Genomic DNA, 288358 nt, shown 5'->3' with positions numbered 1-288358 from the left:
TTGCTGTGCAAAAGCTTTGAAGTTTCATCAGGTCTCACTTGTTTATTTTTGTTTTTATTTCCATTACTCTAGGAGGTGGATCAAAAAAGATCTTGCTGTGATTTATGTCAAAGAGTGTTCTTCCTATGTTTTCTTCTAAGAGTTTTATAGTGTCCAGTCTTATATTTAGGTCTCTAATTCATTTTGAGTTTATTTTTGTGTATGGTGTTAGGGAGTGTTCTAATTTCATTCTTTTACATGTAGCTGTCCAGTTTTCCCAGCACCACTTATTGAAGAGACTGTCTTTTCTCCATTGTATATCTTTGCCTCCTTTGTCATAGATTAGTTGACCATAGGTGCGTGGGTTAATCTCTGGGCTTTCTATCTTGTTCCATTGATCTATGTTTCTGTTTTTGTGCCAGTACCATATTGTCTTGATTACTGTAGCTTTGTAGTATAGTCTGAAGTCAGGGAGTCTGATTCCTCCAGCTCCATTTTTTTGCCTCAAGACTGCTTTGGCTATTCGGGGTCTTTTGTGTCTCCATACAAATTTTAAGATGATTTGTTCTAGCTCCGTAAAAAATGCCATTGGTAATTTGATAGGGATTGCATTGAATCTGTAGATTGCTTTGGGTAGTATACTCATTTTCACAATGTTGATTCGTCCAATCCAAGAACATGGTATATCTCTCCATCTGTTGGTATCATCCTTAATTTCTTTCATCAGTGTCTTATAGTTTTCTGCATACAGGTCTTTTGTCTCCCTAGGTAGGTTTATTCCTAGGTATTTTATTCTTTTTGTTACAATGGTAAATGGGAGTGTTTCCATAATTTCTCTTTCAGATTTTTCATCATTAGTGTATAGGAATGCAAGAGATTTCTGTGCATTAATTTTGTATCCTGCAACTTTACCATATTCATTAATTAGCTCTAGCAGTTTTCTGGTGGCAGTTGTAGGATTCTCTATGTATAGTATCATGTCATCTGCAAACAGTGACAGTTTTACTTCTTCTTTTCCAATTTGTATTCCTTTTATTTCTTTTTCTTCTCTGATTGCCGTGGCTAGGACTTCCAGAACTATGTTGAATAATAGTGGTGAGAGTGGACATCCTTGTCTCGTTCCTGATCTTAGAGGAAATGCTTTCAGTTTTTCACCATTGAGAATGATGTTTGCTGTGGGTTTGTCATATATGGCCTTTATTATGTTGAGGTAGGTTCCCTCTATGCCCACTTTCTGGAGAGTTTTTATCAGAAATGGGTGTTGAATTTTGTCAAAATCTTTTTCTGCATCTATTGAGATGATCATATGGTTTTTATTCTTCAATTTGTTAATATGGTGTATCACATTGATTGATTTGCATATATTGAAGAATCCTTGCATCCCTGGGATAAATCCCACTTGATCGTGGTGTATGATCCTTTTAATGTGTTGTTGGATTCTGTTTGCTAGTATTTTGTTGAGGATTTTTGCATCTATATTCATCAGTGATATTGGTCTGTAATTTTCTTTTTTTGTAGTGTCTTTGGTTTTGGTATCAGAGTGATGGTGGCCTCATAGAATGAGTTTGGGAGTGTTCCTTCCTCTGCAATTTTTTGGAAGAGTTTGAGAAGGATGGGTGTTAGCTCTTCTCTAAATGTTTGATAGAATTCACCTGTGAAGCCATCTGGTCCTGGACTTTTGTTTGTTGGAAGATTTTTAATCACAGTTTCAATTTCATTACTTGTGATTGGTCTGTTCATATTTTCTGTTTCTTCCTGATTCAGTCTTGGAAGGTTATACCTTTCTAAGAATTTGTCCATTTCTTCCAGGTTGTCCATTTTATTGGCATAAAGTTGCTTGTAGTAGTCTCTTAGGATGCTTTGTATTTCTGCGGTGTCTGTTGTAACTTCTCCTTTTTCATTTCTGATTTTATTGATTTGAGTCCTCTCCCTCTTTTTCTTGATGAGTCTGGCTAATGGCTTATCAATTTTGTTTATTTTCTCAAAGAACCAGCTTTTAGTTTTATTGATCTTTGCTATTGTTTTCTTTGTTTCTATTTCCTTTATTTCTGCTCTGATCTTTATGATTTCTTTCCTCCTGCTAACTAACTTTGGGTTTTGTTTGTTCTTCTTTCTCTAGTTTCTTAGGTGTAAGGTTAGATTGTTTACTTGAGATTTTTCTTGTTTCTTTAGGTAGGCTTGTATAGCTATAAACTTCCCTCTTAGAACCACTTTTGCTGCATCCCATAGGTTTTGGGTCATCGTGTTTTCATTGTCATTTGTCTCTAGGTATTTTTTTATTTCCTCTTTGATTTCTTCAGTGATCTCTTTGTTATTTAGTAAAGTATTGTTTAGCCTCCATGTGTTTGTCTTTTTTACGTTTTTTTCCCTGTAATTCATTTCTAATCTCATAGCGTTGTGGTCAGAAAAGATGCTTGATATGATTTCAATTTTCTTAAATTTACTGAGGCTTGATTTGTGACCCAAGATGTGATCTATCCTGGAGAATGTTCCGTGCGCACTTGAGAAGAACGTGTAATCTGCTGTTTTTCGATGGAATGTCCTATAAATATCAATTAAATCTATCTGGTCTATTGTGTCATTTAAAGCTTCTGTTTCCTTATTTATTTTCATTTTGGATGATCTGTCCATTGGTGTAAGTGAGGTGTTAAAGTCCCCCACTATTATTGTGTTACTGTCGATTTCCTCTTTTATAGCTGTTAGCAGTTGCCTTATGTATTGAGGTGCTCCTATGTTGGGTGCATATATATTTATAAGTGTTATATCTTCTTCTTGGATTGATCCCTTGATCATTATGTAGTGTCCTTCCTTGTCTCTTGTAACATTCTTTATTTTAAAGTCTATTTTATCTGATATGAGTATAGCTACTCCAGCTGTCTTTTGATTTCCATTTGCATGGAATATCTTTTTCCATCCCCTCACTTTCAGTCTGTATGTGTCCCTAGGTCTAAAGTGGGTCTCTTGTAGACAGCATATATATGGGTCTTGTTTTTGTATCCATTCAGCCAGTCTATGTCTTTTGGTTGGGGCATTTAATCCATTCACGTTTAAGGTAATTATCGATATGTATGTTCCTATGACCATTTTCTTAATTGTTTTGGGTTTGTTTTTGTAGGTCCTTTTCTTCTCTTGTGTTTCCCACTTAGAGTAGTTCCTTTAGCATTTGTTGTAGAGCTGGTTTGGTGGTGCTGAATTCTCTTAGCTTTTGCTTGTCTGTAAATCTTTTGATTTCTCCATCAAATCTAAATGAGATCCTTGCCGGGTAGAGTAATCTTGGTTGTAGGTTCTTCCCTTTCATCACTTTAAGTATATCATGCTACTCCCTTCTGGCTTGCAGAGTTTCTGCTGAGAAATCAGCTGTTAACCTTATGGGAGTTCCCTTGTATGTTATTTGTCGTTTTTCCCTTGCTGCTTTCAATAATTTTTCTTTGTCTTTAATTTTTGCCACTTTGACTACTATGTGTCTCAGCATATTTCTCCTTGGGTTTATCCTGTATGGGACTCTCTGTGCTTCCTGAACTTGGATGACTATTTCCTTTCCCAAGTTAGGGAAGTTTTCAACTATAATCTCTTCAAATATTTTCTCTGGTGCTTTCTCTCTCTCTTCTTTCTTTCTCTATCTTGATCCTTTGTTAGCACTTTTATGAATTCATCATTTTTTCATTAGAGTTCTGAATATGCTTATTCATTCAGTTCAGCAGTATAGTTAGTTACCAGAAACGTGTACTTGTCAGAGTCTTTTCCATGAATGCCTTGAATATGAAACCATTTTATAGGAACATTTTTGTGAAAGCATCAGAGTACACCCAGAACTGTCTGTAAATGACAAAAGACTTAAAAATGACCACGGTTAAAGATTTGATGAAAGTTCATAATAATGCAATTGACAAGGAAATTTAGTTATTCCTGAGATATACATTTTAAAGTAATAACTAGAATTATGACTTATAACATTATACCAGAACATATAAGATTTTTAGAAATTTCATGTACTGTCTGAAACATTTATATTAACATATTTCCATACAAATAACCCAAAGAAAGTTTCGTATTAGTTGTTTTTTTGGGTTTTTTTCTATACTGCAGGTTCTTATTAGTCATCAATTTTATACACACCAGTGTATACATGTCAATCCCAATCGCCCAATTCAGCATACTAGTATCCCCACCTCACCGCGGTTTCCCCCCCTTGATGTCCATATGTTTGTTTTCGACATCTGTGTCTCAACTTCTGCCCTGCAAACCGGTTCATCTGTACCATTTTTCTAGGTTCCACATACGTGTGTTAATATAGGATATTTGTTTTTCTCTTTCTGACTTACTTCACTCTGTGGGACAGTCTGTAGATCCATCCACGTCTCAACAAATGACTCAGTTTCGTTCCTTTTTATGGCTGAGTAATATTCCATTGTATATATGTACCACATCTTCTTTATCCATTCGTCTGTCGATGGACATTTAGGTTGCTTCCATGACCTGGCTATTGTAAATAGTGCTGCAATGAACATTGGGGTGCATGTGTCTTTTTGAATTACGTTTTTTTCTGGGTATATGCCCAGTAGTGGGATTGCTGGATCATATGGTAATTCTATTTTGAGTTTTTTAAGGAACCTCTATACTGTTCCCCATAGTGGCTGTATCAATTTACATTCCCAGCAACAGTGCAAGAGGGTTCCCTTTTCTCCACACCCTCTCCAGCATTTGTTGTTTGTAGAATTTCTGATGATGCCCATTCTGACTGGTGTGAGGTGATACCTCATTGTAGTTTTGATTTGCAGTTCTCTAATAATTAGTGATGTTGAGCAGCTTTTCATGTGTTTCTTGGCCATCTGTATGTCTTCTTTGGAGAAATGTCTATTTAGGTTTTCTGCCCATTTTGGTATTGGTTTGTTTGTTTCTTTAGTATTGAGCTGCATGAGCTGTTTATATATTTTGGAGATTAATCGTTTGTCCGTTGATTCGTTTTCGAATATTTTCTCCCATTCTGAGGGTTGTCTTTTCGTCTTGTTTATGGTTTCCTTTGCTGTGCAAAAGCTCTGAAGTTTCATTAGGTCCCATTTGTTTACTTTTGTTTTTATTTCCATTACTCTAGGAGGTGAATCAAAAAAGATCTTGCTGTGATTTATGTCAAAGAGTGTTCTTCCTATGTTTTCTTCTAAGAGTTTTATAGTGTCCGGTCTTACATTTAGGTCTTGAATCCATTTTGAGTTTATTGTTGTGTATGGTGCTAGGGAGTGTTCTAATTTCATTCTTTTACATGTAGCTGTCCAGTTTTCCCAGCACAACTCATTGAAGAGACTGTGTTTTCTCCATTGTATATCTTTGCCTCCTTTGTCATAGATTAGTTGACCATAGGTGCGTGGGTTTATCTCTGGGCTTTCTATCTTGTTCCATTGATCTATGTTTCTGTTTTTGTGCCAGTACCATATTGTCTTGATTACTGTAGCTTTGTAGTATATTCTGAAGTCAGGGAGTCTGATTCCTCCAGCTCCGTTTTTTTCCCTCAAGACTGCTTTGGCTATTCGGGGTCTTTTGTGACTCCATACAAATTTTAAGATGATTTGTTCTAGTTCTGTAAAAAAATGCCATTGGTAATTTGATAGGGATTGTATTGAATCTGTAGATTGCTTTGGGTAGTATAGTCATTTTCACAATATTGATTCTTCCAATCCAAAAACATGGTATATCTCTCCATCTGTTTGTATCATCTTTAATTTCTCACATCAGTGTCTTATAGTTTCCTGCATACAGGTCTTTTGTTTCCATAGGTAGGTTGATTCCTAGGTATTATATTCTTTTTGTTACAATGGTAAATGGGAGTGTTTCCGTAATTTCCCTTTCAGATTTTTCATCATTAGTGTATAGGAATGCAAGAGATTTCTGTGCATTAATTTTGTATCCTGCAACTTTACCAAATTCATTGATTAGCTCTAGTAATTTTCTGGTGTCATTTTTAGGGTTCTCTATGTATGGTATCATGTCATCTGCAAACAGTGACAGCTTTACTTATTCTTTTACAATTTGTATTCCTTTTATTTCTTTTTCTTCTCTGATTGCCTTGGTAGGACTTCCAAAACTATGTTGAATAATAGTGGTGAGCGTGGCCATCCTTGTGTCATTCCTGATCTTAGAGGAAATGCTTTCAGTTGTCCACCATTGAGAATGATGTTTGCTGTGGGTTTGTCATATATGGCCTTTATTATGTTGAGGTAGGTTCCCTCTATGCCCACTTTCTGGAGAAAACCCATTTATCATAAATGGGTGTTGAATTTCGTCAAAATCTTTTTCTGCATCTATTGAGATGATCATATGGGTTTTATTCTTCAGTTTGTTAATATGGTGTATCACATTGATTGATTTGCATATATTGAAGAATCCTTGCATCACTGGGATAAATCCCACTTGATCATGGTGTATGATCCTTTAATGTATTGTTGGATTATGTTTGCTAGTATTTTGTTGAGCATTTTTGCGTCTATATTCATCAGTGATATTGGTCTGTAGTTTTCGTCTGTTGTAGTATCTTTGGTTTTGGTATCAGGGTTATGGTGGCCTCATAGAATGAGTGTGGGAGTTTTCCTTCCTCTGCAATTGTTTGGAAGAGTTTGAGAAGGATGGTTGTTAGCTCTTCTCTAAATGTTTGATATAATTCACCTGTGAAGCCATCTGGTCCTGGACTTCTGTTTGTTGCAAGATTTTTAATCACAGTTTCAATTTCATTACTTGTGATTTGTCTGTTCATATTTTCTGTTTCTTCCTGGTGCACTCTTGGAAGGTTATACCTTTCTAAGAATTTGTCCATTTCTTCCAGGTTGTCTGTTATTGGCATATAGGTGTTTGTAGTAATCTCTTATAATCCTCTGTAGTTCTGCAGTGTCTGTTGTAACTTCTCCTTTTTCATTTCTAATTTTATTGATTTGAGTCCTCTCCCTCTTTTTCTTGATGAGTCTGGCTAATGGTTCATCAATTTTTTTTATCTTCTTAAAGAACCTGCTTTTAGTTTTATTGATCTTTGCTACTGTTTTCGTTGTTTCTATTTCATTTATTTCTGCTCTGATGTTTATTATTATCTTTCCTCCTGCTAACTTTGGGTTTTGTTTGTTGTTCTTTCTCTAGTTCCTTTAGGTGTAATGTTGGATTGTTTATTTCAGATTTTTCTTGTTTCTTGAGGTAGGCTTGTATAGCTATAAACTTCCCTCTTAGAACTGCTCTTGCTGCACCCCATAGGTTTTGGATTGTCGTGTTTTCATTGTCAGTTGTCTCTAGGTATTTTTTGGTTTCCTCTTTGATTTCTTCAGTGATCTCTTGGTTATTTGGTAATGTATTGTTTAGCCTCTAAGTGTTTGTGCTTCTTACTGTTTTTTCCCTGTGATTGTTTCCTAATCTTATAGCGTTGTGATCAGAAAAGATGCTTGATATGATTTCATTTTTCTTAAATTTACTGAAGGTTGACTTGAGACCCAAGATGTGATCTATCCTGGGGAATGTTCCATGCGCACTTGTAAAGAAAGTTTAATCTGCAGTTTTTGGATGGAATGTCATATAAATATCAATTAACTCTATCTGGTCTATTGTGTCATTTAAAGGTTGTGTTTCCTTACTTTTCTGTTTGGATTATCTGTCCATTGGTGTAAGTGAGGTGTTAAAGTCCCCCACTATTATTGTGTTACAGTCGATCTCCTCTTTTAGAGCCGTTAGCAGTTGCCTTATGTATTGAGGTGCTCCTATGTTGGGTGCATATATATTTATAATTGTTATATTTTCTTCTTGGATTGATCCCTTGATCATTATGTAGTGTCCTTCCTTGTCTCTTGTAACATTCTTTATTTTAAAGTCTATTTTATCTGATATGAGTATTGCTACTCCAGCTTTCTTTTGATTTCCATTTGCATGGAATATCTTTCTCCATCCCCTCGCTTTCAGTCTGTATGTGTCCGTAGATCTGAAGTGGGTCTCTTGTAGACAGCATATATATGGGTCTTGTTTTTTTATCCATTTAATTTGCTGAGTTTTTATCATGAAATAATGTTCATTTTTGTCAAAAGCTATTGCTGCATCCATTGAGCTGATCATATGATTTTATCCCTCATTTTATTAATGTGCTATATCACATTTATTGATTTACATGTGATGAACCATCTTTGCATCCCGGGAATAAACCTGCTTGGTCATGGTGTATGATTCTTGTAATGTGCTGTTGAAGTTTGTTTGGTAATATTTTGTTGAGGATTTTGGCATCTGTGTTCATCAAGGATGTTGAGCATTGATTTTATTTTCTTGTAGTGTGCTTGCCTGGCTTTGGTAGCAGGGTAATATTGGCCTTGTAAAATGAGTTTGGAAGTTTTCCCTCCTCTTCAGTTCTTTGGAAGTGTTTGAGATAGAATGGCTAATTTCTTTAAAGTGTTGGTAGAATTTACCAGTGAAGCCATCTGGTCTTGGAACTATTTTTGGTTGAGAGGTTTATTATTTACTGATTCAATCTCCTTACTTGTAATTTGTTCATATTTTCTATTTTCTTATGATTCAGTCTTGGTAGGTTGTATGTTTCTAGGAATTTATCCATTTCTTCTAGGTTATCTAATTTGTTGGCATAAAATTGCTCATAGTAATTTCTTCTGATCCTTTATCTTTGTTGTTACTGTTACGTGTGGTGATATATCCCCTTTCACTTCTGATAATACTGAGTCTTCTCTTTTTTGCCTAGTTAGTCTAGCTAAAGGCTTGCACATCTTTTTTTTTTTCTAACTTTTAAAAAACCAGCTCTTAGTTTCAGTGGTCGTCTCTTGTATTTCTAGTCCCTGTTTCATTTATATCTGCCCTAATTTTTATTTCCTTCCTTCTGTTAACATTAGGCTTAGTATGTTGTTTAGTTCCTTGAGGTTTTTTAGTTGTTTTTTTTTTAGGTTGTTTATTTTAGACCTTTCTTTTTTCTTAATGCAGACTTTTATCATTATAAACTTCCCTCTTAGAACTGTTTTTGCTGCAGCTCATAAGTTGTAGTACATTGTGCTTCATTTTCATTTGTCTCAAAATATCTTGTCAATTACCCTTTGATTTCTTCTTCAACCCTTTTGTTTAGGAGCCTGTTGTTTAACCTCCACATATTTGGGATATTTCTGATTTTCCTCCTATAATGTATTTTAGTGTCAAACCATTGTAGTCGGAAACGATACAGTGATTTCAGTTATATTATGACCTAACAGATGATCTATCATGGAGAGTATTCCATGTATGCTTGGGAAGAATGTGTATTCTTCTGTTCTGCATATGTCTGTTAGGTCCATCTGGTATTATGTGTAGTATGTGTAGCTTAAGTCCAATGTTTCCTTATTGATTTTCTTTTTGGATGATGATCTATGCATTGTTGAAAATGGGGTATTGAAGTCCCGAAATACTGATTTGCTGCCTATTTCCGCCTTCAGGTCAGTTACTATTTACTTTATATATTTAGGGTGCTTTGATATTGGAGGAATACAAATGTATAATTGTATGTCCTGTTATAACTAAATTTATTCTTTATCTTTATATAATGACCTTCTTTGTCTCTTGTTACAGTATTTGACTTCAAGTTTATATAAGTATAGCTACCACTGCTCTCTTTTGTTTTCCATTTGAATAGAATATCTTTTCCCATCCCTTTACTTTCAGTGTAAGTGTGTCATTAAAGCTGAAATGAGACTCTTGTTATTAGCAGACAGTTGGGTCTTCTTTTTAAATTCATAAAACCACTTTATGTCTTTTAATGCGAGAATTTAATTCATTTGCATATAGAGGAATCATTGACAGGTAAGGACTTACTAATTCCATCATATTAAATGTTTCCTGGCTTTTTTGTCATTCTTTTACTCCTTTCTTCTTTTCTTGCTGTCTTTCTTTGTGAATTGATAATTTGTTGTGGTATGCTTTGATTCTTGTCTCTGTTTTTTGGGCATCTACTAAAGGTTTTTGATTCTTTGTTATCGTAGGCCTTTCATACAACCTCTTAGACTTATGACATACTATTTTAAGGTGATAACAACTTAATTTTGAATACATACAAAAGCGCTACAATTTTACACTCTCCTTATTTTATGCTTTGATGTCACAATTCACATCTTTTTATATTGTGAATCCATTAAAAAATTATTGCAGTTATAGTTGTTCTTGTCTTTAACTTTTATACTAAATTTATAAGAGGTTTACCCGTCACCATCACAATATTAGAGTATTCTGAACTTAACTATCTTTTGACCCATGAGTTTTATACTTTCATGTGTTTTCATGTTCCTAATTAACTAACATGCTTTCATTTCAGATTGAAGAACTTTTAACAACTTTTGTATAAACTCCTTCAGCTTTTGTTTGTCTATGAAAACTCTGTCTCTCCAATTCTAAAGGACAAGTTTGCTGGATAGAGTATTCTTGGCAGTTTTGTTTTTTCTTTGCACACTTTGAATATATCGTTCCTATCCCTTATGGGCTGCAATATTTTTTGCTGAAAAATCTGTTAATCTTATGAGGATTCCCATGTATTAAACAAGTGGCTTTTCTGTTCTTGCTTTTACGATTCTGTCTTTATCTTCTGATAATTTCATTATAGTCTGTCTATGTGTAGATCTCTTTGGATTAATCTTCTTTGGAAGTTTTTGGGCTTCCTCAATCTGGATATCTCTTTCTTTCCCCACATTAGGGAAATTTTTAGGCATTATTTCTTTGAATATGCTTACTGCCCTTTCTTTCCTTCTCTTTCTTGAAGACCTGTAACGCATATATTGATCCACTTACTGGTGTCCCTTATGTGATCTTCACCTTTTTCTAGTCTTCTTTCTTTTTGCTCTTTTGATTAGATGACTTCCACTGCCTTGTCTGATTCTTTCTTCCATTTGGTCTAGTCTGCTTGTGAAGCCCTGTATTGAATTTTTCGGTTCATTTATTCTTGAAATCTGTGATTTCTGTTTGGTACTCCTTAATATTTTGTGTCTCTTTGTTGAAACTCACACTTTGTTCATGCTTTATTCTCCTGACGTCAGTAAGCATCTTTATTACCATTATTTTGAACTTTCTGTTGGGTAATTCACTTATATCCACTTCATTAAGGTCAGCTCCTAGACGTCTGTTTATTTGTTTGAAACATCTTCGTTTCTTTACTTTCCTTGACTCTCTGTGTTGGTTTTTGTATAAAACAGCCACTTTTCCCAGTTTTGACAGATTGGCCTTGTGTAGGATATGAACCTCCTTAATCAGCCTGGCCTGGTTGTTGAAACCATTGTCTTTGTTCTTAGTGACTTCCAGTAGTTGAGGGTGTTCCAAGACCCATCAGTGTCCTCAAAGATGTGGTTAATGCTCATATGCCTGTTTAGGCTTCTGGACAACTGCCAGTTGCCTGCCGCTTTAACTCCCTGATGCAGGTTAATTGGAAGCCCAATTATCAGGCAGGAGTTGGAAAAGTCAGAATATGACATATGTAGTCTAGCCCCTATGAAGAAGAATCCAGAGCTGGAAGAGTTTTTTCTTCCTCACTCTGTGCTGAGCCAAGGGAAATAGTTGCTCTGAATGCTTCTCTGTCCAAGTAAAACAGCCTTTGTTTTTAGTGGTCCCAGGGACTCATGAAGGCTGAGCCCTTTCAGCTTCCAGAGCTAGGTGAATTGGGGGCTAGTCCCTTAGGTGGCAGTTGAAAACTGGTGTGCTAGAGGTGTGGACAAGCTCCTTCCAGGAGAGAAGATAAAAATTTGGTCTTACTTGGAGCTGGGGGAGATGGCAGGGGACATGCCCACCAGCTTTACCAGGCTCACAAAAGGATCCCAGTGAGCTTCCACATGCTGACTAACTGGAAGCCAGAACCACAGGCAGCAGCTAGGAAAATATACAACTTCCTTCCAGGGAGAAACTGGGAGATGGGCATTATTTTGTCATCTCCCTCCATGCTGGGTCTGGGTGTATAGCTACGGGGAATCCTCATGCATCCATTTAAAAACTGCTTCTTTGTTTGCTATAGTACTGTGGTGCTCAGGAATGCAAGCCCAATTGACTTTCAGAGGCAGGTTATTTTGGGGTCCATCCCTCAGGTGGCAGTTTTAAAAGTCAGGGTTCTAAATGTGTAGACAAGCTCCCTCCAGGGAGATGCAGGAGATTTGGCTTTATTGTTGAAGGAAGCTGGGGGGAGAGGGCAGAGTAAGTACCCACTGGCTCTTTTGGGCTCTGGGCAGGATTCCAGTCAGCTGAAATACAAGCTGATTAGAAGCTGGGCCTTCAGACAGTAGCTGGGAAAGTATGTAGTCCAACACCCTCCAGGAAGAAATTGGGAGATAAGCATTTGTGTGTGTTCCCTCTGCTCTGAGCTTGGGGAGATAGCCAGAGGGAGTGCTCAAGCACCTTGTAAAAACTGCTTATTTGTTTGCTCTAATACCATGGGACTTGTGAAGGGAAGCCCGTTTGGCTCTCAGAGCTAGATGATTTGGGGGCCCATCCCTCAGGCAGCAGCCTTAAAATTTGGGACATTAGAAATGTGGTGCAAACAGTGTGCTAATTGGGAAGAGGCTAGGAGTTGGTGGTTTCAGAAAGATGATAAGGTGCTGTTCTTGGGTGGGGTTTATAGTAAGAGTGTGTCTCATCCTTTCCTACACATTTCCTTGTGGGTATTTTCTCAGTTTCCCAATGTGTAGGAGTCACTAAAGTTAGTTTCTTGATATCTTTCAGAGGGATTTGATCTGTGTGTAGCTGTATATTCAGTGCATCCATGGAAGGAGGGAAATTCAGGAGTCTCTTCTGTGTCCATCTTGAGGTACCTGTTGATCTTTTCTAATAACTGACTCCTGGTTTCATTGACTTTCCATATTGTTTTTCTGTTTTGTTTATGTGTGCTGTAATTATTATTTTTCCCACCTGCTGGCCTTGGGTTAAGTTTTTTCTACTTCCTTAAGGAAGATGTTCGATTGTGGATATGAGATCTTTATTCTTTTTTAAATGTAAGCCTTTACAGGTATAAATTTCCCTCTCATCACTGCTTGTGCTCCATCCCGTAAGTTTTGGTATTTTGTATTTTTTTTCTTTGGTCTCAAGGTATTTTGTAGTTTCTCTTGTAATTTCTTCCTCGACCCATTGGTTGTTTAAAAGCGTACTGTTTAATTTCCACATGTTTGTGAATTTTCATTTCCCTTCTGTTACTGATTTCCACTTTTATTCCGTTGTGATAGAAAATGATTCATTGTGTGGTTTCAATAGCTTTAATTTTTATTAGGAATTGTTTTGTGGCCTAACATATGGCCTATTCTGGAAATGTTACATGTACACTTGAGAAAAATCTGTAATTTACTGTCTTTGGGTAGAGAGCTGTGTATATATGTGTCTGTTAGGTCCATTTGGTTTATACTGTTGTTTAAGTCTTCTGTTTCCTTCCTGATCTTCTGTGTGGTTGTTCTCTCCCATTTCTGAATGAAGGCTATCAAAGTCTCCAACTCTTACTGTTTCTCCCTTCCATCAGTGTTTGCTTCATCTGTTAAGGAGCTCTGGTACAAATGTTTATAATTTTTATTTTTTCTTAGAGAATTGATCCTTTTCTCATTATATAAATTCCTTCTTTGCTCCTTGTAAGAGGTTTGACTTAAAGTCTAGTTTGTCTGATATTAGTATAGGCACCTTGTTCCCTTTTGCTTACTATTTGCATGGGATATTTTTCCATTCTTCACTTTCAACCTGTGTATGTCCATAAATTTAAACTGAATCCCTTGTAGACAGAATAGACAGCTTATAGCTGGATTCTGTTTTTTATCCATTCTGCCAGCTTATGCATTTTAATTGGTGAGTTTAATTCATTATACTTAAAGTAGTTACTGATAGAGAAGGACTTTTTTTGCCATTTGTGATATTTGTTTTCTGTATGCTTCATTAAATTTTTGTCCCTTCCTTTTTGCCTTCTTTTGTGTTTATTTGATTTTATTTTTTTTTGTAGTGACACATTTTGATTCCCTTCTCACTTCCTTTTCTGTATACTTTGTAAATATTTTCTTTTTGTTTATCACAGGGATTACATACAATATCTTAAAGTCATAACAATCTGTTTTAAACTGTCAACAAGTTAACTTCAATAACATACAAAAATTCTTCTCCTTCACAGCACCACTCCTCTAGTCTGTTATTGATGTTAAACAATACATCCTTATATATTGTGTATCCATTAACATAGAAATTATGTTAATTTTTAATTTTTTTTACTTTTAATCCTATAATATATAAGAAGTGTGATTACCAACCCACGTTGCAATACTCATGTTTTTTATATTTCCCCACTTATTTGCCTTAACCAGAGAACTTTCTATTTTCTTCTAGCTTTGAGCTACTTGTCTAGAATTTTATCATTTCAACTTGAAGGGCTCCCTTTAGTATTTCTGGTAGGGAAGGTCTAATGATAGTAATTCCCTCCAAGTTTTGTTTATCTTGGAATGCCTTAATTTCTCCTTTATTTTGAAGTACAGTTTTGCCAATATAGGATTTTCAGTTTATAAGGCTTTTTTTTTTTTCCTTCAGTACTTAAAATACATTATCCCAGTGCCTTCTGGACTGCAAAGTTTCTGCTGAAAAATCTGGTAAAATTTTTATTTGGGATCATTAATACATGATGACTCAGTTGTCTATTGATTCTTTCAAGATTCTTTGTTTTTCACTTTTGTCAGTTTGATTATAATGTGTTTTAGTATGGGTCTATTTGATTTTACCCTACAGTTCGTTTAACTTGTATTTTTATATGCAAGTGTTTCACAGTTTGGGAAGTTTTTGTCCATTATTCCTTCAGACGAGGTTTCCGCTGTTTTCTCACTCTTTTTTCTTCCTGGATTCCCATAATGTCTTCTTTTTTGGATTCTCATAATTCCATTAGGGTCTGTTCACATTTCTTCATTCATTTTCCTTTTTGCTCTGAGAACTAATAATTTCAAATGATTTGCCTTCAACTTTGCTGATGTCTTCCTCTGCCTGTTTCAGTCTGCTTCTGAACCCCTCTTGTGAAATTTTCAATTTACACTTTTAGCTCCACATTTGCTTTGCTTTTTTAAAATAAATTGTCTCTTTGTTGATATTCTCACTTTGTTGATATATCATCTTCCTGATTTCCTAGGCAGTTGTTTTCAAGAGTTCATCTAGCAACTCTGAAGCCTGTGTTTCCTTTTTTTTTTTTTAATTTTTTTTTATTTTTTATTTTATTTATGGTGGTGTTGGGTCTTCGTTTCTGTGTGAGGGCTTTCTCTAGTTGTGGCAAGTCGGGACCACTCTTCATCGTGGTGCATGGGCCTCTCACTGTCGCGGCCTCTCCTGTCATGGAGCACAGGCTCCAGACGCGCAGGCTCAGTAATTGTGGCTCACGGGCCCAGCTGTTCTGCAGCATTTGGGATCTTCCCAGACCAGGGCTGGAACCCGTGTCCCCTGCATTGGCAGGCAGATTCTCAATCACTGCGCCACCAGGGAAGCCCCTGAAGCCTGTGTTTCTTTAGTGTCACTTTCTAGAGATTTATTATGTTCCTTTGAATGGGCCACATTTCCCTGTTTTTTTCTGTGTTTTGTGAGTTTTTGTCAAAAATTGCATATTGAAAAAAACAGCCACCTCTCCCAGCCTTGTAGACTGGATACTTGCAGAGGAAAACCTTCACTAATCAGCCTGGTGTAAAGACTTAAGGTCTTCTCAGATCTTTCATGAGGATGTGCCTTCACTGGGCCTGTGTGTAAAGCCCAGCCGCAGGCCCCTAATTCTGCCACACACACAGCTGCTTTTAAATGTTTCATTTCTCCAAGAGCCTCACCCCTGGCTTCTTGGCCCTTAAATGTTCCGTTGTATTCCTCTGTCAGTAATCTCTGCCCTCCAGGTGTGTGCAGGTCTACAGCTGCCATGAAGTTTTCATGGGCCATTGAATCCATCATTGCTTTCACAGCCACCAATCTGATATACAAAATATTCCACTATTCCTATCTCAGCTCTGAGTCATGTGAGACAGAAATCAGACTCTCAGACATTGACTGGCATGCCACACATTGCAATCAAGTTGCACTCTTTTACTTTTCTCCCAATGGAGGACCAGTAATTGGGCAACTTTCACTCTACTGCAGCATATTGAGCCAGGAATGGGTTAGGATAAGAGTGAGCAAAAATGTCACTAAATTTGCTCTCATTTTGAGAGTGACTCTTTCTTTACTGGGCATTCACTTTGTTGCTTCAGATTACTGAGTGGTTTCTAGAGCTCCCACAAAGCTATTTTTATTCTGTTGTTTAGTTCAGAGTTTTCATGGGGTTACATACCTGGAGCTTCCTATTCTGCCATCTTACCTATATCACTGCTGTCCTTCATTTTTGGAAGATGGTTTTACCAGATATAGAATTCTTGGTTAACAGTGTTTTTCTTTCAACACGTGAATATGAAATCCACCAGCCTTCTCCCTTGACGCTTTCAAAATTCTCTTTGTTGTTAGTTTTTGCAATTTTAATATAGTGTTTTTGTGTAGATCTCCTGTTGGAGTTCATTGAGTTTCTTGGATATGTACTTTCATGTATTTTATCATATTTGAGGAGTTTGGGACAATTATCTCTTCAAATATTTTCCCTGACTTTCTATCCCTTTCTCTCCATGTGGGATTCCTATTATGGATATGTTGTCATACTTGATGACGTCTTGTAGGTCTTTTACATTCTGCTCGTTATTCTTCACTCTTTCCTCTTTCCACCCTTCAGAGTGGATAGTCTCAATCAGTTCTTCTTCAAATGTGCCAATTCTTTATTCTGCCTGCTTAAATCTGCTAATGAATCCCCCTAATGACTTTCTTATTTCAGTTGTGGCACTTTTCAACTCTAGAATATATATTTGATTCCTTTTTGTAATTTCTTACTCTTTATTAGTATTCGTTGCTTGGTGAGGCACCATTTTCCTGATTTCCTTTAGTTCTTTGTCCAAAATTTCATTTAGTTCTATGGGAATATTTAAGAGAGTGATTTAAAGCTTTTATAATGCCTGGACAATGTATATATGTGTATGTCCACATTGTGTGTACAATGTGTATGTATATATATACACACACACACATATATATAAATATATAAATATATAAATATATATATATATATATATATATATATACATTTTTTTCCTCATTCATGGATACTTTGTTGTTTATTTTCATACCTCATAACTCTTTGTTGAAAATTTATATGTTAAATAATATAAAGTAGAAATTCCGGAAATCAGATTCTCCCTTCCCATCAGGATTTTCTGTTACAGCTGTTTGTTGCTGTTGGTGGTGGTGGTGGTGGTGGTGGTGGTATTGCTCCTGTTTGTTGAAATCTAGCTTGCATTTGGGAAGATGTAATGGTTGTTACAGGTTGGAAGGAAGCTTTATGATATGAGAAGCCTATACCATTTTTTGTGACTTTATTTTAAATTAATATAAAATGGTGTTGGTTTTTTTGGATGTATTTTTATGTTCCATGCTACTAACGTTTAAGATTCAAACATTTGACAAAAGTGTATTTAGGACTTTTCATAAGTATTTGATTGAGAGTATTCAGTGGTGATATTTTGTTTCTTGTATATACATGGGTCTCTTTCTGGCTCTCTATTTTGTTCTGTTGGTCTATATGTTTGTATCTAACCCAGTACTATTCTGTTTTAATTACTGTAGCTTGGTAATGTGTTTTGAAAGCAGGAAGTGTGATCCCTTGAACTTTATTCTTCGAAAGATTGTTTTGGCTGTTTGGGCTCTTTTGTGGTTCCCTATGAATTTTTGGATTGCTTTTTCTATTTCTGTATTGAACACCATTGGGATTTTAATAAGGACTTCATTGAATCTGTGGACCACTATGGTAGTATGTACATTCTAAAAATAGTAATCATGAACATGGGATGTCTTTCCATATTATCAGTGTCTTCTTTAATTTTCCTCATCATTGTTTTATACTTTTCAGTGTACAGGTCTTTCACCTCTAGTTAAGTTTACTTCTAAGTATTGCATTCTTTGTATTGAAGTTGATAATGGGTTTGTTTTCTTAATTTACTTTTCAGATTTTTCACTGTTAGTGAGTAGAAATGTAATTGACTTCTGTATGTTGATTTTTATGTATTTCCACTTTACTGAATTCATTTTCTGTGGAGTTGGTAAGACTTGCTACCAATAAAATTATGTCATCTACAAAGATAATTTTACTTCTTCATTTCTAATGTGAATGTCTTTTATTTCTTCTCCTTACTTAATTTATCTGTCTAGGATTTCCAGAACTATGCTGAATAAAAGTGGCAAGATTGGACATCCTTGCCTTCCTGTTCATAAAGGAAAAGCTGTCACTTTTTCACTATTGAGTTTGATATTAGCTGTGGCCTTTTCATATTTGGCCTTCTATATGTTCACTTCCTTCTATTCCTAGTTTATGGAGGATTTTTATCCAAAAGAATGCTGAGTTTTTTCCAAATCGTTTTTCTGCATCTGTTGAGATGATCATGTGGGGGTTTTTGTTTTGTTTTGTTTTTTGCATTCTGGTAACGTCATGTATCATGACATTGATTGATTTATGGATACTGAACCATCCTTGAATCCCAGGGTCATATGTATAATCCACTTGGTCATATGTATAATCCCACTTGGTCATATGTATAATCCATTTAATGTGCTGTTTAATTTGGTTTGCTAGTATTTTGATGAGGTTTTTAACATCTCTGTGCATCAGGGATATTTTATCTTTTCTTGTAGTGTCTTTGTCTGGTTTTGATATCAGGGTAATGCTGGCCTTGTAAAATTAGTTTGGAAGAGTTTGCAGTTTTTCAGTATTTAGCAAGAGTTTGCTATGGTTTGAATATGTCTTTCCAAATTTCATATGTTAAAAACCTAATGCCTGCTGTGATAGTAATAGTAGGTGGGGCCTTTAGGAGTTGCTTAGGTCATGAGGACAGAGCACTCATAAATGGGATTAGTGCCCTTATTTTTTTTTTTTTAATAAAAGGCTCCAAAGATACCTCTAGCCCCTTCCATGATGTGAGAACACAGGGAGAAGGTACCGACTATGAGTCAGAAAGAATAGTCTCATCCAAGTGTGATGATGCCATAATGTCAGACTTCTGGCCTCCAGAATGGTGAGCCATTATTTATAAGCTACTCGGTCAGTGGTATTTTGTTAGAGTATCCCAAATGGAGTAAGCAAGAGTTTCAGAAAAATTGGCATTAATCTTCTTCAAATGGTGACAGAATTCATCTGTGAAGACGTCTGATCTTGGGCTTTTCTCTGCTGAGAGATTTTTGATTACTGATTAAATCTCCTTACTAGTTTTAGATCTCTTTAGGTTTTCTATTTCTCTTTTACTTAATCTTTGCAGGTTGTGTGTTTCTAGGAATTATCCATTTCTTCTATGTTATCCAATTTCATGGCATACAATTAATCATAACAGTCCCTTATAATCCTTTTTATCTATGTGGAATCCATTTTATGTTTCCTTTCATACCTGTTTGATTTTATTGGGAACTTCTCTCTCTCTCTCTCTCTCTCTTTGTTAGACTAGCTAAAGATTTGTCAATCTTTGTTTTTCTTTTTTAAAAACTCAGCTCTTAGTTTCATTAATCTTTTCTATTGTTTTTCTAGTCTCTATTTCATTTATTTCTGCTCTGCTCTTTATTTCCTTCCCTCTGCTAAATTTGGGCTTACTTTGTTCTTCTTTTTTCTAGTTTCTTGAGGTATGATGTTAGGTTGTTTATTTGAGAGTTTTCTTTTATCTTAATCTAGGGATTTATGACTATAGACTTCCTTTGTAGAACTGCTTTTGATGTATCCCATATGTTTTGGTATACTGTTTTCATTTTAACTTTTCTCAAGATATCTTGTAATTTCTCTTTTGTTTTCATTTTTGAAAACAAAATAATCTTTCTCAAGATTATATTACTTAACTTCCACACATTTGTGAATTTTACAGCTTTTTTTTTTTGTTGCTTTTTATTTACATTCCATGGTGGACAGAAAAAATACTTAGTATAATTCAGTCTTGCTAATTTTATTAAGACTTGTTTTGTGACCTTATATGTGATCTAAAAGAAAGTTCCATGTATAGTTGAGAATAATATCTAACTGTTGGGTGGAATTTTCTATATATGGCTCTTAGGTCCATTTGGTTTATAATGTTGAAAGTTAACTGTTTCTTTATTGATTTTACGTCTGTATGTTCTATCCATTATTGAAAATGGTCTTGTGACACTTCAAAAATTCATATCAGGGATTTCTCATTGACTCCATGCTGGCCCACAGTGAAGCTAAAAATAGTATTTCCTCCAGGCATTCTTTTTCTTTAAGCTATAATGCAAGGGGACAGAATGACATGTGTTTCCCTTCAGTTACTTAGAGTTTGACACTCCCCCCTTTTGTTTCTGTTCTTTTTTTTTTTTAATATTTATTTATTTGGCTGCGCCAGGTCTCAGTTGTGGCAGGCGGGATCTTCGTTGCGGCATGTGGGATCTAGTTCCCTGATCAGGGTTCAAACCCAGTCCCCCTGCATTGGAAATGCAGAGTCTTTTTTTTTTTTTAATTGGAATATATTTGCTTTACAGTGTTGTGTTAGTTTCTGTTGTATAGCAAAGTGAATCAGCTATACATATACATATATCCCATCTTTATTGGATTTCCTTCCCACTTAGGTCACCACAGAGCCCTGAGTAGAGTTCCCTTGCTATACAGTAGGTTCTCATTAGTTATCTATTTTATACATAGTATCAATAGTGTATATATGTCAATCCCAGTCTCCCAATTCATCCCACACCCCCTTTCCCCCTTGGTATCCATGCGTTTGTTCTCTCCATCTGTGCCTCTATTTCTGCTTTGTAAATAAGATCATCTATACCAATTTTTCAGATTCCAAATATATGCGTTAATATACGATATTCGTTTTTCTCTTTCTGACTTACTTCACTATGTATGACAGTCTCTAGGTCCATCCACATCTCTACAAATGACCCAATTTTGTTGCTTTTTATGGCTAATATTCCACTGTATATATGTACCATATCTCCTTTATCCATTCCTCTGCTGATGGACATTTAGGTTATTTCTATGTCCTGGCTATTGTGAATAGGGCTGCTGTGAACATTGGGGTGCACTTGTCTCTTCTTTCTCTTTAAGCTACAATGCAAAGAAATAGAAGAACAGGTGTTACCCTTTAATTACTTAGAGTTTGACACCACCCCCCCCCTTTGTTTCTGTTCTGAACACTGGCCACAAAATAGTTACAGTTTGACACAATACTTGCCAATGAAATACCACCTGAGAGATTCTGAGAACGTACTTGTTTTCCTGATCCAGCATGGCTCCTTCCATCTTTTGTTGTCCTTTACAGGTCAATCATGCACACTTGAAAGCAAAATAACACTTTCCAAAGATGATGTGGCAGGGTGATAAAACTTACCTGAGTCCTTCATCACATCATTGAGCTGTCTCTCCAACCCTGGATTTCCTATTAGGTGAGAAGGATAAACTGCAATATATTTAAGCCACTGCCGTATAATTTCCTGTATTCTTGGTAAAGAATGACCCACCTGGAAATGGCATTTCGAGGTGCAGACCCCAATATTTAAAATTGGCTGAATGGGGGTAGAAGAGAATATTCAGTTCTTCCAGGCAAGAAAATTAGACATCTTTATTACATGGTGATGAAAATGTGTGATCAAACAGGTACGTACTTATCCTGGGACACAAAGTATAGGGTAAGGAGAAATGATAAAAGAAAAAAAATCTAGAATTTTAACTTGGGTGTGTTATATTTTGCTACTTTCTATGCAGTCCTCAAAGGCAGGATGATTTCAGACTTCAGCCAACCATTCTGCTTAAGACATGGAAGAATGAAATACACCTTTGCTAAGAGAACATTCTCTAACTGCAGGCTGTAATGTATACTGACTCAAAGAGTCATGGTTTGGAGTTCTGTGAGTTGAAATAATAACAGCTAACATTTATATGATACTCCCTACATGCTAAACACTGTTGTAAGCACTTTACATTTATTAACATATTTAATCCTCACAACATCCCTGTGAGATGGGTGCCATTATCTGCAACATCCTTCCCCTATTGACAGATTTCTAAATGGAGGCCCAGAGAGGTTAACTACCTTGCCCCTAAGGTCACACATATAAATTAGGATTTGAACCCTGGTTATCTGGCTTCAAATTCCATGATCTCCAAACCTACCCTATAACACTTCTCTTCCCCAAACTGAAAAGATAACAGAGTGGCTACTATCCATATTTACAGGGTATAAGAAGAGAATGCCCAGCCATTCTTAAGCGAACACCTGGGACTGTTCATAATTACCTCAAGGCAATTCAGTTAAGGGAAGAGGGTATAAACCATAGAGGCCAGCTGATAAATGCAAAATCTTAACAGGCTTAAAAATGTTTAGAAAAAAACAGTTGATGACTGTTACATGTGGGATGCACCAGAAACACAACTGGGATCTGCAACATGAGTTTAATGAGTTTAACTGAGGTCACATCTGGCTTGATGTGAGGATGCTGAGAGCCTTGTGAGGGAGAAAAGTTTACCCCATGCCGCTACAGAGACCACACACTCTGAATTCTCCTGTAAGGGAGATTGGGGTTCACCATCTCCTCTACAGCAGCAGTGGCACTAAGCTACAGCTGCCTAATGCCATAGTTCTTGGTTACTATTTTTTCAGGACTTCTGCAATGCTAGAGGTTGCACTGTCCGGTGCCTCCACTTCCTCATCAGCAGTCACTGCTGAAGCATACCAGGGATTAGGAATACTCCATCTAACACTACACGTGGGGTCATCCTTGACTCTAGCTAAAAGGTGATTGATCTCTACAATCTCATCTGCTTCTTAGGACTACTGCCAGTACCAACTGCATTAGATCAGGCTCACCAGAAGCAAAACTTCCATTGGGACACGTGGGACAATGATTGAGAGAATGCTCTCATAAACAGGGGAGTGGGGAAGACAGGATAGGGCAGGGGGAAAAAACAAAGCAAAGATGTGATCTGGAAAGTAACATCAGCTTGGTCCCCAAGGGACCTCTGGAACATGAATGGCAAACAGAGTTGGTCCCCCTGGAGACAAGAGGGCTGTATTTGTCACCCCCACCCACACCACCAGTCACTCGTTTCTGGCTGATACCACAGATGTGTGAGTTACTGAGTGAGGCAGTATGTGCCTAGTTAGGGGCAATTCCCTGAGAAGGCGGCAGCTGTGAACCATTAGTGCCAACACTCACAGCCACCAGGGAAGAGGTGCCCCACCCCAGTGAAGACACCTACGGGCCTCCAAGAGCCTCCACTACAGAGATTTAAAAGGAAGGACAAAAACCAGTGGAGCTCAAAGAACTTTAGGGGTAGGGCCAAGGGGCAAGCACTATCTCAAAGTTAGCCTAAGCTCCCCGTTCTCAGTCCCCACTGTGGACCTGGGCCTCTCATGAACAGGAAAGGTCCAGCCCCTGCAGCCATTGGAGTAAGAGATTCATGGTCTAAATGCATAAATGAGTACCCAATTCTTTTTCCAAAGACTCATATAACACCCTATGTGGGAAATCCTATATCCTGGAGACACATGTCCCTTTGTGCCACCTCTTCTCCTCCTGGACCATTTCTTCTGAGAGGCCTTTGCACACTTCAGTCTGGTTCCTTCTGGGATGGAACAGGGATACAGGGAAGGGTGAGTGCTGATTCCAAACCCCCACCCTCCTGGGAGACCCAGGAAGGAATAAACAGTGGCTTGGTGAGGAAACCCAGAAGCTTCCTAAGTAGGCTGAAAAGACAGACCCTTTATCCTGTGCTTGGCTGGGCCCAACCATAGGCCAGGCCTTACAGTGCCTCTAAGAGATTGTGTGGACTTAATAGAAAACAATTTTTTCCTTTCTTTCTACCATTTGAAAAAAGTAGTTGACTGGGTTTTTGTTCGTTTGTTTCCATATGGAAGAGAATCAACACCGTAGTTACTTAGAATAAGGAGGTGCCATTTTCTCTGTTTTGACCCCAGAACACAGCACACCCCACACACTCTAGTACACACATGCATGTGTGCACATGCATAACTTCCCAGTGGCTTTAGCTCTGGCTCTGGGAGATGCAGCTAAGGCCAAGAGGCTTTATTGGAAACATGGTGCTTATAAGGCCCTGGTCCCCATCTCCAGGTAGTCCCAAGCTATCCCCACCAAAGCTGACCCAGGGTCATCTCAAGGTCTAGACACTGCCAGTCGAGCTGTTGGAGCCAGTGACCTGTCTATTCTTCCATCTATCCACTCAAGATTTTCTAATTTCCTAAAACTGAAAACTCTTTCCTTTTTTCCATGGAAATCCCCCTGAGCCAAGAAAGCCTTCGGGCCTAGGGAGATCGACCCTGCATGATCACTCAGTGCCTGAGGCAAAGGGATATGGCCAGTCCTGGGCGGAGCATTGTCAAGATTTGGGACATTGGGGCACTGGGGATTAGAGTGAGGGAGCAGGGCTAAAGAGACAGTGCCCTGGATGGATATAAAGCTGGGTGCTCCAGATCTTCAGTCCATGACTAGAGGACGAGGGAGGGTGTGGCTGAAGGTCCTGAATCCTGGGGCTGGATCACTGGCACATAAGCATAGCGAACAGGATGGGGCCAAGGCTTGCAGGGCTTGGGGGACGTGGGTGGATGCCCTTCACTGGCATTGTGGGAAGCTGAGTGTGTGGCTCGGGGCTCTCGTTCAGCTGTTGGAGGACTTAGGAAGGCTTGAGAATGAAGGCCATTATAATATTGCTCTCCCTTCCCACAGAACCAGAGTCCAGAACAAACAGACACTGACTCCTCCCATGTCTCCCAAGAGGCTGAATACCATGGGGTTCTCAACATTTGAGTGAATGAGGTATAGCTGTCAAAAGAAGTGGAGAGAGATCCATGTGGGAAATGAACTGGAAGGTGTTTCCCCCATCCTAGACAAGTATTTCCTAGAGGATTATGTGCTTGGTTCTCTATCACAATGTGTGGACTTGGCAGTGAAACACAAAGACTTAGTCTAGGCCTGCAACCCCTTAAAGGATTTTGGCACCTGGTGACCCCAATCAATCCAAGACCTGCTTTTCACAGTGTTTTTTTTTTAACTGTTGTAAATGGAAATACTTCCACCTAAAATAGCTCTAGCAGATGTCAAATTTGTATGCCTTCTTCCATTTCCTTCTGCCCACCTGAAGCTGATGAAAAATACCATGAACCTTAAATAAACTCAGTATACCAGGCCTTTGCAGACCTACCCTCTCTTTCTTTATCAGTCAAAAGTGAGATGTATTTTATGAACCGTCTATAACACTGGGCAGCAAACTACAGCCAACCAGCTGTTTTGTAAATAAAGGTCTATTAGACCACAGTCACACTCCATCTTCATGTTGTGTCTATGGCAGCTTTCACATACAACAACAAAGGTGAGTAGTTGCAACAAAGAACATAAAGGCTACAAAGACTAAAATATTTACTACGTGACCCTTTTACAGAAAATTACTCATTCCTTCTGGTCTAAGAGGCTAGCTTTCAATACTAACAAGAAGAGCTACCATGAAACCCCTTCCTAACACTTAAAAGCCCCTCCGCTAACTATTCAGTAAATTTGGTTTGTTCTGTGTGTGCGTGTGTCTGTGTGTGTGTGTGTGTGTGTGTGTGTGTGTGTGTGCGTGCTAGACCTAGAGGCTCCTGTGAAATGGCCTTGATAATCACAAGTGCTGACCCTGCTGGACTTTCGTTGTGAAAGTGAACATCCTTTCAGTCAGAGGTCCCACGGGCCCTCAGAGGTCCCACCATGGTTGGTCTCTAGTTCAGCTCATTGAACTATCAGTCAGTTTATTTTGTTAAGCTAGGCTGTCCACATTTTCAAAACTCGTGGCAGGTATGTACATTTCTGGCCTGCCGTTTCCAAGAAATACTTTGTTGTAATTCTGAAGTTCTGACAGCTGAGCTTTCAGTATTGCACTACTGTCTACTTGTCTGTGATTCGTCTGTGTTGGGAAGAGAAAAGCAGCCCCTCCCTTCTCCTTGGCCTGTTTATACTCCCGCCTAGGCATAAAGTCTAAGGCCACTGGTAAATGGCACATCATTACAGGTGTGCCGTTCAGTGTCTGCTGTATAAAATATGGTGACTGATTTAAATACAGGTAACACTGCCCTTATGGGAGCCATAGCCTTTAATAAGACTGTTCACTCATCATCATTTTTGTGGCTATCTAGTAATGTGGCAAATTTTAACTAAAAGGGATTAAGGGGACTTCCCTGGTGATGCAGTGGTTAAGAATCACCTGCCAATGCACAATGATTTCTGTGCATTAATTTTGTATCCTGCAACTTTACCAAATTCATTGGTTAGCTCTAGTAGTTTTCTCATGGCATCTTTAGGATTCGCTATGTATAGTATCATGTCATCTGCAAACAGTGACAGTTTTATTTCTTCTTTTACAATTTGTATTCCTTTTATTTCTTTTTCTTACCTAACTGCCGTGGCTAGGACTTCCAAAACTATGTTGACTAATAGCGGCGAGAGTGGACATCCTTGTTTCATTCCTGATCTTAGAGGAAATGCTTTCAGTTTTTCACCATTGAGAATGATGTTTGTTGTGGGTTTGTCATATATGGCCTTTATTATGTTGAGGTAGGTTCCCTCTATGCCCACTCTCTGAAGAGTTTTTATCAAAAATATGTGTTGAATTTTGTCAAAACCTTTTTCTGCATCTATTGAGTTGATCATATGGTTTTCCTTCTTCAATTTGTTAATATGGTGTATCACATTGATTTGGGTATATTGAAGAATCCTTGCATTTCTGGTATAAATCCCACTTGATCATGGTGTATGATCCTTTTAATGTATTGTTGGATTCTGTTTGCTAGCATTTTGTTGCGCATTTTTGCATCGGTATTCATCAGTGATACTGGTCTGTAATTTTTCTTTTGTAGTATCTTTGTCTGGTTTTGGTATCAGGGTTATGGTGGCCTCATAGAATGAGTGTGGGAGTTTTCCTTCCTCTGCAATGTTTTGGAAGAGTTTGAGAAGGATGGGTGTTAGCTCTTCTCTAAATGTTTGATAGAATTCACCTGTGAAGCCATCTGGTCCTGGACTTTTGTTTGTTGCAAGATTTTTAATCACAGTTTCAATTTCACTACTTGTGATTGGTCTGTTCATATTTTCTGTTTCTTCCTGGTGCACTGTTGGAAGGTTATACCTTTCTAAGTATTTGTCCATTTCTTCCAGGTTGTCCATTTAATTGGCATATAGTTGTTTGTAGTAATCTCTTATAATCCTCTGTATTTCTGCAGTGTCAGTTGTGATTTCCCCTTTTTCATTTCTAATTTTATTGATTTGAGTCCTCTCCCTCTTTTTCTTGATGAGTCTGGCTAATGGCTTATCAATTTTGTTTATCTTCTCAAAGAACCTTCTTTTAGTTTTATTGATCTTTCCTACTGTTTTCTTTGTTCCTATTTCATTTATTTCTGCTCTGATCTTTATGATTTCTTTCCTTCTGCTAACTTTGGGTTTTGTTTGTTCTTCTTTCTCTAGTTCCTTTAGGTGTAACGTTGGATTGTTTATTTCAGATTTTTCTTGTTTCTTGAGGTAGGCTGTATAGCTATAAACTTCCCTCTTAGAACTGCTCTTGCTGCATCCCAAAGGTTTTGGATCGTCGTGTTTTCATTGTCATTTGTCTCTAGGTATTTTTTGGTTTCCTCTTTGATTCTTCAGTGATCTCTTGGTTATTTGGTAATGTATTGTTTAGCCTCCAAGTGTTTGTGCTTTTTACGGTTTTCCCCCTGTAATTGATTTCTAGAGCATTGTGGTCAGAAAACGTGCTTGATACGATTTAAATTTTCTTAAATTTACTGAGGGTTGATTTGAGACCCAAATGTGATCTATCCTGGGGAATGTCCCATGCATACTTGAGAAGAAAGTGTAATCTGTGGTTTTTGGATGGAATGTCATATAAATATCAATTAACTCTATCTGGTCTATTGTGTCATTTTAAAGCTTGTGTCTCCTTATTAATTTTCTGTTTGGATGATCTGTCCATCGGTGTGAGGTGTTAAAGTCCCCCACTGTTATTTTGTTACTGTCGATTTCCTCTTTTAGAGCTGTTAGCATTTCCCTTTTGTATTGAGGTGTTCCTATGTTGGGTGCATATATATTTATAAGTGTTATATCTTCTTCTTGGATTGATCCCTTGATCATTATGTAGTGTCCTTCCTTGTCTCTTGTAACATTCTTTATTTTAAAGTCTATTTTATCTGATATGAGTATTGCTACTCCAGCTTTCTTTTGATTTCCATTTGCATGGAATATCTTTTTCCATCCCCTCACTTTCAGTCTGAATGTGTCCCTTGGTCTGAAGTGGGTCTCTTGTAGACAGCAAATATATGGGTCTTGTTTTTGTATCCATTCAGCGAGCCTGTGTCTTCTGGTTGGAGCATTTAATCCATTCACGTTTAAGGTAATCATCAACATGTATGTTCCTATTACCATTTTCTTGATTGTTTTGGGTTTGTTTTGTAGGTCCTTTTCTTCTCTTGTGTTTCCCACTTAGAGAAGTTCCTTTAGCATTTGTTGTAGAGCTGGTTTTGTGGTGTTGAATTCTCTTAGCTTTTGCTTCTCTGCAAAGCTTTTGATTTCTCCATCGAATTTGAATGAGATCCTTGCCAGGTAGAGTAGTCTTGGCTGTACGTTCTTCCCTTTCATCACTTTAAGTATATCATGCCACTCCCTTCTGGCTTGTAGAGTTTCTGCTGAGAAATCAGCTGTTAACCTTATGGGAGTTCCCTTGTATGTTATTTGTCATTTTTCCCTTGCTGCTTTAAATAATTTTTCTTTGTCTTTAATTCTTGTCAATTTGATTTCTATGTGTCTTGGCGTATTTCTTCTTGGGTTTATCCTTTATGGGACTCTGCACTTCCTGGACTTGGGTGGCTCTTTGCTTTCCCAAGTTAAGGAAGTTTTCATCTATAATCTCTTCAAATATTTTCTCGGGTCCTTTCTCTCGCTCTTCTCCTTCTGGGACCCCTATAATGCGAACGTTGTTGCGTTTAATGTTGTCCCAGAGGTCTCTTAGGCTGTCTTCATTTCTTATCATTCTTTTTTCTTTATTCTGTTCTGCAGCAGTGAATTCCACCATTCTGTCTTCCAGGTCACTTTTCCGTTCTTCTGCCTCAGTTATTCTGCTATTGATTCCTTCTAGTGTATTTTTCATTTCAGTTATTGTATTGTTCATCTCTGTTTGTTTGTTCTTTAATTCTTCTAGGTTTTTGTCAAACATTTCTTGCATCTTCTCGATCTTTGCCTCCATTCTTTTTCCGAGGTCCTGGATCATCTTCACACTCATTATTCTGAATTCTTTTTCTGGATGGTTGCTTATCTCCACTTCATTTAATTGTTTTTCTGGGGTTTTATCTTGTTCCTTCATCTGGTACATAGCCCTGTGCCCTTTCGTCTTGTCTGTCTTTCTGTGATTGTGGGTTTTATTCCACAGGCTGCAGGATTGTAGTTCTTCTTGCTTCTGCTGTCTGCCCTCTGTTGGATCAGGTACCCCATTGTGCATTTCTTCAACGTAGCGGGAATATGTGAGTTCCAAGTAACCCAAATAATCTAAAATTCATAAAAGAAAGAAGGCCTAAAATGTGTCCTAAAAATTCTTCTCTAACCCAAATGGGATGGAGTACCTCCAAGATTAGGGCAGGAGTCTCTACAGAGTTTTTATGGCTTAAAATTTACCTTTGTTCTTTTTTAAAAATAAACTTTTAATTTTGAGATAATTGTACATTCACATACAATTGTAAGAAATAAACTAGAGATCCTGTGTACCCTTCATGATTTTCTCCAGTGGCAACATGTTGCAAAACTATAGTACAGGAATTTAACAAAAATATTCACATTGATACAATCCAATCATATTCAGGTTTCCAAGTTTCACATATATGAATTTGTATGTGTGCATGTGTGTATTTACCTCATGTAGTTTTACCACATGCATATGTCCATATATTCACCACTAAATACACATGAGAGTTTCATTACCACAACGATCCTTCGTGTTGCACTTTAAGTCACACCCACCTCTCTCCTGTCCTCCTAACCTCACTTTTAACCCATGTTAACCATTACTATTTTCTTCATAGTTTTCTCACTTTAAGAAGTATTATATAAATGGAATCATATAGTATGTAACCTACTGGGATTGGCTTTTTCACTCAACGTAATTTTCTGGAAATTCGTCCAGGTTGTTGCTTTTATCAATAGTTCACTCTTTTTCATTGCTGAGTTCCTAATATTGAACCAGCCTTGCATATGTGGAATTAATTCTACTGGGTCATAAGGTGTCATGCTATTTATACATGGTTTGATTTAATTTGCTAATGTTTTTGAGAATTCTTTCATGTATCTTCATGAGAGATACTGGTATGTACTTTTACAGTTTTGTACTTTGTCTGCTTTTGGCATCCAGGTACAACGGCCTCATAAAATAAGTTAGGAAATGTTCCCTCTTCTGTTTTCTGGAAGAGACTGTATAAAGTTAATCCTCCTTCAAATGTTTGGTAGAATACTCCAGTGAAATCATCTGGGCCTGGATATTTCTCTTTCAGGAATTTTTAAATTATAAATTCAGTTTCCTTAGTGGTTATGTCACTATACAGATAATCTATTTCATCTAGAATTTTGGAATGTGGTTTTTGAGGAATTGTTCCATTTTCTCTAGACACAGAATTCAAGAGTATAGTAAAACTGTTCAGTAATTCCTTATTACCCTTTTAATGGCTACAGGGTCTATGTTGATATCCCATTTCATTCCTGATACTGATGATTTGTATCTTCTCTCTTATTTTTGTCATAATTATAAGAGATTCATCAATTTTATTTTACTTTTTGAAGAACCAACTTTTTGTTTCCTTACCTCTTGTTTTTCTGTATGAATGATATTGATTTCTGTTTTTATCTCTATTATTTCCATCCATCTGCTTCCTTTAGATTTATTTTGCTCTACTTTTTCAAGTTTCTTGAGGTGTGGATTTAAACTACTGATTTGAAACATTTCTTTATGTATAACGTGAGCATTTAGTGCAATATATTTCCCAGTCATCCTGGCTGTAGTAGCATTCTCCAGGTTTGATATGTTGTATTTTCATTCAGTGCTATGTCTTTTTAAATGATTTCCTTTGAAATGACTTCCTGTTTGACCCATGGTTTATTACTGTGTTGTTAAATTTCAAGATCTTTGGAGGTTCTCCTGTTGTCTGTTATTTATATCTAGTTTGATTCCATTGTGGTTAAAGAATATACCCTTTCTTTTAAATTTGGTGAAGTGTGTTTTATGGCCCAGTATATGGACTGTCTTGGTGATTGTTTCATGGGTGCTGGAAAAACAAACATGTATTCTGCTGTTCTTGGGTGGAATGATATATGTATGTGTGTGTGTGTGTGTAAATTAGATCCTGGTGTTTGATTATGGCGTTCAGGACTACTACATCCTTGTTGATTTTTGTTCCAGTAGTTCTGTCAGTTGATAGAACAATACCAACAATTGTCAATAGTAATGAATTTTCTCAATTTCTCTATCTGCTCTATCAAGTTTTGCTTCATGCATTCTGTCATCTGGTTCATATACATATAGGAATGTTACATTTTCCTGGTGGATTTATTCATGATTATTAAGTAATGTCCCTCTAATAAATTTCTTTGCTCTGAAATCTACTTTAGTATACTCCTGATTTTTAAAATTGATTGCATGATATATCTTTTTCCACCCTTTTGCTTTCAATCTACCTATGTCATTGACTTTGATAAACAGCATATACTTACGATTTTTAATCCACCCTCACAATCTCTCTTTTGAAGGGTGTAATTAGAACTGTGACTTACTGATATGTTAGGGCTTAAGTTAGCCATTTTATTATTTATTTTACATTTGTTTCCTCTGGTTCTCATTTTTCTGTTACTTCTTTCTTGTTTTTCTGTGGGTTATTTGTTTATTATTTAAGATTCTATTTGGATTAATTCTTAATGTTTTTAGTGCATCTCATTGTAGTTTTCTTAGTGGTTGCTCTGAGTATTACAATATACATATGTGCCTTATCACGGTATATTACCACTTGTAGTTAAGTGTGAAAACATTACTTTCATTTAGGTCCCTTTATCTTTCCCATTTTTAAATATCATTTTCTAGAGTACCAGTATTATAATTTTTGCTTCAGTTACCACATGTGATTTTAAAATCTTGTGGGTGGAAGGATAATCTATTGTATATACTCATATTTCTGTTCTTTTCATTTTTTCTTCCTTCCTAATGCTCCAGTATTTCTTCTTTTATCATTTACTTCCATTTGAAGAACTTCCTTTAGACATTGTTTAAGGGTAGGTCTGCTAGCAAGAAATTCTTTTAGTTTTCCTTCATCTAAAAACATGTTCATTGCACTTCATTCCTAAAGAATAGTCTTGCCAGATGTACATTCATCAGTTGACAGTCTTTTCTTTCAGCACTTGATGAAAAAGATTGTGCCATCTCCTTGTGAGCTCCAACGTTTTATATGGTATGTGCTGTCATCTGAATTGGTGTGTTCCCCTCTCCTCCATGGGTAATGAGTCATTTCTTTCTGGCTGCTTTCAATATTTTTTTTGTTTTTTGTTTTCATAATTTTAAATATGATGTCTTAGTGTGGATATATTAGGATTTATTTAATAGTCACTTGGTTTCTTGAATCTGCACACGTAGGTCTTTTGCCAAATATGGGAAGTTTTCAGCCATTATTTATTTAAATAGTTTTTCAGTCCCATTCTCTCTTTCTGGGACTCTGATAACATAAATGTTAGCTTTTTTATTCTTGTCCCAGAGATTCTTTTTTTATCCCAGTCTATTTACTCTCTGTTGTTCAGATTTGCTAAGTTCTATTGACCTGTCCTCAAATTCTCTGATTCCATTTTCTGTCATATCAAGTGTACCATTGACCCATTCCAATGACTTTTAAATTTTCTAATTTTTAGTTGTATCATTTCCACCTCACTTTTTGTATACCTTCTTTTTGTTGAAATTTTGTACTTTTTCCTTCGTTTCATTATTTCAAGAGAACTTACAATTGCTTGAAGCATTTTGATGATGGCTGCTTTACTGTTCCATCTCAGTATTGGTGTCAGATGATTGTCTTTTCTAATTTGTGATTCCTGGTTCTTGGTATGATGGGTAATTTTCTATTGTATCCTGAACATTTAGCTGTGATGGTAAGGGACTCTGCATCTTGTTTAAATCTTTCATTTTAGCAGGACATCATTCTGTCTTTAGGTTTGGCCCCCAGATCCTGGCCTAGCGCTGTGGGCTGTGTTTGTTCCAATGACAGTTTTCAAAACTCTTGTGATACTGTGAATCTCTTTGGTTTATTTGATAACACTCTTGCCCCCACTTTTCCCTGCTGTTGTTTTTGGAGTGTGTGGATGGAGCTTCCCAAAACAGGCTTCTTTGTGTCTCTAAGTAGGGGATGCTGTGGCCCAAAATAGGAAAAGTTTCACTGGCTGAGCCACTGATGTGTCAGGGTCCCCCTTCCCACTGTCTCCTGGCCACCTGGTATCTGTCAGTAGGGGAGGGGAATCTCTTCCTGGCCTGGGCAATTTAAGGTGGGGGAGAGGGGACATGTCCTTGCTGGTGGTGCCTAGCTGCCAGGTGTCTTGCATGTAGATGGGGAGTCTCAGGTATGTGGGGATAAAGAACACTTTGTGGGACAGGTATTTCTTTGGCAGAATTGCCCTGCCTGCTACCAGCCAACTACCTAGTGTCCCTGGGTGAGGGGAGGGGAGTGTCAGTCCTGTGAGAAAAGAGAGCACTTCCCTTCACCACTTACTGTTATCAGGGGTCCTAATTGATACCACCTGCTGGTGCTGCTGGGCTCACCTAGTGTTGTCAGCAGGACTTCCATTCCATCCAGGGAGGAATGAGCCTATTTGGGCTGTCTTTTGCTAGTTTGGGATCCAGGAAATAGTGGGCCACTCTCTTCTGTAGGGTGGGGGAGTGTAAGAAGCACTGTCACTATGTTGTTACTCTAATCACAAGGTCCATTCTCCAGGAAGTAGAGTTTAATTGCCCTCCCTAGGAGTATGAGCTACACTTACTAATTACTTTTAACGAACAGGGTATGCAAAGAGAAAAATGGTTGATTTTGTAGTGGAGAAACCTGTCCAACACTACCTTTATCAAGGACCACGGTGGCGCCCAGGCCTCCGGGTTCTGGGACAGCAGCTGCTGGGGTGCCACCTCTGACTCCAGAGCAGGCGGAGGCTGCCAGCTCCACCACGGTTGCTGTTCTCCAGTGGGAGGACGCTGCCCGCAGCCCTGCAGGCCCCAGTTCCCGTGTGCCAGGAGCTGTCCAGGCTCCCCCCAGTGAGTCTCTGCACTGCGGTCTTCCAGCTGTGAGAAGCGCTGTTGGGAAGCGGTAAGAACTTTGGGGCTGAAGCCCGAGGAGAGAGACGAGTGGAGGTCTCCAGAAGGCTCATTAGCTGGGGTCTGCAGGTCAGGCGAGGCCATATTCACACCCAGGCCACCAGCATACCCCCAAAAAACAGCTTGACCAGAAGCATCTTCCGGCTTCCAGGAAAAAAAAAACTGGCATCTCTCTGGGCCACCAGAAGACCCTGCTGGCAAGGGCTGTCGGGGGCACAGAGTCCACCTTGACTGGATCCTGGAACTGGGGCACCGACTCCTCCCTGAATAGGTTCTGGAACTGGGGGTTGTGCCTCTTCCTTCTGGGTGTTCTTCAGAAGAACTCGAGCTCTCCTGTTCTGAAACCAGACCTAGGTGGGTGGGGGTGGGGGGAGATGGAGAAAGGAAGAGAGAGACAAAGGGAGAGAGAAGACAGACATTTTCCAATTAAGCCCAGTCCCATAATCATCGCCACCAAGTAGCATGTGACCTAAGGTTAAACAAGTGTCAAATCTACTAGAGTTTAGAATAAAAGTAAAATTCTTGTCTAAGCTGACTCAAACCATTCAACGTGTGGTCCAGCCTTACCTTCTGGGCAAATCTCCCCTAAGCATCCACGTGCGCATGTGCGCAGACCCACACAAGTACACGCCAGGGCACTGTGTGGAAGCTGCCAGAGTGAAACCCTGGTCCTCTCCCATTCACCTTTCCAATCCTTGCTTGCACTTTCACTGCTGCCCCTTCTCTTCTCTGCCAACTGCAATTCACCCTGTCTTATCCAGATTATCTTTCAAATAAGCCTCCTCCCATGGGGGTGGGGGAAATGGGGAGATGCTGGTCAAAGGGTGCAAACTCTCAGTCATAAGATTCACACGTTCTGGGGATCTAATGTACAACATGGTGATTATAGCTAATAATACGGTAACATATATTTGAAAGTTGCCAAGAGAATAGACCTTAAATGTTCCTGCCACAAAAAAGAAATGTTAACTATGTGATGGGATGGAGGTGTTAGGTAAGCTACAGTGGTAATCATGCGGCAATGCATAAGACAGAACCCCTCTGAGTAAAACCCCTTTTCACTCTAAGCCCCAGTTCAGTGTCAGTTCCTCTGTGAGTCCTTTCCCAACCTCACCTCGCACAATTGAGTCCTGAGAGCAGGACACCTGTTAGTCCCGCCTCCTCTCCTTTGCCCAAACACAGGAAGTCCTCCTCTCTCCATTTCCAGGCAGGCCTCCTCTAGTTTTGAGATGTGGTTCCACTTCCCCCAGGGCTACTCTTTCTCCTGGTGGGCTCCCCTTCACCCCTCAGCCTGGTCCAGCTCAGCCAGGCCTCCCCTTTGCCCTCGGGAACACAGCAGTGGTCTCTTTACAGGCCCAGCCACCAGGCAAGCCCTGAAGATGGAACAGAGCAATAGGGGAGCTACACAAACAACTCCCTCGAATTTTCTTTTCCCTTGGGAAAAACAACTCCTCCACGAAAATTGCAAGACAAAGGCCCAGTCCTACAGGGGGGCATTCCCAGAACTCCAACCTTGCACCCTCCTGTACACACCCAGGCCCCAGGGCAGGCACAGGGTGCAGGCTTGTACCTAAACCAATCCAGGTTTCTTCCTCCAGGGCCTTTTCAAATGCTAATCTGATTTTCAACCAGCAAACTTTGCCAGCCCCTCTGGACCTAACAGGGTGTCTCCCAGGTGCCCTCTGTGGGACACCCTATAGCTGAGCTATTTGAACTTCAGGGTTTCCCATCTGGCTCCAGGAGCTACTTGAACTGTAACCGGAACCCCAGAACCTTTTACTGAGCTACTGAGGCCAGTGCTTTCGCCCCGTTAGTGGTCATGAAGTTGCACCTAGCTCACAGGGTTGTTTGAGGCTGCAAGGAGATAATGACTGGCAAGCCTTCTGGTTGCGATCAAGTCCTTGTGGGCTGCCTGCCCCTCCCTCTGAGCGAGGTTCCCCAGGCCAGCTGATAATAGGCCACTGCAAGGCTTTCAGTTCTCTCTAAATCAAGTCACTGGCTTAGGGCCATCACAAGCTTTTCTGTACTCCAGTTCACTTTGGAACACCTGGGGTTGGGGGGGGGAGGTGCTCCATAGGAAAGATATGGAAATTAATTTGGAAAAATTCAGTTCAGGTTACCACTTCTAAAAATAGGAAGCTACATAGCCCTCACCATGCAGGTTTATCTATCTCTCATCCCAGTACTGGGTGTTTTCCGTAACCCTTCTTCCCTCTGGGCTGTGGTTTGTTTATCTCTGGAGTTAACATAGTTTGTTTCTGAAATATAAAACTCTTAAAAGAGCACCTGGCACATAGCAAACCTCAAGGGATGTTCATTCCCACTCCAGCGGCCTCAGACTCCTTCCAGCATCATCAGGCACCTGGAAAAGTGCTGGGTAGGAAATGGTGGCATGGGGGACCCCGGGAGCTGAGGGATGCTGTGGAGCGACTCAGACTCTCCAGCACAGGAGAACCACCTGGGGAGACTTCAGGACTCCCTGGGCCCAGGCTGAGCCCCAACCATCAGTGTCGGTGCAGGGCTGGGGCTCATCGGCATGCTGCAATCACTTGACAGTTTGAAAACTTCTGCATGCCGAGGGTCGCACCCCCAGAGATTCTGGATCAAACTTTGCGATGGGACCCTGTTAGTCTAGGATTGGAAAGCACTGGTCGAGGACAGAGATTTCAATCCTGGCTGCACATCAGAATCACCTGGGAGGCTTTCCAAACAACCTGTATGTATTCCAGCTCCACTCTGAGAGACCTGAATTTCATTTAGGGCAGCAGTTCTCAAACTTGACCTCACACTTCAATCACCTAGGGAGCAGAGGAGGGGGTGTAAGATTCCCAGGCTGCACCCAGACTCATCCCGGCAGACTTCCTGGAGGCGGAACCAGGACCCAGTCCGCTCACCCCTTCCAAGAGAGATTACAGCATGCCCCCAAGGCTGAGACCCAGAGGTCCAAATGATCCAAGACCCCTGGGACCTCTGGCCTCCTTTGGGGGATCCCTGTGAGATCAAAACCATTTTCTTTACGACACCCAGATGTGACCTGCCTCTGCCCTTTTGCCTACTTCCTATTCTCTCAGTGATTCCCAGAGGCCAGGAGACCTGCTGCAGCAAAGGGAATGCAAAGCAGAACTGAGAAGCCAACTTCCGGTTCTTGTACTGCCATTCCTCTCACTAAATCAATTTTCTGGCTTTGGGACTATGGTTGCTTTTCTTGAAAAATACTTAAGTTACCATGTAATGGGTTTATTATGGTTATTTTTAATGAATTAACTTTTTGAAATTTCTCAGTTTCAATTTCTAACATGTTAAATATTTGACAGATATAACCCACAGAAGCCAGTTTAGACTCTACCCCTTGCCAGAGTAGTAACATAAATTACTAAACCTCTCTGACCTTTATTTTCCTAATCCAGTAAATGGGGATAATGCCTACCTCACAGGGATATTAAGAGGATTGACTTCAAAGCGGTTTTTTAAGCCAGTGTTAAAAACCGGCTGTTAATACACGTACTGGTTCCTCACCCAGACCCACCCTCCTGTTAAGGAGCACAGATTTATATTTTTACCTGGATTCTCGGCTCAGGAATCTGGGTTCGCTTGGCCAGATCTATTCTGACATTAATATCAGGGTAAGCGTCACTTTCAAAAGCCTCAATAAGAATCTTGTATTGGTTTTTGTCGAACTTGGTTCTCTTGCGCCTGCGGCCATCTTGGGGCCCTGGAACAGATCCAGAATAAGAAAAGAGACTTTAATCTCAGGCCTCACATTCAGGTTCACTCTTGACCCGACTTCCATGTGAGACCTGAGACTTGCTCCCTTAGTCCAGGTCAGTGTAGAACCTGCAACCTCCCGGTGAGAAGGAATTTATTTCCAGGCATGAAGCTTAGGCTCCCGTTGCAGAGCTCTCTCAGGGCCGCTCCTGGGATTCTGCTCCCGGTGCTGGCACCCTCTGAGGAATCCCGTGAAATATGGACACAGAACCTGCTCCCAACTCTCCCTCAGCTCCCAACTCAGGGGTTCCAGCCACACATCTTACGGATACCGCAAAAGTCAGTGCACCCCAAATAGTTCTGGGGGCATCTGCCATATAAACTATAATGACAACTCAATGCATAGGTCCAGATACTGACCTGGGCATGCCCAGATGTGTCAAGACTCCTACTAACATGTACCTGCCATCTATGCGAGGACCCCAAATACACAGATATCAGGAGATGTCAAAAACTAAAACGAGGAAATTTCATCTGAGAAAAAACCCAACATCGGGGAATTTCTATACATTAACATTTGTATTTCCCCTCGTGACCTGGGGAAGCTCCCCAGTCCTTAATTTTAGCTTTGGGCTCCCAAGTCCATCAGAGCTGGGCTCACCACTGACTCAGTTCTAAACGGAGTTCACTCCATGATGAAAAATGGGCAAAATACCAGGCCCCAGTGAAGCTAGGCTCCCTTCCCCTCCCAGCCCTCCTCAGCGCTATCCAGTGCCGCCCCACCCTGCAGAGGGAACTTTCCACACTTTCGAATGAAGAAAGCACTGTATCGCCTTGGATGCCTACTACCACCCTGAGCTCCTTCTCCAAGGCGGCCTTTGCAGGGCCTCGTGTGGTTAGCCTTCCCCCTTTCCAAGTCTCAGCACCAAATGTCACAGTGAGCAGAAGACTTCGAACCACTCCAGGTGAGCCCTGCCGGGATCCCGTTGCCTTTCCTGCCGTTGGCGCAGGCCCGCCTCCCAAGGACTCACCCTTCGAAGACATGACGAGGACGCGCCTGCAGACGAGCAAGGAACTTCAGCGGGAACCGCCTCCCTCTCTCTAGGAGTCCTGTAGATGCACTGGAGGGACCCACCCAGTTAAGCCCCTTTTTAACACTTTGCAAGGCCCCCTCCCTTAATGCTATCTTCTCTGAAAGGAGTTCAGGGAGTGGCGCCACGGGCTCTTCCTTCCGGCTTCCCTTCAGAGCACAGGTTTTGGGAGCGCGGAGTTCCCGGGCCTTGGGGAGCTACTGAGACGTTGAGCACTGAGTCAGGGCTTAAGAAACAGACTTCAGGGACTTCCCTGGCGGTCCAGTGGTTGGGGCTCCGCGCTCCCACTGCAGAGGGCACGGGTCCTGTCCCTGGTCGGGGAACTACAATCCCACATGCCCCGAGGCACGGCCGAAAAAAAAAAAAGAAACATGGTTTAAGATTGCCCAGCACAGCCGCAAAATAGCGTAGGCCGGACCGCACATGTCATCAAGGAGATTTGATGCCGTAGAGGGATACAACGGCAAATGAATTCGTCACGGAGTGAAAAGACAACAACCCCTTTGCACCCACATGTGCCCCTCCTGCCCATCCGCAGTGCAGCAAGCATCCCCCAATAGCAAACGTTGGGCTGAGTCACACTTGCCTACTCAGTTACTAAGGAACATGCCACTGCTGTTTCCTCATCCATACCCTCCGATCGACTTTTTGATCATGAACTGAGCTATTATAAAAGCTGCCGCGGGCTTCCCTGGTGGCGCAGTGGTTGAGAATCTGCCTGCCAATGCAGGGAACACGGGTTCCAGCCCTGGTCTGGGAAGTTCCCACATGCCACGGAGCAACTGGGCCCGTGAGCCACAATTACTGAGCCTGCGCATCTGGAGCCTGTGCTCCGCAACAAGAGAGGCCGCGATGGTGAGAGGCCCGCGCACCGCGATGAAGAGTGGTCCCCACTTGCCGCAACTAGAGAAAGCCCTCGCACAGAAACGAAGACTCAACACAGTCATAAATAAATAAATAAATAAATAAATAAATAAATAAAAGAATGTGAATTTCTTTTAAAAAAAAAAAAAGCTGCCGCTATGCCTACCTAGTACATAGAAAGTGATGAGTCAAGATTTAGACTTAGGTTTATGCTGTATATCAGGGCCCCCTTTTCTTGAATCCCAACAATTGAGCAAGTCTCGAGGGGTTTTAGTAGCATGTAAACCCACAGAAGTAGAAAGGAAGTAGGTTGAGAACTGCCCCCAAGCTGCAGGTATCAGGAGAGGAAGGGGCGGAAAGCTGCAGGGCAGTTGGCTTATCTCACTTTGGTGATTAGCAGGGTGGGGCATTAGTTATGATCACATTTTAACCACCATAAAGTGTTTCCTTTCAAGCTCTATAGTTTTGTTTTGTTTTATTTCTGGCTGAATTAATTTGCAATTAGTTGGATTCTTTTGGGATTGCCTCAGAAAAGGAAAGAAATTGTTTCCACCAAAGTCTATCCTGAGCTGAAAGATTTAAATAGCAAGAGCAGCCTTGAAAAGATACAGTTGTTGAGAAGGAGAGTGGGAAGGATCCTTGAAAGTTGCCAAAAGGACAGCCTCAAAATGCCACATAAGGCTTTCCTGATGGTCTCTCAGGGAGAATTCCACCTCAGAAACCTGGCTCCTGCTCCGCAGTCCAGGAAGCTCAGAGACACATGGGCCTCACCCTCCTGCTCTGCCCTGAGGATGGTTCTGCTGGCCTGTCTCCCTCCTGCAGAAAGGAGAAGCAGACTGAAAACCCAGAATGCTTCCAGTCCTGAAAGGTTCTCCGTCTGCACCAGTCCGGTTAAAAATGATCTCCAAAGCTGTGTGTCCATGAAGGACGTACTCTGCTTGAATAGGTTCAGCATCAGAGATGCCTTCTGGGACAGAAGGAACCACCTTACGGGTATGATCGTCCCCACCCCTTCACCAGGGAACAACTATGCCAGGTCCAAGCAGTCGTACTTGCCCAACCCACACAGCCCCGTGAGACCCCACAAGACCCCCCTCGGCCCCACAAGATCCCACAACCACCCTGCAAAGACCCCAAACGACCCCACAAAAACCCAACATGACTCCACACTACACCACACCATCCCACATGACGCCCAACAACCACCACCACCTCTTTCACCCTTGACACCTCTCACTTTATTTCTTGTTCCTAAGTTTGAGAAGACTACTGCACTTGCAGGGGATGGTGGGAGTGAAGCTTTGTGCAGGGAGGAGAGAGATGAATGGGAGGTACAGAAGTGAGGAGACCCTGCAGAATTTGCAGGGGAACAGAAGGAGCTCTACACATGGGTGGACACGGGTTTTAGGAGAAACTTGCTTTAGAATGGGAGAAACCCAAGCGTTGTTATAGGAAAGCGTGGATCAAAGCAGAGATGAGATGACCAATGGTGCGATGCCACAAAAGGATGCGTCCGGAGCTGAAGGGATCTGGATCTCTGCTCTGGGCCAAGCCCTGACCATGTGTTAGTTGGTCCCCAGAACAGCTCTCACCCCCATTTCTTCAAGAGTGGAGGCCAAGCCCAGGCCCCTTGGAAGGTGCAGTCCTGGGATCCAAGCCAGTTTTGGCAGTAAACTGCTGCCCTCTTTCCTCCTCTGAAACAGGCTGTAAGGGTGTTTATGTCCAATACAGTGGCTGTGAGCCACACGTTCTATTGGGCACCTGAATGTGGCAAGTCCAAACTGAGATGTGTTGTGAACGTAAAACACTGCATTTTGGGCAATCAGCACAAAACACAGGATGTGAAATAGCTCTGTCCATGAGAAAAATACTCAGTAGCCAATCTAAGAAAGAAATGGAAAATTTTATTCAACCCAACCTGAGGATTATAACCCAGGAGACAGTCTCTCAGAAAGCTCTGAGGACTGTTCCACCCATTAGAGGTAAAAGCAGTTATTTAAGTTTTCAAGACCAAGGGTTAGACATCAGAGAAACATATTGACAGTTTACATAATCCAACAAGGCAGGTAGTGAGTCATCGTGACCTCTTAACAGAATTGAAAAGGGAATGTTATTCCCTAAGGAGTTACCCTGCTGGCACTGGGAGAAAATTGGTGGGTGCTTTTTTTTAAAAAAAAAATCTTTAATTTTGGCTGCATTGGGTCTTTGTTGCTGTTTGCGGGCTTTCTCTAGTTGCAGTGAGTGGGGGCTACTCTTTTTTGTGGTATGTGGGCTTCTCATTGCAGTGGTTTCTCTCGTTGTGGAGCACGTGCTCTAGGCGTGTGGGCTTCAGTAGTTGTGGCACGTGGGCTCAGTAGTTGTGGCTCATGGGCTCTAGAGTGCAGGCTCAGTAGCTATGGTGCACGGGCTTAGTTGCCCCGTGACACGTGATATCTTCCCGAGCAGGGCTTGAACACGTGTCCCCTGCATTAGCAGGCAGATGCTTAAACACTGTGCCACCAGGGAAGCCCATTTGATGGGTTTTTTACTTAGTTTGTTTTTTTGTTGGTGAGCAGGCATTCCTATGTCTTCTAAGGGGATCTAGCTTATGTGGAGTTCAGATGCATAATGCATACAAAGGGGATGGAATAGCGGCCCAAACAGCAGAGAAAATTTTATGTTCAATTTTTCTTGCCCTGCCTTAAAATAATTTTGTTTCATCAGCTCAATGATTTTTCTATCCATTACAGAGGTGAAACAACATTTCTGACATATTGGGCAAAATAAAATGTATTATTAAAATCAATGTCACCTGTTTCTTCTTACCTTTTTAAGATGATTACTATAAAATTTAAAAATACATATGTGGGGAGAGACCTTCAAGATGGTGGAAGAGTAAGACGTGGAGATCACCTTCCTCCCCACAAATACATCAGAAATACTTCTACATGTGGAACAACTCCTACAGAACACCTATTGAACGCTGGCAGAAGACCTCAGACTTCCCAAAAGGCAAGAAACTCCCCACGTACCTGGGTAGGGCAAAAGAAAAAAGAAAAAACAGACACAAAAGAATAGGGATGGGACCTGCACCACTGGGAGGGAGCTGTGAAGGAGGAAAAGTTTCCACACACTAAGGATCCCCTTCACTGGCAGAGACAGGGGAAGGCGGGGGGGAAGCTTCAGAGCCACGGAGGACAGTGCAGCAACAGGGTGCTGAGGGCAAAGTGGAGAGATTCCTGCACAGAGGATCGGTGCCGACCAGCACTCACCAGCCCAAGAGGCTTGTCTGCTCACCCTCCAGGGCAGGTGGAGGCTGGGAGCTGAGGCTCGGGCTTCGGAGGTCAGATCCCAGGGAGAGGACTGGGGTTTGTGAGTGAACACAGCCTGAAGGGGGCTAGTGCGCCACAGCTAGCTGGGAGGGAGTCCGGGAAAAGTCTGGAGCTGCCTAAGAGGCAAGATACCATTGTTTCAGGGTGCGTGAGGAGAGGGGATTCAGAGCACTGCCTAAACGAGCTCCAGAGATGGGCACGAGCCATGGCTGTTAGCTCGGACCCCAGAGACCGGCGTGAGACATCAAGGCTGCTGCTGCAGCCACCAAGATGCCTGTGTGCAAGCACAGGTCACTATCCACACCTCCTCTCCCAGGAGCCTGTGTAGCCCGCCACTGCCGGGGTCCCCTGATCCAGGGACAACTTCCCTGGGAGAACACACGGCGCACCTCAGGCTGTCGCAACATCATGCTGGCCTCTGCGGCCGCAGCCTCAGTCCACATTCTGTACCCCTCCCACCCCCAGCCTGAGTGAGCCAGAGCCCCCTAATCGGCTGCTCCTTTAACCCCATCCTGTCTGAGTGAAGAACAGATGCCCTCAGGCGACATACATGCAGAGGTGGAGCCAAATCCGAAGCTGAACACCAGGGGCTGTGTGAACAAAGAAGAGAAAGGGAAACCTCTCCCAGCAGCCTCAGGAGCAGCAGATTAAAGATCCACAATCAACTTGATGTACCCTGAATCTCTGGAATACCTGAATAGACAACGAATCAACCCAAAATTGAGGCTGTGGACTTTGGGAGCAACGATATATATATATTTTTCTTTTTCTCTTTTTCTGAGTGTGTATGTGTATGCTTCTTTGTGTGATTTTTCTGTACAGCTTTGCTTTTACCATTTGTCCTAGGGTTCTGTCTGTCCATTTTTGTTTTTTGTTTTTCCTGGTATAGTTTTTAGCGCTTGTTATCATTGGTGGATTTGTTTCTTGCTTTGCTTGCTCTCTTCTTTCTTTCCTTTTTTTCTTTTTTTATACTTTTTAATTTTTTTATTTTTTATTTTAATATCTTTATTTTATTTTTCTCTTTCTTCCTTTCTTTCTTTTTTTCTCCCTTTTATTCAGAGCCGTGTGGCTGACAGGGTCTTGGTACTCTGGCCAGTGTCAGGCTGGTGCCTCTGAGGTGGGAGAGCCGAGGTCAGGACATTGGTCTATGAGAGACCTCCTGGCCCCACATAATATCAAATGGCAAAAGCTCTCCCAGAGATCTCCATCTCCATGATAAGACCCAGCTCCACTCAACGACCAGCAAGCTACAGGGCTGGATACCCTATGCCAAACAACTAGCAAGACAGGAACACAACCCCACCCACTAGCAGAGAGGCTGCCTAAAATCATAATAAGGCCACAGACACCCCAAAATACACCACTGGGTGTGGTCCTGCCCACCAGAAAGACAAGATCCAGCCTCATCCACCAGAACACAGGCAGCAGTCCGCTCCATTAGGAAGCCTACACAACCCACTGAACCAAGCTTAGCCACTGGGGGCAGACACCAAAAATAACAGGAACTATGAACGTGCAACTTGCAAAAAGGAAACCCCAAACACAGTAAGTTAAGCAAAATGAGAAGACAGAGAAACACACAGCAGATGAAGGAGCAAGGTAACAACCCACCAGACCAAACAAATGAAGAGGAAATAGGCAGTCTACCTGAAAAAGAATTCAGAATAATGATAGTAAATATGATCCAAAATATTGGAAATAGAATGGAGAAAATACAAGAAACATTTAACAAGGACCTAGAAGAAATAAAGAGCAAACAAACAATGATGAACAACACAATAAATTAAATTAAAAATTCTCTAGAAGGAATCAAGAGCAGAATAACTGACGCAGAAGAAGAGATAAGTGACCTGGAAGATAAAATAGTGGAAGTAACTACCACAGGGCAGAATAAACAGAAAAGAATGAAAAGAATTGAGGAGAGTTTCAGAGACCTCTGGGACAAAATTAAACGCACCAACATTCGAATTATAGGGGTCCCAGAAGAAGAAGAGAAAAAGAAAGGGACTGAGAAAATATTTGAAGAGATTATAGTTGAAAACTTCCCTTATATGGGAAAGGAAATAGTCAATCAAGTCCAGGAAGTACAGAGAGTCCCATATAGGATAAATCCAAGGATAAACATGCCAAGACACATATTAATCAAACTATCAACAATTAAATACAAAGAAAACATATTAAAAGCAGCAAGGGAAAAACAACAAATAACACACAAGGGAATCCCCATAAGGTTAACAGCTGATTTTTCAGCAGAAACTCTGCAAGCCAGAAGGGAGTGGCAGGACATATTTAAAGTGATGAAGGAGAAAAACCTACAACCAAGATTACCCAGCAAGGATCTCGTTCAGATTTGATGGAGAAATTAAAACCTTTACAGACAAGCAAAAGCTAAGAGAATTCAGCACCACCAAACCAGCTTTACAACAAATGCTAAAGGAACTTCTCTAGGCAGGAAACACAAGAGAAGGAAAAGACCTATAATAACAAACACAGAACAATTAAGAAAATGGTAATAGGAACATACATATTGATAACTACCTTAAATGTAAATGGATTAAATGCTCCAACCAAAAGACATAGACTGGCTGAATGGATACAAAAACAAGACCCATACATATGCTGTCTACAAGAGACCCACTTCAGACCTAAGGACACATACAGACTGAAAGTGAGGGGATGGAAAAAGATATTCCATGCAAATAGAAATCAAAAGAAAGCTGGAGTAGCAATTCTCATATGAGAAAAAATAGCTTTAAAGACTATTACAAGAAACAAAGAAGGACACTACATAAGGATCAAGAGATCAATCCAAGAAGACAATATAACAATTATAAATATTTATGCACCCAACAAAGGAGCACCTCAATACATAAGGCAAATGCTAAAAGTCATAAAACGGGAAATCAACAGTAACACAGTCATAGTAGGGGACTTTAACACCCCACTTTCACCAATGGGCAGATCATCCAAAATGAAAATAAATAAGGAAACACAAGCTTTAAATGATACATTAAACAACATGGACTTTATTGATATTTATAGGACATTCCATCCAAAAACAACAGAATACAATTTCTTCTCAAGTGCTCATGGAACATTCTCCAGGATAGATTATATCTTGGGTCACAAATCAAGGCTTGGTAAATTTAAGAAAATTGAAATCATTTCAAGCATCTTTTCTGACCACAACGCTATGAGACTAGATATCAATTACAGGGAAAAATCTGTAAAATATACAAACACATGGAGGCTAACAATACACTATTAAATAACCAGGAGATCACTGAAGAAATCAAAGAGGAAATCAAAAAATACCTAGAAACAAATGACAATGAAAACACGATGATCCAAAACCTATGGGATACAGCAAAGCAGTTCTAAGAGGGAAGTGTATAGCAATAAAATTCTACCTCAAGAAACAAGAAACATCTCAAATAAACAACCTAACCTTACACCTAAATCAAATACAGAAAGAAGAACAAAAAACCCCCAAAGTTAGCAGAAGGAAGGAAATCATAAAAATCAGGTCAGAAATAAATGAAAAAGAAATGAAGGAAACAATAACAAATATCAATAAAACTAAAATCTGGTTCTTTGAGAAGATACACAAAATTGATAAATCCTTAGGCAAACTCATCAAGAAAAAAAGGGAGAAGACTCAAATCATTAGAATTAGAAATGAAAAAGGAGAAGTAACAACTGACACTGCAGAAATACAAAGGATCATGAGAGATTACTACAAGCAACTATATGCCAATAAAATGGACACCTGGGAAGAAATGGACAAATTCTTAGAAAAGCACAACCTTCTGAGACTGAACCAGGAAGAAATAGAAAATATAAACAGACCAATCACAAGCACTGAAATTGAGACTGTGATTTAAAGTCTTCCAAAAAACAAAACCCCAGGACCAGATGCATTGACAAGCGAATTCTATCAAAAATTTAGAGAAGAGCTAACACCTATCCTTCTCAAACTCTTCCAAAATATAGCAGAGGTAGGAACACTCCCAAACTCATTCTATGGGGCCACAATCACCCTGATACCAAAACCAGACAAAGATGTCACAAAGAAAGAAAACTACAGGCCAATATCACTGATGAACATAGATGCAAAAATCGTCAACAAAATACTAGCAAACAGAATCCAACAGCACATTAAAAGGATCGTCCACCATGATCAAGTGGCGTTTACCCCAGGAATCCAAGGATTCTTCAATATATGCAAATCAATCTATGTGGTACACCATATTAACAAACTGTAGGAGAAAAACCATATAATCATCTCAGTAGATGGTAAAAAGCTTTTGACAAAATTCAACACCCATTCATGATAAAACACTCCAGAAAGTAGGCAAAAGGGAACTTACCTGAACATAATAAAGGCCATATATGACAAATGCACAGCCAACATCATTCTCAATGGTGAAAAACTGAAAGCACTTCCACTAAGATCAGGAAAAAGACAAGGTTGCCCACTCTCACCTCAATTTTTCAACATAGTTTTGGAAGTTTTAGCCACAGCAATCAGAGAAGAAAAAGAAATAAAAGGAATCCAAATCAGAAAAGAAGAAATAAATCTGTCACTGTTTGCAGATGACATGTTAAAATACATAGAGAATGCTAAAGATGCTACCTGAAAATGATTAGAGCTAATCAATGAATTTGGTAAAGTAGCAGGGTACAAAATTAATGCACAGAAATCTCTTGCATTCCTACACACTAATGATGAAAAATCTGAAAGAGAAATTAGGGAAACACTCCCATTTACCATTACAACAAAAAGAATAAAATACCTAGGAATAAATCTACCTAAAGAGACAAAAGACCTGTATGTAGAAACTTATAAGACACTGATGAAAGAAATTAAAGATGATACAAAAAGAGGGAGAGTTATACCATGTTCTTGTATTGGAAGAATCAATATTGTGAAAATGACTATGCTACCCAAAGCAATCTACAGATTCAATGCAACCCCTATCAAACTACCCATGGTATTTTTCACAGAACTAGAACAAAAAATTTCACAATTTGTATGGAAACGCAAAAAACCCCGAATAGCCAAAGCAATCTTGAGAAAGAAAAATGGAGCTGGAGGAATCAGGCTCTAGGACTTCAGACTATACTACAGAGCTACAATAATCAAGACTGTATGATACTGGCACAAAAACAGAAATATAGGTCAGTGGAACAGGATGGAAAGCCCAGAGATAAACCCACACACATATGGTCACCTTATCTTTGTTAAAGGAAGCAAGAATATACAATGGAGAAAAGACAGTCTCTTCAATAAGTGTTGCTGGGAAAAGTGGCCAGCTACATGTAAAAGAATGAAATTGGAACACTTCCTAACACCATACACAAAAATAAACTCAAAATGGATTAAAGACCTAAATGTAAGGCCTGACACTATAAAAGTCTTAGAGGAAAATATAGAACAGTCTACAACGTAAATCACAGCAAGATCCTTTTAGACACACCTCCTAGAGAAATGGAAATAAAAACAAAAATAAACAAATGGGACCTAATGAAACTTAAAAGCTTTTGCACAGCAAAGGAAACCATAAGCAAGATGAGAAGACAACCCTCAAAATGGGAGAAAATATTTTCAAATGAAGCAAGTGACAAAGGATTAATCTCCAAAATTTACAAGCAGCTTATGCAGCTCAATATCTAAAAGCAAACAACCCAATCCAAAAATGGACAGAAGACCTAAATAGACATTTCTCCAAGGAAGATATACAGATTGCCAACAAACACGTGAAAAGATGCTCAACATCACTAATCATTAGAGAAATGCAAATCAAAACTACAATAAGGTTTCACCTCACACCCGTCAGAATGGGCATCATCAAAAAATCTACAAACAACAAATGCTGGAGAGGGTGTGGAGAAAACGGAACCCTCTTGCGCTGTTGGTGGGAATGTGACTTGATACAGCCACTACGGAGAACAGTATGGAGGTTCCTTAAAAAACTAAAAATAGAACTACCATACGACCCAGCAATCCCACTACTGGGCATATACCATGAGAAAACCATAATTAAAAAAGAGTCATGTGCCACAATGTTCATTGCAGCTCTATTTACAATAGGCAGGACATGGAAGAAACCTAAATGTCCATTGACCGATGAATGGATAAAGAAGATGTGGCACATATATACAATGGAATATTACTCAGCCATAAAAAGAAATGGAATTGAGTTATTTGTAGTGACGTGGATGGACCTACAGTCTGTCATGCAGAGTGAAGTAAGTCAGAAAGAGAAAAAGAAATACCATATGCTAACACATATATGTGGTATCTAAAAAAAAAAAATGGTTATGAAGAACACAGACGTAGAGAACAGACTTGAGGACACGGGGAGGGGGAAGGGTAAGCTGGGATGAAGTGAGAGCATTGCATGGACTTATATACACTACCAAATGTGAAATAGCTAGTGGGAAGCAGCTGCATAGCACAGGGAGATCAGCTCGGTGATTTGTGACCACCTAGAGGGGTGGGAGGGAGATGCAAGAGGGAGGAGATTTGTTGATATATGTATATGTATAGCTGATTCATTTTTTTATAAAGCAGAAACTAACACACCATTGTAAAGCAATTATACTCCAATAAAGATGTTAAAAAAATAATATTACATATGTGGCTCACATTATATTTCTTAAGAGTCTGTGCCCTTAATTGCTATGCAGTACCTCTGCACCTATGAGGTGCAGATAATGGGCAAGATCCTGAAGATAATTATATGAACTAGACAAATGCTATTCCTTTATGGCTTCAGGAAGAGTCCATAATCCTCATGGGAGAAGGCCAAGGCTCCAGATTCCTTTAGAGAATAATAGGGGAAAAGGCAAAGAAAGTAAGGAAGTTTCATCTTTAGCTCCAAAGATATTTGACAAATTGGTCTATCCCAGATTTTGTTTATTTATTATTCAGTTGAAGTGTATTAGACACTCATAAGTTAATAAGTTTTTCCCACAAGAAATGGCAGTATTTGTAACATAGCTGTGAATATTAGTTGATTGTTTGAACTTAGTATTTTAAGAATCATGGCAAAATTTTTAAAAAAGCATGACAGAGCAGTAGATGAAGATAGAGGAGAGAGAAGAAAAAAAAAGATTGTGTGTGAGAGAGAGATGAAGATTGACTGAGAGGGATTCAAAAAGATTCTTTTCATGCATGTCTTCACCAAGGCCTGTGTAAGACCCTCAGGACCATGCTTCCCGCACTTGGCTAAAATGAACTCCATCGTTTTTTTCTCTCTCTTCCCTTCTCCCTCTGCCTCATTCTCTCCCTTTCCTTCCAGGGGGTGGAGTGTGGCATTAGTATCATATAGATTTTGTTGTGATTCTGACTTCTCTCTTCCTAGCTCCCTGAAATTGAAATATTTAGAAAAATTCTCTAAACTTCATTTTTCTTATGTGAACAACAGAAATAACTATACTTGCTGCCTCATAGGGTTATCATGTAAAGTGCCTTCAGTAGGCTCTGGCACGTGTTAAGTACTTATTAAACATTAGCTATTTTATTTTCTTCAAAAGTCTGAGGACCAATGAATTAATGCCCTCACTTTATGCTTGAAACTTCCCTGATCCAGAGACCACAAGGAAGAAAGATCAGCCTGAGCAGACAAGGGATTATGGATGATATCCTGTGGCCCTTCAGGGGGTTCTAGCCATTTCAATTCTTGACTAAGCAAAGGATTCAGGTCGTCCTCCCTTAACTCATTAAAAATAACTACAGGGCGCATAGCTGTGCTAGGGCTGCTTAAGGGAAATGACAGCAGTGGATGGAGCTGTTTTGTAGCACAAAGAACTACAAAGAAATCTGGGATTTAAAGATTTAGAAGACTTGGGAGTACCGGAGCAGCTGCCGCCAAGTCCAGATCCGATGCAACCAGTCACCCGCCTGATGTGCACTCTATTTAATACAAAAGAAGCCAATAATGGAGGAATAGAGAAATTAAAAAGACATGGAAAATAAACAGCAATTGGTAGATGTAAATCCTACTTCATGAATCATTACAACAAATGCAAATGAATTAAACATTCCAATCAAAAGGGAGAGATTGGCAGAATGGATTTTTTTCAAAAACATGATCCAACTATAAGCTGTCTACAAGAGATTCACTTTAGAAAATTAAAAGATGGGAAAAGATACAGCATGCAAATAGTAACCAAAAGAGAGCCAAGTGGGGACTTCCCTGGTTGCACAGTGTTAAGACTCAGTGCTCCCAATGCAGGGGCCCTGGGTTCGATCCTTGGTCAGGGAACTGGATCCCAAATGCATGCTGCAAATAAGGAGCCAGTGAGCCACAACTAAGGAGCCCATCTGCCACAACTAAGACCCTGTGCAACTAAATAAATAAATAAATATGTTTTTTAAAAAAGGGAGAGAGAGCCAAGTGGTTATACTAGTATGAGTCAAAATAGATTTTAAGACAAAAATTGTTATTGGAGACAAAGGACATTTTATAGAGGTATTTAAGGAAATAAATGGGTCAATTGAATAAGAAGAATAACAATTATATACACATATCCACCTAATAATAGAGTCCTAAAATACATGAAACAAAACCAGACATAATTGAATGAAGAAATACATATTTCAACAATAAAAGTTAAAGACATCATGCCCCACTTTCAATAACAGATAGAACGACTAGGCAGAAGATAAGCCAGGAAGTAAAAGACTAGAACAACACTAAAACCCAATTCGAACTAACAGACAACTGTAGAAGAGTCCACCAACCAACAGCTGAATGCAACTTTCTTCTCAAGTGCACATGGAATATTCTCTCTCCAGGATAAACCGTATGCTAGGTTATAAAATAGTCTCAATAAATGTAAAAGGATTGAAATTACACAAAATATGTTCTGAACCCATAATGGAATGAAATTAGAAATCAACAGAATATAATTTTTCAAATTTATAAATATGTGGAAATGAAACACACTCCTAAATAACAAATATTTCAAGAAGAAACACAAGGAAAATGAGAAAATGCTCTGATATTGTTGAAAAAAGATATACAACATACCAAAACTTATGGGACGCAGCAAAAGCAGTACTTAGAATGAAATTTATAATTGTAAATGCCTATATTTTTTATAAAGGAAAGATCTAAAATCAATAACTTATACTTCCATCTTAAAACACTGAAGAAAGAGTAGCAAAATAAACCCAAACCAAGCTGAATAAAGAAAATAATAAGGGTTAGAGAGAAAATAAATACAACAGAGAATAAAAAACCAATAGAGGAAATCAACAAAACCAAAAGTTGGTTATTGAAATAATCAGTAAAACTGACAAACATTTAGTACAGCTAGCCTGACCAGGAAAAAGAGAGAAAATTCAAAATACTCTAATCAAGAATGAATGTGATGGTAGTTGTTAAAACTCTTAGAACTCTACACCAAAAGGAGTGAATTTACTGTATATAAGTAACAAAAGAAAAAAGCAGCCTGGACTTTCCTTAAGAAATTGCAAGTACAAATAAGTATAAGTTTCTTTTAATGAGAAGAGTATTATAAATCCACATAAATTAAAACTCCTAAAAAGTGGCCCTTGGACAGTGTGATGGGTCTGGACCCCTCCTGTATACTAAGACACTTCCAATTCTACACTTACTAGGGGTACAGTTTAAGCAGTACAGAAGCATAAGCTGTGCAGAAGATGGCCCACCTAATGGATAGAAAAGACCCTGTAAGTCAGCACGGACCTAAGGACTATACTGAATTCCCCATTATGGGCAAGTAAATTATACCAAGAGTTTATAACCTACTCATTGGTTGGAATTAATTAATTATTGACTCATTCTTCCTGAAATTTTTTCTGACACAGCTGATTTATTTACAAACTGTGACTTCAGATGTTACTTTGTGCTTGTTAGGAATTTCTTGTCAGGTTCCAGAGAATTAAAAAAAGGGAGAGGAGGGGACTTTCCTGGTGATGCAGTGGTTAAGAATCCACCTGCCAGTGCAGGGGACATGGGCTTGAGCCCTGGTCTGGGAAGATTCCCACATGCCACAGGGCAACTAAGCCAGTGTGCCACAACTACTGAGCCTGCGCTCTAGAACCTGCAAGCCACAACTACTGAAGCCTGTGCACTTACAGCCTGTGTTCCACAACAAGAGAAGCCACCGCAATGAGAAGCCCGCACACCACAAGGAAGATTAGCCCCTGCTCACCGCAACTAGAGAAAGCCCGCACGCTGCAACAAAAATCCAACGCAGGCAAAAAAAAAAAAAAAAAAAAAAATCAGTAAAATAAATAAGTAAATAAATTTAAAAAAGGAGAGGAGAGATTTCCATTTCCCCATTTTCTATGACCCTTACTTAGGTTTTCACTAAGTATGGGAATATATCAGTTTGGCACCCAGAAACAAAACCAGATTCATTCAATATTATTCCACAAAGAACAAAATCTATAAACAAATAAAAAATCTTAGCTGTAAAAAAAAAAAAATGAATGAAAAACATCACTACTGACCTAACAGATGTTAAAAAAAAAAAAAAAAGGATTATATTGGAATACTATGAACAATTGCATGGCAAAAGAAGCTAGATAATCCAGATGAAACAGACAAATTTACAGAAAGACATGGACTCCTGAAATTGTTCAAGAAGAAAAGAAACTTTGAATATATACATAGCAAGTAATTAATAACCATAAAACTTCCCACAAAGAAAAGCCCAGGAATAGTTTCACTGGTGCATTCTCTGAAATGTCTAAAGAATTAACACCACTCCTTCACATATTTTGAAACATAGAAGAGAAGGGAACACTTTCCAACATATTTTATGAGTCCAGTATTACCCTGATACCAAAATCAGACAAAGATATCAGAAGAAAACTATAAACTAGTATCCTTTATGGATAAAGTGGATATGGATAATGAAAATGGACTTTAAAAATCTTCAACAAAATACTGGCACAGCAAATCAAGAAAGTATAAAAAAGATTATATCAAAATAATGAGAAGACAAACCACAGACTAGAAGAAAATATTTGCAAAAGACAGCTGATAAAGCACTGTTATCCAACCTGATTTTAAAATGGGCAGAAGGTCTGAGCAGACAATTCACCAAAGAAGATATACAAGTGACATATGAAAAGATGCTCTACATCAAATGCCATTAGGAACTGCAAATTAAAACAACAATGAGGATACCACTACACACATATTAGAATGGTGAAAATCCAAAACACTGACAACACCAAATTCTTGTGAGGATGGAGAGTAAGAGGAATGTTCATTCATTGTTGGTGATAATGCAAAATGATACTGCCACTTTGGAAGACAATTTGGTAGTTTCTTACAAAACTAAACATACTCTTACCATTCAGTTCAGCAATTGTGCTCCTTGGTATTTACCCAAAAAAGTGGAAAATTTAATTCCACAAAAACACCTACACGTGGATGTTTATAGCAGCTTTGTACCATAATTACCAAACCTTGGAAGCAACCAAGGTGCCCTTAAGTAGGTGATTGGGTAAATAAACTGTGGTATATCTAGACAATGGAATATTTTTCAGTGCGAGAAAGAAATGAGCTACCAAGCCATGAGAAGGCATAGAGGAACTTTAATTGCATATTACTAAGTGAAAGTAGCCAATTACTGTGTGATTCCAACTACATGATATTCTGGAAAAACCAAGACTATGGAGACAGTAAAAATTTCAGTGGTTGCCAAGGGCTGGGGTGAAGGGAATGAATAGAATGAGCACAGGGGACTTTTAGGCAGTGAAATAATTATATATGATACTATAGTGGTGGGTGCATGCCATTATACATTTGCCAAAATCCGTAAAATATACAACACCAAGAGTGAACCTTAATGTGAACTATAGACTTTAAATGATAATGAAGTGTCAATGTTGGTTCATTAATTGTAGTAAATGTACCGCTCTGGTGCAGGATGTTGATGGTGGGGGAAGCTGTGTGTGCAGAGCAACAAGGAATATAAGGGAACTCTCTGTACTTTCTGCTCAGTTTTGCTGTGAACCTAAATCTTCTCAAAAAATAAAGTATCTGTGTGTCTGTGTATGTGTGTGTGTGTTTAAAAGACTATACACAGCAACCAAGTAGGATTTGTCTCAGGAATGCAAAGTGCTCAACATAAGAAAATCAATAAATGTAATATATCATATTGATAAGGGACAAATCTCACATGCTAATTTCAATAGACACAGAAAAAAGCACTTGACAAATCGAAACCCTTACAGGATAAAAATATTCAACAAAATAAAAATAGGAGAGAACATCCTCAACCTAATAAAGGCGTCTATGGAAACCCCACAATTAACATCATACTTAATGGTGAGAGACTGAAAATTTCCTCCCGAATATCAGGATCAGGACAATAATGTCTGCTCTCTCCACTTACAGGCAATATTTTACTGGAGGTTCTAGCCAGGGCAATCCGATAAGAAGAAGAAATAAAAGGTACCCAGATTAGAAAGCAAGAAGTAAAACTATCTCTATTTGTAGATAAAAAATACTAAGGAATCCACAAGAAAACTATTAAGCTAATAAAGTTCAACAATGTTGTAGGACACAAGATCAATATACAAAAATCAGTTGTATTTCTATAAAGTAGCAATGAACACTCTGAAAATAAAATTAAGAAAACAATTCTATTTACAATAGCATAAATTGAATAAGCTTCTTAGGAATAAATTTAACAAAAGTAGCACAAGACTTATGCACTGAAAACTACCACAAAAAAAAAAAAAAGAAATTAAAGAAGATCTAACTAAATAGAATGATATCCTGTCTTCATGGATTAGAAGACTTAATATTCTTAAGATGGCAATACTCCCCAAATTATGTACAGATTCACTACAATCCCTACAAAATTGACTTTTTTCCCCACAAATTAGCAAGCGGATCCTAAAATTCAGATGGAAATGCAAGGGACCCAGAATAGCCAAAACAATCTTGAAAAATAGGAATATAGTTTAAGGATTCACATTTCCCAACTTCAAAACTTACTACAAAGCTCCTGTAATCCAGACTAGGTGATACTGGCATAAGGACAGACATATAAATCAGCAGAGTAGAATTGAGACTCCAGAAATAAATCCAATCATTATGGGGAGCTGATTTTTGACAAGGGTTCTAAAGCAATGCAAAAAGAGAAGAATAGTCTTTTCACAAACACTGATGGGACAACTATATATCCTCACGTGCAAAATAATGAAGTTGGACCTCTACCTCACACTATCTACAAAAGATGGATGAAAGACCTAAGTGTAAGAGCTAAACCTATGGAACTCTTAGAAGAAAATATAAGCATAAATCTTTGTGATCTTGGATTAGTCAATGATTCCTTAGATATGCTACCTAAAGCACAAGCAACCAAAGCAAAAAATAGATAACCTGAACTTAATAAAAAAAAATTGTGCTTCAAAGGACGCTATCAAGAAAGTGAAAAAAAAAAACACAAAAAAACAACAACCCCTGAGTGGAAGAAAACATTTGCAAATCATATTTGATAAGAGTCTAGCATCCAGAATACATAAAATACTCTTACAAGTCTACAATAAAAACACAAATATCCCAAACACAAATTGCTCCAAAACACAAATTTCTCCAGAGAAGATATACAAATGGCCAAAAAGCACGAGAAAAAATGTTCAACATCATTGGTTATTAGGAAAATACAAATAAAAAGCAGAGTGAGATACCACTAGGATGGCTGGAATAAAAAAGATGGTCAATAACACATGTTGGTAAGGATGTGGAGAAATTGGAATCTCATACATTTCTGGTGGGAATGTAAACTGTTGCAGTTGCAGCTACTTTGGACAACAATGTGTCAACTCCTCAAAAAGTTAAACATAGTTAACATATGATCCAGCAATTCCACTCCTACAAATACACCGAAGAAAATTGAAAACATAATTTCACACAAAATCTTGTACATGAGTGTTCATAGCAGCATTCGTCAGAGTCAAAAAGTGGAAACAAATGTCTATCACCTGATGAATGGATAAACAAAATGAAATATATCCGGATAGTGGAATATTATTCAGCCATAAAATGGAATGAGTACTGATGCATGCTACAACATGGATGAACCTTGAAAACATTATGCTAAGTGAAAGAAGCCAGACACAAAATGTCACATATGTATGATTTCATTTATATGAAATGTCCAGACTAGGAAAATTCACAGTAATAGAAAGTATATTAGTGGGTGTCAGGGGCTGGGGCGAGAGGGGAATGGGAAGTGACTGCTAATTGGTATGGGATCTTATGGAGGGTGATGAAAATATTCTGGTTTAGATAGTAGTGATGGTTGCAGTCTTGTGGACATATTAAAAATCTTGTGAATATACAAAAAACAACTTAATGTACACATTAAAAGGGGAAATTTTATGGTATGTGAATTATATCTCAATTTAAAACAAAAACATTTGACCATACCTGTGTTGGTCTATTCTTGGACTCTATTCTATTCCATTGATTTATGGGTCTATTTGTCTGCCAGTATCACACTGTCTTGATTACTATAGATATACACAACTCCGTAAATTTGGGTAGGGTGAGTCTTCAAACTTTATTCTTCATTTTCAAAACTTTTAAAAACAACTGTTCCAGTTTCTTTGCCTTCCCACAAAATCTGATAATGAGTCTATCGACATCTACACAAAATACTGTAGGCATTTTGTTGATAGTGTCGTTCTTCCATACCCTTGCTGCTTTTATCTGGTGGTTCTATTGATGACTGTGAGATGCGTTTCAAAATCCCTGCCTATAATTGACCATGTGTCTGCTTCTCTTTTCAGTCCTATCAGTTCTGTTTTTTGGTGCATACACATTTTGTATTATATTTTCTTAGTGAATCGACCCTTTCATCATTATCATCTCTCTCTTTGACGCTGGTAATTTTCTTTGTTCTGAAGTCCATTTTGTCTCACATTAATATAACCACTCCAGCTTTCTGTGATTAATGATATTAATCACAGAAATCACAATAATGATATTACTGTTCTAATGATATATTTTTAGAGGAAACTTTAAAATTTAGAATAGTTTTAGATTTACAGAAAAATTGCAAACATAATACAGCTTGCATATACCTCACATCTAGTTTCTTCTATTAACATTTTGTATTAGTATGGCACATTTATGACAATTAATAAATGAATATTGATACATTATTATTGACTAAAGTCCACACTTTATTCAGATTTCCTTAGTTTTTTAAAATTAATTAATTAATTAATTAATTAATTTATTTATTATTTTTGACTGCATTAGGTCCCCGTTGCTGTGCGCAGGCTTCCTCTAGTTGCAGCAAGCGGGGGCTACTCTTCATTGCAGTGCACGGCCTTCTCATTGCGGTGGCTTCTCTTATGGCGGAGCACAGGTCCCAGGCACACGGGCTTCAGTAGTTGTGGCACATGGACTCAGCAGTTGTGGCTCACGGGCTCTAGAACACAGGCTCAGTAGCTGTGGCGCACAGGCCCTGCTGCCCCGCGGCATGTGGGATTTTCCCGGACCAGGGCTTGAACCCTTATCCCCTACACTGGCAGGTGGACTCCCAACCACTGCGCCACCAGGGAAGTCCCTAGATTTCCTTAGTTTTTACCTAAAGTGTTTTTTTCTGTTTCTAGTATTCCATCTAAGATACCAAGGTACATTTAGTCTCCTTAGGCTCCTCTTGGCTGAACTGTTTCTCAGACTTTCCTTGGTTTTGAAGACCTTGACAGTATTGAGGAGTGTTGGTCACCTATTTTGTAGAGTGTCCCCTATTTGGGATTTGCCTGATGTTTCCTCATGATTAGATGGAAGTTATAGGATTTGGGGAGGAAGACCACAGATGTAAAGTGCCATTCTCTTCACATATCAATGGCACATACTATCAACATAACTTATCCCTAGTGATGTTGACCTTAGTCTCCTGGCTGAGGTGGACTCCTGTCAAATTTCTTCACTGTATAGTCTGTTTATTCCCTTTCCATATTGTCCTCTTTGACAGTATGACACAATGTACAGCCCACAGTTAAAAAGTGGGGAGTTATACTGCACCTCCTGAGAGCAGAGTATCTATATAAGTTATTTGGAATTCTTCTGACAAGATACTTTCTATTATCCTTCCTTCCTTCCTTCCTTCCTTCCTTCCTTCCTTCCTTCCTTCCTTCCTTCCTTCCTTTCTTTCTTACTCATTTATTTATTAATAAGGATTCATGGATATTAATTTTATACTTTGGGTTATAACCCAATACTAAATTATTTATTTTATTGGTCAAATTGCTTCAGCTTTAGCCATTGGAAGCTCTTTTAGTTGGCTCATGTAGACCCTATTCATTTATTTATTTATTTAGAAGTTTCTTTTTATTTTTTTGAAAGTCTGTCTTTAATATTTTATTTATTTATTTTTCTTTTTAAAAAAAAATCTTTATTGGAGTATAATTGCTTTACTCCAATAATGGTACATTAGTTTCTGCTTGATAACAAAGTGAATCAGCTATACATATACATATATCCCATATATCCTCCCTCTTGCATCTCCCTCCAACCCTCACCATCCAACCCCTCTAGGTGGTCACAAAGCACTGAGCTGATCTCCCTGTGCTATGTGGCTGCTTTCCACTAGCTAACTATTTTACATTTGGTAGTGTATATATGTCCATGCCACTCTCTCACTTCATCCCAGCTTACCCTTCCCCCTCCCCATGTCCTCAGGTCCATCCTATACATCTGCGTCTTTATTCCTGTCTTGCCCCTAGGTTTTTGAGAACCTTTTTTTTTTTTTAGATTCTATATATATGTGTTAGCATATGGTATTTGTTTTTCTCTTTCTGACTTACTTCACTCCGTATGACAGACTCTAGGTCCATCCATCTCACTACAAATAACTCAGTTTCGTTTCTTTTTATGGCTGAGTAATATTCCATTGTATACATCTGCTACATCTTCTTTATCCATTCATCGGTCGATGGACACCTTAGGTTGCTTCCATGTCCTGGTTATTGTAAATAGAGCTGCAATGAACGTTGTGGTACATGACTCTGTTTGAATTATGGTTTCCTAAGGGTATATGCCCAGTAGTGGGATTGCTGGGTCGCATGGTAGTTCTATTTTTAGTTTTTTAAGGAACCTCCATACTGTTCTCCATAGTGGCTGTATCAATTTATATTCCCACCAACAGTGCAAGAGAGTTCCCTTTTCTCCGCACCCTCTCCAGCATTTATGGTTTGTAGATTTTTGATGATGGCCATTCTGACCGGTGTGAGATGATACCTCATTGTAGTTTTGATTTGCATTTCCCCAATGCTTAGTGAAGGTTAAGCATCTTTTCATGTGTTTATTGGCAATCTGTATATCATCTTTGGAGAAACGTCTATTTAGGTCTTCTGTCCATTTTTTGATTGGGTTGTTTGTTTTTTTGGTATTGAGCTGCATGAGCTGCTTGTAAATTTTGGAGATTAATCATTTGTCACTTGCTTCATTTGCAAATATTTTCTCCCATTCTGAGGGTTGTCTTTTCGTCTTCTTTATGGTCTCCTTTGCTGTGCAAAAGTTTTTAAGTTTCATTAGGTCCCATTTGTTTATTTTGGTTTTTATTTCCATTTCTCTAGGAGGTGGGTCAAAAAGGATCTTGCTGTGATTTATGTCATAGAGTGTTCTGCCTACGTTTTCCTCTAAGAGTTTGATAGTGTCTGGCCTTACATTTAGGTCTTTAATCCATTTTGAGTTTATTTTTGTGTATGGTGTTAGGGAGTGTTCTAATTTCATTCTTTTACATGTAGCTGTCCAGTTTTCGCAGCACCACTTAATCTACATTGTATACTCTTGCCTCCTTTATCAAAAATAAGGTGACCATATGCGCTTGGGTTTATTTCTGGCCTTTGTATCCTGTTCCATTGATCTAAATTTCTGTTTTGGTGCCAGTACCATACTGTCTTGATTACTGTAGCTTTGTAGTAAAGTCTGAAGTCCTAGAGCCTGATTCCTCCAGCTCCGATTTTCTTTTCTTTTTTTTGAATTTTATTTATATTTTTATACAGCAAGTTCTTATTAGTTATCCATTTTATACATATTAGTATATATATATCAATCCCAATCTCCCAATTCATGACACCACCACCACCACCTCTGCTGCTCTGCCCCTTGCTGTCCATACGTTTGTTCTGTACATCTGTGTCTCAATTTCTGCCCTGCAAACTGGTTCATCTGTATCATTTTTCTAGGTTCCACATATATGCGTTTATATACGATATTTGTTTTTCTCTTTCTGACTTACTTCACTCTGTATGACAGTCTCTAGATCCATCCACGTCTCTACATATGACCCAATTTCGTTCCTTTTTATGGCAGAGTAATATTCCATTGTAGAAATGGACCACATCTTCTTTATCCATTCGTCTGTTGATGGCATTTAGGTTGCTTCCATGACCTGGCTATTGTAAATAGTGCTGCAATGAACATTGGGGTGCATGTGTCTTTTTGAATTATGGTTTTCTCTGGGTATATGCCCAGTAGTGGGATTGATGGGTCATATGGTAAATCTATTTTTAGTTTTTTAAGGAACCTTCATACTGTCCTCCATAGTGACTGTATCAATTTACATTCCCACCAACAGTACAAGAGGGTTCCCTTTTCTCCACACCCTCTCCAGCATTTTTTGTTTGTAGATTTTCTGGTGATGCCCATTCTAACTGGTGTGAGGTGACACCTCATTGTAGTTTTGATTTGCATTTCTATAATAATTTGTGATGTTGAGCAGTTTTTCATATGCTTCTTGGCCATCTGTATGTCTTCTTTGGAGAAATGTCTATTTAGGTCTTCTGCCCATTTCTTGATTGGGTTGTTTGTTTTTTTAATATTGCGCTGCATGAGCTGTTTATATATTTTGGAGATTAATCCTTTGTCAGTTGATTCATTGGCAAACATTTTCTCCCATTCTGAGGGTTGTCTTTTTGTCTTCTTTATGGTTTCCTTTGCTTTGGAAAAGGTTTTAACTTTCATTAGGCCCCATTTGTTTATTTTTGTTCTTATTTCCATTACTCTAGGAGGTGGATCAAAAATATCTTGCTGTGATTTATGTCAAAGAGTGTTCTTCTTATGTTTTCCTCTGAGAGCTTTATAGTGTCTGGTCTTACATTTAGCTCTCTAATCCATTTTTTTAAAATTATTATTTATTTATTTATTTTTGGCTGTGTTGGGTCTTCGTTTCTGTGCGAGGGCTTTCTCCAGTTGCGGCAAGCGGGGCCACTTTTCATCGCGGTGTGCGGGCCTCTCACTATCGTGGCCTCTCTTGTTGTGGAGCACAGGCTCCAGATGCGCAGGCTCAGTAGTTGTGGCTCACGGGCCTAGTTGCTCTGTGGCATGTGGGATCTTCCCAGACCAGGGCTCGAACCCATGTCCCCTGCATCGGCAGGCAGATTGTCAACCACTGTGCCACCAGGGAAGCCCTCTAATCCATTTTGAGTTTATTTTTGTGTATGGTGTTAGGAAGTGTTCTAATTTCATTCTTTTACATGTAGCTGTCCAGTTTTCCCAGCACCACTTATTGAATAGACTGTCTTTTCTCCATTGTATATCTTTCCTCCTTTGTCATAGATTAGTTGACCATAGGTGCGTGGGTTTACCTCTGGCCTTTCTATCCTGTTCCATTGATCTATATTTATATTTTTGTGCCGGTACCATATTTTCTTGATTAGTGTAGGTTAGTAGTGTAGTCTGAAGTCAGGGATTCTGATTCCTCCACCTCCGTTTTTTTCCCTCAAGACTGCTTTGGCTATTCAGGGTCTTTTGTGTCTCCATACAAATTTTAAGATTTATTGTTTTAGTTCTGTAAAAAATGCCATTGGTATTTTCATATGGATTGTATTGAATGTGTAGATTGCTTTGTGTAGTATAGTCATTTTCACAATATTGATTCTTCCAATCCAAGAACATGGTATATCTCTCCATCTGTTTGTATCATCTTTAATTTCTTTCATCAGTGTCTTATAGTTTTCTGCATACAGGTCTTTTGTCTCCCTAGGTAGGTTTATTCCTAGGTATTTTATTCTTTTTGTTGCAGTGGTAAATAGGAGTGTTTCCTTAATTTCTCTTTCAGATTTTTCATCCTTATTGTATAGGAATGCAAGAGAGTTCTGTGCATTAATTTTGTATCCTGCTACTTTACCAAATTCATTGATTAGCTCTAGTAGTTTTCTGGTGGCATCTTTAGGATTCTCTATGTATAGTATCATGTCATCTGCAAACAGTGACAGTTTTACTTCTTCTTTTCCAATTTGCATTCCTTTTACTTCTTTTTCTTCTCTGATTGCCGTAGCTAGGACTTCCAAAACTGTTGAATAACAGTGGTGATAGTGGACATCCTTGTCTCATTCCTGATCTTACAGGAAATGGTTTCAGTTTTTCACCATTGAGAATGATGTTTGCTGTGGGTTTGTCACCTTTATTATGTTGAGGTAGGTTCCCTCTATGCCCACTTTCAGCAGCTTTTTTATCATAAATAGGTGTTGAATTTTTTGAAAAGATTTTTCTGCATCTATTGTAATGATCATATGGATTTTATTCTTCAATTTGTTAATATGGTGTATCACATTGATTGCTTTGAGTATATTGAGGAATCCTTGCATCCCTGGGACAAATCCCACGTGATCATAGTGTATGATCCTTTTAATGTGTTGTTGGATTCTGTTTGCTAGAATTTTGTGGAGGATTTTTGCATCTATATTCATCAGTGATTTTGGTCTGTAATTTTCTTTTTTTGTAGTATCTCAGTCTGGTTTTGGTATCAGGGTGATGGTGTCCTCATAGAATGAGTTTGGGAGTTTTCCTTCCTGTGCAATTTTTTGGAAGAGTTTGAGAAGGATGGTTGTTAGCTCTTCTCTAAATGTTTGATAGAATTAACCTGTGAAGCCATCTGGTCCTGGACTTTTGTCTCTTGGAAGATTTTTAATCAGAGTTTCAATTTCATTACTTGTGATTGGTCTGTTAATATTTTCTATTTCTTCCTGGTTCAGTCTCAGAAGGTTATACCTTTCTGAGAATGTGTCCATATCTTCCAGGTTGTCTATTTTTTTTGGCATAGAATTTCCTGTAGTAGTCTCTTAGGATGCTTTGTATTTTTGTGGTGTCTGCTGTAACCTCTCCTTTTTCATTTCTGATTTTATTGATTTGAGTCCTTTCCCTCTTTTTCTTAATGAGTCTGGCTAATGGCTTATCAATTTTGTTTATCTTCTCAAAGAACCAGCTTTTAGTTTTATTGATCTTTGCTATTGTTTTCTTTGTTTCTATTTCATTTATTTCTGCTCTGATCTTTATGATATCTTTCCTTCTACTAACCTTGGGTTTTGTTTGTTCTTCTTTCTATAGTTCTTTTAGGTGTAAGGTTGGATTGTTTATTTCAGATTTTTCTTCTTTCTTGAGGTAGGCTTCTATTGCTATTCACTTCCCTCTTAGAACTGCTTTTGCTGCATCCCATAGGTTTTGGATCATCGTGTTTTCATTGTCATTTGTCTCTAGGTAATTTTTCATTTCCTCCTTGATTTCTTCAGTGATCTCGTGGTTATTTAGTAACGTACTATTTATCCTCCATGTGTTTGTGTTTTTTACATTTTTTCCCATGTATTTGATTTCCAGTCTTATAGCATTTGGGTCAGAAAAGATGCTTGATATGATTTCAATTTTCTTAAATTTACTGAGGCTTGATTTGTGACCCAAGATGTGATCTATCCTGGAGAACGTTCTGTGCACACTTCAGAAGAAAGTGTTATTTGCTGTTTTTGTATGGAATGTCCCGTAAATATCAATTATACCTATCTGGTCTATTGTGTTTCCTTATTAATTTTCTGTTTGTATGATCTGTCCATTAGTGTAAGTGAGGTGTTAAAGTCCCCCACTATTATTGTGTTATTGTTGATTTCCTCTTTTAGAGCTGTTAGCAGTTGCCTTATGTATTGAGGTCCTCCTATTTTGGGTGCATATATATTAATAATTGTTATATCTTGTTCTTGGACTGATCCCTTGATCATTATGTAGTGTCCTTCCTTGTCTCTTGTAACGTTCTTTATTTTAAAGTCTATTTTATCTGATATGAGTATTGCTACTCCAGCTTTCTTTTGATTTCCATTTGTATGGAATATCTTTTTCCATCCCCTCACTTTCAGTCTGTATGCATCTCTAGGTCTGAAGTGGGTCTTTTGTAGACAGCAGATATATGGGTCTTGTTTTTGTATCCATTCAGCAAACCTGTGTCTTTTGGGTGGAGCATTTAATCCATTCACATTTAAGGTAATTATCAATATGTATGTTCCTATTACCATTTTCTTAGTTGTTTTGGGTTTGTTTTTGCAGGTCCTATAATTCTCTTTTGTTTCCCACTTAGAGAGTTCTTTTAACATTTCTTGTAGGGCTGGTTTGGTGGTGCTGAATTCTCTTAGCTTTTGCTTGTCTGTAAAGCTTTTGATTTCTCCATCGAATCTGAATGAGATCCTTGCTGGGTAGAGTAATCCTGGTTGTAGTTTCTTCCCTTTCATCACTTTAAGTATGTCATGCCACTCCCTTCTGACTTGTAGAGTTTCTGCTGAGAAATCAGCTGTTAACCTTATGGGAGTACCCTTGTATGTTAATTGTCATTTTTCCCTTGCTGCTTTCAATAATTTTTCTTTGTCTTTAATTTTTGCCACTTTGACTACTATGTGTCTCAGCATATTTCTCCTTGGGTTTATCCTGTATGGGACTCTCTGTGCTTCCTGAACTTGGATGACTATTTCTTTCCCAAGTTAGGGAAGTTTTCAACTATAATCTCTTTAAATATTTTCTCTGGTGCTTTCTCTCTCTCTTCTTTTTCAGGGACCCCTATAATGCGAATGTTGTTGCATTTAATGTTGTCCCACAGGTCTCTTAGGCTGTCTTCATTTCTTTTCATTCTTTATTCTTTATTCTGTTCCACAGCAGTGAAATCCACCATTCTGTCTTCCAGGTCACTCACCGCTTTTCTACCTCAGTTTTTCTGCTATTGATTCCTTCTAGTGTATTTTTCATTTTAGTTATTGCATTGTTCATCTCTGTTTGTTTGTCCTTTAATTCTCCTAGGTCTTTGTTAAACATTTCTTGCATCTTCTTGATCTTTGCCTCCATTCTTTTTCCGAGGTCCTTGATTATCTTCACTGTCATTATTCTGAATTCCTTTTCTGGAAGGTTGCCTATTTCCACTTCATTTAATTGTTTTTCTGGGGTTTTATCTTATTCCTTCATCTGATATATAGCCCTCTGACTTTTCATGTTGTCTATCTTTCTGTGAATGTGGTTTTTGTTCCACAGGCTGCAGGACTGTAGTTCTTCTTCCTTCTGCTGTCTGCCCTCTGGTGGACGAGGTTATCTATGAGGTTTTTGCAAGTTTCCTGATGGGGGGGACTGGTACAGCTCCATTTTTCTGTCTCAAGATTGCTTTGGCTATTCAGGATCTTTTGTGTTTCCATACAAATTGTGAATTTTTTTGTTCTAGTTCTGTGAAAAATGCCATTGGTAGTTTGATATGGATTGCATTGACTCTGTAGATTGTTTTGGGTAGTATAGTCATTTTCACTATGTTAACTCTTCCAATCCAAGGACATGGTATATCTCTCCCTCTTTTTGTATCATCTTTAATTTCTTTCATCAGTGTCTTATAGTTTTCTGCATACAGGTCTTTTGTCTCCTTAGGTAGGTGCATTCCTAGGTTTTTTTTTTTTAATTTTTAATTAATTAATTAATTTATTTATTTATGGTTGCATGGGTCTTCGTTTCTGTGCAAGGGCTTTCTGTAGTTGCAGCAAGTGGGGGCCACTCTTCATCGCGGTGCGCGGGCCTCTCACGATCGCGGCCTCTCTTGTTGCGGAGCACAGGCTCCAGACGCGCAGGCTCAGTAATTGTGGCTCACGGGCCCAGTCGCTCCGCGGCATGTGGGATCCTCCCAGACCAGGGCTCGAACCCGTGTCCCCTGCATTGGCAGGCAGACTCCCAACCACTGCGCCACCAGGGAAGCCCCATTCTTAGGTATTTTATTTTTTTGTTGCAATGGTAAATGGGAGTGTTTCCTTAATTTCACTTTCAGAGTTTACATTATTAGTGTATAGGAATGCAAGAGATTTCTGTGCAATAATTTTGTATCCTGCTTTTTTTAGCAGTTTCTTGCTTTCTGTTTTAAATATTGTTTGTTTTAAATGTTATCTGAATACACTGAGAACTACTTCAAACAATGCTATATATATTTTTTGTTTTTCAATATCAAACAATTTTTAAAACCTCAGTGGAGAATAATCTAGTATCCTCACCAATATTAACCCTTTCTATTCTTCCTTTTCACTCTTGACATTCCCTGTTTCCTTCTGTTATCATTCCCCTTCTGTCTCAATAACTTTCTTTAGCAATTTTCAAGTTAAGTCTGCTGGCAACAAATTCAGTCAGTTTTCCTTCATCTGAAAGTGTCTTCATTTCACTTTCATTCTGAAGGATATTCTTACTGGATATAGAATTCTGTTCACAGTTCCTTTCTCTTAGCACTTGAAAAATGTTGTGCTATTTCCTTCTGGCCTCCATGGCTTCTAATGAGAAATCACAGGAATTAGAGACAATCTGCCCAGGAGGCAATGTGTCATCTCTCTATGGATGTGTTCAGCAAGTTTTTTTTTTTTGCTTTTTTTTCCTTTAGTTTTCAGTAATTTGATTATCTTGTTTCTGGGCATTATGATGTTTTGGGGCTTATTCTTACTCAGCTTCTTGAATCTGTAGGTTATGCCTTTCCCCAAATTTGTGAAGCTTTCAGTCATTATTTATTCAAATATTATTTTTCAGCCTTGCCCTCTTCCTCCTCTCCTAGATGTTAGATCTACTGCTATTTTCCTACCAGCCCTTCATATTCTGTTTATTAAAATTTTTTTTATTTAAATAGTTTTAATTGTGGAAAAGAACACATATAAAATTTACCATTTGAACTATTTCTAAGTGTACACTTCAATAGTGTTAATTATATTTACAGTATTGTGCAACCAATATCCAGAAGTTTTCATCTTGTAAAAATGAAACTCTATAGTCATTAAAAAACAGCACCTCATTTTGTCCTCCCTCCAGGCCCCAGCAACCATCAATCTAATTTCTGTTGATATGAATTTGACATCTCTACATATTTCATATAAATGGAATCATACAGTATTTTTCTTTTTGTGACCTGCTTATTTCACTTAGCATAATGTCCTCAAGATTCATTCACATTGTAGAAAGTGTCAGAATTTTCTTCCTTTTTCAGAATGAATAGTATTCCATTGCATGTATATACTGCATTTTGTTTATTCATTTCTCTGTCTATGGACACTTGGGTTGCTTTCTCCTCTTGCCTATTGTGAACAGTGCTACTAGGAAAATGGGTGTGCAAATATCTCTTCAAGATCCTGCTGTTAATTCTTTTGATATATACCCAGAAGTGGAATTACTGGATCACAGAGTAATTGTATTTTTAATTTGTGAGTAACTGCTATATTGTTTTCTGTAGCAGATGCACCATTTTACATTATTTTGTGTCAAGTTTCTTTGCTGAACATTGTGTTTGGGATTCATCCATGTTGTTGCCAGTAGTTATGGTTTGTTTATTCTCATTGCTGTGTAGCACTCCATTAAGTAAAAATCCCACAATTTATTTATTTATTTTACTATAGACTTTGGGGTTGTTTCCAGATTTGGGCTATTAAAAAGAGTGTTGCTATGAATATTCTTGTGTGTTTCTGGTGAATATATATGTGTATATATATATATATATATATATTTACACATTTCTGCCAAGTTAAATTCCTAGGAGTGGAATGATTCTGGTGATTATAGTAATATTGTATTACAGTTTTGATTTGAAATTTCCTGATGACTAGTGGAGTTAGCACAGACCTTTTCAAATGCTTATGGGTCATTTGGGTATCACCTTTTGTGAAGTGTCTATCACAGGTTTTGCCAATTTTTCTGAAGGTTTGCTTCTTCTTTATGATTTTGTAAGAGTTCTTTATAAGTTCTGGATATGAGTGCTTTGTCAGATACATGTGTTACGATACCATGTCCCTTTTTGTGGCTTTGCTTTTCACTCTCTAAATGGTTTCTTTTGATGAACAGATGTTCTTACTAATGACGAAGTCCGACTTCTAATTTTTATTTCCCTTTTAGTATTTTCTGTAACCTTATTTAGAAAAGGCTTACCTAACCCAAAGTCATTAAGATATCATGTTTTCTTCTAAGAGCTTCATTGTTTAACTTTTATATTTAGGTATGCAGTCCATCTGGAATCAGTTTTCGTTTATGATTTCAGATTTGGGTCAATAGACATTTCTTCCTCATATGACTTTTCAAATGACCCGTACTATTTTTTGAAGACCATCTTTTCCAATTCCACCACTGTGTCTACCCTCACCATTTATAATAGCTGTAAAGCATGTCATTCTAAGTTACTCTCATAACTTATTCAGCCACTCTTCCATGGGATATTTGGGTTATTGTCTGGTCTCTGCCATCATCAAACAGGGTGAATATCTTTGTATGGACATCAAGGCCTTCTTCTGAAGTTGTTAGAACAGAGTAGAATTTCTGAGCCTGAAAATTCTTACTTTTTTTAAGAATTAATAAATTATACAGTTCACATCTCAAAGAATACGAAGAGCCCCAGTGAAACATTTGCCTCCTACCCTGTCCACAACCCTCCCAGTCCTTTCACCAGGTAAGCACAGTCATGAAATCTAGAGTATTTTCCAGATATCCTGTAATGCACAAAAATTCATTCTTTATATTCTTTTCTTCTTTTCTTTTTACACGGCTAGCTGTACTGTATATGCTCTGTTCTTCATCTTGCCTTTCTAACTTAACAATACATCTTAGAAATCTTCCTATTATTGTAATAAAAAAGCATCCTTGTTCATTTTTAAGGTAGTGAGCATAATTTTTCATTTGATGGGTGTATCAGAATTTAGACAGTCTCCTATTGATTGGCATCTATGGTGTTTCTAATCTTTTGCTATTCAAACTATGCTTCAATGAATAACTTTGAACATGTCATTTCGCTGTGTGCAATATATCTGTTGGAGGTACTTCTAGAAGAGACCTTGCTGGGTCCAAGGGGATATGCAGATGTAATTTGATTAGCATTGCCAATGCTTCAGCAATATATGAAAGCTCCTGTTTTCCCACAGCATGGCCAATGTGAGGCAGGAGATAGAGGGGCTCCAGGCTAGACATTTACAGCTGGCCTCCTGTTTGCCCTTCCTGGGGTGAGAAGAAGTTGTGCTCCAGGCCGGACATTCATAACCAGCCCCCTGTTTACATTTCCTGAAGCAAGAGATAAATGGGCTCCAGGACTACGTATTTATGACTGGACTCCTGTCTATATTTTGAGATGTGCACCTCAGTATAAAAACCAGCAACAGAAATAGGGTAAATAACTGGACACTGGACATTTTTATGGCAGGGACAGAGTGGGACTAAACCCTGTGAAAAGATCAAGGGGTCATACATTTCCCACCCTTGGGGCACATGTGCAGAAAGGCTCGTTGGGAGTCAAAAGGGAGGGGGCACCACCCCATAATATGTGATGCTAAGGTCATCCCATAGGCCTCTGGGCTGTAATCCATCTTGGAAAAAAGTTGCACATGCACGTTGGGGAGTGTCCTAGGGCAGGTCAGGTGTGGAAAAGGAAACCAGATAATTGGCCAAAGGTACACAAAGACCCAGAAGAACTGCCCTATATAAATGACTTAACCTCCTCTTTACTGTGCTCCTCCTCATTAGGGAGGACACCCACACCCTTTGTCTCCAGGTGTGCATCTCTGCCTTGCTTCTATCTTAACTAAACAAACTGTTTCTCTGTGTGCTCTCCCACTTGTTGTTGTTGTGCTGTGTCTCTATTAATAAACTTTGTACCTGTTTTTACAGTTTTGCCTCCATGAGAAATGCATTTTTCACAGGGGGCAAGAGCCAAGGGGTGGTGGTTAGGATTCCTGGTTTTCATCTAGGCTACCCAGGTTCAATTCCTGGGCACGGAATTAAGATCTTGCTTCACGCCACCACTCACTGCTGCCTCTCCAAGATTAAATGGACTGTTAGATCTGAGATCTTTAGCTATCCCAAAGATGGAAAATTGTAGATTATTTTACATTTATCTCATTGTGTATGAGATTGAGCACCTTTTCAGAAGTTTAAAAAGCTAATTATGTTTTTTGTTAACATCCTTTCATGGCATGAACTTATTAAAAATCACTCAGGCTGCAAATTCTTCCAAATGTTTCCTCATGAGAAGCACTTAGACATGGACTTTCCGGGGCAGAGTTTTTACTCTTTAAACGTTGTCTTTACATGTTGCCAGCTGACGCTCCCTCCACAATGCAGACCCGAACCCGTCTCGTTTCAATCATCATTGGCTTTGGGGCTCATAGGTGGAAATGGCACCTGTAGGTTCTCACAGGTGGAAGCTTGCACCTCTAGGTATGGGGGCGAGGGTACCCTGGCCTGCCAGAGTAGCCGGCCCCGCCCCGTCACCTTTCGGCCACGCCCTCGGCGCCGCGGTCCCGCCCCCGGCTTGCGGCCCCGCCCCGTGCCCCGCTCGCCCCGCTGAGTGCCCCGCCCGCCTCGCTGAGTGCCCCGCCTCCACCCCGGAGAGCGGCTCCACCCTCCCGCCTATGTAGCCCGCTCCCAAGGCTGTTCCGCCTTGCGCTCTGGCTGCATGCCCCCGCCCCTCTGCGTAACCTGGCGTCACTCGTCACGTGACGCCCGGCAGTGCCGCGAGGGGTCGGCGGTGTCTCTCGCTCCCGCTGGCACGGTCTGTGCACGGGTGATTCCCGCCGAATGAAGTGCACTGAGGCGTGATGGCGAGGGCCTAGGGGAAGGCGCAGACAGGCCTGGACGCCGCCTGTAGCTGCCTTCGGCCTCCCGGCCTCTGCGCTCTTTCCTGCGCCGTTGCTAGGCAGCCGCATCTGGGCGCGGGAGGCAGGGCGGGCTAATGCGGAAAGGTACGGGTGCCGGGGAGGGGCTGTGATTGCAGAGGGTCCGGGTGTCTGGCAGAGGGCTATGGAGCAGTACTGCATCCTGGGCCGCATTGGGGAGGGCGCGCACGGCATCGTCTTCAAGGCCAAGCACGTGGAGGTGAGCACCCAGCCCTTCCTCCTTCGGTTCCATTGAGATCTACCCGTTTTCCCGACCCACGCTTGGGCTCCTGCCTCCCCGCAGCTTTTCGTGGCGTGCTCCCGCCTCCTTTGCTCTCTTGAGTGGAGGGCGTCCAGCAACCAGCGGTGCTTTCTTCGGGCGAGTGCCCCCTAGGAGGGTGGCGTGGATGTCTCTGAGCTGCTTGCTCAGCGCTGCGCCTGCTGGCCCTGATTTCCCTCCAGCCCGGGGTGGGGGGCGCGTCCCACCCCCACGAGGGCCTCAGGCCTCGGCGTCGCATCCCCCTTTCCAGCCGGGGATGGGCCTGCAGTGTCTGCGTCCTGTCCCAGACAGACTGGAGAGATCGTTGCCCTCAAGAAGGTGGCCCTGCGGCGGCTGGAGGATGGCATCCCCAACCAGGCCCTGCGGGAGATCAAGGCCTTGCAGGAGATCGAGGACAGTCAGTATGTGAGTGGGGCTGGTGTTCTGAGGTGCTGGTTCCCGCCCTCCTCCACTCACTCCCACTCTGAGGTCCTGCAGTCACTCTGTTCACTCATTTGCTTCCTCACCCCTCACTCACTCCCTTTTTTGTCCACTTGTTGTTCACCCTCATTCACTCAGTTACTTCACTCATTCATTCCCTGTCGTTCACTCGCTTATTTCTTCACGTACTCGTTCGCTCATTCACTAACTTATTCCTTTTTTCTCAAAACACTTGGCGATTTCTGATGATAATGATAATTGCCACCTATTGAGCTCCTGTTATGTTCTGCATGCCAGGTTAACTGCTTTATGTATATTGTCCTTCTGAGTTTCGTCCTCTGCTCCGCAAGGCACGCTCAGGCTCTCCCTATCTCAGGCCAGGGGAGGAGGCGCAGCCACCAGCTTACGGGTGCTCAGCTTGTTCCGCTTGTCTGTGGAGGCTTTGGCCCAGGTCTGATCGCAGAATCAGGACGATTTAACACTGGGGCCTCCCATAGACTCTACCCTCTACTGGCTACTGGCAACACAGAAACCAGCCCCTACCCTGCTCTTGAGAACTGAAGTGTGGTAGGGGAGATGGCCAAAGGCTACAGCGCCCATCTGGCGTGGTTTGTGCTGTGACAGGCCTGGGAGGGGCTGTGGGCACACGAGGAGAGACACCTCACACACCCAGTTTCATTCTCTTTGTGGTATTCTCTCTTGTCCATGTCCTGAGTAGAGGATGTGCTTAACTTCCTGGGAAGTGACAAGGGTAGGTCCACCCACCTACGGGTGGGTGATACTCTGACTTGTTTCTTATTCTCTGGAGATGTCCTTGATATATTGGGTGACACAAGCATGTTATAAAACTGTGTGTGTCATCTTGGTTTTGTATGAAAATATTTTGTATATATATACGAATACATGCCTGTGTGTGCCATGTCTCTTGTAAAGTCTGGTGGAATAGACTCCTAAGGTTGACTGTAGGTGATAGGATTTTTCTCTTGCTGTTTTTTTCATTATAATTTTGGGTATTATCTGAATGTATTTGTTTGTCCCAATCTGTAAAATGAGTGTCTACTACCCTCAACATCAGAAAAACAGCAATATGGCCATTCTTGTTTTTTGAGGAAAGTAAAAGGGCTTTGCTGACAGCTTGTGTGTGGGAGAGGTGGAGGGCCCATAGGAAGCTGGTGATACGGTCCCATGTCCTGTGCATCAGCAGGCCTGAAGAGTCTATCTTTAAAACACTCCAGATCTTACCCTGGCCCAGGCCATCCTCACCTCTCATCAGAACAACTACAGCAGGCTCCCCTGCCCCCCCGCCCCCCCGCCACTGCCTCCACTCCACAGTCAAAAAATGTACATGAAATCATCCACTCCCTGGCTTGAAAAGCTCCAGAGGCTTCTCTTCACTCTGAAAGAACTGTCACCATCTGCTTCCACCCCGCTCCAGCCTCTTTTTTCATTCACAACTTCTTAAGTGTCTCGCCCGTGATGAGCACTGTCTAGGCTCTAGGAGTGCAGAACAGAGCGGCCTCCTTCCTGTTCTTGCCTCCGGGCCTTGTGTTTGCTGTCCCCTGGCCCAGAGCTCCTTCCCAGATGCCTCCTCTTCTTTCTTCATCAGAATCTTCATCAAAACACCCTATACGTTTGTTGTTTGGTCATTTGTCAGTCATTTGTCCCCTGAGCTCCTTCAAGTCCTTCGGGACCCAGCAGCCCTTGCTCCTGTTCACTAGTGTGCAGCCTGCCCTCGTGACCTCGTGGGCCCTCAGGAAGTATATGTGACATGTCTCCTGCTCTCCCAGTGCTGGGAGTTGTGATCACCTGTGTGTGTGTGTGTTTCCAGGTGATTTTCCAGTTCGTGGGCTGGGTGGGGGACCAGACACTGCCCTAAGTCGCCTTTCTTAGACCTCCTTTTCCCTGAGTGTTTACTGGAGCATTAGAGTAGGGACTCGCCTTCTCCTGGGAGAGGGAAGCAAGAGATCACCAAGCTCCCTGATTCTGAGCTCAGATCTCATGCCACCATCTCTGCCTGCCTGGTCCTCTGTTGGTGCAAGGGCTGAGGGTCCCAGAGAGAGTCTGAGCCATGTGAGTCTGGAGGCTGACGGGATGCCCCGCTTGCAGGTGGTACAGCTGAAGGCCGTGTTCCCGCATGGCGCAGGCTTCGTGCTGGCCTTCGAGTTCATGCTGTCAGATCTGGCTGAGGTGGTGCGCCACGCCCAGAGGCCGCTGACCCAGGCGCAGGTCAAGAGCTACCTGCAGATGCTGCTCAAGGGGGTCGCTTTCTGCCATGCCAACAACATTGTACATCGGGTCAGTTCCAGCATGGGCTGGGGTGGGACCGGGGGGGTGGCTGGGCTGTGGGTAGGCCAGCCCTTGATGAAAGGCATGGTTAGAAAAGGGACAGAGGGGGCAGGGCCTATGGGTAGGAGGCCAGGGCTGGGGCCCTGGAGGAGGTCAGGTCTTGCACTGACCTGGGTGCCCAGCCTGCCAAGCCCTCCTGTCCCGAGGTCCTGTGGGGGCTCTGGAGGAACTGATGCCTCTTTGGGTGCTCTCAGGACCTGAAACCAGCCAACCTGCTTATCAGTGCCTCGGGCCAGCTCAAGATAGTGGACTTTGGCCTGGCCCGGGTCTTTTCCCCAGATGGCAGCCGTCTCTACACGCACCAGGTGGCCACCAGGTAGGGAGGACCAGTTCCCAAGCAGGACCTGGCAATAGACAGGCCCCAACCCTCCTGCTGGGAAGAGATGCTTCTGGACCTTCTGTCCAAACAGTGCTCTTGGGGCTGGTGTGGGGGCCAGGATGACCTTCTGAGGCAGCTTCCTGACAGACCGGTGACCTGGCTGTGACCACCTGCCCTCCTCTCACAGGTGGTACCGAGCCCCTGAGCTCCTGTATGGTGCCCGCCAGTATGATCAGGGTGTCGACCTGTGGTGAGACGCCTATGGGCTGGGCAAGGGGGAGTGTGGGTCGTTGGGTCACCTTTTCCTCCTGGGCTTTGAGGTCTCTAAGCCATTTGGGGGTTTTCCTGCTGTGAGCTCTAGGTTGCCATGGGGGTGTCTCCCCTGGTTAGAGTATCTCTGTGGAGTTTGGGATCAGTGTTCCTCCCCATGACAGTTTTGAGCTGGGAGGGGTCAAGTGGGATCAGAGTGGTTGTCCCAGTAGGAAGCTTCTGGGCTGAGGTCGGGGAGGTGGTCCGAGGCATGGGGCGTCTAAGCTGCTATGCAGGGTGTGATATCCCAGGATGCAATGTTCCTGAGCCATCTAGACGCCTGGGTCCCTGGATATGAAGGCCCTGAACCTTTATTTGGGGTAGGATGGTTTGTATATGCCTAAGAGTTTGAGATTTGGGGGCCGTTTTGGAGTCTGCCCCAGAATGGGAGGAGGTGGCAGTGTGTCCCAGAATGTGAGGCTCTGAGAAGTCTCAGAACTGTTGAGGGGTTGATGTGTGTTCCAGAGTTGAGGCCTGAGAGCTGTTTAGAGAGGGGGATATGCTCTGTGTTCTAGGCTTGAAGTCTTTGACTGTTTGGGGATCTGTATCCTTAGCTATGAAGCCTGAAGGCTACTTTGTGGGTATCTTGACCACAGTGTGAGGTGTGGGTGCTGGTGTGGGGGGATCTGTTTCCATGGTGTGAGATCTCTGAGTTGTTTGGGTTCTGTATCTGCAGGGCTGTTGGCTGCATCCTGGGGGAGCTGTTGAACGGGTCCCCCCTTTTCCCAGGGGAGAATGACATTGAACAGCTTTGCTGTGTGCTTCGAATCTTGGGCACCCCCAGTCCTCAAGTCTGGCCGGTTTGCAGGGGCCTACAGTGGAGAGGGGTGGGGGCGGGTGGCTTCTATTACCCCAATAGCTAGTGACTCCCCTGCCCCGCACCTTCTCTCTCGTGGCCCCATGCCTCCTTGACTTGCCGGACCTCGGTCCTGGCCCAGCGTGGGGTCTCCTCCTCCCCTGCCCTGCTGGAGGTGCGAGGGCCAGGGCCCAAGCCCTATCCCTTCCTACCCGTCCCCAGCACACACGCATCCAAACCGAGCTGGGCATGGAGCAGGCGCCTGAGATGTGGAGGAAGCACTGAAGGACTGAGTGAGCACGTGATGTCATGAGTGACGTGTGAGCAGGGGTGCATGGATGGGGGAGTGATGAGTGAATGGGAGCAGGTAGGTGACAGGGAGCGAGAACTGACACCTAAGGGGGCTGGCGGGGTGGGTGCCGGCCCTGATGAACCCCCTTCTCCTCCAGGAGATCAAGGACCTGCCTGACTACAACAAGATCTCCTTCAAGGAGCAGGCTCCCGTGCCCCTGGAGGAGGTGCTGCCCGATGCCTCTCCCCAGGCCTTGGACCTGCTGGGGCATTTCCTCCTCTACCCTCCACGCCAGCGCATTGCAGCCTCCCAGGTAGGGTGACACCCGTTGCCCTGACCCTCCTCGTCCGTGTCCTTTTGACCAGGCAGGTTGAGATTCTCAGAACCTGTGATGGGCTGGGACCAGAACCCCTGGAGCCAGGGTTAGGAGGGTGCAGGGCAGGTGTGCCTCTCCTGAGTGGACCCTAGAGCGGACCCTAGAGGGCAGGTGGCCAGGGGTGGCCCATTAGAAGGGCATGCACACGTCGCAGAAGAGCGAGTCTTGGGTTATTGGTGACTCGCTTCTTCGTCCCTTCATTCCTTCAACAAGAATTTACTAGCATCTGGCACGTGCTGAGCATTGTCCTGGACCCTGATCCAGAGTGAACAGACGTGGCTTGTGCCTGTGGGGTCTCCACCCTGTGGTGAGGCAGGGCCGTCAGTCTGTGGGAGCCGAGGGGAGGGATGTTGGGACTGACTTTGGGGTTATGCAAGGCTTCCTGGAGAAGGGCAGGTTTAAGCATGGGGAGCTGTTTTCCCAAGAGAAATGATGAGCAGAGGCCTGGAGAGGAGGACCCAGGAGGGGTGGGTCGTGGCTAGAAGGCAGGAGAGGAGGGGAGGACCATGGGCTGATGGCTGATGGTGTGAGGGCCTCTGTCGGGTGTATCTGTCCATCTGGCCTCATGGCAGCCTCCCCTCCCTGCCCTCGGCACTAGCAGTGTGTGTTTACACATGCCCCTGGCGAGTTCCCATGTCAGCAGCACCTTCAGAGTGTACTGAGGCCAACTGACCACCTCTCAGCTCCCTGCTGCTGCCCCCATTCTAAGCGCCCCCCCCCCACCTTTGCCTCCCAGAATCTGCTTCTCCTGCCCATTTAGTCTTTCCTCCACGTGGCAGAGAGAGGGACCTTGTCCAGGTAGGCTGTCGCATCCTCGCCTGCAGGGCCCTCCTGGGGCTCCCTCAGAGGAGAAGCCAGGTCCTAGTGGCCCACAGCCATCACACATTTGGGGCCATCACCTCTGTGACTCTGCCAGCTCCCATTCCCCTTGCTCACTCCCCTCGGGCCCCAGGGCTTCTCCATGTCCTGGGGGTCTGTGCATTTCTGTCCCTAGGCCTCACTCATTCACCTTTCAGGTCTCTGCTTGAGCGCCACCTCCCAGGGGCCTCCCTTCACCATTCTTCAGGCCTGCAGCCCCTCCAGTATTCCTCATCCCCCCCTCATACTCTCTCTTTCCCACAGCACTAATCATTTGATGCACTGTTTGTCTTACTTCTTTATCGTGTTTATTACCCCCACCCCTCACTATGTGGAAAACTTGAAGGCAGAGCTCTTTGTTCTGTTTAGCGCTGCATCTCCTGTCTCTGGAGCAGTGCGCAAACAGTGAGCACTCCGAGGTGTTGGAGTCACCTGAACGATGAGCAGATGAAGGAAAAATCCTCTCCAGGGCAATGTTCACATCTCCTCCTCGGAGAGAAGTGGCTGAAGCTGGGACGGGGAGGTGACCAGTTTCCTTTTGCTGCCCCTTGCTTGCTACCCTCAGGCCCTCCTGCACCAGTACTTCTTCACAGCTCCCCTGCCTGCCCACCCCTCGGAGCTGCTGATTCCTCAGCGCCCAGGGGGACCTGCCCTCAAGGCCCCCCCAGGACCCCCCCACGTCCATGACCTCCACGTGGACCGGCCTCTCGAGGAGTCGCTGTTGAACCCGGAGCTGATTCGGCCCTTCATCCTGCAGGGCTGAGACGTTGGGCCAGGTCCCACAGGCGTGTCCCCCCCTTCCCTCCCCAGGACAAGCCAGGCCTCTTGTTCTTCTGCTCCGGCCTGATTCGACCACAGTGGTCCTGCTCCTGGCCAGGCCATCCAGCCTCAGCAGAGGGGACCCTCGGCCTGTGCTGTCGGCCTCCCGTCTGTTGCTGGTAACAGATCCATCAGAAGGAGGCGGTGAGCTCCGCTGCCGTGCCTGCCATGGGGCTGGTTCTCTAGTTGCTGCCTTCCTGGTCAGGGGCAGTCCTGGTGGAGCCGTTTGGGGGAGCGCTGAGTGTAGGATGTCCTCATGTCGGAAATCCAAGTGGGACGGAAAGTGTGGTTTGATTTTGTTCTCAGAGACATTAAACACTAGTTCACTTTTGAGATTTATTATAAAAACGCCCGGTAGTTCTACGTGATGTATGCCCCTCTTCCTTTCCAGTTGAGGGAAGTGGCTGAGGTAGCATCATCCCCTGGCCCTTGCTTCTCTGTGGTCACTGGGAAAGTGGCCCCATTCATGGCGACTTTAGTCTTGGGAGATTGCTAGGTGCTTCATGTGACAGAGCTCGCTTTTGGAGGTGAGTTGGCAGAAATCAGGACCCAGGAATGGCTCAAGTTGGGGACCCAATAAGTGACCCTCCACACCTTAAGCTGGTTTACCAACATCACCCTCAGGATACGGGTGAGCCTGGACCACATGGGCCTCCTCTTTACTCAGAGATACTGGGCAAATAAGAAGACAGACATTCCTGGAACTCATTTGTTAATTCAGTAAATCCCAATACAATCTGAACTGGCTCTTGTTTTTCCTATTAAATAATTTGGTAAGCCAATTCTAAAATATATGTGGAAATGAAAGGGTTAAGAGGAGGCAGAAGCAGAAGAAAAGGCAAAAAATGATGAAAGGACTTACCCTATCAGATACCAAGACTATCATAGGGCTGTAATAAATAAGCAATGTGGTATTGGTTCACAGATAGATAACAACAGATAAGTCAGAGAAACGTATTCTTAGCAATCTTGTATTCTTAAAATATTCATTTTGTGCTCATGTGGCTAAAATTCTGTAAGCACTGCAGTCACAGAGGTGACTAACAGTGCCACAGTCACTGCCCTCCAATCTCTTAGAGGGCAAAGCACAGTAAACTTCAGTTGTTGCTTTCAGGGAAGAGTCTAGTGTCCCATATGTCTTTAAAGATGTTTTAAGGATCTGGCCTCTGCCTGTTTGTCCAGCCACATCTGTAGACTCTAAGCTTCAGTCTAGCTCAATTTCTGGTGTCTCTCACCTTCGTATGAACGCAAGTCTGTACCCAAACCCTGACCACTGACCCTCAGCCAGTTCCACTCACAAAGACTCTAAAGCTTACTCCACCCTGACATTGACCCTCACCTTTACCTTAAACCTTACACTTAACCTGACCCAATCACCCTGACCCTGACATATACACTGACTCTCACCCTCACTCAATTCTTTGCCAGCTCCTTCCCCACCCATGCCTGGCTTTGATCTTGGCATTGACTCTGACCCTCACCCAAACTCTGACCCCGTTTGACCTAGAACTAAACCTTGTCCATGAACTTGGCTCTCATCTTAACCTTAACCCTGAGTCTCTAATTGACATTCCTCTTACCTTGATGCTCATTATGATCCTGATCCTGACCGTTAACATGTCCCTGACACTTGCCCTGAGCTTGACTTATCTTTGACAATGACAGCTTCTCTCACACTGATTGTGAATACTGTGATAAATGAGATACTCACCACCTTCAATCTGATTCTGACCCTCAACTTCACTCTGCCCCTAGACTGAATCCTCACCTTGACGAGGACCATCATACTGACACACCCTGCCCTTGAACTTGCGCCTTGATGCTGAACTACACTGTACACTCAAGCTGAAACTAGTCTGCACACAAAGCCTGACCATGATCCTGATCCTGACCCTCATCTTGACCTAGACCTCAACTTCATCCTGACCTGGGTCCTCATCCTAATGCTGAGCCTCACACAGAACATGGACTCACACTTGGCTGTCACCATTGACACCCTAATCCCATCATGACCTTGAACCTAATCTAGACCCTGACCCTGAAATTGAACTTCACACTGACTTTCATTATTATGATGACTTGTCCTCAGCCTGATCGTCACCTTCATCTTGACCCATCCTCACTTTGAAACTTAACCTTGAACTTGATTTTGACTATAAACGAAACTCTGAGCCTCTGTGGTAAGCAGAATAATGTCCCCCCCCCCAACCAAAGATGCCCATGTCCTAACCTATGAATACATTGCATTACACACAAAAGGGACTTTGCAAATGTGATTAAAGCGTACAGACTTTGAGATGGAAAGAGTGTCCTGGATTATGCAGATTGAGCCAATGTAATGGGGATTGGAGGGAGGGAGAGTTGGAGGAGGAGGACTTAATTCCTTCCAGCAGCAATAGAAAAGGGACCCACCTTGACTTTTAATTGACCTTGACCTTCACAATGAACATCATGCTCACCCTGACCCTGACACTACCTCACATTGATCTTGACCCTGAACCTGACACTGACTCTAATCCTGAACATCAACCTCACCCTCACCTTGACCCTGAATCCTACACGGAACTGGACATCCACTGTCAACTTGAATCCAACTTTCAATCTTACTTTCACCCTGACAATAACCATCATCCTAATCCTGACATTCATCCTCTCACTGATCCTCTCTAATGGAGCCTCAACTTGATCCTAACCTTGGCTCTCACACTGATCTTGAAGTTGATCTTGAACCTAACCCTGGATCTAAAATTTCCCTCATAGTGATCTTGTCCTTGAACCTGATTCTGACACCATGACCCTGACCATTGTCTTATCTTGATCCTTAACCTGACATAGAATTTTACCTTGAACTGGACACTCACCCTCACGCTGATTCTGATCTTCATCACTCTGTCTCTGATCTTACCCTCATCCTGACTGTGACCCTGGCTGCTCTGACATTGAGCTTGATCATGACCTTCCCCCTTACACTAACTCTGATCTGATCTTGGCCAGGGCCATGACCAAAACCAGGGTGAGGTCCAGGGTTGGCGCTAAGGCTAGGTAGGGTGAGAGCCCGGGCAGGGGCCATGATGAGGGAAGTACCAGGTTAGAGCCAGGGCTTGGGCAAGGGCCAGTGCCAGGGTAAGACGGAGGCTGAGGGTCATTCTGAAGGTGATTGTGAAGGCCAGGGTCGGGGCTAGGGCAAAGCTCAGGATGAAGGTGTGTATTAGGGTGAGTCAGGGTCAGGTGAGGGTAGGGACAGGAGTATGGTAGATGTCAGATGCTAATGAAATCAAGGGTGATGATTAGGGCGAAGTTGAGGAAGAGGGTCAAGGTCTGGATAAGGGCCAGCACCAGGGCAAGGGCTAGGGAGGTGCTGGGTTCAGGGGCACCACAGGGTCCCGCGTGAGGGTCAGGGCGAAGGTCAGAACGAGGATGAATGTCAGTATAAGGGGGTGGGCGAGGGTCTCAGCGAATGTCAGGACAAGGATTAGAAGCCAGTCTAAGGCCAAGTAGAAGCGGGGCTGGTGAGCGGATTAGTAGAAGTGGGTGTTCCCAACGGAAGCGCGGAGGCTGGGCGAGGATGAAGCGAGCGGGCGGGGCTCGGCCTGCGGGGGCGGAAGCACAGCGAAGGCGTAGCCCGACCCAGGCAACCACGGGGGCTGGCGCCGTGGAGCCGCAGATGGGTTTGCCCGAGCTGCTGCACGTCTTCTCCTTCTTGGAGGCCCGAGACATGCTCTGCGTCGCCCAGGTGGATAAGGTAGCGTGTCCTGTCCCAGGCGGGAGGCAGGGATGGGCTCCTGGTCACTGGCATGTCCATGGTCGGCCCGTCGCCTCGGAGCCTCCGTTTCCCAAATCTGGGAGGGGGCGTCGGACGGCCCTGAATCCGCGATCTGCAGAGGACGCTCTTGGCCCGCGGGGTGGCGACCTCGGCGACCTATGAAGGGGTTGCTCTGAAAACCTCTTATCCCTCTGTTCCTCCGTCTGTCGGTGTGTCCAGAGCCCCTGCGCGGTTGGCTTGCACTGGGCACCTGTGAACAGGGTTCACCCCTAAGATTGGCCTAGGGATCCCACCTCTTCTGGAATATTCTGGAATTTCCCTTCTGGGGCCTGCCTGGAAAGCCGTGCCCTCCCTGTGAGTGGCGCCTCCTCCTGCGGGCTCCGCCTGTCCCTTCCCAGCCAGTCGAGCTCCTGTACTGGCTGTGCTTCCTAAGTGCCTGTTTAGTGCATTAGTCTGATCTGCGATCCTGCCCCTGTTGTGTTCCGAGCTCTTCCTCCTCTGTGCTCTTACTCAGCACAACTGTGACTAAATGATCACATACTGTGCTTGTTAAATGTTTGCTTCCCCCCCACCCCCGCTAGACTCATTCTTTTGTCTCTTGCATCACTGTGTGTATAACCACTGTATGATCACTGTGTGTATACACTCAGCGTATGGCTTGATATTTAGTGTACCGTAAGTAAATGTTTGTTGAGTAAATGAATTTCTTTACTTTTAAAATACATTATTATATCATTTTACAAAAAGATTAATAAACAGACCCTTACCTGAATTGTGTAATTATAACTTAAATGTATCAAGTAAAATACTGGGTTGTTATCCCCATTTTTACCAATAGGGAAAGTGAGTATCGTGCCGAGAGTGCATTGGCTGAGGTCGCCCAGGTAGTCTCCCAGCAGATTTTGAAAGGGAGGTGCCTTTTACCCTTTGATAGCAGCAACTTCTCCAGGTTCTGGTTTCCCTGTTAGGTAAAATGAGGTCAATAAACCCTGCCTCACAGTGTCATCATGAAGATCAGCATCTAACAGAGGCATTCTCCAAGGTGGGTAACACCCATTTTGCAGGTTATATTACATATTATAATTTTATGTTAGGGAAGTAAGAACATCTCAGTTGGGTTTTGAACTGGGAACTATAGAAAAAAAGAATGTGGAAATCTTCTTACCTGGTTTGATTATTGCAAAATATCAACTTTACATTCCTACTAGCCAAAAAGATTTCTTAAGGACTGAGAAACTTTGATCTCGGGTGAGTGAGGGCTGTGGAAGTAGGAACCTGGGCTCAGACAGGGTGGTTGTTATTTCTGCCAGGGCCTGGAAAGCCACGTATCTGGCTGGGACCCTCAGTAGGTCTGGGCCACAGAAAGCTCCAGAGTGGTTTCTACTGAAGCTGTATAGGCTCCAGAACCCAGGGTGGCCCAGCTGGAGAGGCCAAGAAGTTCCAGGATGCAGGTGTGGGCCTGAGGGAGGGGGAGGCAGGGTACTGTGATCCCTTCCCAGGGCCACCTGAGCCTCTTCCAGATACTTCTGCAGAGAGCAGTTTGTGGGAATACGGCCTGTGTGCCCTCCCCAGGTAGCAGTTCTGTTCCTCCACCTTGGCATCTCTGGGACATCCCTTTAGCCAGAGCCTTAATTTATTCCACTGCAGCAGCCTTCTTATGGGTCCTGCTGCTCTGCCCTCATTTCCAGTCCTTCCTTCTCTCTCTCTTTTTTTTTTAATTGGCCCTACCACGTGGCTTACAGGATCTTAGTTCCCCAACCAGGGATCCAACCCATGCCTTCTACAGTGGAAGCTCAGAGTCTTTTTTTTTTTTTTAATATTTATTTATTTATTTTGCTGCATCGGGTCTTAGTTGCGGCACATAGGATCTTTGTTGTGGCATGTGGGATCTTTCGTTGCAGTGCACGGGCTCTCTAGTTGTGGCGCATGGGCTCTAGAGCGTGCATGGGCTTAGTTGCCCCAGCATGTGGGATCTTAGTTCCTCGACCAGGTATCCAACCCATGCCCCCTGCATTGGAAGGCGGATTCTTAACCATTGGACCACCAGGGAAGTCTCCAAGTCCTTCCTTCTCATAGCAGCCTAAAACACAGTTTGACTTGCCACTCTTCCATTCACAGTTCTCAAGTGACTTCTCACTGTTTTTGCCCTTCTGACTTCCAAGAGTTGGTCTAAGCCTGTCTCCAGCTCCTTTCTCTATGTTCTGATTAAGGCAACTTACTCATCATCTTTTTCATACTTCTGAATCTTTGCCCAAGCGGATCTTTCTCTCCCTGAAATGCTTCAGCCGTTTTCTTAGAGGATAACTACTCATCCTTCAGGAGTTGATCAGTAGTTACTTCTGAACCCCTTGGCTCCAACTGAGTTGGTCATTCTCTCCTTTGTCATTCATTATTTGGTGTGTTTTATTTGATGGTCTGAATTTGTCTCTAACTCCCCAGGGTGAGTGTTCTTGAGTGCAAGCACTGGGTCTCATTTAGCTCTCTGTCCCCTCCACAGGGCCTGGCAGGCTAGGCACTAATTGCATGTTGACTGACCAGCTACTCTTCTGGGTCTGGAATGAGGCTTCAAGGACCAAGGAACTGTGGAGGTGAGTGGAGGAAGAGCCAGGCCTGCTCAGGAGAGTATCCCTCAAAGGAGAGAGGGGTGTACTTTTCAGCACTCACTGCGTTTCTCTTAAGTAGACAAGAAGGGACAATCCACAGCCCTTACCAGCAGGAAACTCCTCCCTAGTTGGGGGTGTGAGACTTTTTTTATAGTATATTGAAATATAAGCGATTCTGTTAATCAAGTGGAGGTTGATGTAGGTGGGGGTACCAAACTCAGGGACAGAAATGTACAGCAAATTGAATGCAGCTGGCTGATAGACAAATCAATAGACAAATAAACCACTTTTATTTGATTTCAACTTTGGTGTAACAACATAGTTATATAAGCATGTTTGATATTAGAACTTAAATAAAATTCAAAAAATTAAAAGTAGAAAATAAAAAATATTTTAATCATTAAATTATTAAATTTTTCTTTTCTGTTCATTCCTCCTTTGGAACCTGACATCTTTTCTTTTGTCCCAAGAGGTGTCAGATCTTCTGCCTCTTGCAGAATGTAGGACAGACTATATAGCCTTGACTATCAACTAGGAGCTATATTTAGTTTTAGTCTTTCCTGATGGAAAACAACTGTTCACATGAAGTTTTCTCCAAACATGGAGGGAATCTTTGCTTGATGGTTTTTATTTTTAGAATAACTGTGAATTGATATATTTGAGAATTGTGGAATGCCAATCCTGCCATATTTATTTTTCAGTATCATACAGCACTGTTCTGTTTGTTGCTTTTTATTCATTTTTTTTATTGCTAATAATATTAATTAGAAAAATGATGTTAATCTCTAGTCAATTTTGAAGTAAGGGAACTTTTATTGGATTTCAGTCTTTATCTCTACAATTTGGGGAATGTACTCTAGATAGAACATTCAATTCTGGAAATTGATTTCTCTGTAGATAAGTGGGCAAGAGAATGTCTTGCCAAATGTGATTCTCAAAGACACTGTGTCACTAGAAATAAAGGAGTTGACTCATAGATTGGTGTAACTATTTGTGGAAGCCCTTGGAGGGCAGTTCTCACAGTTGGAATGGGTAGGATGCCAACCCTAAACCCTAGTCTTTGTTCTCATCTTTACTGAGAAGCTGGGGTAGGAAGTTCCTTTTGAATAACATAAGTAATATATTTCTTTCAGCAGTTCAAAAAATCTCTTGAGCAGCTTATCACCTAACCCCCACATGTATGCATGTGTTACCATATTGTGTGTACCTCCAGGTTCCTCAAGCAGATTCTTCAGCTGTCTGCAAGCCAAGTCACGAATGGGTTTTCGGTTCATTACTATTTTATAGTTTTTGGTGCTAAACTCTTTTTAGCATACGGTCATTCTTTGGGATGGTATCCTTGACCTATGTTCATATAAAAAACACTGGGTTTATGTTTCTGGAACTGGGACAACTGCAACAGCATTCCAGGAGCATCGTCACATGCACGTGTCATTTCTAATGTTGTACCTGTCACGGGTACTAGGCCCCAAAACTCTCCAGGCCCATAGGAACTCTTACGGACACAGTAAATGAACATGGTTAACTGGTCATATGTTTTTAATATGTACTCTATAATTCTAATTTAAAACACTGCAAGTTACTTCTTTAAAATGCTTCATGACCTTTTAAATTCTGCCATCTCTTTCACACACTATGTGTTAGATTTTTGGTTAGAAGTAAAATTGCAAATATTTGCTTTTGTTTAAGGTACAAATATTTTTTTTTGTTTGTGTACAGTAGATTGTTTTGCTGTTAATTGCTATCTGAAAGGTTTTGGTGCCATGGTGTTTTATCACTTGATACATCCTTGTATTTCAGAGGCTTATCTCATACTTTACTCATGTGCACACTTTAGCCATGTTGACAGTCTGCCCTTTTTTTGGTCAAATCACTTGGTGTTATTTCTTCTGAATATTGGTCATGGTTCCTACTTATGGTTTGATGTATAATGGCCTTAAATATGTAGAAATAGACTTCACTTCCACAAATAAATGTTATCCCCCCTTTTTCTTAAACCACATTATCTTCTTAGTCTAGCTTTTATTTTCACACTGTTTAGGTTGAGATATGGGTACAAGAAATTTCCCTTTCCGATTATTTCAACTAAAAGAAAATCAACAACATAAGAATGATGATGTGAGGCAGCTGATGCTCAGCCTCTTAGTCCAAGAGATAAAAGGGGTGGTGAAGGCCGTGGTGGAGCTGAAAGCTCATTCTTTTTTTTTTTTTTTTTTGGCTGTGCCATGCGGCTTGCAGGATCCTAGCTCCCCGACCAGGGATAGAACCCAGGCCCTCAGCAGTGAAAGCGCAGAGTCCTAACCACTGGACCACCAGGGAATTCCCTGAAAGCTCATTCTTGTCTGAAGAGTACTGTTCTGTGTGGCCCCAGATAAATTTTTCCAGGTGAGAATTTGATTTCAGTATAGTTAGATCTTCTTCCTTTACCTAATTAGTATGTGAAATCTCTTGATTTTTAAGTATTGGCAGCTAGTTCACATAGGCCAATCCTATGCAGGCCAGACAAGGTAAACTGGATGCCCATTCTGCCTGCAGGCTGTGAGTATGCTACTTCTGGTAGAAGGAACAGGGTTTCAGTGGGTACAGGAAAACCCATATCCAACATAAGCACTGGATCCTTCACAGTGTGTTAGAAGGTCACTGGTGCCTAGTACAGAGCCTGACACATAGGTGCTCAGTGAGTGTACAGGCTTTGAATGGAGAGAAACTCTTTGCGTTGTACTTATTGGGACCATGGGCGGTGAGCTACTTATTTTCCACCCAGCCTCGTTTTTCTCCTCTGTGAGATATGACTGGAGTCCTCTGATGCTGTATCAACTCTGGTGACTGTAAATTTTGAAAGCCTTTGTCCATGGGGCCTCCCTAATCCTCTCCCAGATGTTCACTCTCCTTGTGTTTTACTCCCATGGCACCATAGGCTGCCCCTTCTGAAACTTAGCATTTCTCTCCAGAATTTTAGTTTTACTTATCCTCCTAACCACCAGCTGCGAGTACTCATAGGGCAAGGACCATGTCTCACTCACTTTGGGGTCCACAGACTAGGTGGGGATTCAGTATTCTCCATAGTGTGGATGAGCTAATGTTTTATCTTCAACAACCTTATAAGCGAGTTGCTCTCATAGAATTGACAGTAGTTATTGATACATACAAGTTAAGGATGCAGACTCTTGGAAAATGGTGGATTAATGACTTCTGAAAATTTTCTCCTCCATAAAAGCAATGAGAAAACTGGCATAAATTGTCAAAATCAACTTTTACAGAACTCTGGAAATTAACCAGAGACTTACAGTAGTCTGGGAAATGTTTATTCAAGAAAAAAATGGCTTATTCTCAGTAAGAGCAGCAAGTGTTCACTTGCCCTGTTCCCATAACAACCTTCCAGCTTTGTGTTAGCCTTGAATACCAACAGTTCACAATCACAGTGAAACCAGGAGCCGCAGTCACTGGAAGGGTAAGAATGGGATGAGAGATTCTTCAAAGCCTTATTCCCAGAGAATTGTCATTGTTCGACCTGTCTGGTGTTTCCTGGAAGAGCTCACGTGTAAGCTGTCTTTATTTTACCTTGCTTGGTGTTCATCCAATGTGAAAAACCTTTACCTTGGGGCATTTGTCAAAACAACTAAAGAGAATTGATTAACTTTTTAATTAGTCTTTAATCAGAGTTGATGAATGATAGTTAAGGAAACAATAGGCTAACCAAAGAGTTTAAAAGGAAAAGCTGGGAATGTGATGTCCTTAGGGGTTTTGGAAAGCTCCAACACATTCCTAGGAATCTAGAAGGCCAAGTGCTTGTGCAGGGCTGTGTGCTAACTCAGGGAAGATATAAAAGGGCTCTAAACTTTTACCTCTGGTTAACCTTGAGGTTCTGTGGAAGCAGGAAGTGAAGACTAAGGCAGAGAAGTCAACTGCCTGGCTGAATGTTGCACACATGCCCCAACCTGCACATAGAGCCTTTGGCAATGACTAGGAAACTTAGTGGTTCCAGAAATTTAGGAAATCTCTGTCCTCTCATTACTGCACATTAATTTAACTGAGCAGAGACATAAGTGGCCCTACATAACAAAGAATACAGACTTTCAGAGTTACTTCAGAAACTTTTCAGAGTTACTTCACTAAACAAACAAAAAATAATAACGGCAATAATAACAAACCGGGGGTGGGGTGGAATCAGATTTCCAGAATTCTACATTATGTTATTTAAAATGTTCAGTTTTCAACAGAAGTTATAAGTCATGCAAAGAAATAAAGTGTCGCTAATATGCAGGAAACAAAGCAAACAATAAAGACTGTCCCCAAGGAAGCCCAGGCATCAGACCTACTAGACAAAGACTTTAAATCAACTATTTTAGTATGTGCAAAGAACTAGAGGAAACCACGTGAAAAGAACTGAAGGGAAGTATGAGAACGGTGTCTCATTTAATAGAGAATATTAATAAAGAGAAATTATAAAAAAATAACTAAACAGAAATTATGGAGTAGGAAAGTACAATATCAAATTAAAAATTCAAGAGCAGATTTGAGCAGGCAGAAGAAAGAATCAGTAAACTGGAATATAGGTCAGTTGAGATTATCCAGTCTGAGGAATGCAATGAAGCTAAAGATGAAGAAAAATGAATAGTGCCTAAGAGACCTGTGGGACACCATCAAGCATGCAAGCAACACATAATAGGGAGTTCCAGATGAGAGGAGAAAGAAAGTAGAAAGTATTTAAAGATATGACTGAAAACTTCCCAAATTTGATGAAAAATGTTAATTTACACATCCAGAAGCTCAGTGAGCTGCAAGTAGGATAAAGTCAAAAGAGTTCCATGTCGAGACACATTATAATCCAACTTGAAAACCAAAGACAGAATCTTGAAAGCATCAAGAGAGAAGCAACTCATCATGTATGGGACAACCCCAATGAGAGTAACGGTTGATTTCTCATAAAAAACCATGGAGCCCAAAAAGGAGTGTGCTGATATGTTGAAAGTGTGGGAAGAAAAAGATTGTCATCAAGAATTCTATATCCTTTGCTGTGCAAAAGCTTTGAAGTTTCATTAGGTCCCATTTGTTTATTTTTGTTTTTATTTCCATTACTCTAGGAGGTGGATCAAAAAAGATCTTGCTGTGATTTATGTCAAAGAGTGTTCTTCCTATGTTTTCCTCTAAGAGTTTTATAGTGTCCGGTCTTACTTTTAGGTCTCGAATCCATTTTGAGTTTATTTTTGTGTATGGTGTTAGGGAATATTCTAATTTCCTTCTTTTACATGTAGCTGTCCAGTTTTCCTGGCACCACTTATTGAAGAGACTGTCTTTTCTCCATTGTATATCTTTGCCTCCTTTGTCATAGATTAGTTGACCATAGGTGCCTGGGTTTATCTTTGGGCTTTCTATCTTGTTCCATTGATCTATGTTTCTGTTTTTGTGCCAGTACCATATTGTCTTGATTACTGTAGCTTTGTAGTATAGTCTGAAGTCAGGGAGTCTGATTCCTCCAGCTCCTTTTTTTTTTTTTTTTGCACAACAAAGGAAACCATAAACAAGATGAAAAGACAACCCTCAGAATGGGAGAAAATATTTGCAAACGAATCAACGGACAAAGGATTAATCTCCAAAATATATAAACAGCTCATTCAGCTCAATATTAAAGAAACAAACAACCCAATCGAAAAATGGGCAGAAGACCTAAATAGACATTTCTCCAAAGGAGACATACAGATGGCCAAGAAGCACATGAAAAGCTGCTCAACATCACTAATTATTAGAGAAATGCAAATCAAAACTACAATGAGGTATCACCTCACACCAGTTAGAATGGGCATCATCAGAAAATCTACAAACAACAAATGCTGGAGAGGGTGTGGAGAAAAGGGAACCCTCTTGCACTGTTGGTGGGAATGTAAATTGATGCAGCCACTATGGAGAACAATATGGAGGTTCCTTAAAAAACTAAAAATAGAATTACCATATGATCCAGCAATCCCACTACTGGGCATATACCCAGAGAAAACCGTAATTCAAAAAGACACATGCACCCCAATGTTCATTGCAGCACAATTTACAATAGCCAGGTCATGGAACCAACCTAAATGCCCATCGACAGACAAATGGATAAAGAAGATGTGGTACATATATACAATGGAATATTACTCAGCCATAAAAAGGAACGAAATTGAGTCATTTGTTGAGACGTGGATGGATCTAGAGACTGTCATATAGAGTGAAGTAAGTCAGAAAGAGAAAAACAAATATCGTATATTAACGCATGTATGTGGAACCTAGAAAAATGGTACAGATGAACTGGTTTGCAGAAGTTGAGACACAGATGTAGAGAACAAACATGTGGACACCAAGGGGGGACAACCGCGGTGGGGTGGGGATGGTGGTGTGCTGAATTGGGCGATTGGGATTGACATGTATACACTGATGTGTATAAAATTGATGACTGATTATAAATAAATAAACAAATAAATAATTCTATATCTAGCAAAATGAAGGAGAAAATTAAGACATTCCCAGATTAACAAAAGCTCTGAGAATTTGTTGCTAGTAGACTTGCCCTACAAAAAATACTAAAGAGTCTTTCAGATTGATATGAAAGGACATTAGACAGGAACTTGAATCCACGTGAAGAAGTAGCATCAGTAAAGTAACCATATGGATGTATATAAAAGGCAACATAAATGAATTCTTTTGTTTGTAACTCCTTTTTTCCTATGTGATTTAAAGGACAACTGCATAAAACAATAATTGTGACTCTCCATTGGGTACATAATGTATGAAGATGTAATCTGTATGACAATAACAGCATGAATGAGAGGGGCATAAAATGGAGCTACACAGGAGCTAAGTTTTTTGATACTATTAAGTTGATATTAATCAAAACTAGATTGTCATAAATTAAGATTTTTATCCAGTAACCCCCAAGGCAACCACTAAGAACTAAAAGAATATACAGTTGAAGAAATGACAAGGCAATAGGACACAAGAAAATACTTAATACAAAAGAAGGCAGTAATAGAGGAATAGAAGGAAAAATGCATAGGAATAAGCAAAATGACATGTAAATCCTATCTTATCAGTAGTTGTATTAAATATATATGGATTAAACACTCCAATGAAAAGGCAGAGATTGGCAGAAGGGATTAAAAATATCCAAGTATATGCTGTCTGCAATAGACACACTTTAGATTCAAAGATACAGGTTGAAAATAATAGAATGGAAACATATACCATGCAAACAGCAACCAAGAGAGAGCTAGAGTGACTATGCTAATATCAGACAAAACAGACTTTAAGACAAAAAGTGTTACTAGGGACAAAGAAGGATATTTTATAATAAGAAACAGATCAATCCATCAAGAAGATCTAAAAATTATAAATGTAAAAGGACCTAATAACAAAGCAACAAAATGCATGAAGGGCTGACAAAATTGAAGGGAGAAATAGTTCAACAATAGTTGGCGGCTTCAAAAAAATGCAGACTCTTGAGTTCCAGTTGCATGACCAAGGCTGCATGGCCCTGGGTTAGTTGTTTAACCTCTCTCTCATGTCTAAAATGGAGATGAGGACCTACCTTATGGGGTTGTTATATAGATTGACTGGAAACACGAAAAGCACCTATTCCTGACATATGGTGAGCACTCGTTCAGTGTCATATCATTATCCCCATTTAACAGTGGAGGAAACTGAGGCCTACATAGGCAAAGTGAGTTGTCCAAGCTAGTAGATGGTGAAGCTGGAAATCAAAGCTAGGCCTATAGATGCCAAAACACCTTCTAATGACTCCTTTTCTGCCTGGGACTGTGGGTCTTTGTTTCAGGCAGCTGTGTCTGAGACGCTGGTCCTCCTGTAAAGCCTCCCAGACGACCCTGGGCACACAGACATGGAAACAGTACTATCTCTGCTGATCCGAGCTGGAGTTCCGAATGGAATCTGGGTGGCCAGAGAAGGACTTTATCTGCAAAGCCATTGCTGGGCACAAAGGTGCGGGGTGGGGAAGGTGGTAACTGTGTGCATTCCCACTCTTTCCCTGGTCAGATCTCTAGGGATTTGGTTTTTCAGCCAATTAGTTGGAAAATGCCACATAATGAGGACATACCCTGCTGTGTTCTATACCTGTGTTATCATTTGATCCTCACAGAGATCATTACATTTATTTCAGAGTAGAAAGAAACAGAAACTAAGAGATAAGGATGTTGTAACTGTTGTTCACAGTAACATGGCTGGTGGGTGGTAGGCAGTCCTGAGCATGATACCCAAACTGTAAGTCTGAAGTCCCAGCTCTTTCTGTCCACCACTGTCCCCAGAATCAGCACCTGTCATGCTCCTGAGAGAGAAGAGGAATGACTTGCCTGCCTCCCCTTCACCAAGTTGAATGTTCACATGCCAGGCGTCCATGTGTGTGCTTAAGGCAAGTCTGTGTTCTCTTTCAGGAGAGATAGATGAGCTGGCCTACATCTCAACCAAAGAGTACTGGTTTGATGGGCGGGAGGAGTCCGTGGTGTGCACCGTGTCGTCAGATGGCACCGTGTGTGCCTGGGATCTGCAAGAGGTGAGCTGTCCAGGAGGGGGCCAGGAGGAGAAGTGACCAGATGCTGCTATGTCCTCAGTCTTAGCGAGGCCCTTTGCCTTTATTCTCTTTAAGCATCACAGCCAACTTGTGAGGTGAGGAGTGGGAGCCCCATTGTACAGATGAGAAATCTGAGCTGCAGGAGGCTCAGTCGCTGTGCCAGGTCACACTTCAGACTTGAGTCTGATTGATCGCAAATGCCCTTGACTCTCTGCTGTCCTGCCTCAGGGAGATGGGCATTTTTGCAGTGCCTGATGGAGGCTGTTTATGCAAGGGGATGACAGCTGCCATGCCCATTTCTGTGATGTCCACATTGGAGCCAATGCCAGCCTCTGGGTGGTTTTGCCCAGATAATGCAGCTTTTACTCACCCCACTTGCAAACTTCAGTGTTACAACCTCGATAACTTGATTAGTATTTTGGACTTAGTTGGTACTAATTGTTAAAAAGCTTTCCTATCCATTTTCATATTCTCTGATTGCTCTTTTTTGTTGTTTAAAGGATACAGTTATTTGCATCATATGTCTTTCCTCCATGGTCAGTTTTTCATTTGTTTATCATGTTTTTTTTTCTCTTCCACGTGCTTTATTTTCCTCGTATACAGTGATGTTTGACATTATAATTTCGAGTGAAAGTCCCTGGTGACTGATGGGTGCAGGTGTCTGGTTTCTGTTTCATTGCAGTTGTGTTGCCCTGAAAGAGACCCCCCTTAGGCTGTGGACATGAGACCACACAGGCTTAGATGAGGGGCTCTTGGGCTGGAAGAAGACCTGAAGGCTGGGAGGTTCCATAGTTGCCAAAACAAAAAGGTCTTGACTTGAACATAAAGATCTTTGGTGCTGGGGTGGCAGACCTTTTCTGTAAAGGGCCAGAGAGCAAATATTTTAGGCTTTGTAGACCACATGGTCCTGTTGCAACTACTTAACTATGTGGCTGAAATGCAGAAGCAGCTGTAGACAACAAGTAAACAAAAAGGGAGTGGCTGTGTTCCAATAAAACTGTACTTATGGACACTCACATGTGAGTTTCTTGTTTTTTTCATGTGTCATGAAATATTCTTTGATTTTTTTTTTTTAACGAAAATACAAAAATGGTTAGTGGGCTGGGTTTGGCTGCAGGCTGTGGTTTGTTGAACTCTAGTGTGGTCCGTTGGTCACAGTATGGGACTGTTAGACAGGGCTAGACCCCTCTGCACCCATTCTGCCTGGCTTGCCAACCTTAATCCTCTTTGTGAACACATCTCCAATCTTATTTTATTTTTAGAAAGCTCAGTCATTTTGTTGGAGTCATGCAGTATGTAGCCTGTTTCTGCGCTCTGTTCCCCTGGTTGCTACTTTCTATTCTGAAATGGGAAGGGGAGTTTCACTGCTTCTTTGCCCACTTCCATACTACCAGCCAGTGGTGAATAATGTGTATTCTCCGAGACCTAGTTGACATGACCCAGTCACCGGTGCCGAGTTCCTACTAGTAATAGTCTTGTTAGCTGTTTAAGCAACAGAAATCAACTGTTGATTTGTTGATGTGAGGGGGAAGAAAGAAAAGAATGGAAGAATACTGGGATATCATGATTGGAAAAAGATCATGCTAACATGATAACACCTGATAGAAAAAGAACCGTAATAACTCCAAATTGGAAAGAAACCCCATGTGGCAACTCTGAGAAACTCAGAAAGAGCAATTAGAGGATTGGTTCTCTGACGCCCTATCCTAATGTGCCGTGGGCCTGCTGGACCCGGGCTCTTTACCTCGCTGCTCTAGCTTTCAGAATCCTGGGAGAGACCATGTATCTGGGAATCAGCCCATCTCGGACCAGTCATTTTCCTCTGTGCTAATGGCCGTGACAGGGCATGGGCCTTCGCCAGGCCTGGCCCGCAGTGGCACTGCTGGGTACACCACTGGGAAGGGCATGTTCTGAGCAGGGCAGTTGCAGATATGCGACAGAAACTGTTTACAACCACAAGGCTGAATTAGCTTATCTGTAAACCTGGGTTCCTTGGGGACCAAGTGAGACGTTCCACGTGGAAGTTCACTTTATGCAGCCCTGCAAAGCCCAGGTCCTGAGTACAGCCCAGGTCCCCAGCACAGCCTAGGTCCCAAGCACAGCCCAGATCCCGGGCAGGGTGGGTAGTGTTGGGTCCTGCCTCCCTGCCCAGCCTTCTTCAGTTGAGCCATAGGTAACCACTGGGAGTGCTTCAGACATCCTGTGCCCAGTGCACATGAAGGACCCCACCCTCAATCCCCCTGCAATGGCACCAACCCCAGGCAGTCTCAACACCCACACTCAGCCACTGCTCTCCTCCAGGACACACCTGTCTCCTCTCTGGTGGAACATTGCTTCTGTGTTGTGTTCCCTACCATGCTGTGCGGCCTGTGAGGATGGGCATCATATCCTTTACACCTACATGTCCCCAGTGTGCACTGGGTGATGGTCGAATGAATGAAAATAATAAGTGTTTAGGAAATAAATGGGCCCTATGTGAGTTGTTACATTAATTTTGTTGTTGCCTAGGGCACGGAGATCTGTTGAGCCTTCTACAGCCTGCAGCTCCGGTGAATTTGGTGACTTACCCTCGGCTGCAACTGGTTGTCACCGTGGACGAGCGGGGACTGATCAAAGTATGGAAAGCAGAGAATGGGTGTGAGCAAGCCTCCTGCCTGCCTACATACTCGTCTTCATTGGAGGCCTGTGACTTTCCAGAAGGCCCCCTCCTGCTGGTGAGTGACCCAGCTCTCAGGAACCTCTGCTGTTTCACAGGGTCTGTGGACCTGGCACCAGACCACTGTGCCAGGTGGCACTTCAAGCCAGGCCCTCCACATGGAAGACCAAGTGACCACATAATTCTGCTCGGTCCCCCAAGCTCCTCCTTGCCTGCCACGTGGAGGGCAGACTCCTCATCCCCCTTCGGCTCTAGTGTGCCACAGCCTGTTCCCTGGCCCCATCTCTGCAGCCTCTCACCCTTTCAGAGTGAGGTCCAGCCCTGTGGGCTGCCTGTGTTTTCTTGTCCACGGGCCCCTGCTTTCCTGTCTCCTGGTCCTACTCATAGTCTTTCTTCCCCTTGCAGTTCCTTCTCACTACTGCATTCTCACCCTTCTTTCCCCCTTTTCAAGTCTCCACGAGGGCCCAACTCAAAGGAAAACTGAGGCATGTTCGACAGAATGCAAGCATTTGCCTCAGATGATGAAGGCCTTCTGCTGCCAGGACATTTGTTTTAGAGGTGATTCTTGGGCATTGGGAGGGAGCATTTGGCCAGAGAGAAATGGCAAAAGTGGGTGTTAGCTGGCAGATTGAGGAAGTAGCTCTCACCTGGGGGCAGTATCCTCCTCCTGGAGGGAAGGAGGTCTTTGCAAGTGTGGGCAAACTGGCATCCCAAATATCAAGATGAGCAGACATCCAGGAACAGTTTCATATGTAAACAGAACTAACTCTGTAAAAGAACTAAGCTTGTAAACAAAAAAAGTAAAACCTGATGAAACAGATTTCACATAAACAACTCTAGTTGTTTAAAGAAGACTTTGGAATAAGTGTAATTAACATCTCCAGAGCAATTTGAGAATATATTGTGTAGATGAAGAGGAAGCCACTAAGTTTCTCTCCTGGGAATGGTAGAGCACATGATTCACACATACTTGTCAGTAAAGGACAATTAGAAAAATTAGAATATATATCAAGTCAGAGAGCTAAAAAGAGCAAACGGTTTCTAGGCCAAGATTCAGAAGATGGCAGAAATCAAAGTGCTGAGCCTAACAATGGGGCTGCTTTTGCCCTGGAGATGTTTACTACAAAGCTAAGGGGCTGAGCAGAGCTTAATAGCCAAGTAGACAAAAGTTGGACTGCAGGGCCACCAAGGAATGGAGCCCTGTGAATCCTCTTACGTTGGGTGGGTTATCAAGTTTCAACCTAAGAGTGAGGGTGGTCTGAAAGTAAACAGTCCCTGAACTGGCTGCAGCTGGCCAGTTACTGGCTGGGAGTAAATGAAAATCCTTTCTGGAGAAGGTTAACAACTCCCAAGGCCTCTCTTTTCAAATACAGTGTTCAGCACTCACTTAGAGATAAGTAGGCACATGAGGTAAGATGATATGAACTACCCAAGGCAATCTACAGATTCAGTGCAATCCCTATCAAACTACCATTGGCATTTTTCACAGAACTAGAGCAAATTTTTTTTTAAATTACATGGAAACACAAACGACCCCGAATAGCCAAAGCAATCTTGAGAAAGCAAAATGGAGCTGGAGGAATCAGACTCCCTGACTGCAGACTATACTACAAAGCTACAGTAATCAAAACAGTATGGTACTGGCACAAAAACAGAAATATATATCAATGGAATAGGATAGAAAGCCCAGAAATAAACTCATGCTCCTATGGTCAATTAATCTATGGCAAGGGAGGAAAGAATATACAATGGAGAAAAAACAGTCTCTTTGATGAGTGGTGCTGGGAAAACTGGACAGCTACATGTAAAAGAATGAAATTAGAACATTCTCTAACACCATACACAAAAATAAACTGGAAATGGATCAAAGACCTAAATGTAAGGCCAGACACTATAAAACTCTTAGAGAAAAACATAGGCAGAACATTCTTTGACATAGATCAAAGCAATATTGTTTTTGATCCACCTCCTAGAGTAATGAAAATAAAAACAAAAATAAACAAATGTGACCTAATTAAGCTTTAAAGCTTCTGCACAGCAAAGGAAACCATCAGCAAAACAAAAAGATACCCATAGAATGGGAGAAAATATTTGCAAATAATGCAACTGACAAGGGGTTAATCTCCAAAATATACAAACAGCTCATGGAGCTCTATGTCAAAAAAACAAACAACCCAATCAAAATATGGGCAGAAGATCTAAACAGACAGTTCTCCAAAGAAGACATACAGATAGGCAAAAAGCATATGAAAAGATGCTCAGCATCACTAATTATCAGAGAAATGCAAATCAAAACTACAATGAGGTATCACCTTGCACCTGTCAGAATGGCCATCATCAAAAAGTCTACAAACAGTAAGTGCTAGAGAGGGTGTGGAGAAAAGGGAACCCTCCTACACTGTTGGTGGGAATGTAAATTGGTACAACCACTATGGAGAACAATATGGAGGTTCCTTAAAAAACTTAAAATAGAGCTACCATATGATCCACCAATCCCACTCCTGGGCATATAGCTGGAGAAAACCATAATCCGAAAGGATACATATGCCCCTGTGTTCATCGCAGCACTATTTACAATGGCCAGGACATGGAAGCAACCTAAATGTCCATCAACAGAGGGATGGATAAAGAAGATGTGGTACATATATACAATGGAATATTACTCAGCCATAAAAAAAGAATGAAATAATGCCATTTGCAGCAAAATGGATGCTAAAACCTAAAGATTATCATACTAAGTCAAGTAAGTCAGACAAAGACAAATACCATATGATATCACTCATATGTGGAATCTAATTAAAAAAAAAAGATACAAATGAACCCATTTACAAAACAGAAGCAGACTTAATAGATATCAAAAACAAACTTATGGTTACCTAAGGGGAAACGTGGTGGGGAGGGATAAATCAGGAGCTTTGGACGAATACACACACTACTATATATAAGATAGATAACAAGAACCTACTGTATAGCACAGGGAACTCTACCCAATATTCTGTGATAACCTGTATGAGAAAAGAATGTAAAAAAGAATGAATATATGTATATGTATAACTGAATCACTTTGCTGTACAGCTAAAACTAACACAATGTTGTAAGTCAACTATACTCCATAAAAAAGAAAAAAAGATAACATGAACTAGAACCTGCAGGATAAACAGCTGACAATGTCAGTAGAGCCCCAGGGGATTTGGATATTGTAGTTAATAGACACAAACACTAGCACACCTGTGGTTGCCCTGCTCAAGGAGATAAATTTCAACAGAGAACTTAAAGCCGTGAAAAATGACATACAGATTTGGAAAAGAACCAAGTAGAAAGAAATTCTGGAGTAGCAAAACTGAATAACAAACGTTAGGACTCAGTGGATGAATTTAATAGCAGAGTGGACAGTTGAATCCCACAAAAGTCTGGGGTGGGTGGGGGGAGCTTGTGGGCCACTGGCAGTGTTCTTAACTTTGGTGGTGACATGAATATTTACTTTGTAAAAATGTACTGAGCTCTTATGTTTATGTCTTGTGCAATTTTCTATGTGTATTATATACATCAATTAAGAAGTTAAGAGTATGAAAGAATTAGTGAACTGGAAGATAAAAGTAATTATCTACAATGGAATGGGGAGACGAGGAGTGGTAAATGTGGAAGAGAGGCTGAGAGATGGAGACCAGTGCTTCTCAGACTTGAATGGGATGTGACTCACCTGTGGATCTTGTTTAAATGAAGATTCTGATTCAGTGGATCCCTGGGGATGCCTGAGATGCTGAGTTTTTAGAAGCTTCTTGAGGATATTGATGCTATCAGGTCATAGACCACACTTTGAATGGCGAGGCCATAAAGGATCCATGAAAAAATTTTAGTATTTGTTTATTTTATATCCTAGGAGTAGGTGAGGCAGGGGCGCATAGGAAACATTTGAAGAGATGATGGTAGATATTTTTCCAAAATAGACTAAGGACAGTACTCCATGGAATCAAGAAGGCCCCACAAACCCCAAGCAGGGTAAATAAAAATAAATCTGCATATAGACCCATCAGAGTGAACTGAGATAACTGAAGACTAAGAAAAATGTATTTAATAGCAGCGAGAGGAAGTAAAATGACCTTCAGTGTAATACTAATGAGACTTCTTCAGGCAGAGGGAAAATGATCACAGACGAAATGTCAGAGAAGCAGGAAAGATCGATGAGCAGCAACAGTGGTAAATATGAGGAAATCTAAATATTGACTGTATAAAACAGCAACAACAATGCCTTGTGGACTTTAAACTATATGTAGAAATAAAATGCATGACTTTAGCATTTAGGCTAGGGGAGGTTTATGAGGAACTAAAAGGTCTAAGCTCCTTGAATTGTCGGAGAAGATTAAATGTACCAATTAGCAGTATACTTTATAAGGCAGGCTGCAAATAGTAGTCTCTCGTCTAACTCCTAGAAGAATAGTATACAGCATATAGCTTCTAAATCATAAGAGGAAGATGAATGTGTTTTGTGGTTGCACCATAGGGGGCAGGATCAACCTGACCCAAAATGTGGCTTGGTTATTGTTGACTGAAAAAAAAAAAATGCACAACCTAAAAGTTGAGAGTTATGTTTTATTGGGTGGACTTTCTGAGGACTTCAGGCCTGGGACATGGCATCTCAGATGACATTGCAGAAACTGTTCCGAAGAGGCAAGGGTGGGGAGCCAGGATATATAGGAGATTCTCAACAAAAGACCAGGTAGTCAGAACATCAAAAGATTACTGTTAATAAAAGAAAACCAGATTTCTCAAGTTATGGAATTTAGCACTTTTCTATGTTGGGGAAGATGCAAGAGCCTGGGCTCACTGAAATCACTCCTTTGATATGCACCTTAAATATCTGGGGCCAGTATCCTGTGTATTCTTATCCTGAGTTTCCTCAGGGTACACTGGCAGAACCAGGGGGTGTGGCAGTGGCTGAGGGTTTGGCAGTGAGCAGCCCGTTTGTCTACATCCTGGGTTCCCTTAGGGCTCACCCTCCGGTGGCTGTAATATGATGGCTTGATGGCTGCAACATCCTTTGTTTACTGATATGGCAGGCAACATTTTAGTTCTCATTATCAACACTGATGATGCCACACATGCAGCGAGTGGGAGTGAAAAGGTCCATTTTTCACATAATGAGACTTTGCTGGGAGAGCAGGGTGGGCTCCCAGGAGGCCGCTCTGGAAATGGTCTGAGGAAGCAGGGAGGAGTTACTGACTCTGGCTTTCCCTGTGGTTTGGGAGGTGGGGTTCTTACCCTGGGCCAGGGTTTACTGGTGTGAATTCTCTGCAGGTGCCCCTTTCTTATCAGCTTGCCCTGGGGTAAGAGAGGGGGGTGGTCCTTAAAGGCTATCGGCTGTCAAACATCAAAAATGGAGTAAGTTTTTATGATGCATTTCTGATGTTTGATGACTGACAGGTGCATGTTTCATTTCCCCGAACCTGAACTTGTATAAGTAGGCCATATGGTCCTCTGTGAGGCCTGCGTTCTAAATTGGCAGATGAAGGGAAGTTCTCTTGAATGACTTGCTCAAGAGCTTGGTGTTGTGTGTTTTTAAAGTGAAATGAGAGTCTTGGTCACTGTTGGTAATGTCTGGGTCTCCAAAGGGGATAGGAGTGCCTGCTATGTGCAGACATGTGTGACTATCATTTATATTTGGGGTGTTTGGGGGGCAAGAGGTCCTGAGGTCTTCCTCCCAAACGGGAAAGCTTGGATGAGAATTTAGTTTCTGTGTTGGCTGGCCACATGGCCATGCCACTGGCAATGGCCAAAGAGTGTAAACATGCTGGTTGTTTGCTGGGGCATCAAGGGCTAAGGTGACTGAGATGACCGCCTGAAGGTCAACCATTTGTGTGGACTGTTGTGTCTGTCCTTTATCGGGACACCCGGTTAAGGTACAGGCAGCAGCAGTGCTCTGGTGGGCCGTGTGGCATGGGACAGTGTCAGTGCTGTCTACACCACGAGAGAATTCCCTTTCTTGTCTACTCAGAGGGTGGCCTGCTCCAGTGTCATTGCCTGTGGCAAGGGTCTGAGGACAACAGGAAGCTACTTCCTCCTGCACCAGATGGCCAGGCCTGCCTTCATCCTGAAGATGTCATTTCTGTCTTAGCAAGGAGGCTCCAGTGGCTGTGCGGAGCCTGCAGGATGCTACCTCCACGTCCCAAGGCATAATACGTACCTGGGAACAGAGAGTCACCTGTGATCTGAACCTGAACCTGTGATCACCTCTGTCACTGCTAGGGCCCAGATGTAGCCTGCAGCTTTCACTTTGATGGTGTGTTGTGCGGGGCTGAGGTTGGTAGGTTTTGTATCAGAAGCACTGATTTTCTTGAGGTTGCCCTGTCGGAGGATGGGGCAGGATCAACCCCCTACACAAAATTTGGCTCAGATTTGGAGACTGCTGACTTTACACATGCACCAGTGGGGTACGGAAAAGGGTATCCCCCCAAAATTCAGGTCTACCCAGAGCCTCAGAATGTGACCTTCTTTGGAAACGGTGCTGCTGCGATGTATTTATTTATTTATTTAACATCTTTATTGGAGTATAATTGCTTTACAATGGTGTGTTAGTTTCTGCTTTATAACAAAGTGAATCAGCTATACATACACATATACCCCCATATCTCCTCCCTCTTGCATCTCCCTGCCACCCTCCCTATTCTGCGATGTATTTAGTTAAAGATCTCAAGATGAAATCATCCTGGATTTAGTCTGGGCCCTTAATCTAACGGTATCTTGCTAAGAAGAGGAGAGGGCACAGAGACACACACAGAGAAGCCATGTGCAGATGCCGCAGACATTGGAGTGTGCTGTTACACGCCAAGGAAAGCCCTAGAACCTTCAGAGGAAGCAGAGCCCTGCTGGTACCTTGACTTTGGGCCTCTAGCCTCCAGAACTGTGAGGGAGTAAATTTTTGTTTTTTTAAGCCACCCTGTTTTGTTACTTCAGCCCTAGGAAATTAATACAAGACTCATCTAAAACAGAACACTTAAGGAGGATGGAATTAAAAGGATGGGAAAATGATAGGCGTTGGAGATGTTAACCAGAAGCAAGCTCACACAGCTGGTAATGTTAGACGAGAAGACCGGAAGATAAAAGTTTTTACTAGATCTTAGGGGTCATTTCAAAATAATGATTTGATCAGCCTCCCAGAAAGATACAGGGAGGCTAATTTTGAATGCACTTTAAAGTATGGCCTAAAATATATATGGAACAAAAATGTGTGGAATTTCAAGGAGAAATGGTTAAAGTTGCAAGCATCACGAGAAATTTCTGTTACCTGGCTAAAGAGAGATGATCTGGGCGGGCCCACTTTAATTCCATGAGTGCTTCAAAGGCAGAGAGTTTTCTCTGACTGGTCACAGAAGAGGAAGTCAGAGACTCACGGGTGCGGGGGCCTCCCGTGCTGGCTGCCAGGCTGTCGGTGGGCCTGAGGACAAGAATAGTCTCTGCCACCAGCCAGCAGGCAGGGAAACCTTAGTTCTGTAGCCACAGTGTCCTGGACTGCCAACAACCTGAATGGGGCCCCAATGAGAACCCAGCACCTTGACGCCTTGGCTTAGCTTTGTGTGACTTTGTCTCACGGGTTATTGGGAAGATGATCTACATATAGGTCTGTGGCTCATTTCAAGTTAAATTATATTTGTGTGCATGGTCAGCGTCAGGGTTCATTTTTATTTACAAATGGGTATCCAGAATTTGTAGGAAAGACCATCCTTTCTTCATCAAATTATATCATCACCTTCGTTTGTCAAAATATCAAATGACTGTATGTGTTATATGTGTTATATGTTGAACATGTGGGTCAGTCTCCACTGATCTGTTTGTCTGTCCTCATGACAGTAACACAGGGTCTTGTTTCCCGCAGATTACAGTTAAGTCGTGACCTCCAGCATTTTCTTTTTTGGAAAATATATCCATTTCCATAAAATTTGTCAAGTCAGCTTGGAAATTTCTACAAAACTGGTTACTGGGATTTTGATTACTTTGAATCTATAGATTGATTTGGGGATAACTGACATCTTAATGTTTAGTCTTCTAAGCCATGAACATGGCATATATGACCCCATTTATATAGGCCTTCATTTATTTCTCTCAACAAAGTTTTGTAGGTTTAAGTGAACAGGGCTTGCACATATTTTGTTAAAATTATTCATAAGTATTTTTATACGATTTAAATGTTATTTTAAAATTTGATTTTCCAATATTTTCATTGCTAGTATACAGCATATATAGAAATACATAAATAATTGTATGATCAAGCCACCCAAGATGGCTCTTCTCTTGCTCGCTGTACAACCCCTGCCCGACCAGTCCTCCTTCATCTACACACTACTCACATCACCAACCTTCCCTCCTAATACATACTTGCCTCCGGCCCCAGCTGGTGATTGTTCTAATCTTTAGATCAGAGCACCTCCACGGTGATAGCTTATCAAAGGGACGGTGAGGGACGTGCCCCTCTGCTTGTTTCCCTGGTAACCGATGAGCCAACCTGATGTCAATTCCCCCTATAACCGGTGACCTCCCCGAGCCCTGGGAGCAAAGACTACTACCATGTCCTGCCCGCTGTCTGCCGCACACCGTGGAGTGTTGCTCCAGGACATGTAAGCTCCTCCATCCATTAAACCACTGATGTCTGTGTCGCTCACTTCAGGCTCTTTCTTCGGTCTCGAGGCTGGGCAAGTGCAGGGCTTGCAGGCCTGTAGGGTGCAACGCAACAGTAATACATAGGGGAATGTATAGTTTTGTATTTACAAAAAAATTTCTGTGCATACTATATGTAGCATACATAGAAATCATTTGTGTATAAATATAAATAGAAATGCATTCGATTTTTGTATATTGACCCGTATTCAACTGCCTTGCTAAATTTACATATTAATTATTTGTGTGTGTGTGTGTGTGTGTGTTTTGAGCACTTAGAGTAAATCTAATTTCTTTTTTTTATAAACATCTTTATTGGAGCATAATTACAAGGTGTTAGTTTCTGCTGTATAACAAAGTGAATCAGCTATATGTATACATATATCCCCATTTCCCCTCTCTCTTGCATCTCCCTCCCACCCTCCCCATCCCACCGCTCTAGGTGGTCACAAAGCACCGAGCTGATCTCCCCGTGTAATCCAGCTGCTTCCCACTAGCTATCTATTTTACGTTTGGTAGTGTATATATGTCCATGCCACTCTCTCACTTCGTCCCAGCTTACCCTTCCCCCTCCCCATGTCCTCAAGTCCATTCTCTACATCTGCGTCTTTATTCCTGTCCTGCCCCTAGGTTCTTCAGAACCTTTTTTTTTTTTTTCTTAGATTCCATATATATGTGTTACCATATGGTATTTGTTTTTCTCTTTCTGACTTACTTCACTCTGTATGACAGACTCTAGCTCCATCCACCTCACTACAAATAACTCAGTTTTGTTTCTTTTTATGGCTGAGTAATATTCCATTGTATATATGTGCCACATCTTCTTTATCCATTCATCTGTTGATGGACACTTAGGTTGCTTCCATGTCCTGGCTATTGTAAATAAAGCTGCAATGAACATTGTGGTACATGACTCTTTTTGAATTATGGTTTTCTCAGGGTACCTGCCCAATAGTGGGATTGCTGGGTCATATGGTAGTTCTATTTTTAGTATTTTAAGGAACCTCCATACTGTTCTCCATAGTGGCTATATCAATTTACATTCCCACCAACAGTGCAAGAGGGTTCCCTTTTCTCCACACCCTCTCCAGCATTTATTGTTTGTAGATTTTTTGATGATGGCCATTGTAACCGGTGTGAGATGATATCTCATTGTCATTTTGATTTGCATTTCTCTAATAATTAATGATGTTGAGCATTCTTTCATGTGTTTGTTGGCAATCTGTGTATCTTCTTTGGAGAAATGTCTATTTAGGTCTTCTGACCATTCTTGGATTGGGTTGTTTGTTTTTTTGATATTGAGCTGCATGAGCTGCTTGTAAATTTTGGAGATTAATCAATCCTTTGTCAGTTGCTTCATTTGCAAATATTTTCTCCCATTCTGAGGGTTGTCTTTTGGTCTTGTTTATGGTTTCCTTTGCTGTGCAAAAGCTTTTAATTTTCATTAGGTCCCATTTGTTTATTTTTGTTTCTATTTCCATTTCTCTAGGAGGTGGGTCAAAAAGGATCTTGCTGTGATTTATGTCATGGAGTGTTCTGCCTATGTTTTCCTCTAAGAGTTTCATAGTATCTGGCCTTCCATTTAGGTCTTTAATCCATTTTCAGTTTATTTTCATGTATGGTGTTAGGGAGCATTCTAATTTCATGCTTTTACATGTAGCTGTCCAGTTTTCCCAGCACCACTTATTGAAGAGGCTGTCTTTTCTCCACTGTATATGCTTGCCTCCTTTATCAAAGATAAGGTGACCATATGTGCCTGGGTTTATCTCTGGGCTGTCTATCCTGTTCCATTGATCTATATTTCTGTTTTTGTGCCAGTACCATACTGTCTTGATTACTGTAGCTTTGTAGTATAGTCTGAAGTCCTAGAGCCTGATTCCTCCAGCTCCGTTTTTCTTTCCCAAGATTGCTTTGGCTATTCAGTGTCTTTCGAGTCTCCATACAAATTGTGAGATTTTTTTGTTCTAGTTCTGTGAAAAATGCCAGTGGTAGTTTGATAAGGATTGCATTGACTCTGTAGATTGCTTTGGGTAGTAGAGTCATTTTCACAATGTTGATTCTTCCAGTCCAAGAACATGATATATCTCGAGTAATATAATTATATATGTATGTATTATATATATAATATATTAGAGTTAGATATATTTATAAATATATAATATATCATAATTATGTTATTTATATAATAAATATAAAATAAATACATTTATATTATAATTATATATATATAAATATATTATATAATATATATATTTTTTATATATAAAAATATATATACTTTGTGGTATAAAATTGGTTAAAGCAGTCAGAAAATAACTACCCATAAGGAATAGATTTATAATTTAACTACATTAAAATGTAAAAGTTCTGTACATTAAAACACTATTTAAAAATTGAAAGATAAAGTAATGAGTGTCAGAGAATATTTTCTAAAGTTATAAACAATAAAGGATTAAAATGTATATACATATATATTTTTTTTAATTTAAACATATAATTTTAAATCTCTGATTCAATAGGAAGGCAGGCAATGTATAGAAAATAGATGGTGCTTCATAATAGAGAAAATAAAAATGGCCAAAAAGATATGAAAATTTACTTAAAATCATTATTATTAAAGGAAGTGCATATTAAACTATGGTGAGATACCACTCTATCCCCTCAGACTGGCAAACATTAAAAACCTTTAGAGTTATGAGTGTTGTTGAGGATATGTCACAACAAGGACTCATTCAGCACTGGAGGCAGTGCATATTAATCCGTCCCTTTGGAAAACAAGTTGTTATTAAATGGTAAAGTGGTGATATTCCTATCACCACCCCTAGGAATATATAACTTTGAGAAGCTCATGCGCACATGAACCATGACAGTATGAACAAGATTGTTCATAAAAGCAAGCATAGTAGTCCCAAATTAGAAACAACCCAAGTATTCATAAATAGTAAAATGGATACATATGCTGCAGTAGAGTCATACAATGGAAATATTCTACAGAAATGCAAGTAAACAAACTAGAGCTCCATACAACAACATTGATGAATCTTACAAAAGGTTGAACAGAAGAAGGCATAAAAAAGTAAATCTGTGATTCCATAGATTCCATTTATATGCAACTCAGAAATAAGCAAAACTAACTTGTATTGTTTAGAGATGTAAACATAGGAGACAAAATCATAAAGCAAAGCAGAGAAATGATCACTATGACAATCAAGATCGTGATTGCACATAAACTGGAGCAAGAGGGTTTTGATCATGAAAGGACACTCATATTCTTTTTGGGGACCTGCAATTTTTAATTTCTTAAGCTGGGTAGTAATTACATTAGTGTTTGCTTTATAATACTTTGTTAAATTGTACAACTATGTTTTGTTTGCTTTTGCACATACATTGTGTTTAACAATGAAAATTTTTAAATTATATATTACTTATATGTTGTAAAAAGATTTACCACAAAATTCAACAGTTTAAGTAGGCAAATACTTATTATCTCACACATTTTCTGAAGGCCAGGCCTTTGTGAGTATCTTAGCCGGGTGGCCTTGGGGTCAAGCCATAGGCCAGGGCTGTAGTCATATGGCTTGACTGGGGCCGGAGGATCCACTTCCATGAAAGTTCACACACATGTCTGTTGGTTGGGGGCCTCAGCTCTTTACCATGTGGGCCACTTCACAGGGCTGCTTGAGTGTCCTTACCACATGACAGCTGACTTCCTCCAGAGTGAATGATTCAAGAGAGAAAGAGAAGAGAGCAATGCCTTTCATAACCTAGTATCAGAAGTCAAACATTGTCAATTTGCCACATTCTATTCATTAAAAGGAAGTCATTAAAGTCCAGTCCATGATGAAGATAGAGGAATTAAACTCCATCTCTTCAAGGGAATGGTATCAGAGTATTTGTGGACATATTTTAAATCACCATAAATTTTATCAGAAGTCTACTATAAACAAATTCAATGTAGAGTACCTATATTAGGAAAAGTATTTGCAACATATAGGAAAGCAAAATGACTTAATCTATTATAAATGAGGATAAGAACTCAATATACACACTGAAAAAAGACATGAAAAAATTCTAATGAGCATATAAGAGGAAAAATATAAACATTGCTAGTGAAAATGAAAATCTGAGTTTTTACAGCTTTTCTGGAAGAAATGTCACATATATTGTATATTAGTGTGGAGACTTAAACCACTTAATATGCGAAGAATTTATTTCTTTAAAAGGGAATAAAGACACAGACCTACTAGAGAATGGACTTGAGGATACGGGGAGGGGGAAGGGTAAGCTGGGACAAAGTGAGAGAGTGGCATGGACATATATACACTACCAAACGTAAAATAGATAGCTAGTGGGAAGCAGCTGCATAGCACAGGGAGATCAGCTCGGTGCTTTGTGACCACCTAGAGGGGTGGGATAGGGAGGGTAGGAGGGAGGGAGATGCAAGAGGGAAGAGATATGGGGACATATGTATATGTATAACTGATTCACTTTGTTATAAAGCAGAAACTAACACACCACTGTAAAGCAATTATACTCCAATAAAGATGTTTAAAAAAAAAAGGGACCAATATGTATAAAATATGTATGGAGATGTTTATTTTACATTATTTGTAGAAGAAAAAAGCTGAAACAAATGGAATGACCAATAAGTACAGAAATGTTTGAATACATTATGACACATCCATGATGTGAAAACATTTTTAAAACTTTCTATTGACAAATAGTGTACATACAGAAAAGTGCAATATTGCATGCATAAAGCCCAAAGAAATATCACTATCTGGTCATACTCATGATATCAGCATTCTAATCGAGAAAGAGAACAATGCCAGAACCCCCAAAGCCCTCTCAGCTTCCTTGTAGTCTCAAACTTCTCTGAGTAACCACTATCCTGACATCTGAGAACATAGATTAATGTTGCTTTTTTTGGTACTTTGCATGCGTGAAATCATATAGTATGTTATGTGGTATATTATATAGTTGACGCTTGAACAACACTGCTTTGAACTGTGGGTTCACTTATATGTGGGTATTTTTCAATAGTAAATAGTATAGTACTACACAGTCGGTGGTTGGTTGAATCTGCAGATGCAGAGGAACCAGGGATATGGAGAGTTGACTATAAGTTATACATGGGTTAACTCCCATGTTGTTCAAGGGTCAACTGTAGTTTTATTTTCCTTTGTATTCTATTTGTCAGATTCATCCATACTACATGTAGTTATAGGTAATTGATTCTCATTGCTGCATAGTACTTTATTGTGTCTCAACTCATTTATCCACAACAGTTTTAACAGGTATTTAGTTTCCAGCTTGGGACTATTATGATTAGTGCTATGAATATTCTAGTACATGTCTTTTGGTAAATAAATGTGCATATTTCTGATAGATATATACCTAGGAGCAGAATTGCTGGGTCATAGGATATGCATGTGTTTGGCTTTAGTAGACTCTGCCAAGCAGTATTCCAAAGTGGTTGGACCAATTTATGCTCCCAGTAAGAGTGTATGAGGTTTACTGTTGTTCCACATTCATACCAACACTTGCTTTTTCCATGTTTTAGATTTCAGCTTTTGGATGTGTGTCATGAAATGGTTCTCATAGATTTTCTTCTAGAAGCCTAATTGTTTTTTCTTCACATTTAGGTATGCAATCCATATGGAATTGATTTTTATGTATGGTATGAGGTAAGTGTCAGGTCACACTTATTTTTTCATATGGATATTCAATTGACCCAGCACCACTTATTGAAAAGATCCATCTTTACCATACTATTTTGATGACGATAGCTTTTTCATATAGTTTGAAATCCGGGACCATGATACCTCCAACTTTGTTTTCTTATCAAGGTTGTTTTGACTATTTGGGTCTTTTGTGTGGAAAGATACACTGTGTTCATGAATTGGAAGAATTAATATTAGTAAAAATGACCATACTACCCAAGGCAATCTGCAGATTCAGTGCAATCCCTTTCAAAATACCAACAGCATTTTTCACAGAACTGCAATACATTATTCTAAAATGTGTATGAAAACACAGAAGACACAGAATAATCAAAACAATCTTGACAAAGAAGAACAAAGCTGGAGGTATCATGCTCCCTGATCTTAAACTATACTACAAAGCTACAGTCATCAAAACAGTATGGTACTGGCACAAAAATAGATACATAAATCGTTAGAACAGAATAGAGAGCCCAGAATTAAACCCACACTTATATGGGCAATTCCTCTATGCCAAAGTAGGCAAAAATATACAATGGGGAAAAGATAGTGTCTTCACTAATTGGTGTTGGATAAACTGGACAGCTCCACGAAAAAGAATCAAACTGGACTACTTTCTCACACCATAAAAAAAAAAAAAACACCAAAAAACTCAAAATGGATTAAAGCCTCAAACGTAAGACCTGAAAACATAAAACATCTAGAAAAACATAGTCAGTACACTCTTTGACATTGGTCTTAGCAATATTTTTTTGGATATGTGTCTTCAGGCAAGGGAAACAAAAGCAAAAATAAACAAATGGGACTACATCAAACCAAAAAGCTTTTGTATAGCAAAGGAAACTTTTAACAAAATGAAAAAACAGCATGCTGAATAGGAGAAGGTATTTGCAAATGATATCCAATAAGGGGTTAATACCCAAAATATACAAAGAACTCATATAACCCAAAAGAACTCATATAACCCAATACCAATTGAAAAATTTGCAGAGGACCTAAATAGACATTTTTCCAAAGACATACATATGGCCAACAGACACATGAAAAGATGTTCAGCATTACTAAATATCAGGGGAATACAAATCAAAACCACAATGAGATATCACCTCACACCTGTCAGAATGGCTATTACAAAAAGACAAGAAATAACAAGTGTTGGTAAGGATGTAGAGAAAAGGGAACCCTTGTGCACTGTTGGTGGTACAAATTGGTGTAGCCACTATGGAAAACAATATGGAGGTTCCTCAAAAAGTTAAAAATAGAACTACTATATGATCCAGCAATTCCACTTTGGGTATTTTTCCAAAGAAAACAAAAACATTAATTAGAAAAAATATATGCATCCCTATGTTTATTGCAGCACTACTTACGAGAGGCAAGATATGGAAACAACCTAAGTGTCCATCAATAGATAAATGGATAAAGATGTGGTATATTATACACAGTGGAATATTACTCAGCCGTAAAAAAGAATGAGATCTTTTGTGATTTCGATGTGACAACATGGATTGACCTAGAGGTTATTATGCTAAGTGAAATAAGTCAGGCAGAGAAAGAAAAATGATGTATGATTTTAACTTATACGTGGAATGTAAAAAACAAAGCAAATGAACAAATGAACAAAATAGAAACAGTCTCTTAGATACAGAGAAGAAATAGTGGTTGCCATAAGGTAGGGGGTGGGGGGTTGAGTAAAATAGGTGAAGGAGATTAAGAGGTGTAAACTTCCAGCTGCAATATAAATGAGTTGTGAGGATGAAATATACAGCATGTGGAATATAATCAGTAATATTGTAATATCTTTGTATAGTAATGTACTGTAACTAGATTTATCATAGTAACATTTTCTAATGTATAGAAATATTGAATCACTATGTTGTACACCTGGAACTAACATAGTGTTGTAGGTCAATTATACTTCAATTAAAAAAAAACTAGTTCTTTGAAAAGATCAATAGAGCTGATGAGCCTCTAGCCAGGCTAACTAAGAAAAAAGAGAGAAAATACAAATTAGTAACATCCAAAATAAAGGAGGGACATTACTACAGATCCCATGGATAGTAGAAGGATAATCAAGGAATACTATGAACAACACTATGGCCACAAATTTGATAACCGAGATTAAATGGAGTAATTCCTTGAAAGATACATCTGCCAAAACTCACACAAGAAGAAAGAGATGCTGAATAGGCCTGTATCTATTAAATAAATTGAATCAACAATTAATAACCTTCCAAAACAGAAAGCAGCAGGCTCAGATAGGTTCACTGGTGAATTCAAACATTTAAGGAAGAAATTATGCCAATTTTATACAATCTCTTCCAGAAGATAGACACAGAGGGGAAACCTCCTAACTCATTATATGAGGCCAGCATTACCCTAAAACCAAAACCAGATAGTCTTTAAAAGAAAACTACAGACCAATATCTCTCATGAACACAAATGCAAAAATCCTCAACAAAACATTAGCAAATCAAAACCAAAAATGTATGAAAAGAATTATACACCATGACCATGTGAGATTTATCCCAGGTATGCAAGGTTGGTTTATCATTTGGAAATCCATTAATATACTCTATCACATCAACAGTCTAAAGAAGAAAAATCACATGATCATATCAATAGATACAGAAAAAGTATTTGACAAAATCCAATACTCATTCTTGATAAAAACTCTTAGCAAGCTAGGAATAGAGGGGAACTCTCTCAAATTGATAAAGACCATCTATACAAAATCGATAGCTAACATTATACTTAATGATGAGAAACTAAGTTTTTCCACTAAAAGCAGGAACAAGGCAGATGTCCTCTCTCACCACTCCTTTTCAACATCATACCAGAAGTTCTAGATAACTCAATAATACCAAAAAAGGGAAATAAAAGTTATACAGAGTGTAAAAGAAGAAATAAAACTATCTTTGTTCATGGATGACATGATTGTCTATATAGAAAACAAAAGAATTAACAACAAAATTTCTGGAACTAATAAGTTATTACAGCAAATTTGGAAGATGTAAGGTTAATGTACAAAAGGTTAACACTTTCCTTATCCCAGCAATAAACAAGTAGAATTTTAAATTAAAAACATATTGCCGTTTACATTAACACAAATACTTAGGTGTAAATCTAACAAAATACGTACAAGATCTATATGAGGAAAACTACAAAATTCTGATGAAACAAATTTAAAAAAGAACTAAATAAGTATAGAGATATTTCATGTTCATGGATGGGAAAACTCAATTTTGTCAAGATGTTGGTTCTTCATAACTTGATTTATAGACTCAACGCAATCCCTATTAAAATGCCAGCATGTTATTTTGTGGATGTCAACTAAGTGATTCTAAAGTATATCTGGAGTGGCAAAAGACCCAGAATAGCCAGTATTGAAGGAGAAGAACAAAGCAGAAGGACTGACACTGCCTGACTTCAAGACTTACAATAAAGCTATAGTAACCAAGTGTGGTGTTGGTGATAGAACAGTTAAATAGACCATTGGAACAGAATAAAGAGCCCAGAAAGAGACTCACATAAATATCACTATATTTCTGTGAAAATATCACTGATCTTGATGAAATACAACGGTAAAATGGAGAAAAGACACTCTCTTCAACAAATGGTGCTGGAACAACTAGACAGCCACATATTAAAAAACATAAGAATCTACAGACAGACCTTTCAAAAAAATTAATTGAAAATGGATGATAGACCTTAATATAAAATGCAAAATTATAAAACTCCTAGGAGTTAACACAGAAAAATTCTAGATGGCTTTTGGTATGGTGATAACTTTTTAGATACAACACCAAAGGTATGGTCTGTGAAAGAAATAATTGATAAGGTGGACTCATAAAAATTAAAAAAAAGAAAAACCTTCTGCTCTGTGAAAGACACTGTCAAGAGAATAAGAAAACAGCCACAGACTGCGAGAAAATATTTGCAAAAGATTTATCCAATGAAGGACTGTAATTCACAATATACAAAGAACTCTTAAAATTAAATAATAAGAAAATGAACATCCTGATTTAAACATGGGCAAAAAACCTGAACAGATACATCACTGAGGAAGATAAACAGATGACAAAATAGCATACAAAAAATGCTCAACATTATATGTCATTAGGAAATTGCAAATTAAAACAATAGTAAGATACCACTACACACCTATCAGAATGGCCAAAATCTGTAACACTGACAACACCAAATGCTGACAAGGATGTGGAGCAAGAGGAACTCTCATTCATTGCTAGTGGGAATGCAAAATGGTACCACCACTTTGGAAGACAGTTAAGCACTTTCTTACAAAACTAAACATACTCCTACCATATGATCCAGCAATTGCACTACTTGGCATTTACCCAAAGGAATTGAAAAGTTATGAACCTGCACGTGGATGTTTATAGCATCTTTATTCATAATTGCAAAAACTTAAAAGCAACCAAGTTGTCCTTCATTAAGTGAATAAATAAATAAACTGTGAAACATCCAGGCAATGGAATATTATTCAGCACTAAAAAGAAATGAGATTTCAAGCCATGAAAAGACATAGAAGAAACTTAAATGCCTATTACTAAGTGAAAGAAGACAATCTGAAATGGCTACGCACTGTATGGTTCCAATATATGAAATTCTAGATAAGGTAAAATTATGCAGACAGTAAAAAAGAACAGTGGTTTCCAGGGGTTCAGAAGGAGGGAGGAATAAATAAATTTGTGGAGCACAGAGGATTTCTAGGGCAGTGTAGCTGTTCTGTATGATACTATAATGGTGATACATGTCATTATGCATTTGTCAAAACCCACAGGGTGAACCTTGATGAACTTTTGGTGATAATGATGTGTCAATGTAGGTTGATTATCAAATAACCTGCAAATGTACTCTCTGGTATGAGACATTGGTAGTGGGGGAAGCTGTGTGTGTGTTGGGGCAAGGGGTAACTTTTATACTGTCTCCTCAATTTTCCTATGAATATAAAATAAATAGAGCTTCTTAAGAAAATATTTTCAAATTAAAAAATAGAAAAGGAGAGATTCCTAACTCATTTCTGAGGCTAGTATTAGCCTTAAAAGGCCTTGTAAGAAAGTTACAAATCAATATCCCTTATGAAAATAGACATAAAATTTTCTAATAAAATTATAGCAGATTAAATCCAGAAATTTGTAAAAGGCATAATACATCACAACCAAGTGGGGGTTTTCTTGTGATGCAAAGCTAGTTAGACAGAGATCATTGATGCAATCCACTATATTAATCAACTAAAGGATGATTTGGCAATTGTTTTTCAGTAAAGAACCAGATAGTAAATAGTTTAGGCTTTGTGGGTGACATACAGTTTTTATAGCATATTCTTCTTCTTTTTACAACACTTTAAACATGTGAAAAAATCATTTTTTTGGCTTGTGGCCTCTAAAGAAACAGTCAATGGGCAGGATTTGGCCTGTGAGTCACAGTATGCTGACCCCTGGACTAAAATAAGTAAAACCACATGATTATATCAATTGATACAGAAAAAGAACTTGAAAAATTCAACATCCATTCAACATTAAAACTCTAGTAAATTAGGAATAGAAAGCATCTACAAAAAAATTGTATAGCTAACATCATAGTTAGTAGTGAAAGATTTAATGTTTTACCCCAGGATCAAGAACAAAGCAAAGATTATATATTTTTACCACTCCTATTCAACACCATAGGTTGGTTGACAAGCCAGTGTGATAAAGCAAGGGGAAAAAAGCTTAGAGATTGGAAAGGATGACATGATTGTTAAAGTAGAAATCTCCAGAATATATTTTAAAAGCTACTGGAATGAATAAGTGAATGTAGCAAAGTTGCATAATAAAAGGTCAATGCACAAAAATTAAAATGTAATTTATATAATATTAATGAAAAATAGGAAACCAAATCTGTTTTTTAAATACCATTTACAATAGCTTCTTTTTAAAAAAGGAAATACTTTGATATAAATCTAACAAATGTGCAGGAGCTGTACACTTAAAACTAAAAAAAGCTAATGAAAGAAATCAAAGGATGTCTAAAAAATCTAAATAAATGGAGAGATATATCATGCTCATGGATTGAAAGACTCAATATAGTTAAAATGTCAATTCTTTAAAAAATGATCTATAGATTAACACAATTCCAATAAAAATCCCAGCATCACTCACTGTATATATTGACAAGTTAACTTTAAACTCTTTATAGAAAGTCATGGGAATTAGAGTAGCCAAAATAAATTTGAAAAGAAAAAAATTTGACTTTAAGACTTACTGTAAAGTCACAGTTATTAAGACAGTGTGGTAATGGTGAGATGATAGACACGTAGATCAATGGAACAGAACAGAGAGTCCAGGTATGAATCCACGCAAATACAGGCTTTTTTACTAAGGTAAAATTTACATGAAATGAAATTCATCATGTTAACCATTTTTAAGAGTACAATTCAGTGCTATTGTTAGTACTAAGGTCCGTAGTAATTTCCTCACTTTCATTTCTGATTTTAGTAATTTGAGTTTTTCTCTTTTTTGGTCACTCTAGCTAAAGGTTTGTCAATTTTGTTGCTCTTTTAAAATAAATTTGGTTCATTTATTTTCCCTCTTGTTTTTCTATTCTCTATTTATCTCCACTCTAATATTTATTATTTCCTTCCTTGTACTAGTTTTGTGTTTAGTTTGCTCTTCTTTTTCTAGTGCTTTACGGTGCAAAGTTAGGTGACGGATTTGAGATATTTTTTAATGTAGGCATTTAAAGCTATACATTTCCCTCTGAACTTATCTCACTGCATCCCATTAAGTTTTGGTATAGCATGTTTATGTTTTTGTTTTCATTTGTCTTAAGGTATTTTCTAACTTCTCTTGCAATCTTTTCTTTGGCCCATTCGTTAAGAGTGTGTTGTTAGTGTGCACATATTTGTGAATTTTCCAGTTTTCCTTCTGTTAGTGTCAGGGCAATTTCATAAGAATTTCTTGACTTACTTGGGCAAGGGAAGAAATTCATGAGTAGACCAGAAGAAGCAGAAATTTTGTGGAATGGATTCTGGCTCTCTTCACAGGGCTACTTTTTTCAACATTTAATAAAATAAGGTTATATTTTACTGAAATGACTCTCGCCAGCATTGACAACTACAGGGAAACTTAATTTTTGATCCTGAGATGGGGGGGAGGAGAAAAGGTCGACTAGAGACCTGCCTTCTCCCATAAGAATGAGAGATGATAATACAGATGCTCATTCCTTCTACTCCAGCAATAAGATGTAAACCTTGCATTTGGTATGGTCTGGAAATAGAGCACTTTGTTTAGTCAGATATGACTGTTGTCAGAAAGTTACATACTTTCGTTTAAAATGCCAACTTTTCTACGTTTCACACTAGTAAAGGCACATTTAAGTTGATTTTATTTATAACGGTCATGAGATAATGATAGCTGTAGTACCATAGTTCATTTCACCGCATCTCCAATTCCTAGAAATTCGACTTCATAGAAATGCCCAATGAACAACTGACTGGTAGCAGTTTAATGGTTCTCCTGTGAGACCTCTTAGAACTGATTTCAGATTGGAAGTATTACTACAGTGAGAAGTGAATTACTATAATACCTTTTCTGTTGGCTAACATTTTACAAATTCTTCTCTGAAGGGTTTCACAGATGTGATTTCAGGATGGAGTTGGAAAAGTGAGAGTCCACTACTGCAGAAGAAACAAAAGGACAGGTTCCTCTTCAGCTATATAATACCATAAATAAATGATCATATTTGCCACTTTTTGAAATTACGATGGCTATCCTCAAGGGGAAATTGGAAGAGGTGGATTTCGAATTGCCAAAATATCTTGGCCTGTTTTTAGTTTCCTGAACAAGGTGCTGAGCTAGAGGAGCTCTGAAGTCCATTGCATCTCAAGGTTTTTAGTCTCCCTGACCAGAGAGCACAAGGGAAGCCGGCAGCCATTTCGGGGCTGATGGAGGTGTGCTGGGTTTACAGATGCCAAGCTGGCAAGCCCCAAGCTGGCTCCATGGGGTGAGCCTCTGCTCTCAGTTCATGCTGGAAGCCACCCCCAATTAGGACATAACCTGCACTGAGGTTAATTACTGAGGATATGGGTACCCTGTGGGTATTTTCAGAAATGCCGAAGTTCACACACTGTGGTTGTTTGACTGTAATGGCTAATAAACTTTAACAATGTTTTTGCTAGGAACTTTATGACGAACACCTTACTAGGCTGATTGTATGGTATTGTTAATGGTGTCTTCATGAAATTTATTACATATATTTATTTACTCATGAACTATTAATAATTTATGGGACATCATATTTGCTTTCTAATCCTAGTGATTTCTTTCCTACCAGAACAAAAAATTAATTCTGTGTCAAAGAAGCCTTGGTTTGATTAGATTCTTATGGAAATACTCAATATTGATAATCCTCTAACAGATGTATTCTCACCAATTTTTCTTCTATTATGAAAAATTTTGTCACATTTTATATTTATATACAAAGTGTGTGTGTGTATAGAGACAGAGAGGTTGGCTTTCAACTTTCAGAAGTGACCTAAATTTGTTTTTATTCTCATTTTGTGTTATACAACTCTAAGCCATTATTAATATTTTACTTCATTTTAAAGTAAAAATAAAATGATGGTGTTGGTTTTGAGGCTTCAAGTTGTCTCAGGGATTGAGGCAGGAGGTAGATGGGTCCCAGGCTGAACAGTTTCTCCCCTGTGGACAGGAACTCCATAATAGTAGGAACCCCATAAAAGCAGGATGATGGAGGAGGTTGGGCCCTGCTCAGATAAGAGATAAAAGACCACATGTTCCTCATTCTTGAAGTCAAGGAGACCTTCTCGACTATACATGCACAGAAAGGCTCCATGGAGGTCAAAAAGGGAGGGGGGGCCACCCCATAGTAAGTGATGTCAACTACCTATAGGCCTCTTCACCAGAATCCAACTTGGCTAAGAGATGCGCACGCACACATGGGAGGACCCTGAGATAAACCAAATACAGACTCAGAACCAGGCAAAGCAAGATGATTGGTCTAAGGAAACCCAGAAGAAATGCCCCATAAAAGTGATACAAACTACCACGAGGGTGCGACTCTCTCTCTGAGCCCACCTGTGTGTCCATCCACATGTACTGTACTCTTTTCCTCCTAATAAACACTTTACTTGTTTCACTACTTTCCGTCTCTATGTGGAAATTCATTTCCACACAGCTGACGGGCCAGGGACTTGTCACTGGCCACTGGTCCCTGGCAGTGTGGTGGCTAGGATTCAGCGCTCTCACTGCCATTGCCCGACCTCAGTCTCTGCCTGGAAACCGAAATCCTGCTTCAAGCCGCTACAGGCCAAGGCCACCTGCGATCAGGATGATGCTGTTTTACCAAACAAACATTCTTTTCACGTTAACAGGTTTAAAAATTGCTCAATATCAAAGTATTTCTTCAAGTCATCCTTTAAGAAATTAGATTTCCCCACAAATGCAGAGCTTTGAATTCCAGCATATAATTTATTAAATTCTTTTTTCATACTTGAAATAATCACAAGAGTTGGTGGATGCCACATTTCTGAAGCCCTGACATTAAGGAACTAAGCTGAAAGGATATTTCCCAGGCTTAGGGTTTCAGGAAATTGCAGGTGGAGTAATGTCAACAATTCACAGGACTCTGATATAGATCACTAGTTTTCATTCTCCCAAATAGAAAAACTCGCCATGTGACCCTTCATTGGCTGCTCTAGTAAAGCAATTTGAATTTTGCTGACCTAAAGTAAGTGAACAGTTTATACAAGCTTTAAGTATTGGTCATTTGAAAGAATTCTCTTGTTTCTGAGTATCGTGCCTTTTATGTTTCTAATGATACTTGCTTGGAATTCCTAAAAAGTATAATTATTTTTACTTTGGAAAGTGCTGAAGTATAGAGTACAGTATAGGATAGATATGTGGTATGAGGTTTGTTATTTAATTTCCTTAATTTAGGGTTGTTAATAATTTTCCTGAATCAAATCATTTCATTTGTATACTGCCTTTGTCATGATTTTGGAAATGTACTCTATGTCTTATTGTCATTATTATTCATGAAATTCTTTAGGAATTTACATTCTTTCTTCGGTTGGGCTGTGCAAATGGGAAGCCACTTTTCTTCCTGCCATATACAAATTTATCCAGCCCACCATAGATATGTAAAACTGCATGAGATTTTTTCAAAGAGAAAAGTTAATACACATCTTTCTTTTTTTATTTCCACAATTACCTGAACCATAACCATTTTATTTTGAGGGATGATTAGTGTACTGAAGGAGAGTGATGATGACAACTGCTTTTCTTGCTGAACTTGAGAAAATAATAAAAATAAAGAGGTGAAGAACAGGTTAGTGAGGTAAGATTATATTTTTATTTGTTATTTCCATGCTACTGAACCTCTGTATTAAAAATACTTCAGATTAAATATTATCTTCCTTATGATAGCAATTATACTGCCTTTGTGAATGTTTTACTATACCTTTAGAGCTATGAATCTGAGATTGTAAGTCTCCATGTCATGATAGGAGTTACTCATCTGTACTTTTGTCCAACTCTCCCATTTTTCTGCCATGTTGCCTATTTTTCATTAATTTGCAAGAGTTGTTTATATATTCTTTCAATGAGCTGTTTGATACTTACAGTGTAAACTGCTGATCACTTTTTTTGTGGTGGTTTATGATAAAGTATTCCATTTTAAGTTCCTAAACATCAATATTCTCTTTAAAGCTTAGGGCTATTTATTCATTTTTTTGGTGACACATTACAATTTTATTTCATTTTCTTACTTTTAAAGTTGAGGTAAAATTCATACAACATTACATAAAATTCACACAAAACAAACCATTTTAAAGCAAACAATTCAGGGGCATTTAGTATTTTCACAATGTTGTGCAAACACTGTCTCTATCAAAACATTCATCACATATTCATCGCCCCAAAAGAAAACCCCATACTCACTGAGGAGTTACTCCCCACCCCCCTTATTGTTAGGGCTGAATAATATTCCATTGTACATATACACCACAATTTGTTTATCCATTCATGTGTTGATGGACGTTTGGGTTAACTTTCTGATTATTGTGAATAGTGCTGCTATGAACATTCAATAAGTTTTTGTGTAGACAGATGTTTTAAATAATCTTGGGTATACACATAAGAGTGGAATTGCAGGGTCATGTGGTAACTTCATGCTTTCCAAGTTGGCTGCACTATTCTACATTTCCACTACCAATGAATGAGGATTCCAATTTCTCCACATTTTTGCCAACACTCGATACTGTCTGCCTTTTTAATATATCCACCCATATAGGTGTAAAGTGCTATCACATTGGGTTTTTTTTTTAAACATCTTTATTGGAGTATAATTGCTTCAGAATGCTGTGTTAGTTTCTGCTTTATAACAAAGTGAATCAGCTATACATAAACATATATCCCCATATCTCCTCCCTCTTGCGTCTGCCTCCCACACTCCCTCTCCCACCCCTCTAGGTGGTCACAAAGCACTGAGCTGATCTCCCTGTGCTGTGCGGCTGCTTCCCACTAGCTATCTATTTTACATTTGGTTGTATATATAAGTCCATGCCACTCTCTGACTTCGTCCCAGCTTACCCTTCCCCCTCCCCTTGTCCTGAAGTCCATTCTCTACGTCTGCGTCTTTATGCCTGTCCTGCCTCTAGGTTCTTCAGAACCTTTTTTTTTTTTTTTTAGATTCCATATATATGTGTTAGCATACAGTATTTGTTTTTCTCTTTCTGACTTACTTCACTCTGTATGACAGACTCTAGGTCCATCCACCTCACTACAAATAACTCAGTTTTGTTTCTTTTTATGGCTGAGTAATATTCCACTGTATATATGTGCCACATCTTTATCCATTCATCTGTCGATGGACACTTAGGTTGCTTCCATGCCCTGGCTATTGTAAATGGAGCTGCAATGAACATTGTGGTACATGACTCTTTTTGAATTATAGTTTTCTCAGGGTATATGCCCAGTAGTGGGATTGCTGAGTCATATGGTAGTTCTATTTTTAGTTTTTTAAGGAACCTCCATATTGTTTTCCATAGTGGCTGTATCAATTTACATTCCCACCAATAGTGCAAGAGGGTTCCTTTGTCTCCACACCCTCTCCAGCATTTATTGTTTGTAGATATTTTGATGATGGCCATTCTGACCAGTGTGAGGTGATACCTCATTGTAGTTTTGATTTGCATTTCTCTAATGATTAGTGATGTTGAGCATCCTTTCATGTGTTTGTTGGCAATCTGTATATCTTCTTTGGAGAAATGTCTATTTAGGTCTTCTGACCATTCTTGGATTGGGTTGTTTGTTTTTTTGATATTGAGCTGCATGAGCTGCTTGTGTATTTTGGAGATTAATCCTTTGTCAGTTGCTTCATTTGCAAATATTTTCTCCCATTCTGAGGGTTGTCTTTTCGTCTTCTTTATGGTCTCCTTTGCTGTGCAAAAGTTTTTAAGTTTCATTAGGTCCCATTTGTTTATTTTGGTTTTTATTTCCATTTCTCTAGGAGGTGGGTCAAAAAGGATCTTGCTGTGATTTATGCCATAGAGTGTTCTGCCTATGTTTTCCTCTAAGAGTTTGATAGTGTCTGGCCTTACATTTAGGTCTTTAATCCATTTTGAGTTTATTTTTGTGTGTGGTGTTAGGGAGTGTTCTAATTTCATTCTTTTCCATGTAGCTGTCTATTTTTCCCAGCACCACTTATTGAAGAGGCTGTCTTTTCTCCATTGTATATTCTTGCCTCCTTTATCAAAAATAAGGTGATCATAGGTGTGTGGGTTTATCTCTGGGCTTTTTATCCTGTTCCAATGATCTATATTTCTGTTTTTGTTCCAGTACCATACTGTCTTGATTACTGTAGCTTTGTAGTATAGTCTGAAGTCCAGGAGCCTGATTCCTCCAGCTCCATTTTTCTTTCACAAGATTGCTTTGGCTATTTGGGGTATTTTGTGTTTTTATACAAATTGTGAAATTTTTTGTTCTAGTTCTGTGAAAAATGCCATTGGTAGTTTGATAGGGATTGCTTTGCATCTGTAGATTGCTTTGGTTATTATAGTCATTTTCACAATGTTGATTCTTCCATTTCAAGAACATGGTATATCTCTCCATCTGTTTGTATCATCTTTAATCAGTGTCTTATAGTTTTCTGCATACAGGTCTTTTGTCTCCTTAGGTAGGTTTATTACTAGGTATTTTATTCTTTTTGTTGCAGTGGTAAATGGGGATGTTTCCTTAATTTGTCTTTCAGATTTTTCATCATTAGTGTATAGGAATGCAAGAGATTTCTGTGCATTAATTTTGTATCCTGCTACTTTACCAAATTCATTGATTAGCTCTAGTAGTTTTCCGGTAGCATCTTTAGGGTTCTCTATGTATAGTATCATGTCATCTGCAAACAGTGACAGCTTTACTTCTTTTCTGATTTGGATTCTTTTGATTTCTTTTTCGTATCTGATTGCTGTGGCTAAATCTTCCAAAACTATGTTGAATAATAGTGGTGAGAGTGGACAACCTTGTCTTGTTCCTGATCTTAGAGGAAATGCTTTCAGTTTTTCACCATTGAGAATGATGTTGGCTGTGGGTTTGTCATATATGGCCTTTATTATGTTGAAGTCAGTTCCCTGTATGCCTACTTTCTGGAGGGTTTTTATCATAAATGGGTGTTGAATTTTGTCGAAAGCTTTTTCTGCATCTATTGAGGTGATCACATGGTTTTTCTCCTTCAATTTGTTAATATGGTTTATCACATTGATTGATTTGCATATATTGAAGAATCCTTGCATTCCTAGGATAAACCCCTCTTGATCATGCTGTATGATCCTTTTAATGTGCTGTTGGATTCTGTTTGCTAGTATTTTTTTTAAATAAATTTATTTATTTATTTTTGGATGCATTGTGTCTTTGTTGCTGTGCTCAGGCTTTTCTCTAGTTGTGGCGAGGGGGTCTACTTTTCGCTGCGGTGCACAGGCTTCTCAGTGTGGTGGCTTCTCTTGTTGTGGAGCACAGGCTCTAGGTGTGCAGGCTTCAGTAGTTTTGGCTCACGGGCTCTAGAGTGCAGGCTCTCTAGTTGTGGCACATGGGCTTAGTTGCTGTCCATCATGTGGGATCTTCCCGGACCAGGGCTCGAACCCACGTCTCCTGCACTGGCAGGCAGATTCTCAACCACTGTGCCACCATGGAAGCCCTGTTTGCTAGTATTTTGTTGAGGATTTTTGCATCTATGTTCATCAGTGTCATATTGGTTTTTAACTTTTTTATTTCCTTGGGACTTCCCTGGTGGCAGAGTGGTTAAGAATCTGCCTGCCAATGCAGGGGACACGGGTTCGAGCCCTGGTCTGGGAAGATCCCACATGCTGCAGAGCAACTAAGCCTGTGCACCACAACTACTAAACCTGCACTCTGGAGCCTGTAAGCCACAACTACTGAGCCTGCATGCCACAACTACTGAAGCCTGCGTGCCTAGAGCCTGTGCTCTGCAACGAGAAGCCACCACAATGAGAAGCCCGTGCACCTCAACGAAGTGTAGCCCCCGCTCGCCGCAACTAGAGAAAGCCTGCACACAGCAACAAAGACCCAATGCAGCCAAAAATAAATAAATAAAAACAATAATAATATGTGAATAAAATTTGTATTTCCGTAATGTCTGCTGTTGTTGAGAATCTTTCCATGTGCTTATTCGCCATTTATATACCTTCTTTGGAGAAATGTCTACTCAGATCCTTAGCCCATTTTAAATTGGATTATTTATTTGTTATTGATTTGTAAGAGAGTTCTTTATATATTCCAGATACACATCCCTAAGATACAGGATTTGAAAAAAATTCCTATTGTGTGCATTTCCTTTTATCTTTCTTGATAGTGTCTTTTGAAACCCAAAGCTTTTACTTTTGTTTGATGAAGTACAATTTATCAATTTTTTTCTTTGGTTGCTTGTGCTTTAGTTGGCATATTTAAGAAAACATTGCCCAATCTGAAGATTTACATCTGTTTTCTCAAAGCTTTATAGTTTTACTTCTTACATTTATGCCTATGATCTATTAATTTGTGTGTATGCTGTGAGATAAGGGTCCAACTTCATTCTTTTGCATGTGGCTATTCAATTGTTCTTAGCACTATTTGCCCATTGAATTTTCCTGGCACCCTTGTTGAAAACCAATTGACCATAAATGTATGAATTTTTTCTGGACACTTAATTCTATTTCATTTATCTCTATGTCTATTCTTATGCCAGTACCACAGAATCTTCAGTACTGTAGCTTTATGGTATATTTTGAAATGTGGTAATGTGGAGTCCTCCAACTTTTTGGGTCCTTGAGACTGGCCCTTCCTCACTGAATGGTCTCAGCACTCTTGTCAAAAATCATTTGATCTTATATGTGAGGGTTTATTTCTGGGTTGTCTATTCTGTTCCATATATATATATATATATATATATATATATATATATATATAATCTTTATGCCAGTACCACACTGGTTTTTTTGGTTTGTTTGTTTTTTAATTAATTAATTAATTTATGGCTGTGTTGGGTCTTCATTACTGTGCAAGGGCTTTCTTCTAGTTGTGGCAAGCAGGGGCCACTCTTCATCGTGGTGTGCGGGCCTCTCACTATCGTGGCCTCTCTTGTTGCGGAGCACAGGCTCCAGACGCGCAGGCTCAGTAATCGTGGCTCACGGGCCCAGTTGCTCCGCGGCATGTGGGATCTTCCCAGACCAGGGCTCGAACCCGTGTCCCCTGCATTGGCAGGCAGATTCTCAACCACTGCGCCACCAGGGAAGCCCCACACTGTTTTGATTATTGTAACTTTTTAGTATATTTTGAAATCAGGGATGGTGATTTCTCTAGTTTTGGTCTTCTTTTTTCAAGATTTTTTTGGCTATTTGGGGTCCCTTGAGATTTCATATGAATCTTATTTCTGCAAAAACCTCTGTTGGGTTTTTGACAGGGATTGCATAAAATCTATAGATCTCTTTGGCAAGCATTACCAACATTAAATTTTTCAATTCATGAACATAGCATGTCTTTCCATTTATTTGTGTCTTCTTTAATTTCCTTCATCAATATTTTATAGTTTTCAGTGTACTAGTCCTTCACCTCCTTAATTAGGTTTATTTCTAAATATTTTACTATTTTTGGTGCTATTTATTGTAAGTGGAATTGTTTCTCAATTATCTTTCAAATTGTTCATTGTTAGTGTAGAGAAATCTGATTTTTGTGTTGATTTTTTATCCTGCAACTTGACTGAACTTATTTAATGGTTTCCTTTGCTGTGCAAAACTTTTAAGATTAATTAGGTCCCATTTATTTCTTTTTGCTTTATTTCCATTCCTCTAGGGGAGGGATCTAAAAAATTATTGCTGTGATTTATGTCAAAGAGTGTTCTGCCTATGTTTTCCTCTAGGACTTTTATAGTATCCAGTCTTATGTTTAGGTTTTTGATCTGTTTTGAGCTTATTTTTGTATATGGTGTTAGAGAATGTTCTAATTTCATTCTTTTACATGTAGCTGTCCAGTTTTCCCAGCACCTCTTGTTGAACAGACTGCCTTTTCTCCACTGTATATTCTTGCCTCCCATGTCATAGATTAATTGATCGTAAGTGCATGGGTTTATTTCCGGGCTTTCTATCCTGTTCCATTGATCTATATGTCTGTTTTTTGTGCCAGTACCATACTGTTTTGATTGCTGTAGCTTTTCTGAAGTCAGGTAGTGTCATTCCTCCAGCTCTGTTCTTCTTTCTCAAGATTGCTTTGGCTATTCAGGATCTTTTGTGTTTCCATAGAAGTTAAAAATTTTTTTGTTCTTGTTGTGTGAAAAATGCCATTGGTAATGTGATAGGGATTGCATTGAGCCTGTAGATTTCCTTGGGTATTATGGTCATTTTAACAATATTGATTCTTCCAATCCAAGAACAGTAGATCTTTCCATTTGTTTGTGTCATCTTCAATTTCTTTCATCAGCATCTTATAGTTTTTGGAGTACAGGTCTTTTGCCTCCTTAGGTAGGTTTATTCCTAGGTATTTTATTCCTTTTTATGCAATAGTAAATGGGATTGTTTCCTTAATTTCTCTTTCTGGTATTTTATTGTTAGTGTATAGGAATGCAACAGATTTTTGTATATTAATTTTGTATCCAGCACTTTATCACTGAGGTCTAGGAGTTTTCTGGCAGCATCTTTAGGATTTTTTATGTATAGCATCATGTCATCTGCAAACAGTGACAGTTTTACTTTTTCTTTTCCAATTTGGATTCCTTTTATTTCTTTTTCTTCTCTGATTGCTGTGACTAGGACTTCCAATACTATATTGAATAAAATTGGCGAGAGTGGGCATCCTTGTCTTGTTCCTGAACTTAGAGGGAATGCTTTCAGTTTTTCACTGTGAGTATGATGTTAGCTGTGGGTTTGTCATATAGACCTTTATTATGTTGAGGTATATTCCCTCTATGCCCACTTTCTGAAGAGTTTTTTTTATCATAAATGGTTGTTGAATTTTGTCAATTTTTTTTCTGCATCTTTTGAGATGATCATATGGGTTTTATTCTTGAATTTGTTAATGTGGTGTATCACATTGATTGATTTGTGGATACTGAAAAATCTTTGAATCTCTGGGATAAATCCCACTTGATCATGATGTATCATCATTTTAATGTATTGCTGGAGTTGGTTTGCTAGTATTCCATTGAGGATTTTTGCATCTATGTTCATCAGTGATATGGGCTTGTAATTTTCTTTTTTTGTGATATCGTTGTCTGGTTTTGCAATCAGGGTGATGGTAGCCTCATAGAATGAGTTGGGAAGTGTTTCTTCCTCTGCAATTTTTTGGAATAGTTTCAGAAGGATATCTGTGAAGTCTTCTCTAAATGTTTGGTAAAATTCACCTGTGAAGCCATCTAGTCCTGAACTTTTGCTTGGTGGGAGTTTTTAAATTACTGATTTAATTTTATTACTGGTGATTGCTCTGTTCATATTTTCTATTTCTTCCTGGTTCCGTCTTGGGAGATTGTACCTTTCTAAGAATGTGTCCATTTCTTCTAGGTTGTCCATTTTATTGGCATATATTGAATAGTTGCCTGTAGTAGTGTCTTATGGTCCTTTGTACTTCTGTGTGTTTTTCATTTCTAATTTTAAGGATTTGGGCCCTCTCCCTTTTTTGTCCTGATAGGTCTGGCTAAAGATTTGTCAGTTTGTTTAACTCTTCAAAGAACCAGTTTTAGTTTTATTAATCTTTTCTATTGTTTTTTTAGTCTCATTTATATCTGCTCTGACCTTTATGATTTCTTTCTTTGTACTAACTTTGGGTTTTGTTTGTTCTTTCTCTAGTTGCTTTAGTTATAACATAAGGTTGTTTATTTGACATTTTTCTTGTTTCCTGTGGTAAGTTTGTATCACTATAAGCTTCCCTCTTAGAACTGCTTTTTTGTGTCCCATAGGTTTTGGATCATCATGTTTTCATTTTCATTTGTCTCTAGGTATTTTTTGACTTCCTCTTTGATTTCTTCAGTGATCCATTGGTTGTTTATTAGCATGTCATTTAGCCTTCACATGTTTGTGTTTTTTGCAGTTTTTTTGCTTATAGTTGATTTCTAGCCTCATAGTGTTGTGGTCAGTAAAGATGCTTGATATGATTTCAGTTTTCTTAAATTTACCAAGGCTTGCTCGGTGGCCCAGCATGTGATCTATCCTGGAAAATGTTTCATGTGCACTTGAAAAAGGCTGCTGCTTTTGGATGGAATGCTCTATAAATATCACTTAAGTCTATGTGGTCTCATGTATCAGTTTCCTTTAGTACATTCACAATATTGTGCAACCAGTACCTATAAGTTCCAAAACATTTTCATCACCTCAAAAAACACCACATACCCACTGCACAGTCACTTCCATTCTCCCCTATCTAACTCCTCATAACCATCCGTCTTCTGTGTCTATATGTTTACCTATGGCTATTTCATATAAATGGAATTGTAAACTACATCATCTTTTGTGTATGACTTCTTTCATTTAGCATAGCTTTTATTTTTATATATTTATTTATTTTGTTTATTTTTATTTTTGGCTGCATTGGGTCTTTGTTGTTGTGCATGGGCTTTTCTCTAGTTGTGGCGAGTGGGGGCTACTCTTCGTTGCAATGCACGGGCTTCTCATTGTGGTGGCTTCTCTTGTTGTGGAGCATGGGCTCTAGGCATGCGGGCTTCAGTAGTTGTGGTGCACAGGCTTAGTTGCAACCATGGCATGTGGGATCTTCCTGCACCAGGGCTCGAACCCGTGTCCCTGCATCGGCAGGTGGATTCTTAACCACTGCACCACCAGGGAAGGCCCTAGCTACCTTTTAAATATTCACCCACATTGTAGCATTTATGAGTACTTCATTCCTTTTTATGGCTGAATAACATTTCATTGTATGTATATATTACAATTTGTTTATCCACTTATCTGTTGATGACATTTGGGTTGTTTCCATCTTTTGGCTATTATAAATAATACTGCTGTAAAGATCTGTGCTCAGGTTTTGGTTTGAACCCCTGTCTACAATTAGTTTGAGTCTATAGTTAGGAATGGAATTGCTGGGTTGTATGGAGTTCTGTTTTTAACTTTTCAAGGAACTGTCAAACTGTTTTTACACAATGACTGAACCATTTTATACTGCCTACAGCAATGTACAAAGGTTCCAATTTCTGCACATCCTTACCAACACTTGTTATTTTTTTCTTTCTTTTTTTTTAAATTTTAGCCATCCTAGTGGGTGTGAAGTGGTATCTCATTGTGGTTTTGATTTTCATTTTCCTAATGACTAATGATGTTGAACAGTTTAAATGTTGGAGAAATGTCTATTCAAGTCTTTTGCCCATTTTTTAATAGAGTTGCTTTTTGTTGTTGAGTTATGAAAGTTATTTATATATTCTGGATACGAAACATTTATCAGGTATGTGATTTGCAAATATTTTCTTCTATTCTATAAGGTTATCTTTTCACCTTTTGATAATCTCATTTGGTGCACAAAAGTTTTTAATTTTGATGAAGTTCAATTTTTTCATCCTCAATAATATTAACAGCTAATTTCTCATCAGAAACCATGGAGGCCAGATGCAGTAGTATTGCAGGAAAATGGGGCATAAGAGGATGGTCATGTCTCAGGTCTCAGGTGAGTTCCTGAGATGGACTGCCAAGAAAGGGTCCCTGGCTTCACGCAGGAAACAATTCAAGAGCAAGCCATAGTAAAGTGAAAGTGAGTTTATCTAAAGTGATACACCTTCAACAGACAGAACGCAGGCCATCTAAGAAAGTGAGAGTGGCCCCGAGGTATGGGGTTGTTAGTTTTATGGGCTGGGTAATTTCATAGACTAACAAGTGGGAGGATTATTCCAACTGTTTTGGGGAAGAGGCAGGGATTTCCATGACATGGGCCACTGCTCACTTTTTGGCCTTTTATGGTCAGCCTTGGAACTGTCATGGCACCTGTGGGTGTGTCACTTAGCATGCTAATGTATTACAATGAGCATATAATGAGGCTCAAGGTCTACTGGAAGTTGAACCTTCTGCCATCTTGGACCTAATCAGTTCTAACCATGTTTTGTCATATCCCATTCTTCTCAAGGGCTATGTCATTCTTTTAATGGTTGTGCCCTGCCTCCTTCCATCTTGTCTCAGTATGAGGATATATTCAAGTGCTGAGAGGAAAAAAAGCTTGTCAAATGAAGTATTCTATATCCAACAAAACTATTCTTCAAAAATGAAGAAAAATTAACATATTTTGAGCTATACAAAAACAAAGAATTCATTGGTAACAGACCTACCTCACTAAAGGGGTGACATTAGCAAAAATGTCAGAGTAGATAGTTCCAGGGGCCTACCCCTCAATAGAAACACTGAAAAATCGAGTAAAAATGATAAGAATCAACTTAGTTAGAATTGTTGAAAACAGAGGTTCATAGCAACCAAGAGAAGGCTGAATCAAGAAAAGGTCAACTTTAAAATGGTAGGAAAGCATTGCAACATTTTTACTTGTACTTGACCTACACCCTTCATCAGCTTGGCAGTGGTCTTGAGAAAAGAAGCTTTCATTCCCAGCATGGGACCCTGGTCCCTGGTTCTAGAGGGAGCAGAGAAGCCCTTATTTGCAAAGAATAGTGTTTGTCTGCTTTGACCTGTCTTGTATACTACCTGAAAGACTGATAGAAGGTGCCTGTCTGTTTCATCTAATTTGGAATTCTCTCAGGCCAAAAAATTGGCTACACAGATGGCATTCCTCAGAAACATTGTAAGGCAAATGAACAAACTTCTTCAGCCCAGGGCAAAGGATTACAGTTGAGGAAAATAATAAATATGCAAAAGCCTGGGAAGAAAAGCTAGGGAAAGACTTCCTTTGGGAAATTAGGGCTTTCAAAAGTGCCTGTGTATAGTGGGTAATTTGGAAAGACATGCATATAACCTAGGCATGACACATGCTCAGAAAAGACCTGAGAAGATTCTGAGCTTTCATCTCTGGCTGATCTCTAGGCTCAGCACAAACAGGAAGTGAAGGTGAAGGCAGAGTTGTAATTGGCCTGGCTATGCAATAAAGGAGTGCCTAAACACAGAATCAATCTGAGAAAACTGGGAGAAGTTTTTATTTTCCTTTTTTTATTCTTAGGCATTAGGGGACTTTTAGCTTCCTAGCAACTTTTCAAACCCTTATGAACATCTCATTACCCAGTTTTTCCTTTTACACTATTTGGCTGGTCTATTGTTTGCCCCCACTATTATTCACTGCCTCAGGTCACTGCAAATGTAAACAATTGCCTGTAGTTGTTCTTGACAAACACCCCCAAAGAAGGCTTTTCACACTGAGCTCTAAGGTCAAATAAAGTTAGTCCTCAAAGCAGGGTTTCCAGGGAACCACTGGTCAGATCAAGTCATGATAATTCTCTGGTAATGGAGCTTTGAAAAATCTCCAAACTTGTTCTGATCCTTCCAGTGGCTGGCAGGCTGCTGGTTTTCACTGTGATTGGGGGCTGTTAGTTTTCAAAGCTACCATGGATCTGGAGAGTGGAGGATGGAACTCGTGCAAGTTAAAACACAACAAAACAAACTTGAAAGTTTTTGCACAGCAAAGGAAAACATAAAGGGAACAAAAAGACAAGCTATGGACTGGGAGAAAATATTTGCAAATGATGAGACTGACAAGGGCTTAATTTCCAAAATACACAAACAGCTCCTACAAGTCAATAACAAAAAAACAAGCAACCCAGTCAAAAACTGGGCAGAAGATCTAACTAGATATTTCTCCAAAGAAGACATACAGATGGCCAACAGGCACATGAAAAGATGCTCAACATCATTAATTATTAGAGCAATGCAAATCAAAACTACAATCACGTCACACCAGTCAGAATACCCATCATTAAAAAGTCTACCAATATAAATGCTGGAAAGGTTTTGAAGAAAAGGGAAACCTCCTACACTGCTGGTGGGAATGTAAATTGGTACAGCCACTATGTAAAACAATATGGAGGTTCCTTAAAATACTAAAGATAGAGTTACCATATGATCCAGCAATCCCATTCTTGGGCATATATACAGAGAAAACTCTAATTCAAAAAGATGCATGCACCTCAATGTTCATACCAGTACTATTTACAGTAGCCGAGACATGGGAGCGACCTAAATGTCCATCGACAGATGAATGGATAAAGATGTGGTATGTATGTATATGTACGTGTGTGTGTATATATATATATATATATATATATATATATACATACGTACATATACATACCTATAATGGAATATCACTCAGCCATAAAAAAGAGTGAAATAATACCATTTGCATCAACATGGATGGGCCTAGAGATGATCATACTAAGTGAAATAAGTCAGACAAGAGAAAGACAAATATCATATGCAATCACTTATATGTGTAGTCTAAAACATGATACAAATGAACTTATTTACAAAACAGAAATAGACTCACAGACATAGAAAACAAACTTATGGTTACCAAAGGTGAAAGTGGGGGGTGGGGAGGGATAAATTAGGAGTTTGGGATTAGCAGATACAAACTACTATATGTAAAATAGATAAATAACAAGGTCCTACTGTATAGCACAGGGAACTATATGCAATATCTTGTAATAAACTATAATGGAAAAGAAAAAAAATAAACTGTTGGAATGAAAAAAAGATAACAAAGTATTTTTACTGAGATTCAGTAATCTTCCTTGAATAGACAGTCCTTGGCTTTCTGCAGATCTTTGCTTAATTTCCAGAGTTCTGAGAAAACATGATTGTGACAAATTTGGGGGCCAGTTTTCTCAGTTCTTTTATAGAAAAGGGAGTTTTCTGACATTCTTACTCTGCCATTTTCATTGATATCACTCATTCTCCTGTGTCCTTTCACTATGTTCCCATCAATAATCATTTCATTACTTTCTGGCACTATGGGATGTTCCAGCTCATTTTTTACTTGAACTCCCCCAGTATGGAATCAGCCACTATTCCAAGGAGGCTTTGTTCCTATTATTAAAACACACACACACAAAATATAAATTAGCTAAAGATACCCCTGTATATTGGTCCTTCAATAGTCTTTTTCAACATAGCAGGCTGACTTTTAGCTGAAAGTCCAGCAGCACCAAACTCAAATTTTTCCATATACAATTGCCTTAAATATAGCCAAAATAAGTTTACTTTCACCTTTTAGAGACTGCCTGCTTTGCATGCCCCATGAAACTGCACCCAACATTAGCTAGCCATAGATAAGCTGAATCCTGGGATATAAAAAGCCCCAAGCTGCTGCTGCTCTTTGGAGCTCTCGGAACCAGAGACTCTCCATCTTGCTGCTAAGCAACATCGCCTAAACACCTCTCTAATTTCTCTCTCCCCCACGAGTTTCCTTGCCCTCTTCCCCTTCTGGGTGCTGGTGGTGCTGTCTCTGGAAGGTCTCCTGTTGCGAGGGACTTTCTCTCTCGGGCAACCTCTCAAAGTAATGCCCAAATAAAGCTTGCCATGTGCTACTGCCATCCCATGGTTTTGTCTTTTCCTTGATCACCACTCCCCCCACCAAACTTCGAACTCATAACAAGTGGCACTGAATACAAAAATTTGGTTATGATCAAGGAATTGGTATGGGGTCTACCCAGTCAGTAGGACAATCAATTGGCAATTTGATCCTGAATAGTCTTAAGTGGTTGGGACTCAAAATTTGGAATGCCTCTGCAACAATTTGGTTGGAATCACTCCTGTGTACTGCTCTCTACATTTTTCACAGTCTCCTCCTCTGTCTCATTAGCCTGGCCAAGAGGTAGCACCAGTATCTGAGTGCACCCACACTATTAGAACTGACTTCTGGGGTTAGAAACACTGAGTCATCCAGAGACAGATGGTTAGCCCATCTGCCTGGGTCCCCCACTGGGCAGGCAGGGGACACTGTAAGACCTATAGGCTTGGATAGAAAAAAGGGGGGGGGATGCACCCCTCTGGACTGAGGGTGGGCTCCCCTAACCCTGGCCCCATCACAGTAGAAGCTTCCCATAGTGTGTTGGTAGTTTGGAGTACTCTGAGATAAGAGAATGTCTTCATCCCTGGTGACTGCTATGGCAGGTAAAGAAACTGATAAGGCAGAGGTGGAGGCTGGATGTCAGGTGGGGAGACACCTTTGCAAGCAGCTAGCATGCCTCTTCTCTTGTGATAATCTATCATATTGTTATGGATGTTGTCATTCTAGCCCCTCCCCAGTGCTTGGGCTGAGCTGGCTAAAGCATTACTCAAAGGACCAAAGTCAAGGAAGTTTATAGCCCAGCCCTTCCCAGGACCCTGAAGGAGGTGGACACCTTGCTGAGCAGATGATCCAAACCACAAGATATGTGTTAGGGCTTGCTCACCGCTGCTTCTCACCCAGGCACTGCCTGGAGAGGAGGTAAGATCCCAAAGTCCCAGGGCAGACCCAATGGAGGGGAGGACCCTGGGGAGACTGACTGGAGTCCTGGAGAGGAAGATGCAGCACAATGTCCTCCTGATAGTGACTGGGATAATTTACCCTCTGCTTTGTTGGTAATCACCTGCAAAGTAATACAGACAGAGAAGACAAAAGGGAAGGGCCAAGGGGGGCCTTCCCTTGTTTAAAGGAGGAGACACATTCACTCCCTTGTCCTGAGGCCCAGTCTCTCCTTTGAAAGACCCTGCCCAGGAACCAAATGAAAAAGGGCTTCCTGGCTGTCTAGAATGTATCTGGCGGGGAGCAAGATTCACCTAACAGGGGCTGCCATAGTATGGGATGTAAAATGGTATCCCAGTAAAGGATCCCACACAATTAGTGTGGAAGGTGGGAATGACCCCCAGAGGTGGCTTTGGACCCTGGTCAATATGTATTTTGTGGGTGTGGAGTTTCATGGCTTGTAAGGCCACCTGCCCTACATTAGGCCTCATAACAGCCTGGCAGATTGTCAATGGAAAATGTTAGCTTAGGCCAAAGATCGCCTCTGCCAGTTGGGGACATTGGAGTGGGCCTGTCAGGCAACAGATGATGTGCATCATGATGACTTGGCAAGTTGAAGGAGGCTGAATTGAGTCCTGAGTCCACCCAGTTTTTTCTCAGGGGTGCCCCCTCACAAATAAAAGTTCTCTTTACTGACAATGACGGTGAATGCTGAAACAATTCAAGAGGCCGTACCAGCCCTACACTTAAAAGAAGCTCTGGAGAGACAAACTCAGAGTCAAGTTCCTATTAATTCTACAGCAATATCCTGCCCAGCCTAAAAATTACACCAACAGTGAGGCTGCCCCCATTCTAGGCCAAACAAGCCACCTACAACCATACCTAAATATGAACCCCAAGATGACAAGAGATATTGTGTTGGAACCTAAGGGACAGGGGGTGCCAGTTTGGATGGTCTCTAGAAAATCAGTAAGCAGTTACAATACTAAGGTTAAGTTACAGTTGATGACAGGCATCACCTTTGGGGTCATCCCCACCTTCTGTGCCTAACCCTGATCTCTACCAGTGGCAGGGACCTACCCCACATAGGGATCCCACCATCATGGAAGCAGTCCCCTTCTGGCAAACAACCACCTACATTAACCGTGGTTTGGGCTCAGAAATGAACAATGCTGGTGGCTCTGTTGGACACAGATGCCCAAATCTCCCTAATCCCAGGAAGCACTCTTTCCCTAAAGGGACACCTCGAGGAGGTGACAGCCTTGGGAGCAGGATTGATAATGGTTAATTACCAACTTTATTAAAATTGGCCCAGTTTTGCTAAAAAGATGTTTCTATTCTTGTTTCCTCCAAGACGCCCTATTTTTCCATTATTAGAATACACCTCCCTCATGCTGACTTAAAAAAATGCACAACGTGAGAGTTGCGAGTTAAGTTTTATTTGGGGGAAAATGAGGACCGCAGCTCGGGAGACAGTGTTTCAGATAACTCTGAGAAACTGCTCCAAGGAGGCGAGGGGAGGAGCCAGGATAAATAGGAGTTTGGCAACAAAGGGCAGGTAGTCAGGAACATCAAAAGATTATTGTTAATTAAAGAAAACCAGATATCTCAAGTTAAGGAATTTAGCGCTTTTCTACGTATGGGAAGATGCAAGAATCTGGGCTCACTGAAATCATTCCTTTGACACGCACCTCAGCTATCTGGGGCCAGTATCCTGTATTTTCACATCCTGAGTTTCCTCAGGGCTCATCGCAGGGAGTGGCTGCAGTCTGATGGCTGCTAGATGGCAGGTATTCTTTTCAGCCCTGAGTTTCCTCAGGGCTCACCGGCTCACATTGGAGGGTTGCAGTCTTTGATCACTGTGACATCCTTTGTTTATTGATATGGCAGGAAATATTCCGTTTATAAATATTCCATTCCATTTATAAATATTCCATTTATCACTCAGCAGCAGGTAACCTCAGGAAACAAGCCTAAGGCTTTTATGCTATTGGTTGGTATCATTCAGTGGGAACAAATTAATCTTCCCTACCAGTACAGGTGATAAATATGTCACAGTACTAGCTAGCTAAGGTAAGGCACTGAAGGATAAGGGGCTATCAGAGCTGACCTAGGTAAGAAGGGATATTGATTCCCACCATCTCACTTTTCAGTTACCTTGTATTTCCAGTGCTTAAAGCCACTACTGATGACTGGAGGTGAAGTATAGATTATAGAAAGTTGAACAAGGTTATTTTCTTTATTAGGGTACCTCTACCATCCTTGCCTTGATGCATGACATTCATAACAACATGGGTAAATTGTTTGGAATTATAGACTTGGGTAACATGATCTATTCAGTAAAAATTTTGCAGTCAACCACAATTCACCTTCTCCTTTGAGGCTCAAGAATATACCTTTACCTGATTACCTATTGAGTTCTTAAATAGCCCTGCAATTACACAAGGGCTTTGCAGCCAGGGCTTGGATGCCTGCCCGACACTTCCATCAGAAACTCAGCTTTGGCATTATATGGATGACATCCTCCTCATTGGACTTGCCCAAGACTATGTCTCATAGGCCAGTACAGCCATGAGTGAACAACTCACTGACGGGATGGACAAGTATCCCCCTAAAGTACAAGGCCCCTCCTAGTCTATTAAAATGTTAGGTTACATTTACAATTCAGAAGAGTGAACTATCTTCAATCCAGTAAGAGACAAGCTCCTAGCACTTTAATTTCTCACATTGCTAAAGGGATCCAACTAACATTTGGTAGGAACGTTCATTCTGGCACCAACGCATTATTTCCCCCAGTAGTCACTGTCCCCTGTCTTATCAAGTTACCTGCAAGTTTTTCACTTTTCAGTGATCAAAGCTGAAGTTCTTACTGGGGCAGAGAAAATTACCCTATGAACCAAGATTTCTGTTATGACCTGGGTAATGGTAAAAGCTCCCTGTAGAAGTGGATCTGAATCAGAAGTCTCCTTGTTAAAATGGAAATGGTATCTACAGCATTGGGCAGAACTCATACCTACTGTAGTGTTATGCTCTACGAGGAAACAGCCACATATCCTGCCACTCAGGTTAACTTGATGAAACTGCAGAAATGCCTCCACCCTTTGCCCAAGGGGGGCTAAAGGGAAGATGGTCAGCACTCTTAAAACAAGAAAACCAATAGTCATTCTTTACCAGTGGAGTGAACAGTGGGTTTAAGGGAGCCACACAATGGCAGCTGTAGCCTGTCTCCCCTATTCAAATACTCCAATTTCCATATATGCAATACTCCTAGCAATGGAGTATTCCCTTGATAAAAACTTTCCTAAGGTTTGTATTTTCACAGATATGTTCCTGGTTGGTGGCTAACAAGCTAAGTACTTGATTGGGACTTTGACAAAATCAGGGCTGGAAAATACAAGGCCAAGACATTTGGGGTAAAGAGATATGAGGGAAAAATAGCTACACTGGTTCCCATTCTACCAAGCTGGGTGCACCATATCCTGGCTTATACTAAGCAAGACATGTAAGAGGCATAATACAACAACAAAGCTGACAAACTAACCAATCCACCAAAACAGGAAGGAAAGTCCCAGAATTTTGTCCCTTCTACCAGTGGGCACATGAGAGATCAGGGCATTTGGGCATCATGGAGTGAAAAAAATGGATTGTTAATAGATGAGCTGACCCAAAAGAGAGGCATCTACAAAAAGCCACTGGGTATTGTACCATATGCCAGAAATTTAGATACTGGGCCTACCACATCAGAGGAAAAGTTTGCAGAGAAGGGCCACATCAGAACTTGCAAATCAATTTCATTGTGCCTCTCTCAGCAGCATCAGGGGCCACTGAATTTGCCTTAACAATGGTAGTTACCTACACAAGCCTTCTGTTGCCTTACCCATGCAAGGCATCAACCTCTGCTAATGTCACTGAGGTGTAAACAAAGCAGCTTTTACAACCTTTCGGAGTGCCACAAGCTAAAAAGTCAGATCAAGGCTCCCACTTCACCATGAAGCAAATGCAATAATGAGCATTATGAAATGACATTACAAAATAACAGTGGTAGGTATCACATAAATACATAAAGGGCTTTTAAAACAAGGGCTGTTGCGAGAACTTGGAGGACAACTGTCTCCCAAGTGGTCAAAAAAGCTACCCATTCTCCTGATTACATTAAATCCACACTCCCTGATTACATTAAATTCATGGAATCTATAGCATAACTATACCATATTTAAATTCACAGCAACTGAGGGAACCACCAACAGAGACGCTGCAGCCTCTAATGGTGTATACACCTGCATCAGAAACAACACAATGACCAGTTTTCACAGATATGGTAGCTCTAACATGGCTGCCCACAGCAAAGGAACATCCCGCTCAGTACCTGCACCGTTCCCTTGTCCCTCATAGAAAATACAGAGCCTGACCACTTCCCCCTTGATCCTGATAAGAGCCTGATGTGGACCACTGGCTCTGGGGCCATTCTCAGCCTGAGTTTGCTCATCGTCAGCGAGAGCCAAGCAAACTACCCACACCACTTGGATAGGCTGCCCACATACTTTGTGGAACCAACATGGACCTGATCCTGACACCCAGGAGGTGTAACTAATCACCCTCAGACTGGGTACTAGCACTTGGATGACACTCAGGGGACCATCACTATCCTATAGCTGGCTGCAGACAACCTCAGACTTTAATCTCTACTCTATTGCTGTGTCCCTTCCTTACCTGAGAAGTTCCTATCCACACCCACTCCATGTCCTTGGCATTCACATCACAGAAAGAAACACAATATGGGTTAGATTGGGGGAACCACACCATTGGCTCTTTGGGTTGGTCAATCAGCACTGAGGCTGGCACTCCTCCTCCTATCTCTACTACCGCTGGCAATAGTCCTCTGGATAAGCTAGACTCTGTGATACCACTTGTGACTTATAGGTGCCTTCTAAGCCCTATAGACCAACTTTAACTTCAAATCAGATGAAACCCACTATTATTAACTAGTGCCATTAAAAATTAGAGCAATGGCCATTACCTATCGAGTCTCATCTAAAAAATGCCCAGATATAGTGTGCACTCAAATTACAACCAGGATGCTCGGGATTGGTACAATCAAATGAAAAACTCTGTAATTCAGAGACTATACCAACGAACCTTATGGGATTATGGAGATAAAAGTATACCTCCTGCTAATCCCTGAGATGATGATAAATATAAACCCTGACAACAATGTATACCCTTACAGTTATTGGCCTCTCTTTCTTTTATTTTTTTCTTTTAAAGTGATAATTGCAAGGAGTGGTAAGATCAATAGACAGGTTTTTTTCAGGTGTTTTTTAAAAAAATTATTTATTTTTGGCTGTGTTGGGTCTTCGTTTCTGTGCGAGGGCTTTCTCCAGTTGCGGCAAGCGGGGGCCACTCCTCATCGTGGTGCGCGGGCCTCTCACTATCGTGGCCTCTCTTGTTGCGGAGCACAGGCTCCAGACACGCAGGCTCAGTAGTTGTGGCTCACGGGCCCAGTTGCTCCACGGCATGTGGGATCCTCCCAGACCAGGGCTCGAACCCGTGTTCCCTGCATTAGCAGGCAGAGTCTCAACCACTGCGTCACCAGGGAAGCCCTGGCCTCTCTTTCTATTCTTTACAATGATCTCTCTCCTTCGCCAGTATGAGCCTCATTTATTGAGGTGGAAAGAAATTGCACTAACCAAGTGGCCATGGGCACATTACCATGGACCTCTTCCTTGGATACTGATCAATATATTCAAGGAAGGCAATGTGTACAATATAATGTTACCTAAGCTAAGGCATATCTAGGAAATTAGAAACTGGCTTGAGAATGCTCCATAACCTAACCTCCTCACATACCAACTGCAAATTTTATGTACCACTCAGTAGGGGTGGGCTCTACAATAATTGCAATACTGGCTGCCCACAGTGAATAATCATATCTCTTGGGTATTATAGCAGACAATTCTCATGAAAAGCATATTTGATCATATTGATAGAGAAATCTAACTGCTCTCTGCATGGGAGTTTCTCTACCCAACTATTTTCTATCCAACTACTTGCTTCAGCTATTACAGAATTTTCTAGACCTATCAAAACCACCATTAATAAGTACTTGGGAAATATTTGAGGGTAATTTCTGCCCAATGTTATTGTTCTGGGACCTTATTTTAGAAACCTACATAAAGGCATCCAATCAGAAGAGAAGAAGTAAAACTGTCTCTATTTGCAGATGACATGATATTATATTTAGAAAACCTTAAAGACTCCACCAAAACACTGTTAGAATAAACCAATTCAATAAAGTTGCAGGATACAAAATCATTATACAAAAATCATTGCATTTCCATACACTAATAATTAGCTATCAGAAAGAGAAATTAAGCGCTTCCCTGGTGGCGCAGTGGTTGAGAATCTGCCTGCCAATGCAGGGGACATGGGTTCAAGCCCTGGTCTGGGAAGATCCCATATGCCGTGGAGCAACTAGGCCCGTGAGCCACAACTACTGAGCCTGTGTGTCTGTAGCTTGTGCTCCGCAACAGGAGAGGCCGCGACAGTGAGAGGCCCGCGCACCACGATGAAGAGTGGCCCCCGCTCACTGCAACTAGAGAAAGTCTTCGCACAGAAACGAAGACTCAACACAGCCAAAAATAAATAAATAAATAAATAAATAAATTTTTTAAAAAAAGAAAGAGAAATTAAGAAAACAATCCCATTTACAATTGCATCAAAAAGAATAAAATACCTAGGAATAAATTTATCCAAGAAGATGAAAGATCTGTACACTGAAAACTATAAGAAATTGATGAAAGACATTAAAGAAGACACAAATAAATGGGAGTGTATATCATACTCATGGATTGGAAGAATTAATATTGTTAAAATGTCCCTACTACCCAAAGAAATCTATAGATTCAGTGCAACACAATCAAAATCCAATGGTTTATTTTTTCACAGAAATAGAACAAACAATCCTAAAATTTATATGAAACCAAAAAGACTCTGAGTATCCAAAGCAATCTTGAGAAAAGAACAAAGGTAGAGGCTTTTCTGATTTCAAACTATAGTACAAAGCTCTAATAATCAAGACTGTATGATACTGGCAAAAAAATAGACACATGCACCAACTGAACAGAATAGAGAGCCTAGAAATAAACCCACACGTATATTGTCAGTTAACTGATGATAGAGGAATCAAGAATATACAATGGGATAATATAGTCTCTTCAGTAATGGTGTCAGGAAAACTGGACAGCCACAGGCAAAAGAATGAAGCTCGGGGCTTCCCTGGTGGCGCAGTGGTTGAGAATCTGCCTGCTAATGCAGGGGACACGGGTTCGAGCCCTGGTCTGGGAAGATCCCACATGCCGCGGAGCAACTAGGCCCGTGAGCCACAACTACTGAGCCTGCGCGTCTGGAAGCCGGTGCTCCGCAACAAGAGAGGCCGCGATAGTGAAAGGCCTGCGCACCGCGATGAAGAGTGGCCCCCACTCGCCGCAACTAGAGGAAGCCCTCGCACAGAAACGAAGACCCAACACAGCCAAAAAAAATAAATAAATAAATAATAATTAAAGGTGCTAATAATTTAAAAAAAAAAAGAATGAAGCTCGACCACACTATCTTATACCATACACAAAAATTAACTCAAAATGGATTAAAGACTTGACTATCAGACCTGAAACCATAAAAATCCTAGAAAAAAGCATAGATGGGAGGTAACTTCCTTCACATAGCTCTTAGCAATGTTTTTGTGGATCTGAATACAAAGGCAAGGGAACTAAAAGTAAAAATAAACAAATGGGACTACATCAAACTAAAAAGCTTCTGCACAGTAAAGGAAACCATCAACAAAATCAAAAGGCAACCTAAAAGATGGGAGAAAATACTTGCAAATCATATCTAAAAAGGGATTAATATTCAAAATACATAAAGAATACATACAACACTATGAAGTAATATGAAACAAGAACAAAATAAAAAATAATCTGATTTTTAAAATGGGCAGAGGACCTGAATACAGTTTTCCAAAGAATACATACAACTGTCCAACAGATATATGAAAAGGTGCTCAACATCATTAATCATCAGGAGAATGCAAATAAAAACCACAAAGAGATAGCACCTGACACCTGTTAGAATGGCTCTTCTCAAAAAGACAAGAAATAACAAATGTTGGTGAGGATGTGAAGAAAAAGGAAAACTTGTATACTGTTGATGGAAATGTAAATTGGTACAGCCTCTGTGGAAAAAAAGTATGAAGGTTCCTCAAAAAATTAAAAATAGAACTACCATATGATCCAGCAATCTCACTTCAGGGTATTTATCTGAAGGAAATGAAATCACTATATCAAAGAGATATCTGCATCCCCACGTTCATTGCAGCATTATTCACAGTAGCCAGGACATGAAAACAACCTAAGTGTCTATTCATGGATGAATGGATAAAGAAAATGTGATATATATGTATATGTATGTATATGTGTGTGTATATATATATATACACACATACATACATACACACATACATACATATATATGAAGTATAATATAATATAAATATATGTATAATGGAATATTATTCAGCCATAAAAAAGAAGGAAATTCTATTTGCGACAACATGGATGGACCTCAAGGGCATTATGCTAAATGAAATAAGTCAGAGAAAGACAAATGCTATATAATCTCAATTATATGTGGAATCTAAAACAAAATCAAAAACCAAAAAAACCCCAGAACTCATAGATAACAGGAAACAGATTCGTGGTTGCCTGAGGTGGGGGGTTGGGGTGGGAGTGGGGGAATTGGGTGAAGGTGGTCAAAAAGTACAAACTGGAAAGTTATAAGATAAATAAGCCCTAGAAATGTAATTTACTGCATGATGACTTAGCTAACAATATTGTATATTTGAAAGTTGTAAAGACAGTAGATCTTAGAAGTTCTCATCACAAGAAAAAGAATTGTAAACTATGTGTGGTGATGGATGTTAACTAAACTTATTGCGGTTATCATTTTGTAATATATACATATATCAAATCATTATGCTGTACACCTAAAGTGAATACAATATTATATGTCAATTATATCTCAATTTTTAAAAAACCTAAAAATCCCACCTTACAGAATATAGAAACAATAATGAAAAGACAAGTAGCAAAGCTAACCTGGGAGGAAATTTATTGGTGTAGTCACAACACCACCTCCCAAGGGGCCACTATGAAAGCTGTTCTAACGTCTGCCCTAGGAAGGTTTGGATACCATGGGGCAGAGGGTCCCACAGTGAAACACAGCAAACTTGTAATAAATAGGGATAGAATTGGGACAAATGTATAATACAATTGATGTCTGCTTTTAGAAATAATTTGGCCCACTTGGGAGGATCCCATATGTGAGTGCCCCATGGTTCAGGAACTAATTTGGTGCATGTCTAAATTAACTTTTTATCAGACTGCTGAGAGTATCTGTGAAACCTATCCCATGTCCATGGGCACACACTGATGCTACTTATTATGGCAGTCAGCAGGAAACTCAATCACTAATGCTCACCAATCTGAACGAGAAGGAATATACAATTGCCCACCAAACCAAATCTGCATACAGCCTTAGCCACAGCAATACATATGTATGCAGATCTAACTGCATGCTGGGTTAGATTCCTACAACCTGATTTTAGTACACAGCATAACGGCCAAACTCTCCTATAAACCTCACCCATCAAGATGAGCCTCTTCCCTTCACCATTAACATCCAACAACAGCATCAACATCCAACGAATTTATGTGAGGCTTGCCACATAAATGTGTAGACAGTGGTGGGCTAAGCACATAACCCATTAGTTGACCCAGGTGCTGAGTGTGAGGTAGAGAACATTCAAGTCTGTTCGACCATGACATTGTATGCTCCTATTCACACCACTTGGAATTGCACTAAGCTGTGCAAATATACCTTTCCTACAAACACAGAGCATATAGGCAGCAGAGGGAAGCTGGAGGACCTGAAAGAGAATCAAATAGTCTCCCCTATCACAAGCTTCCTCCCACCCAACACTGCAAAGTTTTCCCTGCACTTGAATTTGGCTGAAAATTCCAGTAGATTTTTACTCAGCAGCAGAACATCCCAAGTCCTTGTTTTCACAAGCCACACTAGCCACAGCTCTCCAATGACACAAATGAGCTCTGCTAATAGTCCCCCTGGCACTAATCACTCTAGGTTCACTAACTCTGGAAATAGAACAGCATATGTGTGGGACACTTCACAAAGAAACACAGATAGCCATGTCCAAGGAATTATCCACAGAAATGAAACAAATGGCCCAGGGATTAGAACTCTTGGCTGAATCTCAGTGTACTTTAGGGACCATGGCATTAGACAACTGCATAGCCCTAGATTATTTATTAGCTGTTAAAATGGGGGTGTGTTTGTGTCTGTGCACTTCCTCACATATCTTGCTGCATGTGAATCATAACACTTACCACGTTTTAAAGATAGCCAGGGACATGTATCAAAGGAGTCATAATGTCACTCTATTAACTAAATTGATTGAACAAGTCAAAATCTTCTCCTTTTCTGATCTATTCTCCTGACTTCCCCCCACTAAGTGGGTCAACTGGCTGAAAATGGGCTTTGAAATGGGCTTTATGCCCTTGTAGGATTTTGGGCATTTAGAATGCTTTATTGCTGGCTGCAGACTCAGACATTACAAAGTTATACACAACTTAGATTATAAAACAACATGGAGCCAGGGGATATATTATTGTATAAATGAGCCAAAGATGTCCCTGTATATTGGTCCCTATGCTGTTTACTTTTTTTTCTTTCTTTTTATTTATGTATTTATTTATTAATATTTTCTTTTTATCTATTTATTTATTTGGCTGCGTTGGGTCTTGAGTTGTTGCTGTGCGTGGGCTTTCTCTAGTTGCGGTGAGCGGGAGGCTACTCTTCGTTGCAGAGCACAGGCTCTAGGTGCTCAGGCTTCAGTAGTTGTGGTTCTTGGGCTCAGTAGTTGTGGCTCACAGGCTTAGTTGCTCCGCGGCATGTGGGATCTTCCCGGACCAGAGCTCGAAACCGTGTCCCCTGCATTGGCAGGCAGATTCTTAACCACTGTGCCACCAGGGAAGTCCCATGCTGTTTACTTCTTAACAGTAGGCTGAGACCTCTAGCTCAAAGAGTGATGGTATCAAACTCAAATTTTTACAAATTGAATTGCTTTTTTTTTTTGGCCGCGCCACCATGCATCTTGCGGTATCTTAGTTTCCCTACCAGGGATCTAACCTGGGCCCTCAGCAGTGAAAGTGCTGAGTCCTAACCAGGGAATGCCCCCAATTGCTTTAAATATAGTCCAAATAAGCTCATTCTTAGCTACTTATAGCCTGTCTTCTTCATAAAACCTGTGAAACTATACCCAACATGTGCTAGCCATAGATAAGACTAGTCTTGGGGCTGTAAAAGACCCCAAACAGCTGCTGTTCTTCAGAGCTCTTTGATCCAGAAACTCCCTGTTATGAGCTCAGTCGTGTCCCCCCAGATTTATATGTTGAAGTCCTAACCCTCAGCACCTCAGAATGTAACTATATTTGGAGATATGGTCTTCAGTGAGGTTATTAAAGTAAAATGAGCTCATTAGGGTAGACCTAATCCAATCTGACTGGTATCCTTACAAGAAGAGGAGATAAGGACACAAACACAGACATGCACAGAGGAAAGCCCATGCGAGGACACAGGGAGATGTCCATCTGCAAGCCAAGGAGAGAGGCCTCAGGAGAAACCAGCCTGCTGACACACCTGAACCTCCCACTCTCTAAAACTGAGAGAATGAACGTCTGTTGTTCGAGCCACCCGGCCTGTAGTGTTTTGCCACAGTAGCCCAAGCAAACGAGTACACGCCCATCTTGCTGCTGAGCAACATCACCTAGACACTTAAGCCCCCTCTCCAGTTCCCCTCTCACGCAGGAGTTCCTTTGCCCTGTTTCTCTTCTGGGTGGGGGTCCCATGCCACAGCCTCCAGCAGGCCTCCTGCTGTGAGGGACGTCCCTTCTCATGCAACCCATCAAGCACTGCCGCCCAGATAAAGCTCATTGTGTGCTACTGCTATCCTGTGGTCATGTCTTTTATCAGCCTCTAAATCTTTGAGTTTATCTCTATCTCTATCTATCTCTATCTCTGTATCAGCTTTTTTGGATACACGTGTATACATTTCTACTGCAGGTGGTTTAAATCTAGCTAAGCAGATCATTATACCTGAGATCCAAGAGTAATGACTCACTCTATGAGTGTTGAGATCGTCCATAAAGTCATTTCTCAGCCCAGAAGCTCCACTTGTTGCCTATTCCCAGTAATAGTAACCACAGCAATTGCATGTAATGAATGCTTACAATATATTAGATATTGTGCTAACAGATTTATATGTGATATCACAAGAAGACATCACAACAGTCTTCTGAGTCAAGTACTATTATTTCCACTGTACAATTAAAAAATCTAAGCAACTTAAGGTATACATGAAGGTATACAAATATTAGCTAACTTGCCTAGTATTAAACAGCAATATCTGGCAGAATCCATGTCTGTTTGACTGCAGAGCCTAAACAAGTAATAAAGACATGGAACTTAATCCAAGGACTTTCAAGAAGTGAGTCGCATTTGGTCTGCAGTCACCCAGCAAATATATCATGAGAGACTGCTAAGAATATATATTTGAATAGCATGTATCTTTAAACATGAGATTGGTAGATTAGTCATGGCTAAACAGGAATATATATCCAAACCCATAAGTCACCTTGACATGCGTTCTGATTGCTGGATCCTTTCTTTATCCTGTAAGCACATTTCAAAGTAGAACTATGGAGTTTTAGTTTCAAAGAATTTAAAGCTGGAAGGGGCCTTAGACATGATCTAGTCCAGTTCTCACATTATAGCTTTGCACAAACCAAGGCCTAGGAATGGAAATAGACTTGTCTAGTGACCCAGGATGTTAGTAGAAGAGCTAGACATAGAATCTGAGCTCCATTATATAGTAATAAAAATAATAATTATAACAAAATTAATTATAAGACTAGCTATTACCATTTGGGGGTACCTGCAATATGCCCTGTACATATACTGTCTTATTTAATCCTTAAAGCAGTCTTTTGATATAGGTATTTTTATCTCTATCTTGATTAAAAGAAAAGAGTTTCTAAATCCAGGATCACATAGGTAATACATGATAAAACCTAGATCTGAATCAAGGTCCCTTATAGAATCAAGATTCTAAGGTTTTCCTACTATAACATTATTTTCAAACTAACTTTTGCCTCAACTTTTATTCATGCTATTAAAACTATAGGAAAATAATTGAAAATGACATCAATGAGAAAAGAACAGGATTAAGACAAATATGTATATTCCACCATCAATATCAGAAAGAGTTCTACAATGGCTAAGCTTTATTCTGATCTCAAGGAAAGTTTGAATGGAAATAATGTATGCACTGCATATTACCACTTCAAGTTGTAAAGATACAGAATCATCTGGAAATAACGACGACTTAGTGTCTCTTTTGTAGGAGATACCTGTTGATTCTCTTCTAGACATTCCATTTTTATCTTCAATTCTATAGTCTTTTTTCTTTTTTGACTTGTCCCAGTGGTTTTTAAATAATGCTTTCTTGGGTCACACAGAGATAACAGAAGGAGACACAGATGTGTTTTGTATTGAAACTTTTCCAGGAGCTCCTCATCTACAGTGGCACTGGTCACCAGAAGGACATTTGAGGAAAATAGCCAGTTGTCTTCTGAAGCTTTCCCCAAAATTTCCTCAAGGCTGCTTTCTCTTTATCGATCTCCCTGAACTGGATATTTAAAGCCTTCTGGAGTTTTTGAATGTGGAGCTTGGTCCTCTTCTCCTCTCCAAGGTTGTACACAAGGGCCTTCCGCAGGTATACAGGATCTCCTGTTTTTATGGTGCTCTTCTTCATTGTGTAACTCATTCCACCCATGTTCAAACTCTGGCAGAGGGGGTTCAAGCCAGGAGAGTGGGACTGCCTGTAAATGTCTCAGTAAAATGATTCTCCTGTGGTTTGGAATATTAGAACCATGGCACCATGGGAGCAGAGACTCACAGAATCTTGGAGCTGAATGGCATCAGAGATCCACTTAGCTCAAACCCTTATATTTATTGATAAGAAGAAGTTTTTAAGCTTGCATGTATTCTTAGTTTAGAAATAGGAATGAATATTTCAATAGACCAGAATGGCATCAGGATGACTGCTGCCATTCTGTGCTTACACTTATGTCTAATGGTAAGTGACTTTAGGTGCTCAAAATCAGGACCACAATGTTTATGGACAAAGAAAAAGAGAAAGTAGATTCAATAGTTCAGTTTAGTTTTTGAAGCTATTTGTCATTTCTTTACATATCCAGTTGAAGTTGCCAAATAATTGAGATTTTTGTCATTTGTCTAGGTATTAGATTAGACTTAAGGATAAGAACTTCCTCATGAAGTGTCTACTTTTCATACAAGAGAGGACAGGAAACAGGAAAATATACACGTGTGCCAAAAAAACCCCACAGAAAATATAAACTAAAAACTAATGAGATGACGGCGATGGGAAGGGGCAAGTGGAAAGGATGGGGAAATGGGAATAGAGGAATAGGAATAGGAAGAGGGACACTTCTTTGAGTATAATGTTTAACTGTTCTTACAGTTAGAAATATGTTAATTTTTATGTGTTCAAAAATAATTAAAATAAAAAAGGATTAGGGTGTGGTACCCCACACTTTTTAATGTGTATTCTAGGATTGAGTAAGGAGTGAATATATTATGGATAATGAGACCCACGTTCTCTCTGTTGGAGAAAGAAACTACAAATAAAAGAAGAAGGCTATAATGTACTCTGTGGTGCTGGATTAGAATTAGAGATAGCAGTATGAAATTATGGTTCTATCAATCAGTGTGAATTTATGGTTCTATGAATCAGATGAATCCATGGTTCTGTGAATCAGTATGCATTCATGATTTGATGAATCAGATGAATCCATGGTTCTAAGAATCAGTATGAATTCATATGAAGAATGGCTCACTAGAAACTCTGGTCTCCAAACATGCCTTAGAGACTTGGGACTTTGTGACTCTCCCCAACGTGACTTGAGCCCCATTTACTCCTAGCCTCAAAATTCTGGAATTCGTAGATAACAGGTTTAATGTCCCCCTCTTTTGGTTTTAGCTATTATTTTCACCTAAGCCTCGATTATGTTATTTTATTCCTTTTAACCTCATTATGAGCAACACATATATAATTCTTCCAGACCACTTTAGTCGGGAGCAGAAAACCTGAACAATGTGGAATGTTCCTAAGTAGCACATTTTTTCCTAACAGGAGAATTTTACTAATTTTCTTTTTTAAATTGAGTTATAATTGGCTATTACATTATATTAGTTTCAGATGTACAACATAATGATTCCATATTTGTATATATTGTGAAATGATAACCACAATAAGTCTAGTTAATATCCATCCCCATACACAGTTACAATACTTTTTTCTTGTGATGAGGACTTTTAAGATCTACTCTCTTATCAACTTTCAAATATTCAATATAGTATTATTAACTATAGTCACCATGCTGTACATTACATCCCCATGATTTATTTATTTAATAACTGGAAGTTTGTACCTTCTGACCCCCTTCATCAATTTCACCCACCCAAAACCTCTGCCTCTGCCAACCATCAATCTGCTCTCTGTATTTATGAGCTCAGTTTTGTTGTTGTTGTTTTTTATGTCATTTTGTCCTGTTTTTAGATTCCACATATAAGTGACATTATATAGTATTTGTCTTTCTCTGACTTATTTCACTTAGCATAATGCCTTTAAGGTCCATCTAGTTGTCTCAAATGGCAGGATTTCCTTCATTTTTATGGCTGAATAATATTTCATTGTATATACATACCACATTTTCTTTATCCATCCATCTATTGATGGACACTTGTTTCCATGTCCTGGCAATTGTGAATAATGCTGCAATGAACATAGGGGTGCAGATATCTCTTTGAGATAGTGATTTAATTTTCTTTCAATAAATACCCTGAAGTAGGATTGCTGAATCATGGTAGTTCTATTTTTAATTTTTTGAGGAACCTCCATATTGTTTTCTGTAGTGGTTATACCAATTTACGTTCCCACCAACAGTGCATAAGGGTTCCCTTTTCTCCACATCCTTGCCAACACTTGTTACTTTAATTTTTTAATTAAAAAATTTTAAATTGAAGTATAATTGACTTACAACACTATGTTAGTTCCAGATGCACAACACAGTGATTCAATATTTCTATACATTACAAAATGATTACCAGGATAAATCTAGCTACTGTTTGTCACCATACAAAGATATTACAACATACTAACTATATTCCCCATGCTGTATGTTTCATCACCATGACTCATTTATTTCATAACTGAAAGTTTGTACCTCTTAATCTCCCTCACCTATTTCACTCAACCCCCCCACCACATCCCCTTCTGGCAACCACCTGTTTGTTCTCTGTATCTATAACTCTGTTTCTGTTTTCTGTTTGTTCATTTGTTTTATTTTTTAGATTCCACATATAAGTGTAATCATACAGTATGTCTTCCTCTGTCTGACTTATTTCACTTATTTTCACTTATTTCACCTATACCCTCTAGGTCCATCTATGTTGTCACAAATGGCAAGATTTCATTCTTTTTTTAATGGTGAGTAACATTCCATTGTGTATATATAACATATCTTCTTTATCTATTCATCTGTTGATGGACACTTTGGTTGTTCCCATATCTTGGCTATTATAAATAATGCAGCAATGAACATAGGGTGCGTATGTCTTTTTGAATTAATGTTTGTTTTCTTCAGAAAAATACCCAGAAGTGGAACTGCTGTATCATATGATAGTTCTATATTTAATTATTTTGAGGAACCTCCATACTGTTTTCCATAGTTGTTGTACCAATTTACATTCCCACCAACAGTGCACAAAGGTTTCCTTTTCTCCACATTCTTCATAATAGCCATTCTTTTTTTTTTTTCCATAATAGCCATTCTAGTGGGTATGAGGTGATACCCTGTGGGCTTTTTTTTTTTTTTTGTATCTCCCTACTAATTAATGATACTAAGTACCTTTCATGTATCTGTTGGCTACTTGTATGCCTTCTTTGGAAAACTGTCAAAATGGAAAACTGTCTATTCAGGTATCTGCACATTTTTTAATCAGATTACTTCTTTTTTTGCTAGTTGTATGAGTTCCTTATATATTTTGGATATTAACTCCTTATCAGATAGATGGTTTGCAAATATTTTCTCCCATTGTGTAGGCTGCCTTTGCATTTTGTTGATTGTTTATTTGGCTGTGCAAAAGCTTTTTAGTTTGATGTAGTCCCACTTATTTATTTTTGTTTTTGTTGCCTTTGCTTTTGGTGTCAAATCCAAAAAATCATCGCCAAGACCAATGTCAAGGAGCTTACTGCCTATGTTTTTTCCTAGGAGTTGTTATGGTTTCAGGTCTTACTTCAAGTCTTTAATCCATTTTGAGTTAAACTTATGTATGGTGTAAGATAGTGGTCCAGTTTCATTTTTTGTTTTTTTTTTTTGCATGAGGCTGTTCAGTTATCCAACACCATTTATTGAAGAGACTGTCCTTTCCCCATTGTATATGCTTATCTCCTTTGTCATAAATTAATTGACTACATATGGGTGGGTTTATTTCTGGGCTCTCTATTTTGTTCCATTGGTATAGGTATCTGTGTTGATGCCAGTACCATACTGTTTTGGTTACTATAGGTTTGTGATAAAGTTTGAAATCAGGACGTGTGAGTCCTCTAACTTTGTTCTTCTTCCTCAGGACTGCTTTGGCTATTCAGGGCCTTTTGTGGTTCCAAACAAATTTTAGGATTATTTTTTCTAATTATGTGAAAAATACCATTGGAATTTTGAGAGGGCTGGCACTGAATCTATAAATGGCTTTGGGTAGCACAGAAATTTTAACAGTTTTATTCTTCCTCCCCATGAAAATAGGATCTCTTCACATTTATTTTGTGTCATCTTCAATTTCCTTTATCAATGTCATGTAATTTTCACTGCACAGAACTTTCACCCCCTTGGTAAATTTTGCCAAATTATTTCATTGTTTTTGATATTGTTGTAAAGAGGATTGTTTTCTTTGTAGCTTTTTCAGATATTTGGTTGCTTGTGTATAGAAACAGAGCTAATTTTTGTATGTTGATTTTGTATCCTGCAACTTTGTTTATTAGTTCTAACAAGCTTATTTGGTGGAGTCTTTAGGATTTTTCTATATACAAGATCATATCATGTACAAACAGAGACAATCTTACTTCTTCCTGTCCAATTTGGATGTCTTTTATTTCTTTTTCATGCTTAATTGCTCTGGTGAGGACTTCTAGTACTATGTTAAATAGGAATGATGAGAGTGGATGTCCTTGTCTTGTTCCCAATCTTAGAGGAAGAGCTTTTAAACTTTCACCATTGAGGATGATGTTAGCTGTGAGCTTTTCATATATGATTTTTATTACTTCTATACTCAATTTGTGAAGAGTATTTTTTTTTAATCATGAAAAGATGTTGAATTTTCTCAAATGCTTTGTCTGTATCTATTGATATGGTCATTGACTTTATCTTTCATTCTAGTAAGGTGATGTATTACATTTATTCATTTGCATATGTTGAACCATCCTTGCATCCCAGGCATACATAAATCACACTTGATCATAGGGCATGATCCTTTTAATGTATTGTTGAATTTGATTTGCTATTTTATTTTGAGAATTTTTGTATCTATATTCATCAGGGAAATTGTCCTGTAGTTTTCTTTTCTTGTAGTATCTATGACTAGCTTTGGTATCAGGGTTATGGTGGGCTTGTAAAATGAGTTTGGGTTGTTCCCTCCACTTTAATTTTTTTGTAAGAGTTTGAGAAGTATTGGCATTAATTCTTTAAATTATTGGTAGAATTCACCAGGGGAATCTGGGCTTTTCTTTTGGAGAGGTTTTGGATTACTGATTTAATCTCCCTACTTGTTAATTGGTCTGTTTAGATTTTCTAAGTCTTCATCATTCATTCAAGATGCCTTCATCTTGGTTGGTTGTATGTTTCTAGGAATTTATTTCTTCTAGGTTATACAAAACACTGGCATATAATTATCCATAGTAATCTCTTTTGATCCTTTGATTTTCTGTGATATCTGTTCTGTGTTATCTGATTTTCTGTTTTATTGTGTTATAATGTCTCCTCTTTCGTTTCTAACTATTTGAGTCTTTTTCGTTTTCTTAGTCTAGCTAAAAGTTTGTCAGTTTTATTTTTTTAAAAACATTTCTTAGTTTTACTGATCTTCCTATTGTTTTACTGGTCTATATGCCATTTATTTCTGCTCTGAACCTTGTTATGTCCTTCCTTTTGCTAACTTTAGATTTGGCTTGTTCTTCTTTTTGTAATTCCTTGAGCTGTAAAGCTGACATTTTTTTGTTTGAGAAGCAAGTATATTTCCTGCTGTTGGATGGAATGTTCTATATATGTCTATTAAGTCCATTTGGTCTAAAGTATAGACCATCAAATAAAGTATATTTCCTTACTGATTCTCTGTCTGGACAATCTATCCTTTGTTGAAAGTGGCGTATTGACACACTCTACTATAATTATATTGTCTATTTCTCCCTTCTGATCTGTATTATTTGCTTAATATATTTAAGTTGGGCGCATATATATTTGTGATTGTTATATCCTCTTGGTGAGTTGGCCTCTATCTTTATACAATGACCTTCTTTTTCTCTTGTTACAGCTTTTTTTCTTATTGAAGTATAGTTGATTTACAATAATGATTTACAATATTGTGTTAGTTTCAGGTGTACAGCAAAGTAATTTGGATATATATATATATATATATATATATATATATATATATATATTCTTTTATTTTATTATTTTCCATTATAGATTACTACAAGATATTGAATATAGTTCCCTGTGCTATACAGTAAGTCCTTGTTGTTTCTTGTTACAGCTTTTAAACTTTTCTTTGTCTCATGTTACAGTCTATTTTGTCTAATATAAGTATAGCTATCCTGCTTTCTTTTGTTTTCCATTTGCATGAAATATCTTTTTTCCATCTCTTCAATTTCAGTCTATATGTATCCTTGAAGCTGAAGTGATTCTCTTGTAGCAGCATATGTCTTTGATTGGATAATTTAATCCATTTACATTTAGAGTAATTTTGATGGATATGTCATTTTTTTAACATCTTTACTGAAGTATAATTGCTTTACAATGTTGTGTTAGTTTCTGCTGTACAACAAAGTGAATCAGCTATATATATATACATATATCCCCATATCCCCTCCTCCCTCTTGAGCCTCCCTCCCACCCTCCCTATCCCACCCCTCTGGGTGGTCACAAAGCATCGAGCTGATCTCCCTGTGCTATGCAGCAACTTTCCACTAGCCATCCATTTTACATTTAGTAGTGTATATATGTCAATGCTACTCTCTCACTTCATCCCAGCTTCTCCTCCCCACCCATGTCCTCAAGTCTGTTCTCTACATCTGCATCTTTATTCCTGCCCTGCCACTAGGTTTAGCAGTACCGTTTTATTAGATTCCATATATATGCATTAGCATATGGTATTTGTTTTTCTCCTTCTGACTTACTTCACTCTGTATGACAGACTCTAGGTCCATCCACCTCATTACAAATAACTCAATTTCGTTCCTTTTTACGGCTGAGTAATATTCCATTGTATATATGTGCCACATCTTCTTTCTTCATTCATCTGTCAATGGACATTTAGATGGCTTCGATGTCCTGGCTATTGTAAATAGTGCTGCAATGAACACTGTGGTACATGTGTCTTTTTGAATTATGGTTTTCTCAGGGTATATGCCCAGTAGTGGGATTGCTGGGTCATATGGTAGCTCTATTTTTAGTTTTTTAAGGAACCTCCATACTGTTCTCCATTGTGGCTGTATCAATTTACATTCTCACCAACAGTGCAGGAGGATTCCCTTTTCTCCACACCCTCTCCAGCATTTATTGTTTCTAGATTTTTTGGTGATGTCCATTCTGATTGGTGCGAAGTGATACCTCATTGTAGTTTTGATTTGCATTATCTCTAATGATTAGTGATGTTGAGCATCTTTTCATGTGTTTGTTGGTAATCTGTATGTCTCCTTTGGAGAAATGTCTATTTAGGTCTTCTGCCCATTTTTGGATTGGGTTGTTTGTTTTTTGATATTGAGCTGCATGAGCTGCTTGTATATTTTGGAGATTAATCCTTTGTCAGTTGCTTCATTTGCAAATATTTTCTCCCATTCTGAGGGTTGTCTGGGTATGCCATATTATTAACATTTTCTTGCTCTTTTGTAGTTCCCTTGTTCCTTTCTTCCTCTCTTGCTGTCTTCCTTTGTGAAATGATTTTCCATTATATATGCTGTGATTCTCTTTATCTTTTGTGTATCTACTGTAGGTGTTTGCTTTGCAGTTACAATGAGGCTTACACAAAACATCTTATAGATAAAAAGTTTATTTTGAGCTGATAAAAACTTAAGTTTGATCTCATAAAATCCTATCCTTTTACTTTTTCCTCTCTTATATTTTCAATGTCACAATTTACCTCTTTTTATATTGTTTGTTCATTAACAAATTATTATAGTGTTTTTACTAGAGTTGAAGTCATTAATACGCTACCATATTATAGTGTTAGAATGGCCTGAATTTGACTACATATTTATCTCTACCAGTGTGTTGTATATTTTCATATGTTTTCATGTGACTCACTAGCATCCTTTCATTTCAGCTTGAAGAACTCCTTTCAGCATTTCTTGTAAGGCAGATCTAGTGGTGATGAGTTTTCTCAGCTTTTGTGTGTTTGGGGAAGTCTTTATCTCCTTCATTTTTAAAGGACATCTTTGCTGGATAAAGTATTCTTTGTTGGCAGTTTTTTCTTTCTTCACTTTGAATTTATCATCTCACTCTCTCCTAGTCTGTTTCTGCTGAGAAATCTGATGATAGCCCTTTGGGTGTTCCCTTGTAGGTGATACGCTTCTTTTCTCTTGCTGCTTTTAAGATTCTCTCTAAATATAATCTAACCCAACCTACAAAATAAAACTGATGTTTTGACAGTTTTATTATAATGTGTCTTGGAGGAGATCTTTTTAGAGTCGAATTTCTTTGGGTACCTATGGGCTTCATGGACTTGGATGGCCAAATTTCTTCCCACATTTGGGAAGTTATCTACTATTATATCTTTAAATAAACTTTCTGCCCCCTTCTCACTCTTCTCCTCTGGGACTATAATAATTATTAGGTTACTTCTCTTGATGGTATCACAAAATACATGTAGGCTTTCTTCACTCTTTTTTATTCTATATTCGTTTTTTTTCTCCTCTGACTGGATAATTTCAATGGTCCTGTCTTCTACTTCATATAATCCTCTGCTTGATCCATTCTGATGTTGATGCTCTATTGCATTTTTCATTTCATTCATTGCATTCTTCAGCTCCTTAATTTATTTTGATTCTTTTTATGATTTCTATCTCGTTTTCTTGATTTTTTGAATTGTCTTTTTGTGTTTTCTTGTAGCTCACTGAGCTTCCTTAAAAAGCTAATTTGAATTCTTTATGAACTAAATCACATATCTCCATGTCTTTGGGATTTGTTATTGGAAGATCATTGTGATCCTTTTGTGCCATCATGTTTCCTTGAGTTTTCATGTTCCTTGGAGACTTGTGTTGCTGTCTTCACATCTGAACTATCAGTCACTTCTTTTGGTCTTTGAGAAATGCCTTCCGTTAGCCCTGCTAGGGATTCTGTGGCTTCCTTAGACATTCTGTGGGTATGCTTCACACTTATTCCTTCTTGTAACATTATTAAGCTTGTATGCCTTCCCTCAATCCTGCAATGCACCAGGCTGGGCTTTTGCTTTCCCAAGAGCAGTGCTAAATGCTTAAGAGAGACCTGGGTCTCTCTCAGGTCTGCAGACTCAGGCTGGCTTTCTACATATGCTCATTAGTCATCTGCAAAACCCTGTTCTCTAAACTGTTAGGAGACTGCACAGAGAGCCAACCAAGGAGTGGAAGTGTGTGGGGGTGATGTGTGTGTAGCACTGTAAATACCCATGGGGCAATTGGGGTAATACATGGGTGAGTGGTCCAGCAGCTTGTTGGTGGGTCTCCCAATGGAGTCTGTGGTGTGGTTAGTAGAATCCACATCCCTTTGATACCATCTGAGCCCTAGCTGATGTGCTACCTACTCACCACCCCCCCGTCATGCAGCTCATGACTCAGTTACTCTGGATGGGGCAAGAGAAATAATGTTCTTCTTTGGGAGCTTCCTGCACAGCAGGGTAAGCTGAGTGCTCACTTACACACCCTCACTCTCCCCCAAGGGAGAAATCATGGGCCAAGAAGGGCTCTCTCTTTGCCTTAAACTGTGATTCTTTGGAGGAGGGGTGACACAGGTAAAGTCTTAATTGTTCCTCTTATCTTCCCCAATGTATTCAATCTTGGATTATTTTGCTCCAACAGTGTGCCAGAGCTTCTTCACTGGAAACCTGGATTCTCACAAAGACTCTTTTATTGTGGGTGATTATCTAAGCCACTGTTCTCCAGGGGCTCTTGGACCATGGCCAAGAGGAGCTGGACCTGGAACACAGGCCACTTCAGGGTCCACAGCTGGACCAAGGTCTGTATGCCCATTACTGGATACACAAGTATGTGAGACTCCTCTCTGGCCACTTGTTGTTTGGTGCTGGATTCCACAGCTCCCACAAAAACACTTTTGTCTATGGACAGATGCCCAATTGTTATTGAGAGTGGGATATGATGAGGGACAACTTATTCGACCTTCTTGTTGATGTCACTTCTTGTAGGCTGCTGTTAAAGAAAAAAAGTATTCTGATTTTTATTATAGATAGTAAGGAACTCCTTATTCAGGACTGTTGGAATGGACGTCAATATTATTTCAATAGGGGAAAGTGACTGGGATCATCTATGAACACAAAAAGGAAAAGTGGCGATTTATAGCCAAGGAGCAGGTTGAGGGGTCAGTGGGTAGAAATTACTGGGGAGGTGGAGTACTTTTTGCTAAACTAAACTAGCAGAATTTTTGATGAAGGGAGGCCAGAGTGATCAGACATCACTTGGAGGATGGTGGGGGAGGAAGAATTTGGTCATATATCAAGGGTGATCAAATATGGAGGATTCTGGCTAAACTGATTTGACAGGATTCTTGATAAAACTAGGCAATGCAAAGATGGACACAGAATCCCAAAGTCAGGACCTAGTTGAGAAGAGGGTTCAGAGGAGCCTGACTAAAGTTTGGTTAAAAAAGGAATCTTTGCAACTAGAGATTATCATAATAAGTGAAGTAAGTCAGAAAGACAAATACCATATGACATCACTTATATGTGGAATCTAAAATATGACACAAATGAACCTATCTACAAAACAGAAATAGACTCACAGACATAGAGAACAGAATTGTGGTTGCTGAGGGGGAGGGGGTTGGGGGAGGGATGGAGTGGAAGGTTGGGGTTAGCAGATGTAAGCTATTATGTATAGAGTGGATAAACAACAAGGTCCTACTGTATAGCACAGAGAACTATATTCAATATCCTATGATAAACCATAATGGAAAAGAATATAAAAAAGAATGTATATATATATATATATATATATATATATATATATATATATATATATATATATATATATATATATATGACTGAATCATTTTGCTGTACCACAGAAATTAATACAACATTGTAAATCAACTATACTTTAATAAAAAAAATAAAAATAAAGAAAAAAAGAAAAAAAAAGAATCTTTGTCACTGCTCAACTGAGTCTCCCCATTCTGTAAGAGATTGCATTGGCCTGTCCTTTTAGAGGGTGTCCCTGGCAAAGAGTCCAGGTGTCTGTCTCAGGTGCACTATAGGAACCCACTGGGTTCATCATGGGGTGCTCTCATGGAAGCCATGGCACACAAAAGAGCTTAAATGTTGCTTGAAGGCAAATTTTTCTGTTGTTGCTTAAGTTGCTTCTGTTGCATTTCATACTTCAATACAGTAGAGTATAAGGTATCCCATTGATGAAGACTAGTGGCTCAGTGTTTAATGAAAAAGGGAAAGGGTGTTAAAGAAAAAATAATATTCTAACTTTTAAACAAGAAAATTATTCATGACGCTTGTTAAAGAAGGGTAAGACTTTATTCAAGGGGGACCATCACGATGGTTGTAGGGACCACTGCAATAGGGTCTTGAAGTGGCAGGTGGAGAGACTGGGCTTAATTTTGAATATAGCATGGGTAAGTAGGGATTTATACCCAAGGAGCAGCGTGTGGGTCAGTGGATGGAAAACTACTAAGAGGAACATCAGTGGTAAGGGGTTTCTGGCTAAGCTTACCTAATAGGATTCTTGCTAATGGCAGGCTTGGGTAATCAGACATCACCAGGAGAGTGGTGGAGAATGAGGAACCTAATTAGATATCCAGGGTGATCAGATATCAAGGCTGGGGGATTCTGGCCACACTGATGTGGCAAGATTCTTGCTAAAATCAGACAATGCAGATAGGAATATAGAAGAAAGCCTAGTTGGAAAGTTTAGGGGAGCCTAATAGAGTTTGGTCAAGGTAAGAAGCTTTGTCAAAGAGAAGGAGCACTTCATTCTCATTCCCCCTAAGATAGCTGAGGAGGTTTATCAACTGATTTGAGATTACAGATCTCCTGCTTGGAATCTCCTAAGTGCTGCTGCCCATTAGCATGCTAAAAGTCTGCTAATCAAAACCACACTGTCACAAAATCAGGATGCTACAACCACTGCTCTCTTGGATGTGGACCCTGGGCCCTCTAAAGTTGACTGGGACACCCTAGAAAGGGAGGCCACTGCTTGCAGCAGGGGTCACTCAGGACCACTAGGACACCTAAAGAAAGAAAAAAAGGGAAAAATGGCTGGGGACAGAAAGGAGACCAAAATGAGAAGAAAAAAGATAGAAAAAATTCTACACACCTAAGGTACAAGCCATTCTAAAAATTTTTGTTTGTAAAAAAACAATAAATGTTACCTCAGTTTGGTTCCCTGGAATTGTCTTTACATCAGAGTTTTGTGAGCAGGATGTTTTCTTTAAAAAAGAACTGGGAAAAAAAAAAAAGGGAGCATCATTGGGCTGAGTAGAAATCAGACTCAGGTTCCCAAACAGTTTCACTGGATCTAATGTGCAGTCATAGGGCTAAAAATTAATTCTTGATAGAATTGTCTTCAGGCTGATTTGTCCCTTGCTTGATTTGGCCACTGGATATGAAGCCTATCCAGGGAGAGATAAAAATTGGCAGGGCACTGTGTATAGCTAAAGCAACCCTAAGGGACCAGCAGCCAAAGCTGTCTTCCAACAGCACATCAGCAACCAGTAAAGTAGGTACTTTGCTGAGACAGGATCTAGGTTGCAGGTGCCAGTATTCTACAGAGTCCACCCCATACACCTTGAATCCTTTTTTTTTTAAATAGTTATGAATTACTCTTTATTTATTCATGGAAAGGTATTTTATTTTAAATATAACAGTGTATACATGTCAATCCCGAGCTTCCAATCTATCCCTCCCCCCCACCCTTCCCCCTGGTAACCATAAGTTCATTCTCTAAGTCTGTGAGTCTGTTTCTGTTCTGTAAATAAGTTCATTTTTGTCATTCTTTTAGATTCTGCAAATAAGCGATATTATATGATATTTGTCTTTCTCTGTCTTACTTAACTTAGTATGATAATCTCCAGTTCCATCCATTTTAATTTTCATCCTGAGGGTGGGAGAAAAATGTGCATGTTCAGGTTGTGGGAGTTGTGTGTGTGTGTGTTCAAGATAGTGTGTCTGTCTGTGTGCACACTTCAGGTTGGCAGTGTGTGAAAATGGGATTTGAGGGGCTATGTATACATTAAGGAAGCTTGAAATCTCCTGTTTGTGGTGGGGTTGAGGGTATGTATGAAGGTATATGTGAAGGTTCTTGTGGGTTATGTTGCAAGCTAGAGTTTGGGTGGTTTATGTGAATATTCAGACTGTAGGGAGAGTGCATGTGTATCTGAGGAGGGTGAGGCTATGTGAAATACATGTTGAATTCTGCTGGGATAGGGTATGTGTGAATTCATAGCTTGTGAAGGTTTTATACATGTATTTGAGAAGGCTAGGATGACATATATATGCATTTGGGGATGGGGATTGGTGTGTCTATGTGTATTTGGGTCATGTAAGGTTCTAGATGTGTGTATTTTTAACTATAGGGAGTTGGGGATGCATATTTTGGGAGTTTTGAGGGGATGTGGGTGTGTGTGTGTATTTTGGGGGCTGAATGGTTGTATCTATTCTGAGTCCAGCTGGGTGTGATAGGCATTTTTCCAGAGTATTAATATATTGTATGTTTATATGGGTGGAGTTTGGAGGTATGTGTGGATGTATGTGTGTGTGAGCATGTGTATGTGTGGAATGTAGTGTTTTCTATGCTTTGGTATGTGGGGTATGCTGCAGTATCCAATGTAACAAATAATTCAGTGACTTCCAACAACAAAGGTTTGTTTCTCATTTATGTTTCATATCCTCCATTGGTTAGTTTTAGATTGGTTCCCTGTCCTCTTCACCTTGGATCTAGATGGATGAAGCAGCCCCATCTGGAACAGCAACAGAGGGGAATGTGTCTTATCAGAAGTTATACATGGCATTTTCACTCACATTTTATTGGCCGGAGTAAGTTACATGGCTACACCTGAGTTCAACTGGGTGGTATGTATACTCTCTTAGACAGAAACACCACAGAAAGGGGCAGTACATATTCTTCTTAATGATACAGTCTACCACATTGTGTCTGTTCAGAGCCTGTTCCTTTGCTGTGTGTGTATTTTGCTAAGGAGTATGAGGAAGCTAAGGGCAAATGTGTTTAGGTGTGTAAAGGCCAATGTATGATTAAGGCCACATTGTCACGTGTGGGTTGTTTCATAACAGATTTGTGGCTTCACATCTGGGGAGGTGAATGTTTGGGTTGAGTGTTGTTCAAGTGCTCTATATCCTTATTGAGCTTCTAACCATTACTGAAAGTGCAGTGTTGAAGTCTACTCACATTGTAGAGCTGTCTATTTCTCCCTTCAATTATGACAATGTTTGCTTCATATATATGGGAGCTTTGCTGTTTGTTGCACATATAATTGTAATATCTTCCTGTTGGATTGACTTTTATCATTATATAATGTCCTTCTTGCCTCTTTTTTATTTTTAATTTTTAATTTTAATTAATTAATTTATTTATTTATGGCTGTGTTGGGTCTTTGTTTCTTTGTGAGGGCTTTCTCTAGCTGTGGCAAGTGGAGGCCACTCTTCATTGCGGTGCACGGGCCTCTCACTATCACGGCCTCTCTTGTTGTGGAGCACAGGCTCCAGATGCGCAGGCTCAGTAATTGTGGCTCACGGGCCCAGATGCTCCACAGCATGTGGGATCTTCCCAGACCAGGGCTCGAACCCGTGTCCCCTGCATTGGCAGGCAGATTCTCAACCACTGTGCCACCAGGGAAGCCCCCTTCTTGTCTCTTGTTACAATTTTTTTTTAACTAAAGTCTATTTTGTCTGATATTAGTATAAACCACCTCTGCTCTCTTTTGATATTTGCATGGAATATCTTTTTCCATCCTTTGAACCTATTTGTGTCTTTAGGTAGGTGAGTTTCTTGTAGAGAGCATGCAGTTATATCCTGTTTTGTTTTTTTAAATCCACTCTGCCAGTCTATGTCTTTTGATTGGAGAGTTTAACACATTTACATTTATAGTAATTAGTGTTGGTGAAGGACTTAACTGTTGCCATTTTATTTGTTGTCCTTAAGTCTTATAGAATATTTTGTCCCTTATTTCCTCCATTAATGCCTCCCCTTGTGTTCAGTTAATTTTTGTAGTAACACGTTTGGATTCTCTTCTCATTCCCTTTTGTGTATATTCTATAGATATTATCTTTGTGGTTAACATTGGGGATGTTATAACATTCTAAAGTTATAACTATTTAAAATTCATACCAAACCAATTTTGATCACATAAAAAAACTTTACTCCTTTACATCTCTGCCCCCCCTTTATTTTATTGATGTTGTAAGTTGCATCTTTATATACTGTGTACCTACTAACATATTTATAAATATATTTTATGCTTTTGTCTTTTAAATCCTGTAGAATAAAAAGTGGAGTTACAGGCTCAAATGACAAAGTAATGATTTTTATATTTGCCCATATATTTACCTTTATGGGAGAACTTTATATTTTCATATGGCTTCTAGTTATTGTCTAGAATCCTTTAATTTGATCTTGAATGACTTTAGAATTTTTTTTAGGGCAGGCCTAGTGGTAATGTATTCCCTCAGGTTTTATCTGGAATGTCTTAATTTCTCCCTCATTTCTGAAGGATAGTTTTGCCAGATATAGAAATTTTGGTTCACAATTTTTCTTTCTGCATTTTATCAGCATTTTATTAAATATATAATCCCACTACTATATGGACTGTGTAAGAGTCCTGCCAAGAAATCTGCTAATATCCTATTGAGGATCCCTTGTATGTGCTGAGTCACTTTTCTCCTGCTGCTTTCAAGATTCTCTTGTTGCCTTTGTCTTTTGACAGTTTGATTATAAAGTGTCTCACTGTGAGTCCCTTTTTGTCCTACTTGGAGTTGGTTGAGCCTCTTGTATTTCTATATCCATGCATTTCCTCAAGTTTAGGAAGTTTGGGGTGATTATTTCTTCAAATAATCTCTCTGACCCTTTTTCTTTCTCTTGCTCTTCTCCTTTAAGATCCCCATAATGTATATATTAGTCTGTTTGATGGTATCCCATACATCCCTTAGACTCTGTTCACCTTTATTTTCTTATATCTCAGATTCAATAATTTCAAGTGACCTGTATTCAAGTTCACTGATTCTTTCTTCTGCCTGTTGGCATCTGTTTTTGAACTCCTTTAGTGAGTTTTTCAATTCAGCTACTGAATTTTTAGATCCAGAATTTGGTTTTCTTTATAATTTCTCTTTGTCAATGTTCTCATTTTGTTTATATACTGTTCCCCTGATTTCCTTTAGTTCTTTATCCATGCTCTCCTTTTTGCTCTTTGAGAATATTTAAGACAGTGATTTTCAAGATTTTTCAGGGACAATTTGTGGATATTTATATTGTTTTCTTAAATGGGCCTGAAAGTATGTTGGTATTAAAGGAAAAAAAGTTTGAAATCTAAGGAGAAAAAAGCTTATCTGTGGAAAATTCTCCCAAGTATTAGGTCATCAGATGTGTAAATCTGTAAGCTACATATTTGGTTTGAATATCTTCCCAGTCAAAACAGAAGTTTTAACCTGTACTTATTAATGCAATAAACACACACACACACACTTTTTGAAAATCAGAATGCCTATGTTTGTAGGATAAAGACTTCTGGCAGTACTACAGTGATTCCATTTGTGTATGAAGTCACACATTTTATAAGCCCAACATAATGGGCTCTATCTTAGGGTATCTGATATTTGCTATCATAATGAAGTCTAACAGTTTCATATAAAAGAACAGAAAATTGACCACTTATATGAAATTAGCTGAAATCCTGTAGCTAATAAATGAAATAATTTTGATAGGGTTTTTCTTAAATTTGACAACAATCCCCAAATTTTCCATAACATTACCACTAATGATTTGTGAAGCTAATGAATTTTCTATGCCACCTATAATAAACACAGTCAAGCATGACATCAGAATCTATTTTCTCTATAGAAAAAAAAATCCCTGCAAACTTACTTTCAAATGAGAACCAATCAAAGAATAAGCAGCCACTGAAGTATAGAAAAATATATTACAGAATACACTAGACAATTAATATAAACATTATGGTATTTTATATACTTTGTGATATTTCTGTAGTTTTCAAAACTTTCTTAAATATGTAATTCATGAAAAGAGGAACCAAGATGGCAGAGTAGAAGGACGTGCTCTCACTCCCTCTTGCGAGAACACCAGAATCACAACTAGCTGCTGGACAATCATTGACAGGAAGACACTGGAACTCACCAAAAAAGATACCCCACATCGAAAGACAAAGGAGAAGCCACAATGAGACGGTAGGAGGGGCGCAATCAGATTAAAATCAAGTCCCATAACTGGTGGGTGGGTGACTCACAGACTGGCGAACACTTATACCACAGAAGTCCGCCCACTGGAGTGAAGGTTCTGAGCCCCACGTCAGGCTTCCCAACCTGGGGGTCCGACAACGGGAGGAGGAATTCATAGAGAATCAGACTTTGAAACCTAGTGGGAATTGATTGCAGGACTTTGACAGGACTGGGGGAAAGAGAGACCCCACTCTTGGAGGGCGCACACAGAATAGCGTGCTCATTGGGACCCAGGGGAAGGAGCAGTGACCCTGGGGGAGACTGAACCAGACCTACCTGCTAGTGTTGGAGGGTCTCCTGCAGGGGCGGGGGCTGGCTCGGTTTCACCGTGGGGACAAGGACACTGGCAGTGGAGGTTCTGGGAAGTACTCCTTGGTGTGAGCCCTCCCAGAGTCTGCCATTAGCCCCACCAAAGAGCCCAGGTAGGCTCCAGCGTTGGGTTGCCTCAGGCAAAACAACCAACAGGGAGGGAACCCAGCCCCACCCATCAACAGTCAAGTGGACTAAAGTTTTACGGAGCTCTGTCCGCCACAGCAACAGTCAGCTCTACCCACCACCAGAGCCTCCCATCAAGCCTCTTAGATAGCCTCAACCACCAGAGGGCAGACAGCAGAAGCAAGAAAAACTATAATCCTGCAGCCTGTGGAACAAAAACCAGATTCACAGAAAGATAGACAAGATGAAAAGGCAGAGGGCTACATACCAGATGAAGGAACAAGATAAAACCCCAGAAAAACAACTAAATGAAGTGGAGATAGGCAACCTTCAGGAAAAAGAATTCAGTATAATGATAGTGAAGATGATCCAGGACCTCAGAAAAAGAATGGAGGCAAAGATCGAGAAGATGCAAGAAATGTTTAACAAAGACCTAGAAGAATTAAAGAACAAACAAACAGATATGAACAATACAATAACTGAAATGAAAACTACACTAGAAGGAATCAATAGCAGAATAACGGAGGCAGAAGAACGGATAAGTGACCTGGTAGACAGAATGGTGGAATTCACTGCTGTGGAACAGACTAAAGAAAAAAGAATGATAAGAAATGAAGACAGCCTAAGAGACCTCTGGGACAACATTAAATGCAACAACATTTGCATTATAGGGGTCCCAGAAGGAGAAGAGAGAGAGAAAGGACCAGAGAAAATATTTGAAGAGATTATAATCGAAAACTTCCCTAACATGGGAAAGGAAATAGCCACCCAAGTTCAGGAAGCACAGAGAGTCCCATACAGGATAAACCCAAGGAGAAACACGCCGAGACACACAGTAATCAAATTGGCAAAAATTAAAGACAAAGAAAAATTATTGAAAGCAGCAAGGGAAAAATGACAAATAACATACAAGGGAACTCCCATAAGGTTAACAGCTGATTTCTCAGCAGAAACTATACAAGCCAGAAGGGAGTGGCATGATATACTTAAAATGATGAAAGGGAAGAACCTACAACCAAGATTACTCTACCCAGCAAGGATCTCATTCAGATTTGATGGAGAAATCAAAACCTTTACAGACAAGCAAAAGCTAAGAGAATTCAGCACCACCAAACCAGCTCTACAACAAATGCTAAAGGAACTTCTCTAAGTGGGAAATACAAGAGAAGAAAAGGACCTACAAAAACAAACCCAAAACAAATAAGTAAATGGTCATAGGAACATACATATCGATAATTACCTTAAACGTGAATGGATTAAATGCTCCAGCCAAAAGACACAGGCTTGCTGAATGGATACAAAGACAAGACCCATATATATGCTGTCTACAAGAGACCCACTTCAGACCTAGGGACACATACAGACTGAAAGTGAGGGGATGGAAAAAGATATTCCATGCAAATGGAAATCAAAAGAAAGCTGGAGTAGCTATCCTCATATCAGATTAAATAGACTTTAAAATAAAGAATATTACAAGAGACAAGGAAGGACACTACATAATGATCAAGGGATCAATCCAAGAAGAAGATATAACAATTATAAATATATATGCACCCAACATAGGAGCACCACAATACATAAGGCAACTGCTAACAGCTATAAAAGAGGAAATCGACAGTAACACGATAATAGTGGCGGACTTTAACACCTCACTTACACCAATGGACAGATCATCCAAAATGAAAATAAATAAGGAAACAGAAGCTTTAAATGACACAATAGACCAGATAGATTTAATTGATATTTATAGGACATTCCATCCAAAAACAGCAGATTACACGTTCTTCTCAAGTGTGCACGGAACATTCTCCAGGATAGATCACATCTTGGGTCACAAATCAAGCCTCAGTAAATTTAAGAAAATTGAAATCATATCAAGCATCTTTTCTGACCATAATGCTATGAGATTAGAAATCAATTACACGGAAAAAAACGTAAAAAACACAAACACATGGAGGCTAAACAATACGTTACTAAATAACCAAGAGATCACTGAAGAAATCAAAGAGGAAATCAAAAAATACCTAGAGATAAATGACAATGAACACACGATGATCCAAAACCTATGGGATGCAGCAAAAGCAGTTCTAAGAGGGAAGTTTATAGCTATGCAAGCCTACCTAAAGAAACAAGAAAAATCTCAAGTAAACAATCTAATCTTACACCTAAAGGAACTAGAGAAAGAAGAACAAACAAAACCCAAAGTTAGCAGAAGGAAAGAAATCATAAAGATCAGAGCGGAAATAAATGAAATAGAAACAAAAAAAACAAGAGCAAAGATCAATAAAACTAAAAGCTGGTTCTTTGAGGAGATAAACAAAATTGATAAGCCATTAGCCAGACTCATCAAGAAAAAGAGGGAGAGGACTCAAATCAATAAAATCAGAAATGAAAAAGGAGAAGTTACAACAGACACCGCAGAAATACAAAACATCCTAAGAGACTACTACAAGCAACTCTTTGCCAATAAAATGGACAACCTGGAAGAAATGGACTAATTCTTAGAAAGGTATAACCTTCCAAGACTGAACCAGGAAGAAACAGAAAATATGAACAGACCAATCACAAGTAATGAAATTGAAACTGTGATTAAACATCTTCCAACAAACAAAAGTCCAGGACCAGATGGCTTCACAGGGAATTCTATCAAACATTTAGAGAGGAGTTAACACCTATCCTTCTCAAACTCTTCCAAAAAATTGCAGAGGAAGAAACACTCCCAAACTCATTCTATGGGGCCACCATCATCCTGATACCAAAACCAGACAAAGATACTACAAAAAAAGAAAATTACAGACCAATATCACTGATGAATATAGATGCAAAAATCCTCAACAAAATACTAGCAAACAGAATCCAACAACACATTAAAAGGATCATACACCACGATCAAGTGGGATTTATCCCAGGGATGCAAGGATTCTTCAATATACGCAAATCAATCAATGTGATACACCATATTAACAAATTGAAGAATAAAAACCATACGATCATCTCAATAGATGCAGAAAAAGCTTTTGAAAAAATTCAACACCCATTTATGATAAAAACTCTCCAGAAAGTGGGCATACAAGGAACCTACCTCAACATAATAATGGCCATATACGACAAACCCACAGCAAACATCATTCTCAATGGTGAAAAACTGGAAGCATGTCCTCTAAGATCAGGAACGAGACAAGGATGTCCACTCTCACCACTATTATTCAACATAGTTTTGGAAGTCCTAGCCACAGCAATCAGAGAAGAAAAAGAAATAAAAGGAATACAAATTGTAAAAGAATAAGTAAAACTGTCACTGTTTGCAGATAACATGATACCATACATAGAGAACCCTAAAAATGACACCAGAAAATTACTAGAGCTAATCAAGGAATTTGGTAAAGTTGCAGGATACAAAATTAATGCACAGAAATCTCTTGCATTCCTATAAAATAATGATGAAAAATCTGAAAGAGAAATTAAGGAAACACTCCTATTTACCACTGCAACAAAAAGAATAAAATACCTAGGAATAAACCTACCTAGGGAGACAAAAGACCTGTATGCAGAAAACTATAAGACACTGATGAAAGAAATTAAAGATGATACCAACAGATGGAGAGATATACCATGTTCTTGGATTGGAAGAATCAATACTGTGAAAATGACTATACTACCCAAAGCAATCTACAGATTCAATGCAATCCTTATCAAATTACCAATGGCATTTTTTACGGAACTAGAACAAATCATCTTAAAATTTGTATGGAGACACAAAAGACCCCGAATAGCCAAAGCAGTTTTGAGGGAAAAAAACGGAGCTGGAGAGATCAGACTCCCTGACTTCAGACTATACTACAAAGCTACATTAATCAAGACAATATGGTACTGGCACAAAAACAGAAACATAGATCAATGGAACAAGATAGAAAGCCCAGAGATAAACCCACGCACCTATGGTCAACTAATCTATGACAAAGGAGGCAAAGATATACAATGGAGAAAACACAGTCTCTTCAAGGAGTGGTGCTGGGAAAACTGGACAGCTACATGTAAAAGAATGAAATTAGAACACTCCCTAACACCATACACAAAAATAAACTCAAAATGGATTTGAGACCTAAATGTAAGACCGGACACTATAAAACTCTTAGAGGAAAACATAGGAAGAACACTCTTTGACATCAATCACAGCAAGATCTTTTTTGATCCACCTCCTAGAGTAATGGAAATAAAAACAAAAATAAACAAATGGGCCCTAATGAAACTTCAAAGCTTTTGCACAGCAAAGGAAACCATAAACAAGACGAAAAGACAACCTTCAGAATGGGAGAAAATATTTGCAAACGAATCAACAGACAAACGATTAATCTCCAAAATATATAAACAGCTCATGCAGCTCAATACTAAAGAAACAAACAAACCAATCCCAAAATGGGCAGAAAACCTAAATAGACATTTCTCCAAAGAAGACATACAGATGGCCAAGAAGCACATGAAAAGCTGCTCAACATCACTAATTATTAGAGAAATGCAAATCAAAACTACAATGAGGTATCACCTCACACCAGTTAGAATGGGCATCATCAGAAAATCTACAAACAACAAATGCTGGAGAGGGTGTGGAGAAAAGGGAACCCTCTTGCACTGTTGGTGGGAATGTAAATTGATACAGCCACTATGGAGAACAGTATGGAGGTTCCTTAAGAATCTAAAAATAGATTTACCATATGATCCAGCAATCCCACTACTGGGCATATACCCAGAGAAAACCATAATTCAAAAAGACACATGCACCCCAATGTTCATTGCAGCACTATTTACAATAGCCAGGTCATGGAAGCAACCTAAATGCCCATCGATAGACAAATGGTTAAAGAAGTTGTGGTACATATATACAATGGAATATTACTCAGCCATAAAAAGGAACGAAATTGAGTCATTTGCTGAGCCGTGGATAGATCTAGAGACTGTCATACAGAGTGAAGTAAGTCAGAAAGAGAAAAACAAATATCATATATTAATGCATGTATGTGGAACCTAGAAAAATGGTACAGATGAGCCAGTTTGCAGGGTAGAAGTTGAGACACAGATGTAGAGAACGGACATATGGACAGCAAGCGGGGAAAACTGCTGTGGGGTGCGGATGGTGGTGTGCTGAATTGGGCGATTGGGATTGACATGTATACACTGATGTGTATAAAATTGAAGACTAATAAGGATATGCAGTATAAAACAAACAAGGAAAACAACTAATACTAAACTTTCATTGGGTTATTTGTATGGAAATATGTTAATATAAATGTTTCAGACATTACATGAAATTTCAAAAAAAAATATGTAATTCATTGTGATTTATTTTCTTGTTATAGACATTCATAAGCAGAGGTAATTTTGTACCTATTTTGTCTTCTTTTATTTAAAGGGTTTCCCTTAAAACTCTGTAAGCATCAAGGCCTATAGAGTTTTGGACATCACTGACATGTTCCCTGGGCTAAGTTAGTTTACCTGTGTAATCCTAGTCCGAGGAGGAGGTGGGTTTCTCAGAGAAACAAACATGCAATACCCATCACTGCCATGGGAACATGAACTCACTGAAGATTAGGAGAGTGGCAATAGCTCCTGGCCTGCAGTAGCATATATTTACTAAGACTTTCTACTGTTTAAATGAATTAGCTACTGCTGTGTAATAAAGTACTACAAACACTTGATGGCCAAAGCAACAACCACTTATTTAGCTCCTGAGTGGCTCTGTTGATCTGGGCCAGGTCCAGCTAATTTTGGATAGGCTGCTGGTGCTTCTGCATCAGCCATCCAGTGGGCCAAAAGTTGGCTGGTTTAGGATGGTCTCAGCTGTGATGACTCATCTCCACTCATCTTCCAGGTAGTCAGTCTCTCATCCTCTAGGAGGCTAGCCTGAGTGTTCATATGGTAGTTGGGTAGGTTCCAGGAGAGAGAACAAATCACATGGGGCTTCTTGAGACCTGGATTCAGAACTGACCATCACTCTTCTGTTGCATTCTGTCAGCCTAAGCAAGCAGATGTCTCTCCTTTCCCTAAAGCAGTTAAGGAACACCCTGGTAAAGGAGAACCAGCATCTTTGACAAATTTGATGGTGACCCTTTGCTATTGGCCTGAATTGACAGTGGGAGATACTACCATGGCAATACCAATGAGGATGTAGAGATTCCAGAATGGCAGAAACCAAGAGGCAGCACTTAATTATCAGTGGGAAGGTGGATATAATTACATAATACAGCAGTGCAAGAGTGGTTACCAAGTACCTTGACCTTTGGATTGTATAACAGTGGCTACTATGTCATAGTGTCCCTAGGGGCAAGGTAAATGTAGAGCACACTAGCATTTCTTTAATTGCATGATACTGGCTCCTCCCCTAGTACACAGAATTCGTGTCAGTTCACAGACACACAAACCAATCAATGAGGGGACTGTTGACTGTTTTTCCTATCTGAAGAAAAACATGGTAATACCAGTGTGTGCGTGTGTGTGTGTGTATTCTCCTATTTCCCAAAGGTTGTTGAAGTTATTATTCAGAGTAACTGTGGGGATGGGGAATATGAAGACTCTTCAAAGCCTCCATAAACCCAATCTGTGAATAGCCCCAGCTCCACAATGTATAAGTGGGATAGATGTGGGAATAGATGCTGCAGAATCCTCACACTGATCTTCAAACTTGTAGAGTAAGAGCTATTTCAATAGAAAGAGCCAAGTGGAAACCCTGGAAACTGACATTTTAGCCAAAACAACAACTCAGAAAGAATAATGCACTTCAGGAGGATTTACTAAGATTAATGCCAGAAGAGTCATAAAAGATGTAGTGGTAGTAGTCTCCATCATATTCCTTTTCCATTTATGACCCTTGCAAAACCAGAAGAATCATAATGGATAACAGTAGTCTGCTATAACAAAGTATGGTAGTCTCAATTTATAACTTCTATGCTGAGTGTTGAATCGTTGCTAAAAGACATCTACCAAATTCAGACACTTAGTATGTGGTGTTGACCTGGTGATCACATTACTTTCCATTCTCATTAATGAAGAGGCTGGGCTTCCCTGGTAGCGCAGTGGTTAAGAATTCGCCTGCCAATGCAGGGGACACGGGTTCGAGCCCTGGTCCGGGAAGATCCCACATGCTGCGGAGCAACTAAACCCGTGTGCCACAACTACTGAGCCCGCATGCTGCAACTATTGAAGCCCACGCGCCTAGAGCCCATGCTCCGCAACAAAGAGAAGCCATCACAGTGAGAAGCCCATGCACTGCAACGAAGAGGAGCCCCCGCTCACCGCAACTAGAGAAAGCCTGCGTGCAGCAATGAAGACCCAATGCAGCCAAAAATAAATAAATAAATAAATAAATGTATTTATTTTAAAAAAAAGAGGCTCATGAGCAGTTGGCTTTTTCATGGGAAAACAGAAGTATACATTCATTGTCTTGCCAGGGGCCCATGTTAACATTCTTGCTCTTTGTCACATATAGTTCACAGGGACCTTGACTTTATGCAGAAATACCACAACAGTCCACAATAATATCAAAATCTTGATTGGACCTGGTGAACAAGAGTGACAAACAACTCAGATGCCCTAGTAATTTACATTTGAGTTTAGCTGATCAGTAGGGCTGCCTTAGGCTGACTCTGTCTCTCAGCTGAGGTCACTGCTTCTCTCAAGGCAACCTTCTGCACATGAATTTCACCTTCTGTGTTCCAGCAACCCTCAGTGCTCCTCCTCACTTTGGTCTTGGAGTTAGCAATAGCTCCACAGGTACAAGTTCTGGGTGTATCACTATCTCTTGTTTGTTTCCCTACCTCCTGCTCACACATTTAAAAGTTCCTGTATTAAACCCTCATAAGTTGCCTGAAGTATCCCATCTGTACTCTGCTAGGACCTTGGTGGGACATGTCCCAGTGGTTGGAAATTCTCAGGAGAGAATATTTTCTCAATTCACCTATAAGGGATGACAGCTTTCCATGTATGGAAAGTCTATGTATGTCTCTGTCTTGGCCTCCCAATTTCACATAGGTCTCAATGTTTGTACTGTGTCTTTTTGTACCGCAGTCTTTTAAAGTTCAGCTGTGGGGTTCTAAAGTAAAATGCTTTAGTTTTTGCTTATTTTCATGGATTCATAATCACAGGTGACTTTGATTACTTGCAGTAATTAACTCTGAAGGATTCAAAGGATTTTTCTCTCAAACCAGCCCCAGTCTGAATTCAAAATACTAACCTCCCTCCCCCATATACTCTCATATTCCTTAGATTGAAATTCTATTATGGTATGTTTGTTTGCTACCTTTATCTCCATCTAATTAATACTCTGCCCAGGATTAGAGCAAATGTTTCTTACTACTCTTACTCCACAATGCCAGCTGAAGTGTCTTTTTCTGATCCATAGAAGGCAGTTTTTTCCTAATACAGTTAACATAATTATTCTGGGCTTGCCAATCAAAATCTACTACACCTAGAATGATGAGACAAAATTTACTTCATTTTTTACCATAACACATTTTCAAAGAGTACATCACCAGAAAATTGTGTCCAGTTTTTTCTTGACATAGCACACTCTATGCTCACATCATCATGTCTGGCTTTGGATATGTAGCTGCAGACAGAAGGGACATCATCACCAATGGGGAAACAGGCATGCAGCTGGTTCTATTACCAAACATATAAAGCAAAGGTTGGACAGAGATATAGCTAACGTTGGAAAAACCTGACAAGCCTATGCTTAATTGGCTCACTCTTGGATTTGGATTTGAATACATGAATTATCTGAGAGGGTATCACTGCATTTTTAATCTCAGGAGGGACTGAGATAATAAAGGCACCCAAGTTATAACTCTGCCCGGAGTCTTGAGTTCTGTCTGATTTGAAAGGTTCTCTGGTTCATCAATTATGAAAGAGGATTTTCACCAAAAATGGCTTTCTGTTTGTGTCAAGGCTATTCAGAGAATGTTATAATTATCTATTTTCCAAAACTACTCAATTGACAGATAAGTGGAACAACTAAAACCGAACTATTTTTGTTATCCAAGATTGTTTTTCATTTTTAAATTTGTATATTTTCCTAAATATTTATAACTAAGGTATAGAGTATAACACAAGAAAATTATTTTTTTAATCCCTTAAAAATATACATTAACAGGTATCTAGGACCCAAACAAAAATGTAGGCCAAATATACACAATTGTGGAATTTTAAGCAATATTTAAGGAACAGCAGTTAGATGCTAATTACACTTCATAAAGTCAGGCTGATCAAATATGCCTTCCTTGGGTCTCATGGATGTACAGGCCTAACATTAGCTCTGTTGTATTATTTTAAAACATTTCCCCTTGGCGCTTTAACATTAACGAGGTATGATCACAGCACTTCTCAGTATGATACACTGGCCCTGAAGGTAAGTGACAGACCTGCCAACTGCTGACTGCCAACTGGCAAGTGGTGGTGAGAGCTAGAGTGTGAATCCTGGCTCTAGCACTCACTTGCTGAGTGACTTCAGACAAATGATTTCCATCTGAGGCTCAGTTAAAATATTAAATATGTACTTTATTTCTTGTAGAACTTTTGAATGACTAGTATGGTACTAAGCTAGGTGCTGGGGTTCCACACGAAAGTCTCAGTTTTGTCTTTATGAGGCTTGTGGTAAAGGAGAAAGAAACAAATAATCACAAACACACATAATTACAATATGTGATTGGTTCTATAAAGGCAAAACATAGCATGCTATGTGAGACCATAACAAGGACAGTGAATTATAATTGTGGGTGCCATGGAGAAAGTCTTCTAAGAAAGTCATAACTAAGCTACAGCATGAAGAATAAGGAAAAGTGAGACCAGCACAGTGGTCAGGAGCCGTAGTCCAAGCAGGGACCAGAGATGTGAAGGGTCTGATGGGAACATCATGTTCTTGAAGGAACTGGAGGGAGGTCAGTGTGACTGAAGCACAGACGAAGATACCAAAGAACAAGGCTGTAGACATTGGCTGGGCCTCATCAGCCATTATAAGGATTTTTAAAGAATCTTAAATGCAAAGGAGATCCTTCTTGGGCTTTTAAGCAGGGGTGTGAAATGATTTGAATTGCACTTTAAAAACCTCACTCTGGGCCCTACAGAAAGGATAGATGGCAATGGAAAAGGAAGGACTTTGGGAAAGACAGTAAAGAGCCTGGGAAAGCAGTGTAACTCCAGGTGAGAAGTGATGACTGAGAATTTTTCAGACTGTATGAAAATACATGAATCCTTGAGAAAGAGCACAAAAATTATCAAAAATGTGAAATAAAAATTGTACATCTTTTAAGATTCAGAGCACCAAAGGCAAAGCAGAATTTTTAAAAATAGAAGAAAGCATATGAGTAGTAATCAATTGCATTCTTATATACAGCAAAAAAACTAAACAGATTTTTAAAAAGATAATATTTATAATGACAAATACTATCAATATATTAATTATATACACGACACAGAATAAATTTAATAAAACTTGTGAAAAAATAAACAAAACTTCAGTGAGACATGTTAAATAAAAATTAGATAACTGTTAATTATATATATGTATGTATGTATATATATATATAATTAACATATAATATGTATGTGTGTGTATATATATATATATATATATATATATATATATATATATATATATATATATATATAACTATGGATGGGAAGAAAATGTCATAAAGATGTCAACTCCCAAATATAACCATATATGCAATGCAATTTCAATAAAAATAATGACAAGGATTTTTATGAAAATTCCAAAGCACATATTAAATTTCTTATGAAAGATAAAGAAGCCAAACATAGCCAAGACAGTTTTGAAGAAGAGCAAGGCAAAATTCAGTGTAGAAGGGGCATGTTTTAAAGTTTAATAAGTTTTGATAGGCAATAATGTAGCAAAGATAGGGGTGAGATAAGAGAAGAGAATAAAAAATACGGAACATAATCACAATCATATGGAAATTTGATATATGACTAAGGTGACACTGAAGATAATTTGGCGAAAGAATGGATATGCTAGAGTCAAGACGGCGTACTAGGAGGACACGGAATTCAGGTCTCCTCACAACCAGGGTACCTACCAGGCACCAGTGGGGGACCACAGACACCTAAAGGGAAGGTAGGAACCCCCAACGACCGAGTAGGACACGGGGAATGGGGGGAGTAAAGGGGGAGAAGTGGAAGCGGGACAGGACTGGCACCCCTGAGGGGTGGCTCGGGGAGGGGAAGGGATCCCATGCCTGAAGGGGGAAATTGGGGAACCATTGGGAGGACAGAGGATCAAAAGGGAGTATGGCCAGGTTTCCCCTGCCCACTTGGACCCCCAGGAACCTGTTGGGATCCTGGGCCTGATCCTCTGCCCACCTAGACCCCCTCCAGCCATGCAGGCCCTGAGGGAGTGGGAGGGAGGGAAGGGGGAGAAAAAGTAAAGGCTGGAGCTCCAGGACTGGCACTCTGAGTGGTGGCTGTAGTTTCTACACCCAGCGGGACCCACCTACAGTTAGGGGTCCAGCGGTGACAGGGGAGACCGTAGGGGAGGGGCACAAAGGAACGGAAGGGAATGCAGCCAGTGCTTTCCCTGTCCACTTAGGCACCAGGAACCCTGTTGGGTTCCCAGGCCTAATGCTATACCCTCAGAGCCTCCCTCCTGCCACGCAGAGCACAAGCTCCACCCCTACATCCCCACCCAGGGCCCTACTTCTACACTTGGAGAACCCCTCCAATGAGCTGGGCCTAAACCCCACACACACACTCTCACTCAGGGACCTACCTCCAAACTCCGGAACACCACACTCCAGAGGCCCTCTCACCTCCTGTGCAGGTCCTAAGCAGAGGCCCGGCCCCATGCTTGAAGGTCGCCCCACCTAGGCCCCGTCCAATGCTCAAACGTAACCCCCCCACCTGCCTAGGTCCTGCCCCACCAAAAACCACACCCCTGCCTAACTTCCACCCCTGCTTAAACTCCGCCCCCATAGCCAAGGCTTTTTTTTTTCCCCCCTCTTTTAGATTGGGGTCCTATTTTACCTTGTTGATTCATTGTTGATTCTTTTATATTTTTATTTTTCCTAATACATCTTTTATTTTTCTAATTTTATTTTATTCTTTATACTTTGTTAGTGTTCTCTCCTTTTGGCTTGCCACCCCCCCCCCCTTTTTTTTTCTTTTTTCTGTTGTGGTTTTATTTTACCTTGTTGCAGTTGTTTCAAATGTAGTTTTATTTTTCCAAATATATTTTTTATCTTTCTAATTTTATTTTGTTTTTTATTCTTTGATATTGTACTGCTCTTTTTTTCTTCTTTTTTTTTTTCCCTCACCATGAAGCTTGCAGAATCTTGATTTCCAGGCTGGAGGTGAGGCTCAAGCTCCTGAGGTGGGAGCTCTGAGTCCAAACTGCTGGACTAACAGAGAACCTCAGACCCCAGAGAATATCAATTGGGGTGAGGCCTCCCAGAGGTCCTCATCTCAGGACCAAGACCCAGCTCTATCCAACTGTCTGTAAACTCTAGTGCTGGACGGCTCAGGTCAAACAACCAGTAAGACAGGAATACAGCATCACCCCCCCCCCCAAAAAAAAGAAATGACAAAAAAATTTGTTACAGACAAAGGAGCAAGGTAAAAACTTACAAGACCAAATAAGTGAAGACGAAGTAGGCAACCTACCTGAAAAAGAATTCAGAGTAATGACAGTAAACATGATCCAAAATCTCGGAAAAAGAATGGAGAAAATAAAAGAAACATTTAACAAGGATCTAGAAGAACTAAAGAGCAAACAAATAGTGATGACCAACACAATCACTGAAGTTAAAAATACTCTAGTAGGAATCAATAACAGAATAACTGAGGCAGAAGAACAGATAAGTGAGCTGGAAGATAAAATGGTGGAAATAACTGCCAGGGAGCAGAATAAAGAAAACAGAATGAAAAGAATTGAGGAGAGTCTCAGAGACCTCTGGGACAACAATAAACGCACCAACATTCGAATGATAGGGGTCCCAGAAGAAGAAGAGAAAAAGAAAGGGTCTGAGAAAATATTTGAAGAGATTATAGTTATAGAAAACTTCCCTAACATGGGAAAGGAAATAGTCAATCAAGTCCAGGAAGCACAGAGAGTACCATACAGGATAAACCCAAAGAGAAACCCACCAAGACACATATTAGTCAAATTATCAAAAATTATTTTCAAAGAAGAAATATTAAAAGCAGCAAGGGAAAAGCAACAAATAACATACAAGGGAATCCCCATAAAGTTAACAGCTGATCTTCCAGCAAAAACTCTGCAAGCCAGAAGGGAGTGGCAGGACATATTTAAAGTGATGAAAGGGAAAAACCTACAACCAAGATTACTCTACCTAGCGAGGATCTCATTTCAATTCGATAGAGAAATTAAAACCTTTACAGATATGCAAAAGTTAAGAGAATTCAGCATCACCAAACCAGCTTTACAACAAATGCTAAAGGAACTTCTCTAGGCAAGAAAAACACAAGAGAAGGAAAAGACCTACAAAAAAAACCCCGAAACAATTAAGAAAATGGTCATAGGAACATACATATCGATAATTACTTCAAATGTAAATGGATTCAATGCTCCAACCAAAAGACACAGACTGGCTGAATGGATACAAAAACAAGACCTGTACATATGCTGTCTACAAGAGACCCACTTCAGACCTAGGAACACATACAGACTGAAAGTGAGGGGATGGAAAAAGATATTCCATGCAAATGGAAATCATAAGAAAGCTGGGGGCTTCCCTGGTGGGTCAGCGGTTAAGAATCCACCTGCCAACGCAGGGGACACAGATTCGATCCCTAGTCCGGGAAGATCCCACATGCCACAGAGCAACTAAGCCTGTGCGCCACAACTACTGAGCCTGCGCTCTAGAGCCCATGAGTCACAACTACTGAGCTCACGTGCTACAACTACTGAAGCACACACACCTAGAGGCCGTGCTCCGCAACAAGAGAAGCCACTGCAATGAGAAGCCTGTGCACCACAAGGAAGAGTAGCCCATGCTCGCTGCAAATAGAAAAAGCCTCTGCACAGCAAGGAAGACCTAAAGCAGCCAAAAATAAATAAACTAATTTTTTAAAAAAAGAATATTTGACATTGTAACATTTAAAATATTTAGGGCTTCCCTGGTGGCACAGTGGCTAAGAATCCACCTGGCAATGCAGGGAAAACAGATTCAAGCCCTGGGCCGGGAAGATCTCACATGCCACGGAGCAACTAAGGCTGTGTGCCACAACTACTTAGCCTGCACGCTAGAGCCCATGAGCCACATCTACTGAAGCCCATGTGCCTAGAGCCTGTGCTCTACAACAAGAGAAGCCACCGCAATGAGAAGTCCGAGCACTGCAATGAAGAGTAGCCCCCGCTCGCCACAACTAGAGAAAGCCCACGCACAGCAACAGAGACCCAACTCAGCCAAAAATAGGAAAATAAATTAATTAATTTAAAAATATAATATTTTTTTAAAAAGCAAGCTAGAGTAGCAATTCTCATATCACACAAAATAGACTTTAAGATAAAGACTATTACATGAGGCAAAGAAGGACACTACATAATGATCAATGGCTCAATTCAAGAAGAAGATATAACAATTGTAAATATTTATGCACCGAACATAGGAGCACCTCAATACATAAGGCAAATGGTAACAGCCATAAAAGTGGAAAACATCAGGAACACAATCATAGTAGGGAACTTTAACACCCCACTTTCACAAAAGGACAGGTCATCCAAAATTAAAATAAATAAGGAAATACAAGCTTTAAAGGATACATTAAACAAGATGGACTTAATAGATATTTATAGGGCATTCCATCCAAAACCAAGCAAATACACTTCTCAAGTGCTCGTGGAAAATTCTCCAGGATAGACCATATTTGGGTGACATATCAAGCCTTGGTAAATTTGAGAAAATCGAAATCTTATCAAGTATCTTTTCTGATCACAATGCCATGAGACTAGACACCAATTACAGGAAAAAAATTATAAAAAATACAAACACAAGGAAGCTAAACAATACACTACTTAATAACCAAGAGATCACCGAAGAAATCAAAGAGGAAATCAAAAAATACCTAGAATCAAATGACAATGAAAACACAACGGGCCAAAACCTATGGAATGCAGCAAAAGCCGATCTAAGAGGGAAGTTTATAGCAATACAATCCTACCTCAAGAAACAAGAAACATCTCAAATAAACAATGAAACCTTACAACTAAAGCAATTAGAGAAAGAAGAACAAAAAACCCCCAAAGTTAGCAGAAGGAAAGAAATCATAGAGATCAAATCAGAAATAAATGAAAAAGAAATGAAGGAAACGATAGCAAAGATCAATAAAACTAAAAGCTGGTTCTTTGAGAAGATAAACAAAGTTGATAAACCATTAGCCAGACTCATCACGAAAAAAAAGGGAGAAGACTCAAATCAATAGAATTAGAAATGAAAAAGGAGAAGTAACAACTGACACTACAGAAACACAAAGGATCATGAGAGATTACTACAAGCAACTATATGCCAATAAAATGGACATGCTGGAAGAAATGGACAAATTCTTAGAAAAGCACAACCTTCCAAGACTGAACCAGGAAGAAATAGAAAATATAAACAGACCAATCACAAGCACTGAAATTGAGACTGTGATTAAAAATCTTCCAACAAACAAAAGCCCAGGACCAGACGACTTCACAGGTAAATTCTATCAAACATTTACAGAAGAGCTAACACCTATCCTTCTCAAACTCTTCCAAAATATAGCAGAGGGAGGAACACTCCCAAACTCATTCTACGAGGCCACTATCACCCTGATACCAAAACCAGACAAAGATGTCACAAAGAAAGAAAACTACAGGCCAATATCTCTGATGAACATAGATGCAAAAATCCTCAACAAACTACCAGCAAACAGAATCCAATAGAACATTAAAAGGAACATACACCATGATCAAGTGGGGTTTATCCCAGGAATGCAAGGATTCTTCAATATATGCAAATCAATCAATGTGATACACCATATTGGCAAAATTGAAGGATAAAAACCATATGATAATCTCACTAGATGCAGAAAAAGCTTTTAACAAAATTCAACACCCATTTATGATAAAAACCCTCCAAAAAATAAGCATAAAGGGAACCTACCTCAACATAATAAAGGACATATATGACAAACCCAAAGCCCACATCATTATCAATGGTGAAAAACTGAAACCATTTCCTCTAAGATCAGGAACAAGGCAAGGTTGCCCACTCTCACCACTATTATTCAACATAGTTTTGGAACTTTAAGCGACAGCAATGAGAGAAGAAAAAGAAATAAAAGGAATCCAAATCGGAAAAAGAAGTAAAACTGTCACTGTTTGCAGATAACATGATACTATACATAGAGAATCCTAAAGATGCCACCAGAAAACGACCAGAGCTAAACAATGAATTTGGTAAAGTAGCAGGATACAAAATTAATGCACAGAAATTTTCTGCATTCCTATACACTAATAATGAAAAATCTGAAAGAGAAATTAAGGAAACACTCCCATTTACCATTGTAACAAAAAGAATAAAATACCTAGGAATAAACCTACCTAAGGAGACAAAAGACCTGTACGCAGAAAACTATAAGACACCGATGAAAGAAATTAAAGATGATACAAACAGATGGAGAGATATACCATGTTCTTGGATTGGAAGAATCAACATTGTGAAAATGACTCTACTACCCCAAGCAATCTACAGGTTCAATGCAGTCCCTATTAAACAACCAATGGCATTTTTCACAGAACTAGAACAAAAAATTCCACAATTTCTATGGAAACAGAAAAGACCCCAAAGAGCCAAAACAATCTTCAGAAAGAAAAACGGAGCTGGAGGAATCAGGCTCCCAGACCTCAGACTATACTACAAAGCTACAGTAATCAAGACAGTATGCAACTGGCACAGAAACAGAAATAAAGATCAATGGAACAGGATAGAAAGCCCAGAGGTAAACCCACGCACATACGGTCACCTTATCTTTGATAAAGGAGGCAAGATTATACAATGGAGAAAAGACAGCCTCTTTAATAAGTGTTGCTGGGAAAACTGGACAGCTAGATGTAAAAGAATGAAATTGGAACACTTCCTAACACCATACACAAAAATAAACTCAAGATGGATTAAAGACCTAAATGTAAGGCCAGACACCATCAAACTCTTAGAGGAAAACATAGGCAGAACACTCTATGACATATATCACAGCAAAAGAAATGGAAATGAAAACAAAAATAAACAAATGAGACCTAATGAAACTTAAAAGCTTTTGCACAGCAAAGGAAAGCATAAATAAGACGAAAAGGCAACCCTCGGAATGGGACAAGATATTTGCAAATGAAGCAACTGACAAAGGATTAATCTCCAAAATATACAAGCAGCTCATGCAGCTCAATATCAAAAAAAACAAACAACCCAATGTAAAAATGGGGTGAGGACCTAAATAGACATTTCTCCAAAGAAGATATACAGATTGGCAACAAACACATGAAAAGATGCTCAACATCACTAATCATTAGAGAAATGCAAATCAAAACTACAATGAGGTATCACCTCACACAGGTTAGAATGGCCATCATCAAAATATCTACAAACAATAAATGATGGAGAGGGTGTGGAGAAAAGGGAACCCTTTTGCACTGTTGGTGGGAATGTAAATTGGTGCAGCCACTATAGAGAACAGTATGGACGTTTCTTTAAAAACTAAAAATAGGGGCTTCCCTGGTGGCGCAGTGGTCGAGAATCTGCCTGCCAATGCAGGGGACACGGGTTCGAGCCCTGGTCTGGGAAGATCCCACATGCCGCGGAGCAACTAGGCCCGTGAGCCACAACTACTGAGCCTGCGCATCTGGAGCCTGTGCTCCACAACAAGAGAGGCCACGACAGTGAGAGGCCCGTGCATCGCGATGAAGAGTGGCCCCCGCTTGCCGCAACTAGAGAAAGCCCTTGCACAGAAACGAAGACCCAACACAGCCAAAAAAAATAATAAATAAAAAATAAAATTTTTTAAAAATTAAAAAAAAATTAAAACAAAAATTTACCCTTATATCCTTTAAAAAAAAAAAAAACTAAAAATAGAACTACCATATGACCCAGCAATCCCACTACTGGGCATATACCATGTGAAAACCATAATTCAAAAAGAGTCATGTACCACAATGTTCACTGCAGCACTATTTACAATAGCCGGGACATGGAAGCAACCTAAGTGTCCATCGACAGATGAATGGATAAAGAAGATGTGACACATATACACAATGGAATATTACTCAGCCATAAAAAGAAACGAAATTGAGTTATAGTGAGGTGGATGGACCTAGAGTCTGTCATACAGAGTGGAGTAAGTCTGAAAAAGAAAAACAAATACTGTATGGTAACACATATATATGGAATCTAAAAAAAAATATATCGTTCTGATGAACCTAGGGGCAGGACCGGAATAAAGACACAGACATAGAAAATGGACTTGAGGACATGGGGAGGGGGAAGGGTAAGCTGGGACAAAGTTAGAGAGTAGCATTGACATATATATACTACCAAATGTAAAATAGATAGCTAGTGGGAAGCAGCTGCATGGCACAGGGAGATCAGCTTGGTTCTTTGCGACCACCTAGAGTGGTGGGATAAGGAGGGTGGGAGGGAGTCGTAAGAGGGAAGGGACATGGAGATATGCGTATGCATATAGCTGATTCACTTTGTTACACAGCAGAAATTAACAAAACACTGTAAAGTAATTATACTCCAATAAAAAGTTTTAAAAAAAAAAGAATGGATATGCTATATTTGGAATTATGTCTTCCTGATGAATTGATCCTTTTTTGTTTAATAAGGTTTTTTAAAAATAAATTTATTATTATTATTTTTTTAAATTTTTGGCTGTGTTGGGTCTTCGTTGATGTGTGTGGGCCTTCTCTAGTTGTGGTGAGTGGGGGCTACTCTTTGTTGTGGGGCACAGGCTTCTCATTGTGGTGGCTTCTCTTATTGCGGAGCACTGGATCTAGGCACGTGGGCTTCAGTTGTTTTGGCACACAGGCTCAGCAGTTGTGGCTCGTGGGCTCTAGAGCGCAGGCTCAGTAATTGCAGCACACAGGCATAGTTGCTGCACGGCATGTGGGATCTTCCCAGACCAGGGCTCAATCCCATGTCCCCTGCACTGGCAGGTGGATTCTTAACAACTGCTCCACCAGGGAATTCCCTGTATTGATCCTTTTCTCATTTGAATTATATCTTTTTTTTTATAATACTCCTTAACTGGAGATTACTTTTTCTAATAAACCACTATAATTTTCTAAGGAAAAAAAAAAAAGAATGGATATGTTAGGGGTTTTAAACACTGGCTATGCATTTAATTCAACTGGGGAGTTTATAAAATAATTTCCCGGCCTCAGCTCAAAATCACAGACCTTGAAATAGGGAAAAGACTGAGGTTTATGTTATATGAAAAATTTAATGCAGTTATTCAGCCAAAGAGACGATTTTCAAAAGTGAACACAGAGGCCAAGGGTTCAACTTCTAAGAATGGTGAAGTAACAGGTAATTTTAAACAATAAACACACTGAAAATGACTAAAAAATGATACAGAATATTTTTTTTTCAGAATATTTTAAAATCTGTTGTGAAGGAGAAGAATGTTCTAGAGGTATATTCCAAGAGCCTAACTTTTTTTTTTTACCTGTAGAAAAAAAAGAATTTACCAATTCTATAAATGGCAGCAAAAAAACCTGAGGAGAAACCTGAGGAACTGATATATTAATGGAACTAACATATAAAAACTGATGTTAAAATCCTCACAAAGGAGAAGGCCCTTGTAAACCATGGAATGGCTATACACCATGGGTTAGGATAAGTGGAAAACAACCCAGCTTACACAGAGATTAAAACCCAGCTTTTAATCATCTCAATCTCTTATTGGACTAAGAAGATTGGAGGTTACTAGTGCCTGAGTATCCTTCCAGAATCAACTATAAATCCAAATTCCCTATTCAACTTTCCAAAACCAATTTCTAGTATTCAAACAAAAATAACCAGATATAAGAAAAGACAATATCCAAATAACCCAAAACAAACAAAAAGACCTTTGAAACAAAATCAGAGATACAGATAATGAAATAACTATGCATGTATATAAAGTAAATGTCCTTAATATTATTGGAATAATTAAAATGTAAGATTGTAATATTCCATTGTATATATGTACCACATCTTCTTTTACCCATTCCTCTGTCTATGGACATTAGGTTGATTCCATGTCTTGGCTATTGTAAACAGTGCTTCAGTGAACATTTGGCTGCACACATCCTTTTGGACCATATTTTTCTCTGGATATATATACAATGGAATATTACTCAGTCATTAAAAAGAATGAAATAATGTCATTTGCAGCAACATGGAAGGACCTAGAGATTGTCATATTGAGTGAAGTAAGTCAGATAGAGAAAGAGAAATATCGTATGATATCCCTTATATGCGGAATCTAAAAAGAAACGATACAGATGAACTTACTTACAAAACAGAAACAGACTCACTAACTTAGAGAACGAACTTATGGTTACCAGGATGGAAGGGTGGGGGAAAGGGATAATTAGGTAGTTTGGGATTGACATGTACACACTGCTATATTTAAAACAGATAACCAACAGGGACATACTGTATAGCACAGGGAACTCTGCTCAATGTTATGTAGCAGCCTGGATGGGAGGGGAGTTTGGAGGAGAATGGATACATGTATATGTATGGCTGAGTCGCTTTGCTGTGCATCTGAAACTATCACAACATTGTTAATTGGCTATACTCCTATATAAAATAAAAAGTTTAAAAAAATCAATAAAATAAAATTTACATGAAAAAGTAAAAAAAAAAAGTAAGATTATAATCTAGGGCAGAGAATCCAGCAGAATTCCCAGGCTTGAAAAATATAACTTAAATTACAAACTCATTAAATGAGTTTCACTTCAGATTAGATACTGCCAAAGAGAGAATGAAGTGTTCTAGAACAGTGCCTCTCAAAGTTTGGGCAAATCACAGCAACATAAGCATCAGCAAAGAGCTAAAAAGAAGTGCACATTTTAAGGCCCCACCCCAGAAGTACTAATTGAGAATTATGAAGGTGGACCCAGGAATACACTTTATCAAGATCTGGTGATGAAGAATTCTGGGAAGGCTTGGATGGGAAATTGTGCTTAACTTCAGTCAATTTCAGCTCTTAGCATAGTAGCAATTATCCATCCCCCACCCCCAGCCACATGGCAGGCAACTGTGCACATCTCCTGAAGCAGCTTGTGGGAGTCAGGGTGGGAAAAAAGGATCCTATGCTCCAAATATTAGGGACCTGTGCTCTGATTTCTGATTGCTGCTTCTGATCACAGAGGTGCAGTCAAAGAAGTCAGTGGCCATTTTTGTTGTACCTACCGTAACTGTTACAAACCCCTCCCCCTCCAGCTAAAGTAACTTCCATGGGATATAAAGGGCCAGTACCTTTTCTTTCCCCCTCTTCATTTTTCTACTTTTCCCCTTTTAGGAGACATTAAGACACTCAAAAACAACTTCAAATATGGGGAAAACTAGAAATGCCCAGGAAAAGTTGCAGACTAAGAAAAGACCTGAGAAGAACTAAAGTTTACACCTCAGGCTGATCCTTGCCACAGAGACAGTCTACAACAATAAAATAAACAAACAAGACAATAACAAAAAAAGCAAACCATGGGGGAGGGAGAGAATCTGATATTCTGAGTTACAACCTCATTAGATTCAAATAGCCAGTATTCAATAAAAAATCAAAGAGCATACAAAGAGACAGGAAAGTATGGCTAATTCAAAGGAAAAAATACGTTAACAGAAACTGTCCCTGAAAATGACCTGATGGCAGACCTACTAGACTAAGACTTTTAAAAAACTGTCTTAAAGGTGTTCAAAGAACTAAAGGAAGACATGGGGAAAGTCAAGAAAATAATGTGTTAACAAAATGGAAACATAAATATAGAGAAATGAAACCTAAAAAGAGACCAAACACTAAATTCTGGAGCTGAAAAGTACAATAAATTAGATGAAAAATTCACTAGAGGGATTCAAAGGCAGATTTGAGTAGGCAGAAGAAAAAATCAGTGAAATTGAATATAAGACAATGGAAATTATTGAGGTTGAGGAACAGAAAGAAAAAAGATTTTAAAAAGCAAACAGACCCTAGGAATACCCTAGGAGACCCTAAGAGAACCCTAAGAGAACTATGGGACACCAACAGAAAGACCAACATACACATCATGCAAGCCCCAGAAGGAGAAGAGAGAAAAAGGGGCAGAGAGAATATGTGAAGAAATAGTGGCTGAAAACTTCCTAATTTGATGAAAGTCATGAATATAAACAGTCAAGAAATTCAATGAACTCCAAGAGACCCACAATGAAATAAAATAAGACCCCCATCGAGACACATTATAATCAAATATTTGGAAGACAAACACAAAGAGCAAATCATGAGGGGAGCAAGAGAGAAGTGAATACTAGGGATCACATACTAGGGATCCTCAACAAGACTAGTGGCAAATTTCTCATCAGAAACTTTGGAGTCCAGAAGACAGTGGGCTTGTATTTAAAGTGCTAAAAGAAAAAAAAAAACTGTCAATTCAGAATCCTAAATTCAGGCAGAATCCAATTTAGGCAAAACTGTCTTTGAATAGTGAGGGATAAATCAAGATTTTCCCAGATAAACAAAAGCTGAGTGAGTCTGTGACCATTAGATCTGCCTGAAAAAAAATGCTCAAGGGAGTCTGCAAGGTGAAACAAAAGGACATTGGACAATAATTTGAAACCATATACAGAAATAAAGATATCTATAAAGGTAAATACATGGGCAATTATAAGAGCCAGTAGTATACTTTTTAAAAATTTCTTGGCTGTGTCACGCAGTATGTGGGATCTTAGTTCCCTGACCAGGGTTTGAACCTATGGCCCCTGCAGTGGAAGCATAGAGTATTAACCACTGGACTGCCAGGGAGGTCCCTAGAGCCAGTAGTTTTTTAACAATGGTCTATAACTGTATTTTTTGTTTGCTAAAAAAAAACCCCCAAAACAAAAATTAATATGTTTTAAAAAAATTAACATAAAAGCTATTATTACTGTACCTTATTTTCTATATAACTCAGGAGACTAATGCATTTAAATCATTTGTTTGGGAGCACACAATGTATAAAGATGTAATTTTGTGATATCTACAACCAAAAGGGATGGGAATGGAGTTGTAAAGGAGCAGAGTTTTTATATGTTATTGAAGTTCAGCTGTTATAAATTCAAATTTGCATGTTATAACTTTATGATTAAATGTAATCCCCATGGCAACCACAAAGAAAATACCTACAGATTATAAACAAAAGAAAATTTACAAGGAATTTAAACATCTCACTGTGAGAAAACCCAACTAAACGTAAAAGAAGTCAGGAATGTAGTCAATGAGGAATGAAAAAGCTGTAGGGCATATAGAAAACATTAGTACAATTACAGAAGTAAGTCCCTGCTTACCAGTAATTACTTTAAAGGTAAATGGATTAAATTCTCCAATCAAAAGATAGAGATTGGCAGAAGAGATAAAAATACATTACCCACCTATATGCTGTCTACAAAAGACTCACTTGATATCCAAAAACACAAACGGTTTGAAAATAAAAGGATGGAAAATGATATTCCATGCAAACAGTAACTAAAAGAATGCAGGAGTGGCTATACTTATATCAAACTAAATATACTTTAATCAAAAATGTTTACAAGAAATAATGAAGGCTACTATATATTAATAAAGGCCCAATGCAGCAAGATGTAACAATTATAAACAATTATGCACCTAATGACAGACCACTGAAATACATGAAGCAAAAACTGACTGAATAGAAGGGAGAAATAGACAATTCTGCCGTAATAGTTGGCGATATTAATCCTGCTCTTAAATAAAGGATAGAACAGCCAGACAGAAGACAAGTAAGGAAATAGAGAACTTAACACAATAAACCATTTATATCTAATAGACATATACAGAACACTCCTTCCAACAACAACTGCACACACGTTTTTCTCAAGTGCACATAGGACATATGCCAGGGTAGACCATATGACAGGCAACAAATCAATTCTCAAGATTTTAAAAAGATAAGTATCGTACAAAATATCTTCTCTGACCACAATGGAATGAAGTTAGAAATCAATAACATAAAGAACACTGGAAAATTCACAAAACTGTGGACATTAAATAATACACTTTTAAGTAATCAGTGAATCAAAGAAGAAATCACAAGGAAATTAGAAAATACTTAGAGATAAATGAAAACAAAACACAACATACCAAAACCTATGGATGCAGCAAAAGTGGTGGTAAGAGGGAAATTTGTTAAATTAAAAAAGAAATTTCTTGAATCAACAATCTAACTTTACAACTTTAAGGAACTATAAAAAGAATGAACTAAATCCAAACCTAGCAGAAGGAAGGAAATACTAAAGATTAGAGCATAGGTAAATGAAATAGAGAATAGAAAAATGGAGATAATCAATGAAACCAAAAGTTGATTCTTTGCAAAACGTCAACAAAATTGACAAATCTTTAGCTAGATGGACTAAAAAATAGAAGACTCAGATTGCTAAAATCAAAAGTGAAAGTGGGGACAATACTCCTAAATCTACAGAAATAAAAAGGATTACAAGAGAGAACTATGAACAATTTTATGTGAACCAATTGGATAACACACATAAAATGGACAAATCCCTAGAAAAACAAAACCTACCAAGACTACATCACACACAAAAAGAACAATCTGAAAAGGATCAGCCATGATGGTAGAGTATAAAGACTCTGAGTTCACCCACTCTCACAGGCACACCAAAATTTAAATTATTTACAGAACACCTATCAAAAAGACCAGAACCTACCAGAAAAGAGCTTCTACAAAGAAAGATATGAAGAAGGAACCACAACTAGGTGGGTAGAAGGGGTTAAGTGGTGGTATAGTCAAGACCCATACCCGTGGGTGGGTGACCCACAAACTGGAGAATAATTATAATTGAAGAGGTTATCTCCAAAGAGTGAGTGGTCTGAGCCCCACATCAGACTCCTCCACCCGGGGGTCCCAGAACATTTGGCTTTGAAGGCCAGCAGGACTTAACTTTGGGAGACCCAGAGGGCTGTGGGAAATAGAGACTCCATTACTAAAGGGCACACACAAAATCACATGCTACAAGATCCAAGGCAGAAGCAGTAATTTGAAAGGAGCCTGGGTCAGACCTACCTGCTGATCTTGGAGAGTCTCCTAGAGAGGCAGGAGGCAAGTGGAACTCACCCTGGGAATACAGACATTGACAGAAACTACTTTTGAGAGCTCATTCTACTACATGGACACCAGTACTGATAAGCACCATTATGGAATACTCCCTCTAGCTTATTAGCCTCAAGAACCAACCTCCAACTCCACCCCCTGCCCATCTAACAGCCTGTAGGCACCAGCACTGGGATGCCTCAGGCAAAGTATTAACTGGGCAGGACACAGCCCCACCCACCAGCAGACAGGCTGCTTTAAGAACCCCATAGCCCATAGCTACCCCTGGACATGGACCTGCCCTCCAGAGGGCCCAGAACCTGGCTTCCCACACAAGTGCACAGACACTAAACCTAGGACCCCCAATGCCCTGCAGTCAGAGACCCTGGGACCGAGCTGTGTGCACCAGAATGCAGGCACCAGCCAGAGAATCTACAGCCCTGGCCGTCAGCAAGCCTGCTTTAGCTTTGGGACCAACCTCACCCACCAGTAGGTGGACACTGACCCCACGGCAACTGTACTCCTGCAGCCTATGGACCCAGCTCACATACCAGCAGGCCTGCACCGGCCCTCAGACTGGCTGGGCCCAGCTGCATCCAGCTTCCAGCCACCACAAGCTTCAGGACACCTCAAACCCTGAAATCAGCTGTGTCAGGAACCAGCTCAACCCACCAGCAGTCCAACACCAGCTCTGGGAACCCTGGGCCCTGCAGCCAAACTCCATGTCCCAGCATTAACCCTAGGACCTGGCTTCATCCATCAGAGGGTAAGCACAGGCTCAGGATCACCTGGACACTGACTCCACCCGCCAGGAAGCCAGCACTAGCCCTAGAATCCCCCAGGGTTCAGCAACTAGCTGCCTCATGACCTGGCCCTACCAACCAGAAGCTGGCAGCCTCCACACAAGGTAGGGCTTGGCAACCAACCATACTGGGGGCCAGCCAAGCCTACTAGACTGCCCATTAGTAGTCAGCCCAACACAACAGAAGGACCTATGCAGCCCACATAGGCAGCAGCCCTAGAGCATATAGCTTTGGTGACCAGAGGGGAGCACACCGCTGGGATGCATAGGATGTCTCCTACAAAAGGCCACTTCTCCAAAGTTGGGAAATGTAACCAACTTAACAGATAAACAGAAATAAAAACAGGAAGTTAGGCAAAATGAGGTGACAGAGGAACATATTCCAAATGAAGGCACAAGATTAAAAACCCAGAAGAAAAACCAAGTGGAGAAAAGTAATCTACCCAAGAAAGAGTTCAAGGTAACAATCGTAAAGATGATCGAAGAAGAGAAGAGAAAAACGGATGAACAGAGTGAGAAGAAATAGACATTGTTAACAAAGAGAAAACATAAAGAACAATCAAAGAGAGATGAAGAATACAGTAACTAAAATGATAAATACACTAGAAGGAATCAGCAGTAGAATAAATGATACAGAGGAATGGATCAGTGAGCTGGAAGACAGAGTAGTGGAAATCACTGATGCTGAACAGAGAAACGAAAAAGGAGCAAAAAAAAATTAGATGGTCTAAGAGACCTCTAGAACAACATCAAATGTACCAGCATTCACATTATAGAGGTCCCAGATGGAGGAGAGAGAAAGGGGCAGAGAATGTATTTGAAGACATAACTGCTGAAAACTTCTCTAACCTGGGAAAGGAAACAGACTTTCAAGTCCAGGAATCAGAGTCCCAAACAGGATCAACCCAAAGAGGACCACACCAAGACAAACTGTAACTAAAATGGCAAAAAAATAAAGATAAAGAGAGAATATTAAAAGCAGCAAGGGAAAAGCAACGAGTTACATACAAGGAAACATTCATAAAGCTATCAGCTGACTTCAGCAGAAACTCTGCAGACCTCAAGGGGAGTGACATGATATATTTAAAGTGATGAAGGGAAAAACCTACAACCAAGAATACTCTACCCAGCAAGACTATCATTCAGATTTGATGGAGAGATTAAAAAAGTTTTACAGACAAGCAAAACCTAAGAGTTCAGCACCACTAAACCAGCTTTACAAGAAATGTTTAAAGGATTTCTCTAAACAAAAAAGAAAAGGCGACACTAGAAACATGAAATTATGAAAGGCTAGACCAACAATAAGAACTTAAGGGATACACAAAAAATTAGATGTAAAATATGATGTCAAAAACAGTTATCGTGAGAAGAGGGTAAAAATGCAGAGTAATTTAAAAGTGTTTGAAATTAAGAGATCAACAAATTTTTAAAATCATTTATACATATAGAGTTCTATATACAAAACTTGTGGTAACCATAAAACAAAAATCTATAATTGACACATGCCCAGAAAAAGGAAAGGAATCAAAATAGAACACTAAAGACAGTCATCAGATAACATGAGCAGAGAGAAAATAAGAAAAAAAAACAAAAAAGAACCACAAAACAACCCAAAACAATTAACAAAATGGCCATAAGTGCATACATATCAATAATTACTTTAAACATAAATGGACTAAATGCTTTAATCAAAATATATAGAGTAACTGAATGGATATAAAAACAATACCCACGTACATGCTACCTACAAGAAACTCACTTCAGATTTAAAGACACACAGACTGAAAATGAAAGGATGTAAAAAAGTATTCCAGGCCAATGGAAACCTAAAGAAAGATGGGGTAGCAATACTTATATCAGACAAAATAGACTTTAAATCAAAGATTGTTACAAGAGACAAAAAAGGACATTTCATAATGATCAAGGGAGCAATCCAAAAAGAATAACAATTGTAAATATATATGCACCCAATATGAGACAATCTAATTAACTAAAGCAAGTATTAACAGATATAAAAGGAGAAATTGACAGTAACACAATAATATTAGGGGACATTAACTCCTCACTTACATCAACAGATCATCCAGACAGAAAATCAGTATGAAAAACCAGGCCTCCAGGCCTTATATGACACATTAGACTAGATAGACTTAATGGATATATACAGAACATTCCAACCCAAAGCATCAGGATACACATCCTTTTCAAGTGCACATGGAACATTCTTCAGGGTAGATCACATGCTGGACCACAAAACAAGTCTTGGTACATTTAAGAAAATTGAAATCATATCAAGCGTCTTTTCACACCATAAGGCTATGGCACTAAAAATCAACTCTAAGAAAAAAACTGCAAAAAATGCAAACATGTGAAGGCTAAATGATATGCTACTAAACAACCAATGGATCACTGAACAAATCAAAGAAGAAAGTTTTAAAAACACCTGGAGACAAATGAAAACAAAAACACAACGATCCAAAATCAATGGGACACAGCAAAAGCACTTCTAAGAGGGAAGTTTAGAATGACACAAGCTTACCTTGGGAAACAAGAAAAATCTCAAATAAACAACCTAACCTTACACCTAAAGGAACCAGGACAAGAAGAACAAACAAAACCCAAATGTAGTAGAAGATCAAGGCAGAAATAAGTGGTATAGAAACTAATAAAACAGAAAATGAAACTGAAAATGAAACAATGAAATTAATAAAACAGAAAACTAATAAAATGAAACAATGAAACTAATAAAACAGAAAATGAAACAGAAAATGAAACTAATAAAACAGAAAATGAAACAGAAAATGAAACAATGAAACTAAGAACCAGTTCTTTGAAAACATAAACAAAATTGATAAACCTTTACTCAAACTCATCAAGAAAAAGAGAGGGCACAAATCAATAAAATTAGAAATGAAAAAGAAGTTATAACCAACACCACAGAAATAAAAAGAATCTTAAGCAATTACTACAAATATGTATTTGTCCAATAAAATGGACAACCTAGAAGAAATAGACAAATTCCTAGAAATGTGTAATCTCCTTGAAAACATAAACAGACAAATTACCAGTAATGAAATTGAATCAGTAATTTTAAAACTCCCACAAACAAAAGTCCAGGAACAGACGGCTCACAGGCAAATTCTACCAAACATTTAGAGAAGAGTTAACATTTATTTTTCTCAAACTATTCCAAAACCTGAGTAGGAAGAAAGGCTTCCAAACTCATGTTAGGAAGCCAGCATCACCCTGATAACAAAACCGGAGAAAGGTATCACAAAAAAAGAAAATTACAGGCCAATATCACTGATGAACATAGATGCAAAAATCCTTAATAAAATTTTAGCAAACCAAATCCAATGATACATTAAAAGGATAATACACAATGGCCAAGTGGAATTTATCCCAGGGATACAAGGATGGTTCAATATCTGAAAATAAATCAATATGATGCACCATATTAAAAAATTGAATAGTAAAAAACATATGGTTATCTCAGTTAATGCAGAAAAAGCTTTTGACAAAATTCAGCATCCATTTATGATTAAAACTTCAGAAAGTGAACTTAGAGGGAACACACCTCAACATAATACAGGCCATATATGACAAACCCACAGCTAACGCCATACTCAATGGTGAAAACCTGAAAGCTTTTCCTCTAAGATCAGGAACAAGACAAAAACGCCGACTCTTGCCACTTTGATTCAACATAGTATTAGAAGATCTAGCCACAGCAATCAGAAAAAAGAAAGAAATAAAAGGAATCCAAATTGGAAAAGAAGAAGTAAACCTGTCACTGTTTGCAGATAACATGATAATATACATAGAAAATCCTAAAGGCATCATGAAAAAACTACTAGAGCTCATCAATGAATTCAGTAAAGTTGCAGAATACCAAATTAATATACAGAAATCTGTTGATATCTGTTGATATCAGAAAGGGAAATTAAGGAAACAATCCCATTTACAATCACATCAAAAACAAAAAAGTACCTAGAAATAAAACTACCTAAGTATGTAAAAGACCTGTGCTTGGAAAACTATGAGATACTAATGAAAGAAATAGAAGATGACACAAACAAATGGAAAGATATATCATGTTCATGGATTGGAAAAATTAATATTGTGACAATGACCATACTATCCAAGGCAATCTACAGATTCAATGCAATCCCTATCAAAGTAGCAATGAAATTTTTCACAAAACTAGAACAAATAATTTAAAAATTTGTATGAAAACACAACAGACCTCTAAATAGCCAAAACAATCTTGAGAAAGAAGAACACAGCTGGAGTTATCACACTCCCTGACCTCTGAATATGCTATAAAGCTACAGTAATCAAAAGAGCATGGTGCTGGCACAAAAACAGTCACAGAGATCAATGGAACAGAATAGGAAGCCCAGAAATAAATCCACATACTTGTGGTCAATTAATCAATGATAGAGGAGGCAAGAATATTTAATGGAGAAGAGACAGTCTCTTCAATAAGTGGCGCTTGTAAAACTAGACATCTACATATAAAAGAATGAAATCAGAACTTTTTCTCACACCATATACAATAAATTCAAAACAAATTAAATAATTAAACATAAGACTAGAGACCATAAAAATCCTAGAAGAAAACATAGGCAGAACACTCTTTGACATAAATAGTAGCAATAATTTTTTGCATATGTCTCCTAAGGCAATGGAAGTAAAAGCAAAAATAAACAAATTGGACCTAATTAAACTTAAAAGCATTTGCACAGCAAAGGAAATCATCGACAAAACAAAATGACAAAAAAAACAAAAATATAACATACTGAATGGGAGAAAATATTTGCAAATGATATGACTGATAAGCAGTTAATATCCATAATATATAAACAGCTTGTACAATACTAAAAAAACGAACAATCTGATTAAAAATGGGCCAAAGACCTCAATAGACATTCTTCCAAAGAAGAAATACACATGGCCAATAGGTACATGAAAAGATACTCAAAATCACTAACCTTTAGAGAAATGTAATCAAAAGCAGAATGACTTCCAATACTATGTTAAATAAAAGTGGTGAGAGTGGGTGGTTTTGTCTTGTTCCTGATCTTAGAGGAAATGTCTTCAGCTTTTCACCATTGAGTATGACGTTAGCTGTGGGTTTGTCATATATGGCCTTTATTATGTTGAGGTATGTTCCCTCTAAGTTCACTTTCTGGAGAGTTTTTATCATAAATGGATGTTGAATTTTGTCAAAAGCTTTTTCTGCATTAATTGAGAGGACCATATGTTTTTTCATCTTCAATTTGTTAATATGGTGTATCACATTGATTGATTTGTGGATATTGAAAAATCCTTGCATCCCTGGAATAAATCCCACTTGATCATGGTGTGTGAACCCTTTAATGTATTGTTGGATTCAGTTTGCTAATATTTTATTAAGGATTTTTGCGTCTATGTTCATCAGTGATATTCACCTGTAATTTTCTTGTGATATCTTAGTCTGGTTTTGGCATCAGGGTGATGGTGGCCTCATAAAATGAGTTAGGAAGTCTTCTTTCCTCTGCAGGTTTTGGAATAGTTTGAGAAGGATGAGTGTTAAGTCTTCTCTAAATGTTTGGTAGAATCACCTGTGAAGCAATCTGTTCCTGGACTTTTGTTTGTTGGGAGTTTTAAAATTACTGATTCAATTTCACTACTGGTAATTTCTTCCTGGTTCAGTCTTGGGAGACTGTACATTCCTAAGAATTTGCATATTTCTTCTAGATTGTCCATTTTAATGTCCACTTTAATACTTGTTTGCAGTAGTTTCTTATGATCTTTTGTATTTCTCTGGCATCGGTTGTAACTTCTCCTTTTTCATTTCTGATTTTATTGATTTGGGCCCTCTTCCTTTTTTGTTGATGAGTCTGGCTAAAGTTTTATCAACGTTGTTTACCTCTTCAAAGACCAGCTTTTAGCTTCATTGATGTTTTCTATATCACCTCACACCTGTCAGAATGGCTATCAGCAAAAAGAACACAAGTAACAAATGTTGGCGAGGATGTGGAATAAAGGGAACCCTTGTACACTGTTGGTAGGAATGTAAATTGGTGCAGCCACTGTGGAAAACAGTATGGCAGTTCCTCAAAAAATTAAAAATAGAGCTACCGTATGATCCAGCAATTCCACTCCTGGGTATATATCCCAAGAAAAGGAAAACACTAATTTTAAAAGATAACATGCACCTCTATATTCATAGCTGCATTATTTACAATAGCCAAGATGTGGAAGCAACCTAAGTGTCCATCAACAGATGAATGGATAAAGAAAATATGGCATATGTATACAATGTAATATTATTCACCCATAGAAAAGAATGAAATCTTGCCATTTGCAACAACATGGATAGAGCTGGAGTGTATTATGAAGTAAGTGAAGTAAGTCAGACAGAGAAAAACAAATACTGTGTGTTATCACTGTTACATGGAATCTAAACATAAAACAAATGAATGAAAATAACAAAACAGAAATATATGCACAGATACAGAGAAGAAACTAGTGAAGAAACTAGTGATTACCTAATCACTAAGAAACTAGTGATTACCTACCTAGAGAGAAGGGGGGAGGGGCAAGATTAAGGTAGGGGATTAAGAGATACAAACTAATATGTATAAAATAAATAAGCTACAAGAATATTGCACAGCACAGGGAATATAGCCAATATTTTAAAATAAATATAAATGGAGTATAATCTGTAAATATGTTTAATGACTATGTTGTACACTTGAAACAAATATGATATTGTAAATCAACTATATCGCAACTAAAAACAAGAAAAAAAAAAAAACGGGGTGGTGGGGGTTCCCTGGCAGTCTAGTGGTTAGGATTTGGTGCTTTCACTGCCATGGCCTGGGTTCAGTCCCTGGTCAGGGAACTGAGATCCTGCAAGGCACGCAGCACAGCCAAAAACAAACAAACAAAAAGGTATCTAGAGGTAAATTCATACACCTCTCCCCCAAAAAAGATACAGACAATCAGAACTCTAAGTAGTAAGGAGATTGAATCAATAATCAAAAATCTTCCAAAAAAGAAAAGCCCTGGACCTGATGGCTTCACTGGCAAATTATACCAAACATTTAAAGAAGAACACTAATCCTTCTCAAACTTTTCCAAATAATTGAAGAGGAGGAAACACATCCTAATTCATTCTGTGAGGCCAAAATAACCCTGATACTAAAGCAAGACAAACACTATAAGAAAACTACAGATCAATAACCTTTACAAACATTGGTGCAAAAATCCTCAAGAAAATACTAGTGAACAGAATTTAGCATATATTGGAAGAACTTTACCCCATGACCAATTGGGATTTATTCCTGGAATTCAAGGATGCTTCAACAAACAAAAATCAACCAATATGCCACATCAACAAAATGAAAGAAAAAACACACGAACATCTGAATGATGCAGAAAAGTCATTTAGCAAAATTCAACAGCCTTTCATGATTAAAACCCTCAACAAAATAGGAATAGAAAGAAAGTACCTCCACATAATAAAAGCTATACATGAAAAACCCACAGCCATCGTAATTCTTAATGGTGAAAAACTGAAAGCATTTCCTCTCAGATCAAGAACAAGGCCAGGATGCCCACTTTCACCACGTCTATTCAACATAGTACTGGAAGTTTTAGCCAGAGCAATTAGGCGAGAAAAAGAAATTAAAGGCTTCTAAATTGGAAAGGAAGAATTAAAATTATCTTTGTTTGCAATTAATATGATCTTATATCTAGAAAACCCTAAGATTCCACATCAAAAAAGTTAGAACTAATAAATGAATTCAGCAAAGTGGCAGGATATAGAGTCAACACACAAAAATCAGTTGCATTTCTATGCACAAGCAGTGAGCAATTTGAAAAAGAAAAAAATTTTAAACCCATTTACAATAGCATCAAAAAGAATAAAATACTTAGGGATTAGTTTAACCACAAAAGTGAAAGATTTGCAAAATGAAAACTACAAAACATTGCTAAAAGAAATAAAAGAAGACATAAATAAATGGAAATACATCCCAGTTTCATGGATTGAAAGACTTAATATTGTTAAAATGTCACTATTACCCAAAGTTATCCACAGATTCAATGCAATACTTATCAATATCCCAAAGATATTTTTGCAAAAATAGAAAAAAACCTAGCCTAAAATTCATATGGAATTTCAAGGGACCTCAGACAGCCCCAAAAAATCTTGAAAAAAACAAAACTGGAGGGCTCACACTTCTTGGTTTCAAAACCTATTACAAAGCTACAGTAATCAAAACAATATAGTATTGGCATAAAGACAGACATATAGAGCAATGGAGTGGATTACAGAGATCAGAAATAAATACATATACAATCAAATGATTTTTGACAAGAATACCAAGACCATTTAATGGGTAAAGGGTAGTCTTTCCAACAAATGGTGCTGTTGAAAATGGATATACACATACAAAAGAATGACATTTGATCCTTACCTAACACCATATACAGAATTGACTCAAAATGGATCAAGAACATAAATATAAGACCTAAAACAACAAAACTCTTAGAAGAAAACACAAGACAAAAGCTTCATGATATTTGATTTGGTAATGACTTCTTAGAGAACAATGAGTACTGACAATGATGTGGTGAAATTGGCACCCTTGTGCACTGTCAGTGGGAATTTAAAATGGTACAGCTACAATGGAAAAAAGTATGGAGGTTCCTCAATAAATTAAAAGTAGAATTACCATATTACCTAGAAATTCCACTTCTGGGTATATACTAAAAACAAAGTAGGGTCTTGAAGAGATATTTGTACACTCACATTCCTAGCAGCATTATTCATATTATTTAAAACATGGATGTAACTCAAGTGCCCATTAAATGAGGAATGAATAAGCAAGATGTGGTATATACTTACAATGGAATATTTCGTTGTTTTATTCTAAAAACTTCCTTTTTAGGAAGGAAATTCTGTAATATGCTGCAACATAGACAAACCTTGAATACATTATGTTAAGTGAAATAAACCAGTAACAAAAAGACAAAAACTATGTGAGTCCACTGATATGAGGCATTTACAGTAGTCAAAATCAAAAACAGAACATATAATGGTGGTTGCCAGAGGCTGGGGGAATGGAGAAGTTGAGTTGTTTAATAAGTATACAGTTTCAGATTTACAATGAAAAGAGTTATAAGGATGGATGGTGGAGATGGCTGCACAACAATGTGAATGTATTTAGTACCACTGAACTGAATGCTTACAAATTATTAATATGGTAAACTTTATGTTAGATATATATTTAACTCAATAAAAAAGAAAGATTAAAAAAAAGAAAGGAAAAAAAAGAGACATCATTGAAAGCTAACATGAAACAAAGCTGTGTCTGGGTCCCAGTCTGCATCCCGTCTGGGTTTACTGGCATCACAGAAACCCATCTGGGTACTTGGCAAGTTTGAGAACAGGATGTGGGCACCTGTAGGAAAGTTCAATGTGTTCATGACAAATGCTTCCCTGCCACTTGGAAGGGCACCACACATTGGGTATAATGAATTAAATGGTGCCCCCACTGAATATGTCCATGTTCTAATCCCTGGAACCTGTTAGTGTGACATTATTTTGGAAAAGGGTCTTCGCATATGTAATTATATCAAAAACTAATTTGCAATCATTCTAGATTATCCAGGTGGACCCTAAATCTAATGACAAGTGTCCTTATAATAAGAGGAGAAGACACAGACAGAAAGGAGGAGAAAGACCATGTGAAAATGGAGGCAGAGATTGGAGTGTGCAGCCACAAGCCAAGGAATGCCAACAGCCATTCGCTGAAGTTGGAAATTGCAAGGAAAGGAATCTTTTCTAGAGTCTCCAGAGAGATCGTGGCCCTGCAAACACCTTGATTTTGGACTTCTGGCCTCCAAAACTGTGAGAAAATAAATTTCTGCTCTTTTAAGCCAAAAAAGAAAGAAAGAATGGCTGATACCTTCCCAATCTGGGGAGAGAAGATTTGGACATACAAGTTCATGAAGCTAATAGGTCAACACCAAATATCAACCCAAAATGATCTTCTCTAAGACACACTATTAAAAAACTGTGTAAAATCAAAGACAAAGAGAGAATTTTTAAAACTGTCAAGAGAAAAACAAACCCTCACATAATAAAGGAACCCCCAATAAGGCTATCAGTGGATACTCAGTGGAAACCTTGCAAGCGAGGAGAGAGTGGGATGAACAATTCAAAGCGTAGAAAGAGAAACACTGCCAAAGAAGTTTATCCAGCAAAGCTATCTTTCAGAAACGAAGAAGAGATGTTTGTTCTCAAACAAAAGCTGAGGGAGCTATTCTACACTAGACCTGCCTCACAAAAAATGCTGATAGGATTTCTTCAAGCTGAAAGGAAATGACGGTAATTACTAACATGAGAACATATGAAAATATAAAACATTCTGGTAAAGGTATGTATATAGACAAATTCAGAATACTGTAATATTGTAATACAGTGTTGTGTTAATCACTTTAGTATAAAGGTTAAAGGACAAAATTATTAAAAATGACAATAATATTAATTTGTAAAAATATACAATATACAAAGAGGTAAATTTTGACATGAAAAACATAAAATGTGGGGTCGGGGAGTAAAAGGGTAGCATTTTGGTATGCAATTGAAGTTAAGTTGTCATCAACTTAAAATAAACTGTTACATCTATGTTTTATGTAAGGTTCATGGTAACCACATAGCAAAAACCTACAATAGATACATAACAGTTAAAGAGAGAAAAATCAAAGCTTACATTACAGGAAATCATCAATTCACAAAGAAAGCAAGAGAGGAAGAAAGAACAATGGAATTACAAAAGAGTCAGAAAAATATTAATAAGATGGCATTAGTAACTCCTTACCCATCAACAGTTATTTTAAATATAAATGGATTAAATTCTCCAGTCAAAAGACAGAGGAGCTGGATTTTTTTTAAAAAAAGATCCAACTAAATGCTCCCTACAGAAAACTCACTTCAGATTCAAAGACACATACAGACTGAAAGTGAAGGGGAAAAAAAATATTTCCTGAAAATGCAAACAACATGAGACCATGGATAGCTATACTTATATCAGACAAACGACTTTACTTAATTCTTTTAACATTTTTATTGGAGTATAATTGCTTTATAATGATGTGGTAGTTTCTGCTGTATAACAAAGTGAATCAGCTATACATATACATACATCCCCATATCTCCACCCTCTTGCATCTCCCTCCCACCCTCCATATCCCACCCCACTAGATGGACACAAAGCACCGAGCTGATCTCTCTGTGCTATGTGCCTTCTTCCCACTAGCTATCTATTTTACATTTGGTAGTGTATATATGTCCATGCCACTCTCTCACTTCTTCCCAGCTTACCCTTCCCCCTCCCCATGTCCTCAAGTCCATTCTCTATGTCTGCATCTTTGACAAAGAGACTTTAACTCAAACACTGTAACAAGAGACAAAGAAGATCATTACATAATGATAAAGGGGTTGATTCACCAAGAGAATATAACAATCGTAAATTCATATGCACCCAACATTGGAGCACCCAAATATATTACCAGTGAAGAAGGCAGAAATAGACAACAATACAATAATAGTAGAAGACTTTACTATCCCACTTTTAACAATGAACAGACCATATAGACAGAAAATCAAAAAGGAAACACTGGACTCAAACTATACCTCAGGCCGAATGGACCTAACAGACATATGCAGAATATTCCATCCAAGAGCAGTGGAATACATAATCTTCTCCAGTGCACATGGAACATTCTCCAGGATAGATCATATGCTAGCTCACAAAACAATTCTCAGCAAGTTTAAAAAGACTGAATTGATACCAAACAACTTTTCAAACCATGATGGTATGAAACTAGAAATCAATTAACAGGAGAAAAGCTGAAAAACTCAGAAATATGTGGAAATTAAACAGCACACTCTTCAACAACCAGTGGGTCAAAGAAGAAATCAAAACAGAAATAAAATATCTTAAAACAAATGAAAATGGAAACACAACACACTAAAACTTATGGGAAGCAGCAAAAGCAGTTCTAACAGAAGTTTGTAACAATATATGACTATGTTAAGAAAAAATAAATATCTCAAATAAACAACCTAACTTCACACATCAAAAAATTTAAAGAAAAGAACAAACTACACCAAAAGTTAGCAGAGGAAAGAAAACAACAAAAATCAGAGCAGAATCAAATGAAATAGAGACCAGAAAAACAATAGAAAAACATTGAACAGCACATTAAAAGGATCATACACCATGATCAAGTGGAATTTATCCCTGTGCTGCAAGGATGGTTCAACATATGCAAATCAATAATTGTGATACACCACACTAATAAAATGAAAGATAAAAATAATATAATCATCGCAATACATGGGGAAAGAACATTTGATGAAACAAAATATCCTTTCATGATAAAAAAAAAAAAACTCTTCACAAATTGAGTATAGAATACGGGTCATATTCAACAATCCTACAGCTAAAATCACACTCAAGAGTGGAAGGGTGAAAGCTTTTCCTCTAAGATCAGAAACAAGAAAACAAGACAAGGGTACCCAGAGTGGCACCACACATATTCAACATGATACCAGAAGTCCCAACCAGAGAAGTCAGGCAAAAATAAGAAATAAAAGGCATGCAAATCAGAAAGAAAGGAGTAAATCTGTTTGCAGATTTATGATCTCATAGATAAAAAATCCTGAAGACTCCATCAAGAACTGTTAGCACTAATTTTTAAAATTCAGTAAAGTTCCAGGATACAAAAATCAACATCCAGATATCAATTGCATTTCTATACACTAGCAACCAAATATCTGAAAAAGAAATAAAGAAAACAATCTTATTTATAATAGCATCCAAAATAATTAAATACTTAGGAACAAATTTAACCAAGGAGGCAAAAGATCTGTACACTGCAACTATACGACTTTGATGAAAGAATTTGACAGACACAAATAAATGGAAAGATACCCCATGTTCATGGATCAGAAGAATTAACATTGTTAAAATATCCACATTACCCAAGGCCATCTACAGATTCAATGTCATTCCTATCAAAATTCCAAGGGCATTTTTCACAGAAATAGAAAAAACAATCCTAAAATTCAAATGGAACCACAAAGACCACGAAAAACCAAAGCAATCTTGACAAAGAATAAACAAAGCTGGAGTTACCACACTTCCTGTTTTCAAACCTTATTACAAAGTTATAGTAATCAAAAGAGTATGGCATAAAAACAGACACATAAAACAATGGAACAGAGTAGACAGCCCGGAAATAAACCCACACATATACAGTCAATTATTATTTGACAAGGGAGCCAAGCATACTCACTGGGGAAAGGATAGTCTCTTCAAATAATGGTGTTAGGAAAACTGGATATCACGTGTAGAAGATGAAGCTGGACTCTTAACTTACACCACTCACAAAAATTACCTCAAAATAGATTAAAGACATAAACATAAGACCTGAAACTGTAAAACTCCTAGAAGAGAACATAGGGTAGAAGCTCCTTGACATTTGTCTTAGTGATATGACATCAAAAGCACAAACAACAAAACAAAAATTAAAAAATGGGACTACATCAAACTAAAAACCTTCTGTACAGCAAAGAAACAATTCACAAAATGAAAAGGCAACATATGGAATGAGAGTAATATTTGTAAACAAACTAATAAGGGGTTAATATCCAAAATACATAAGAAATTCATTTAACCCAACAGCAAAAAACCAAGCAATTCAATTTAAAAATGGACAGAAGATCTAAATAGACAGTTTTCCGAAGAACACATATAAATGACCAACAGGTGTATGAAAAGATGCTCAACATCAATAATCATTAATGAAACACAAATCAAAACCACAATAAGATATCACTTCAAACCTATTAGAATGGCTATCATAAAAAAGACAAAAGATAAAAGTGGAGGAAAAGGAATGCTTGTACACTGTTGGTGGGAATGTAAATTGGTACAGCCATTATGCAAAACAGTATGCTCAAAAAATTAAAAAGAGAACTACCATATGATCCAGCAATCCCACTTCTGGATATATAGCCAAAGGAAATGGAATAAAATTACTATCTCAAAGAAATATCTGCACTCCCATATTCACTGAAGCATTATTCACAATAGCCAAGATATGGAAACAACCTTAGTGTCCATCAACAGAAGAATGGTTAAAGAAGATGTGACAAATATATCTATATATATAGATATACACACAATGGAATATTATTTAGCCAAGAAAAAGAATGAAATCTTGCCTTTTGAGCAACATGGATTGACCATGAGGGCATTATGCTAAGTGAAATAAATCAGAAAGACAAATACTGTGTGCTATCACTTACACATGGAATGTAAAAAAGCTGAAACTCACAGAAAGAGAGTAGGATGGTAGTTGCCAATGTCTAGACATTGGGGGAAATGGGGAGATGTTGATCAAATGGTGGAAACTTCCAGTTATAAGATGAATAAGTTCTGGTCATCTAACGTACAGCATGGCGACTACAGTTAACTATACTGTATCATATACTTCAAAGTTGCTAAGAGAGTAGATCTCAAATGGCTTAACCACACACACACACAAAGGTAACTGTGTGAAGGAATGGAAAAGTTAACTGACCATACTGTGGTAATCATTTTGCAATTATGTATGTGTAGCAAATCATCACATTGTATACCTTAAACTCACTCAATGTTATATGTTAATTATTTCTCAATGAAGATGGAAAACAAAACAAAACTGCAGTCCACCATTGTTCGCTTAGTTCATCAGACTGGCATCCCAACACAGTCTATTGGAGGAAGCCTCCCCTCACTCACTTTTGGGAGAAGCCTCTGCCTTGTGTGTTAACTAGTTATTCTAGTCACTCCTAGGGTCACCAGCCTAAAAAGCAGGTATGTTGATCTCAGACAAAAAGAGACTGATGAGATGAATCTGTCCTGGCTAAGGTGCCAACTAGTGAATTATAGCCTTTTCAGACCTATACTATAGCACCTTTAAGTTACAGAAGGAGCTGAGAAGGACCTTAAGGACTACTCCTTCAAGATCCTATAACAATTTAAGTTGGAATACAGCATATGGTAGACACAGCACAAAGTGGCAGCAGCCAAAGTGCAAATGCACCAAGAACTAACAGTGCCTTCTTAGGCAGAACTTGCTGTGTGGTAAAATCAGTTAGAAAGCCAAGAGCAGCCCAGAGGTGGCCCCTCCATTGAACACTTGAGTCATTCTGCTCACTGTGCCAACTGTTCTAAAATTATGTCCAGGATTTAATTTACGGAGGCGACCAAGTGATGATACAGAGAGGCCAATGCCTTTGAAACTCATTAGTTACATTTCCTGAAAGAAGGGGACATGCAACACCACACAGGGCTAGTGGGTAAGTACCAGGTTTGGTCAGGAGGCAGAAGCAGGAACAAGGAGAAAGCCTATGCCAGAGCGTTTATTGGAATTTTGACAGAAAATGTAAGGGAGGGCAGAGTAAACAATTTAGGATTGCTTAGTTTGAATAATTCTGGTGGGTTTTAGGCTATAGGTGTGGTGTGGTCCCTAGTTGCCTGGTACCTGACCCTGGGACATTTTAGATCAGGGGAAATATTGGCTTAGTGTGTAAGTTAGATAAATGGGGTAATTGGAGCTCTAGACCCCAGACTGGTTGGTTGATTTGCATATGAAAGACAAGCTCCCAGAGAGCCCTTTGCTAGCCCAGTGTGGGGCAGTCTCTCCCTGGCCAGACAGCTTTTTAAGGTGTCAAAACATCACAAAATACAGAAAATGAAAACTTGATTAATACACTGCTGCTGCTCTACATGGCCGTTTGTCCACCAGGCTCACTCATCTCAAGACCCATATGCCAGGACCACACAAATGCTGAAGGAGTGTGAATCTGCCTAGGTACAGACACCCTGAACCCATCTGCACGAAGAGGGGCCAGAAATCATCAACATTTATGGGGATTCTTTGACCCTAGAGAATGGACCAACTCTAAAAATAGAGTTACCATGTGATCTTGCAATCCCACTCCTGGGCATATATCCAGAGAAAAGTCTAATTTGAAAAGATACATGCACTCCAATGTTCATAGTAGCACTATTAACAATACCAAGACATGGAAACAACGTAAGTGTCCATCAACAGATGAATGGATAAAGAAGATGTGCTATTTATATGCAATGGAATATTACTCAGTCATAAAAAGAGAATGAAATAATGCCATTTGCAGCAACATGGATGGACTGAGAGATTATCATACTAAGTGAAGTAAGTCAAACAGAGAAAGATAAATATCATTTGATATCACTTATATGTGGAATCTAAAAAAAAAGATACAAATGAACTTATTTATGAAACAGAAATAGATCCACAGACATAGAAAACAAACTTATGGAACCAAAAGGGAAAGGAGGGGAGGGATAAATTAGGAGTTCAGAACTAACATATACACACTACCATATATATAATAGATAATCAACAAGGACCTACCATATAGCACAGGGAACTATACTCAATATTTTGTAATAACCTGTAAGGGAAAAGAATCTGAAAAGAATCACTTTGCTGTACACCTGAAACTAACACAACATTGTAAATCAACTATACTTCAATAAAAAAAATACAATGCTTCCTTTGGAATTTTCCTGAAGGTCAATGACCAGTGGGTATCTTTACTGTGCATTGGCAGGAGGTTATCTTAACCCATGAACTGATTATTTTGCTATCGATGAATAGAAAATTTAGTCCATACATAACAATTTTTTAAAAAGAGACAATTTATTTATTAAATATTTATTTATTTATTTGTTTGTTTGTTTGTTTGTTTGTTGGCTGTGTCAGGTCTTAGTTGCTGTGTGCAGGATCATCGTTGCAGCATGCGGGATCTTTAGTTGTGGCATGCGAGAATGTTTTAGTTTCGGCATGTGGGATCTAGTTCCTTGACCAGAGATTGAACCTGGGCCCCCTGCATTGGGAGCGTAGAGTCTTAACCACTGGACCACCAGGGAAGTCCCAAGACAATTTATTTAAGAAACTGACAATTCGTCCTTATCGTTTTGAGTGCAATTTGAATCCACCCTCACTTCTAAATTCCACTGCCACTTACTTATTGTGAGTCACTTCACCAACCAGAACAATTACTGTGATCCCCAATTCCACTCTTTCAATCTTGCAGTAGTGCCTCAGCTCAGCTTCTAAAACTGCCATTTTCTTGTTTAAAACCTTGCCTGGGAAACTGTCCAGCTACAGATTGTAATGGTGACCACCTGAATCTGAATCTCTTCAACCTTCCAAACCAGAAGATCAACAATGACAAGTAAAACAACACAAATAAAGAACACTAATAAAATTACTATTGGCCGTACTTTAGATATACTAGGGTACAGAGAATACCACGAACTTCTAATTATTTACAAGTAGAGAAATGAAAAACAAGTTTCAACAGGCTCTCACTGAGACAGGCCTGGGACCTGGGACCTTTTGCTGCAGTGCTGCAATGCTTGCACCTGGACAAACCTCTCCTCAAGCAAAAAAATACAAAGAAACTATAAGGGGCTAAAGATAACTGCATGCATGCGCAGTTGGGACAAATTATGTACAAAAGATACAAAAAGAACAAAAAACCTCCCTATTGTCATTTCTGAAGACCTAGGAGCAAAAAAACAGGGTGTCCGGAGCAAAAGCAGGGTACTGAGCACGCCCCCTGCACTCAACACCACCAGAGGGGTGGACAAAACACTTAAGCCACCCCTCTGGCCCGACCCCTGGACACCCCCTATGCTCACCCCATATAAAGAACCAGCTCACTTCCCCCCCACCAAGTGAGCAAGTGAGCAAGGGAACCGGTAACTTGTTCTGGCTCCCCACTGCTGCAGCAGGGGCCCCAATAAAGCCTTGCCTGAATTTCTTGTCTGGCCTCTAGTCAATTTCTGTTTATTGAGGAAGGCCAAGAACCCTGGTCGGTATCATCATGGCTGGTAAAAGTCTACAGGCATGAAGAATGAGGGAAGGCGAACTTAAGAGATTCTGTGAAAAAGAAAAGTGGAACAGAAGATGCAGATAAAGATAGACAAAATCACTTCCAGAAAGTGAGATTACAAGAGTAAGTGTCAAAATGTTAAACACAAGTTGAAGAATTGTCAATTTCTGGCATCAGCTATAAGAATTGGGCTTGAAAGTAAGCAGAACTCTAGGTATTAGCCTTTGGGAAGCATTGCTTCTTGGGGGAGAATCTGCCAAATGGAGAAGTGGTGGCAGTGAAAAGAAAGAAGGAAGAAAAAGGAAGAAGTAAAAGTTAAGGATCCTACAGAAACCAAAGACAAACATGTCACACCACCTCTCCTCTCTTTCTGCCGCCATCCCAACCATTACCAACATAATCAAAAATTTTAAATGCATTTTAAAATACTGGTAAAAGAGGGCACTCTTACACCAGGAAAATTATCAACAAAAGGCCTAGGATTGAAAAAAAATTAACTCAATTCAACATAAAGTACTACAAAAAGTAAATAGAAAATTCAAATTAAAATATTTCCTGTGATAGATATTCTTTCCAAAAATTAGTAAGGGAGCAGAAGAATACTGTAACAAACTTCTAAATTGAATTAAATATTCATAAACAAGCAATTAGTTTTAAAACAATAAGTTTTTTAACATTGAATGCATGCATTAAATCAGCAATTTTAAAAACTAATGACAAAAAAGGACAAAACACACAAAAAATTCAATGAAAGTCAATCAAGTTCAGAAAACGAATTGAAGAAAAAGACAAATTCCACCAGGGAAGGAAGAACAAATTAGAGGGTGCCCAAGAGAGTACAGATTGGAATAAAATTTTAATAAGGGACTTTGAGGAAAGGCAGGAAGACAACCAAGAGAGTACATCTGAGATTTTTTTAAAAGAGTAAAAATGTTTAAGGAGAAAGTGGATGAAATGCCAGGCAGGCAAGAAAAAAAAATCTGATCTTTATATAATTAGAGTTACTAGAAATGAAAAAGAAACACAACAGAAATAAATATTGATATTTAAATCTGTAAGGCAAGAAAACTACCTGGAAATAAAAGATAACTTAAATTGACATGTTGAGAGGGCCTACCTTGTACCCGGGAAAATGATTCAAAAACAAATCACTTTTAGAAACATGTTAGTAAAATGACTCTAAGGAAAAAAATCATCAGGTCCTCTAAACAAAATAATCAAATTACCTATAATGAGAAGAATATTAGTCTAGCACCAGCCTCTCAAGAGCAGCATACAATGCAAAGCAACAGTGGAACAGCATTTTCAAAATATTCCATAGAACAAAAGTTACCCAAGGTTTTTATATTCAGCCAAGCTGCCTTTAACGTATCAAGTCTATAAGTAAACAGTTTCGACTGTGCAAGAACCCAGGGACTATTGTGCAGGTGAGTCATTCATGAGGAATCTACAATAGGATGAGCTCATGTCAACAGCACACACTGAGGAAACCTTGGTAAATGATTGCTGGTGATTATTTAACATATTTAATTGTAAATCAAATACTAACACAAGAGTAGGGTAATGGGTGAGAGAATAGTGTTTAATTGTTACATGTTCCGAGTATGTGGAAAGAATTCCATTAAAAATGGGAGGAGAAGAGAGGGAGAAGAGTGAAATTTGAAAAAGGTAACTGACTGTTGTATATATGAGTGTCAGTGAGTACCATTTAAAACTGACAGACTAGATAGCAAAAGATTTTTTAAGAAAAAAGAAAATTAAGGGCACTGTAACAGGTATACATATAAAGAGTACTTAGAACAAAACAGAATCTAAAAACCTAATAAAATAATAAAAGGATATTTTGTTATATTTATTGTAAATAAAACATATCAATTATAGCATAAAATAGTATGTCAGAATTGAAACAAAATGTACTTGTAACATTAAAAGTACATGGGCAAGGACAAAAAAAAAAAGAATGCACCAACTTGATCGACCAGGGTCAAGGCACAAATACCAAGGCCCACAGCCCCTGAATGCCCCACTCAAAATTCTCATAGAGTCTCCCATACACGTACGCACTGATGCCTGAATATTCTTACTTCACACACACACACACACACACACACACACACACACACACACACACACACCAGTGATAAATGCTGATGAATGCTTAATAAAATGCTTTCCAAGGGCAGGTAGGAAAGCTTTGATTTACGGAGCTTCACAACTTACCTGGTGTAACTATTCTCAGCATGACTAATTTCAACCTGACGTCACAGAGCTGGGAAGAGATATGCACCATTGGCTATACCAAGCTAGTACGAGCCAGTTCCAGCGCACCCCATCCCCTTTCATGTGAATATGTGCACACAGTCTGACTGCACCCTGAGTAACACCCTGAACGCTCACCCCAAATATACAAACAAAACCACACTACATATCTCCAGAACATATCTCAGAACATACAATCTTTCATATACACTAAACACACCCATACAACTGCTACCTGAAACCTGAATGTACATACAAAACACCTCTCACTACCTGATTTTTACACAAAACCACTCACCTTGAATGTGCTCAAATACCAACATATGCAACCAACACACTACCTGTATATTCACAACAAATAACCTGTAGACACATAGGCTCTCAAAAAACACCAAGTATACAGTTGTTTCATGAACCACCAAAAAAATACCCACACACAATCCCACAGTCCCAAAATACATATACTCCACAATTCCTGAACACACAACCTATACAGCCTCTCTGTTTCCAAATACATACACTGAAGCTCTCCCATATCTCAGAATACACACCCCGTAAGCCCCATGAACCTAAAGACACACACACAGGCACAAAACAACCAAACTTACCAAATATATACAGGACCATCCCACGAACATTGAAAATACACATATAAGCAACTCCACCAAGTTCTTCAACCAGTACATTCCAGAAGTGACACAAAGAGGATCCCTGAATACTTTAATACACACACAAAGCCCTTATGCACACTCTCATAAACTAACCATGAACATACACCCCTCATGCTCAGATACATACAAGACACAAAAACACCAACAATCCCTCAACTGTAGCTACTATACACTCATGACCCCCACACACTCATGGACACACACACCAGCAAATATTCCCAATCTCTAAATATATATATCCCCCCAAACCCTATACATCATCCTTACATTTCCAGAATCCAACATTACCACCACAATCCCCAAACATTTCCAAACACAAAAATCCCAGCATTCCGGGAAACCACTGTGACCATTTCTGACAACCTCAAACCCTATGAATTCACCCATGCCCTGATGGATATACACACAAACCAGTACACACTCCTAAGACACATGGACACATCTCCAGCATATCATATATAAATACACATAAAACCCCTTCCAAGTCCCAAATTACACATCTTAAACCTCCATACCCCTAAATACTTACTTAGAACCATATCATATACTTCCAGTACAAATAAATTCTCCCATTCTCCTGTATACACATAACTCCATTACTATATCAACACAAAAATACTCACTTCCAGATACAAATAACCCCCAATGAAAAATGTAAACACATACTCTAGTAAATATTCATCTAATCGGCTACGCTCCTTGAATACACACACAAACTCAACATACATGTTTCTCACCACAAGCCCCAAATATACCCCCAATTACTCAGCATACTACACATATGGAAATATACCAACCTATAACCAAAAATAAACATAAGGCTTCACACTATCTGCATATACATAATCCCACACTCCCAAATACTCACACTGAAATAACACCACCTGCTTCCAGAACACAGATTCATATAAACCCCACACCACACAACACATTCATATGCACATATACATTATACCACCAGTCCCATAAAATAGTCTTAAACCTGCCCTCACACACCCCAAAACACACAATTCCTGAAAACCACCAAAAGAAACGCACATAATACAGCATGCCCTAAATATACAAATGATCCCTCTACATTTCAAAAATAGGCAAAACACATGACCCTACACCAAAAGTAATAAACACAAGTACTTTTTCCAACTTTTCCACTATGTACATGCAGCTAACCCTTCAAAACCCACCATCAGACACGCATTTCTAACATGCTGGGAGAAAACACACAAATAAACGCACATTCCCAAAGTCTTACACTACAAATACATAACCCAAACAACTTGACTACATCTGAATTACATCTCAAACCCTCTACATAAACTCAAATACATCCACTCTCACAACAACACACTCATGTCTTCCACTTAACCCCAAATATCCACACAGACACCACCAACCCACAAATACAAATACACTACTCAGATTCTCACCAACTCCATAAATACACAAATAAACCTCACGCCAGGAATTCATGGAAACACATTCCCAATAGACTCCCAAATAATGATATACACAAAACCACCCACTGCCCATGAGGTCCTACAATCCCTGGAAGATCTACAAATACGCATATACAACATGACACTTCCAGATACACATAAACACCCACAACTCCCCAATTGCCAAAAACAAGGATGTAACTTCTTAATATCCTTAAATACAGACACTGAACTCCAACAAGCCACAAACGCACATATATGTAATTCACACTACAAACACACCCACACAGTACTTTCACAACCTCAGAATACAAACATAAACTACCTTAAGCCCCATACGCACCTGCAGTGGTGTGTCATCAAGCAAAGCCTTAATAACCTGAATCAGCACTTCCTAAAGAAATGTGGAGATATATACCATATAATTAATTTTAAAGATATAATGGATGTGTGCACATAATTTACAAATAACTTAAAATGTACTCTATTCTTCACTGTAAATTCTATATACCGAATTGATTCTTACCTAATCCTTTCGTTGATTTTTGCTGAACTTTTGCATCACCAGCCAAACTATGCTTGCAATTCCGTCATGATCTGAGAGTATCAGACTACGAATAAATGCTTATTGTTAGATTCAGGAAACTTACTCCTCTCATTGACAAAAGAGTACAGTTTGAACATAAGTGTTGATTGATATTTTTATGTTAAAAAGTTACTAGTGAAGCTGTTAGGATGTTCGCTAGATCTTCACTCATATTCCAGTGACCTGAGCTACACCTTTGGAACCAGATGAGGGTTTTCAACTCGCAAGAACGTCCCTCTAGCTTTTGTACTCTTCAGAACGCGCAGACTAGAACGGCACCTGTTTAATAGCTCGCACACACTATTTCCCCCCGACTGTAGGCCCCGCAATCACTGAACCCTTCATGCAGCCGCCTCCCCAGTGGAGCCAATAACCCTGGGGTAAACCCCTCAAGGGAATCGAGCTCTATGGGGGCGTGAATCCACATTGTGGGGAGTCTCCTTACACGGACAAGGGCACAAACAACCCACAGGGTGAACAACAGCGCAGAGCGGTGACACCTGAGGGGTGAAAAGTCCCCATACCCCTTACCTCAGGGTTCCTGGAATTGACTCTCGAGGCCGCCATGACAGGCCCCGCCCCCGCCGGACGGCCGTTGGGGCCCCCACCCTCCACGCTCGCGCATGCGCTCCTGTCTTCTGGAGCCGACTGCCCCAACAGACGCCGGGAGCCATTGGAGGACGGCGGTCCGCGTGCCCGAGAGCCCCGCCCCAATGGGCGTGCGCAGGCGTGCAGGAGAGGGGCGCGCGGGGATCTGTTCCAGGAGGTCTCTGCAGGAGAGGAGAGAAATGCAGGGTCGGGCACGCTACGGAGCATCTCTGGCGACGCTCCTCGCCGGGAACCTTCGTGACGGTCTCTTCTTAAAACCAGCTCTTGTGAGATGTGCACTCCTGATTTTTATACTGCACACGTGAAACCCATGCACTTAGCTACAAAGAGTTCTGGAGAGCTCCGCTCTAAGCACAGTAGCCTCAAATTGGGGCAAGTGCTTTCATGCCCTTTGGACTGCAGTTCCTTGGTTCTTCTTTATGCCTTTCAAAAAACAGTAGGTCCTTTTTCCTAGCAAGCCTGAAGTTTCCGTTAAAGAACAATTCTAACAAAGAATTCAGACCTGGGAAACACTCTTAAGATACTGTCTCCTGACTCCGTTCCTAGAGTTTTTCCAAACGCATTTACTCTACTAGAATATTTTTTCTCAGTGTATTTAATACATGGAGGTTTTTCAATACATGTTGATTCACAGGTGTTTCCTTTGTACGGTTTTTTTTTTTTTTTTTTAAATAACTTTGAGAGAGAGTGGACAATCTGGGCCAATTTCAACACAGCAGGTAGTATGGGAACAATTTTCCTTTCCCCCCCCTCCTTTTTTGTAATATCTTGCAGACTTTCAGTTGGCATTAAAAACAACAACAACAACAAAAACAGTAGCGGGATCAACTTACTGACCTGACTTTGTAATACTTCCCAAAGAAACTTCAATCATCAGATCCTCTTTCTGGTCAATTGCAAGATTAGAGCATTTCTCACTCAACAGGATGCCTCTGAAGACCCCTCACATCTAACAGCACTAAGCGCCTCCAAGTGCACAGACTTGAAAACTCCACAAGACACAAACATGGTATCTCTTCATTTCTTTAATGTTTCGTGATTGAGTGGAAGATGAACTGTCTTCTGAGGCTTGTGATGCATGTCCAGAGTTGTTTTTTCTCCGTAGTCAATGCCTGCCCGCAGCCTCTGTGCAGGAATAGTCACAGATCATGATCCAAAGGACTTTTAGATACTCCCTTCTGTGACTGCTCTTCCCAAATTACATTTGGGCTAATTTGATTATCTCTGTCCCTGGGGTGTAGGATTTTGAAGTATTACAAAAGTGATTGCAGAATTGGGACTGGCTAATTTTTGCACAGTGCAATTTTTGTATCAGTGGCCTTGAGAAGAGTCCTTCAAATACTGTATCAGAATTATGAGTGAGAATCTTGTAAATAATTGGTTGAATGACTGAACAAAGGGAGGAAGCAACAAGGAAGCCTGCCTTTCTCGAGTGCCTGGGTACAATATTTTGCCTCACCATCCCTCTAGTGTGAAGTTATTGGTTGACAATCATTTAAGTTTTCCTTCATTATAAAAGCTCCAGTACTGACCGATATTCCCAAATTGTTTATTTTTTTCAGTCCCCAACAGGAGTTTCTTTAGATATAAAGTTCACCATGATGTTGCTTGAAATATTCTCACCTTATCTTCTCATCTTCTTTTGAGTCAATTTTTCCTGACAAGGGGCAAGGAACTTCTTAAGCACCAACAGGAGTCTCTTTCACACTGTGGAACAGTCCTTCTAAACCTCTGTTTCCTTCCAACACCCCACAATCAGTAGGAGTTGTACTGCTGCTACAGCAGTGAGTGAATCTCGTCTCCCAAGAGATTTGGTTGCCATCCTCTGAGGTTTTCAGCCTTCATCTCCCTTGACAAGTTTCCTAACAGTCCTCTCCTCTCACAACACAAAACACAAATACTCTTTCATATCATTTTGATAGTGTTAAACTGACTGACATGGATTCTCAATATGAAAAAAATAATCAAACAAGTTTTTTAAAAGGAATGCTACCATGATTCCCGTGCAGATGGGACCATATGCAATGATGAGGCCTAGATTCTAAAGAGCAAGGGTAAGAAATGCAGACAAGAAATTAACAAACTTGTAAGCAGGGCTTGCAGGCTAGGATTTAGATGGAAGTGGGTTTGTCTGAATGGGGATTGGTAACTGGTAGATAAACTCTTGGCATTGTGTCAAAGTGCAAATCCATTTCATGGGTAGTGGATTTTTAACACCTAGAAAAACCAGGGCTCTAGGATGTTTAGTCCCTTTACCATAAGGAAAGAGAAAAAGATTTTCTGCCTTCTTGTTCCTTACTTCTGTCCTTACCCCTAATAAGCCAAGATATTCAGTGCTTATATGATGGCTCTTCCAAATCCATTTCATCCAAAGAGCCTGCAGATTTTATGTATGTTTACAGTTGTGTTTTCTGCTGGAGCCAATATGCACACTTGAGTCTCTTTACTCCAAGTTCTCTTTCTCATAAAGATGAGTAACTAATAATAGCTTGGTATGTTCATACTTTCTTGGTAGTGTTGCCAGATAAAATACAGATTTCAAGTTAAATGTAAATTTCAGATAAACAGGGAAAGAATTTGCAGTAAAAGTATGTCCAAAATTTGCATGGGACACCGTTATACTAAAAACGAATTCATTGTTTATGTGAAATTCAAAAATCAAAATCAGTTAGGCATTTGTTATTTTTCTTTGCTAGATCGAGCCACCCTATTCTTTCAGGTACTTTGAAATGTAAGAGACTGTAGAAATTCTTGTTCTAGGAATCTAGTGCAGAAACAGAGGAGCCACGATACCCATACAATCATTGGAAATATCCTCAGATATATTAGAACATATATGAAATTTCAACTAGAAAAAAAAATGAAGGCATTTTTAAAAATGAAAACAGATTGCCTTCGTTTTTAGTTGCATGGCGTATCCCTGGAAAGATTTTAATGAAACAGGTAACACTGGTTTCCTCCGGGAAAGAGGTGGGAGGAGGACTTGCCACTGCATATTCCATTTTGCACATTTTAATTTTGAACCATGAGAAGGTGTTACTCGCTTAAAATATTATACTAAAATCATTTAAAAGGTAAAAAACTAAATGTTTTACAACCATGGAATACTATGAGAAAGACATTTAGTGAATTCTGGTCTTGGACATGGAGGCTGCATGACGGTTTTTTGATGGACGGGGGCTTTCCAGCACAAAGGATCATTAGTAAGTCTGGTCCTGCTGGATGTTGGTTGGAGCACAAGGACCACTCCTTTAGGAGTGATGTACATACAGCAGTCAAAGACACTGGATCTGCTGAGACAATCCTAATTTCAAATACTCAGTTCCATGTGGCCATAAATACCCAAGTGTTTATCAGACTAACAGTTCTGAATTTTGTTCAGAAAGTCTAGTCTCTGTTGAAGTAAGTCAAGAGCCAGGTAGGAAGCAGAGTGTGTTGAGGGACACAAAACTAGGTTGATGGAAAAAGAAGTGAAAGGAAGGGACCGTCAAGTCCAACCTCGGTGCCGTGAATCAAAAAAACAGTCTATAAACTGCGTAAAGAGGCACACGCCAATTGTGTTGCCACTGTGTGAGGTGGAAGGAACTTCCGGTTCTTGCCTACCTGCCAGAGCCCTCGTGGAATGTCTCCCCACCCCCACCCTACCCAGACCCACGTGCCCTCTGCCCCTCCCCCACTGCAGAATGTTTCAGCCACATTCTACTGTTATGACTCAAACGTGCCCCTCCTTCAGTTGGATCCTGAGCGTCTGTTGAAGCAGGTCACTCTCTGGGTCCTGGTCTTGACTTTTCTCATTGAGGCTACCAGGCAGCAGTAGTCCGTGCCCAAGCCTGCAGGATGGCTTCAGAAGGAGGTAAGCCTATAGGCTGGGGGTGTGTTCTCAGAGACCCTGCCATCCCTCACATCCTTCGGGTTCACACGTGACACTTCACGGTGGGCACACAGTTGGACTGAAGTAGAGGGAGAAGAGAGCACTGGACACACGAGGACATTTCACCTGGGGAGACTGGGGAGCCTGAAGAAACCTGAGACTGCACTGGGGAGGAGGGGTCATTGGAGGTGGATCAAGAAGAATTGCCCTGGCTATGGAGAAAGGATGGCAGCAGGCAGGTTGATTCTTTCTAGAAGGGAGACAAGCCACTTTGAAACATGTGTGTAAGGATGTGTGTGATGTCCTGGTGGTGACACAAGGAGGGTCATGAGGAAAGCCTAGACCTGTCTTGTGTTCCTGAGGCACCTGAAGCTTGCCTCACCATATCTTTCTAAGGGATTTGAACAGGAGCATACTGTATCTAAGGGGGCCGTGGGGAGAGATGGTCTTGGTGAGAAAACTGTTCAGTGGGGCTGTGTGTGGCCACACCTGCAGTGAAGTGTCCTCTCCGAGAGCTAGGCAGGAGGTTACTCTAACTGCCGCAGCCCACACCTCGTCCACTCCTCCCAGCCCAGAGCTCACTTCTCAGTTCAGGTAACTGTTGCTTGGGATTCAACAGGGGATGGGCAACCGTGTAACTTCAGCCAAGAGAGGGCTCAGGTTCCTGAGTTGCTCTGAATTGTTCTTCCTTTTGTGGAATCGCAGTACTTCAGACCTACTTCATCTCGTCCAGTATCTCATGGTGGACCCTCAGGCTGCCTTGAGAGGAAGAGTTTGTTCATATTTCCTGTCACTCCTTCATGGACAGGGGACAGATGTGGAGTGGGGTTGTTTCGGGCGGAATGTCTGTGAAGGCTGCTTCCTCTTTTAAAGGGGGAAGGAGTGTAGCCCAGGGGCAGGAAGACAATCTTCTGTGTTATTATTAAACGTCCTATGACACCTGTTCTGGTTAATTAGGTGCACCGTGGTGTGTACCTTGTTCTCCTGAACAGGGATGTGATCCAGACAACTTGATCGCCATGGCAACTGGCTTCTGCCTGCTTCTCAGATTGTCTTTCCGTTATTGGGAGCTGGAGGGGGAAGGAACACAGGCGGTCTGTACTCCCATGACCAATGTAACATGACAATTCCCTGGCCCTTGTTTAATCCTCTGCAGCCATCACTGGCTGTGAAATGACAGAATCTAAGGGACATGCGCCTACTTCTCACACACCACTCCCCCCACCCCCGCCTCCTAGGAACAGAACTCCTGAGTGATGACAGTGACTCTGGGCACTGGGGAGGGGGTGGCAGGACCTGGCCCATGTTACATGTCTGCTGTGGGTTGTTCTGAGATGCAGGTGCATTCTGGGCCAGTGTTATGGGTTTGTATCAGGATTCCATTAGAGAGATATTTTCCAGCATTTTGTTTTGTTTTGTGAGGCTAGGAAAGAAAGAGGGGATTTATACTGAGCATCAGGAAAAGGAGGACTGAGGAGGAGGTGGGGCCCTAATATTTTACACAATACCTGTCCACAAAGGGCCTTTGGGTGCCTAGAACTTACCTTGGAGAAGGTCCCTACCTGCTAGTACGCCGGCTGAGGGGCATTTCTCACAGAGCGGATGTCCACACAGTTCCAGGTCTTGGGAGACAGCCTGTGAGGCTAAGGTGCCAGGGGGTGCCTTAGGGAGGCTCTCCAAGTCAGTGCTTGCTGAGGCGATTTCTTCTCGGCAGACAGGGGTCAGGGACCTTGGTGGATGGGCGCGGGGTCACCAGTGGAATAATTCTCAACTGGAGGTCAGGGCGTGAAAATCACTTGAAGACATTTGCACGCTGCACAGTTTCCCTTGTCCAAGTGTCCCTCACCTGTGGAGATTTACACTCTGATGCCACAGAAAGCCTCAGTCCCACTTGCCCATTCTCCTCCTCCATTCACTCCTTTCCTTTGCCTCCACAGCATGTCCAGTGCTGGGAACGGATGTGACCATGAACCCCGGTGCCTCCTTGTCTACTTTCACGGCAGTGCCCTTCCCTCCACCCATTCCTGGCGCCCAGCACCGGCCACCCTGGCAGCAGCACCTGCCACGTCCCATCACCCCAGCATTCCCTCCTGGCAGCAGCCTGCTGCTGCCAGCTTTCCCCAGGACGCCTATGGTGGCTAATGGTGGCCGTGGCCCCAGTGCCCCTGGGGCTTGCAACCTCACTGTCCAAGTCAGGTCACAAGGGAGGACAGTGGAGGCCCCCCAGACTCAGACCTTTGTCGTTACTCAGGCCCCCCTCAACTGGAGCGCTCCAGGGGCCCTTAGCAGGAGTACTGCATGTCCTGCCCCCGTATTCTTAGCAACTCCTGTGATGGGGACCGTTGCGACTGTTTCAGCTGTTGGAGTTAGTCAGGCTGGCAAGGGAGGCTGGGCCCCAGGCTTTCCTCCTCAAGCTCCACCACCAGCTGCCCAGCTGACCCCTATCATTCGTCCAGTGAACTATGGGCCATGGCCACATGGCACTTCCAAGGAGGGCCGCCTGGCCAACAACCAGTCCAACGCCTCGCAGGATGGCTCCTCTAACCCCCAGAGAGAGTACAGTAACTTCCGACGTTGGCAGCACATCAAGCCCCTGGCCCGGAGACACTTTCACCTGAGTCCTGATGCAGAAGCTTTTTCCTGCTTTCTCATGTGAGTGAACGCTCAGGGGGTCCTGAACTTATGGGAGCTTTTAGATAAAGAGGAACTGGGGATGGACTCGCACGTTAGGTTTCTAGGGATACTGGAAGGAAGGTGTGAGGGCGATGTCCATGCTATGAGAGGGCACATTGTCGGTCACATGGGTGGGCCTACCAGTCCGTGACATCAGGACTAAAATGTGCCCTATCTCAACTGGCCCCACCACCCTGTGAGTCTGGCCAGCTTGCTCTTCCATGATTCTCATGGTAATATGGACTGAAGACTTGCAGTCAGAGAGGGTCGTGGTGTAAGGTGAGGAGCCAAGGAGTGGATGCCGCACTCTCCTGTGGTGCCGTGTCCTTTCATATAGGACTTGAGTGTACATGACCAGGGGAGGTCACTTCAGAGGAGGAGGAGGAGCGCGGGGCCCAGGAGAGCGCTTTATGCATGCCTCCACTTCGTTGTGGAGAATTCCACTAGGAACAGGGTGATGGTAGAGCTCTCCTAAGGGCGTGGGCTCTCTCCCACTAGAGTTGTGAGCCTGGCAGCCATTTGCATCCTAAACCTCCGGTCCCTCGTAAAAAGGGGACAATTACACTTCACTCAGAGGACTGTGCCGAAGACTCCTTGGGCTAATCTATGAAGTGTTAGCAGATTGCTTGGCACATGCCATGCCTGATTGATGATGATGAATTTTATCATGAAAATGCAGCTTTGAGGAGGAAAAGAGCTCCCCAAGGCACAATGTCCCAGCTCTAGCCTGGGAGTGGATGGTCATCCTTGAGTGAGTGTGAGGCGGTGACAGCAGTGGCCGGGAAGGCTTGTCTTTGCCCTCCCAGACGCCCGCCTCTCACCCTCCTGTTGCTCAGTCATTCTGGGTTGAGTGATGTGTGGTCCACATGGGCGGGTGGGGTCAGGCAGGTGGGGGCTGGGCTGGGCCCGGAGACTGACCCCGAGGGCTTACAGCCCAGTGCTTCGATCCGTGGCCCGCCTGAATCCCACCATGCCGCTGGAGGAGGGACTGTGGAGGGCCGTGCAGGAATGGCGGCGCTTGAGCAACCTTGACCAGATGATCTACTACGAGATGGCGGAAAAGTGAGTCAGCGTCCTGGGCCCAGGGGCTGCGTGGAGGGTGAGGCGAGTGGGTGAGGGCAGGGTCTGGCCGTGGGGGTGCTCATCAGAGAGGACAGAGGAGAAGGGCTGTCACCCAGCACAGGGTCCCCGCAGCCCAGGGGCCCTACTGTCCCCCAGAAACCCCTCCCTCACCTTGAGAGTTTGAGACTTCTGTCCTTCCTCCACCAGGAGCTCTGCCCTCCCCTGATTTTGACCTACCCTTGCCTTGACATGAAGGTCTCAGGACGGGGCAGGGTGAAGCTGTGAGTCCAGTAGGGGTCCAACTCCGGCCATATGGGCTGGGCCGGGGAAAGAGCTCCACCCGCCAGCCTGCTGCTTCCTTAGTGGTGGGTGGCTGGCGGCCACTTCACATAGATTTGGGACCACCTCTGCTCATGAAAAGTGCCCTGAGTGGGTACCCTGGCATCCCTGAAGAGGCTGGTGAAGCCAGCTGTCGTTGGCCCAAGGGTCTCCAGCCCTTCCAGTGTTTGCTCCATGGTAATCCCCTTGGTTTAAGAAACGAAACCAAACAAACGAGCGCCTCTCAGAGGAAGGGAAGGCCTCTCCTCTAAGCTCAGCATCCACATCGTCCAGCCTCTCCTGGGCCCTGTCTCCAGGTGTATGTTCCAGGAGTCTCAGTCCTAGCCCAGGGTCCTGAATTCGGGCAAGGACCCATGTGGGGAACACATGCCTGTTCCAGCCTCTGGCTGTCAGCCCTTCATGTGGTTCTGGATGGGGACGGGGGCATGAGGAGGGTGCCCCCTGGGTCAGCCATGTGTCCCGTTGACCTGGTTCAATTCAGCGACCTGGGTCTATGCTGTTGCATGCCCTCCAGTGCTGGTGAGGCAGGAAGGGTCCCAGATCTTGTTATCACTTCCAGGAGCAGCTCTCTGCTGTGGACAGCACCTCACAGGGCCTTGACGGCCCCGAGGCACATCCTCTCCCAGTGCCTCATTCTTGGCTGCCTCTGTTGGGCTCCAGAACCCAGGCCTTTTTCTCAGGGTGGCCTGTGCCTCCGTCACCCCCCAGGTTCATGGAATTTGCGGCCGAGGGGGAGACGCACATTCAGCATTTGCAGTGGATGCAGTGCGCGCAGGATCTGCCTCCTCCAGCCCCACCGAAGCTGGATCCTCGGGGGCCCCCAGCCCCGAAAGTGCGCCTTCAGCCAGGCACCCAGCTTCCCACTGGAGCTGAAGGCACAGGTAACAGGGGCCTAGGGTTGGCCACTGTCCCCATGTGGATCCTTTTCCTTCAAGACAGGGGCATTGGTCTTTCAACCAAAAGAGCCACCGAGGCGGGGGGTGGGGGTGTGGGGTCTCAGCTGCCCCTTGTCACTACGGGGTATTGACTTGGTCAGTTTTGTAACTCCTCTCACACCTCCCTGTCAAAGGACCCCACACTAAGTCTGCCTAAGAAGTGGGCTTGATGGGGAGACCCCTAGAAAATTGGAGGTTCCCCACTTCCTTACTTGTGACTCTCTTAGATGACCCCCTAACCTCCCCTCTCCAACTGTGCATGAGGCTTCAGATGGTCCTGACCCTTCCCACACCCACATCAACGTCCCCCAAACAATGCCCTCACCAACGTGCGCTCGGTGGTCACGAGGTGGACCGGGAGTCCCTCACCTTCCTTCCCTTCCTCCTGCTCTGCCTCAGCCTGTGCTCCCGGGATGTCCGGCCCCAGGGCCCAGCCCTCGCACCCAAAGCCACACAGATCCCAGCGGAACCCGGAGCGCAAGGCGCCCAAGGAGATTCCCCCTGAGGCTGTGAGGGAGGATGTGGACAGGATGGAGGCGCTGGTGGGGCCCGTCCACTCAGCCCCAGGCAAGTCACCTGCAGAATGTGGAAAGGACGGAAATGAGCTGAAGCAGGAAGAGGACGACACCTACTTGGACCCGTGTCTCTTGAGCAACATTGAAGAGCTGCGTTCCCGGGAAGACTCTGTCACCAAGGTAGGCTGGGCCTGGAGCCTGGGGTCTACAAGATGCCAGGGCATGGAACTCTCAGCACCCAAGATCTGGGTTCTGCTCAGGCCGATGTGACTTAAGCTCAGCTCCTTGTTCCTCAGCCCGGTGTTAGGGGAGGTTTACGCAGATGTATGTGTGTATATGTTTGTGTCTGTGTGTATGCCTTTGTGTGTCTGTGTATGTGCATCTGTATATGTGCTCTTTTGTGTGTGACTGTGTATGTGCATGTGTGTGTGTGTGTGTGTGTGTGCTGACCATCCCCGCCTTGTGGAGGAGAGTGGGGGTGGGTCTCTGCTTTTCACTTTCCCTCCTGGTCTTCTTGTGTCACAGGCCACTCCTGGCCAAGGATGCTCACAGCCTCTTCTTTCTGTCCCAGGTGGAGGCAGTCATTCACCCTCGATTCCCGGCAGAATTGTTTTCCCCAGACCCACAGCTGGATGTCTTGGCCCTTGCTGAGGAGCTGAAGCAGGAGGAAGGACTCACCCCTGAAGAAGTGAGCCAGGGGAGGGAGAGGGACACTTAGGGAGCCAGGGGACTCCAGGGGAGAGGGGACCCCAGGTGATCCAGGGGACAGGGGAAACCAGGTGGCCCAGGGGAGCCAGAGGAGGGAGGGATCGCAGGTAGAACAGGGGAGACAAGGGACACCCAGGAAGACCAGGGCACGGAGGGACCCCAGTGAGCAGGGGAGAGGTAGGGCCCCAGAACAGGAGGCCCACATGGCTCTGTCCGTCCCTTCCGTGCCTCGGAGGCCTGGCATGGGGAAGGGCCCTCTCTGGGGTGGGTGCAGCGCAGGGTGATAGGAAGGAGAGGATGGGGAGCCGGGAGCGGAGGGAAGGACACACAGCTGGGAATAAGGTGCAGGAGGATGGCAGGAATGCCACCGTGTCTGTATTTGGAGTCTAGTCCTGGGGTCACCCGTCCCCTCCTCCCCCCCAGGGCCATTGTCCCACTGCCCAGTGCTCCTCCTCTCACACGTGTGCGTGGAGCCGTCACTGTCCTCCTCCCTCCTACCAGCTGGTGCAGAAACGACTCCTGGCCTTGAAAGAGGACGAGGGTGGGCCGGCAGCCCCGAGCCACAGTGCACCCGGAATGGGCTCAAGTCCATCTGAGTCCCACGCCGGCCAAGGTGCCCAGAGGCACGACCAAGACCGCCATCGAGGGGTCAGTGATGAAGCCTGCCCACCAGAGATTGATTGTGAGGCTCTTCATAGGCCCATCCGAACAGACACTGGCCCGTTCGTGCTCAGAGTCTTTGTTCCCTCTCGAGGATGTCAGGCTGGCAAGGGAGGCTGGACCCCAGGCTTTCCTCCTCAAGCTCCACCACCAGCTGCCCAGCTGGCCCCTATCATTCGTCCAGTGAACTCTGGGCCATGGCCACATGGCACTTCCAGGGAGGGCCGACTGGCCACCAACCAGTCCAACGCCTCGCACGATGGCTCCTCTAACCCCCAGAGAGAGTACAGTAACTTCCGACGTTGGCAGCACATCAAGCCCCTGGCCCGGAGACACTTTCGCCTGAGTCCTGATGCAGAAGCTTTTTCCTGCTTTCTCATGTGAGTGAACGCTCAGGGGGTCCTGAGCTTATGGGAGCTTTTAGATAAAGAGGAACTGGGGATGGACTCGCACGTTAGGTTTCTAGGGATACTGGAAGGAAGGTGTGAGGGCGATGTCCATGCTATGAGGGGACACATTGTCGGTCACATGGGGGGCCTGCCAGTCCGTGACATCAGGACTAAAATGTGCCCTATCTCAACTGGCCCCACCACCCTGTGAGTCTGGCCAGCTTGCTCTTCCATGATTCTCATGGTAATATGGACTGAAGACTTGCAGTCAGAGAGGGTCGTGGTGTAAGGTGAGGAGCCAAGGAGTGGATGCCGCACTCTCCTGTGGTGCCGTGTCCTTCATACAGGACTTGAGCGTACATGGCCAGGGGAGGTCACTTCAGAGGAGGGGGAGGAGCGCGGGGCCCAGGAGAGCGCTTTATGCATGCTTCCACTTCGTTGTGGAGAATTCCACTAGGAACAGGGTGATGGTAGAGCTCTCCGAAGGGCGTGGGCTCTCTCCCACTAGAGTTGTGAGCCTGGCAGCCATTTCCATCCTAAACCTCCGGTCCCTCGTAAAAAGGGGACAATTACACTTCACTCAGAGGACTGTGCCGAAGACTCCTTGGGCTAATCTATGAAGTGTTAGCAGATTGCTTGGCACATGCCTCATTGATGATGGTGATTTTTATTATGAAAATGCAGCCTTGAGGAGGAAAAGAGCTCCCCAAGGCACAATGTCCCAGCTCTAGCCTGGGAGTGGATGGTCATCCTTGAGTGAGTGTGAGGCGGTGACAGCAGTGGCCGGGAAGGCTTGTCTTTGCCCTCCCAGACACCCGGCTCTCACCCTCCTGTTGCTCAGTCATTCTGTGTTGAGTGATGTGTGGTCCACATGGGCGGGTGGGGTCAGGCAGGTGGGGGCTGGGCTGGGCCCGGAGACTGACCCCGAGGGCTTACAGCCCAGTGCTTCGATCCGTGGCCCGCCTGAATCCCACCATGCCGCTGGAGGAGGGACTGTGGAGGGCCGTGCAGGAATGGCGGCGCTTGAGCAACCTTGACCGGATGATCCACTACGAGATGGCGGAAAAGTGAGTCAGCGTCCTGGGCCCAGGGGCTGCGTGGAGGGTGAGGCGAGTGGGTGAGGGCAGGGTCTGGCCGTGGGGGTGCTCATCAGAGAGGACAGAGGAGAAGGGCTGTCACCCAGCACAGGGTCCCCGCAGCCCAGGGGCCCTACTGTCCCCCAGAAACCCCTCCCTCACCTTGAGAGTTTGAGACTTCTGTCCTTCCTCCACCAGGAGCTCTGCCCTCCCCTGATTTTGACCTACCCTTGCCTTGACATGAAAGTCTCAGGACGGGGCAGGGTGAAGCTGTGAGTCCAGTAGGGATCCAACTCCGGCCATATGGGCTGGGCCAGGGAAAGAGCTCCACCCGCCAGCCTGCTGCTTCCTTACTGGTGGGTGGCTGGCGGCCACTAACATAGATTTGGGACCACCTCTGCTCATGAAAAGTGCCCTGAGTGGGTACCCTGGCATCCCTGAAGAGGCTGGTGAAGCCAGCTGTCGTTGGCCCAAGGGTCTCCAGCCCTTCCAGTGTTTGCTCCATGGTAATCCCCTTGGTTTAAGAAACGAAACCAAACAAACGAGCGCCTCTCAGAGGAAGGGAAGGCCTCTCCTCTAAGCTCAGCATCCACATCGTCCAGCCTCTCCTGGGCCCTGTCTCCAGGTGTATGTTCCAGGAGTCTCAGTCCTAGCCCAGGGTCCTGAATTCGGGCAAGGACCCCTGTGGGGAACACATGCCTGTTCCAGCCTCTGGCTGTCAGCCCTTCATGTGGTTCTGGATGGGGACGGGGGCATGAGGAGGGTGCCCCCTGGGTCAGCCATGTGTCCCGTTGACCTGGTTCAATTCAGCGACCTGGGTCTATGCTGTTGCATGCCCTCCAGTGCTGGTGAGGCAGGAAGGGTCCCAGATCTTGTTATCACTTCCAGGAGCAGCTCTCTGCTATGGACAGCACCGCACAGGGCCTTGACGGCCCCAAGGCACATCCTCTCCCAGTGCCTCATTCTTGGCTGCCTCTGTTGGGCTCCAGAACCCAGGCCTTTTTCTCAGGGTGGCCTGTGCCTCCGTCACCCCCCAGGTTCATGGAATTTGCGGCCGAGGGGGAGACGCACATTCAGCATTTGCAGTGGATGCAGTGCGCGCAGGACCTGCCTCCTCCAGCCCCACCGAAGCTGGATCCTCGGGGGCCCCCAGCCCCGAAAGTGCGCCTTCAGCCAGGCACCCAGCTTCCCACTGGAGCTGAAGGCACAGGTAACAGGGGCCTAGGGTTGGCCACCGTCCCCATGTGGATCCTTTTCTTTCAAGACAGGGGCATTGGTCTTTCAACCAAAAGAGCCACCGAGGCGGGGGGTGGGGGTGTGGGGTCTCAGCTGCCCCTTGTCACTACGGGGTATTGACTTGGTCAGTTTTGTAACTCCTCTCACACCTCCCTGTCAAAGGACCCCACACTAAGTCTGCCTAAGAAGTGGGCTTGATGGGGAGACCCCTAGAAAATTGGAGGTTCCCCACTTCCTTACTTGTGACTCTCTTAGATGACCCCCTAACCTCCCCTCTCCAACTGTGCATGAGGCTTCAGATGGTCCTGACCCTTCCCACACCCACATCAACGTTCCCCAAACAATGCCCTCACCAACGTGCGCTCGGTGGTCAGGAGGTGGACCGGGAGTCCCTCACCTTCCTTCCCTTCCTCCTGCTCTGCCTCAGCCTGTGCTCCCAGGATGTCCGGCCCCAGGGCCCAGCCCTCGCACCCAAAGCCACACAGATCCCAGCGGAACCCGGAGCGCAAGGCGCCCAAGGATATTCCCCCTGAGGCTGTGAGGGAGGATGTGGACAGGATGGAGGCGCTGGTGGGGCCCGTCCACTCAGCCCCAGGCAAGTCACCTGCAGAATGTGGAAAGGACGGAAATGAGCTGAAGCAGGAAGAGGACGACACCTACTTGGACCCGTGTCTCTTGAGCAACATTGAAGAGCTGCGTTCCCGGGAAGACTCTGTCACCAAGGTAGGCTGGGCCTGGAGCCTGGGGTCTACAAGATGCCAGGGCATGGAACTCTCAGCACCCAAGATCTGGGTTCTGCTCAGGCCGATGTGACTTAAGCTCAGCTCCTTGTTCCTCAGCCCGGTGTTAGGGGAGGTTTACGCAGATGTATGTGTGTATATGTTTGTGTCTGTGTGTATGCCTTTGTGTGTCTGTGTATGTGCATCTGTATATGTGCTCTTTTGTGTGTGACTGTGTATGTGCATGTGTGTGTGTGTGTGTGTGTGTGCTGACCATCCCCGCCTTGTGGAGGAGAGTGGGGGTGGGTCTCTGCTTTTCACTTTCCCTCCTGGTCTTCTTGTGTCACAGGCCACTCCTGGCTAAGGATGCTCACAGCCTCTTCTTTCTGTCCCAGGTGGAGGCAGTCATTCACCCTCGATTCCCGGCAGAATTGTTTTCCCCAGACCCACAGCTGGATGTCTTGGCCCTTGCTGAGGAGCTGAAGCAGGAGGAAGGACTCACCCCTGAAGAAGTGAGCCAGGGGAGGGAGAGGGACACTTAGGGAGCCAGGGGACTCCAGGGGAGAGGGGACCCCAGGTGATCCAGGGGACAGGGGAAACCAGGTGGCCCAGGGGAGCCAGAGGAGGGAGGGATCGCAGGTAGAACAGGGGAGACAAGGGACACCCAGGAAGACCAGGGCACGGAGGGAACCCAGTTAGCAGGGGAGAGGTAGGGCCCCAGAGCAGGAGACCCACATGGCTCTGTCCATCCCTTCCCTGCCTCGGAGACCTGGCATGGGGAAGGGCCCTCTCTGGGGTGGGTGCAGCGCAGGGTGATAGGAAGGAGAGGATGGGGAGCCGGGAGCGGAGGGAAGGTCACACAGCTGGGAATAAGTTGCAGGAGGATGGCAGGGATGCCACCGTGTCTGTATTTGGAGTCTAGTCCTGGGGTCACCCGTCCCCTCCTCCCCCCCCCCCCAGTGCCATTCTCCCACTGCCCAGTGCTCCTCCTCTCACACGTGCGCGTGGAGCCGTCACTGTCCTCCTCCCTCCTACCAGCTGGTGCAGAAACAACTCCTGGACTTGAAAGAGGAGGAAGGTGGGCCCGCAGCCCCGAGCCACAGTGCACCCGGAATGGGCTCAAGTCCATCTGAGTCCCACGCCGGCCAAGGTGCCCAGAGGCACGACCAAGACCGCCATCGAGGGGTCAGTGATGAAGCCTGCCCACCAGAGATTGATTTTGAGGCTCTTCATAGGCCCATCCAAGCAGACACTGGCCCGTTCGGGCCCAAAGTCTTTGTTCCCTCTCGAGAACGTCAGGAGGTCTCTGCATTCCGGGCCAGACGGCCCTCCGCTCCCCAGGGTCAAAGGCACACTGGCCCTCTACTGGGACCCAGGGATGCGTCTGTTCTCAGAGAGGCGTCTCCTGTTCCGGAGGCCCGAGGGCCCAGGGACGCGTCCAGTGAGGACGAGGAGGCGCTCCCCAGCCTGGCCTTCCTCTTTGCCTCTCCGCAGAGCCTGCCGCCTTGCGGGCTGTCCCAGAGTCCTACCCCTGCCTCATGCCTGGCCTCCCCTGGATGTTGGGGGGCCCAGAGTGCTCCCCAGGCCCCCTCCCCTCAGAGAAGAGGCCCCAGCCCAGCTCCACCAGCCGCTCCCAAGTCGAGGAAGCGGGCTCTGTGTGGGCGCCCAGCCGCTGCTGAGAAGCTGCCCATCCCCGGGGCTGGCCACGGGGTCTCTGCGAGGCCAGCCTTGGCTCTGGGGCTGGCTCGCCCCTCACAGCCGAGAAAGAGAAAGCGTGACCCGTTTGTCACAGGGAAGAGGAGGAAGAAGAAGAGGAAGCACTGCAGCCAGTAGGGAACAGCCGGGCCGGCCCTCCAGGGCGAGCCCCCCAGGGCGGCCCCCAGGGGAGCCTAGGGGCTCCTCCTCACCCCAGTGCTGATCCTGGGATTGTGGGGGGTTAGGGAGGTGGGGGAGGTGGGTGTGGGCAGGACCTTTGGAGTGATGTATGAAAATTGTGAATAAAGATAGTTTTCGTGGGAAATGCTCTCAGGCCATTGTCATCTTCTTCGTGTGGAGCTGCTCCGCAGAGAGCGATCCTGAGAGGAAGGAAGGGTGAGGGAGGTCACAGGAGCTATGGATCTACAGGTGGCCAAACCTTTCCTCCACATAGACAAGGACTCCTCAGGCTGCCCCTGGGAACGCACAGCTCTCACTTTCCCCAGGGACCCCCTCATCATCCCCTTCTCTAAAGCCTGCTTGGCTAGGGGCCTTCTGGGGCATCTGTAGCATCTTCTGCATCCCTGAACCGTCTGGGGAGGGAGAGCTGCTTTTGTGCCTCTCAGCCCTCTGGACACTAACCAGTTTCTAGGACGGAGCCTGGAGACGGCCCTTGTCTTTATGGAGCTGCTCTCTGCTTCCCTGAAGTGGCCAGGCGATGGCGCTGGGGTGACCCTCTGCTCATCCAGGGTTTCCTGTGGGGGTGGCCTGACCAGAGAGGAAAAGTCTTGGCCATGGGGACAGGACTGTCTGCCTCGTCATAGCGGGAGCGTTCTCTAGTCCCACTGGGATTATTGCAATGTGGAGAGTGGTTGAGGCAGCTACCTCTTAATCCCAGTGAGGATGCAACGAGGGGAATGGGCGCGGGGAAATTCATGGGGCACCTGTTACAGGTGTGTCTAAGGGAAACGACAGTTGGGCCCCTTTGTGGAACTTGTGGGATTTCTGTGCAGCAGCATCTCTTTCAACTGAGGGAGGAGGACCCATCTGGCTGTGGCTGTGGGGACTGGCCTTAGGGGCCTAGGGGTGTGCAAAGACACCCCAGAACTACTGTCCCTTCCCTTTCCACCCATGGCTGGACATGTGTGTGTATTGGTATCAACACTGATTTGTATTCCCATAGAAAACAGTTCCTCCTGACAAACTATGACCGTGTTTCACAAGAACAGCTTGCTCACAGGGGCAGCAGGGGTGGGGGAGAGGTGTCTGCGGCCCCAGATCTGGGTGGGAGCTGGGATCCATGCTGAGGAGTGTGGAGGCCTCAGTCACCGTCCTGCGGTTGCCGGCAGAGACTTTGAATCATCAGAGCAGGGGAAATGACCAGCTCATAAGGGTGAGACGAGCAAACAATGAGGGCAGGGAGCAGACGCCTGCTGTCTCCCTGAACTGCCCCCCCCTCGCAGCCTGCTTAGCCCCCGTCATGGCCTGTGCTGGCCCACCTCTGAAGCCCCTTCCTCCTAATGCACTCAGATGCTCTTATCCTTTGTGGACCCGCCCTGGGCCTCAACCCCCCTTCCCTGCTGGCCAAAGCCTCTTCTCCCGGTTCTGAGTTCTGATTCCTTCCCCAGGACCCAGGCGGGGGTTGGAACAGCAGAGACTCCCTAATTCTCCCTCCTCCTCCCTGAGATCTTGACAATCACCTTTGTATGTTTCTATGATTTTAACTACTGTAGCTACTTCATGTGAGTGGCTATGATATGTCCTTTGATGAGTGGCTTATTTCACTTAGCATAATGTCTTAGAGGTTTATCCATGTTGTAGCATGAGACATGGTTTCCTTTTATTTCAAGGAAGGAAATATTTCCTTGTGTTTATAGACCCCATTATCCCTTCATCTGTTGATGGACATTTGGGTTTCTTCACGTCTTGGGTATTTTGGATAATGCTACGACGAATGCGGGTGTGCAAATATCTCTTTGAGATCCTGCTTTGAATTCTTTTGGATACATACCCAGAAGTGGGACTGCTGGATCACATGGTAGTTATATTTTTAATTTTTTGAGGAAACTTCATATTGTTTTCCGTAAGGGTTGTCCCATTTTACACCTCTCACTAACAATGAGAAAGATAGCCACCATCAAGAACTTGGTATATATCCATCTTATAAAAATGTTTATGCTTTTAGCAGAGCTGTAGATAATCAAAATTATGTATAATAACAATATTTTTGGTTATATATGGTGTCATGTAAATCATATTGCCTTTGGCTTCTTCTTTCAACATTCTTACTTTAAGAAAAATGGATATATTAGATGTTCTTTAATTTTTTAATTATTTATAATTTTGCATTGTATGCATACATTAAAAATAATTTATCAGTTCCCTTGTTGGTGAACTTTTATAAATTATAATGTGACAGGGTAATCAGTTCCAGAGGAAAAGTTTTTCCTTTCAGAACTTTGAGTATTTATTCCATCGAATATGGTTTTTGTTACTGTTTTTTTCAAATTATGCCATCAATACACCCTTTCATGGTGGGTGATCAGTTTCCTTGCTAATTGTTTTTTGGAAGACTGTCTGTTGTCTTTTGTGTTCTCCAGTTTCTTGACGTGTGATTAGTTTCAGGTTAAAAAAATGTATCCTCCATGTGATCTATTTTGCTTCATTCACTGAAAATACACATTCTTCATCTCATCTAGAACATAATATTATCTTTTTCATATGTTACTTCTACTCATTCTCTCCTGTCTCTACTTCTAGAACCCTGGATATATGTATATTAGACCATCTTATATATTCTCTGTGTCTTCATCAGCTTGGACGGCTATAACAAAATGCCATAGACCTGGTGGCTTGAAAAACAGACGGTAATTTCTTAACAGTTCTGAAGGTTGGAAGTCCAAGATCAAGGTGCCATATTCAGTTCCTGGTGAGAGCTCTCTTCCTACTTTTCAGATGGTTGTCTTCTTACCGCGTCCTCACGTGGCAGAGAGAAAGAGGGATCTCTCGTGTGTCTTTTCTTTTAAGGGCACTAAACCCATTATGAAAGCTCCATTCCCATGCCCTAATTACCTCCCAAAGGCCCTGTCCCCAAATACATTGAAGGGTAGGGCTTCAACATAAGAATTGGTGGGGGGGATATACGTCCATAGCATTCTGCCCCTGGGACCCCAAATTCGTGTCCTTATTGTATGCAAAATACATTCATTCTACCCCAACAGCCTCAAAAGCCTTAACTCATTCCAACATCAACTGTAAAATTTAAAGTCCAAAGTCTGATCTAAACACCATCTAAATCACATATGGGTGAGACTGGAGGTACTATTCATCCTGAGGCAAAGTTCCTCTGTAGCTGTAAATCTGTGACCCAAACAAGTTAAGTGTTTCCAAATACGATGTTGGGACTGGCATAGAATAGACATCCCTACTCCAAAAGGAAGAAATAGGAAAGAAGGAAGGGGTGACAGTTTCCAAGCTAGTCCAAAGCCTAGCAAGGCCAATCCCATTAGATCTTAAGGTACGAGAATAACCCTCTTTAGTTTGATGCTTTGCCCTCCAGGCCCGCTGGGATGGCAACATCATCCCCACAGCTCGGTGGGGCAGCCCCACTCCTTCAGCTTGGTGGGGTGCCACCCACACTGCAGCTCTCTGTAGGGCCTCCACCTACACCATGACTCTCTGTGAGGGCGACAATCTCACACTTTGAAACTGAGGCCCCCTGGGCCTGTGGTGGGATTGACAGACCCGATGACCTCAGAATCACCTTTGGGGTCCTTCTTCCCTTTTCTTCAAGAGGAGTACACATTCACAGCCAAATGGCTCTAGTCTCCCATTCTGTAGAATCCAAGAATTCTGACAGCCTTCCTCATTCTGCCTGGCTTTCTCTGTCCCCTTTAGTTCAAACTGGCAGTGTCCCTTCTCTACTCCTGGCCTCTGCTGAGATGACTAATTAAATTAATATCACACCTATGATCTCTCCTTCAAAGGGTTGCTCAGCTGCACCCTTAGAGTTTCTTCAGAACAAGCTTTCTCACTTTCAAATATGGATAGGCTGAGAAGTTTCCAAATCTCTAAGTTCTGATTTCTTTTTGCTTAACAATTTGGTCTTCAATTTATCTTTCTCCTGATGTGTTTTACTAGGAGCGGTGATGAGGAACCAAGCTACTTCTTCCAAACTTTGTTCAGAGATGTCCTCAGATGAATATTCAATTTCATCATTTACAAGGTCTACCTTCCCAAAAACGCTAGAACACAGTTCAGTCAAGTTCTTTGCCACTTTATAATAAGAATTGCCTCTCCTCCAATTTCTAATAATGTGTTCCTCATTTCTGTTGGAGACCTCACCAGAATAGCATCTAACGTCCATATTTCTGTCTGTTCATGATTATTTCTGTATTCTCTACAAAGATGGAGACTTTCTCTCCAGTGTGCCTCTTTTCTTTCTGAGCCATCACCAGAATCACTTTGAATAGGTATAGGCTGAAAGGACTTTATGGTGATTTCAGCTCTTTTTTAGCATGCACTTCAAATCTCTTTCAGCCTTTACCTACTATCCAATTCCAAGGCCACTTCCACATATTTAGGTATTTGCTACTTCTTGGTACTAAAATATGTCTTAGCTCAAAGGGCTATAACAAACTACCGCAGACTGGGTGGCTTAAACAAAAGACGTATATTTCTCACAGTTCTGGAGGCTGCAAAGTCCAAAATCAAGCCACCAGCAGACTCTAGGTCCATGCATTTCTCATTCATAATTTCTGACCGTTTCTTTTCTGTGCTACATTTTAGCTAATTTTTCACATCTATCATCCATGTCATCCACTTCCTCTTTATAAGTATCTGATCTAACTTTTTCCCACTCCCTTTGATATACAGATGTGTGATGTTTGTATGTTGAATTTCATCATCCACTATAAAATATTCAATTTCAATGGTCAAGATTTACTAACATCAATCATTTTTACTGTTGAAGACAGAACATTCTTAACTGGAACTGGCACTGTTAATACAAGTGTATGATAGTGAATACAAGCCCAACTAGTACAGTTTGGTGCTACTCCTTGATCTGGGTTAAGGTGCCAGCACTTCTGCCACCTTTGCTTTTGCACCATCAGTACCTATGTCAACACAATTGTTCCAGAGTAAATCATGAGATTAAAAAAGTTTCACCAACAGTTTGAATATTACAGCATCATGTTGTTTGTGATCAAGCGTGAAGATCGTCAATATTATCTAGTGCTAGTACTAGACAAATTCAAGGAAAACGGCAAACCCAGTCATTTTTTGTTTTCTTTTCCATGTGAAAAGCTGTAAGCAACATGTTTTTGCCCTTTAAAGGGCTCATATGTCTCTGTTTAAAATATTCCATTCCTCTCTCTCTCTTTTCAAATTCATTAATTGATTTATTTGTTTTTAGCTGCGTTGGGTCTTCGTTGCTGTGCGCAGGCTTTCTCTAGTCGCGGTGAGCAGGCTTCTCATTGCGGTGGCTTCTCTTGTTGCGGAGCACGGGCTCTAGGCGCGCGGGCGTCAGTAGTCGTGGCATACGGGCTCAGTAGTCGTAGTTCGTGGGCTCCAGAGTGCAGGCTCAGTAATTGTGGAGCACGGGCTTAGTTGCTCGGCGGCATGTGGGATCTTCCCAGACCAGGGATCAAACCCATGTCCCCTGCATTGGCAGGCGGATTCCCAACCACTGCGCCACCAGGGAAGTCCCAATTCCTCTCTCTTTAAACATAAAGTGATTGGACTTAAAGCAGTGCTTAAAGTTTACTGGTACTATAATCCTTGTTCAAAATTGCTCTGTGGCATAAGCCACAATGCAGTAAATTGTTGACACCTCCAAATCCCAGGGAGACCCCTGAGTGCTCTCTCAGGAGGAAATTGAGGTCAGGTGTATCTGATGGCCTGTGTGCTCTCTGTGCTCCTGGTGATATGTGGGGGCTTTCAGGTGAGTGCAGTGGGTAGACTCATGGACTCTTAGTCTTGGCTGGGGGAGACAGCACTGTCGGGTTTATGTTTCCACATTTGCCTCCTTTTGTGTTGCCTTTCTCCCAGTTGCATTTAGCCTGATGAGAGGGAAGGAGGAGATGTCGGTAGCTGGGCAGGTGGTTCTCCAGGAGCAAATGTCAGGGACGGTTGTGTGGGCAAGATCCCTAGGCCCCGTCCTGGCAATCTTGCTGTGCACTGAGCAGTCCAGATGAATCGGGTCCTTGACCAGAAGTCCATGAAACTTTTGGCAATCTGGGCAAAATTTGGGATCTGAGGATGGGCTCAGAAATTTCAGCAAGGATTTGGTGGTATCTCACCCTCGGGCTGTTTAAGAGCCCCTGGTTTTGAATGGCATGAAGCACCAGAGAGCCTTTGATCACATTCTATACAGCTGTCCTGTGTGTGGCCCTCCAGCAGCAAACCTTCTCTGCTGTGACCTCAGGGCAGGCCCCATCCCCCCCGCCCCGAGGCTCCTGCCCTGTGAAACACGAGGGTGTAATGCAGGCTGCTTGTCAGTGCTTGGCTCCTGGCTTGCCTGACGCAAAGTATCGAGATTCTGTTCACCTTGTGCTGGTGCCCTTCCCAGAATCAATGGGCTCACAGCCCAGATATTTATGCTGAGTCTGGGGGCAGCTGTGCCCTGAGAAGCCATGTCTTGTCACTTGGCCCAGGGAGCACCTCCTCAACGGACCACACTTATCATATGGGCCTCCTGCTCTTGTGCCCTCTTGTGTTGTTCTGAGGCAGGTGGTTGTGATGGCCAGTACTGTGGGGTCTTGTGATCTCAGAGCAGACACTGGAGGCTGACTGACCCCACAGAGGTGGACAAGGATGTGGGCTCAGGCGACGGGTCCTTTCTTGGGTTTCTGCCTCTCCTCCCTGACTCCTGACCCTTGCTCTCAAAAGCTCACCTTTCTGTTGTAGTTGCCTCACCAGGGGGCAGTGACGGGCTTTGCCCCGCTGAACTATACCCTCGGGGTAGGTGGCCACAGCCTGGCTTGTCACACACTGGGGAAATCCTACACTGGGGAAGTCAGGATTGTGCCTTGCTGGGCTTGGAACCCAGGTAGAAAGGTAGATGGTGTGGGTCTGAGGGACTGATGCCCCAGCCCCAGGGCAGGTGACTTCTCCTGGGAGAGGTTGCCCATGGCCCCCTTTGGCCCCTCGACCCTGCAGAGGTGCCGATACACGCCCCCTGCAGGCCACAGCCTCTGTGCATAGGATCTGCCCCAGTATCACATGAGAAGCCGGGGCCAGGAGCCTCGCTCTCTCGGAGAGCAGCTGGTCATCCCACACTGAGGGGCGTCTTCTCGGACACAGGGCACATAGCTGACCTGCAACTGACATATGGACTCTTCCCTGGGCTTTACCCCTGAATTTACCTCCATTCTTGTCTCCTGTCTCACGGCCCCTGCCTTTTCCCCCAGACACCGAGGTCTCCAGGCTTGGGTGGAGTATGGCATGTTGTCAAGCTCAGTGGTGTCCACCTCACCAGCCCACTGGAATCAAGCCCCAGGGAGCCTTTGAGAGAGCAAGACCAAGGACTTTAAGAAGACTACAGTTAATGTTAAGGAGCAGAGATTGTAAGATGAGGAATTTCACTAGTGTTTTTCAATCCGTAAGAAGAAGGAAATAGAAATTGCAGAATTGAAACTTGCACAGACATCAAGAAATAATAGTTTACAGGCCTCAAGAAATAATAGTTTAACAAATGCCCCATTCACAGAATCAAGGAAATGAGCACCATCCACAGGGTGTGCAAACGAGGTGCCTAATCCCAGGAGCAGCATGGCCATGGCTCGGCTGAGAGCGAGGCATGTGCTGGGCAAGCTTTTGTATGTAATGTTCACCAAAGGGAACCTTGGCCAGTGATACCAGGGAAAGGCTATCATGGTGAAGGCCCACTCATCTCCACCACCCTCAACTTGAATCAAAGTATTGGCTGAAGAAACAGACTTGACAGAGACTTTGGCCACCTGGCCTGGGTTCTCCCTACAAAATGTCATGTTCCTCCAAGAACAGGGCAAGGAGTCACAGTTGTCCGAATCACAGACGGCATATCTTAACGGTACAGCTATTACAAATGTGCACCTTTGTTTGAAGGGAATTGTTAAGTGGTGGGTAGGGAGTGATGTGTTCCAGGGAGGATTTGGGCCCTCTGGCTTGCAGGTGACCCTCTTATCAGACAGGGCAATTCTGCCAATAACTCATCACTGCCTTCATTCCTCAGGTGGTAGGAATACAAAGGGATTAAAAGGGGTGCAGGCAGAGGACAGCCCTCACTGACAGCACAGAGCCATCACCTACTGTCTCCTCAACTCCTCTGCCCATATAGCCACCGAGGGTGCCAGCTTCTTGCTTTCACAGCAGCTGTTGATAGCACACCATCATCCAAGGAGTTCTTGAGCACCAACTTTGCACTACTCAGCAGCATAATGGAGAAATCAAGGATGGTCCATGGAAATAGCTAAGGGTCTTGTTTTAGGGCAAATGAGCTTATTCTGCAATATGTGCTTCTTAGTTAACTGGGGTTCGAATGTCCTTTCTTGTATGAAATGATGTTGATAATGTTTGAAAAATAAAAGGTTGGCCACCCCATGAGAAACTATGCTTTTATCTGAGTGGGGTTGGGGAGCAAGAGGGAGTAATGAAAATTTTGGTTGTTGAAGTAGTGACAGGGCAGGGCTAACTTGTTCAAGACTGCCTCCCTGCAGGAGGAAGGCCGGCCTTCCTCAAGACTTCATGGACACTACCCATAGCCAGGGCTTACGGCTGTCATAGCTGGTGACTCAGCCATGGGCCTACCGAGCAATACAGCTGCAACCGCAGCTTGGCTCAGCCCTGACCAGCAGGAGAGAGGCTGGGCCTCCCTCAGCCTGACTGCTCGTTCCGTGGAGAGGGACTGGACCTGGGTCCTGTGTGTCCCAGTGCTGGTCCTAGTTCCTGCCCACACGGGACCTGGGCTTCCCTGATTCTGCAATAGAAACACCAGAGCCCAAAGTTTGGGTCCCTCTCCTGGACCCTGGATCCCTACTGGATCCCTGTGTGCTGGCCCAGAACAAAGTGTGTAGTGGGGACCCACAAACTCCCCACTATTCCTGTGACTGTGAACTGCCCCTGATAAACATGGCTCCAGCAGCCAGGGTTACATATTTTTAGGGAACTCTCTTATGGTTACAAGTGCAAAAGACTGAGAACTACTATGTAAAACTAATATTTGAAAACTTCACTCCAGTGATATTTGAAGAACCTCTATAAAATAACTAAACAAACACAATCGCATTTTATTCCACTGTGTCCACAGTCTAAGCTTTAAATTGTATAAAAATGAGAACAAGAAGTAGAATGCCTCCAAACATTTGGAAATTAAGATGCACACTTCTAAATAATCCATGGTTAAAGAGGAATTTCAAGGAAAAATTTTAAGATAAATAGAACTGAGTGAAAATGAAAATACAACACATAAAATGTGGAAGGATCCAGATAAAACACTATTAAGAGGGAAACGAATGGCACTAAATGCTTATAATAGAAAAGAGGGAAGGTCTCAGATCAATAATCTAAGCTTTCACACACGGAAACGGGAAAAAAATTGCACAATAAAATCAACACATGAAGAAGGAAGCAAATAACAATACACTCTGATCAACTGGAGTCTATTCTCGGAACACAAGCTTGGTTTACTATTCAAAAATCATCAGCGTAATTTGCCATATTAATAGATTGAAGAAGAAAATCTACATGGCCACATCAATTAATGAAGAAAAAGCATTTGATGAACTTCAACACACATTCATGTCAGAAACTCTCAGAAATCAAGAAATAGAAGGGCTCTACTTCAACCCAGTAAAGAATATCTACAAAAAAACGACAGTGAACATCATACTTAATGGTGAGAGAATGAATGTTTTCCTCCTAAATTCAAAAGAAGGCCAGAATGTCCTCTTTCATCTCTCCTTTTCAACTTAGTACTGTAGGTACTAGCCAGTGCAGCATGGCAAGAAAAAGAAAGAAAGACACACAGATTAGAAAGGAAGAAATATTACTGTCCATACTCATGGATAGCATGACTGTCTGCATAGAAAATCCCAAGAAATCTCTAAGAAGCAATTAATAAGTGGCAATTATTTTAACAAAGTCTCAGGATACAAGATCAACACAAAAACATTAGTCATATTTCCAAATATTAACAATGAACAACTGGAAACCAAAACTAAAAACACAATGCCAGGGCTTCCCTGGTGGCGCAGTGGTTGAGAATCTGCCTGCCAATGCAGGGGACACGGGTTTGAGCCCTGGTCTGGGAAGATCCCACATGCCGTGGAGCGACTAGGCCCGTGAGCCACAACTACTGAGCCTGTGCGTCTGGAGCCTATGCTCTGCAACAAGAGAGGCCGCGACAGTGAGAGGCCCGTGCACCACGATGAAGAGTGGCCCCCACTCGCCACAACCAGAGAAAGCCCTCGCACAGAAGCGAAGACCCAACACAGACAAAAATAAAAAAATTAAATTAAATTAAAAAAAAACAACACAATGCCATACACAATGCTTCCAAAACATGAAATATTTGATTATAAATATTTTAATAGAGGATCTGTATGATACAACCAAACAAGACCTAAATCAATGGAGAGACATATCGCATTCATGGATTGGAAGACTCAACATAATAAAAGGTCAACTTCCAACAGAATTTTTTTGTCAACATGGACAAGCTTATTCTAAAATGTATGAACAAAAGGTAAAGGCAAAGGAACCAGAATAAGTAAAACAATTTTGAGAAAGCAGAATATAGTTAGAGGATATTAAGACCTACTGTAAAGCTATAAGTAAGACAGTGTGGTATTGGTGGAAGGATAGATACATAGTTCAATGAATAGGATAGAGAATACAGAAATAGACACATGCCAATACAACAAACTGTTTTTTTTTTACATAAGTTAGAAAGCGATATAAAAAGCAAAATCTCTAGTCCTTATAATAACCCTAAAAGGAACACAAATCTGTTAAATGACTAAGCAAGACCATACAGTTAGTGGCAGCACCAGAATCAGAACACAGGTCTACCCACTCTTGCTATGACTGAGCCTCCTCCTCTACATCTCCTAAATGTAACTCTGAGTTGAAGAGGGGAAAGAAATGGGAGACCACCGTGATGCCACATCCCTGTGCTTTAACAAGTATGTTTTCTTTATATACTGGACCATCTAGTTCAGATTTTATTTGAAGCAAGTTTTGGCTTGCTTCAGTATGTATTTCATTTTCCATTTATTACCCTCTTTCATTCATGGCAGACAGGCTCTAGAGGTCCTGAGAATGTCTGAAACAAAGAATGCTATAAAACACCTTAGTAACTCTCGAAAATGCTAAGTGGACCCTGAATCAAAACTTCAAGTTTCAGAGAACTTACAGCCACTAACGATCTGCAAAACAAACAAATAAACAAACAAACAATCCCACACCCTAGCAACTCTCAACCTTGGATCAAACTATAATATGTTGGAAGAGGTATTACTGAAAATAGCTTGAAAGGGCAGCCTAAAAGGCAGAGAGTACAGAACATGGGCCATGTCCCTGTAAAGGGGACATGGTTCATAATATTGTGAATCAAGGGGCTGGTTCACAATACTGGTTATGATGTTCAAAACTGTCAATCAAAGAGAGGTGCATTATTATATATTTGCTTGTTGCTATTGCTTTTCTGATTAGAAGATACAGAGTCACTTTAGGTATCTTCCATTTAATTTAATATTTATCTTCATTTTATATCCAGGTCACATTTTCTACATCAAAATATAATCATGCTGACTCCCCCCACCCCCTATACCCTCAGAGAAAAAAAGTGAAGAACTTTACACAACTTGAAAGAAAGATGGAATGCACAGAGAAGTTGCTACTGCACCCAAGTAACAAAGAACACAGAGAGACCAAACAGTAGACATGTCAGAAGTGCACAGAAGACAGCTCAGGGCTCGCAGCAGGAAGGAGGAGGAATTAAAAGACTAAAGCTTTTAAATGCTATCACTTGTGCCACAAGATTACCCTGAAAAGGCAGATAGGTCAGAAAGCAGGACCAAATAGGGGATTTTCCAAAGGCTGCTATCTAACAGAGTTTAAAATATCCATAGATTATATATATATATATATAAAAGATTCCATACACAGAAGAGCTTTCTCTTCCCCACCTTGCCTTTAGCATCCGGTCAACACTTTAGAAACTTAAAACCACTGTTAGCATGTCCGAATGTAGAACCGATATAGGTTTTTTCTTTCTTAAAAAATTGTATCCCAACTCTTTCCAACCAAGAATTCTATTAATTATTTTCATTATGATTCCTCTGCATGGAAACCCAGTAAGGGATCATCAAGACAGGGCATCTCACTACTATCAGATCAATGCCAGTTGGGCAAAAGCTTCATGATTCTGTGTTACTCAGAGGGAGGGAGAACAGTAAGACACAGGAGTTGAAACTTATCCGCACCAAAGAGGAAAAGGAAACTCCTTTTCTAACCTATTCATTAAATAGGAAACAGCAGGTGGACAGGAAAAGCCATCTGCTTAGAGCAGACCCAGAGGCACACCAAAGTCTAAAAACAAGCGCTCAGGAGAGCATCTCGGCTCGGAGAGGAAGCGTCTTTCAGACCCTATCTTGTCCCTAGTTTGGAGATCAAAGCATTATAACTTCAGATAGTGATACTCTGGAGGGGGTGGACAGGGAAGGTCTGAGAGACCCAAATAATGAGGACACTAGGCAGCTAACTACACCACTACGTACAAATACACACATCAGTAAGAAAACTTCACCTCCAACCCTCAGCTACTTTAAACAAAGCACTGCAGTTCCAGGTTTTCGGAACGGGATATTTTAAAGTCTGTTAGCAGTTTAAAACATTGCAACACTGGCACAATATGTTACCTATTCTTTGTTTTTAATTACAGGGTAACACAGTAAACTCCAACACAAAGGTGGGGATGGGGGAGTGCAAAAGGAATAAAGAAAACAGAACCAGTATTTCACAAGAGCATCGAGCCAGAGATGAAGTAGCAGCTAATCTCGAGGGTAGAATTCGCTCAAGGTGCTCTGAGGGATTCTCTTCAGCATTTCTTTGGGGAAGATTCGGAGCAGTTGCCAGCCAATGTCCAAAGTCTCATAGACAGTGCGGTTTTCGTAAGGACCTTACAAAAAATTGAGATTAGATGAATAAAGGCCAAGTACTTCCAACTTATCAGCGTTATTCAAAATTTATTGTTATGGGTCTAGCACTGTGAGCATGAAGTATAAAAAAGAGACACAAAGCAGTCAGGTCTCCCAGGACTGGATGTGACCAAATGTGGAAATGAGGGTCTAGACAGTAGGTACCCCTGGGAATCAGAGAAAAGCGAGAAAGCCCGCAGGCGAGACGTTGGGCGCGTGCGTGCGTGCGTGCGTGTGTGTGTTTAACAACGGGTGGGATCTAAAAACACTCCACGGAATAATGGAAACTAGACCCAGAGTTTTGTCCAGAGAGTAGTGAGAAAAGCAGTTTCCCAGCAACACAGGCTGACCTGAAGGAGGCTAGTACAGATACTTAGAAGGCCTTAAATGCCAATTAAGCACCTGAATAGATCCACGTGAAAGTTTTCAAACTTGCTATTGCTATTATTATTTTTAATAGCAGAATCATTCTTATCCTGCAAATAATCTCATTTTTTAACTAAGGAGTTAGAGTGGCTAGAGTTCTGCATTCTTTCTCTACCAGAATAATTTTTATCTTTTTAAGATATTAAGGTTCTGCATAATTTTTTTTTTTTTTTTTTTTTTTTAGAAAACCCAACAATCATATGTTCTGGGGATTTTAATGGTACTTAAAAAATGTATCACACAAATAGAAAAGTGCACAAATCCTAAGGGTGCAGCTGATGCATTATTCCAAAATAAACACATCGTTTGTAAGTATCACTGAGGTCAAAAATAGAGTTTACCAGCATTAGCAGGGGTGGTAGGGAAGAGACCAAACAAAACAGCTTGAAAGCCCTACACATGCTATGTAATAAAAACCATTATAGACTTTTTAACAGAAGGACAATCAATAAAATTAATACTAAATTTACCCCGGCAATGGCACATAGAGAGTCAGGGAGACTGGTGAAGATGCTGGCACTAACGGCCAAGGATGATGGGACAAAGGTCTGGACTAGGTCTTGGGACACAAAGAGTGGTCAGAGATCAGCAGCTTCAACATCGCCCAGGAACTTGTCAAAATACAGGCTCTCTGGCCCCACCCACACCTACCGAATCACAATCTGCACTTCAACAAGATCCCTGGTAGATTCAAAAGCATATTCAACTTTGAGAAACACTGGCCTGAGTTTTTTTAATAGGAATGAAAAGAGAACAGGATAAGATGTTTCAAAGGAGAACAATGCAAATTAGCAAATATTTGATGACTGGAGAATAAATGAAGAGGGTTAAGAATGCCCAATTCCTGAGCTTGGGCTAACTAGGGTAATGGTCATGCCAGAGGTAGACAGAAATTGTAAAGGGAATTGCTAGGCAGGTGGTCAGTTGAGAAAATACTTTGGTTCTCACCACGCTGAGCCAGAGAGGATGGTGGCATAAACACAGGCTTCCTAGCTGGAGATGTGGGATTAGAGCTTCAGAAAGAGGGTAAAGGCTCATACATAGCAAGTTAGTCATCAGCATAGGGGAAAAAAAGCACAGAAAGAACAGGTAATTAAGCCTTTGGGAACATTAACAATTAAGAAGCAGGAAGATAAGAAATCAGGAGGATGAAAACAGATGGACTGGGAAAGTCCAAAACCCCCAAAGCCAGAGGAGAGCATTGCAGAGAGGTTAAGAGCGAGGAGAAGTGGCAATGGAGGTAGGAGAGCAGAAGGCCGGTTGTAAGGAAGATATAAAATAAGACAGGAGCTAAATAAATGGATAAAGAAATTGAAGGTAGAGGGGAAGGAACCAGAGGGCTAAGAACGAAGACATGGCAGGCGGCTGGAAGAACCTCTTCTCTAATCAGAAGGAAAATTGTATGGAGACCAATGTAAATTCTCTCAGACTAGGAAAGAAGTCCTCAAAACTACATATGATGGTGTTTCTATTCATAGGAAAATAGTAATCTTACCCTGAGCAATGAAGTTCCTCCCAAACTTCTGCAGAAATTCCAAGTAAAGCACATCATCTGAGGTAAGGGCTTCTTCTCCAACTACGGCTTTCATGGCCTGCACATCCTTACCAATAGCATAGCATGCATACTAAAGAGAAAACAAGGTTTACATGAACCTTTATAAATGGTAACGGTACTCTGGGCATTATAAGTGTATTGCTGTAGCTATCTTCACAGTATTTCACATTATTTCCAAACATAATTCACATATGCAAGTATTGGAAAGACTTTATTATACAGCAGTCTCACTAAGGAAGGAGTCTTCAGGCATGCAATACATAGACATTACTAACACTCTACAAAAAATACACTCCCTCAATATATCAATGAGCTTCCATTTTGTAGAGCATTTAAAAATCACAACTTACACAATAGGAGAAATCCATCTCTAAATTCTATTCAAAAAAAAAATATCTGTGTTATCAGTAGGTTTATTTATCATTTCTACTTTAAGGTCAAATGTATTTTTCTTTAATTATGCTTGGTATACAATCTCAGGACTATAGAAACCAAGGATTTCATAGAATATACACAGCTGTATCCCTTAGCGTTCTGGTGATTGCCTAATATGTTAAACAAAAAATTAGTTAGAATAGTCTTTCAGAAATACTCTATAATAAAGGTTACTAATAAAAACTTAATCGTCTTATGCCTTTTTTATTTAAAAACTACCTCATACAGCATTAGAGGTGGGTTTCAAGCATGTGATCTTTAATCTTTGTCATGAGCAGTTATCCTTATGAAAAAGACTGCTTGGCTCTAATGAATATTTCTGTATTCCAGTATTCTATATTATATATTCTATATTAAAATTCTACTTTGATGGGGGGAGAAGAAAATTGATATGGAAGAAAGACAAGAGGTATAAGACAGCAGCATGAACTGAGAAAGTATTCATTTCTTTAAACACAATCCTGGAGAAAACATACGTACCAGCTGGTTAGATACATCAGTGTGATCCTTTCTGGTCATACCTTCTCCAGTAGCAGACTTCATTCACTGAGACAACAAGGGCAGCACATTAATAGGCGGGTAAATCTTGGGTAAAAGGGGAAGGGAGAAAATATGATATTTAAGTACAAAATTCAAGCTTTACTGGTAGTAAAGGAGGATTTTGAAACTCATTTTTATTGCTTAAATTGCATAAAACTGCTACATTTGTTTCCTAGATGATTCCTAATATCTCTTCCTGGTAAGAAAAGGAAGTAAGAAACATTTTACAGGTTAAGATTTCTTTTTGAGAATCAAATCCAAAAAGTAAAATCTACAAAACAGTACAAGATTCTATTAAAAAACTGAATTTTCAACATCTGCCTACAATAGCAAATCCAAATGGTCTTCTGAACTCTGACTCATAAAATCACACATAAAAAGATTAACAATAACTTCACCTAAAAGCTATATCAGAAGCTGGCATCTACTAAAGAACCAATAAAAAATCTGTTTTTGATTATTCAGTCATAAAAAAGAATGAAATCTTGCTGTTTGCAACATCATGGATGGACCTTTAGGGCACTATGCTAAGTGAAATAAGCCAGACAGAAAAAGATAAATACCATATCATCTCACATATATGGGACCTTAAAAAACAAACAAAAAAATGTCAAGCTCACAGATAGAGAACAGACTGGTGGCTGCCTGAGGCAGGGGATGAGTGAGCCAAATGGGTGAGGGAGGTTAAAAGGTACAAACTTCCAGTTATAAAATGAGTAAGTCATGGGGATGGAACTTTCACAGCATGGTGACTATGTACGTTAATAATACTGTATTGCATACTTAAAGGTAGCTAGAAGAGTGGCTCTTCAAAATTCTCATCACAAGAAAAAAAGTGTTGTAACTATGTGAGGTGGTGGATGTTAAGTGGACTTATTGTGGTGATCACTCTGCAACATATACAAACATCAAATCATGACATTGTACACCTGCGACCAATGTAATGTTACGTCAGTTATACCTCAATTAAAAAAATTTTAACAATAAAAGACAAAGAAGAAACTCTGAAAAATCTGTTCTTGTATTAATAACAAAAGTGGTAGATTATACCGTTATGGAACAGAAGACCCAAAAAAGTTCTTTGAACAACTCACTCCATTTTAAGGCATAATAAAGAAAGTGGAAATTTAATTCTTAATTCTGGCACTCTTTTCCACACCAGGATTTTAGTATTACAGAAATGACAATTTTATAGCCATATTAAAAACAATTCAATTTGATATTTTCTAAATAAATAATTCCTAAGAGCAAAGTCAGAGTCACTAAAGAATAACTGAAGAATAGATCTGTAGGCTTAGAGCATCATTCAACTCTCAAATACCTGTCTGTTGTGTAGCTGTCTGTCCACATAGATCTGCCCCTCTGTAATATATCCAGTCAGGTCAGGGATGGGGTGAGTGATATCTACCAGAGAAAGACACCTGATGTTAGTTAAAGTGTCCATCTCATATAAACAAAACCACAGGAAGTCAATCTGCACTACTTAAAACAGTGCTATAGAAAATAGTTTCCTGTGATGATGGAAAAGTGCTTTACCTGTGCTGTCCAATATGGCAGCCACTGGTCAAATGTGGCTACTGAACATGTGAAATGCGGCTAATGTGACTGAAAAACTTTATTTCAAGCTTTATCTGATTTTAATAAACTTTAGAACTTAAACAGCCAAATGTGGCTAGAGGTTACCATATTGGCCAGTCTCACTTATTTGGTTGCAGCACAGTTAGACATGTGTTGGCACAAGTTAAATTAGCTATCTTCATAAAAAGTACTATTTCTCCTAGTTATGCTCTCTCTCCCCCAAATATAAAGTTCCATTTTAAACACAAAGTTCATTTGCAGAGATTTGCCAATTTGATGTACACTGAGAGAACATTCTCAGTCCATAAGCTATCCCAGAGGGATACACAACATTTCAACATGGAAAATACAGAGAGGCTCAACAAGTTAAGCAACACTACACAGGCAGCACCACGCAGGTCCTACAGAGCAAGACATCTCTAAGTCTGTTAAATTACAGAGAGTAATTTTGTAGCTACTTCCTTGGAACAAATCATTTTCACATCAGAGGTAGTATTCAGACTGCCTGGGTTTTTTGGTTTTGTTTTTTTTTTAATTTATTAATTTATTTACTTTTGGCTGTGTTGGGTCTTTGTTGCTGCGCAACAGCTTTCACTTGTTGCGGTGAGCGGGGGTGGGGGGGCTACTCTTCATTGCGGTGCGCGGGCTTCTTGTGGTGGCTTCTCTTGTTGTGGAGCACAGGCTCTAGGCGTGCGGGCTTAAGTAGTTGTGGCGCACGGGCTCAGTAGTTGTGGCGCACAGGCTTAGTTGCTCTGCGGCATGTGGGATCTTCCCGGACCAGGGCTGGAACCCGTGTCCCCTGCATTGGCAGGCGGATTCTTAACCACTGTGCCACCAGGGAAGCCCCTGCCTGGGTTCTAAAGCCGCCACTTCCTAACTGTGACACTTTACCTCCCTGTGCCTCACACGAGAGCATCTAAAAAGTCGCTATGAAGATCAAATGAGTCAAAACTTACAAAACACTTAGAACAGTGCTCAGTTATAATGAGTTATGACTGTTTCTGAAAATAGTTTGAAAAAGTGTTTTTAAAAGACTGAGATAAAGACAAAAAGACACTAACACAAGGGGAATGCTGCAAGTCTCACCCGGGAGCTGCTGGGCACACCTCCAGGCAGGCGCTGCAAGTGTGCGCTTACACACGCATGATAAAACCAAGTGATTTTTAGCAAGTCTTTGATGATCGTTCTAGCTCTAGAGTCTCGTGGCATTTACCATTCGTGCTCCGTATCTGGCACTTTGGCTACCTTAAATTACTGATGCACAGACATTTAAAAAATATCCAACTAGAATGAGAGGCTTACATTAAGTAGAGCCCATACATTTTTTAAAAATTCGTTTCTTTCATCTAGACCAGTGTCCTGCAAATAGTAAACACTAAATACTAGCTAATAAATAAAAATTAAAAATTAAAATTACAAGAAAATTTTTCTACAAAAGCATAATAATTATGGGTAGTTTTGAAATGAAAAATTTTATTAGAAACAAATCACTAGGTAAGGTCAACTTCTGGAGGATAAACTCTCAAAAGAATTTCAACTCAAAAAGATAGATGGTCTTCTCTCTTCAAATCAAAGTCCTTACAACGATTAGGGATGCTATAATCCAAAGACCCAAAACTTACCATCGTTAGGCATGGTGAGAATAGGAATTTGAGTAATAGAGCCATTTCTACCTTCCACTCTACCAGCGCGTTCATATAGTGTGGCTAAATCTGTATACATGTAACCTGGGAAACCTCGTCGACCAGGAACCTCTTCCCTGGCTGCTGAAACCTGACAGTGAGTCAAGGAGAACAGTATCACATACCAGAAAATGAAAATTAAAGCTTGGTTAGAAAACATTTGTTTGAACATGCCAAATTACAAAGTTGGAAATATCATCTTATTCGTTTTAAATATCACCTCTAGAAACGATTTAGAAAAATCTAGCGACATAAATTCAGATTATTCTGCAACAAAAATGTTGACAATTGGGGACCAGAAGTTTTTTTGCTAAAATCATACTGCCATAACACAAATCTTCAAATAGCTGGCTAGAAGAAAATCTGCTTGCAATTTTATAAATCAAAGGTAGTACATTTTAAAACTAAGAGAACATTCTCAGTTCACAAGGTTTCCTTCATGTTATGGATCTTGCCAGATTTACATAAGCTAATCCTGAAAAGATCAAAAGGGAAGGAAATACATATATCAGAAATCATCTGATGCACTTTACATACATTATTTAATTTAATCCTCACAACAACCCTATGAGGAAGTTAATGTTATTAACCCCAACTTACAACCGCAATCAAGGGCCAGATGATTTCCCTGGATCACCGCACAAGACAAGAATTGTAATAAATGGTCTTTCTCTTAGAGACATGCACACTAGAATATATGCATACATTTTAATCTACAGCCAGCAAGAACTGTGAGTCATTAAGCCCAACTTCTAACTGCTACTTTGGTTCCTCCAAGAGTATGCTCCAGCAGTGCTACTCAAAGCGTGGCCTGCCTGCAGACCAGCTTTTATCAATGTGAAAGGAGATAATGCAGAAAGCAAGATAAACATATAGAAAACTTTAGTGGCAATTTGATAGAATAATTGTCTGTCGAATCTAATAATACTAATAAAAGGGTTTGTAAATTTTTTTTTTTTTAATTTTCACTTTTCTAATACTTATTTTTACTGCCTTTTAGAAAAGTATCTGTGATGGATGGGAGAAAAGAAGTCCTTGGATGAAAAAGCACTGTAGCCGAGTGAGATATGATGATGGATCTTAGGGAATCTTAAGCTAGATATTTATAAAGCCTGTCTCTTCAAAAGTCTTCTTCCCTTTTATGCATACTTAAAAGAGCAAGTCACTCAAAATTTCAGTAACTTGCATTAGAACAAACACCCCACACTTCTGGATGGTAACTGCTAGAATCTTATATTGTTTCTAAATAATCACTGAGTTTTCTAAAGGAAAAAAAAGTTCTGAAGAGGGTTCTGCTACAGTATAGTCTTTACTTATGTAAATAAATAAAAACTTACATCATTAAAAATGGAATTCTTGAAAAGGGCTAAAAACTGACAGTCTGGACAGAGACAGAACTACCTGGGAGAGTAACTGATTAAATAGCTTGCATCATTTACTCTCTCTAAGAATCCAGTCTTAACCAATGGAGACAGTGAGAGTATGATAAATAGGCTAATAATTTAAATCTCGTCCTCTAATCATTTCAACTAGGTTGACAAAAGTAATATTTTCTTTTCTGATTAATTAAGGTATTCTACTAATATATGAGCAATGCATTTTAAAAAACATGATTTTAAAAAAAATGAAAACTTGCAGAGGGACAAGATAACCCTGACAAGATAATCCATTTTAATTAAGAAAAAAATTACCTCTCGAAGTGCTTCAGCATGAGAACTCATGTCTGTTAGGATAACCAATACATGTTTCTCACACTGATAGGCCAGGAAGTCGGCCGTGGTTATAGCCAAGCGAGGAGTGATAATTCGCTCAATACTGAAATGAAACATTAAGTCCTATGTCACTCAAACAAAAAGGCCAAAAAAAACACAAAATGATTCCAGAAATAATAGTACAGTCTCCCTTTTAAAGTTTCACATAAATTGAGGAAGGTTAAGCAATTATTACTTTAAAAGTTCTTAAGTAAGGCAGAGTTCTTTTATGCATTTACATAATAAGAATTACTTAGTGCTACACAGCTAAATTGATTTATTTTATAAATGCCCCATAATTTCTCAGAACTATATAGTTCTCAAAACTGAGCAAGAAAGGAAGAGAGAGAGAAGGAGAAAGGGATGAAAGAAGTAGGGGCCAGATTTTGCAGGTAAGAGGAAAAGGTCATTTATTGAGTATGGACTGTGTGCCAGGTAACTTACACTATTATCTCATTTCATATGCACAACAACTCTGTGAGACAAGTATTATTTATCACATTTTATGAAAGAAGACACTGAGCTTCACAGCCTAAGTGACTTACCCAAAACCAAATAACTTGCAAGAAGCAGAGCTGGAATTTAAATACGGTTATCTCATACCTAGGCCTGTGCAGCTTTCACTCTAATGTTCTACCTCCTTAGTGTAAGGTGACATTTTTGACCAGAAGGCTGCATGAATAGGGGGAAAACAGCTCTATTTGTTTACTTACATTGGGTCGTTAGCCAAGTTCAAAAAGAGGCAGACGTTGTCCATTGAGCCATTTTCTTCAAAGTCAGGTTTGAAGAACCGGGCAGTTTCCATGTTTACCTAAATGGCAATGACTTCATCAGTGCTGGGAGAAGAAAAATTCTCAATATTTCTTTCTTTCTTCCCCCCCCCCGCCAATATTTATTTCTGATGAAGGCCAAGCTATAGATCTGCACTGCTCCTTCTTTTAAAGGTTCAAGTACCCCCAAAACGTTCACAAAAGCCAACAGAGTAAACAGCTTGCTTTGGGCACAAAGGGAATTATTTTTACATTCCACAGTCAAATGCTAAATACTAATCTATGGTTTGCCCAAAATGCCAATTTGCAACTTCTCTGCCTAGAGATAAATCGAATAATATATGTGTAGTTTTCTACATTGTTCTAAGAACACAAGCACTTTTACATTTCATACTAAAACAGAAAAAGATAATACTTACACCCATAGCAGCAAATACAATCGCAAAATTTTCCTCACTGTAGTCCACTACATCTTTGGATTTTTTTACCAAACCAGCCTGGCGACAGATTTGAGCTGCAATCTGATGAGGAGTACAAAAGAACCACGTTAAAATCTAAAATAATAGTTCTACAACAAAATAACTTTTACCCTAAACTTTGGGGAACTGTAATCATAAATGAAACTGGGTTGTCTCAAAGGGCTTTACCCAATGAAACTATTTTGTAATTTTTGCAGATTCCTAAGAGTAAGCAAGAAGTCAGATATGTGTAGATAAAGAGTCAATGTAATTGGATTATATAAACAGTAACATTGGGCATTTACCTTGAAAATCCTATATTTGGTTTCTCACTAAGAGTGAAGCACTCGGAAATTCTTTCTCCTTAAATTTCATACCAAACAGATTCTAGGTCTCACCGCATTGTGCGGTAAGCCAGCAGCAGAGAAGATAGGAATTTTGTGCCCCCTAGCAATACTGTTCATGCCATCTATGGCCGAAATGCCGGTCTGAATCATCTCCTCTGGATAGATCCGACACTGAGGATTGATTGGCTGGCCTAATGCATTTCCAAAAGGGAAAATTTTAATATGTCTCTACATTAAGACTACAACCATATAAAGCATATAAAGCATTTCTTTCTACTCTTAAAAAATCAGTTATTTTTGAAATCTGAAACTGTTTAAATATTCTTTTCCATTAATCTTTTGTAGATTCACAAATTATATGGTAGTAAAGTGAAACGTAATGTATAGCAAATAAGAGAGAAATCCTAATTTCAAAGCCAGTATGGCTTTTACATCTCAGATATATCCTGGTGATATTTTACAATAAATAAAATATAAAAATTTAAGATAACCTCTAGGAAAAATAAATTTATTAAATAATAAACAAAACATAATTAATCAAACATGGAGTATGTTGGTTATCTACTTAAAGTATCATAAAAATCACCCTTTCTCTGACAAAGGTATAAGATAGGTAGATGCTATTTTCCCCAAAACACAGAAATCCATTTTCTGTCCCTATCCATGATATCAAGGAAGTCTTCAGCCAGTACAACAGGACCTCTGTCGATGGGTTTTCCTGAGCCATTGAATACCTGACCTGGTAAACAGTAACGAGACAGTACAGAGTGGACAATGACGCAAATGTTCACAATCTTTAAAAAGACTTCATGCAAATACGTTAAAAAGGAAGCAGATCTCTGCTCAGCATGAATAATAATATCCGTTTACCAAGCATATCCTCAGACACTGGCGTTCGGAGAATATCCCCAGTAAACTCACAGGATGTCTTCTTGGCATCTATACCTGAAGTCCCTTCAAATACCTATCAAGAAAGAAAAGTAAACAGAAGGGTAAAAGAAATTTAGATCATAAGTGCTTAAGATTTATTTGTCAGCCCTTATAAAGTAAAATACATCAACGTATATACTACTTGTAGCCTCATGACTGAAGAAGTGTTCATGGTGGACGATGAACCAAACTGTCAACCTCTTACCCAGAGTCATGCCTGCAGGCCAAATCCATCAAGCAAGCTAAGAATGGTTTTTACATTTTTAAAGGGTTGTTTTTTAAAAAAAAAGGAAAAGAAAGCATAAGAACATGCATCAGAGACCTTAGGCACAACCCTCACAAAGTCTAAAAAATTTACTATCTGGCCCCTTACAGAAATTCTGCTGACCTCTGCTCTAGATTACTTTTTAGGGCAATATGTTATTTGAGAAAACTGGCACTTCCTATAATCAGTAACATTAAAAACTAGGAAGTATCAGAGACAATTTAAAGGAGTAGACTCAGATCTCGTTTTGGTTTCAGCCCATAAGCTCTGAATTCTACTTTTCATCTCTCCCCTTCTATGTGACTGTTTCATTTTATCCATTAAAAAAATTTTTTAAAAAAGCCATTTTACCAGTGGAGCTATTGGGCTAGAATGGATATTGGTGGCTGGCATTTAGCAAGAAAACATGAAAAAATACTTTTCTTCCCTCACAGCCAGTAAACAGTCGGGTCCCTGGCTTAAGATTTTTCACCTTCATGATGGTGCAAAAGCAATACACATCTGGTAGAAACCGTACTTCAGAAAAATCACATGAGAAAAAAAAAAAATCACATGAGATATTTAACATTTTATTATAAAATAGGCTTTGTGTTATATGGTTTTGTGCAATCGTATGCTAATATAAGTGTTCTGGGCACCTTTAATGTAAGCTAAGCTAAGCTATGATGTTCGGTAGGTTCTGTGTACTAAATGCATTTTCAACTTACGATATTTTCAGCTTATGATGGGTTTATCAAGATGTCACTCCACCTATAAGTTGATGAAGATCTGTATACTTATGTGATAATTACTAAAAAGAACTATTGGTGTTTCTTATGTTTGTTGTGATCAGAAAAACGTTCAACTGGCCAGGTTTTGAAAGCGATGCTTACCTGAACCACTGCTTTGGAACCACTAACTTCTAGAACTTGCCCACTCCTCTTCGTGCCATCAGGTAGTGTTAAGTGCACAATCTCAGCATATCTGGGAAACTAAATAGGAAAAAAATAAAGGCTCAATAACCAACATTTTAAAAGCTCCTCAAGATAACTCTATATGCTCTATGTCTTTCACAGCATGTATGCACATGCAGACCCCACACCTCCCCGAAGCACACAGGTATACATCCAGAGTTTAGAATATCCTCAGGTAGTTTAAGTCCTTAGAACACTGATCACTGGCACATATACTGGCAAACACAGCATAAGGTACAGAGAGAAGGATCTTAAATCTATGAAACCACGGCAATTAAATTCTTTCCTTCTGTGTGTATGTTTTTAAGCTTTGAGACTACAGAAAGTTAAAAAACTTGTTCCCACTACTCAGAAATGATGTTTACTTCTGGCCTGTGTAATCACCTTGTGCCTTGGGAGGACAGGAATAAAATGCAACTGAACAATAAAATAATTACTATTATAATAAATAATGCTAATATTCCCTCCTCAATCTAATTCTCCTAACCAGAAATGTATTCCTCTAATCCATTTTTAATATTTTAAATTGCATGTTTCCAAAAATATACTGTAGTGTTTCACTTACCTAAATGGCAACATACTAAATGTATCATCCTGCAACTCGTTTTTTTCCCACTTCACCGTATGTTTTGGATCTGTCATAGTCATATTTACCTTATTTGATTAACAGAATCTTTTGAAAAATGCATCACTACATTGTGTGATGTGAAGGAAAACATCTGCCAATGCATCTGTGAATCAACACTGACTGTAGGACACTTGATTCTGGAGATGCTAATATGAATAAATGGGCATCTAGAATCAATGTTAGAACAGATATAGCTAAAATAAAATCAGGTGACACTACATTTTATTCAGCTGTTCTTCTACCACTGGTGTTCAAGGCTGTTCCAAATTTAAACTACTACAAACATGCTGCAATGAACATTCTCACATGTGGGCCCAAGTTTCCCTAAGGTAGCTGGTTCCGTAGTGGTGGGCTATAGGCTGTGTCCATTGTTATGTGAAATTACTCTGCAAAGGAACCTTTTACTTTACAAACTCCCTAGTAGGATAGAAAAGTATCTTTTCCCTACATCTTTGCCAATCTTACATTATTAAACTTTAATTTTTACCATTTTGATAAAATAAAAAATAGTATCTTTCAATTTGCGTTTTCCTGATTCTACTAATATTGAGCATCTTTTCATGTTTACTGACAATTCAGACTTCATTTCCTATAATGGCCTTATTAATAATATCTTTTCCTCGCTTTTCAACTACATCTGCTTCTTCTTATTTACTTTTAGGTAAGTTTCATAGATTCTGGATATCAATCCTTTTGCGAATATCTGCTCCCAGTCTTCCTTGTCTTTTAATTTTGTTTATGGTATCCTATCATATAGAAGTTTTTGCAATAAAATGACTTGTTTTCCTTTATGATTTGTGTCTTTTGTGTAGGAATACCTTCCAATCTGAAGTCATAAAAATGGCCTTCTATACTGTCTTCTAATAGGTTTTTCATGTTTTGGTCTTTAATCCATCTGGATTTATTTTTGGTATGTAATTTTATTTTTCTCATTTTTATCTTTATTTTTCATACAGGAAGCCAAATACCCCAACAATATTTACTGAGTAGCACAAATGTAATTTGTGCTACAAGTAGCACGACTTGTAATGTAGCCTTTATCATTTACCAAGTCAAATTCTCAGGTGTGAGGAGAGTTGGTTTTAAGAATCTTAACTTTGCTCCACTGAAATATCTGCTTACTCCCTCACCAAATCTTTATTCTTACTCTATTTCTAACTGATTTTGTTACCTGGAGAGAATCAACATCTTTTCTATTCTGAGTCTTTCCATTCATGAATGTGGAATCTCCAGTTATTTGAAGTCTTCTTTTATGTCTTTCAACAAAGTTTCACAGTTTTTTGTAAAAAGTTCCTAATTATTCTAGTAGTTACTTCTGGCATACAAAACACTACTGATTTCTATAGACATCCTCTGTATCCGGCAACACTTTTACACCATTGTTTCTAATAGTTTGTCCACTGAATGACTTGTGTTTTCTGTTTAATTAACCATACTACCAAGAAATGATGACAGCTGTGCCTCTTCCTTTTAATCCCTTTTCCCCACAGCATTGATTAGGGTCCAAGCACAAAGACATAACAAAGATGGATAGTGGTGCTGACAACAGGGGTCCTCATCTTGTTCCTGATTTAAATGGGAATGTTGCTAGAGTCTCTCCTTAAGTACGCTGTTTGCTGTAGGTTATGGTGGATATCCTTAAAGAGGTTTTAAAAGTTTGTTCTAGCCCTTATTTCTAAGACCACCTTCTTCTTTTGTTTTGTTTTGTTTTTTAGAAACAAGTAATTTTATCAGGTACATATTCCGTATTTACTGAGAAGAGCGTAAGCTTTTTCTAGCTTAATCTATGAATGACCTGAATTATACTGACATTTGCTAATATCAAATCATCTTTGTATTACTGGGATAAATTCTACTTTGTCATAATTCTGTTGAGTTTTTAAAGTGTATTTTTGCTAATATCCAATACATGAGAACATTTTTATTAAGAATTTTGGAATCTGTGCTTGTAAATGAGAATAGCTACATTGTTTCTTTTCTGATACTAGCCTTTGTCTGGTTTGGGAATCAAAGATGTGCTACCTTCAGAAAATGAGTTGGACAGCAGTCTCCATCATCATCTATTCTGATACAATTTGTATAAAATTATCTATTCCTTGATCCTATGTGTATGTTTTAAGTTAAAAACAGGAGCCAAAAACTAAAAACAAACAAAAAACACTCTAAATCTGGTGGTATAAAGCCATTCTTACAACTACATAAACTTTATTTACCAGTTTTTCCTCAGCTGGAGTTATACCCCAAACAAACATTCAATAAAACTTTTTCAGCTTTCTTAAAATTACTTCCCCCAAGATGTTTTCTAAGTCCTTCCCATTATTGACTCTCATAGCATCCTGCACTCACCCTTCATAGCAGTTACCAATTAGACACTTATGTATTTGTATTGTGTATTTTTGGTGCTGAGTTCAGCGCTTAACATAGTTGAAGCATGAATATTTTTAACTGTTTTTGAAAATATATTTACTAATATAAAAGCTCCATATTTTTAAAATATGAGTCAAAAATTTTATCCAATAAAAAGTATATAAAAAAGAAGAAATAAAGGACAAAGAAGCAAATAATGCTTTCAATACTTCCCCCCAAAATAAAAGTGTATGCTTCATCCTTTCACAAAATATTAACGGGCACCTGCCTTAAACCCTGTACAACTTGTATACTGAGGCTTTGAATCAAACTGCAGACTAGTATGAAACTGTGGCCAGGAGTAAGCTATATGCTTAATCTTGCAATTAATTTGTATAGGTACCTTGTCATGCACAAAAATATCTTAGTGATAAAGCTGAAGAGACAGTGCACTTTGCCCTTTCTTTAAGAAATGGTTTTCAATTTATTTTCTGCTTCCAGAGGGGCCACATGCCAAACATACTTCTGCCATTACTTCTCTCCACAAACTAATAACTGTGTACCTTTCCCCCTCATCCACTCCCAACAACAACCAATGCAGAATTACTGTTCTACAGAGCATATTATACAAATTTTCTCCTCTGAAGATATTTTAATCACTGAACTCAGGCAGGAGGCTTCAACCAGGGTGAAGTCTATTCAATTATAGACTATATTCTATGCCTCTTTTTCTAAGATAATTCTTATGTATAGGTGTGGCTAAAAAAAACCCATGTAACTAAAGAGTCTTTCAACAAACTGAATAAGTAAAAACTTTTCTCTGCTTTATGGTTTTAGTCACTGTTGAGATAATCTGTTGTTTATTCATTACTTGAATACCAGTGTCAGGCCCTCAAAGACAAAAGTAACATTGTTTACTCACTCACAGACCTTAAAATTTAGTAGAGAAGACAAAAATGTAACAAGTAGTTAGAACACACAGTAGTCTATGACAAGAGCCACAAGATACCGTATATCTAAATAATATCCTACAAGTCATAAAACACACAAATATTACTGTTGTTTTCCTAATAAACCTGTGAGGTATGACTAACAAACAAATAAAATTTTAAATTTTACAGACAAGGGACTCAAAGCCACAAACAGAATCCACAACAGATCCAGTACTAGAATCCCATCTTCTGACTTCTGAACTAAAATTCTTGTCTCCATATAGCACTGACATTCCGACCAAGGAATGGCTTAAAAGAATCATAACAAAAAACTTAAAGTGCACTAAACAGTACTTAATACTATGCTTTTAACTTCTTAAATGGTTAGACGATAATGATAGTGGTATTACCTTAACATGATCTAAGATCACTAGTGGACCATTAACTCCTGATACTGTCTTGTATGCTGGAAAGAAACACAAAAAAGTCAGTTCTTGTCAAACAGGACAACAGTCTAAATGATCTCTCTGGTATTACCAAAAAGAACCTCTCTCTACTTTATCGTATCGTATCTATTATTATATGGAACACTCAAAAAGTATGAAATTTTTCATTGAATTGATAAAATATGCCTGCATCTGTACAACTTCTCATAATCCCCTTCATCAAACCACAAACATGTTTAATTCTTACTATAAGTCACATTGTTTCAAGGACCCAGAATACAAAAACAAAGGTAAAGAGGGAGAGTTCCCACAAGAGTTCACAATTTTATATGGAGAAGGGGGAGGTAAGGGCTCTACCAGAGGTGTGCTGAGGGTCTGTGGGAGCACAGGAAAGACCCTGCAATGGTTCTCACTTAGAAGAGAAAAGAAAAAGCTTTACAGAAAAGGTAGCACTTAGCAAAGTAGATAGAGAAGGAGAAGGAAATCCTTAACTTTAAGCAGAAGTGACAAAACTCACAAAAGAAATCTGACAAAATGTAGTCTGTTAAGATAAAATGCCATGATTAAATAGTATCATAAAAACTATGAAAAAAAAAGGAGTTTATGAAGGGGGATGGAATGAAAGGTCAGAGATCATATAAGTATCCTTTAAAAAAAAAAAAAGTCAAACGTTACTGTCATTGTAGAAGCTTTTATTTTCTACTGCAAATTATTCCCTAGCAACAAACTACCCAAATCTCCCATTTTAGAAAGGAGGTAGCTGTCATTGAATTGTATCACACCTACATACATGCCGAGTATAATGAATGGTAATCAGGTATAAATCAAAACAGTCAGGAAAGCAATTCTAACAATGTCAGAATTAACTAAATTTCATGATCAGAAAAGCTGAAAAAACAAATGAAGTAAGTGTTTACAAGACCTAAAATAATGTATAAGAAGCTGTCAACCAACTGGGAATTTTTCACTTGCTTGATTTCTTATGATGTCTTAGACAGAAATTTCTGGCATGAATGTAGACTCCCAAGAATGAGGAAACCATTTAATAACCAGTCTGTCCATTCAAGGGGCTTCAGAATTTAAAAACATAATTTCTTTAGCCAGGAAGCAAGTGCCCTGGAAGAAACACTGAGACAGGGCAGGCGAGCACTGTCACGAACCCTAGTCTTTCATACTGAGGACCTTTAAATCCTCACACTAAATATTTGCTTGAAGACATTTGTAATTGTAATGATCAACAGAGGCTCCTAATTACTTCTTTTTTTTTCAACCTTAGATAAAAAGCAAATCACAAATTTTAATGTTAAGTTACTTGAATGGATGTCAATGTAAACAAATTAATCATGCCTCCAAGACTATTAGAAATATCCCAGTTGTTGGGGCTTCCCTGGTGGCTCAGTGGTTGAGAATCTGCCTGCTAATGCAGGGGACACGGGTTCGAGCCCTGGTCTGGGAAGATCCCACATGCCGCGGAGCAACTAGGCCCGTGAGCCACAACTACTGAGCCTGTGCGTCTGGAGCTTGTGCTCCGCAACAAGAGAGGCCGCGACAGTGAGAGGCCCGCGCACCGTGATGAAGAGGGGACCCCGCTCGCCGCAACTAGAGTAAGCCCTCGCACAGAAACGAAGACCCAACACAGCCCAAAAAATAAATAAATAATTAATTACAAATAAATATCCCAGTTGTCATATATTTTGCTACTTTTATGTTAATCCTCCCCATTGTTTTAAAATAATCTAATACTCTTAAAAATAAGTCCTACCCCTAAAACAATTTCTTCATTGTTCTCTTTTATTTTATTTTTATCTTTGGCCTCGCCACACGGTTTGCAGGATCTCAGCTTCCCGACTGGGGATTAAACCCACGCCATGGCAGTGAAAGGGCCAGATGAGTCCTAACCACTGGACCTCCAGGGAATTCCCTCATTGTTCTCATTTTAAAAGACTCCAAATATTTTTTCAATTACTTTCTAAAATTGCTATGTGGATATGCAAACTGAACTACATTAGAAATATATTTTCTTTAATTTTTGCCACTTCGATTACTATGTGTCTCGGCGTGTTTCTCCTTGGGTTTATCCTGTATGGGACTCTCTGCGCTTCCTGGACTTGGGTGGCTATTTCCTTTCCCATGTTAGGGAAGTTTTCAACTATAATCTCTTCAAATATCTTCTCTGGTCCTTTCTCTCTCTCTTCGCCTTCTGGGACCCCTATAATGCAAATGTTGTTGCGTTTAATGTTGTCCCAGAGGTCTCTTAGGCTGTCTTCATTTCTTTTCATTCTTTTTTCTTTATTCTGTTCCGCAGCAGTGAATTCCACCATTCTGTCTTCCAGGTCACTTATCCGTTCTTCTGCCTCAGTTATTCTGCTATTGATTCCTTCTAGTGTAGTTTTCATTTCAGTTATTGTATTGGTCATCTCTGTTTGTTTGTTCTTTAATTCTTCTAGGTCTTTGTTAATCATTTCTTGCATCTTCTCAGTCTTTGCCTCCATTCTTATGCCGAGGTCCTGGATCATCTTCACTATCATTATTCTGAATTCTTTTTCTGGAAGGTTGCCTATCTCCACTTCATTTAGTTGTTTTTCTGGGGTTTTTTCTTGTTCCTTCATCTGGTATATAGCCCTCTGCCTTTTCATCTTGTCTGTCTTTCTGTAAATGTGGTTTTTGTTCCACCGGCTGTAGGACTGTAGTTTTTCTTGCTTCTGCTGTCTGCCCTCTGGTGGTTGAGGCTATCTAAGAGGCTTGATGGGAGGCTCTGGTGGTGGGTAGAGCTGACTGTTGCTGTGGCGGACAGAGCTCCGTAAAACTTTAATCCACTTGACTGTTGATGGGTGGGGCTGGGTTCCCTCCCTGTTGGTTGTTTTGCCTGAGGCAACCCAACACTGGAGCTTACCTGGGCTCTTTGGTGGGGCTAATGGCAGACAGACTCTGGGAGGGCTCACGCCAAGGAGTACTTCCCAGAACCTCCGCTGCCAGTGTCCTTGTCCCCATGGTGAAACAGAGCCAGCCCCTGCCCCTGCAGGAGACCCTCCAACACTAGCAGGTAGGTCTGGTTCAGTCTCCCCCAGGGTCACTGCTCCTTCCCCTGGGTCCCAGTGCACACACTCTTCTGTGTGCGCCCTCCAAGAGTGGGGTCTCTGTTTCCCCCAGTCCTGTCAAAGTCCTGCAATCAATTCCCACTAGGCTTCAAAGTCTGATTCTCTATGAATTCCTCCTCCCATTGTCAGACCCCCAGGTTGGGAAGCCTGACATGGGGCTCAGAACCTTCACTCCAGTGGGTGGACTTCTGTGGTATAAGTGTTCACCAGTCTGTGAGTTAACCACCCAGCAGTTATGGGATTTGATTGTACTCTGATTGTGCCTCTCCTACCGTCTCACTGTGGCTTCTCCTCTGTCCTTGGACGTGGGGTATCCTCCTTGGTGAAGTCCAGTGTCTTCCTGTCAATGATTCTCCAGCAGCCAGTTGTGATTCTGGTGTTCTCGCAAGAGGGAGTGAGAGCACGTCCTTCTACTCCGCCATCTTGGTTAATCAATATATATACACAGACATATACATACATACCACATCTTTATCCATTCATCTGTCGATGGGCATTTAGGTCGCACCCATGTCTCGGCTATTGTAAATAGTACTGGTATGAACATTGAGGTGCATGCATCTTTTCGAATTAGAGTTTTCTCTGTATATATGCCCAAGAATGGGATTGCTGGATCATATGGTAACTCTATTTTTAGTATTTTAAGGAACCTCCATATTGTTTTACATAGTGGCTGTACCAATTTACATTCCCACCAGCAGTGTAGGAGGTTTCCCTTTTCTTCAAAATCTTTCCAGCATTTATATTGGTAGACTTTTTAATGATGGCTATTCTGACTGGTGTGACGTGATTGTAGTTTTGATTTGCATTTCTCTAATAATTAATGATGTTGAGCATCTTTTCATGTGCCTGTTGGCCATCTGTATGTCTTCTTTGGAGAAATATCTAGTTAGATCTTCTGCCCAGTTTTTGATTGGGTTGCTTGTTTTTTTGTTATTGAGTTGTAGGAGCTGTTTGTGGATTTTGGAAATTAAGCCCTTGTCAGTCTCATCATTTGCAAATATTTTCTCCCAGTCCATAGCTTGTCTTTTTGTCCTGTTTATGTTTTCCTTTGCTGTGCAAAACTTTTAAGTTTGTTTTGTTGTGTTTTAACTTGCACGAGTTCCATCCTCCACTCTCCAGATCCATGGTAGCTTTGAAAACTAACAGCCCCCAATCACAGTGAAAACCAGCAGCCTGCCAGCCACTGGAAGGATCAGAACAAGTTTGGAGATTTTTCAAAGCTCCATTACCAGAGAATTATCATGACTTGATCTGACCAGTGGTTCCCTGGAAACCCTGCTTTGAGGACTAACTTTATTTGACCTTAGAGCTCAGTGTGAAAAGCCTTCTTTGGGGGTGTTTGTCAAGAACAATTACAGGCAATTGCTTACATTTGCAGTGACCTGAGGCAGTGAATAATAGTGGGGGTAAACAATAGACCAGCCAAATAGTGTAAAAGGAAAAATTGGGTAATGAGATGTTCATAAGGGTTTGAAAAGTTGCTAGGAAGCTAAAAGTCCCCTAATGCCTAAGAATAAAAAAAGGAAAATAAAAACTTCTCCCAGTTTTCTCAGATTGATTCTGTGTTTAGGCACTCCTTTATTGCATAGCCAGGCCAATTACAACTCTGCCTTCAACTTCACTTCCTGTTTGTGCTGAGCCTAGAGATCAGCCAGAGATGAAAGCTCAGAATCTTCTCAGGTCTTTTCTGAGCATGTGTCATGCCTAGGTTATATGCATGTCTTTCCAAATTACCCACTATACACAGGCACTTATGAAAGCCCTAATTTCCCAAAGGAAGTCTTTCCCTAGCTTTTCTTCCCAGGCTTTTGCATATTTATTATTTTCCTCAACTGTAATCCTTTGCCCTGGGCTGAAGAAGTTTGTTCATTTGCCTTACAATGTTTCTGAGGAATGCCATCTGTGTAGTCAATTTTTTGGCCTGAGAGAATTCCAAATTAGATGAAAAAGACAGGCACCTTCTACCAGTCTTTCAGGTAGTATCCAAGACAGGTCAAAGCAGACAAACACAATTCTTTGCAAATAAGGTCTTCTCTGCTCCCTCTAGAACCAGGGACCAGGGTCCCATGCTGGGAATGAAAGCTTCTTTTCTCAAGACCACTGCCAAGCTGATGAAGGGTGTAGGTCAAGTACAAGTAAAAATGTTGCAATGCTTTCCTACCATTTTAAAGTTGACTTTTTCTTGATTCAGCCTTCTCTTGGTTGCTATAAACCTGTTTTCAACAATTCTGACTAAGTTGATTCTTATCACTTTTACTCGATTTTTCAGTGTTCCTATTGAGGGGTAGGCCCCTGGAACTATCTACGCTGACATTTTTGCTAATGTCACCCCTTTAGTGAGGTAGGTCTGTTACCAATGAATTCTTTGTTTTTGTATAGCTCAAAATATGTTAATTTTTCTTCATCTTTGAAGGATAGTTTTGTTGGATATAGAATACTTCATTTGACAAGCTTTTTTTCCTCTCAGCACTTGAATATATCCTCATACTGAGACAAGATGGAAGGAGGCAGGGCACAACCATTAAAAGAATGACATAGCCATTGAGAAGAATGGGATACGACAGAAAATGGTTAGAAGTGATTAGGTCCAAGATGGCAGAAGGTTCAACTTCCAGTAGACCTTGAGCCTCATTATATGCTCATTGTAATATATTAGCATGCTAAGTGACACACCCACAGGTGCCATGACAGTTCCAAGACTGACCATAAAAGGCCAAAAAGTGGGCAGTGGCCCATGTCATGGAAATCCCTGACGCTTCCCCAAAACAGTTGGAATAATCCTCCCACTTGTTAGTCTATGAAATTACCCAGCCCATAAAACTAACAACACCATACCTCGGGGCCACTCTCACTTTCTTAGATGGCCTGCGTTCTGTCTGTTGAAGGTGTATCACTTTAGATAAACTCACTTTCACTTTACGATGGCTTGCTCTTGAATTGTTTCCTGCGTGAAGCCAGGGACCCTTTCTTGGCAGCCCATCCCAGGAACTCACCTGAGACCTGACCATCCTCTTATGCCCCATTTTCCTGCAATACTACTGCATCTGGCCTCCATGGTTTCCGATGAGAAATCAGCTGTTAATATTATTGAGGATGAAAAAATTGAACTTCATCAAAATTAAAAACTTTTGTGCACCAAATGAGATTATCAAAAGGTGAAAAGATAACCTTATAGAATAGAAGAAAATATTTGCAAATCACATACCTGATAAGTGTTTGGTATCCAGAATACATAAATAACTTTCATAACTCAACAACAAAAAGCAACTCTATTAAAAAATGGGCAAAAGACTTGAATAGACATTTCTCCAACATGAAAACTGTTCAACATCATTAGTCATTAGGAAAATGAAAATCAAAACCACAATGAGATACCACTTCACACCCACTAGGATGGCTAAAATTTTAAAAAAAAGAAAGATAAAAATAACAAGTGTTGGTAAGGATGTGCAGAAGTTGGAACCTTTGTACATTGCTGTAGGCAGTATAAAATGGTTCAGTCATTGTGTAAAAACAGTTTGACAGTTCCTTGAAAAGTTAAAAACAGAACTCCATACAACCCAGCAATTCCATTCCTAACTATAGACTCAAACTAATTGTAGACAGGGGTTCAAACAAAAACCTGAGCACAGATCTTTACAGCAGTATTATTTATAATAGCCAAAAGATGGAAATAACCCAAATGTCCATCAACAGATAAGTGGATAAACAAATTGTAATATATACATACGATGAAATGTTATTCAGCCATAAAAAGGAATGAAGTACTCATAAATGCTACAATGTGGGTGAATAGTTAAAAGCTAGCTAGGGCCTTCCCTGGTGGTGCAGCAGTTAAGAATCCACCTGCCGATGCAGGGACACGGGTTTGAGCCCTGGTGCAGGAAGATCCCACATGCCATGGATGTAACTAAGCCTGTGCACCACAACTACTGAAGCCCGCATGCCTAGAGCCCATGCTCCACAGCAAGAGAAGCCACCACAATGAGAAGCCCGTGCATTGCAACAAAGAGTAGCCCCCACTCACCACAACTAGAGAAAAGCCCATGCACAACAACAAAGACCCAATGCAGACAAAATTAAAAATAAACGAAATAAATAAATAAATAAAAATAAAAGCTATGCTAAATGAAAGAAGTCATACACAAAAGATGATGTAGTTTACAATTCCATTTATATGAAATAGCCATAGGTAAACATATAGACACAGAAGACGGATGGTTATGAGGAGTTAGAATAGGGGAGAATGGAAGTGACTGTGCAGTGGGTATGTGGTGTTTTTTGAGGTGATGAAAATGTTTTGGAACTTATAGGTACTGGTTGCACAATATTGTGAATGTACTAAAGGAAACTGACACATGAGACCACATAGACTTAATTGATATTTATAGAGCATTCCATCCAAAAGCAGCAGGATACACATTCTTTTCAAGTGCACATGAAACATTCTCCAGGATAGATCACATGCTGGGCCACCAAGCAAGCCTTGGTAAATTTAAGAAAACTGAAATCATATCAAGCATCTTTACTGACCACAACACTATGAGGCTAGAAATCAACTATAAGCAAAGAAACTGCAAAAAACACAAACATGTGAAGGCTAAATGACATGCTAATAAACAACCAATGGATCACTGAATAAATCAAAGAGGAAGTCAAAAAATACCTAGAGACAAATGAAAATGAAAACATGATGATCCAAAACCTATGGGACACAGCAAAAGCAGTTCTAAGAGGGAAGCTTATAGTGATACAAACTTACCTCAGCAAACAAGAAAAATGCCAAATAAACAACCTTATGCTACAACTAAAGCAACTAGAGAAAGAACAAACAAAACCCAAAGTTAGTACAAAGAAAGAAATCATAAAAGTCAGAGCAGATAGAAATGAGACTAAAAAAACAATAGAAAAGATTAATAAAACTAAAAGCTGGTTCTTTGAAAAGTTAAACACACTGACAAATCTTTAGCCAGACCTATCAGGAAAAAAAAGGGAGAGGACCCAAATCAATACAATTAGAAATGAAAAATACACAGAAGTACAAAGGACCATAAGACACTACTACAGGCAACTATTCAATATATGCCAATAAAATGGGCAACCTAGAAGAAATGGACACATTCTTAGAAAGGTACAATCTCCCAAGACTGAACCAGGAAGAAATAGAAAATATGAACAGAGCGATCACCAGTAATAAAATTAAATCAGTAATTTAAAAACTCCCACCAAGCAAAAGTCCAGGACTAGATGGCTTCACAGGTGAATTTTACCAAACATTTAGAGAAGACTTCACAGATATCCTTCTGAAACTATTCCAAAAAATTGCAGAGGAAGAAACACTTCCCAACTCATTCTATGAGGCTACCATCACCCTGACAGCAAAACCAGACAACGATATCACAAAAAAAGAAAATTACAAGCCCATATCACTGATGAACATAGATGCAAAAATCCTCAATGGAATACTAGCAAACCAACTCCCACAATACATTAAAATGATCATACATCATGATCAAGTGGGATTTATCCCAGAGATTCAAAGATTTTTCAATATCCACAAATCAATCAATGTGATACACCACATTAACAAATTCAAGAATAAAACCCATATGATCATCTCAAAAGATGCAGAAAAAAATTGACAAAATTCAACAACCATTTATGATAAAAAAACTTCAGAAAGTGGGCATAGAGGGAATATACCTCAACATAATAAAGGTCACATATGACAAGCACACAGCTAACATCATACTCAAAAGTGAAAAATTAAAAGCATTCCCTCTAAGTTCAGGAACAAGACAAGGATGCCCACTCTCGCCAATTTTATTCAATATAGTATTGAAAGTCCTAGTCACAGCAATCAGAGAAGAAAAAGAAATAAAAGGAATCCAAATTGGAAAAGAAGAAGTCAAACTGTCACTGTTTGCAGATGACATGATGCTATACATAAAAAATCCTAAAGACGCTCCCAGAAAACTCCTAGACCTCAGCGGTAATGTGCTGGATACAAAATTAATATACAAATATCTGTTGCATTCCTATACACTAATAATAAAATACCAGAAAGAGAAATTAAGGAAACAATCCCATTTACTATTGCATCAAAAAGAATAAAATACCTAGGAATAAACCTACCTAAGGAGGCAAAAGACCTGTACTCCAAAAACTATAAGATGCTGATGAAAGAAATTGAAGATGACACAAACAAATGGAAAGATCTACTGTTGTTGGATTGGAAGAATCAGTATTGTTAAAATGACCATACTACCCAAGGAAAGCTACAGATTCAATGCAATCGCTATCACATTACCAATGGCATTTTTCACACAACTAGAACAAAAAAAATTTTAACTTCTATGGAAACACAAAAGACCCTGAATAGCCAAAGCAATCTTGAGAAAGAAGAACAGAGCTGGAGAAATGACACTACCTGACTTCAGAAAAGCTACAGCAATCAAAACAGTACGGTACTGGCACAAAAAACAGACATATAGATCAATGGAACAGGATAGAAAGCTCGGAAATAAACCCATGCACTTATGATCAATTAATCTATGACATGGGAGGCAAGAATATACAGTGGAGAAAAGGCAGTCTGTTCAACAAGAGGTGCTGGGAAAACTGGACAGCTACATGTAAAAGAATGAAATTAGAACATTCTCTAACACCATATACAAAAACAAGCTCAAAACAGATCAAAAACCTAAACATAAGACTGGATACTATAAAAGTCCTAGAGGAAAACATAGGCAGAACACTCTTTGACGTAAATCACAGCTATATTTTCTTAGATCCCTCTCCTAGAGGAATGGAAATAAAAGCAAAAAGAAATAAATGGGACCTAATTAAACTTAAAAGTTTTGCACAGCAAAGGAAACCATTAAATAAGTTCAGTGAAGTTGCAGGATAAAAAAACCACAAAAATCAGATTTCTCTACACTAACAATGAACAATTTGAAAGATAATTGAGAAACAATTCCACTTACAATAAATAGCACCAAAAATAGTAAAATATTTAGAAATAAACCTAATTAAGGAGGCGAAGGATTAGTACACTGAAAACTATAAAATATTGATGAAGGAAATTAAAGAAGACACAAATAAATGGAAAGATGTTATGTTCATGAATTGAAAAATTTAATGTTGTTAATAGGTAAATGCTTGCCAAAGAGATCTATAGATTTTATGCAATCCCTGTCAAAAACCCAACAGAGGTTTCTGCAGAAATAAAATTCATATGAAATCTCAAGGGACCCCAAATAGCCAAAAAAGTCTTGAAAAAGAAGACCAAAACTAGAGAAATCACCATCCCTGATTTCAAAATATACTAAAAAGTTACAATAATCAAAACAGTGTGGTACTGGCATAAAGATATATATATATATGGAACAGAATAGACAACCCAGAAATAAACCCTCACATATAGGATCAAATGATTTTTGACAAGAGTGCTGAGACCATTCAGTGAGGAAGGGCCAGTCTCAAGGACCCAAAAAGTTGGAGGACTCCACATTACCACATTTCAAAATATACCATAAAGCTACAGTAATGAAGATTCTGTGGTACTGGCATAAGAATAGACATAGAGATAAATGAAATAGAATTAAATGTCCAGAAAAAATACATACATTTATGGTCAATTGGTTTTCAACAAGGGTGCCAAGAAAATTCAGTGGGCAAATAGTGCTAAGAACAATTGAATAGCCACATGCAAAAGAATGAAGTTGGACCCTTACTCACAGCATACACACAAATTAATAGATCATAGGCATAAATGTAAGAAGTAAAACTATAAAGCTTTGAGAAAACAGATGTAAATCTTCAGATTGGGCAATGTTTTCTTAAATATGACAACTAAAGCACAAGCAACCAAAGAAAAAAATTGATAAATTGTACTTCATCAAACAAAAGTAAAAGCTTTGGGTTTCAAAAGACACTATCAAGAAAGATAAAAGAAAATGCACACAATAGGAATTTTTTTCAAATCCTGTATCTTAGGGATGTGTATCTGGAATATATAAAGAACTCTCTTACAAATCAATAACAAATAAATAATCCAATTTAAAATGGGCTAAGGATCTGAGTAGACATTTCTCCAAGGAAGGTATACAAATGGCCAATAAGCACATGAAAAGATTCTCAACAACAGCAGACATTACAGAAATACAAATTTTATTCACATATTATTTATTTTTGGCTGCACTAGGTCTTCGTTGCTGTGTGCAGGCTTTCTCTAGTTGCGGCGAGCGGGGGCTACACTTCGTTTAGGTGCACGGGCTTCTCACTGTGGTGGCTTCTCATTGCAGAGCACAGGCTCTAGGCACGCAGGCTTCAGTAGTTGTGGCACGCAGGCTCAGTAGTTGTGGCTCACAGGCTCCAGAGTGCAGGTTCAGTAGTTGTGGTGCACAGGCTTAGCTGCTCTGCGGCATGTGGGATCTTCCCAGACCAGGGCTCGAACCCGCGTCCCCTGCATTGGCAGGTAGATTCTTAACCACTGTGCCACCAGGGAAGTCCCAAGGAAATAAAAAATTTAAAAACCAATATGGCACTGATGAACATAGATGCAAAAATCCTCAACAAAATACTAGCAAACAGGGCTTCCATGGTGGCACAGTGGTTGAGAATCTGCCTGCCAGTGCAAGAGACGCGGGTTCGAGCCCTGGTCCGGGAAGATCCCACATGATGGAGAGCAACTAAGCCCATGTGCCACAACTAGTGAGCCTGCACCCTAGAGCCCGTGAGCCACAACTACTGAAGCCCGCACACCTAGAGCCTGTGCTCCACAACAAGAGAAGCCACCACACTGAGAAGCCCGTGCACTGCAGCAAAAAGTAGACCCCCTTGCCACAACTAGAGAAAAGCCTGAGCACAGCAACAAAGACCCAACGCATCCAACAATAAATAAATAAATTTATTTTTTAAAAAAATACTAGCAAACAGAATCCAACAGCACATTAAAAGGATCATACACCATGATCAAGTGGGGTTTATCCCAGGAATGCAAGGATTCTTCAATATATGCAAGTCAATCAATGTGATAAACCATATTAACAAATTGAAAGAGAAAAACCATATGATCACCTCAATAGATGCAGAAAAAGCTTTCGACAAAATTCAACAACCATTTATGATAAAAACCCTCCAGAAAGTAGGCATACAGGGAACTGACTTCAACATAATAAAGGCCATATATGACAAACCCACAGCCAACATCATTCTCAATGGTGAAAAACTGAAACCATTTCCTCTAAGATCAGGAACAAGACAAGGTTGTCCACTCTCACGACTATTATTCAACATAGTTTTGGAAGATTTAGCCACAGCAATCAGATACGAAAAAGAAATAAAAAGAATCCAAATCGGAAAAGAAGTAAAGCTGTCACTGTTTGCAGATGACATGATACTATACACAGAGAATCCTAAATATGCTACCAGAAAACTACTAGAGCTAATCAATGAATTTGGTAAAGTAGCAGGATACAAAATGAATGCACAGAAATCTCTTGCATTCCTATACACTAATGATGAAAAATCTGAAAGACAAATTAAGGAAACACTCACATTTACCACTGCAACAAAAAGAATAAAATACCTAGTAATAAACCTACCTAAAGAGACAAAAGACCTGTATGCAGAAAACTATAAGACACTGATTAAAGATGATACAAACAGATGGAGAGATATAGCATGTTCTTGAAATGGAAGAATCAACATTGTGAAAATGACTATAATGACCAAAGCAATCTACAGGTGCAAAGCAATCCCTATCAAACTACCAATGGCATTTTTCACAGAACTAGAACAAAAAATTGCACAATTTGTATAAAAACACAAAAGACCCCAAATAGCCAAAGCAATCTTGAGAAAGAAAAACGGAGCTGGAGGAATCAGGCTCCTGGACTTCAGACTATACTACAAAGCTACAGTAATCAAGACAGTATGGTACTGGAACAAAAGCAGAAATATAGATCAATGGAACAGGATAAAAAGCCCAGAGATAAACCCACACACCTATGGTCACCTTATTTTTGATAAAGGAGGCAAGAATATACAATGGAGAAAAGACAGCCTCTTCAATAAGTGGTGCTGGGAAAAATGGACAGCTACATGGAAAAGAATGAAATTAGAACACTCCCTAACACCATACACAAAAATAAACTCAAAATGGATTAAAGACCTAAATGTAAGGCCAGACACTATCAAACTCTTAGAGGAAAACGTAGGCAGAACACTCTATGACATAAATCACAGCAAGATCCTTTTTGACCCACCTCCTAGAGAAATGGAAATAAAAACCAAAATAAACAAATGGGACCTAATGAAACTTGAAAACTTTTGCACAGCAAAGGAGACCATAAACAAGATGAAAAGACAACCCTCAGAATGGGAGAAAATATTTGCAAATGAAGCAACTGACAAAGGATTAATCTCCAAAATACACAAGCAGCTCATGCAGCTCAATAACAAAAAAACAAACAACCCAATCCAAAAATGGGCAGAAGACCTAAATAGACATTTCTCCAAAGAAGATATACAGATTGCCAACAAACACATGAAATAATGCTCAACATCACTAATCATTAGAGAAATGCAAATCAAAACTACAATGAGGTATCACCTCACACTGGTCAGAATGGCCATCATCAAAATATGTACAAACAATAAATGCTGGAGAGGGTGTGGAGAAAAGGGAACCCTCTTGCACTGTTGGTGGGAATGTAAATTGATACAGCCACTATGGAGAACAGTATGGAGGTTCCTTAAAAAACTAACAATAGAACTACCATATGACTCAGCAATCCCACTACTGGGCATATACCCTGAGAAAACTATAATTCAAAAAGAGTCATGTACCACAATGTTCATTGCAGCTCTATTTACAATAGCCAGGACATGGAAGCAACCTAAGTGTCCATCGACAGATGAATGGATAAAGATGTGGCACATATATACAATGGAATATTATTCAGCCATAAAAAGAAACAAAACTGAGTTACTTGTAGTGAGGTGGATGTACCTAGAGTCTGTCATACAGAGTGAAGTAAGTCAGAAAGAGAAAAACAAATACCGTATGCTAACACATATATATGGAATCTAAAAAAAAAAAAAAAAAGTTCTGAAGAACCTAGAGGCAGGACAGGAATAACGACGCAGACGTAGAGAATGGACTTCAGGACAAGGGGAGGGGGAAGGGTAAGCTGGGACAAAGTCAGAGACTGGCACGGACTTATATATACTACCAAATGTAAAATAGATAGCTAGTGGGAAGCAGCCGCACAGCACAGGGAGATCAGCTCAGTGCTTTGTGACCACCTAGAGGGGTGGGAGAGGGAGTGTGGGAGGGAGACGCAAGAGGGAGGAGATATGGGGATATATGTTTATGTATAGCTGATTCACTTTGTTACAAAGCAGAAACTAACACACCATTGTGAAGCAATTATACTCCAATAAAGATGTTTAAAAAAAAAACCCAATGTGATAGCACTTTACACCTATATGGATGGATATATTAAAAAGGCAGACAGTATCAAGTGTTGGCAAAAATGTGGAGAAATTGGAATCCTCATTCATTGGTAGTGGAAATGTAGAATAGTGCAGCCAACTTGGAAAGCATGAAGTTACATGACCCTGCAATTCCACTCTTATGTGTATACCCAAGATTATTTAAAACATCTGTCTACACAAAAACTTATTGAATGTTCATAGCAGCACTATTCACAATAATCAAAAAGTTAACCCAAATGTCCATCAACACATGAATGGATAAACAAATTGTGGTGTATACATACAATGGAATATTATTCAGCCCTAACAATAAGGGGGGTGGGGAGTAACTCCTCAGTGAGTATGGGGTTTTCTTTTGGGGTGATGAATATGTGTTGAATGTTTTGATAGAGACAGTGTTTGCACAACATTGTGGAAAATACTAAATGCCCCTGAATTGTTTGCTTTAAAATGGTTTGTTTTGTGTGAATTTTATGTAATGTTGTATGAATTTTACTTCAACTTTAAAAGTAAGAAAATGAAATAAAATTGTAATGTGTCACCAAAAAAATGAATAAATAGCCCTAAGCTTTAAAGAGAATATTGATGTTTAGGAACTTAAAATGGAATACTTTGTTTATCATAAACCACCACAAAAAAAGTGATCAGCAGTTTACACTGTAAGTATCAAACAGCTCATTGAAAGAATGTATAAACAACTCTTGCAAATTAATGAAAAATAGGCAACATGGCAGAAAAATGGGAGAGTTGGACAAAAGTACAGATTAGTAACTCCTATCATGACATGGAGACTTACAATCTCAGATTCATAGCTCTAAAGGTATAGTAAAACATTCACAAAGGCGGTATAATTGCTATTATAAGGAAGATAATATTTAACCTGAAGTATTTTTAATACTGAGGTTCAGTAGCATGGAAATAACAAATAAAAATATAATCTTACCTCACTAACCTGTTCTTCACCTCTTTATTTTTATTATTTTCTCAAGTTCAGCAAGAAAAGCAGTTGTCATCATCACTCTCCTTCAGTACACTAATCATCCCTCAAAATAAAATGGTTATGGTTCAGGTAATTGTGGAAATAAAGAAAGAAAGATGTGTATTAACATTTCTCTTTGAAAAAATCTCATGCAGTTTTACATATCTATGGTGAGCTGGATAAATTTGTATATGGCAGGAAGAAAAGTGGCTTCCCATTTGCACAGCCCAACCGAAGAAAGAATGTAAATTCCTAAAGAATTTCATGAATAATAATGACAATAAGACATAGAGTACATTTCCAAAATCATGACAAAGGCAGTATACAAATGAAATGGTTTGATTCAGGAAAATTATTAACAACCCTAAATTAAGGAAATTAAATAACAAACCTCATACCACATATCTATCCTATACTGTACTCTATACTTCAGCACTTTCCAAAGTAAAAATAATTATACTTTTTAGGAATTCCAAGCAAGTATCATTAGAAACATAAAAGGCACGATACTCAGAAACAAGAGAATTCTTTCAAATGACCAATACTTAAAGCTTGTATAAACTGTTCACTTACTTTAGGTCAGCAAAATTCAAATTGCTTTACTAGAGCAGCCAACGAAGGGTCACATGGCAAGTTTTTCTATTTGGGAGAATGAAAACTAGTGATCTATATCAGAGTCCTGTGAATTGTTGACATTACTCCACCTGCAATTTCCTGAAACCCTAAGCCTGGGAAATATCCTTTCAGCTTAGTTCCTTAATGTCAGGGCTTCAGAAATGTGGCATCCACCAACTCTTGTGATTATTTCAAGTATGAAAAAAGAATTTAATAAATTATATGCTGGAATTCAAAGCTCTGCATTTGTGGGGAAATCTAATTTCTTAAAGGATGACTTGAAGAAATACTTTGATATTGAGCAATTTTTAAACCTGTTAATGTGAAAAGAATGTTTGTTTGGTAAAACAGCATCATCCTGATCGCAGGTGGCCTTGGCCTGTAGCGGCTTGAAGCAGGATTTCGGTTTCCAGGCAGAGATTGAGGTCGGGCAATGGCAGTGAGAGCGCTGAATCCTAGCCACCACACTGCCAGGGACCAGTGGCCAGGGACAAGTCCCTGGCCCGTCAGCTGTGTGGAAATGAATTTCCACATAGAGACGGAAAGTAGTGAAACAAGTAAAGTGTTTATTACGAGGAAAAGAGTACAGTACATGTGGATGGACACACAGGTGGGCTCAGAGAGAGAGTCGCACCCTCGTGGTAGTTTGTATCACTTTTATGGGGCATTTCTTCTAGGTTTCCTTAGATCAATCATCTTGCTTTGCCTGGTTCTGAGTGTGTATTTGGTTTATCTCAGGGTCCTCCCATGTGTGCGTGCGCATCTCTTAGCCAAGTTGGATTCTGGTGAAGAGGCCTATAGGTAGTTGACATCACTTACTATGGGGTGGCCCCCCCCTCCCTTTTTGACCTCCATGGAGCCTTTCTGTGCATGTATAGTCGAGAAGGTCTCCTTGACTTCAAGAATGAGGAACATGTGGTCTTTTATCTCTTATCTGAGCAGGGCCCAACCTCCTCCATCATCCTGCTTTTATGGGGTTCCTGCTATTATGGAGTTCCTGTCCACAGGGGAGAAACTGTTCAGCCTGGGACCCATCTACCTCCTGCCTCAATCCCTGAAACAACTTGAAGCCTCAAAACCAACACCATCATTTTATTTTTACTTTAAAATGAAGTAAAATATTAATAATGGCTTAGAGTTGTATAATACAAAATGAGAATAAAAACAAATTTAGGTCACTTCTGAAAGTTGAAAGCCAACCTCTCTGTCTCTATACACACACACACTTTGTATATAAATATAAAATGTGACACAATTTTTCATAATAGAAGAAAAATTGGTGAGAATACATCTGTTAGAGGATTATCAGTATTGAGTATTTCCATAAGAATCTAATCAAACCAAGGCTTCTTTGACACAGAATTAATTTTTTGTTCTGGTAGGAAAGAATATCACTAGGATTAGAAAGCAAATATGATGTCCCATAAATTATTAATAGTTCATGAGTAAATAAATATATGTAATAAATTTCATGAAGACACCATTAACAATGCCATACAATCAGCCTAGTATGGTGTTTGTCATAAAGTTCCTTGCAAAAACATTGTTAAAGTTTATTAGCCATTACAGTCAAACAACCACAGTGTGTGAACGTCGGCATTTCTGAAAATACCCACAGGGTACCCATATCCTCAGTAATTAACCTCAGTGCAGGTTATGTCCTAATTGGGGGTGGCTTCCAGCATGAACTGAGAGCAGAGGCTCACCCCATGGAGCCAGCTTGGGGCTTGCCAGCTTGGCATCTGTAAACCCAGCACACCTCCATCAGCCCCGAAATGGCTGCCGGCTTCCCTTGTGCTCTCTGGTCAGGGAGACTAAAAACCTTGAGATGCAATGGACTTCAGAGCTCCTCTAGCTCAGCACCTTGTTCAGGAAACTAAAAACAGGCCAAGATATTTTGGCAATTCGAAATTAACCTCTTCCAATTTCCCCTTGAGGATAGCCATCGTAATTTCAAAAAGTGGCGAATATGATCATTTATTTATGGTATTATATACCTGGAGAGGAACCTGTCCTTTCGTTTCTTCTGCAGTAGTGGACTCTCACTTTTCCAACTCCATCCTGAAATCACATCTGTGAAACCCTTCAGAGAAAAATTTGTAAAATGTTAGCCAACAAAAAAGGTATTACAGTAATTCACTTCTCACTGTAGTAATACTTCCAATCTGAAATCAGTTCTAAGAGGTTTCACAGGAGAACCATTAAACTGCTACCAGTCAGTTGTTCATTGGGCATTTCTATGAAGTCGAATTTCTAGGAATTGGAGATGCGGTGAAATGAACTATGGTACTACAGCTATCATTATCTCATGACCGTTATAAATAAAATCAACTTAAATGTGCCTTTACTAGTGTGAAATGTAGAAAAGTTGGCATTTTAAACGAAAGTATGTAACTTTCTGACAACAGTAATATCTGACTAAACAAAGTGCTCTATTTCCAGACCATACCAAATGCAAGGTTTACATCTTATTGCTGGAGTAGAAGGAATGAGCATCTGTATTATCATCTCTCATTCTTATGGGAGAAGGCAGGTCTCTAGTCGACCTTTTCTCCTCCCCCCCATCTCAGGATCAAAAATTAAGTTTCCCTGTAGTTGTCACTGTCAATGCTGGCGAGAGTCATTTCAGTAAAATATAACCTTATTTTATTAAATGTTGAAAAAAGTAGCCCTGTGAAGAGAGCCAGAATCCATTCCACAAAATTTCTGCTTCTTCTGGTCTACTCATGAATTTCTTCCCTTGCCCAAGTAAGTCAAGAAATTCTTATGAAATTGCCCTGACACTAACAGAAGGAAAACTGGAAAATTCACAAATATGTGCACACTAACAACACACTCTTAAACAACGAATGGGCCAAAGAAAAGATCGCAAGAGAAGTTAGAAAATACCTTAAGACAAATGAAAACAAAAACATAACCATGCTATACCAAAACTTAATGGGATGCAGTGAGATAAGTTCAGAGGGAAATGTATAGCTTTAAATGCCTACATTAAAAAATATCTCAAATCAGTCACCTAACTTTGCACCTTAAAGCACTAGAAAAAGAAGAGCAAACTAAACACAAAACTAGTAGAAGGAAGGAAATAATAAATATTAGAGTGGAGATAAATAGAGAATAGAAAAACAAGAGGGAAAATAAATGAACCAAATTTATTTTAAAAGAGCAACAAAATTGACAAACCTTTAGCTAGAGTGACCAAAAAAGAGAAAAACTCAAATTACTAAAATCAGAAATGAAAGTGAGGAAATTACTACAGACCTTAGTACTAACGATAGCACTGAATTGTACTCTTAAAAATGGTTAACATGATGAATTTCATTTCATGTAAATTTTACCTTAGTAAAAAAGCCTGTATTTGTGTGGATTCATACCTGGGCTCTCTGTTCTGTTCCATTGATCTATGTGTCTATCCTCTCACCATTACCACACTGTCTTAATAACCGTGACTTTACAGTAAGTCTTAAAGTCAAATTTTTTTCTTTTCAAATTTATTTTGGCTACTCTCATTCCTATGACTTTCTATAAAGAGTTTAAAGTTAACTTGTCAATATATACAGTGAGTGATGCTGGGATTTTTATTGGAATTGTGTTAGTCTATAGATCATTTTTTAAAGAATTGACATTTTAACTATATTGAGTCTTTCAATCCATGAGCATGATATATCTCTCCATTTATTTAGATTTTTTAGACATCCTTTGATTTCTTTCATTAGCTTTTTTTAGTTTTAAGTGTACAGCTCCTGCACGTTTGTTAGATTTATATCAAAGTATTTCCTTTTTTTAAAAGAAGCTATTGTAAATGGTATTTAAAAAACAGATTTGGTTTCCTATTTTTCATTAATATTATATAAATTACATTTTAATTTTTGTGCATTGACCTTTTATTATGCAACTTTGCTACAGTCACGTATTCATTCCAGTAGCTTTTAAAATAGATTCTGGAGATTTCTACTTTAACAATCATGTCATCCTTTCCAATCTCTATGCTTTTTTCCCCTTGCTTTATTGCACTGGCTTGTCAACCAACCTATGGTGTTGAATAGGAGTGGTAAAAATATATATCTTTGCTTTGTTCTTGATCCTGGGGTAAAACATTAAATCTTTCACTACTAAGTATGATGTTAGCTATAGAATTTTTTTGTAGATGCTTTCTATTCCTAATTTACTACAGTTTTAATGTTGAAAGGATGTTGAATTTTTCAAGTTCTTTTTCTGTATCAATTGATATAATCATGTGGTTTTAATTATTTTAGTCCAGGGGTCAGCATACTGTGACTCACAGGCCAAATCCTGCCCATTGACTGTTTCTTTAGAGGCCACAAGCCAAAAAATGATTTTTTCACATGTTTAAAGTATTGTAAAAAGAAGAAGAATATGCTATAAAAACTGTATGTCACCCACAAAGCCTAAACTATTTACTATCTGGTTCTTTACTGAAAAACAATTGCCAAATCATCCTTTAGTTGATTAATATAGTGGATTGCATCAATGATCTCTGTCTGTTTAACTAGCTTTGCATCACAAGAAAACCCCCACTTGGTTGTGATGTATTATTCTTTTTATAAATTTCTGGATTTAATTTGCTATAATTTTATTAGAAAATTTTATGTCTATTTTCATAAGGGATATTGATTTGTAACTTTCTTACAAGGCCTTTTAAGGCTAATACCAGCCTCAGAAATGAGTTAGGAATCTCTCCTTTTCTATTTTTTAATTTGAAAATATTTTCTTAAGAAGCTCTATTTATTTTATATTCATAGAAAAATTGAGGAGACAGTATAAAAGTTACCCCCTGCCCCAGCATACACACAGCTTCCCCCACTACCAATGTCTCATACCAGAGAGTACATTTGCAGGTTATTTGATAATCAACCTACATTGACACATCATTAGCACCAAAAGTTCATCAAGGTTCACCCTGTGGGTTTTGACAAATATATAATGACATGTATCACTATTATAGTATCATACAGAACAGCTACACTGCCCTAGAAATCCTCTGTGCTCCACAAATTTATTTATTCCTCCCTCCTTCTCAACCCCTGGAAACCACTGTTCTTTTTTACTGTCTGCATAATTTTACCTTATCTAGAATTTCATATATTGGAACCATACAGTGCGTAGCTATTTCAGATTGTCTTCTTTCACTTAGTAATAGGCATTTAAGTTTCTTCTATGTCTTTTCATGGCTTGAAAGCTCATTTCTTTTTAGTGCTGAATAATATTCCATTGCCTGGATGTTTCACAGTTTATTTATTTATTCACCTAATGAAGGACAACTTGGTTGCTTTTAAGTTTTTGCAATTATGAATAAAGATGCTATAAACATCCATGTGCAGGTTCATAACTTTTCAATCCCTTTGGGTAAATGCCAAGTAGTGCAATTGCTGGATCATATGGTAGGAGTATGTTTAGTTTTGTAAGAAAGTGCTTAACTGTCTTCCAAAGTGGTGGTACCATTTTGCATTCCCACTAGCAATGAATGAGAGTTCCTCTTGCTCCACATCCTTGTCAGCATTTGGTGTTGTCAGTGTTACAGATTTTGGCCATTCTGATAGGTGTGTAGTGGTATCTTACTATTGTTTTAATTTGCAATTTCCTAATGACATATAATGTTGAGCATTTTTGGCATGCTATTTTGTCATCTGTTTATCTTCCTCAATGATGTATCTGTTCAGGTTTTTTGCCCATGTTTAAATCGGGATGTTCATTTTCGTATTATTTAATTTTAAGAGTTCTTTGTATATTGTGAATTACAGTCCTTCATTGGATAAATCTTTTGCAAATATTTTCTCGCAGTCTGTGGCTGTTTTCTTATTCTCTTGACAGTGTCTTTCACAGAGCAGAAGGTTTTTCTTTTTTTTAATTTTTATGAGTCCACCTTATCAATTATTTCTTTCACAGACCATACCTTTGGTGTTGTATCTGAAAAGTTATCACCATACCAAAAGCCATCTAGAATTTTTCTGTGTTAATTCCTAGGAGTTTTATAATTTTGCATTTTATATTAAGGTCTATCATCCATTTTCAGTTAATTTTTTTGAAAGGTCTGTCTCTAGATTCTTATGTTTTTTAATATGTGGCTGTCTAGTTGTTCCAGCACCATTTGTTGAAGAGAGTGTCTTTTCTCCATTTTACCGTTGTATTTCATCAAGATCAGTGATACTTTCACAGAAATATAGTGATATTTATGTGAGTCTCTTTCTGGGCTCTTTATTCTGTTCCAATGGTCTATTTAACTGTTCTATCACCAACACCACACTTGGTTACTATAGCTTTATTGTAAGTCTTGAAGTCAGGCAGTGTCAGTCCTTCTGCTTTGTTCTTCTCCTTCAATACTGGCTATTCTGGGTCTTTTGCCACTCCAGATATACTTTAGAATCACTTAGTTGACATACACAAAATAACATGCTGGCATTTTAATAGGGATTGCATTGAAGCTATAAATCAAGTTACGAAGAACCAACATCTTGACAAAATTGAGTTTTCCCATCCATGAATATGAAATATCTCTATACTTATTTAGTTCTTTTTTTAATTTGTTTCATCAGAATTTTGTAGTTTTCCTCATATAGATCTTGTATGTATTTTGTTAGATTTACACCTAAGTATTTGTGTTAATGTAAATGGCAATATGTTTTTAATTTAAAATTCTACTTGTTTATTGCTGGGATAAGGAAAGTGTTAACCTTTTGTACATTAACCTTACATCTTTCAAATTTGCTGTGATAACTTATTAGTTCCAGAAATTTTGTTGTTAATTCTTTTGAGTTTTCTATATAGACAATCATGTCATCCATGAACAAAGATAGTTTTATTTCTTCTTTTACACTCTTTATAACTATTATTTCCCTTTTTTGGTATTATTGAGTTATCTAGAACTTCTGGTATGATATTGAAAAGGAGTGGTGAGAGAGGACATCTGCCTTGTTCCTGCTTTTAGTGGAAAAGCTTAGTTTCTCATCATTAAGTATAATGTTAGCTATCGATTTTGTATAGATGGTCTTTATCAATTTGAGAGAGTTCCCCTCTATTCCTAGTTTGCTAAGAGTTTTTATCAAGAATGAGTATTGGATTTTGTCAAATACTTTTTCTGTATCTATTGATATGATCATGTGATTTTTCTTCTTTAGACTGTTGATGTGAGAGATTACGTTAATGGATTTCCAAATGATAAACCAGCCTTGCACACCTGGGATAAATCTCACATGGTCATGGTGTATAATTCTTTTCATACATTTTTGGTTTTGATTTGCTAATGTTTTGTTGAGGATTTTTGCATTTGTATTCATGAGAGATATTGGTCTGTAGTTTTCTTTTAAAGACTATCTGGTTTTGGTTTTAGGGTAATGCTGGCCTCATATAATGAGTTAGGAGCTTTCCCCTCTGTGTCTATCTTCTGGAAGAGATTGTATAAAATTGGCATAATTTCTTCCTTAAATGTTTGAACTCACCAGTGAACCTATCTGAGCCTGCTGCTTTCTGTTTTGGAAGGTTATTAATTGTTGATTCAATTTATTTAATAGATACAGGCCTATTCAGCATCTCTTTCTTCTTGTGTGAGTTTTGGCAGATGTGTCTTTCAAGGAATTACTCCATTTAATCTTGGTTATCAAATTTGTGGCCATAGTGTTGTTCATAGTATTCCTTGATTATCCTTCTACTATCCATGGGATCTGTAGTAATGTCCCTTCTTTATTTTGGATGTTACTAATTTGTATTTTCTCTCTTTTTTTCTTAGTTAGCCTGGCTAGAGGCTCATCAGCTCTATTGATCTTTTCAAAGAACTAGTTTTTTTTTTTTAATTGAAGTATAATTGACCTACAACACTATGTTAGTTCCAGGCATACAACATAGTGATTCAATATTTCTATACATTAGAAAATGTTACTATGATAAATCTAGTTACAGTACATTACTATACAAAGATATTACAATATTACTGATTATATTCCACATGCTGTACATTTCATCCTCACAACTCATTTATATTGTAACTGGAAGTTTACACCTCTTAATCTCCTTCACCTATTTCACTCAACCCCCCACCCCCTACCTTATGGCAACCACTATTTCTTCTCTGTATCTAAGAGACTGTTTCTATTTTGTTCATTTGTTCATTTGCTTTGTTTTTTACATTCCACATATAAGTTAAAATTATACATCATTTTTCTTTCTCTGCCTGACTTATTTCACTTAGCATAATAACCTCTAGGTCAATCCATGTTGTCACATCGAAATCACAAAAGATCTCATTCTTTTTTATGGCTGAGTAATATTCCACTGTGTATAATATACCACATCTTTATCCATGTATCTATCGATGGACACTTAGGTTGTTTCCATATCTTGCCTCTTGTAAGTAGTGTTGCAATAAACATAGGGATGCATATATTTTTTCTAATTAATGTTTTTGTTTTCTTTGGAAAAATACCCAAAGTGGAATTGCTGGATCATATAGTAGTTCTATTTTTAACTTTTTGAGGAACCTCCATATTGTTTTCCATAGTGGCTACACCAATTTGTACCACCAACAGTGCACAAGGGTTCCCTTTTCTCTACATCCTTACCAACACTTGTTATTTCTTATCTTTTTGTAATAGCCATTCTGACAGGTGTGAGGTGATATCTCATTGTGGTTTTGATTTGCATTCCCCTGATATTTAGTAATGCTGAACATCTTTTCATGTGTCTGTTGGCCATATGTATGTCTTTGGAAAAATGTCTATTTAGGTCCTCTGCAAATTTTTCAATTGGTATTGGGTTATATGAGTTCTTTTGGGTTATATGAGTTCTTTGTATATTTTGGATATTAACCCCTTATTGGATATCATTTGCAAATACCTTCTCCTATTCAGCATGCTGTTTTTTCATTTTGTTAAAAGTTTCCTTTGGTATACAAAAGCTTTTTGGTTTGATGTAGTCCCATTTGTTTATTTTTGCTTTTGTTTCCCTTGCCTGAAGACACATATCCAAAAAAATATTGCTAAGACCAATGTCAAAGAGTGTACTGACTATGTTTTTCTAGATGTTTTATGTTTTCAGGTCTTACGTTTAAGGCTTTAATCCATTTTGAGTTTTTTGGTTTGTTTTTTTTTTATGGTGTGAGAAAGTACTCCAGTTTGATTCTTTTTCATGGAGCTGTCCAGTTTACCCAACACCAATAAGTGAAGACACTATCTTTTCCCCATTGTATATTCTTGCCTACTTTGGCATAGAGGAATTGCCCATATAAGTGTGGGTTTAATTCTGGGCTCTCTATTCTGTTCTAACGATTTATGTGTCTATTTTTGTGCCAGTACCATACTGTTTTGATGACTGTAGCTTTGTAGTATAGTTTAAGATCAGGGCGCATGATACCTCCAGCTTTGTTCTTCTTTGTCAAGATTGTGTTGATTATTCTGTGTCTTCTGTGTTTTCATACACATTTTAGAATAATTTATTGCAGTTCTGTGAAAAATGCTGTTGGTATTTTGAAAGGGATTGCACTGAATCTGCAGATTGCCTTGGGTAGTATGGTCATTTTTACCAATATTAATTCTTCCAATTCATGAACACAGTGTATCTTTCCACACAAAAGACCCAAATAGTCAAAACAACCTTGATAAAGAAAACAAAGTTGGAGGTATCATGGTCCCTGATTTCAAACTATACTAAAAATCTATCATCATCAAAATAGCATGGTAAAGATGGATCTTTTCAATAAGTGGTGCTGGGTCAATTGAATATCCATATGAAAAAATAAGTGTGACCTGACACTTACCTCATACTATACATAAAAATCAATTCCATATGGATTGCATACCTAAATGTGAAGAAAAAAAAA

The 288358-nt window shown here is 40.0% G+C and overlaps 4 protein-coding genes and 1 long non-coding RNA gene across 20 annotated transcripts; 3 read left to right on the top strand and 2 right to left on the bottom strand.

Moving 5' to 3' along the window:
- The first annotated feature begins 72063 nt into the window (after positions 1 to 72063).
- Positions 72064 to 93401, top strand: LOC309633329 (cyclin-dependent kinase 20-like). 16 transcript variants are annotated; one of them, XR_014247423.1, is made up of 10 exons: positions 72080 to 72472; positions 72824 to 72937; positions 75059 to 75247; positions 75493 to 75614; positions 75805 to 75867; positions 76603 to 76726; positions 77172 to 77327; positions 79059 to 79211; positions 85328 to 85418; positions 87672 to 87804. XR_014247423.1 is itself a non-coding variant. In XM_082402022.1 (9 exons), the coding sequence occupies exons 1-8, from the start codon at positions 72398 to 72400 to the stop codon at positions 79188 to 79190; spliced, it is 975 nt and encodes a 324-aa protein (XP_082258148.1). In that variant the 5' UTR covers positions 72080 to 72397; the 3' UTR covers positions 79191 to 79211; positions 85328 to 85838. The 16 variants fall into 16 exon arrangements, 12 of the variants coding, with proteins under 12 accessions (XP_082258150.1, XP_082258152.1, XP_082258141.1 ...); XR_014247421.1 differs by lacking the exons at positions 79059 to 79211; positions 85328 to 85418 and adding an exon at positions 93238 to 93383 and having other exon boundaries at positions 87672 to 87818; XM_082402022.1 differs by lacking the exon at positions 87672 to 87804 and having other exon boundaries at positions 85328 to 85838.
- Positions 93402 to 103795: 10394 nt separating this feature from the next.
- On the bottom strand, positions 103796 to 217222 carry LOC309633333. The gene is made up of 6 exons (XR_014247425.1): positions 217151 to 217222; positions 216560 to 216644; positions 216377 to 216427; positions 162017 to 162086; positions 105202 to 105348; positions 103796 to 104075 (listed from the first exon to the last, which is right to left on the bottom strand). It is a non-coding gene; the product is annotated as an uncharacterized lncRNA (long non-coding RNA).
- Positions 217223 to 217242: 20 nt separating this feature from the next.
- LOC309633775 (NUT family member 2G-like) lies at positions 217243 to 233311 on the top strand (the record flags this gene model as incomplete). Its single annotated transcript, XM_082403034.1, has 6 exons — positions 217243 to 217471; positions 223037 to 223751; positions 224706 to 224834; positions 231250 to 231415; positions 231807 to 231923; positions 232450 to 233311. 6 exons carry the CDS (start codon positions 217243 to 217245, stop codon positions 233242 to 233244), a joined length of 2151 nt encoding a protein of 716 aa, XP_082259160.1. The 3' UTR covers positions 233245 to 233311.
- LOC309633858 (NUT family member 2G-like) lies at positions 227701 to 231488 on the top strand. The gene is made up of 3 exons (XM_082403144.1): positions 227701 to 228371; positions 229319 to 229447; positions 230494 to 231488. Exons 1-3 carry the CDS (start codon positions 227908 to 227910, stop codon positions 230810 to 230812), a joined length of 912 nt encoding a protein of 303 aa, XP_082259270.1. The 5' UTR covers positions 227701 to 227907; the 3' UTR covers positions 230813 to 231488.
- Positions 233312 to 243632: 10321 nt separating the features above from the next.
- Positions 243633 to 271434, bottom strand: LOC309633327 (V-type proton ATPase subunit B, brain isoform-like). The gene is given in 14 exon segments (XM_082402014.1): positions 243633 to 246268; positions 248209 to 248338; positions 249184 to 249246; positions 249250 to 249288; positions 250565 to 250647; positions 252444 to 252594; positions 254195 to 254318; positions 254968 to 255065; positions 255444 to 255545; positions 255881 to 256021; positions 256492 to 256568; positions 256700 to 256793; positions 257897 to 257995; positions 268424 to 271434. Coding segments are annotated over 14 exon segments (1359 nt in total). The 5' UTR covers positions 268454 to 271434; the 3' UTR covers positions 243633 to 246140.
- Positions 271435 to 288358: the final 16924 nt, after the last annotated feature.

The sequence above is a fragment of the Balaenoptera borealis genome (assembly GCF_965194805.1).
Source record: "Balaenoptera borealis genome assembly, chromosome: 8".
Lineage (NCBI taxonomy): Eukaryota > Metazoa > Chordata > Mammalia > Artiodactyla > Balaenopteridae > Balaenoptera > Balaenoptera borealis.
Note: the sequence above shows the minus strand (reverse complement) of the source record. Positions and strands in the feature narration are given on the sequence as shown.

What these genes read in the sequence shown, in the direction of transcription:
- LOC309633329 (XM_082402015.1), top strand. Translation starts at nt 72,398, where the DNA reads ATGGAGCAGTACTGCATCCTGGGCCGCATTGGGGAGGGCGCGCACGGC. An exon ending in TCAAGGCCAAGCACGTGGAG is followed by an intron (nt 72,473 to 72,823) that starts GTGAGCACCCAG and finishes TGTCCCAGACAG; the next exon opens with ACTGGAGAGATCGTTGCCCT. An exon ending in CCAACAACATTGTACATCGG is followed by an intron (nt 75,248 to 75,492) that starts GTCAGTTCCAGC and finishes GGGTGCTCTCAG; the next exon opens with GACCTGAAACCAGCCAACCT.
- LOC309633858 (XM_082403144.1), top strand. Translation starts at nt 227,908, where the DNA reads ATGGGCTCAAGTCCATCTGAGTCCCACGCCGGCCAAGGTGCCCAGAGG. An exon ending in GCTTTTTCCTGCTTTCTCAT is followed by an intron (nt 228,372 to 229,318) that starts GTGAGTGAACGC and finishes GAGGGCTTACAG; the next exon opens with CCCAGTGCTTCGATCCGTGG. An exon ending in CACTACGAGATGGCGGAAAA is followed by an intron (nt 229,448 to 230,493) that starts GTGAGTCAGCGT and finishes GTCACCCCCCAG; the next exon opens with GTTCATGGAATTTGCGGCCG.